At 41.5% G+C, this 244,010-nt stretch overlaps 1 protein-coding gene across 2 annotated transcripts; it reads right to left on the bottom strand.

Moving 5' to 3' along the window:
• Positions 1–25,661: 25,661 nt before the first annotated feature.
• Positions 25,662–208,190, bottom strand: LOC126195018 (cholinesterase). Of its 2 annotated transcripts, none has more exons than XM_049933452.1 (13): positions 207,582–208,186; positions 108,505–108,780; positions 92,181–92,327; positions 87,299–87,452; positions 86,684–86,895; positions 86,162–86,332; positions 85,884–86,085; positions 81,445–81,632; positions 72,145–72,331; positions 70,341–70,446; positions 56,099–56,294; positions 43,696–43,811; positions 25,662–30,386 (listed from the first exon to the last, which is right to left on the bottom strand). In XM_049933452.1, the coding sequence occupies exons 1-13, from the start codon at positions 207,843–207,845 to the stop codon at positions 30,038–30,040; spliced, it is 2,568 nt and encodes an 855-aa protein (XP_049789409.1). In that variant the 5' UTR covers positions 207,846–208,186; the 3' UTR covers positions 25,662–30,037. The 2 variants fall into 2 exon arrangements, with proteins under 2 accessions (XP_049789409.1, XP_049789418.1); XM_049933461.1 differs by having other exon boundaries at positions 30,250–30,386; positions 43,686–43,811; positions 207,582–208,190.
• Positions 208,191–244,010: the final 35,820 nt, after the last annotated feature.

Consider the following 244,010-nt stretch of genomic DNA (forward strand, 5'->3'; position numbering starts at 1 on the left):
GGTTAATAAAAGATGTCCGTACAAGATATTACATTACACAAAATATTGCATGACACTAATGTTTAAGTTGGTTTTTTTTTTTTTTTCCCCCTTCCTGGCCGGCCTCGGTGGTCTCGCAGTTCTAGGCGCGCAGTCCGGAACTGTGAGGCTGCTACGGTCGCAGGTTCGAATCCTGCGTCGGGCATGGATGTGTGTGATGTCCTTAGGTTAGTTAGGTTTAATTAGTTCTAAGTTCTAGGCGACTGATGACCTCAGAAGTTAAGTCGCATAGTGCTGAGAGCCATTTGAACCATTTGACTAATGACCTGAGAAGTTGAGTCCCATGGTGCTCAGAGCCATTTGAACCATTTTCCCCCTCCCTTAATTTATATCTAAAAATTCAGCCAATGAGTAGAAGGAGTTCCCAGAATGAGATTTTCACTCTGCAGCGGAGTGTGCGCTGATATGAAACTTCCTGGCAGATTAAAACTGTGTGCCCGACCGAGACTCGAACTCGGGACCTTTGCCTTTCGCGGGCAAGTGCTCTACCATCTGAGCTACCGAAGCACGACTCACGCCCGGTACTCACAGCTTTACTTCTGCCAGTACCTCGTCTCCTACCTTCCAAACTTTACAGAAGCTGCCCTGGTACTGGCAGAAGTAAAGCTGTGAGTACCGGGCGTGAGTCGTGCTTCGGTTGCTCAGATGGTAGAGCACTTGCCCGCGAAAGGCAAAGGTCCCGAGTTCGAGTCTCGGTCGGGCACACAGTTTTAATCTGCCAGGAAGTTTCAGTAGAAGGAGTTGTCATCTAGAAATTCTTTTAATTTATTTTTAAATGTTGGTTGGCTATCTGTCAGGCTTTTGATGCTGTTTGGTAGGTGACCAAAGACTTTTGTGGCAACATAATTTACTCCTTTCTGTGCCAAAGCCAGATTTAACCCTGCATAGTGAAGATCATCCTTTCTCCTGGTGTTATAGCTATGCACACTGCTATTACTTTTGAACTGGGTTGGATTATTAACAAAAAATTCCATAAGTGAATATATATACTGTGAGGTTACTGTGATGATCCCTAGATCCTTAAATAGATGTCTGCAGGATCCTTAAATAGATGTCTGCAGGATGACCGTGGGTGGGCACCAGAAATTATTCTGATTACATGTTTTTGAGCAATGAATACTTTTCTACTCAACGATGAATTACCCCAGAATATGATGCCATACGAAAGCAGTGAATGAAAGTAGGCATAGTAAGCTAATTTACTGAGATTCTTATCACTAAAATTTGCAATAACCCTGATAGCATACGTAGCTGAACTCAGACATTTCAGCAGACCATCAATGTGTTGCTTCCAGTTTAACCTCTCATCAATGGACACACCTAAAAATTTTGAAAATTCTACCTTAGCTACAGACTTCTGTTCAAAGTCTATATTTATTTCTGGAGTTGTGCCATTTACTGTACGGAACTGTATATACTGTGTTTTATCAAAATTTAAAGAGAGTCCGTTTGCTGAGAACCACTTAATAATTTTGTGAAAAAACATCATTTACAATTACATCACTTAGTTCTTGGTTTTTTGATGTTATTACTATACTTGTATCATCAGCAAAAAGAACTAACTTTGCATCTTCATCAATGTGGAATGGTAAGTCATTAATGTCTATCAAGAACAGTAAAGGACCTAAGACCGAACCCTGTGGGACCCCGTACCTGATAGCCCCCCAGTTTGAGGAATCAGCTGTTGTTTTAACATTACATGAACCACTTATTTCAACTTTCTGCATTCTTCCAGTTATGTATGAATTAAACCATTTGTGCACTGCCCCCCTCAAACCATAATGATTTAGCTTATCTAAAAGAATTCCATGATTTACACAATCGAAGGCCTTTGAGAGATCACAAAAGATACCAATGGGTGATGTCCGGTTATTCAGAGCATTTAATATTTGATCAGTGAAAGCGTATATAGCATTTTCTGTTGAAAAGCCTTTCTGAAAACCAAACTGACATTTTGTTAGTACTTTATTTTTACAAATATGGGAGGCTACTCTTGAATACATTACTTTCTCAAAAAATTTTGATAGAGCTGTCAGAAGAGAGATTGGGCGGTAGTTGTTGACATCCGATGTATCCCCCTTTTTGTGCAATGGTTTTACAATGGCATATTTCAGTCTATCGGGGAAAACACCCTGCTCCAAAGAGCTATTACATATGTGGCTGAGAATCCTACTTATCTGTGGGGAACAAGCTTTAAGTACCTAGCTGGAAATGCCATCAATTTCGTAAGAGCTTTTACTTTTCAGTGAGTTTATTATTTTACTGATTTCAGAGGGAGAGGTTGGTGGAAATACAGTTGTTTCAAACTGCACAGGTATGGCCTCTTCTATTAGTAGCCTTGCCTCTTCTAGTGAAGATCTAAATCCTATTTTCTCCACAACATTTAAAAAATGATTATTGAAAATATTTTCAATTTCTGATTGTTTGTTAGTACACTTGTCATTCAGTTTTATGGCACTAAAGTCTTCCTGTGCTCTTGGTTGCCCTGTTTCCCTTTCAATAATATTCCAAATTGCTTTAATTTTATTATCAGAGTTACTGATCTCAGACATGATACACATGCTTCTGGACTTTTTAATAACTTTTCTTAATACTGCACAATAGTTTTTATAATATTGAACAATTTCGGGGTCAGTACTCCCTCTTGCTGTTAGATACAGTTCTCTTTTAAGGTTGCAAGATATTCTTATTCCTTTAGTTAGCCAAGGTTTTTTATATGTTTTCTTGAAATTATGTTTTACTATTTTCTTGGGAAAACAATTTTCAAATACCCTTAAAACTGTATTGGGAAATAAGTTATATTTCAAGTTTGCATCGGGTTCCTTATACATTTCATCCCAGTCTAGCTGCTGTAGGCTTTCCCTAAAGTTTGCAATATTTATATTGTTAATTGAACGCACTGCTTTGAAATTCTGATTTGATATACTGCATGGAGCTATGTCATGTACTGTAACTAGCTGTGCACCATGATCTGAAAGACCATTCTCAACAGGATAAGCATATATGTCCTTAAACTTATCTTGGTCTATGAAAAAGTTATTTATCAATGTCCTGCTGTTCTTTGTTATCCAAGTAGGAAAATCAATGACGGAGCTCAAATTGAAAGAACTGAGTAATACTACAAGGTCATTCTTCCTATGACACTCTTTCAGGGAATCAACATTGAAATCCCCACAAATGATAATTTGCTTCCCCCTGTCTGACAGATAGCACAACAAAGCATCCAAGTTTTCTAGAAATAGCTGGAAATTCCCTGAGGGGGACCTATACACTGTTACAATTATGAAACTGCCATCATTTAGTTTTAGTTCAGTGGCACATGCTTCCATATGTTGCTCTACACTAAATTTTTTACACTGTGGAAGCTTTTGACATATATGGCAACTCCTCCTCTCATCATATTATCTCTACTTACATGTGCAGCTAATTTGTACCCATTGATGCTAACCTTTTGCATATCAGTGACAATGTGATGCTCAGACAGGCGTAGTACATCTATTACATTCTCAGTTTCTATATCTTCTAAACAAAGCAGAAGCTCATCAATTTTATTCTTCAATCCCCCAATATTTTGATGAAATATACTAACATTATTTTTCACTTTACTTTTGTGATTATGTTGAACTTTTTTAACACATTTAGTACTTGCCTGTCTGAGTTTCCCACTGGACACTGATCTTACACTAAACAAGAGTTTCCACCATGAGATATAGTTCTTCCCCCCTTTAAATATCCTGCTATCAGCCCAGCCAGTTTACCCTTCCCTTTCTTGTTGAGGTGTAGGCCATGTCTAGTATAGTCCCACCTACAGAGTGAATCAACAGGAACCACACCAATATGTGACCCTGCACCAGATCCAAGTAGCCGTTCCAACTCCAAATTAACTCTCCTGACAGAAGAGCTCCGAAGAGGTCGGTCGTGGCGCTCCAGAACAGACACAAACCCAAGACTGGTATGACTCGATGTTGATGCAATCTTTGCCAGGTCACACTCTATGCTGTACCCCGGGTCTCTGTCAATACTGTTGCCCGGCCCACCCACAATAACCACGGTATCTTCGTTAGTAAAGCCTCTACATAGTGAACCTAAATCCTCCGTAACCTGCCCCAGTCCAGCACTAGGTTTGAAAAAACTTGTGACCTGGTATTCTGACCCTAATTCATCCTGCAGAAGTTGGCCCACACCCCTAGCATGCGAACTACCTAGCAACAAGACTTTCTTTCTCTTTGCAGGCTTCCCTACATTCTTATTCAATTTGCTTCTGAAAGCTTGTTGAGCCCTGTCTACATCTACTTCTGTGAGAGGCTCATCAGTTTCTGACTGAGGCAACAGCTCAAACCTATTTTTTACATTAATAACAAAGCTGTCAGAAGAATTTCTTGGCCTGTTCCTTATGCCTGTTGCCACTTCCCACCCCTGTTTACCCTTCTCCCCCCTTAACCTGCCCAGTTCTCGCCTAGCCTCATCTAACTCAGCCTGAAGGGTAGCAATTTTCCCCTCCTGTTCCACAATCTTTCTATCTCTACTGCATAGCCTACAGACACTGATGAGTCTCGCTCATTTTCCCCATTCCCACGCCACTACAATCGCCCCAATGAAAAAAGTTACTACATCCATCACACCAGACCCCGGAGCTAACAATTCCACGGCACGTCAGGCACTTTACACTCATGGTACAAATCAATCTTAGTGACAGAAAGACAATTAAGTTACCGGAAAACAATGAAAATACGTGTACGAAAAATTAGGCCTACTCGTGACAATGTAAACAGCGGTTCAGAAGTTTATTACTGGAAATTACTTAAGAGATGACGATACTCTACAGATATAAAGGGGCAGCAAACGTATTTAGCACACAGAACTATCAGTAAATGAACTTAAAATTGCGGTATGAAGTTTAATCTGAAAGCTCAAAAGTTCGGCCTGAACGCAATATGTAAACAAAACGAACTTTACGTGATTACTGTGAAAATACGTAAGAAAAAAACCTTTAATGGTACGCTTGAAGAGCACTATAATTAACGTAATAAATTAGTTTAAAGTGTTAAAAACAGTTTATTACTACTTAAATTACTTATCTTGTACGAGAGCTGTGACTCAGATGTCCGTATAGTAGGTGCAGGGCTACCAATGGTATGATACGTCCTGGATGAAATGATCCCTGAATTGTATTAATGCAGAACCTGGAAAAGCACTTGGGGAGAGGGCCGTTTGCCCGGGTTGTGACTCGTGTATTGTCTTGGACTTGGTCACATCATATGTGACATAGTTTGTACCAGAATGCTTCTACTAAAGTATCTGATTGCATGGCAAGTTGCCAAAAGCTTCTAGTCTAATACATATCCATGCTGTCACAGTGATTTTCATTGTGTTCCTTGGGTCTGTTTAGGTTAAATTCTTCAGAAAGACTATCTTTCATAAACATATCAGAAACTTCATTAATAAAAATGATGGACTTATAATATCCATACAGGAAGATGAAAGGGCGGGTGGATGTCAGTGTATTTGTTGTGTATAAGACTGTAGGAAATCACTGAAACAGAATAGATACATGTTGATGGTTTGCAGTCTAATATCGTTCTACTGTAGGACTAGTGAGAGGAAAAGAAATGTTATTATTTGTATCAGGAATTAAATCCCAGGTCTCTCACAGTAATTAAAAATTAGTTGAATGCTGTGCACTACAGTGTGCACAAGCTAATAGCACTGGTAGTTTACTGGACAGCATCAATAAACTTGAATAGAAAGTATCAATGAAGCTGTCCGTACCTAACGATTGTTTGTGGGGACTTCAGTGATGATTTTATGTCATAGAGTGATCGCCAAGGACAACTAGGCTGTTTGAAGTCTTGCTTTCTTTTATTGCCCATAGTACAATTGATTAAAAATGCTTTAGCAACACCAATGCATATAATGGGATACAAAAAGAAACCACCTCTAATCTCAGATTTCATTCTCTCCATTATTTTCAATAATATTTGTTAAGATGGTCTATGATACAATGTTGACTAATTTTTCTAAGCATATTTTGTTAACTACCTCTCAATTTGGCTTTTGTGAAGGACTCTCCAACAAGTGAAGCCATACAAGAAGTCCTTGTCCTGGCAGAGATTTTAAAGGAAAAAAAAAAAGTTCTTTGTAGCAAACTACAATAATATGACATTAAATGGCAGCCCTCTTACATGAATGGAAGTCCTACTGTCATAACAGAAAGCAGAGGATTACATTGACAGACTATCATAGGAATAAGACTAAATATAAAATGAATAACATGTTGGGTCCAACAAGATTCAGTACAGGATTTATTCCTGTCCTTAACATACATGATCTTCCAATGACTAAAGGACAGTTCAAAACTATGTTTACTGATGGCACAAGCATACCAATCAAGAGCCCACTCTCTTCTGGATACTGCCCAGAAAATATTTAAACAAGCATACAACTTATTGAGAGGAAAACTTGTCTTATTCATAAAAATACTGATGTATGATTTTAAACAATCAAAGAAGGGCCTGCATGTTAAAAGTTCTATGTTAAATGAAAATTTCTTTTGAAAGATTCCTTGGGGTGTAGACGAATAACAACTTAAAATGAAGTCAACGCATAAAGAAACTAATCAAGAAGGTCAGTTCAGTCTGTTTTCAATCCTTATTGTCTTAAGGTATTATGTCCTGAAGCAATACGTCTGAAGTAAATGAAGTATTTATCCATTGTGAAGTGAGCGGAAATAATATTCTGTAAAGTAGACAACCATACATCTTGCAGATGTGTCTTTAAAGACTTTGGAATTTGTATATTCACTTTCTCGTATTCAGATCATGACGTGGGGAATAACTTCCATTAGAGACAAAATATTTGCTGATGCTTATGAGCAATGCTAGGTGTGTCTTTATTATTTAGTGTGTACCTGAGAGGCGGCAGGATATAGGCACTGTGTGGCGTGCACAAGCATTGTGTGTTGTCTATAATCCAGTCATCTGCACCATGTGAAAGGGGGTAGTCCGAGCAAAATTAAGGTTCGTGATTTGCTTATAAAATATCTTTCTCTATAGAGACACTCATTCGTAAGGTTTTTTAGTTGAAAATCTTATCAATTTATTGGGATAGGTGCCATGCAGATGCAACACATATGGTTAGTAGATCCTGCTAGGTAGGTGACATCTCATCATCCCAACACCATGGATTTAATGTGGATAGTTTGCATATTCTTACAAGTTCTTATAGTTTCTCCTCCTTCGTGACTAGCTTTTCCCAAAACCTACTTTGCGCTAAAATTGATCCGTATGCTGTGCTCTTATGGAAGTAGATTTCCTGACAATTTCATACAAATCTCTTGGGAATATGAGTATAATTTCCTCACAATGAAAGCCACAGATTACCTTCTAAACAAGGTTGAGGCTCCTTGTATTATTTTACACACTGTCAGACAGTGCAATTTCACTACAACAATTTACTTCTCCTCTGAGCAACTACACCTCTTTCCACAATGGCTACCAGGACAAGACATAATGAAAGCACGTCTAAAACAATTGACACTTCAGAACACTAGAGAAGGAGAGAGAAATTTAAAGTCTGTTTTTGGAAGTAGGTTCCTATGGGGCCAAACTGTTGAGGTCATCGGTCCCTAGGCTTATACTCTACTTAATCTAACTTTCAAACTGTGCCAAGACGCCTCGGACCGTGTGGCTTAAAGTCTGTCATGGCTAATGTATTCCCACTTCTTTGCTGTGGAACATGTAACTATAAATTTAGTCCTTCCAGCTCTGTTACATTAAAAAGTCCACACATGAAGCTAGAGCAAGTGCTAAAAGTGGCAGCCTTCCACGTGATTACGAGTGTTGCAACCCTCATGCATTCACAAGTGGACACTCTTAAATAAGCCAGGAGTGGTTTCAATTGCATTACATGCTGCTTGATTTCGTTCAATGAGAATGACTCAATACTCTAAAAGGATAGTATACACATAAGTTTTGATGTGACCCCATACAGGAAGAAATCGACTGGCAGGTCAGGTGGCCGAGGTGCAAGGCCGCCTCTCCCAGTCCAGTTCACAATAAATGTGTCAGTGAGGTGCTGGCACACACAGCGGTGGTTAAAATTTGGTGGTCCACTATCACATCAAAACCACATTTTTGCTTGCCTATTTACTGAAACATCGTGTAGCAGCTCGAGTAGGTCATTTACTAGAAAGTTGTGACACATCTGGCTGTCTACACGAGCTGGAAGAGTAACAAGTCTAGTATTATGTTTGCGAGCAATACCAGCCCACATATTTACTGAAAACTGTTGTTGGTTATGTGTGGCCAGACTTTCACAGTGGTTTTCTTCTGCCCACATGTGACTGTTGTTGGTATTTACGTAGCCATCTCCCGTTAAATGTGCTTCACCTGTAAACAACAAACATGGTGTAAACTCAGGATTAACAATGCATTGCTATAGAAATCACTGTGAAAACTGCATACAGGTCTCAAAGTCAGCTGGTCCAAGAGCCTGTTCCTTTTGCAAATGGAATGAACTTAACTGGTGCCAATGGAGCACTCTTCACATGGAGGTGTTGCCCATATTTCTTGCAATCATTCAGGTGCCTGTAAATGCGTTGACTTCAACTCTGTCCATTATTTCCTCTTCAAATTGCAGCATACACAAATCTCTTGTGTTTATGCCCTCATAATGTGTGTAGAAGATCCCATAGTCATGCAGTCACTGATGTAGCCTTTGCAACAGTGTGTAATATGGCTATTTATTGGGGAATCGTTGATGCAGTCATGCTGCTAAGCATTCACAGCCTCTAGCTTCACTGTACAGCAAATGCAAGTCCGCTAGTTCTGGTGAGGAACAAGCATTCATAGTGGTCTGGTAAATGAGGCACAATGACAATCAAGACATAACTGTTTCAACTTAAAGGCAGAGGCAACAACTGAATTATAGGTAAATACACCTGCACACTGCAGAGTGCCAATGCCCAGCTGTCTCTGAGGATGTAACCAAACCAGAAAATCTGTAAACCAGATGCTGTGTAACCTTTAATAAGTAACATTAATGCTGGCTTTGATGCTGCAAATGGTATGGTAAATCATCTATAGAAATCAAGAATAATGGACAGTGTAACATGGATCAGTGAGGCTCTCCTTAACAAACATTCTCGTATCCTGAAAAATAACTTTTTATTTTCATAACATACTGCTAGTATCTGTTGCCTGCTGCAAAGATATGGCTCAAACGAGTTGTAAGCAACTCAACAGATACTACATTTGTGTACACTGCCTGACAAAAAAGTAAAGGACCCAGAAGACATGACTGGATGTCAATGTAACATTGTATGTGTACACACCATTGGTGGGTATGTAAATGTGTAGGCTTGCAATTCTCAGACAAGTAGAATGGCTACCAGAGTGCACCAATATTGTTAGTGTTTAGTGTTACCAGATGTGGTAGGGTTTATAAGGGACATCAACAGAATCAGATGTCGAGTGATCAGTGTAAAGGACACAGAAATGCCACTACTTACACGAACAGTATTATCAGCACCCAACAGTGCTTGAAAGGGGCTCTTTGTGGTCTTCATTTGCCCAGCTGGTCGAATTGTGTAATAACCAGAGTTGTGTGGCATTCGGTTGTGACACTGGCTTGATGTTAGGTTGCAAGGGAACTTGAGGGCAGGCATACTCATCATCAAGGTTTTGGTTGACCACATCTGACCATCGCAAGGGAAGTTCGCCACATTGTGCACCAAACACATCATAATCCCATCCCATCTGCAACTGCCAACCAAGAACAAGTAATGAACTCCCTGCAACACTTTGCGTCATCCCATGCCATTGGTCAGAGACTAGTAGCAGCCAGATTAGGGAATTACTGACCACTGTAGGCTGCCGTTAACACCAGAACACAAGCAGCTCCATTCAGCCAGACTACAGAGTTACCAACAACTTTAGGCTGCCATTAACATCAGAATACAAGCAGCTGCTTTTGGAGTGGCTCCATTACAGGGAAACATGGACTGCTGATAAGTAGCATTGTGTTGTTTTCAGCAATGAATAATGTTGCTGCACTACCACAGATGATCGTCGTCATTTAGTATTGTGGCAACGTAGGGAGAGATCCAGTTCATCTAATGTTTTGGAGAGGCACTGTGCTGTCACTTATGATATCATGAGGTGAAGAACCGTGAGATTGACTGGTAATGACTGAAGGAATCCTGATAACACAACGATATGTCTTAGATATCCTGCATCCTCATGTGTTATATCTCATGATAGTATCATGGTGCCATTTTTCAAGAATCCAATGCTTCACCACACATGGAATGTGACTCCTTGGACTGTTAGCATGACACTGAGATATTCCTGCAGGCCAGCAATAGCCCCATATGTGCCCCTCATATAGCATCTGTGGCACAAGCTTGGATGTCAACTCGTTCCCAGTGCCAATGTACAGGATATCACAGGACCAGTTACAACACAACGGTTGTGGGGCAACTTGCCTCAGGAGAGGATACAATGGCTTTATGACATCCTTCCCATCTGAATCAGTGCATGTACCCAGGCTGGAGGAGGTGCAACATTATATACATGGGCTCATACGGCCAAGTTCTGTGTAGTGTACCTTGATTTTTTGTTATCACTCAGATAACATTGCATACCCTCTCAAACCATGAAGTTTAATTTTGTTTCCTCCTCTTCTGGGTGCTTCACTTGTTTTGTCAGGCAGTATAATTTCCTACAAAGTATATCATGATTGACAAATCAAAATCCTTTGGTACTTTCACATATTATGTGGATTATATTGCATCATCATTTGCCCATCTTTTAGTTTTTGTGATGAATTTTCTGCTCCTTACTTTACTTCTTCCCCCATTTTTAATAACAACTTTTCAGACGGATTTCATTTCTTACTTCGTTGTTGTTTAATAGCTGAGGTATTTACTAACTTTTTGCTGCCACTTAAGTTTCCTGTATATCTTCCTGTAGCTAACCACATATGGTTTCAAAGCTGCATTTTGTTTTGCAGCACTGTTTGTGCATGTCTAAGAGAGAACCAGACAATGAAAACTCCAAGTAGGAATGTCAACAATGTAGGGAAAGACAGATTGCTGCTTACTATAAAGAAGATACATAATTTTGCAGGCAGTTACAATTAAAAGATACTCACATAAAGCTTTCGGCTACAGCCTTCGTCAGTAAAAGACACTCCAGCATCTCTGGCTGGAATGCAACTATCACATGGGATGCACGCAGCAATCTGGAGGGGGCGGGGAAGGAGAGGGGATAGTAGGGTTTATGGGTGGGGAGAGAGACAAACATTGTCTGGGGTGGAGTGTGCAAGGACTAGACTGCCAACATGAGCAGCATCAGGAGTAGCGACACTTTCTGTGCAATCCACCCATCATTTTGCACGACATTGCGCAGGCACATACAGAGCTGCTTTGTTCGGTTGATGGACTTAAGTCCTTGTGACTTTGATTTGATTCCGAAGATGGAGGAACCACTTCGTGGCATTCGCTTCAGAACTGTTCCAGAGATTTGACAGGCAGTAGACTGCTCCATTCACACCATCAACAGAACAGGCCCTACTAACGGTACACTACACCTTCCACATCACTGGTAACAGGTTTTACATAACACTGGTGACTACTTTGAAGGACATAACAGGTGCAAACATGTAACTCTTTTATATCGGTTGTGAATAAATAGTTGACACTATGTAAGTTCCATTCCTCATATATATGCCCTTATATGAGTCCTAATTACTTTTATCTCCTTACATGTTGAGAATAGGTTTAGCCAGCTGTCAGAATCATGTGTAGAGGATCTTCTAGTAGGTGCAGGAGCAGCTAAGATGCAACAGATACCCAACATCATTAGGAAGCCTAACTTAGGAAAATTAAGAAGAGAGTTCTGTTGCTGCTAGTTAGCAATAATGGCCACAGTGCAGCAGGCTGCAGTTGCAGGAGACATTAGGAAGGAATACCAAGTCACTAGCAGTTTTAAACCAAGTGCCAGACTCATTAAGATGACAAAAGACTTTACTAAAGAGGATCAGATAGTAACACTGGAAGAGGCAGGGAGTAATCGTGAAAGGTACTAGGCATATGATATAGGCAGTGACTTGTTGGACAGGATTGCTACTCAAACTTGGATCACTTATGTTCATTTTCTGCAGCTGTTCCAGCATTACAATCCACCCTGTCTTGGCAGTGCCATGAGGTGAGTGAGACTTGAGAGGGCACTGATGACTGCCGATAAGGCAAACATGTCAGTGGTGTCAGGTAAGAGTACCCGTAGGTTGGGATATAGTAGGCCCTTCATACACCTGATTAGAGTTGGGAAGTGATGGTTGGAAAGTTATAACTGACAGTATAGGAGGTGGATCTGGACTCATTCCAGGTAAAATTCTGGTGAAACATGTTGAAGGGCAAGAACTTTTCTTGGGATGAAGTCAAGTAGGAGGTTTCCCTGCTTGAGGAATGCTGAAAATTAGTTCAATAAATGGGGAATGCAGATCAGAAGGTTGAGTCAGTTTAATTAATCAAAATATTAGGGAAGATATTGTAGGTATAATTTGCTAATAGATCTCGGACCATCATTTATGTAGTGAAGAAATTCTAATCTTCCTATGGAGGATTACATCTTATTTGATGTCTATGCAAGGAGTTTGTTGTAGAAGGGAGGTGTGACTGTTGATTCCAAATGTAAAATTTCAAACAAAAGAGCTGAGATAAACATTATAAAGGCCAAATATTTCAGAGCATTTGAATTTTCATGGAAAAAAAAAAGAAACTTTCCATTACAGGCCTCTACAGATCCCCCAGTTCAGACTACAGGGTTTTCATCTCCAGACTTGACGCTATGCTAGTCATGGTTCTTAAGAAAAACATTAAGTTGATTTAGTTTGGGGATTTCAATATAAACTTTCTGACTGTTTGTTCAGAGAAAAAAGTTAATGGACTTAATTCAGTCTTACAGCCAGGCACAAACAGTACACTTTGCAACTAAAATTCAGGGAAACAGCTGCATTATCATAGACATTATCTTCACCAGTTGTTCTTTAGTGGATGCAGCGGCAGTGTAAGGCCAAAGTGGCACAAGCCTCTACTTGAGGCACCAAGATGAGAGGGGTGCCAGAGACATCATGACTGTAGGACTTTAATAGAAGAAGAGTCACAATTATAACGGCCTCTTGGAGGCACCAGCTGAGGGGGTGCCAAAGTGCAGGATTTGTATACAGTGTGTATTACAATTAATAGCGAAAACTGCCATGGATGAAAGTGTACAAGGAAGAAAGGGAGGAGAGGGGGCATCACATGATAAGTTGCTTTTGTGGAAAAATGTTCACAAACTGGCCCTGAGTGGATGGGCACAGAGTGAGCAAAATTGGTAATGTCCCAGCAGATCATGATCCACAGATAATAATTCTGAAAGGGATCAAGGCAGACTCATATCCCAAAGTAATGAAGAAGAGACTTGGATATATGAGCCCATTTACAGTGCAGACATTTAAGGCCAATCTCAAATATCAAACTCGGCAAGAAGTCTACCATATAGGTAACCTGAGTGACAATCATGATACATTTCTTTAAACCTTTATCCCTTTCTTTGACAGCTCTTTCTCATTAAAAATTGCAGACAAATATCCATTAATAAAAAGCAACTAATGAAGGAGGAAATGGGAACATTGTCGTAATATGTAAAGTCAGAGCCCAGCAACAAAATTTCACTACAGACAATACAGCAAAGTGCTGTGAAATGTCATTAGACAGGCTAGAACAATGTGTTATACCAACCAGATAGAAGCTCTCGGGACAGTAGTAAGACTATATAGTCAATTGTGAAGGAAGTGTCAGTGAATAATGGAGCTAAATGCTCAACATATTACACCTCTCTTGTTTGAGATTGTGCAAAACATTTAATAATCACTTCTTCTCACTAGAATGTTAGATAAAAGTTTTATTGGTATTGATAGATATGCAGAACTGTTGAAAGCTTATGTCCTGAGACAACTACATCCGATGCAGGTCAGGGAACAGATAAAGATGAAATTAAATCAATTATTATAACATTAAAGAGTAAATATTCCCAAGGGTGTGATGAAATTTCAAATTCTATGAAGAACAATGCACCATAATTTAGTACTGTACTGTCACCTGTGCACTCTGTTTTCCAGGTGTAGTCAGTTTCCTTACAAATTGATGCACTCATTAGTGAAACCACTTTATAAATAGAGTGAAAGAGAAAATGTGGGCAATTACTAGCCAGTTACTTTGATACCAGTGTTTACAGAAAGTGAGTTTTGCTTGGTCAGCTGAGTCACTAGACCACTTGCCTGTGATAGGCTTAAGTCCCAGATTCAAGTCCCGGACCAGCACACAGTTTTAATCTCCCAGCAAGTTTCAAACTAGCACACCCTCCACTGCAGAGTGAAAGTTCATTTTGGAAACAATCCATAGTCTGTGGCTAAGAAAAATCTCTACAATATGCTCTTCCAGGAGCACTAATCCTGCAAGATGTGCAGGAGAATTTCTGTGACATTTGGGGTGTTGGAAAAGAGGACTGATGGTAGTAAAGCTGTCAGGGTGGGTTGTAAGTCATGCTTGGACAGCTCAGTTGGTCAAGCACTTGCCCAGGACATGCAAACAGCCTGGTGCACAGTTTCAATGTTCATAGTATGAAGGCTTTCACGACCGGATGGACCACGACCTTACATCCCGGAAGGTTTACCAGAAGTTTCAATGTTGTTTTCATTAATGAATGTTTGTTACGTAGTGCTCAATTACTTTTCAGGTATTATTTAGCACATTTCAAACACAAATTTAATTTTTTTGTCATTTGAAAAAACAGTGTATGCCACACCAAAGCCATAATCATATATCTGTTTGTCAACAAATTAAATTTCAATTGTTGTTCCCATTAAATTTCAAATCATCTGTGTTTACATGGTAAATCTCTTACCATTGATTGTGGTGTAGTCTATGTGTAAAAGTAGGATCCATTAGAAATGGTGATTCTTTCTGTCATTGCAATAATCTGAATGAAAATTAATATTACTTTCTTCATAGACAATGGTCTCACTTTTGTCATCATGGAGTTTTATTAAGACTGTATGTACCTTTGTGGAGACGGTTGAGATAGATGTAAATTATTACAATCATGAATTTAATCAGTTCATTTAGTTATATTTTACTTATTTCCTTTTGTTTACTGCAATAGTTTTAACAATTTGTCAAAATCACAAGAGAGATTGAAAAGCCAATAAGTACTTACTTGAACTACTGGCCAGCCTTTCTCTTTTCGGTAACTTAAGCAATTTCCTGAGTTGAACTTTCTGTTTTATGTGACTAGATTTGAAACAGTTATTCTATGCTGTGTTAACTAATTATAGACTGTATGATTTTGTGCACTCTGTGGCACAAATTGTCACATCAGCTTTGTTTCAGTTGGTCCCACAATTATAATTAAATTGGGAGCATTGTACATGCACTTTTTTGATTTCAGTGGGTATCACTTTACATTATGATCAACAGATCAAATCAGGAAGTCTTTCATCTGATTTCATTGTTTCTTGGAGGGAAGAGCATTTTTTGTCTTTAATAAAAAGTACATTTTGAGGAGATAATAGTTATAATAATGTTTATCTTGTGAATTTGTAACAGAATTCCAACATTTTGGCATGCCATGAAGCTGCTTTTATTTTTAATGATTTTTTTCAGCTACGAGTACTTTGCAAAAAATTTCCATTTTATCCTACAAAAGAGAACTAATGGGAGTTGGAGAGGGATGTTGTCCATTTTAGATGTCATGCTTTTGGTGTAACTGCACAATTAACTATTTAATGCTGCATTATGATGCTGCTATGACTTTTATGATGGTCTCACGTCCCTGGTATTGCAATAGTCAGGTAATATGTCTGACCATCCGCAAACATCTGCCACTGTCCAAGACTTTCATTCATTTATTTTGTTGTAACCGTGACAGAAACAGTCATGGGGTGGCCGCTAACGAAAACGTGGCGGGACTGAATGGGAGTGGCCTGCGAACAAACAAGATGGACGAACGGGAATGGAAGGACAAGCACGACGACAGACAACCGAGCAAGACACCAAGATCAACAACCAAGTATTAAGCAACAGCGTCACAAGAGACAACCTCACAAAATCAAAACAATGTCCACTCGTAAACAGGAAGTAAGCACAAGTAACGTAAACATGATGTCTGTAGGTGAGATATCAACCGACTCAATGCGAATACCAGAAGACTCACTGAGTGAGAGGCAGCCGCCTAAATACACAACAGGGTATGTCGCTATTGGCCGCTTGGATCATGTGCTCCACAGTGGCGCCCTCACGTTACACTCAGGGCCAGGAGCGCGCACAGCCACGGCTTACGGCGCGACTGCTGCAGAGATCTCTAGTGGTCATTGAGTTCCATGCTGTCTGGCGCAGATTCAAGCCGCGGTGCTCGGTACCAGATATTTAACAGAATACTGTATCAAGGATTAATCAAAATGCTTTGAAGTTTGACATGATTCTCACACTGGTTTTTGTAATATTGTTCTTTAATTTCATAATCAAGACAATAGCTTAAACAGTTGGCAGTGCTTTGTAGGCAATGGAGTTGTGTAATTATTATCAGATATCAGGCAGGGCAGTAAAGATTTTTGCATTCTATCATAGATGTGCCTAGTTACTTGTGTAACACATCTTTTCAAGTTAGTATTAACCATACAGAGATAAATATTCCATAATCAGATTGCTACAAAAAAATGGAGAAAAATATGGTGATAACTACATGGCAATTCCATTGAAACTGGTGTGTTGCAGGCTTTCTTGGCATATTTCAGTGATAAATTAACCTTGGGTGATCATCTGAGTGGTGTTGTTGTCACAGTGTTTCCATGAGTTTTGTACCCTCATCTTCAGAAATGTGCCAAGATGCCTTGTTGTATGTGTTTACAACTGCTGGACTGCTGACTATTTCTGTAGGTGGGCCAATCACATGCCCCCAGAAGAGGGTGCTGTACTGGAGGAGGGGGGGAGTGGCATGGCCAGTGGTTGGGGAATGTGGCATGATGCTGGTGTGGGCTTCGAGTCACAGTGGCTGTCCATTCTGTCACCTTCAGAATGGACTGTTCCTGTCATGCTTTCACAACTGTGGAATCCCTTACTGTGCTGAGTTGAAATCCGCAATACCAGTTTATTAGATTGTTGTGCAGACATAGTTATACAATCTCCTTGACAACTGAGTCCCAGAATCTATTGGCACTGCATAGCTTCTTCATTTGTTCAGAATCGAAGGTAAGTTCCTGTCAGTGCTTGCTCTGACACTGTGGACTTGTCTGTCTGCCCCAGTTGAAAGTTTCTGATGTGCTCTGTACGGTGTTGTGAGATGCATCACTGTGTCAGTCTGAAGTATTGCAGCCCACATTCACACTCAATACCATAAGTGTCTGGCATCTGCAATCCCAGCCAGTCTTCAGTTAAGCTAAGCATGTCCTTAGTTTTCTGCATTTGGTGGAAAACAGTCTTTATTTGGTGCTTCTTCATTATTCTCGTGACCTATGCTGACAGTGGCTCCACATACAGCAGGAACGACACAAGTTTGGCATCTTCTTCTTCTACTTCTTCTTGTCCTCCCTCCCCATATCAGTCTGTAAGGCACATTGTATTTGCGTCATCTTTCTGTTTTGTGGAAATGTTCCCACAAACACTGTTACTCGTTCAGTAAACTTTTCGAATCACAGATGGACTGGGCTCTATGTACTAACATGGCTAGTACCAAGCTGTGTTGTGCTGGATGGTGGAAATTCTGAGCATGAAAGTAAAGGCCCATGTTCATCTTCTTTCTATAGACCAAGTACCCCAACATGACGTCGAGTTCCTCTTGATAAAAATGTCGAAGAAGGGTAGGCTTCCTTTCTCTTCTACCTCCACTGTGAACTGATGCTGTCACGTGTGCGACTGAGGTGATGTAGGAACTCCTGTACATTTTCTCTATCATGTGGCCACACCACAAGCATATCATCTACATATCTGTAGAACACCTTGGTTTCCCTCTTGGGCATGGGGAGAGGCACTTGATCTGTGGGTGTGGAGAACTTTTAATATTTTGGAAGGTGGATAACGACTCATAAGGAGACATACAAAAGTTCAGTTTCCAACCCTGTTAAAATCTATAGAATACCAACTTTTAAATCATTTTTTGAACAGAAAACCCCCTGACTACATTATATTTTTTCCTTTCCCTGTGAGTTGGGGAGATTTGGTGGGGGGGGAGGGGGGGGGTATGGCCCTCTCTTGCCCCCAGGTATGGGTATAGATTAGCAATATCCAGATGTGTAAAGTGTAACCCATGGCAACCCCATCTATTTGCTCGTAGAATTTCCCACCTCGTTCGAAATAAGAGGTGGTTAGTATGTGTCAGAAGGCACTGTACAAAAGAATAGGTACCTATTTCTCTGTGTGAAACCAATTAACAGATTCACAGTTTTAGTTTTTCAAATGGCACATCATTTGTGATGACAGTATGCTTTTTTTAATGACACAGTGGAATTTATCACAAAGAAAAAGAAATATGTGGTCACTGGATGTCTGTGGGATAAATGAAAGCTTTTGACTGTGCCAACATTGGTGTATTGCCAAATACATTAGAACATTATGGAATTAGGAAAAGGTATTTAGTTAGTGTCAGTCTTATCTGAGCACAAGGTTGCTTTATACTGTCACATTAACAAAAAATAAGCTAGTGATTTACTGTGGCACTGGAAAATGAAACCGAACTTAGTGGCAATGCGGTTAAGTCACTGGACTCACATTCAGACATTTAAAGGATTTGAAATTCCCATTCAGATTTACAAGTCATCTCCAGAAAGTAAGTTCCATCTGGAAAAAAAAAAAAAAATCAAACCAAAATTTATTTTTACAAGAAAGAGCATTTTATAAACTATTTTCTGCATAGTCGCTACTACTGTGTAGACATTTGTCATAGTGGGAAAACTACTTTTATATGACCTCGTCCTAGGAAGATGTTTCCAGCGAAGATAGCCTCTGCCGAACACCATTCTTTGCATCTTCATTGTTGTTAAAACGCCTTTCTCCAAAATCATGCCTCAAGTTCAAGAACAAGAGGCATCCAGTATGTGTGAGATCAGGGCAATTCAAAACAGGAGGCATGGAATGCTCTGTCAAGTTGTCCTGTTGCTTCATGACAATGTCCCCATCATGTTGATGTTACCTAAAACCTTATTCAAAAACTCAGTTGAGAGCAGTTCGATCACCCACTGTACAGCCCTGATCTCACACATCCAATTACCATTTGTACAGCCCCAGTCTCGCATCTTCTGACTACTACTTATCCTTGAAATTGTAGCGTGATTTTGGAGGAAGGCGTTTTGACAGCACTTATGATGCAAAAAATGGTGGTCAGGAATGGCGGTCTTCACTGGTGGGATCTTTCTATGAAGACGAAATAGAAAAGTTGTTTCCCTACTATGACAAATGTCTGAACTATGGTGGCAACTGCGTAGAAAACTATTTTAAGCAATGCTCTTTCTTGTAAAAATATGTTTTACTTTGAAAAGAAAAAGATGTTTTTATGTGGTTTTTTTTCCCCCAGGTCCAAAACGGTACTTGGCTCTGGCTCTTATTTTCTGAACATGCCTCATGGATTTACCTGTGACCTCCTTAAATCACTTAATGTGAATGGGTTGATTCCATCTCAAGGAGTCTAGTTTTATAAATTTTTGCCACTCAACCATCTTAGATTTCGATCAGATTTCTTGTGGAGATTTGTGAAACTGCCAAAGGACGATACAGAAATATCTAAACAAGTTTTAATACTTTGTCAGTAGGGGTATCTTTGGTGAGTTCTACAGAATGTTACTCAAATTCAGCATGATGGTTTTTAGCTGACTTGCTAAAGTTTCATGAATTAATCTATTTTTTCCTAAAATGGTAATCCTTCTATTATGAATCATTTGCAGAGGTTCAGATTTAATCACCAAAATGGCTTAATTATGAAGATGAATTGTAGATTCATCATTGAATCTTAAGCAGAATGACTCAGTAACATTTCCATTCTTTGTTTGTTCTTCTATTGGAATGATAGGTTAGCAAATGGCAACTTGAAGCATCCAAATTACCAAAAGTATAATTTGCGAGGTCTTTTCCCCTTGCTGAATACATAAGAGCTTTAAAGTGGCAACTCAATCACAAAAATAAAATTTGACTACACTTTTTCTCTTTTGATTACTTTTTTCTTGTGTACGAAAATTTGATAGTAGGAAGAGAAGAGAAGGAAAAATAGTAGAACATGAACCAGGGAAAAGAAAACAAATAGGAAGCTGCCTGGTAGAATTTAGCGCAGTTCGCAATTTAATCATTGCAAATACTTGGTATAAGAATCATGAAAGAAGGCTGTACATGTGGAAAATATTGCCCAGAAGACAAATCAGATTGTGATCATTGTTGCCAGGCATGCAGGTGGGACTACACAAATGAAATGATTACACTTTCAACTTTGAAAGACCAAAATTTATTGCACTACATGGCCGCAAAACGTATGCATTAGTATGGCATTGTGCCCCCAAGGTTGAGAGTACAAGTGTTGAGACATTATGGCAGGGAGTTGTACAGGTCTCCAATGTAGACTTGTGATACTCCAGCCCACACTGCTTGCACATTATTGTGCAGCTCGTGCAGATTGGTGGGTGGAAGTGGAGTTCTGATGAGACACTCCATGGCACCCACACATTCTTGATCAGGGAGAGATGGGGTGATGCAGGTGGCCATGCTAGAGTATCCACAGCTGCAAAACACGTTCAGGAAGTGGTAGTGTCATGGGGATGAGCATTGCCCTGTTGAAATACGGCATGGGGGTGTGCGTTCATGAACGGCAGAGCCGTCAGTTGCAAGACCTCCTCTATATACTCTGCAGTTCTCATGAAGCCCATTAGGAACTAACAGTGAATGGACACAATAGGAAATCATTCCCCTCGCCGCCACACCAGGTTGGGCATTGTGTAATGGGACACCACAAACTACTCTTCAAGGCCCAGTCCATTGTGCATCCAGACAGGGACCTGATGGTCTTTGCCTCCAAGGCAGAACTGGAACTCTTTACTAAACATCGCCCACTGCCAGTCTGCAGGGCGTCTGTCATTGCCAACACAAGGCTTTATGCAGCAGCGGTATGAGCAGCAGGCATTGAAACGGTGTTGTGTGGAGAGCCCTGCATTATGCAAAAGGTACTTCCACTTGCAGTTTGTTGCATAGAAGGCAGACAGCCCACTGAATGGCTCCTATCATTGCCTTTGGAACTGTTCACACATGGCAGACAGTCTGTCAGTTCTCCCTCCTTGTGGCGTGTGTTGGATGTCCAGAGCCTCCATGTCATGTATGCGTGCTTTCCTGTATCCATTGACACCAAATAAATTGAAGTATTAGGAAGTTCTTTCTGGAAATATTTGCCTGCAGTGCAGCCTTGTATGGAAATGTGAAATGTAGGTGGTAAATAACTCGGACAAGAAGAGAATGGAAGTTTCTGCAATGTGGTGCTACCAAAGAATGCTGTAGATTAGATTTGTAGATCAGATAATTGATTAACAGCTACTGAATAAAACTGCAGAGAAAAGAAATTTAAGTCATAACTTGTCTAAAAGAAATAATTGGTTGATAGGACTGATAAGATGCATCCTGAGGGCTCAAGGATTTATCAGTTTGGTAATGGAGGGAAGTGTGTGCATGGAAAGGTGGGGGATGGGGGGAGTGAACTATAGAGAAGGACCAAAGCTTGCATAGTATACATTAGTATGGAGAGCTGTAACAAACCAGTCTCTGGACTGTAGACTATAATGACATGACAGTGCCGTCAGTCTGACATTCATCACCAAAGCAAACTGTCTCCTGTGTCAATTCAGTGAATAACAATATACTGTTTCATTCAGCTTGCACTTGAAATTTTAGGAAGCTATTATCCTGATCAGATGAGAAATTAAATCATACCCTGGTGTACTATTTTGTTATACATTGCATGAAAAATTTTGATATAGACCATTTGTTATATCTTCATTCAAATATTACTCACAAGATAAAAGTACAATATTCAGTTTGCAGAAATATGTAAATAGTTAAACATTTCAGCTGTATAAAATTTTTAATGTGTCAGTATTTTTATGTTTCATATTTTACATTCTTTGCAGGTGTGGTATTTTAAACACTGAGTTAAGTTACACAACTGCATGGAACAAAGGGATGACTGCTCAGTACCTATAAAGCATTTACATCTAGGATGTAGACAAGTGGAAGCTACAATACAAGTAAGCAGTATGGTACTGTACATTCAAATTTTTACTGGTAAAATTATAATTCCTGATTCACTGCTTCAGCAGTCCAAATGTAAAATTTTTGCACACCTTACTTATTGTACCAGGATACATTGTTGTAGTCGTAGTAACTATCAAATTATTTCTTGAGAGTAGAATTTCTCAAAGAGTTTCTAGCAACTCTTATCCTGCAAGGAAGCCATTAGAACTGACATCAATTTGTTATTCATTGTTTTGAAAGCTGATGCATCTGCAGATGGATATTATTATCATGAAAGAGGAAACACCTTAACAAACATTAATGAAATGATGCTCCACTTTTAGTATGTAGTGTACTGTTGTGACACATCTCATGACACACAGAGGAAGTTTTTACATTTAGTCATGTGCTGATTTCCCTCTATGTTTACATCTGTATCTGTCTGCGATTGATGGCAGAGGACAAGTGTTAATCAGAAACTGATGCTTCCTAATTTAGTTCCTTTTCAGTTCACAAAAAAATAAAGCAACATTTCTACAACATGCAACTGTGAGTAGTTGTCCAAATATTGAAAATCTTCCATAATTTTCAATATATATTGCCCACTTTTGAACAAGGACATGTACTCCTGAACAGTAAAAGTCATTGCTGCTGTTCCTTAATCAGTGGAGTTTGAAATTTTGCACAGTCTCTGCATTTTCCTTTAATGGCCTAAAGAGAAGGTAGTCTGATGGCTTCAAGTCCAGACTACATGGGGGATGAAACAGGACTTCCCATCCAAGTTTAACAGTCCCAGCACCTGTGTGCTAACAGTCCCAGCACCTGTGTGCAGTTTCATATTGTCATAAAAAGGTATCAGAGTTATGATGCATTAACTTGGCAAAACAGGTGCTTTAAGATTTTTGAGTGTGCTAATGCATTCACAAATTGATTGGTTGCCCTTTCCCCCACATAAATTCACCTAAACTCTGTCCTTCTGATTCCAAGCATTTATCAGGTTCCCTGCAGGTTGCACTACTTTGAACTTCTCATACTTCGGTAATGTTGTGTTATGGGAATCTACTGACTTTTGGATTTACGTTTTTGTAAGTGCTGTTGCAAGCTTGTGCCAGTTTTACAATTTCAGACATGAAACAACAATGTCATATCATCATGTTACATTTCTTTTTTTGAGCAATCAGGAGCAAAATCATCTGATCTTCTTTGGCAATCATACAGAAAGGAAAGTGGTTGGATGTCTGTCAAAGACTAGCCATGGTTGGGATACCTTTCAATCCCACAACAGGCAAAAACATTGAAAATTTCCATGATATGATCATGTCAGAACAACTAATTAACGGGAGGGACACATGAGAATATCTTGGACTTCATACTGACATATTTTGATCAAAGAATTAAATATGAAATTTATTGTAATAAAATTTATTCTGCAATGGCTTTCCAATAACAGAAAGCTATCTATGTGCATTATAGGAACTGAAAGAACAATCACAAAATCATTTCTGACTTTTTGTCAATAACCATTATAGCTTATGACATGATGCATTGTGGGATAACTCAGAAGAAACCAAACAAAAATCAAGACAACAGGAGATTGCTTCATTACTGTGGAATGAAAAACACAATCAGTCTGGTATTTATTTGATGCTGCTTCATTTTGTGCAATAAGGATAAACTAGTGAGGTAACAAACACACTCCTTGTTTTAATCCGGGTGACTTCTTTTTGTGGGATCAAATAAAGAAATTTAAAGATTTGTGAATGGTTAATGATGGAGAAGTCATTTTAAGACATAGCTTGTGATGTGTTCCACATATACTAATAGGTTACTTTCTGATCAGATCACGATTGTTGATACTGACACCTACATGTTATTGGGTATTAAATAATAAACTTTTGAAACTTGGTGCTACAGAAGAATGCTGAAGCATAGATGGGTAGATCACGCAACTAATGAGGAGGTACTGAATAGATTTGGGGAGAAGAGAAATTTGTGGCACGACTTGACTAGAAGGGATCGGTTGGTAGGACAGTAAAGGAAACAAAAGAAATATTCAGAGTAGGAGTTAAAATCCATGGAGAAGAAATAAAAACTTTAAGATTTGCCAATGACATTGTAATTCTGTCAGAGACAGCAAAGGACCTGGAAGAGCAGTTGAACGGAATGGACAGTGTCTTGAAAGGAGGATATAAGATGAACATCAACAAAAGCAAAACGAGGATAATGGAATGTAGTCAAATTAAATCGGGTGATGCTGAGGGAATTAGATTAGGAAATGAGACACTTAAAATAGTAAAGGAGTTTTGCTATTTGGTGAGTAAAATAACTGATGATGGTAGAAGTAGAGAGGATATAAAATGTAGACTGTCAATGGCAAGAAAAGCGTTTCTAAACAAGAGAAATTTGTTAACATCGAATATAGATTTAAGTGTCAGTAAGTCGTTTCTGAAAGTATTTGTATGAAGTGTAGCCATGTATGGAAGTGAAACATGGACGATAAATAGTTTAGACAAGAAGAGAATAGAAGCTTTTGAAATGTGGTGCTACAGAAGAATGCTGAAGCATAGATGGTTAGATCACGCAACTAATGAGGAGGTACTGAATAGATTTGGGGAGAAGAGAAATTTGTGGCACGACTTGACTAGAAGGGATCGGTTGGTAGGACATGTTCTGAGACATCAAGGGATCACCAATTTAGTATTGAAGGGCAGTGTGGAGGGTAAAAATCATAGAGGGACACCAAGAGATGAATACACTAAGCAGATTCAGATGGATGTAGGTTACAGTAGGTACTGGGAGATGAAGAAGCTTGCACAGGATAAGAGTAGCATGGAGAGCTCTGGACTGAAGACCACAACAATAACATCATGTTGTATGAATTTGTTGTTACTAAAGGATCATGGGTAGTTATGTATATGTACTTTCGTAAACAGGCAGACATTTACTTAATAAATTTAGTTTTTAGTTGTGGGGTTACACTAAATCTTTCTATGTATATATGCACATTAAATATGATGCATCAAAACAACTACAGGGGTAAGTATTATGGAACAAGGACATGCTGAGTGTCATTATTTATTGTAGACTGTTTATATCTGCATACCAAAGCAATATATATTTTGGGAGATGGGTTTTCATTTTATTTTTATTTGTGTTTGAAACTGATATGTTGCCTGTAGTAGTGAACTTGTTTGAACAATCTGTTGATGATATTGTATATGGAAAATTGGCAATAAAACATTGCTATTTAATATAAAGAAAACTAAAGATACTATTTTTATGTACATTATAGTTGGTAGGTGGTAAATAGAATTACATGACAAAAATGTTTTCACACAAAACATTTTATTGAAGTACAAAAACAGTTATCAGTATATACAAACAAGAATTATAAAATTTTATAACATAGGTGAACAATCAACAGAGACTTTAAGGAATGGACGGATCCTTGGCACTTCCTCTAACCAAGAGATATGTTCAGGCACAAAAAGAAACAATTACAGAGTGCACACATATATACACAATAGTGCATACACATTCACACAAATTCACATACACACTATTATTTATAAATACTATCCCTAAATAAAATTATATTTGTATATAAATAAAATGTTCCAGGAAGAAGTGTTTCCCCTGTAATTTTAAAAAAAGTATACTCACTCATTACAGTAGCAATTTATGCAAAATTGAAGGTTTTTATCAGTCATTAAATGTACATATTCCAGATTAACACTGTACTGAAACCAACATAAATAAGCACAAAAAATATCCGTGCGTTGTTTGACTATGAAACATGATAGCACAGTTTGCTTGACTACTGCGTATGGAGTGATCAGCAAGATAAATAAAATCTGGGTCCTCTGCAGTATGTTGCAGGCATGATAGCTAGCAGGACAAATGTTTCTTCCATAATTATGTACACTTCAAGAAAATGAGCGTAAACAGCTCAAAATTAGTTCTCAGTTTTATTTAGAAATGGACTAGTTGAAGTGTCAAATTTCTAAATTTTACGTTAACATGATCAGTTCACATTGTCATTATAGTTAATTTATTACAGTTAAAAAAATAGATTTCTTATCTCACATGTGTAATGTTCCATTTTATGCAGTAGGCAATACACTGGGACTGATTTAGTACATAAGCATCAATTTAAAAAGAAAAAAAAAGAAAAACCACCCCTCCTTTTCTTTTACTGCTAAGACAGGCACAGTTTACTAAAACTGTATTCTGTTTACCTCTCTGTGTACCAAACTTGTTCCAGCATTTCAGATAATAAGATAAAAATGTAAACCACAGTGAAAGAGCCTAGTTAAGTATTGTGTTCCTTTTGTACATAAATATTGTCTTTTTTTTTTAATAAAGTAATAAGTAGTCAGTGACTAATTTTTAGGACAGATAATGCTCAGCTTTGCCATAGTTGTGCAAGTAATTTCTACCTTCACGGTAATGACAACAATGCAGCAGTGTTTCCAACAGGCAGATGAATACCACAAAAGTAGTGCTAAATTACTGAAAAGTTAGGATCTTCAAGGTTTTAGCCTGATATTCGTGTGTCACTCTAAAAATTATCTAGAAACTTATCCTGGATATTTACTAGTAAGTGCACACACCCATACATGAACCAATGCTTTGCACGTGTTCTTCTGTATCTGTAACTCAAACTAGGTAGAGAATTGTAAATCAGCCCCCCCCCCTCCCCCAAGTTTAAGTAGTTGCTTGCTACTGATACTGGTTTTTTGCTATTATGAAATGCAGATTTCATGTCAGTTATAATGTACCAGCTAAAAAGAATTTTATTCAGTTCTGGAAAACTTGCTTCATATTCACTGAACCTTTTTCTTCAAAGACATGCAAATATTTTGAAAAGGTAACACAAAAGAGTATATGTATGTATACCAGAACTCCCTATGAAATTTCTCAAAAGCAATATACATAATTTGAGATACAAAAATGTATCTTTTTAAATTTTAATGATAGATACTTTCAAATCAAATTCTGAGGTTTTTTTTGAAAAAAGGCACATTCACCAAACTCATTCTGACAACTTATATGAGCGATACACAGTGTTTTGAGGGAGAAAACACATTATAACACTAGTGTCAGTTCTGCTGAGATGGATAGAAATGCTACTATGTCCAGACGGAACCAGTTAAAAAACTTAAATAAGAACATTTTATAGCTCTATTACATCCAGATAGCTTAAGGAGCTGCAGATTCTACAACCTCTGTATCAATCACTTCTTCCATTTGAATTTCTGCCAACTTCCTACCCATTTTCATCTTGTATTTAGCTCTTAAAGTCCTCAGAATAGGTATTCTGAAGATTATGCAAATACCATTCTATCTTTTGGATGCTTTATGCTAAATAACAATCTTCCAATATGTACAATATTTATATTTCTGTTACAGTACGCTACTTATCCGTTGCATATAGATACTTTCTGGGAAAAGATAACACAAACTACCCAACCTAAAGAGCTCGTCTTTCTTGATGTAATCATTATTTTTTGCTGAGAAGCTGAAAATTGTCTTCCACACATGAATGCCATTTTGTCTCAGTATTTTACATTTTCACAGCTTCTTAAAATGTTATGTTAATATTCCCTTGCATGTGCTCTTTTTGAAAGCAAAAATATCTACATTCTTTTCTTTTTTATACTTTTATGATTATAAATATCTTGTTTCAGTTCATCAACAACATTCTGACTAGACTAACTGTAAGCAACTTATTCCATTATTTAAAAAAATGTCTTTAGTTAATGTATGAAGCAGAGAACCTTTGATTATCTAATTCATTTGCAAATGTATATTACAAAGTTGGCCTTTAATAATCAAAGAAGCATGGATGTTGATTAAATGCAAATATATGGTGATGATGCAATTATCTGCACTTGAAGTACATGTGAAATATCAGCAAAATAAGGAAAAGGATAGATTGCTACTCATCACTGTAAAGATGATTACTCACCATAAAGATGACACACACACCATATAGATGACACTCACTGTGTGTCATCTTTACACTGAGTAGCAGTCTACCCTTTTCCTTATATTGTTGAAACACATGTGATTATGACTGATGATCTGCGACTATTCATTATTTCATCTCCAATTTCATAAAATTAAAATCTATTTGAGGTTCAATTAATAAAGCAATTTCAGTGTGATTTAAAGTGACAGTTTGTTATGGGCACTGAATACTTGTTGAAATTGGCTTGATAAGGAATTTCTTTTTATTATAAGTACATACTGAGAAACAGATCAATAGCTCCGAGTGTTTATGTAAAGTTATATTAAATGATTAAATAATTTTTAAAGGTATTTAATCTTTTAATTTTTTCATCTGCTCTTATTACTTGTATTACAGTCTCCTTTTTCAAATATTTTGGTTTAGTTTTCAATTCACCAGTTACTTTTATTTTTTTAAGTTCCCATTATTTGAAGTAATCATCTCAAGTTAACATTGGCCAATAGAGCTTTCTGTCACAAATAGGCAAACTGTGATGAAATTTTTTCCATACATCTTATCCTTGCATACTGATAAAGTGCAATATTCACTAGTTTACCAAATTATGACAGTGTGCACTATTTGCAAAATTCTGTCTCACATTTTATGAAATGTAAAATACGTTGAGATAGTGCTGAATGTATCATTTAGTGAAGTTGAATGTAAAAGAAACTGATTATTCAAGAAATTTATCACTATTCACTAGGTGGCAGTCCAAATTTTTCCAACATATATCTGAGTGTCTAACTGTATCAAGAGACAAATATTATCAAATTATGCCAGTGAATGCTACCTGCACAACTTTATCTCACATTTTAAGAAATAGAATACAGTCCAAGAGGGTCTGGCATGTGATCTGTTGTGAAATTTAAGTAAAAACTGAATACTCTAGAAATTTATGACAGTTAGGTAACTAGCTGTCCAACTACTTCCAACACAAATCTGAGAGTCTAAATACATTAAGGGCCAAATGGATCAAAACAAAAAATAAGGAAATATTTCTCATGAGACACATTATGAAAAGGATTATAAATAGTGATATTGTATAGGGCAAATTCTTCACAAAACCTGAGTGAATATCCTTAAAATTGAATATGAAAATGGGTCTTAAATTTAAGTAAAAATATGAATGTATAGATGTTACTATGTCTGTATAGAATCTATGGATGCATCACAAAAATAATATGTAGTAGTTGAATGAAATTTCTTTGACATTGCTCAGGTTTTCTGGTAGTTAAAATATGCTGAACAACAATACATTGGAATGCTGTTGCAATATGAACTAGCAGGAGTACTCCAACTGTTCAGAATTTGAGGCTTAAAAATATTTCAAAACCAGTCTTTATGTTCATAGGAATCACTCCAACTCTTCATGTATGTAAAGCCTTTTGTTGAAAGCTTGAGTAACTAATTGTAGGCACAAAATACATCATAGCTGACAAAAATCTGTATGGCACTCTAAAAGAATAATAGTTTTCACTTGTGCAGATGACATGTAAGGACTGTTTCTTTTCACTAAACCTATATGATGTATATCTCATACTTCACACATCACTAAAGAATGAAGTGAAGTTTAACAGTAGAAACATCAGATGCCATTTGTACTATATTTCTGCTTTGTTTCTAATCATCTAATGATTATTGGCTTTAACTCTTATGAGATCATACGTATATAATTCAGTAGCACTGCCAATTTAAACTTGTGTTTGTGGCACACCATCTTCTCCCAAAAGAGTTTTTGGCTTCCTTGGAACAACAGGTGTATTTCTTTGTTCTGGAACTTTTCGTGGTTCACCAGTTGGACTGCTAGTTGTAAAACTGCTAGAGTCTTTCAATGATATTGCACTTCCAGTCCTTAATGAGGGAGTACTAGCACTCCTCCTCTGTTCATAGTGATTGAGCTGCTGTTTTTGTTTTTGTTTAGGCGGTGGTGTATCTCGATACTCGTACACATTTGTAGCACTGTGGTTGTCAATTCCTTCATGAGTGTCTCCCATTTCATCTCGTAGCATGATATCACCCCCATAGTAACGATCAGATTGTCTGAAACACATAAAAATTCAGTTAATTTATTGTTAATTTATACAAGAAAATGTACGATCTGAAAAACTGGTCTACAAAAACTGCTTGTAAGGGAAGCAATGTATGCAGAAACATGCAAAGCCTTGTGCCTATTTCAAAACAACCAGTATCACTATTTCTTAAAAACACGAAATCATCTTTTGGGACAAAATTTACATGAAGTAGTGCACAATACATTAGTACTTTTATTTTGTGAAAAGATGTACTTATTTCTCTAAGATTCTACGGCATTCCAAAAGAACAACAGAAGCCATGAATTTAATGTTCTCAGCATCATCAATTAGAAGCTGGTATATAGGTAGCTATATGTAAATATTTTATCATACACAAAAGGGGTAAGATAGATACTGCCTACAGGAAAATTAAAGAGACCTTTGGAGAGAAGAGAACCACTTGTATGAATATCAAGAGCTCAGATGGCAACCCAGTTCTAAGCAAAGAAGGGAAGGCAGAAAGGTGGAAGGAGTATATAGAGGGTTTATACAAGGGCGATGTACTTGAGGACAATATTATGGAAATGGAAGAGTATGTAGATCAAGATGAAATGGGAGATAAGATACTGCGTGAAGAGTTTGACAGAGCACTGAAAGACCTGAGTCGAAACAAGGCCCCGGGAGTACACAACAATCCATTAGAACTACTGATGGCCTTGGGAGAGCCAGTCATGACAAAACTCTACCATCTGGTGAGCAAGATGTATGAGACAGGCGAAATACCCACAGACTTCAAGAAGAATATAATAATTCCAATCCCAAAGAAAGCAGGTGTTGACAGATGTGAAAATTACCGAACTATCAGTTTAATAAGTCACAGCTGCAAAATACTAACGCGAATTCTTTACAGACGAATGGAAAAACTGGTAGAAGCGGACCTCGGGGAAGATCAGTTTGGATTCCGTAGAAATGTTGGAACACGTGAGGCAATACTAACCTTACGACTTATCTTAGAAGAAAGATTAAGAAAAGGCAAACCTACGTTTCTAGCGTTTGTAGACTTAGAGAAAGCTTTTGACAACGTTAACTGGAATACTCTCTTTCAAATTCTGAAGGTGGCAGGGGTAAAATACAGGGAGCGAAAGGCTATTTACAATTTGTACAGAAACCAGATGGCAGTTATAAGAGTCGAGGGGCATGAAAGGGAAGCAGTGGTTGGGAAAGGAGTAAGACAGGGTTGTAGGCTCTCCCCGATGTTATTCAATCTGTATATTGAGCAAGCAGTAAAGGAAACAAAAGAAAAATTCGGAGTAGGTATTAAAATTCATGGAGAAGAAGTAAAAACTTTTGAGGTTCGCCGATGACATTGTAATTCTGTCAGAGACAGCAAAGGACTTGGAAGAGCAGTTGAACGGAATGGACAGTGTCTTGAAAGGAGGATATAAGATGAACATCAACAAAAGCAAAACGAGGATAATGGAATGTAGTCAAATTAAATCGGGTGATGCTGAGGGGATTAGAGTAGGAAATGAGACACTTAAAGTAGTAAAGGAATTTTGCTATTTAGGGAGCAAAATAACTGATGATGGTCGAAGTAGAGAGGGTATAAAATGTAGACTGGCAATGGCAAGGAAATCGTTTCTGAAGAAGAGAAATTTGTTAACATCGAGTATAGATTTAAGTGTCAGGAAGTCGTTTCTGAAAGTATTTGTATGGAGTGTAGCCATGTATGGAAATGAAACATGGACGATAACCAGTTTGGACAAGAAGAGAATAGAAGCTTTCGAAATGTGGTGCTACAGAAGAATGCTGAAGATAAGGTGGGTAGATCACGTAACTAATGAGGAGGTATTGAATAGGATTGGGGAGAAGAGAAGTTTGTGGCACAACTTGACTAGAAGAAGGGATCGGTTGGTAGGACATGTTTTGAGGCATCAAGGGATCACAAATTTAGCATTGGAGGGCAGTGTGGAGGGTAAAAATCGTAGAGGGAGACCAAGAAATGAATACACTAAGCAGATTCAGAAGGATGTTGGTTGCAGTAGGTACTGGGAGATGAAGAAACTTGCACAGGATAGGGTAGCATGGAGAGCTGCATCAAACCAGTCTCAGGACTGAAGACCACAACAACAACAACACAAAGGACAGAAATAAACATAGCCAGAGACTCAGCAACAGCTGGACACATATGATTGAAAGGAGTCAAACCTATACTGACACTGCCTGCATAAAAGTTATGGAACAAAGCATTGAATCATTGACACACACACAAAAAAAAAGCTAGCTTTTAGATGAATCCTTTAACGAGCTAGAGTGCACACACACATGAAGCATGTGAAAAAAGTATGAGACTGACAGCACTGCTAGCAGAGTGGCATGACTGTGTTGTCTTACTTGTATAGTCTGGTGTGTTCTTCCATTCCAGTGTTCAGTCTAAGTTTAAGCTCCACCACAGCCATCACATGATTTTCGAGAGTGCCTTATGTTATAAAAATGGAACAGCAGAATTTAGAGCAATGTTATGCCATCAAGTTTTGTGTTAAACTTGGGAAATCCGCCAACTGCAATCTTTGAAAAATTGAATCAGGCCTATGTGGAACATACCTATCAGGAGCACAAGATTTTTGCTAGCACAAATCATTTTTGAAAGTCCGAGAACATGTTGAAGATGAACCTTGCTCAGGCAGATCTCCAACTTCAAAAACTGACAAAAATCATCAAATGTATGCATGCTCTAGTGAGAGGACATTATTTTGGAACGTAATTTTAGGACTCTGGAGAACATTCAAAAGAATGTCACCAACATGATAAATGTCCTACCAATCGAAGCCTTTCAGTGCACATACCAAAATTGGAACAATGGCTCCACCCCACCAGTGTATAGCTGCCAAAGGCAACTACTCTGAAGGGGAGATATTTTTGTTTTAAAAAGATAAAAACTTTGGTAGTTAAGAAGTCAGTGTCATTACTTCTCTCTCTCTCTCTCTCTCTCTCTCTCTCTCTCTCTGTGTGTGTGTGTGTGTGTGTGTGTGTGTGTGTGTGTGTGTGTGTGTGTGTTGTCTAGTTCTACAGCTTGTTACAGGATTCATCTGAAAGCTAACAAAGTCATACTTTTATGGTGCCTGTTGACGATCAGCGCTTTTACTATTCAGTAAGTTGCTTCTTTAGTCCTAAATTCTTTACATTAAGCCAGAACTTTCCTTACCACATTCAATAAAAGAAGAAATATTTAATATAGTCACTAATAGGGTGTTTCCAGGTGTTCTGCCAAGTTGTTGCTTCCATTTTCTGCACAATATTTTGTTGACTGACCCAGACATCTTCTTCAGGTTCTGTGAGTTTTGCTTTTATGTGTACTCACTGCCTGGATTTCAACTAGACTGTGAACTATTGCCAGTCTCGTGCTGATACTTATAGCTGATCTTGATCTGTGATGCCCACTACACTCTTTGATACTCTTTTGTTTTTCGTAGTTTGCACTGATATTTTGCGAAACACAAATTCTCTTAGTGTTTCCCAACTCTATCATGATTTCAGGCAAGATTTTAATAAATTGAGTGTTGAACCCAAGCTTTTTTTTAAATTGAAGCCTCTGTCCTTGTTTATTAGGATTTCTGATATCTTTATTTCAATACCCTTTTTGATTACAATGTCCCACAAACTTGCCGTTTCCACTACCTTACTGACCGGACTGTATTCCATTTCATGATGATATTTGAGGCAGTGTTCAACGACAGTTTATTTGCTTGGTTGTTTTAGATGGGAGTGTCACTGATGTTCCTGGCGTTTCTCCTCACCTGTTCTCACAGTCTGCCCCATGTAACACATGCCACATGTGTGGAATGCAATACACACAGCTTTTGGAGATGTAAGGCATCTCTGACATTATGAAGAATACTTTTTTTAGCTAAGTGAGTGAAACACAATCGGTGCCATGTTTCCTTAGGAGTCTATGGATGTTTTTTGATATTGGGGCAGTATATGGTAAATAAGCGACTGCTGGCTTTTCTTCATCGGTCTCAGTCTCAACCTCTTTCTCAAGTGTTCTTCATTTCGATTACATCACCAGTTGTATGTGATGATCTGACTACCCATTCCTTCAGAACACTATTCGTAGGTGTTGTAACTCTTTGGTGAAGCTCTCTTTGTCTGTTAATATTTGATCTAGATGGACTATTGGTTTTAGTACCAAATTTCATTGTGATGGACAGTGGTGGCTCGATGCATGGAGGCAGGGGTCAGTGTGCATACATTTTCTATACGCACTGTGACCCAAAGATCGATCCACTCTTCTCTTAACCAGCTTGTCGAGAAAAGGTAGTTGGCCCTCTTTTTCAGATTCCATTGTGAATTTTACATTACAGTGAATATAGTTTAAATGTTTCAGGAACTCTTGAAGTTTCTCCGCTTCAAGTGGCCACACCAAAACCATGTCATCCAGGTACCAACAGAAAGACGTTACTTTCAACATTGCGGATTCTCATGCATTTGCTTCAAAGTGTTCCATGTATAGGTTTATCATATTAGGCAATAATGGACTACCCATGGGCATGCTCTTGATTTGTTCATAATATTTTTCCACTGAACGGGAAATAAGTATGTGTCACAATGTGCCTTGAAAACTTGTACGAAACAGTCATCAAACTCTTCCACCACTAGCTGCAAAGAATCAGATAGTCGAACTATCATGAGGAGGGAGACTCTATCAAAACTGACCATAATATCAATATCCTGAGCAGCAACTTTATTGAGGTGATGTGTAGTCATTGGAGTTATGAGTGCGGTGTTTGCACTTTCCCAGATATTCGCTGAGAATGCATTTCAAGTATCTGTTCAGCCGGTACATAGGTGAGCCAGTATTACTATGGGCCTTAGAGAAATTCCTTTCTTGTGTACTTTCGGAAGGCCATATAGTCTTAGTGGCTCTGCTACTCATATTTTAAGAACTTTACATCTACATCTACATACATACTCCGCTCCACCATACGGTGCGTGGCGGAGGGTACCTCTACCACAACTAGCATCTTCTTTCCCTGTTCCACTCCCAAACAGAACGAGGGAAAAATGACTGTCTATATGCCTCTGTACGAGCCCTAATCTCTCTTATCTTATCTTTGTGGTCTTTCCGCGAAATATAAGTTGGTGGCAGTAAAATTGTACTGCAGTCAGCCTCAAATGCTGGTTCTCACGAAAAGAACACCTCCTTTCTTCCAGAGACTCCCACCCGAGTTCCTGAAGCATTTCCGTAACACTCACATGATGATCAAACCTACCAGTAACAAATCTAGCAGCCCGCCTCTGAATTGCTTCTATGTCCTCCCTCAATCCGACCTGATAGGGATCCCAAACGCTCGAGCAGTACTCAAGAATAGGTCGTATTAGTGTTTTATAAGCGATCTCCTTTACAGATGAACCACATCTTCCCAAAATTCTACCAATGAACCGAAGACGACTATCCACCTTCCCCACAACTGCCATTACATGCTTGTCCCACTTCATATCGCTCTGCAATGTTACGGCCAAATATTTAATCGATGTGACTGTGTCAAGCGCTACACTACTAATGGAGTATTCAAACATTACGGGATTCTTTTTCCTATTCATCTGCATTAATTTACATTTATCTATATTTAGAGTTAGCTGCCATTCTTTACACCTATCACAAATCCTGTCCAAGTCATCTTGTATCCTCCTGCAGTCACTCAACGATGACACCTTTCCGTACACCACAGCATCATCAGCAAACAGCCGCACATTGCTATCCACCCTATCCAAAAGATCATTTATGTAGATAGAAAACAACAGCAGACCTACCACACTTCCCTGGGGCACTCCAGATGATACCCTCACCTCTGATGAACACTCACCATCGAGGACAACATACTGGGTTCTATTACTTAAGAAGTCTTCGAGCCACTCACATATTTGGGAACCAATCCCATATGCTCGTACCTTAGTTGGGAGTCTGCAGTGGGGCACCGAGTCATACGCTTTCCAGAAGTCAAGGAATATGGCATCCGTCTGATACCCTTCATCCATGGTTCGCAAGATATCATGTGAAAAAAGGGCAAGTTGCATTTCGCAGGAGCAATGCTTTCTAAAGCCGTGCTGATGCATGGACAGCAACTTCTCTGTCTCAAGGAAATTCATTATATTCGAACTGAGAATATGTTCGAGAATCCTGCAACAAACCAATGTTAAGGATATTGGTCTGTAATTTTGAGGATCCATCCTTCTACCCTTCTTATATATAGGCATCACCTGCGCTTTTTTCCAGTCGCTCGGGACTTTACATTGGGCAAGAGATTCGCGATAAATGCAAGCTAAGTAAGGAGCCAATGCAGTAGAGTACTCTCTGTAAAACCAAATTGGAATCCCATCAGGAACTGGCCGTCACCCACTTTTTCAGCACATACTTGTCCAATGCGTGATTTACAATGTGTTTAAAATTTGGTCATAATTCTTCCACGTCCATCGTACCAGAAGTAAATGAAGTCGATTCATTTACTAAGTGGGATGCTAACAACTGCTTATCTGCTCTTTCTAGTAAGAATACTCTCCTAGCCTTCTTGACCGACTTTTTAACTTTCATAATCATAGTCGTAATGACAACCTCGTGATCACTAATCCCTGTCTCAACACTGACACCGTCGATGAGGTCTGGTCGGTTCGTGGCTACCAGATCTAAAATATTTCCATTACGTGTTGGCTGTCGATTTAGCTGTTCAAGATAGTTTTCGGATAATGTGCTCAAAAGTAATTCACACGACGGCTTGTCTGTACCACCTGTAATGAATCCATAGACATCCCAGTCTATACTAGGTAGGTTGAAGTTGCCTCCGACTAATATAGCATGATCCGGGTTCTTCTGCGATAGAGTGTAGACTCCCTTTGAACGATTCTAGAACTGTCATGGTGGGACCTGGTGGCCGGTAATAACACCCAACAATTAACTTTATTTCTCCTAGTCCTGTTAAACGTGTCCAGATAACTTCACTATCACACTCTACTTCGACCTCAGTAGACACAATATTTTTGTCAACTGCAATGAAGACACCACCTCCTACGGTGTCTAATCTGTCTTCTCGATACACGTTCCAACCCTCACTAAATATTTCAGAACTTCCTATCTCAGGGTTCAGCCAGGTCTCAGTCCCGAGAATAATTTGCGTGCCACACGCTTCCTGAAGGGCAGTAAATTTAGGAACTTTATTCTAAACACTCTGAAAATTTACTGCTAATATCTTGATAGCTGAAGTGTCTTTACACTGAGCGCATCCTGATTTCCCTGCCTGCACGTCGACTGGTGAGTGTTCATCAGGACACCTCGCACTACTGCCTAGCCTAAAAAAAAACCATGTGCACGCCACTGATATTATATGCCAAACCTGACTCACTGAATAGAGTTGTCATCTTCCTTTTAATTTTAATTTAATTCACAGGGTCGACAACTATCTGTTTGATGCAACGTCATTCAAAAGATCAAAACTTCTCATATTGAAGTCCAAAAAAGGGTATTGCCCTTAGTGGCTGGTAGCATTACAGTTTCCTTGTCCTCCCACAAATTTCTCTGTGCTATTCGTTCCACTTAGAAATGTTGGCTCTTGGCATTAGTGCCTTGATAAGTAGTTTTGTGGTAAACCTCTTCTGCTGCTTCCAGCTGGAGAGTTACCAATAGGATATTACGTACATTAGCTCCATGGAGCATGTTGTAGTTTCTCTTCCACTGGAAAGAGCATAAGAAGTTCACCATAAAACAGGGCCACCAGTAGCAGATTACATCAGCTCCATAGAACATGTTGTAGCTTCATTCCCACCAGAAGCAGCAGAAGAGGTTGGCCATGAAACCTGTAGAGCACTTACTAAGGCACCAATGCTAAGGTCCAATATCTCCGAGAGGGACCTACTGACCTAAAGAGGACAAGAAATTATAGTTCTAGCAGTCAACAAGGGCAACACTATCGTTCTAATGCCATGTGTTGATTACAATAAGAAGATTTTTGATGTTTTGAATGATGTTGCATACAAACAGAGAGATGTAAAACCTACAAATAAAATCAAGAGAAAGGTGATGACTCTTCTCAATGAGTCATGCTTATCATTAGCATCATTAACCCTCTGACTGCTGGAGGCACATCAACTGGTTGGCACACTGAGGTGCCACAGCCTGTGGCGTAATCCAGCTACCTGCACTGTGTGCCTGTCCCTTGGAGCCACCACCGGGACCAGAGCGGTCTGCGCTGCCCAACCCGCCCTGTGCTGAATACTTCTGCACTTATTATGACTTGCGCAGAGCCAGCATGAATTTTTGGCGACTTTAAGCTGTAATATCTCGGACAAAAGTTTTTGTAAAGAAGTCAAATGTGGCCATCTTGTACAACTTTATGTGGTCTCTTAAGAATAATAATAAAAGAATTTTACAAGCCATATTCAGCCAGAAAATTATAGGTAAAATCGGCCAAAACAATAGGAGCCAGAAAAAATTTTGAAGTTTGGCCTCTTGCATCTCCTGGACTAATGCTATGGCGAATGTGAAACTTGGCATGTCATAACTTAACAACACATGGTTCTCAAACGTAAAGTTTCATTTGCGTAGCACTTTCCAGTAGTGATTGAATTAAGTGCAAAATTGAAGATTTTTTAAAAATGTCAGAAACGCAGTATTTATGTTCTGATTTTGCTAGAAAACTATGTTCTGTAAAACATTCCAAGCTGTATAATTGGAATGAAAGTTGGGCGCGAAAATCAGGCCTGAATGCAATGTAAACCTTGGATTTGCATATCCAGTACAGTGAATGCATGATGAAAATGAAATTTACAGTGCAATAGATTGATAGCACAAAGATAGGCAATAAAAATTTTTATTCCCCTACTATTATCCAATAATCTACAAATGAGTTGAAAACATGTTGATTTTTATGAAAAGACAAAAGCAAAGTGTGTTCAATACTTCTTTTACAAATACCATTTTCTATTAACACTTCAAAGCCAGTCTCATTTCAACAACCAATTTTAAACCCCCCACCCTCCTCAGAACAGTGAGTTTAATTTCCAATATTGACTAAGAACATAGGCGACGTAGCAAGAAAAATTGCATTGAGAACAGAGTATTAACTTTGTTATTTCTTGTTGATCAGAGGTATTTTGTACAAGTAGACCAAATGTGACCTATATTTGTACTACTAAGGATAAAAGAATATAAATGTCTATGTTATGTGTTAATAATTTAAATGTACTGTATGTAGATTAATATATGGGTTTTGTTACACTGGCGCAATGTACTCGGCATAATTACATTTGCCACAGAACAAATATTGTGCCATCTCAGTCACCAGGTCCATTCATTTGCCAGCAAACTGCTACATATGAAGAAGTCAGGCACTGTTTGAATAATTTTACTCTTTTTGCATCTGTTTCCCATCCTTCTTTTTGATCCAGGCTTTGGACTGGCACTGGCAAAGTTAAAAATAAATTTATATATTTTTTACATTTTTTGCCTTTGTTTTACTAATTCATTCAGAAGTGTCAATAAATTTTCTCAGATTTAGTTCCCAGTGATTAGTAGTAATGCTTCTTTGTACGATAAGTCTCAAAGCAGGGCACAACAGATAATGGAAGGTTGCAAGTTTTGCATTGGTATCTAGTTTCCTGGTGCACTTTCTATTTCATGCAAACCACACATCTACGCATCAGCGTACTTTTCTGCAATTGTTCACTCACAATAACAGCCAGAAAATGTCTCCGTGTGAATCACAGTGGATTCTCGTTATTGTAACGCCTTCCCCTACCAGCTTTTTTTCTGTTCTGTAGCATATTTTTCTACAATCTCCCTTACAAGAGAAAGGTGAAACTCTGCGAGTGCCATTTTTGCCCTGTTACCGACCGGTGGAGAGCATGAACATTTAGAATGCACAAATCCAAAATGTGAAAAAAATATTTCTTGAACTATTTCACAGTCTTACACACTGATCCCACTGAGCTCAGTAACATGTCACAATGGTCAACTGCACCCATACTCGAATTGTAATCTACAATACATTGTACTTTCTTTATTTTTTCACTGGTATTTCTGTCAGTCTTCTCTGTTTCAACCATCTGTGTTGTGTGACTTGTGGTCAACATGCACACCTCTCTCTTATTGCATCATTTGATAGCAAGGACCTTGTCAGTGGACTTAAACTCAGTTTATCCTCATTTTAATTTCTTCTGTAGTTTTGGCATGTTGCACCTATTCTTATGAGCAGTGTCACATGCAGCTGTTCCATGGTTGTGAAGCCAGAGGAACAGGTCCGGGCTGGAGTATCAATTATCCAATTATCCAAGTACAGTCCCATAAGTGTTGCCACTATGTCACCACTTGTCCCTAAATTGTGGAACACAATTTCTGTTGTTGTGCCTGTATATACAATAAAATCCTAAATATATCCACTCTGACAGTCACACTGTACAAATGTCTTTATTCTGAATCTACTTCGCTTGATTGGAATAAATTGCTTAAAAGATAATTGTCCTTTGAACAGCAAGAAACTTTCATCTATACAATGCTTGTGATGTGGACGAAATGAACTACGAACTAGGTCAACAATTGTCCTAATTTTAAATAGACTGTCGCCTCCAGTACTTGCAGAGTTATCACTGAATGTAGCATTCTGAGAAGTAGACAAAAACTGTCTCGGGACATAATTTCACCACAAACTGGTGTGTTCAAAAGTGTTCCGCCATTAGAAGGCAAATAGCAAAAAAACAACATATTTCCTCAAATCCAGTGTCTTTCCACTTTGACAGTCAAGAATCCACAGATTCTATAGTATTTTCTCTGATGTAAACGTAAAAACAATTTGTTTCATCTGCAATAAATTGCAACAGTTCTTCAGACATAAATATCACAAAAAATAAAAGAATACTTGGATCAGTATCTATCTGACAGTTGTGTCCTGAAGTCAAGTCATCAAATTAATGGTTAATGGCTGGAAATCGGTTTCTTTCCTGTCACTTAAGCGCACTGTTTTCTGAACCATTTCACTGTCACTTTTTGATTCCTTGGATTCAGAGGAACTGCTAACTATAATTAATGCTTCCCGCCTGATGTAAAGAGCTGAGGACTTCATGCTTGAGATTCTGTTGAAGACTCATCACTGCTAGTAACATCAGATAATTCACACTCACTGTCACTACTAGTGAGCATATCCAGGATCTTGTTTATCTGTGCAACCAGGGCAACATGACATCTGTCCCATAGAAAACAAGAAAACTGGTGAAACCATGGGAAGCAAAGTCAAATTCTGCAAAGAGACAACAAGGCAACAAACGTATACACATTCTTCAACCATACAGTCAGGCCACTGAATAGCTGCTGGGAGAGCTGGGCGGAAAGACAGCTATGCGTGTTTGCACGTCTGTCATGCTCAGGTAACACGATCCTAGCAGTCAAAGGTTTAAAGGCCTTAACACATGAGCAGCAGTACCACCAAGGCTATATGGCCTTCCTAAAGTACACAATGAAGGAATTCCTCTAAGATCCATAGTTAGTAATACTGGTGCACCTACATAACAGCTGGCAAAATATCTGAATTGCGTTTCTAAAGAATATGTGGCGAAGTGGGAATACCACATTCACAACTCTGCTGACTTTGTACATCACCTCAGTCAACTGCAAGGGCAGGATACAGATATTATGTCAGTTTCGATGCAGTATCCCTCTTTATGAGTGTTCCATTTCCTGATTCCTCGAGTTCCTTGGAGCTAATCACAGAAAAATTTAATGATCATTTCACAAAACTTTTTAGATATGTTCTGACATCTACTGATTCCCTGTTATACATGGAACACTTTGAAGCAAAGGCACTAGAATCTGCCAAGTTGTGGTGTGATCACAGGGAGAGGAAAAACTTCAAAGAGTTGCTGGAACATTTAAACTCTAGTTTACAAAATTAATGTTGGAACTGGGACTAGAGGACCAACTCCCTTTCCTTGATGTGTTAGTTAAGAGAAGACTGGACAGATCACTGGATCACCAGGGTGTATAGAAAACCTATGCACACTGACCCCTATCTCCATGTGTTGAGCTATCACCTTCCATCATACAGAAATTCAGTGCTAAAGATTGGTCCATAAAGCTCAGATTCAGACAAGGAGACTCCCACCAAAGAATTATAACCTGCAGGAATGGTTGCTCAGATAATTGAACTGAATGGGTCATGCAGCTAAAATCAAGAATTTCTGAGAAAGAGGTTGAGACACACTGAAAATTGCTTATCAACATTATCCTGGCCCAATATCAGGAAACATTGGTAGACTCATATGGAAACATGGCATCCAGTTGTATTTCATTCCCTTCATCTAAGACAGAAAGTATTCACTGTAATGTTAAAGATAATTTTGGTCCCAAAATGACAAGTGTGCATTGAACTCCATGCAAATGTATCATGTCGTACATGGGGCAGACTATGAGAAACGCCAAGGAAAGATACAATGAACATTAGCAACACACCCAACTAAAGCACCCATGGAAATCAACTATTGCCAAGCACTGACTCAAATATAATCATGAAAGTAAATGTAATGAGAACAGTGTTGAGATGTAAACACCAAGTTTCTGGGTCCGCATAATTAAGGAGTCTTTTGAAATACAGATATCAAAATACTTACTAAACAGGGACAGAGACTTCAATTTATACAAGGCTTGGGGTCCAGCACTTAAGTTTATTAAAATCTTGCTGGCCATCACATACACCAGAGATGCAAAACATTGAGGGAATTTGCATTTCATGGAATACCGGTGAGAGCTCTGAAAAGCAAAAGAGCATCAAAGGGCATAGTGGGCACTGCGAATCTAACTCAATTGTAAATAGTGGTGTGAAACAACCACTACCTCGCCGCCTGGTTGGAGTCCAGACTGCCAGTAGACACAACAACAAATCTTGCAGTACCTGAAGATGATGGATGGGTCAGCCATCGAAATACTGTGCAGAAAATGGAAACATCAATTCGATGGAACATCTGGAAGCACACTATTAATAAATTTCACAGAGAATATCTCAGAGATGAATGTAGTGGGTGATATTTATTAAAGTGCCCCTTTAATTTAGTGAAAAATAGCCATTTTGCTTATAAAATGAATATCGCAATAAAATTTTACCAATAATTTTAAATGGAGACCAATGAGAATTTTGTTAACTACTGTGCACTCAAGTGAATTCAGCAAACACAGGCAAAATTCCTCATCCCAAAGTGATGTGTAAGGATTAGTCACTCTTCCACCAACAAAGCATTAACCTTTATATCAGAAAGCACCTTTACCTGATATTCTGGACATGTATTGAATTACCTGTGCTTACCTCTTGGCATTCCTCCACAGAATGCAACAGATTACTACAATGACAATCAGTAACAGACAAGCACCTGAAACACTCCAGAAAGCTATCTGCAGTGGTTCCTTGGGTTCCCACCAAAACTGAAAAATAGGAGAATATATTTCATGACAAGTCTCATGAATCAGCTAAAACATAACATTTCAATAAATTCTTACTTGGCTGAAATGTTCACAAGAGTTTATTAATTAGACATGTGAGAGAATTATTTGTTATAATTATTATGGTGAATACTATTATAGAAGTTTTTATGTGTCATATTTGTTGTGTCTCATTGATAGTGAACCCATATCTGTTGTAATTGTGTATGTACTTATGTATGTATGTATGTATGTATGGTCCACATCTCCTCTTAAACCACTCGATCAATTTCAACCAAACTTAACACATATCACTTACAGTATGGAAAGAACCAGTATGGAAGTAAGAATCATCTATCTCTCACAGGGTTGGGGATGTGGGTGTGGGTGAAAATTAAGTGTAGTTGACAACTTGAAAATTTCCAGACTATATTCATCCAGTATTTGAGAATATGAGCACGTAATGACTTGTAACCAAATTTACATATAATTCCAAACCTTTAAGAGCCTTTTGAATAATGAAAGAAATAAAGTTTATTGCCCACTAGTTTTTGCTGTTTGTGCAATAAAACTGATGCTTCATAACCTTTTAATTTATTACTTCCTTATTACTAACTCTATCTGCAACACATTTTGCAGGCAGTATTCACATACCACACTAAATCTATGTGCACAAATATATCATTGTATGATGAATGGCACAACAATGATAGGAAGTCGTAAACTATGATACATGTGAAAAACTGTTGCATGATGTTTTAATTTATTAGTTCTTTGCTACAGTATCCAAATATACCATTTGACATAACAGCAAAATTTGCAGACTGTATCATTGTATGACACATATTACAGGAGATGTGATGTCGTAAACATTGAGCTGCATGAAAACAAAACTGCAGAGCGAAATTTGCTAGAGATACAGGTAAATATGTGAACAAGTATGTGTGAAATACGTTAAATATTTGTGAAATACTTGTAACATGTACATACATGAGCAAAGCCACAACTGAAAAGCTTCTCTTTAAACCCTGGATTGATTCATATATTCCTTACTACTTGGAAAGGAATATTTTTGGGGTAAGAACCAGCAACATCCTATAAGGTTGTGGTGATAACCTGAAGAGTGAAGGGGAAGGGGGGGGGGGTGGAGAGAAGATGGACACAGTTGGGAGGAGGAGGAGATGAACAGAGAAGGAGGGAAGAGGGAATACACAAAGAAAGGGAAGAGGAGGAGAGGGAAAGAGTGAGGGGAGAGGAGGAGGTGTACAGAGAGAGAGGAAGAGGAGTAGAAGGAGGAGGAGCCGGACAGAGAGGGGGGGGGAGACAGCCACAGAATGGTGACAGGAAGAGATGGACAAAGAGAGGGAGAAGAGGAGATGGATAGAGAGGAGATAGAGGAGAGAGGATGAGATGGACTTACAGAGGTGAGGAAGGGAAGGAGCAGATGGACAGAGAGAGGGAGGAGGAACAGATGGAGAGAGGGGGGGGGGGATAGAGAGAGCGAGGGAGGAGATGGTCAGAGAGTGTGGGAAGGAGGAGGTGGACTAATAGAAGATTAGAATAAACACATATCCAGGCAACACTGGATACTTAGCTACTAAACTATAAAATTAAAAGTTCTACTACAATACGGAATGAACAACTGTAACCCAGATGAGAATGGTCCAAAAACTAAGATACACTTGAAATAAATGTATGAAAGCCTCATCTCAATAACAACTGATCATAAAATCATCCATTTCTATCTTAAGATATTTATTTACAATCAAAAGGCAATTACACATCCTACAGCCAAGGGATTTAGTGGAAGACAGGCACATTAAAGGACTGAACTTGTAGCTAAAATTTCAGACAAGATCCTTCATCACAGCTATTAACATACACAACACACAAACACAACTCTACATTATTGTCAATGTCAATCAGGTTGCAGTGCTATGATAATTTTTAAGTAAGGACTTTGAAAGTGTAATTACAAGTCCAACATTCTTATGTGCTTGTCTACTGCATATCACATCACTGTCTGCATTCCACACAGGACCTGCCAGTAGCGCATTACAATTTTTTATTATTGAAATCAATTTTTATTAGACATTTCACTATGCCGCTCAAAATAACTTCCTCTACTTAACATGGCAGATGAATGAAAAAAAAAAAAATTGACTGCAGCAGTCGGAGTCGTGTGCAACTCTCGTCAGATTAAAGCTTCTACTCTGTAAGTATGCTGTCTTACACTTGATAGCAAAATTATGTTACCATGATAATATTCTAAGAATACTCATGGAATATATAGGTCAAATTTTAGCTCTGAGCTCCCTTTCAGAGGAATTATGGAAATCTTTAATCATGTCCCAAATAATGACAGAGAGAGAACAAATAGTGAAGTCTAGTGTCAAATTTAGAATTTTTCAGCACTACATTCATTAACAAAGTTCCTTTTTTTCAAGAATGTGTTTGTTCCTTAAAATCAATAGCCATTGTAGGCTTTGCCAGGTTTTCAGAACATTAATACATCCTAGGCATTTAAAACTGCAGCACCAGGTAGGATAAAAAATAATGACATTTCAAACTATGGAAAATCCAGGATGGAATGTAACAATGTTGAGAAGGAAAGTTGCTACTCACCATATAGCAGAGATGCTGAGTCCCAGAGAGGCACAACAAAAAGATTCTCACAATTATAGCGCGTGCGCGCGCATGCGTCCACACACAAACACACACACACACACACACACACACACACACACACACACACACACACACATGACTGTTCAGTCTCAGGCAACTGAAACCATACTGCAAGCAGCAGCACTATTGCATGATGGGAGTGGCGACTGGGTTGGGGTAAGGAGCAGGCTGGGGCGGGGAGGACAGTGAAGTGCTGCAGGTTAGACGGAGGGCACGGGAGAGGTGCGGAGGGGGATGGGGGAGTGATAGGAAAGGAGAGAAATAAAAAGACTGGGTGTGGTGGTGGAATGACAGCTGTGTAGTGCTGGAATGGGAACAGGGAAGGGCTGGATGGGTGAGGACAGTGACTAACAAAGGCTGAAGCTAAGAGGGTTACTGGAACGTAGGATGTACTGAAGGGAAAGTTCCCATCTGTGCAGTTCAGAAAAGCTGTTGTTGGTGGGAAGAATCTATATGGCACAAGATGTCAAGCAGCCACTGAAATGAAGAATATCATGTTTGGCAGCATGTTCAGCAACAGGGTGGTCCACTAGTTTCTTGGCCACAGTTTGTCGGTGGCCATTCATGCAGACAGACAGCTTGTTGGTTGTTATGCCTACATAGAATGCAGCACAGTGGTGGCAGCTTAGCTTGTGGATCACATGACTAGTTTCACAGGTAGCCCTGTCTTTGATGGGATAGGTGATGTTAGTGACCGGACTGGAGTAGGTGGTGGTGGGAGGATGTATGGGACAGGTTTTGCATCTAGGTCTATTACAGGGATATGAACCATGAGGTGAGGGATTGGGAGCAGAGGTTGTGTAAAGATGGATGAGTATATTGTGTAGGTTTGGTGGACATTGGAATACCACAGTAACTGGCCACAATGTGGCGTCCTGAGTGATAGGATCAAAACAACAGTGGTGGAGCCATTGTCCGCAGGTAGGATTACAAGGTCAGGATCAGTTTTTAGATGGTGGACAGTGGTCTTTCTGCGGATGTAAGGTTAGTTTGCGTGTTGACGGGTTTGGGAAATGATGTGAGGCAAGGTTCGAGATTAAGGAATTCTGGAAAGTTAACAGGGGGTGGTTTGGGGGCAGTGGGGGGTGGATCACGGTTGGATGGAGGAGTGAACTGACTTAGGCAATGTTCAATATTAGTCTTTGCTTGAGTCTGTTTGGTAGTGTTGGTGGCAAAAAAGTGTTTCCACTGTAGGGACTGGTAGTAGGAGAGAAGGTCTTTAACAAGTTCTGCATGAATGAATTTGGGAGTGAGGCAAAAGGTGTGGCATTTAGTATATTAAGAGTGAACAGCACAATAGGGAGAATGCATGATCAAATTTGTAGGTGGTCTCGGAGTACAGAAGGTGCGAAATTTACATCTAGACCTGCCCCCCTGTGGCAGCAACAATGACTCTAATCCAACAAGGCATTTAGTCAAACTGAACTGAGATGAAAGGCACAGTTATGTCATTCGATACAGCTTCAACTCTGTGTGAGAGTTCATCATTATAATAGCTGGCAATTGGTAGCACACTGGTCTCTTGGCAAATCGTGACTTGCTGTTTTCAGAGTAAGTCAGAACAGTGCAGGCAACAAGTTATCTTACATTATTTTGTTGAAAGATTGTAACATGGAAATCTTATAGACAGGGAACAGCCACCATCCTCAACAAATCGGACAGGTAACAGCTGTTGCCCAAATCAAAGGCTTTGTGAACCGCACCTTGATTATGTTGTATACCCAGTGGCACCATCAAGACTAAGTGCTGGATCTGTATGTGATTATGAATGCAGACTGGCAACATATGTTCTCCTCAGAGATTCACATACAAATGTGTCCATAGTAAAACTGTACACAGAACTGGGACTCATCTGAAAAGACAATATGGTGCCACTCTTGTGTTCAGTGTTATCATAGGGTGCACCAGTGTTGTTGTACCTCATTCTGCAGCCATATCGAGAGAAACTGCAACACAGGTTGTCACGATGTCAGTCCACAGTACTCACGATGTGGCACTGTCCATGTGGCTACTTGTCTTCCTGTGAAAAAGCCCATTTTCTGCTCACAGTACATGATGTCCCCTTACAGTCCTGCACAGCCAAGAGGAAAATGACCTCTCGGCCACTAGCTGTGTGGAGCCACTGAGATCCTGCACGGCACTATGTATGGCCTTCCTGTACCTGTCAATTCCATATTTGCAGGACAATCATGGGATCCCAACCAACATGGGCAGCAGTAGTGTGGAATGATAAACCACAATCTGGATATGCCAATGTCCTGCTACTGTCAAATTGCAACATACACTGGTAGACGTTTCTTCTTTATATATGATGCATAATATGATCCTTTCACAGTGAACATTCATATGTGATGTCTGAATGAGAAACCCACTATCCACATTTTCCTTATATACAGAACATATGTGGTGTTGTGACTACCTTCTTTTTGCAGTTTCACTGACTTGCTAATCATTTTATATCCAAGCATATAATAACTTCATGCCAATTTGACATTTGTCATATGCCACACTCAATTATTGCAATTTTAATGGCCAGCAGTGTATATTTGTTTTGTGCAGATGTAAATGTCAATTACATTTAGTTACTACAGAGTGTATTTACATACAACTTCATTTTTGCTTTTCACTGACTTTTCTAGAACAAAGTAAAAAAGTTATAATTTGTACCTTAATTGACTTAATAGACTTGACCATTTTTACCAATACATACTTGTCTTACTGACTACTTTATAGAAGGTTTCTGGGAGATTAATCCTAGAATGAATGGGGTGGGTCTCCCAGACCCAGGTGGATTTTGTTTTAAAAAATCCACAAGAGTGCACTTGTTATGAGAGCCATTCATTGTAGTTTTTAGTGAACATCCCTAGAGGCCACTACTTGTTTCATCATTCCTCTTTGTTTGTCAGTTGGTTGCTGATGCAGGAATAAACACGATTTGGGTCAAAGAACCCCTATCTGTCCATTTACATCAGCTTTGCCTGCTTATGCATTTTCATTGTTATAGTGATTGTGATCAATAAAACTGCTTAAAAATGGCTTGTTGATGTCCTTTCAGTGGTTAAGAACCTGAAAAACTGATATTAGTGACATAATGATGGTTTGGATATAGATTGTAATTTTCATTCTGAAAGTTATCACAATACAAAAAGTTCTCATGATTGACAGATGGCTGGACAGTGAAGATAACTTTGTTAGAGTGAAGATAATTTCGTTATTCCCATCAGAAATGTGAGTACATTCACTAATGCTAATTGAGATTCTCTAATGACTAGAGTAGCTGGTTCCAGTCCATCTTCCAACGAATCATTACCTTGCTATTTGTCAAGAGATGGATAAACTAAATGGGTGAAAAAAGTTCACAACCAAAATGTCCATACTGTATCTCACAATACAATTATGCATTTGTCTGGTGTCAGTGGGGAAGACAGAAATGCTAACATCATTGTCAAGGCCAGGGAACTGTTCACTGATGACGATTTGCTTGATTTGATAATAGAGAGCAGAAATACTTACACAAATCACGTAAAACCTCTTTATAAAAGTAATCCAAATAGTGCAATAAACTTGAAAAGTTCAAGGCATTTTTGGGTGTTTTTTATATTTATGGTACTCTTCCCAGAGACAAAATGAATATAAAAGAATTTTGGGACACTTGTGCCACAGGGACAGAAACCTTCCCTCCAAGTATGTCACTGTGAAGATTTTGTTTTCTTTTGAAATGTGTTATATAAAATAACATTCACACAAGAGAGAAATATAAAAATAATTGATAAACTGACCCCTGTACATGATGTTATGGAGAGTTCACAAAAAACTACACAAGATGTAAGACAATTTGTGAATACCTTACAATGGATGAAATGTTACTGTCTTTTCATGGACATTATTTCTTTCAGAATATACATTTCTTCCAAACCTGAAAAGTATGAGGTCAAAATATTTATCATGGCAGACACAGAAATACACTGTGTTTAAAATTTGGAAGTATTTGTGGGACTGCATTCTGCAGGTTTCTTCCAAGTCAGTAACACAGCTGATGATGTTGTGCTAATACTTGTAGATTGTAGAGTCAGTGAAGAATACTGTACAGGAAGGAATATTACCCTTTAGAACTGGTTCATCGGCTACACACTTGCTAAAAATTTCACAGATAATAAGTTTTCACTCGTCTGAACACTGCACAAAAATAAAAGAGAAATTCCTTTATTGATAATATCATGTAAAGATATAGATAAAAAATCTACTCACAAAGTGATGGCAGGGGAATACACTCACAAAAGGGTTTAACTTTTGGGGACTACACCAGATGGGATTTAAAAACCTTAGAGCTTAAAGGTGGACGACAGGGTCATATGCAAGACAGAGATTACTACTAAAACATCATGCATGAGTTAACAACAGTGAAAAGTTAAGTGCCTTGTATGTAACAGATGTGGGTGGAGGAGTGGAAAAGAATAGGCAAGCCAGAAAATGAAAGATGTAGAAAATTAAAATGAAGTAACTGTGAAAAAAATGCTGAGACAGAAGGAATTAACGTAAATTAAGACCATGTGGGTGGTGAGAACCAAGGACATGTTGTATTGCTCATTCCCATCTGCAGAGTTCTGAGAAACTGGTGTCTGGGGGAAGAATCCAGAAGGCACGTGAGGTGAAACAGGCACTGAGGTCATGACTGTCATGTTGTACAGCATGCTCTGCAACAGGATATTGTGTGTTGCCTGTATACCTCCTCTGCCTATGCCCATTCATCCTGACTAATAACTGTGTGGTATTAATGCCAATGTAAAAGGCCAAACAATGTTTACATAACAGCTGGTATATGACATGTCATTTCACAGGTGGCTCTCCTTTTGATAGTGTATGTTTTGCCAATTCAGAGCTGAAACAGATGTTGGTAGGGGTGTGCATAGGGCAAGTCTTTCAGTGGGGACGGTCACAGGGGTAGGTGCCATAGGGTAGGAAGATGGATGCAGAAGGAGCATAGGGTCTGACAAGGATATTGCGGAGATTGGGACAACAATGAAAAGCTATTCTAGATACGGTGGGCAAAATCTCAGACAGGATGGATCTCATTTCAGGGCATGATTTCTCGAAAGTCATGGCCTTGTTGAAGTAGCTGATTAATACACTCAAGACCAGGATAATACTGGGTGATAAGTGATGTTCTCTGAAGTATTTTTTGGAGGGATCAGCAGTACCAGGATTGGATGTGATGTCCCAGGAAATCTGCTTTTGAATAAGGCTGTTGGGATGATTACATCCAGTGAAGGCTGAAATGAGAGTGGTGGTGTATTGCTGTAAAGACTCTGCATCCGAACAAATATGTTTGCCCTGAATGTCAAGGCTGTATGGGAGGGAACGTTTGACATGGAAGGGATGGCAACTGTCAAAATGTAAGTACTGTTGTTTGTCAGTAGGTTTGATGTGGACAGAGGTGTGTAGCTGGCTTTGGTGAGAATGAGATCAACATCTTCAAGGAAAATGGCATAGGATTCAGAATAAGGACCATGTGAAATTTAATTGAGAGAAGGTATTTAGAGATTCCAGGAATTTTAACAGTTCAGCCTCACCATCACCCATATGGCAAAGACTTCATCAATGTATCTAAACCAAACCTGGGGCTGAAGGCTTATGAATCCCAGGAAAGCTCCCTCCAAGTGGTCCATGAAAAGGTTGGCATAAGAAGGAGCCATCCTGGTTCCCATGGCTGTGCCCCTGATCTGTTTGTATGTCTGCCCCTCAAAGGTGAAATAATTTTTGGTAGGTATAAAGTTCATTAAGGTGAGCAAGAATGATGTCATAGGTATGGAATCAAGTGGGCATTTACTGAGGAAATGTTCAGCAGCAGACAGACCACATACATGGGGGATTTTGGTATAGAGGGAGATGGTATCAATGGTGGTAAGCAAGGCTTGTGGTGGGAGCGGGACGGGCACGGATTTCAGATGATCTAGGAAATAGTTGGTATCTTTAATATAGAAGGGAAGTCTTTGCACTATGGGTTGCAGATGTTGACCAACATTCAGAGGGTGCTTTCCTGGGATCCATAAGCCTTCGGCTCCTGATTTGGTTCAGATACATTGATGACATCTTTGCCACATGGACTCACGGTGAGGCTGACCTGTTAAAATTCCTGGAATTTCTAAATACCTTCTCCCAATTAATTTTCACATGGTCCAATTCCGAATCTCATGCTACTTTCCTTGATGCTGATCTCATCCTGACAAAAGGCCAGCTACACACCTCCATCTACATCAAACCTACTAAAAAACAACAATACTTACATTTTGACAGTTTCCATGTCAAACATTCCCTCCCAAACAGCATTGGCATTCAAGGCAAACATATTTGTTTGGATGCAGACTCTTTACAGCAATACACCACCATTCTCACTTAAGCCTTCACTGGATGTAATTGTCACAACAGCCCAGTACAAAAACAAATTTCCCCGGGCCATCACATCCAATCCTGGTACTGCAGATTCCTCAAAAAAGAAAAAAAAAAAAAAAAAAAAAAAAGATTCAAGAGCACAGCACTTGTCACCCAGTATTACATTGGTCTTGAATGTATTAATCAGGTACTTCCTAAAATCATGCCCTGAAATGAGATCCAACCTGTCTTGAGATTTTGCCCACCATACCTAGAATAGCTTTTCATCATCCTCCCAATCTCCACAATATTCTTTTCAGATCCTGTGCCCCTTCTGCACCCATCTCACTACCCTAAGGCTCCTACCCCAGTGACCATACCCATGGAAAGAATTGCCCTATGCACCCCCTTACCACTATCTGATTCAACCCTCTAACTGGCAAAACATATACTATCAAAGGGAGAGCCACCTTTGAAACAACACGTCATATACCAGCTGTTATGTAAACACTGTTTGGCCTTTTACATCGGCAAAACACATTATCCTGTTGCATAGCATGCTGTACAACGTGACAGTCATGACCTCGGTGCCTGTTTCACCACACGCGCCCTCCACCCACCTGGCCTTAATTTATGTTAATTCCTTCTGCCTCAGCATTTCTTCACAGTAACTACTCCTTTCTTCACTCCATTTTAGTTTTCTACATCTTTCATTTTCTGACTTGTCCATTTTATGCCATCTGTTCTCCCACCTCTTTTACATACAATGCACTTAGCTTTTCACACTTATTAACTCATCCACGATGTTTTAGGAATAATCTCTGTCTTGCATATACTCTGTCTTCCACCTTTAAGCTCTCAGGTTTCCAAATCTCATCCGGCGAATTGCCCAACAATCATCTTTCCTCCTCATCCTGTCTGGTAAGTCTCCACTGACCTGGCATTCTGGATGATTTTTCTGAACAATACCCCTTTCCCTAAATCACCTCGGACCTTTTTCTTCAACCTGCTTCCTTCCCCTTCAACTGTTCTGTCAGAAGAAGGAGCCACTGGCTCCAAAAGCTTGTAAAAGTTAAACCCTTTTGTGTGTTTGTTCCCCTGCCATTGCTGATTTTTTTATCTATCCATTTATATATAAATTCCCTTGGAATTATTGACTCACAAGAAAATATAAATACAGGGTTATTACAAATGATTGAAGCGATTTCACAGCTCTACAATAACTTTATTATTTGAGATATTTTCACAATGCTTTGCACACACATGCAAAAACTCAAAAAGTTTTTTTAGGCATTCACAAATGTTCGATATGTGCCCCTTTAGTGATTCGGCAGACATCAAGCCGATAATCAAGTTCCTCCCACACTCGGCGCAGCATGTCCCCATCAATGAATTCGAAACGGTAAGGCTTCTGCTTTAGCCTTTTCCATAAGATTTTCCAAACCGTCGGCTGTGGTACGTTTAGCTCCCTGCTTGCTTTATTCGTCGACTTCCGCGGGCTACGCGTGAAACTTGCCCGCACGCGTTCAACCGTTTCTTTGCTCACTGCAGGCCGACCCGTTGATTTCCCCTTACAGAGACATCCAGAAGCTTTAAACTGCGCATACCGTCGCCGAATGGAGTTAGCAGTTGGTGGATCTTTGTTGAACTTCGTCCTGAAGTGTCGTTGCACTGTTATGACTGACTGATGTGAGTGCATTTCAAGCACGACATACGCTTTCTCGTCTCCTGTTGCCATTTTGTTTCACTGCGCTCTCGAGCAGAAACCTGAAGTGCGGCTTCAGCTGAACAAAACTTTATGAGTTTTTCTACGTATCTGTAGTGTGTCGTGACCATATGTCAATGAATGGAGCTACAGTGAATTTATGAAATCGCTTCAATCATTTGTAATAGCCCTGTACATTTGTCCATATTCTGTTTTGCATTGGTGTCATATGTGCCAATGAAAAATAAACATGTAATTTTGCTATTATCAATGCATAAAAATAATAAAATTGATGAAGAAACAGGTAATTTGAAGAAGCCAGAGATGATTACATTCTATAATTCAACAAAGAGTGGAGTGGATGTGGTTGATGAGATGTTTTCATAATACAATGCTGAAAGGAAAACAAGACGTCGTCCATTGCACATGTTTCATGCCACTTTGAACATTGCTGGTATAAATACGTTTGTAGTATACAAAGCAAACACAGGATCGGATATTTCAAGAAGGTTATATTTCTCAAGCAATTGGGTTCAGAACTGATAGAACCACACATAGCACAGAGAGCCAACCAGAAGACTCTCCCAAGCTGGCAGCATGGCTATCTAGGATAACCATTGAGAGGGAAGTTGTTCCCAAAGGCAAACAATGTCGTCGTTTTCAATACAAAATCAATAAAACAAAATATTTTTGTAAAAGACGTGAAAATGACTATGTCTCTCTCATTTTGTAATATTGTGTGAAGATTCTGCTGAAAATACAGATCAATAACATAGTATATTGTAACAAGTGACAATCATTTTTTTTTAGTAGAGTGTACTATGCACTAGAATACGTGTGTGATATTGTGTGTGACAATCCTACATTTGTGCGTGACAATTATAAATTCATAACTTGTACAGAATGAACTTTCAAATATCCAAAATACAGGTTTCAAATGTTCAAGAACATTTTTAAATACTGAATAATCTGATTTTCAGGTTTTTGAAGGAATACAACCTTACTTTTGAAGAAATGTATCATGAATTAAATACTAACAAACAGTAAAAGAAGTACTTTTTGTACTCCTGTTGAAAATTTATGTCCTACTAATTCTGGAATGTAAATGACACTTTAAAAGAAACTGTATACCAGACTAGCACTGAATTTTAATCTGCCAGGAAGTTTAAAAGCAGTGTCTGCTCCACTGCAGAGTGAATTATTCATTGTGGAGACTAATCTATTGTTTATGGTGTTGTTTCCTCGTAATATTTGCTGACACTCTTAACACAGTATCATTCTGAAAAATTATCACAATAGGTTTAGCAAATGGTAATAGCTTGAATATACTCCATTAGTCAGACTAAATAAACAAATACAAATCCTTGTTCTATCGGCAAAAATGCTGACCCATTTCCTGTAAAAAAGCATTGGGCTCTCGAGTCAAGTTTTACAGATTTATCACACTTTTCTTGTATTTCAATGCTGAACAGACTGATAATAGATTTAAAATGCATTTTAATAATAATAATAAAGCACAAAAAATCACCTCTGTGTATGGTGGATATGTTGGAAGTAAGCGACCAATTACTGTTGGCAAATAATTAGTCCAGAATGCGGCCTCAGTCTGTCGATAATTGAGCATGATTGTTGAGTTGTATGTCGTATTGAGGTTGAGATACTTCAACTGGCCACTACGAGCCATGTCGAAGTGCAGGCCAAGGATCTGTGTATGTGTTGGGTTCCTGTAAAATAAACCAGAAAACAGAAAATTATTTGCAGCTACAATAGAAATAGTCTATCTTTAAGAAAGCCTGCCCATCCAACCAGAAAATAAATAAAAGACAGATTCAAATTTAAGTCAAAATTGTTACTCCCAGGTCTCCTCACACATGAAAGAAATGTACAAATTATTGTAAGTGACAACAAAACTACTGTCAACTGGTGATATAAACATGATGCATCAGTTGTACTAGTTCAGTCAACAGATATTACTACCTACTACTGCTCTGTCACTGAATAGTAGACATGTTGAGTTGTCAAGAGACATATAAACAAGTGAAAACTTTGATGGCTTTCAGATGAATCATTTTTTGAGCTAGAGCACCCACACACTTGTATGCATGAAGCATTGCTGGGGAAGGGTGGCTGATGGCTGTGACAGCTGGGAGAAAGAGGCAACAGGTGCACATGCGAGTTCGTACAGAGCATGACAATGATGGTTTGCAGAGCATGGCAGTAATGGTTTGAAGGAATGTATTGGGAAGGGTGATAGAACAGAGGAAGAGGAGATTGTGATGAAGAGGTCCTATAACAGGATGGTAGTTTGTGTTTGTGTGTGTGTGTGGGGGGGGGGGGGGGGGGAGGGGGGGGTGGCAGGGTGTTAGTGGACATTGAGGCCAGGAGGATTACAAGAACAAAGCATGTGTTGCAAGGACAACTATCATCTATGTAGTTCTGAGAATCTGATGTTGGGGGGAAGGCTCCATATGGTATGGATTGTGAAGCAACCACTGAAAGAGAGCATGCTGTGCTATTGTGAAGCTGTCACTGAAATCAAGCGTGTTATGCTTGGAGCTACTGAATCATATACTTTGCTAGAGCTTATAGGCTTGCCCGCAAATGAGGAACATTCTGCTAACAACCCCCCCCCCCCCCCCCCCCCTCCTTACTAAATTGGTATTCTGCCAGTCATCCTTATGCCACATCCAATCCCAACTGCTTACCATGCAGGCCATAATCTTGTGGAAGACTGATGTGTCCAATACACCCACCCAGCACATCCTACTCCAGTCCCCTCACAGACTTACCCTATCCCATCAGAGGCAGGGCCATGATGGAAGTAGTATTGTCATATACTATCTCTGCTGCAATTTCTGCTCAGCATTTTAAATGAGTGTGTCCACTCATCAGCTGTGGAAAGAGCCGAGTGATACATTAACAGGTGAAAGCAACCACTGCTGACTACCTCTTTAAAGTATAAAGAACAAATTAAGACTGGTGCCAATATACACAAACTGATAATTGTAGTAGTTACTTCTATATTATTTGATATTTGAAATTAATAAAAAAAATGACTGCTCCTCCCCCTTCACTACTCAGCTGCTGTTTTCCATGTAATACTTTCAATAAAGCATTTATGTAATTTTACATGGATTACTATCAGCTCTCTATTTATTGACAGTCAGAATATATCTAATACAAATATTAACGTTACACAGAATTTACATTCTTGATTCCAAGTATTCTGATAAAGTGTAGGAATGGCTGATGATATATACTTTTTATGTTTGTTTTTAAATATTTGTTTCTAAATATTAAAGGATTTCTGATTTCCTCCCTGAAGTTCGTTGGAAACTTGTTGCAGACTTCTGCATTGGGGTATAAAACTCCATTCTGAACCCTAAAGAGATATGGATGGACTGTATGAAAATCATTTTATAATTCCTAGTGTTGTGGTTCTGAATTCCTAAATTTATCCTAAATGCATTCTTGTTATTAACCACAAGTACCATCAAGGAGTATGATTATCATGTAAGTATAGGAACTGCTAGGTCCCTGAAGAGGCTTCTGCAAGGTGTTTGTTTATCAATTTTACACAATATTCTTATTGCACACTGCTGTTGAATAAATACTTAGCTGCAATATGCCAGAAGATTATGCCATAGGACAGAACTGAGTGAAAGCATGCAAAGGATGCCAGCAATCCTGTCTGCAGGTCAACACAGTGACAGATATCTCTGAGTACAAAGCAGTCAGAATTGAGCCTTTTTATTTATTTATTTTTAAAACTTATTCATATGCTAGTACTACCACCTCAGTTTATTATCCAACCAGATGCCCAAGAACTTCACAATGGAGCCTCATACAGTGTATGCCCACTGATATCTATTTTGGGTACTTTTGCGTCAACTTCATTTGTCTGGAAATGCATAAAACAAGATTTTGTAAGATAAAGGATTAAGCTGTTCCATTGTTCTTCTGGCTGTGTCTGGTATGCATGTGTTTGGTCCCTTTATCAAATGTACTTTATCATCAGCAAACATTAGTTTTTGAAGAGTCCTCCAATGTCCCGGATCATTTATGTGGACCAAGAAAATGAGTGGTTCTAACACTGAGCCTTGTGGCACACCATATTTATTTAACAAAGAAATATGACAAACAGCCATGCAAACTGAGAAGTTATTTTATTTTGTTTTCACTACCAGTTTCGGCAAAATTGCCATTTTCAGGCCCCATCTGCACCATTCAATAATTATTGATATTGGCATACTTGGACCATCTGTTTCTGAACATTGTGAATTCTCAAGTGCTTCCTTCGAAGACTTAACTGCAAACTCCACAATGATAAAATTAGGGAGATCTGTGGTCACATGAAGGTTTACCAGCAATCTTGCCATGAACTACACACGATGGGAAGGGGGAAGTGACAGTGATACACAAAGCACCTATGGCTTGTGGAGTTCAGATGTAGCTGTAGACTGGTCTAACCTGCCACTAGTTAAATGTCAGACTGTTTGTCAATGAGTATAACTCAGCAATCTGGTTTAAATATTGAGGTTTTTGACCATCTAACAGTGAAATTGTTTTTTTATAAATGTGAAGAAATTTAAAACTATGTGCTGTGTTGTACTGTGTATCTTTTAATGAATGTCAATCAAATGCATTAATAGTAAGAGAGCAATTTGAAACAGCAGATTATGAGACAACCAAAGGCAAACTGGCAGTTTCGGTAAGTTACAAGCTGTTGTTAATAGGGTATTCTCAGAAAGATACATTGCTTTCTCAGTAGAGAAGCCTTTACAGAAGTCGAACTGAGCTGTTATTAAAACAGTATTCTCAGAAAGATGATTCAGTATTCTGCTGTAAGGTATATTATTGAAAGTTCTTGAGAACATGGCAAGAAGGGAAATCAGTCTGTAATTACAGGTCTGTTTCTTACCTCCACTTGAAGTTAATACTGCATATTTCAGTCTTCCAGGAATACACCATGACTCATCACATAGTAAGAAATATAAATCAAGGATAGCATTACCAGATGAGCACAAGACTTTAGTATTAATGGCCGAGATACCATCATAGTCAAAAGAGTTTCTATTTTTAGTGACATAACTTTTGTGATATGTGCAACAGATGAGTTGGCAAAACTGATGTCTGGTAATGGGTATGTCTAATCTGCCTACGTTTGTTTATGGGCTCTGTTTTTGATGGACCATTTTTTGTCCCCATGTTTTCAGTTACTGTTAGAAGGCATTCATTGAATTAAGTAGCCAATGATTTGAATTTCACATCATTTGTCTTGATGTTATTGTCATCTGGGAGTTCAGTACCATTTGCCTAGACAAGTTTATTCATTTCATGCTAGACAAGTTTATTCATTTCATGCCAAATAATGCTCAAAACTGACCTTGCCTTATTCTTGGAATTTCGAATTTTTTGTGCAAAGTACATGGTTTTTGCCTTTTAGATAGCATGCCGAAGAATTTTGCAATTGTGCCTTAGTGCATTTTTAAATTTTGATTAGAGCTAGTCCTTTGCATTAAATAAAGCTCTCTCTTCCTCGTACAAGTTATTCTGATACAGCTTCCATTGTAAACATCCCTGATCCCATGTATAAACAAACTGGATTTGTAATGTTGTAAGAATAATTTTACGGAAGAACTACATTTATCATCTACTGTGTGTCCTTGATAAACTTCTTTCCATTATTTACCTTGTAAATGCCCTCTAAATAGTAATTGAGTCAGCATTTACAAGCCTATGAAATTTTACTTTCTCCTCTTCAGTTAAACCTTATTTAAGGAATGCTTTATTGCTTTCATTTGATCATCATGGTATGATAAACTATTTATTATGAGGCTCACATCTTTTTCATTGAAGACAGTTGGATTTAGAAATAAATTATCAATCACTGTTGCACAGTATCCTCTATTTGTTTGGAATATTACTGTGATGGCTAGACCAAATCTGTACATCAGTAATTCTAGGTGCCCTCAAGCAGAAAGCTATATCAAAATATCCAAGTAAAATCACTTCCCAGTTACTTCTACTAAAACTTGCTTGTACCTTTGCTCATTGCTTCATGAAATTTAAAACAGTTCCCATTGGGAGGGCCTATAAACTGTCAGATTAGCTGTGCAACACAGCACTCACTGAGGTCTATGGCCTGAGACTTTACCCCACTTTTATGTGTAAGTAGTCACTCCTCCTTTCCTCATATAATACATACAGTAATGTGGTAATAACTTGTATCCATACGGGTGCCGCTGAACAATTTCTGGGACTTCCAATTGATGTTCAATTATGTGCAGTACATCTGTATAAATACCTTTACATTTATCAGTTTCCAGTATTGTTATGCGAAGCCCCTTATGTTTTGATGGAGAAGTACAAATTGTAGTATGATTGTCACCCTTTGTACCATACAACCTGACATGTCTTGTTTCTCCAATGATTGTTGCAGCAATGTGTGTGTGTGTAATGAGAAGCACAAAAAAATACAATACAGGAAACACATCACATAACAATAACAACTGGCACCAACAGATATTATAAAAAGCAAAACATAAGATAATTGAAATGAGCAGTTATAGATATAAAATGTACTCAGTTAAGACAATTAAAATGTACACATTTGTGTATGAAAAACACCTAGTCTGAAAAAGTGCAGTAAAAAAATAAACATAAAAATACAGTTATATCCAGGTCAGAGAGCCAAGCAACTGTTGCTGGAGAAGCAGATTGCAGCTCCATGATACCACCTGGTATTGATCTGATGGGTCACTCATAAGGGATGTGGTCTATGGTATGATTCGGTGCTTCACAGCTTCTCTCTGATGAGCTTTCCATGCCCCATTTGAAACAACGTGTCTCGACATCTATCAATGCCTACTCTAAACTGGTTCAGGTGGCTTCATTTTTGATGGGGTACTTCCATTCCCGGAGTTCTCTCTGCTGCTTGTGAAATAATGTTCAAGTTCCTAATTTCTTTATTGTCGGCAATATGCTCAGTCCATTAGGCAATAATGGCACAGTTGTCCTACAAATTGTGTCTCTCTCCAGATAGGGCAACAAGACCCAAGATGATTTGGCGGAGGAAGGTGTAAAGAGTTTTCTGGATGGGGTGACAATTTTCCTGGCTGGTTACTTTTAACCACTTCTTTCGAGCCATTCTACAGAGCTGAGGAGGTGCGATATTGGCTAGGATCTGAAGCCACACAATGGGAGTGCATTTTAATGTGCCTATTATGAACCTCACTGCTTCGTTTAGCTGGACATCAACTTTGTTGGTGTGATGGCTCCTCTACCACACTGAAGTGCAGTACTACAGCAGACTAGGTTAGAGCCAGTGCAGCACTTCTCAAAGTGTTCCCATTTGCTCCCCATGAGGTTCCAACTAGTTTACTGAAAGATGTTGTTCCTAGACTTTATTTTCTGTACTGTTTTTGTCAGATGTTGCTTATACGTCAATGATTAATCCAGAGTGACTACTAGGTATGTGGGGAAAGAGTTGTGCCATACTTTTTCTTCGCCAAAATAAATGACAAGTTTTTTGTGAGCCAACTTGTTGCTACCATGGAAAGCACTTACTTCTGAGTTTTGAGGATTAAGTTTGAAGCACCATTTCGAGTAGTATTTGTGCCTCATTTCTAGGTCTTCTGTTAGCTGGTCACTTCCTTCCTTGAATGTTATGTTGGGTTGCCAGTGCCATATCGTAAGCATAGATAAATTTCATAGATGGTGTATGTGGTACGTCATTTATATATATTAAAAATAAATAGTGCCAGGGCTGACCCCTGGGGTAGGCCACTTTTGAGAGTATGGGTAGAACTGGATCTTTTATTAACAAGTACTGGAATTCTTCTATTACTTTGCATATTCTGGATTAATCTGGTGATCATTGCACATGGAACTGCTTGTTGTAACTTGTATATCATCCTCTTTTTTGAGACCATGTGATATGCCAAAAAAAAATCTATACTCATCATTTTTTCTGTTTTCTGTCTTTCCTTAGTTACTTTAAATTTGTGGAGGTATGTTCCGTCCCTGCATCTAATTGAAGGCAGTTTGTTTATTGCCATACATGTTTCACTTCTTTTAGTTGTGAAGCATCTTCAGTGGTGATTTCCAGCACTGTTAACTCGTGTGTGGTCTTGGAGATGTATCTGTTAGTTTCCATGCTCCAGCTGACCAATTTCTGGTGTTCTTTCACCCAGAAATTGGCTAGCTGGAGCATGGAAACTAACAAATACATCTCCAGGACCACGTGCATGAGTTAACAGCACTGGAAATCACCACTGAAGATGCTTCACAAATAAAAGAAGCAAAACTAGTATGGCAATAAACAAACTGCCTTCAATTAGTTGCAGAGACAGAACATATCTCCATGAAAAATCTATAAATGCACCAGTGGTTTTTGAAAACCAGCTTCTATAAATGAGGTTAGTGCCAAAATTTGGTCGGCACAGTATCAGTCATTTCTAAAGCTGGCTTGTTCTAGAATGATTAATTTGTTGGTCATTGGGGAAATGTTGTACAATAATCTCAGTAGAAGTTTATAGCACTTGCTTAGCAATGCAATGGGCCAATAATTTGATGGACTATCTGCTGGCTTTCCTGGTTTGAGAAAAGCAAGGATTTTGGATTTCCTAAAATCATTAGAGATGTCACCACTCTTGACGATCTTGTTTTAGAAATTCAGCAACCACTGTTTGGCTTACCCACCTAGGGTTTTCAAGAACTCAGGGAACACACCATCCAGGCCAGGTGTCTTTCTCACTTTCATTTGCTGTGTAGCTAAATTTAGGTCTTCCACTGAGAATGCCCATGACCATTGGGAATCACATGGGAATGAATGAGCTGCTAAGAGTTACTACCTTTTCATTTCCCTGGTAAATGTCTTGTCTGAGGACAAAGATTTTGAAATTTCCAGTAGGCGATCAGCAAATTTGTTGGGGTTTATGTGGTCTGTCTTCTCCGGTGAGGAGCAGCAGTGCCCAAATGCCTGAGAAGGCTCCACTCCTTCCTACTGGGGCATGTAAAGTTTATTTCTTCTGTAGTCTCTCCTCATCTCTGTGCCCTGGTGGAATTTAATAATTCTGTCATTTGGTTTCCAATCAGTGGATCTCCAGTGTCTTCATATCTGTTTAGCAATACTTCCGTATCCAACCTGATATTAATCCTTACGAAACCCCATGGCATATACGTTTGGATGCCTCTTTCAGGATGGCTACAAACATCTTATAGGTTCCTACAGTAGGAGAAACATTTTGAGTATTCAATTCGACCTCTTCACGGGAACATGTTCAAGCTGCCACTGTGTGTATAGTTATTTTGCAGTTGTGCCTTTTGGAAACATTTACCCTACAAAAAACCTAGTGAAAATATTGGAATTATAGGGGTTGGACAACAATGTACTGGTACTACTGAATGGTTCTGGGAATTAGTCATGCAAGTAACATCACACTGGAAGCTTTCAGATGTAGATCATACCATGTGTGGTGAGACCACTTGAGGGCAACATATCAATCAGATAACTTTGTGATCTCTCCTCAGTTTGTTGGAAAACTCTTGAACCTATGCACTTACATGTTCGATGGATCACTTCATACACCGCTTGTCATATCATTCAAAGAGTGGAAAACTCCCAGCAGTGATGTCATTCTCAGTTGCATAATTATGGTTATGGTTCGAATTTGTTTTCCGCACCCCAGAATAACCATTACATTATCTTCTTTACCAAAATGTTTTCCTAGAAAGTCTACATCATAGGTGACACTGCTGAGCCTTGCACCTGGCTTAAAAATGCAATAACAATCATGTATAGGATAGATTTCTATTCACCACATAGAGGAGACGTTGAGTCACAGACAGGCACAGCACAAAGGCTGCTAAACGTGTAAGCTTTCAGCTGAAAGGCCTTCTTCTATAGTGGATAACACACGCGCACGCGCGCGCGCGCACGCGCGCGCGCACGCACATACACACACACACACACACACACACACACACACACACACACACTTTCCCACAAGCACAACTCACACACACATGACCACTATGTCTGCCCAATGAGAACAGTGAATAGTGAGTTGCAATCTACCTGGATTTTCCATAGTTACACAAGAACCTCATTTATCTGAACCAGGTGGGATCAGATGTAATCTGTATTATCAAAAATCTGGATAATCTGGAAATATTCTACTAAATACGAAAATTCTAATATCTACTACAATATACAAAGCTTTGATTTTGGTGCTAACATGAAACAGTTTTTTGGCACATAAACTCTATAGTTACTAAAATGCACTCACATTTATTTACTGAAATTTATGTGTAAGTTTCTTTTGTTTCAAACTTGTATGGCATTTGAGAGCAGCATGATCACTTAGACTTTTCACTAACATCAGTTCAACTGGAATTGTTTCCAGCTGGCATGCTAGGTAAACCACTAGTTTTTTCAGCTGTGCTATTGCCTCCACATGAGACATTTTTCCCCTGAAGTGCCAGTTTTGTTGTTAAGTTGACCAACAATGTTGTCCTCTGCAGTAAGACAGGTGGCAATGCATATTTTGTCATTGGCCATCACAATCACACCGTAACTAGTATCACTGTCATTCTGCAACCAGGCATCTATATCACTACTGGCTACATCTGAACAACCAGGAATGTTTGCTGACATTTCAGAAACTTCAAAGGTGTTGAAAACTTCACAAACTTCAGCAAGGGAATCATGAATAGCAGTCCATAATGTTTTCCATGACTTCAGAATTGACAGCTCAGTAACTTGATCCAAGAAGATGCATCCATAAAATTTACTTCTTTGAGTACAGAAATCGCACCTGCATCTCCCTCTTCTTCAGTTAATTTACTCAGTAGATGTTTTCTGTATACATGTCATGTTTTGCAGCCATTGTATCCCCCAAAAACTTTTACCCGTAACTGAAAGATTTCCATCCTTCTGCCAAACCTTGGTTGGTTGTGAAGTTAGGATTACCAATGGATAGCTTGCTGTTTGAGTTTAGAACCTTTTCCATAACACCGTGTTCTCTTTTCTCTCTGAACCAAATGAATAATGCTTCATCTGGTGTTTAACTTATTACTTTCTTTATTGTACCACAGTTCTGCAATTGATCTTTAGTCATCATTTTGAAGCAGGAATCTTCAAGTTCTTTCCAGTTCTTCTTCCAGTCTGGCAAGTTGATGTCCGTGCACCACCATCTGAAGCTATGTTCTTTAGCAGTTCCCGTTTGTCTGTTTTGTGTAGTGCTTCCAACTTTTTGTCCACTGAAACAACAGCTTACTTTGTCTTTGAAGCCATTTCACTCATGCACCCTGAAAACACGAAGCAAAAGAACAATAATATTACAGCTTTTTAGCACTGTAAGTAACATACCCATACTGACTGTAGTAATGGTAGCTGGAGGCTCTATGCTACATGCAGTGCCTACGACATAACGATCGTACCAACAACCAACTGTGTGTGTGTGTGTGTGTGTGTGTGTGTAATGAAAAGGAAAGTTGCTACTCACCACATAGTGGAGATGTCCGTCACAGAAAGGCAGAATGAAACGACTGTTAGGAAGTTAGCTTTTGGCCAACAAGGCCTTTGTCAAAATTAGGCAAAACACACACACACACACACACACACACACACACACGCACACACACACACACATACACACACACACACACACACACACACACACACACACACTCACGCAAACGCAACTCACACACACGTGACCACAGTCTCTGGCAGCTGGGGCAGGGAGGGGGAGAGATATCAGGGTAAGGATGGGGGTTGGTTAAGTGCTGCTGGGCGTGTACAGGGACGAGGTGAACAGCAGGGCAAACAGGGCAGTCCTGTAGTTTCTTGGCCACAGTTTGTTGGTTGCCATTCATGTGGACAGACAGCTTGTTGGCTGCCAGGCCCACGTAGAATGCAGCACAGTGGTTGCAGCTTAGTTTGTAGATCATGTGACTGGTGTCACAGGTAACCCTGCCTTTGATAGCATAGGTGATGCTTGTGACTGGACAGGGGTAGGTGGTGGTGGAAGGATATATGGTCTTGTATCTAATTCTATTACAGGACATGAGCCATGAGTCAAGGGGTTGTGAGGAGCAGCTGAATAGGGATGGACAAGGATGTTGTGTAGGTTTGGTGGGCAGTAGAATACCACTGTGGGAGGCCATTCCTTATTCCACAGCATGACAAGATGTACACGAAACCCTGGTGGATAATGATTTAATTTCTTCAGTCCTGAGTCGTGCTGAGTCAGAAGGGGAATTCTCCTCCGCAGATAGACAGTGGGACTTCGGTAGGTGGTGTGTGGCTGGAGAGATAAAGCATGGGAGATCTGTTTCTGTACAAGGTTGGGTAGGTAATTATAGTCTGTGAAGGTCTCAGTGAGACCCTTGGTATATTTCAAGAAAGAATACTTGTCACTACAGATGTGACAGCCATGGGTGGCTAGGCTGTATGGAAGGAACTTCTTGGTATGGAATGGGTGGCAGCTGTCAAAGTGGAGATATTGCTGGTCGTTGTTAGGTTTGATATTAACGGACGTACTTACGTAGCCATCTTTGAAGTGGAGCCAACATCAAGGAAGGTGGCTTGTGGGATTGGGAGGACCAGGTGAAGTGAATGGGGGAGAAGGTGTTGAGTTTTGGAAGAATTTGGATAGGGTGTCCTTACTCTCAATCCAGATCACGAAGATGTCATTGATGAATCTGAATCAAGTGAGGGTTCTGGGTGGTTATGAAGGATTCCTCTAGATGGCCCATGAACAGGTTGGCATAAGATGGTGCCATGTGGGTGCCTATTGCCATACCGGGGACTTGTTTGCTGGTGACACCTTCAAAGGAGAAGTTATTGTGGGTGAGGATACACGTGGTCATGGTGACTAGGTAGGAGGTAATTGATATGGAATCTGTCAGGTGTTGGGATAGGCAGTGTTCAATAGCAGTAAGGCCATGGGCAATAGGGATGTTAGGTCAATAGTGATGAGCAGGGTACCATTTGGTAAAGGAACCAAAACTTTCTATTGTGCCTTTCTGCGAACCAGCATCTCTGCTATATGGTGAGTAGCAACTACCTTTTTCATTATATTGTTACATTCCATCCTGGATTTTCCATTTTATATACATATATATAGACACACACACACACACACACACACACACACACACACACACACACACACACACACACGTGGTATGGTATATATACAGTTGTTATGTTGTTGGCACTGCAAGTAGCATAGAGATCATCACTTCCTTGCTTCCCGTTACCATTACTACAGTCAGCATGGATCTTCTCCTTACAGTGCTAAGAAACTGTACCATTATTGTTATTTTGCTCCTGTGTTTTCAGTGTGTATGAGTGAAATGGCTTCAGAGAGAAAGTGAGTGTGAGTGTGTGTGTGTGTGTGTGTGTGTGTGTGTGTGTGTGTAAAGCAGAATATATATAGCTAAACCACAAATCTGGATTAATGAGGGCCAAATAAATGAGGTTCTTGTGTACCTGGTATTCAGTACCCAGGCAGTTCTGTACTAATTCAAGTTCCCACAACTACACTCCTGGAAATTGAAATAAGAACACCGTGAATTCATTGTCCCAGGAAGGGGAAACTTTATTGACACATTCCTGGGGTCAGATACATCACATGATCACACTGACAGAACCACAGGCACATAGACACAGGCAACAGAGCATGCACAATGTCGGCACTAGTACAGTGTATATCCACCTTTCGCAGCAATGCAGGCTGCTATTCTCCCATGGAGACGATCGTAGAGATGCTGGATGTAGTCCTGTGGAATGGCTTGCCATGCCATTTCCACCTGGCGCCTCAGTTGGACCAGCGTTCGTGCTGGACGTGCAGACCGCGTGAGACGACGCTTCATCCAGTCCCAAACATGCTCAATGGGGGACAGATCCGGAGATCTTGCTGGCCAGGGTAGTTGACTTACACCTTCTAGAGCACGTTGGGTGGCACGGGATACATGCGGACGTGCATTGTCCTGTTGGAACAGCAAGTTCCCTTGCCGGTCTATGAATGGTAGAACGATGGGTTCGATGACGGTTTGGATGTACCGTGCACTATTCAGTGTCCCCTCGACGATCACCAGTGGTGTACGGCCAGTGTAGGAGATCGCTCCCCACACCATGATGCCGGGTGTTGGCCCTGTGTGCCTCGGTCGTATGCAGTCCTGATTGTGGCGCTCACCTGCACGGCGCCAAACACGCATACGACCATCATTGGCACCAAGGCAGAAGCGACTCTCATCGCTGAAGACGACACGTCTCCATTCGTCCCTCCATTCACGCCTGTCGCGACACCACTGGAGGCGGGCTGCACGATGTTGGGGCGTGAGCGGAAGACGGCCTAACGGTGTGCGGGACCGTAGCCCAGCTTCATGGAGACGGTTGCGAATGGTCCTCGCCGATACCCCAGGAGCAACAGTGTCCCTAATTTGCTGGGAAGTGGCGGTGCGGTCCCCTACGGCACTGCGTAGGATCCTACGGTCTTGGCGTGCATCCGTGCGTCGCGGCGGTCCGGTCCCAGGTCGACGGGCACGTGCACCTTCCGCCGACCACTGGCGACAACATCGATGTACTGTGGAGACCTCACGCCCCACGTGTTGAGCAATTCGGTGGTACGTCCACCCGGCCTCCCGCATGCCCACTATACGCCCTCGCTCAAAGTCCGTCAACTGCACATACGGTTCACGTCCACGCTGTCGCGGCATGCTACCAGTGTTAAAGACTGCGATGGAGCTCCGTATTCCACGGCAAACTGGCTGACACTGACGGCGGCGGTGCACAAATGCTGCGCAGCTAGCGCCATTCGACGGCCAACACCGCGGTTCCTGGTGTGTCCGCTGTGCCGTGCGTGTGATCATTGCTTGTACAGCCCTCTCGCAGTGTCCGGAGCAAGTATGGTGGGTCTGACACACCGGTGTCAATGTGTTCTTTTTTCCATTTCCAGGAGTGTACTTCCAGCACAGCTTCTTGGTTATCAACCTCCTGGCTACTTCTAACATTAGGTTGAACTTTTTCCCCTGTATTTTCAGTGTTCGTGAACTCGTGTTGTCTGCACACTTTTGTCTACATCTCCAGAGCTGTGAAGCCATTGGTGGCTACTAAAGGTAGCAGTCTTACAGCATTTTAGAACCTCTTACCTGATGTGGAAGATATGACCAGTCATCTACCATGTTCTTAACTTAACTGCTGCTAAATGCAGTTCTAATTCCGCCTATACTAGTGGCATATAAGATTTGAGTTTCAAGATTGACTGCTCCTACTACAGAATCATGGTGTGATGGACACAACTACTATAGCACCAAAGGCTACCCATATCCATCTAAGCTGGTTGCTTTACAGCAGCCAACATGAAAAACCATAGGTTGTCTTCACATTGTTGACCATTTCAACTACTTTGCAGCAATTTCCACAATTGTCTATTGTGATGATTTATTTACCTATAAAAATTAATTAGCAGTAGCTGATCAACAAAAAATTCCTGTTACACATTTTTCATGGTTTTATTTAATACAAAAATGTCTGACATGATGCTGGAATAATTTATAGAAGAAACATGTGCATATGATGTACTAATGTTTTAGAATTAGCTAAATGTTACGTTACTAAATATTTTTCATGAAATATGCTTCCTGTATATGCTTTAATTACCACTACAGTGGAGAATGAGATCAAGTTAACTTTCTAGTTCTTCAATAAAACACAGATGCAATGGTGATGGAAGATATTTCAATTGTAAACTCACCCATATCTTGCAAAATTAGTGTAAGCTTTCATGAAGAAATGGCTCATATTTCGATCATTTGGTGTCCACATGGTGCGTTCTAAGCGTGGTTTTCTTGGAAAGAATTCTGAAATGTTCACATGTATTTGTATTTTTTTGAAAATTAAATAACACTACATAAAATGTTTTAACAGAGATACAGAAATCCATTTTGAAGCAATTTAGCCTTCTCTTGTTTATTTCTAATTTTTATTTTTATTTTTAAGTAACAAATGTAGGAAACGACCAATTCATACATACTGCAAAATCGCCCTGGACTATTATTTTCCTGACTAAATTGGAAATAATTTGTGGTATCCATGATTCAAAAGAGATTAAAACAAGGCTGCTAACAAATGATGAAGCTTACTTAAAAATAAATGTACTGAATTTCAGCAAGTTGACAGTTTAACCTTATTTAATTGTGTTCCCTTTTTTTTTACATGATTTACAACAACAATTGTAGGAACTATTTCTCAGTGGCTGCACTATTATTTACACATGAAGAAGAGAGTCAAAATTCACGGTTATCTCTTGCTATTTTTTTGGTCTGGAAAGGATGGTAGCTATCACAGTATAAGTGTTATTGGTGGGCTTAAGATGAAAGAAATTTTTATTGAACCATCTGAGACAGGCAAGATAGTGGCTACACAAAGAGGAGATTTTGTTCAATAGATACAAAGTGAAGATATCGTTTAGTATGTAGAATATATCATAAAATAAGAATGCATTACACATATTAGAAAATGTAGAGAGGTGCTGATGTTACTTCCTCAGATTCTAAGTGATATGGTCATCACAGATTAGGAGAAAAAAATCTGAAACATATTTATATTCAAGAGGTAATAAAATGTCACAAACATATAAATGTATACACACTGAAGCACACATGATATTTCTTATCATCTGATTACATGCCATGCATCCACCTTGCACATTTTATTCTATTTCTGTCAATTCTGTATTCTACCACGTCAGTGGCAGTGTTGTCCATGTAAGGAACGATGTCATTTAAGAGCATCAAAATAACTGTGTGATGTTTATGAGGATGTTACCACCAAACAGCACTGCATCAAAGTAAATTACGTCACTCATACTATGTCCATGAGTAAGTACACTCATCCAATGCCAGTGCATATTAATCAGTACAAATGGTACGCTTGAGTAGCTCAGCCATTAAGTTTTCCTTTCTTCTGAGAATTGTACAAATGTGGAATTATGGAAAACTGTCATCTTTTAGAATTGCAGTCCTTCTGAATGCAATGTCTACTAGTCCCTGTCCTTCACCTACAGCACACCATTTTCTGTTCTCACTCCTCTCCCTCACCAGCTTCATACATATCCATCACTTCAATTACATTTATAGGTGTGTAGAGTCTCAGTCACGGCATTTTCTCACTGGTCTGCCACTTCTTACACCCTCCAACTTCCCTCCCTTGTACCCCAGTGAGCAACATGCCACTACATGTATCTACTATGAATCCCATGTTCCATAACTTCTTGTACATGTGACTACTTACTGCTCATTGACTTCTTGCATTGTGAGTAGTTGCCTTTGTTCATTCTATTCATGATTTTCCATTAACATTTCTAAGGAAGTATTGCTTACTATATTAACACATTTTGTCATAATGTTTGTACCTCAAGTGTCCTCTTGACTGATTAAATATGTATTGCTGAGTTAGAATGATGAATAGACCTCATAACTTTTTTAAACAAAGATGGGCATTAGGAAATTTTTCTTTTTGTCAAAACGAACAAAAATTATCACATTTTATGTACTCACCAACATCCATAAAAGGTGCTCCTGTTAGAAAGTAGTGTTCTATATTATGAGGTACTTTTCTCCACTGAGGAAGTTTGAAGGCCTCCACTGTTGTGTTTAAAACATAAATATATACGGGTACATTTCTGTCAACAAGTAACTTCACTATTTTATCTGTTGGTGCTCTGTACAGAAAATCAGACATCATCTGGAAGCAAACAATATATTAAATCTTATGTTAATGCATCTGGAAGTCACTATTTAAAAAATTACTAGCAAAGTAAATTGTGATAAGCAATATAGACAGGATACATAAATGGAGGTGAACCAAAATTGTCTTCAATCATATGAAGATAACAACAAGAATTTTGTGTGGTTCAGTGGTCTGGTGCAGGTCTTACAACTGGACATCACTTCAGTGACATACAGATTCCTAACCTGCCCCAGTGTTTCTACTACATAAAGGGGACCTACAATTTAATGTGGAAGCTGAACAACGCATCATTTCTGGCAAAGTAAGAATTCCAAGCTCTGACTGGGATGTGGTCCATAACACTTCAGTTGCCAGCTATGCACTTTACTACTAGATCAACAGACCGACACCACATGAAGAAAAACAGCAAACTTAAATCTGAAGAGACATTTCAGTTCACTGAGTCTCCTCAATTGCAACTTTCTTAGAACAAGTAAGCAATTATGCCCTAAGGGCAAATCAGTACCCAAATATATCAGCAATGCATTAACATTATTTGTTGTGACAGATCTTGCGACTTCAAACATTTCTGGACTGGGAGCTTTCTCAGCATTTGTATTTCAAATCTGTTTTACACTGTGCTTTCATGTCTATATCTATAAAATCATCTGCACTATCAATGTTCTTTAGAACTAGATCTATTTTATTCTCTCTTCAAAATGACTTAAAGAAAGAGTTGAATCATGTAGAAGAACAACAAGTCATTTCAGCCATTTCTTGTATCCAGACAGCCAATATATTACTCTTTTATTTGTATATCTTAGGAGTCATTGCGAGTTTGCGGTGATTTTAAATCCAGAATCATAAATCATTGCATATTGCACTCTATTTCCTGAACAAGTAATGTTATCATTTATCAAGTGGACAACACTTCTCTAAAATCAATTTTATTTACATTAAGTGCACTGCCACAGACGGTAATTCTAAAAGAAAACACAGAGAGAAAATATCCAGAATAAGCCAAAACTGTTATTCTTAGATCAACACAATGAGAGATGGTTCTAAGGGAAAACATACTGCATCGAGCTTCTTGTTTAATTTATCTATGCATTGACCTAATTTCAACTTTCTTTTACAGCTGGATCTTGAATATTTTACATGGCTTTCTGGATTCTGACTATTTTATACAGTGTTTTGTTTAGTGTATCAGTATTACTGCCTATTTCTGGTGCTATCAGTTTATTTTTGATTGTTTTAACATGAGTCATTGTGAGATTAAAGTCATTAAAAGAACATTTTATATTTTATACAGTTTAAGAACAAGAGTGACCCACTACTGATCCTTATGGTACCCCATATGAATATGTTCCCCTATTCTGAAGTTAGTTTCTTGCCTGTGATACAGTCTGTCAACGAGACCCTGCTGCTGATGGAATAACACTTTAGTTTGCTTATATAATTTTGTGATCTACACAATCGAGAGCTTTGGCATGGTCATAAAATGCATGATCATAAAAATACAAACAGGATAATATTTCTTATTTAGCTCTGGCAGGACTTCATTCATGTGGTCTTGTATTGCTTTTTCTGTGAATGGTTCTTTACGACAGAGTAGGTCTATAACTGGAGGTGGTTTTCTCATCTCCAGTTTTACATAGATGTGTTACTACTGTATATTTAAGTTTATCAGGAAACTGCCGCATGACACTGATTTATTACAAAGATAGCTTAAGCATTGTCCTATCAAGTTACTATAAGATTTTAATATTTCAATAGAAACACCTTCATAATCCAAAGAAATTATAACTTTTTAGTTACATAGTGAATTTTGTAATCTTCTTAGGAGTTTGATCTTTGAAAGTAATGTCTGTTGGTGGTGCATGCAGTGTCTGTACAAGTAAATCTAATGTATCTGGTTTCATTGTTTATTATTGGGTGCAATATCTGCTGACACTGTGAGAATACTATAACTACATTTATTCTGCAGATCTGTTGTTAGAATGAAGAAGTTCAGTAGCAGCTGTGGAGCCCAGCAGAAACGCCAGGAGCTGTAGTGGTTTCTATGTATTCACAGGATTTAGTTTAGTTTTTGTTCTCATTTTTTCTGTCAAGAAGTGAATTGCATATTGTGTTGGCTAGTGTAAAATAACTTATACTTAGGGAGATTAAGAGGGGAGGGGAGGGGGAATGAGGAGCTAAATAGGAGAGGAGGATAGAAGGGGAAAAATGGGTGGGGTCATTGGCTGAGGGCAGCACACAAAGAGAATGGGAGATAAGAATAGGGAGGAAGCAATATGACAGAAGGGATGGAAACTGTTGAGTGGCAGATGTGGGAACAGTAGGTTACTGTAGGTTAAGGCCAGGATAATTTCAGAACCAGAGAATGTGTTGTAAGGAAATTCCCATCTGTGCAGTTCATAAAAGCTGGTGGTGGACAGGAGTATCTAGATGGCTCAGGTAGTGGAGGAGTCATTGAAATCAAGCATGTTATGTTCAGTTGAATGTTGTGCTACAGGGTGGTCTACTTTAGTCTTGGCCACAGTTTGGCAGTGGCTATTCATCCTTGTGCCCAGCTGGTTGGTAGTCACATCAATATAAAAAGCTGTGCAATGATCACAGCAGAGCTGGTATATGACATGGCTGCTTTTGGCCCAGTCTCTGATGGAATTAAGATAAGCCTGTGACAGGACTGGTATAGGAAATGGTGGGTGGGTGGATTGGGCAAGTCTTGCACCTGAGTCTTCCACAGGAATATAGTCCCTGTGGCAAGGGGTCGGGATTGGGACTGGCATAGGGACGGACTATGATGTTATGGAGGTTGGGTGGCTGATGGAATACCACTTTAGGAGAGGTAGGAAGGATCTTGGGTACAATGTCCCTCGTTTCAGGGCATGATTATAGGTAATCAAAGGTGTGCTGAAGGATGTGGTTCATTTCTTCCAGTCTGGGGTGCTGTTAGGTGATGAAAGGGGCACTCCTTTGCAGCTGGTTTTTGGACATGGTGCGAGAGTTGGGGTGTGAGAGGAAATGGCACTGGAGATCTGTTTGTGGACTAGATCTGGGGAATAACACCTGTCTGTGAAGGCTTTGGTGACATCCTCAGCATACTTATTTTCATGATTTGGACGCAGGGCCAAGACACCCCATCTTTATTCTTTGACAACATCAATGCCTTCTCTCCCATCTGCTTCACTCAGTCCTCCTCAACCAAGTGTGCCACCTACTTGGACGTTGACCTCCTCCTCTGTGATGACTCCATCCACACCTATGTCCACATTAACCCACCAAACACCAACAGCACCTTCATTACATGTTATCCTTTCCACACCAAAAATTCCCTTCCATACAGCCTGGCCACATGGGGGAGCTGACAAGAATTTGCCCATTATGCTGTGGGGTCTCACCAAAGCCTCTACAGAGAGGCACTATCCCCCAGTCCTAGTTGATAAACAGATTGTCTGTGTGATTTCCTCTCATCCCAATCTTCCCACCACAACCAAGAACCAGCTACAAAGAAGTGCCCCCTTCATCACTCAGTACCACCCCAGATTGGAACAAATAATCCATATCCTTCATCAGGGCTTTACCTATCATCATGCGCTAAAATGAGGGACATCCTTCCTAAGAACCTTCTCGCCCCTCCTAAAGTGGTGTCCTGTTACCCACCCAACCTCCACAAATTCTAGTCCGTCCCTATGCCACTCCCAATCCCAACCTCTTGCTGCAAGAATTGTATCCCAGTGGAAGAGCCAGGTGCAAGACCTAATCAATCCACCCACCCAGCACTCCCTATTCCAGTCCTGTCACAGGCTTATCCTACCTCATCAGAGGTTGGGCCACCTGTGAAAGCAGCAGTGCCATGTACAAACTCTGCTGGAATCATTGCACAGCTTTTTAGATTGGTATCAGGGTTGCCACAAATTTCCCCAAGTGAAATTCCCTGATATTCCCTAATTTCCAGACAAGTTTAGCATTTTTCACTGACAAATTTTGAGACTGATTGATTGATTGAGAGGCTTTATGGGACCAAATGGCGAGATCATCAAGCCATGATTCCAAAGTTACTCACAGAAGAAAGAGGGTCTGCTAAAAGTGGATGGATCCCATTAGGGGAGTCAAACTATAAAACAAGGAAGTTACAACACACACAGTAAAGGCATAATAGGTAAGAACCAATCTAAAAACTAGAAAATAAGAGAGGTTTTTCCACAGGGGAGTGGTCATGGGACCCCAGACTAATAAAATGTGAAGAGAGGCCCCAACTAGAGCCACATATATTGTTGGGGTGGTTTGTTACACAGGAGAAACAATGGGTGAACCTGGTATGACCAATGCGTAGATGGCATAAAGCAGTGGACTCCTTCCAAGAGGAGTGGAAGGAAGGGCACCAAAGCGTGGTAGTCTACTTGATTGTGCGGAGTTTATTACTGAGAGCGGTAGCACACCAGATGTCATCCCACTTTAGGGCACAGAGAGAGCTGACATAGATCTGCATATCCACAGCTGGGGTCATGAAAGGGAATCGAGGGTGAGTATCAGCTTATTTAGCCAAACGGTCAGCCAGTTCCCTGATACCCATATGACGTGGGACTCAGAGGAAGGCAACTGAACAGGTGGCATGGCCAAATGAGGAGGAAAGATCATGGATAACAGAGACCAAAGGATGATGAGAGTATCAGGCTGCTCAATGAGTCAATACATATTAAGACACTGTGGAAGGAGGCCTGAGTAACAAAGTGGAGGGCACTGGTAATAGCTAGTAGCTCTACTGTGAACACACTACATGATTCCAGCAATAAATACTGTTCTAAGCTATTAGGAGCCGTGAAAGCGTATCCTACTTTACCTATCATCTTAGAACCATCTGATGGTAGCACCCTGGAACTCTGCAAGGATGGAATGTACAAGATGCCGGAAGACCAAAGGTGTGACAGAGAACATAGGACCCTGGAATAGGTCAGTCCTAATCCATGGTCTAGGCACTATCCGAGGGGGGATGTGAGAGGAAATACACGGGGCACATTTCAGTGAATGGAGATGGAGATCCTGACAGAGGGAAGTGAGATGTATTCCAACCGGCAATCCCACCTGTGGGCGGTGATCAGGAGGGAGATGTCCCTCGCTTGCAAAGAGGACAGAGTACACGGGATGGTCAGGGAATCTGTGAATGGCGATTGCATAATAAACCAGGAGTTGGCTTCATCGTATCTGCAGAGAGGAAATCCCCGCTTCTGTGAGGAGATTGCCAATGGGACTAGTGCGAAAGGCACCAATGGTGAATAGGATCAAGTATTTTCGAAGTGGAAGAAGTCTCTGAGTCATAAACCTGACTTCCATAATCTAGTTTGGACAAGACCAGAGCATGGTAAAAATGGAGAGGAGTAGCATGGTCTGCACCCCAAGATATGTGGGCCAGGAAGCAGAGAGTACTGTCATCCTCAGGTGGTGAATATGGGGCAGCCATGTAAGCTTTTCATCGAAAAAAGGCCCAAGAAATGGGACCTTGCTGCAACATCTACGAGCTGGTAGTTAGTCTGGTGAGTTCTGATTTACGGGGCTGTGGTTTGATATCTCTGCTTCCTACAAGATCTCCACAGATGGTTGACGTACACTGCATTGTTGTTAGGTGTTTCCCTTTACAAAAACTGATATCACTCTCTTCAAAATCATGAGCATTTCATCAGTGGTCAGACCATGCTTCATCATGATGAATAACTGAGCTGAAATGGCAAAAGCTTATCACTGGCAAGATTGAAAAAAAGAAAAAAATATCTTTTTCCAGCATGCCCGTACCATCTACTGACCCAATCTTTGGCAACTACAATGTCGACTGAGAACCCCAGAGTAGTGGCGATTCATAGAATATGGAAAGGGGAAAAGGAAACCCTGAGAAAACGTACCCATAAAATCACAAAGACTGGACTTTTGGCTGGGCTAGCAGCATCTATGTTTTTATGGGTGTTGGCTACAAAGTGTTACGTGCTAGACTTGAAGATGAATTACAGTCTGTATTCAGTAGTCAGATGGATTCAAAACCAAGAACTTATACTGAATGCAAAGAAGTCCCAAATAATTTTAGAATTTTACCAGAAATTACTTAGGTCTGAACTCTATGAAGAATAGCCTCTCATTCTTTTTGATAGTATCTAAAATCCGTATTGGAAGACAGTGAAGAACTTGGTATATCTTTCGATGTCAGCCTTAATGGTACAAAACATAATTTTGGCATGTGCAGGAGCTGGCCGCGGTGGCCGGGCAGTTCTAGGCGCTTCAGTCCGGAACTGCGCGACTGCTACGGTCGCAGGTTGAATCCTGCCTTGGGCATGGATGTGTGAGATGTTCTTAGGTTAGTTAGGTTTAAGTAGTTCTAAGTTCTAGGGGGCTGATGACCTCAGATGTTAAGTCCCTTAGTGCTCAGAGTCATTTGAACCATTTGAACATGTGCAGGAAGACTTCCGCTTACCTCTAAGTCCTCCAGAAGTTTTGGTGCATGTGGAGGATGTGAAACATAAACTTATGTAATGACTTCTACTGTTGAACCTTCATTATTTCAGGTTAATCCATCATGGCACGATAGTGAAAACTCTAGAACCATGGATGCTTATGTGTGTTACATCTGCAACATCCATATTTTTGAACATGTCAGTGCTTGATATGCTTAGTTAGCATGACTGCAGCCAGACTACTATACACTTTGCTTGCTTCATTGGCTCTCCAATGTGCATGCAGCCTGGGACCTCACATAAGACATCAAGTACCTCTCATCTCATAATAATCACAATATGAGTCTCATTTAATTAGTATTCTAGCTGTGCCTGAAATGACAACATTTCTAACATTGGCTGTAAATGTTGTTTGCTATCCACTATTGGCCAGTTTTGGTTATGATGCAGTTGTCAAGTGATAGTTGTCATAGACAAGGACAGACACTATGCTCTCCAGCAAAGGTAAAACCTACGGCAGGAAGTCACACATAAAACAGATATGAAAACAGGTTTAAAGCAGTATCAGAACTGAGAACAATGCCCAGTGTGAATCAACTGTAGTAAAATAAATCGTCACAGTGCTGGCAATTATCAAATAGGTAATAAAATGAGCAGCTGAGTGCACATTGACAATCACCACTTCAACATGCACTCGGCTGCTGATTATACATGGGCCTGTCAGATTAAGGTGACTACCACCTGCATTTGATGTCAGTGTGCAATAACCAGTCACACATAGCAGGTGGCAGCACTAGCAGTGGAGGGTATATGAAGCACATTGGGGAGGGATACAGAAAGCAGGGCAGTCATTGTCGTAATATGTAAACGGAGCAATTTATCTGATGTTCACAAGGGCACGATCATTGGCTTTTAGGCCAAGGGTGGAAGTATTTCTGAAAGGCAAAGTTTGTAAACTGTTCGCATGTCACTGTGCTTAAAAGTATACCATGCATGGCTAAATGGCACTATCCAAAATCGACACTGAGGCAACCGGGGTGCACCACGGGCCATAGGTGACAGGGTTGAATGATAGTTGCGGTGATGTGCATGGGCTAATAGACATGCAACTGCTGAGCAACTGACTGCCCAGATGAACCGAGGGACTACCAACAGTGTCTCCTCAATGACCATTAGGTGAATATTGCTGTGTCTGGGGCATCCACAGCAAGTGCATGCTGACTGCTATTCATCGATGATGAAGGCTGGAATTTGCTTGCCAGTTTCCACAACTGGATGTCCACTGAGTGGCAACAGGCAGCCTTTTCAGATGAATCATGTTTTATGCTCCATCGGACCAATGGACGTTGGGATGTATGGTGTGAAACTTCAGAAAGCTAACACCCTGCAGAAATGTTAATGGTCTGGGGAATGTTTTTGTGGCACTCTATGGAAGATCTTGTCATTCTGGAAGGTACAATGTATCAACACAAGTGTGCACACATCCTTGGGGAATGTGCCTGCCCCTACATGCAGTTTTTTTTTCCTCGGCAGGATGGCGTATACCAGCAGGACAGTGCAACATGTCACACAGCTCACAGAGAATGTGAGTGGTTCGAAGGGTACCTGGATGAGTTTACCGTACTCCACTAGCCATTCAATTCCCCAGGTTTAAACTCATTCAAGAATCTGTGGGACCACCTCGATCAGGTTGTTTGCGCCACTGATCTGCAACCGAGAAACCCAGTGTGGCTTGTCACAGCACTGGAGTTGGCTTGGCTCCACATACCTTTTGGTACCTTCCAGAAGCTCATTGACATTCTTACTGCACATCTCACAGTGGTCCATGCTGCAGAAGTTGGTTATCCGGGCTTTTGACAGAAGGTCACATTAATGTGACTGGACAGTGTATTACATGTTTGAAAATTGCTGGTGTGGCCACAATTTATTTTATTACAGTTGACTCAGACTTGGCAGTGTTCTCATTTCTTTTACTGCTTTCAAACTGGTTTTGCACCAATGCATGAATACTTGTCATAGGTTTTATCTCTACACACTATTGACTGATGGCTAGACAGTGTGATGGTCTGTCCTCATGCATAACAATTACTACCTGTCAACTGCAATGCTCCATTCTTCTCCCAGTTTTGAGTCTTTCTCTTCTATTGTCTCAGTCACTGATGGTACTTTCTTTCCCCTCTCTTTGTTAACTGTGTCCTAGCATGTTTCTCTTCCTTTACCTGTTCTCTCGTGACCATTGCTGTCAGTGTCCTCAGTTAAAATCTACCTGCCTGCAGCTTGTCTTTGCTGCTCTAACTTTTATGAACTAATATACACTGTGTAAAATTTTACATAACTCTCCTACAGATGAATGTTTGTCTGTCCTCATTTTTATTTATTGCTGTGATCCAGAAATTTCCATTTTTGTTATATTTTCCATTCTAGATTTCTAGTGTTGTTAAAATTGTGAGCTTTGCTTTCTTTTCAAAAATCTACTGCAGGTCATAAAAGTTTAATGATGGGAAGAATCAAATATACATTAAATGTTTGTATATTAGTCTTTTTCCAATTAATTTTCATTTGAGACATACAAAAGCCATTTAACTACTAATGTCTATTTTATATCTCTTGTTATCACATCTATACTAATTTTTAGTTATTTTCAAAAGAAGGAATTAATTAATAATATATAAGACAAGTACTTACATCAATATAGCGATCACGGATATAATTGGTGTTGTTAGGTTCAGGCCAATAGGTGTACATGTACTTAATTGCTTGATATATCCCTTCAGGATTTAAAGTGTAGTTATAACGAAAAACCAACTCTCTTATTTTTTGATCAAAGAATTGATTGTCCACAGTATAGTAAGGTGCTAAAGTGTCATTATCATCTGAAAACATGAGGTGAAAATAAATTATTATTGTCAAGAAATAAATATTAGAAAGTAAAAATAACACATTATACATGTCAGTTTTATGAATAGTCTTTTCTGACTTATTAATTACAATCAAACAGAATCTTGAAATATTGTGCCTGGCACAAAAAAGTGGTGAAAAAATGCATTCTTCACTTGCAGTGTTATTCCTCACAATTACAAAATGATATTCAAGTCTCCAGAGAAACCTGCTGCATAACTGTTACAGTAAGTATGTCCAAATAAAACAGAAAGCTTAATACTTACCTAGAGAGAACCACTAGTTACCCGAATCAGAGTTTGCTTTATGTGAGAGAAGAAAAAAAAAATGTTGGGAAAAATCAGACTGTGAAGGGATTCTTCTTTCAGCTTCTGTTCATGCATGTTAAGTGTTTGTCAGAAGTGAAAATTTATATCTTTATTTGCTACTAATTCTGTTTCAAGATTCTTTTCTTTGTAACTATCACAGTAAGTAAGTACTTACATAAATCCCTTGTGTTCATTATTTCATGTCATTTCTGTAAATGTTTATTGAATGTCCAGTAATAGAACATTCTACTGGCATGGAAGATAGCTGCAGGTAGCTCACTATTCTATTTATTTTATTTTATGAATTTTTAAATAGACAATGAGAAATTCCATACCGCATCACAGGACATTTTGAAACCTTTTGTTGCTTTAATGCTTGACATATACCAAATCTTGATGGGATGTACTGAACAGGATGAGGAAATGATTGAAAAGACACACAGAGAGAGAGAGAGAGAGAGAGAGAATAAAAGAAGCCATGTAAGCATAAGAGCAAGTGGGTTGGGGGGAGAGATGAGGGGGGAAGGGGGACGGGATGTTTCAAACTTTTGAGAAGCCATCAGTCATATGGATGATAGCAGCCACCAGAAATTTCCATTTCTCTGCAACCATCCCAACTTTAGTTCATAAGAAGAGCAATGGAAACAGTGACATGAAAGAAGAGGAGCATCTCTAAAATGTGCATAAAAACTGAATCTACAACTCAGTTGTACTCCCAAAAGCACACCCTTAATAATCTTATTTTGTACACAAAATGGGCTCCTAATAACTGTCAAGGATATATTTAATCATAGTTAGTGGTTTACTGCCAAGATAATAGGGTAAAAGGCATTTTACCAAGGAAAAACAGTTCTTTTTCCCCTATGAAGTGATGTGGGAATAACTGATTCAACAACTGACTGTAGTGTGAGGTACGACTGGTACAAATCGTATCTCTGAAGTTACTCTCAGTGTCAAGTTATCCTATGCCATTTACAACCTGGTATTTGTGTAGTTAGAAGTAAATAGTAATTCTGTGCCCTTAAATATGAGTACATTGTTTTGTGTGTTGTATAAGCCTTACCATACAACTGGTGACCCTGACACTACAGAAACAATTATAAAGTTGGATAATTTATTTTGGAGACAGCTATATACAGTGCCACAAAAATGGAAAACACTCACAATCAGTGGTGTGCCATCAAGAATGAGATTCAATAAATTTGCCATAAAAGATTTGGAGCTCTCTCTTCTTGCAATGCAAAAAGTGAACACAGTACAATGCAAAGAGCTGGTATTTTAAAACAGTACAAAGCCCCGTGTTGATTCAACAAATGAAATGAAAATATGAATTACACACTACAGTGCATTTGATTTTCCACTATGCGAGAAGGTAAAATGATGCCAGATTTGAGAATGTTGACTGTTCTGATGATTTCTTTTGCACTGCACCCATACTCAGGAGCAAATGTCCATCCACTGGTTCAAGCAGTTCTTCTGTGCTGTGTTTGCAGTTACGAGCCCTGCCATTTATTCCCAACCAACCACAAATTTGATTCACAGTCAGGGAAAATATTTTTTGCACCAACAAGTTACCAGAGATTACGAGCAATTTATGCTAGTCATCAGCAATTGAGACCAGCGGATGATAGCATTGGTGCTGGACGTTATTATGCAACCACCACTTCATAATCTTTGCCTTGCTTTAAAAGCTGAATTAATTGCTCGCTGCATCAAATTGCCCGGCCAAACTTAAACACATGATTTATGTAGAAAAACAAAATGACAAATCAAAACCCCTTCAGAATCTTGGCAGCCCCTATAAGGTATGATAAACACATTTACTGTTTCGGGTGATGTGTTGTTACATATTTGGCAATAGCAACTACCATCACAAGCACAAGTGCAAGTAGCAGTGCTAGTGCACAAAGATCAACCAATAAACAAGTGGTCAATAGTATACACACCAGACTGCAGATGCCAAAATCAGTTGCCATGATGTCATCAGCTGACTCCATCTGGCAGACGCTGAACATGGCCAAAGAGAAAACAGCAGAGTGTGTTGCTATCATGACCTACACCCGCTGAGCATATCCAAAGAGTTCCAGAGTTTATGCGCCACAGCTGAGGTGCTGGCAGGATAAGTTTGGTCACACTAGCAACGGAAAGGATGTATTAAACAGATGTGATTCTGACACACTACAGTGCAACAACTCGAAAATTACAAGCACCCTGGAGGCAACTTAATTAATGTTTGCTGGTATCACAGGCATTTCAGACAGCAAGCACCGTATTGCACAAAACCATGAACTTCAGGTGCGCCGAACTAGTGCAGTGCTCCTTGCTCACTCAGTGCCATCTACACTGCTGAAGTCACAGGCACTAGTCAGCAGCAATTGGTGCAGTCCTGCACCAACAGGTCAAAAAAATTTGTAACTGTAGGATTTTTTCCCAAAAAGTAGTAACTAGCATATAGTGGTGGAGCATGTATTACAGAGAACTGCTTGCAATTTAATGAAGCTGTTAAATATTTCTGCCCCCACATTAAAGCTCACCCTAAGCACAAACCAACAGCATCTGCTCTCTACAACAACAGTGATAAGTGTGCTCCATGGCAGTTCAGACATGAGTGCATCACCCAGATCACAATGGATGTGCAACACATATAAGGGGCAGTAAAAAACAATTCCAATTACTTTTCCTGCACCTGTGGTTTGGCAAAAACCATGGACTACAAAGAACTCACCACCACTGAGACTGCAAATATATGACTACAGCATTTATTGGCCAACTCTTCCACAGGACTGTGACTCCCACAGATCCCATTGTCAGGCACCAAGTTAACACAATGGTGTGATGTCTCCCAGCAGAAACTAAGGCCCTACATTTTGTTAAAGCTCTGCCAAGCTGCTTTTAACAATGCTCACACTCTGTCACACCCACGAGCAAACATGACCACTCCAACCACTGTACACCAGCTCTTTCTGGTGTTGCAATGGGGAGACTACATCTCGGAGATCTTGCAAAATCATAAAGGTCTCTATTTCGAGTCAAGGCAGTGTGGGTCGTACATTCATTCTTAGCAGACACCCCATCAATCTACAAGTATCACCAAGTGCAGAGACATTCATGCAGACCTGACCTGTGGACCTATCCCCCCCCCTCCACTCCATTTGCCAGCAGCCACACCTATGATGGCAATCACTGATCACTGCCGCCAACAGTCTGCAAAAGAGCCAGCCAGTAAATATAAACTGTAAATTCTTTTACACTCCAGGTGCTCTGCACTATTAAGGGCTGGGGCTGATGTGGGGCGGGGAGAGGGGTGGGGGTGGGGGAGGGAGCCTGTGTAAATAATTAATCCAGTAATCGACTTTAGTGTGTATTACCATTGCTTCAAAGTTTACCTTTGGAGTTACTCTCACTGTCGAGTTATCCTATATTGTTTACAAATGGGTATTTATGTAGCTAGAAATACAAAAGTAATCCTATATACTTAAATTTTGTGTTCATTATTTTATGTGGCATATAAGCCTTACCCACAGCAATACTAATGAGTTCCTATTGTAAAACAAAAATTTGTTTAGTTATCACAACCTCAGTGTCAGGTGTACCAATTATGGATATTAAACAAAAGCCTCAATGCAATTCTCAGTGTAGTGTTGCTTCTGCATTGGAACAGAATGTATATAGACTTTCTCAACACTTACCAGTTCCCTCCTCGTGACCATTGTCCTTTGCTCCTGATGAAGAAAAAAACCAATTTTAAAAGTTCATGTTTGAGGTACGTTGTTATTTGTGTTTTGAAGAATGTTGTTTCATTTTTCCAAATTTCGGGAAAGTGCATTTATTTGCTATTCTTCTCTATTGTGTACTGTTAGTCTGTTTTTGGTTATAGTATTTTGGGCTTACCACAAAATGTCGTATTGGTTCACTTACATATCATGTATGCTGCTTCTTGGGTTGTAACACCAGTCATGTAGCTTAAACCTTTATTGAATTCACCTCTTTTGATTAAAGACTCAGGTGTTTCTGAGAGAAATCTCCAATCTCTTTCTTTCCAACCCTCATACCAGCTGTCACCAGGCATAGTAAAATTAGTATCCAATACCGGAGCCCAAGGGAAGGTACCAACCTGAGGCTAAAAAAAATAGAGAATTCTTTTTAGACCACTGAAAGAAAATTCACTTTTTTTTTAATAACAAGCTGCATTATACCTGGAACTTGCTGTTTCCAAGATCAATATAGGAACGCCCCTGTTTCAAACAATTGACCAGTTTCCATGATGTTTCAATGCTGCATCCTATGTGCTGAGCATATACTCGGCTTGTGTTTTGTGCTCTGTATTTGTCTATGGTGAATGCCCAGTCAGCCAATGCAGAGCCACTCTATACAAAAAAAAAAAGACCTCATTTTCAGTCTTAATACATATTACAGTGTTGATACCAACAGAAGACACATTTAAAAATTCATGGGTAATATGCTAGGAGTGCAATGATTTTAAATAATTTTATAAGTTCTTTCTTGCCACAATACGAAGTATGATATGGGTTACTGATTTTAAAAGATGAATGTTTTACTTTTGGTCCACTGTAATGGACTATTAACTCCTTGTATAGTGCAGGCCAACATAAATAATACCAATAAGATCAGGAAACTGTCAATGTTATGTGAAAAATTCTTTGAATGGACACTTGCCTACATAAAACTGACCTAAGGTACTAATTAAGATTGGTTACCTGTGCGATCACTTTGCTGATTAGGTTTCTTGTGCGGGGTGCCACCATAAGCAATCCTGCTGATGCTGCCCCTGCTCCAGGTCCAAACAGAGTGATTGACTTAGAATCTCCATTGAAGAACCTGATATTGTCATTTATCCAATTTAGAGCCATTGCTTGGTCTAGGATACCATAGTTCCCAGGTGAGTTTTCATCTCCTGTGCTCAAGAAACCTTTAAACAGAAAACATAAATGTTATCTTTCAAGTTGCTTTGTTGCAAGAATTGACTTGTAAGTAAAAGCAAATGTTAATGTAGGTTTCTTATGAAAGTTCTGTGGAACAGATATGATTCTTTGTCAGATGAATAATAGATCTTCTGCCAGTTCAGTTTGTCTGTACTGCTTCTCTCATTACTGCTCCACCAACTATATACAACTTCTATGTCTAATGCAAAATGCTGTTTTCCCCACAAAGGGATAGCATTAAAAAGAAGGAATATTGACACAATAAGAGAAAAAGGGCAATTACATAACCAGTAAAACCCAATTGTGTACTAAATGTAACACTAAAACACATCGGGTGGTTAATAAAATTATTAACTTACAGCCTGAATTAAATATTTAAGATTGTCTCACCTAAAGCTCCCAGTCTGTAATTTATAGTCACTACAACCACTTCATAAAAACCAGCCATCATATGAGCAGGAAATAAGTTTGAGGCACCACTGGTAAAATCTCCACCATGTATATAAACCATAACAGGAAAAGGCTGGGCTCTCCCTGATGCTGTCTGGAACCAGAACAGAAAATCTTATTACTGGCTGTGCTGGAACTCAGTGGACTGTACAGTAATATTTACATGTAACAATGAGTGAACCACATGACATTCAAGTGAGGAAAACAGCCATAAGAATTACAAGAAACCTTAAAAAACTTCTCAGGCTGATAAAGAAACTCAAGATTTATATAAGATATATTTTTTTATAAGGTTTCAACAAATTCATCCTTAGATTAACACATTTTGGTGGATAACATTTCACTTTTCAATACCATCAATAAAATCAAAGTTATCCAACAACACAAAACAAGTGTCCATCAAAGCTTAAGCTGTATTATTTGACATAAACATCATCTTCTGATGGATATGGCAGATACAGAAGTGTTTTGATGCAACTGTCACACAGTTTTACTGCAAAAATCAAACAATGTGTGTGATGATGTGTTATTGTGATGGAACAGAACTTTCTTCTTGGCAATGTGCTGACCTTTAAGCTGTAAGCACATCAGGGGCAGTGGCAAGGGCGGGGTGGGGAGGGGGCGCTATAGACACCCCCCCCCCCCCCATGGAGTATCATATTACACTGGATAAAATGACTTCAGAAATCAGTGAATATATTACTCCAACAGATTCAATCTTTTTTTAATAATTATTTAGCAATATAGGTTACAATGTATTTCAAACACATTTTAACAAAAAAATAAGGGTGGAAAATAGCTTACTATATAAACCAATAAATATCATTTAACTTACAATAGGTGTCTTATTATTTATTAAAACACATTTTTTACCCTGAACTCCAAAACAGTTACCAAAAACTACTTTAAGCAAAACTAAATTTTACCAATCTGTCCATAGAGGACCCAAACTCTCCTTTAATTAAGTGATATTCCATCCCCCTCCCATGACCAACTTCTAGAATTGCCCCTGAAGCACATCCTTCAGTTTGTCCATTAATACTCCCTAGTGACAGTTTTGCCTGTGGAGAGATACTTTGCAAGTGATATGTAATGAAAATAACAAAAAAAGAGATACTCATGACTTCTCTTCATAATGAAAGAACATTTGCTTTAAGCATTAAGTGCACTTTCACATTTTATCACTGGCTGACATTTATTCATGTTTCATACATCCTTATCAAATGTCAGAGAAGTTAATTGGAATTGTGCTCAACATTCATGAACAATGTTCTTTTGAATGTATTTCCTGCTGAGGGTTAGCAGATGGGCAGAAAGCTCTGTTATGTGCAAAGCTGTGGATGTGTACAATACAATGAAAAGAATAGTTGCTGCTCACCACATAGCAAAGATGCTGAGTCACAAAGGCACAACAAAAAGACTGTCACACAATTAGCTTTTGGCCATCCAGGCTTTTGTCAGAATTAGCCATCATACACACACGCACACACACTCACACAAACACAACTCACGCATACATGATCACAGTCTCTGAAAGAGACAATGGTGTGTTGCAAATACATGTCAGGTGTGTTGTGAGACTTTTAATGTCTTCTAATCTTCCAAAAATAACATTTCTAGAACATAAAAAATAATTGCTCCTATTCAAGAGTCTCACATAACAAATTTTTAAAATTTGTTTCTTATAGTTGTTCCATAATTTAAAAAATGTATTGTATGTACATACTTTATGTGGTTGCTTTATTTGCCTCCAGGAAAAAGATCAAATGTAGGTGTCTTGCGAAGGTTTGAATCACAACTCTGGTATGCCTCAAAGGAACAAAGGGTTGAGAAATGCAGCTGCAGTGGATACAGTCGAAGCAAAACGGTTGAAATGGTATGGGAGTGTATACTACTCGGGTGCGGACAGATGCCCTAAGAAGATGATGGAATGGATTCCAACTGATATGAGAAGAAGAGGATGCCTGAAAATAACACGGAAAAAAAGAGAATCAGATGAGCTATGTCAGAGAGAAATTTGCAGGCAGAATATTGCAAAGATTGGAGATTTTGGGAGCTAGAATGTGAGAAACAACTGTAAAGTTGTATTAAATTGCAAAATATATACGTATATAAGACTGTCAGATGGTATCCAAAATAGCTTATGCAAGACAAAACAGGAAGACTGAAAAATTATGCATTTATTACTGTGGAATTCCCAAGGGTGAATTTGTAAGACTATCAGAGAGAAGGACAACTGACAACTCAGGATCAATAATGATGAGTAAGAAATGATTAATTGGCCTTTTTGATGACTTAAATGAATTGATTAATTATGTTGATTAACTGTATCCTAATAACCAGTTATTGATAGATCATTATTTTATGTCTTTATTTTTAGGTCTATTAAGCATTCCCCTAAAATAATTTTTTGTGGTAAAAAGGCTTATTCTAAGAAAAAGTGATACCATCATGTTTATGCTTTTCAAGCCATAACTAACAGTAGTTGCTCAGTTTTGCCAATTACGTAATTATCATTTTTTTTCATTTTTAGCAGAAATATACACCCATTCAACATTTATTAGTAAAGCTAATTAATTTTCATCACAGATGATATAGTGAACATGCTTACAAGCACCAGTTTTTTCAGGAAGTGAACAGACGAACACTAATTTGTAATCTTTTTCCATTGAGTCTCTAACGGCAATCTGTTACTAAGTCCCCTGCTTAGAAAACAGTCTTTTCAGAAGGTATGGAGGAAGCTACTATTCCCAGATATTTGCAAGACAAACTATGCAGAAAAGCATACATTGCCTCATTGTCTTTCCAGAATTGCAAAAGGAAATTATTTTTTCAGTGGATTACATTTTGGTGTAAGTTGAATTAGAGACTAAATCCTGGCTGTTTGTTGTTACTGTGCTACTGCTGTATTGAAACAAATGTCTCATGAGTGTTACACACCTCATATTCTGCAGTAGCTGGTAACTGTACTTGTGATTCTTTGGCATGGGCTATTGTCTGCGTCTGCTTCTTCTGAACATGACATATAATGTGCTAATGGCTATAGTTATCACCAAGGTATCTTGATAATGGAGCCACCTGAAGAAAGGATCTAGAATCACGCACAGTGCCAACAGTTGGTCTTCTCAGTATTCTGAATGCGTCTTTGGTATTGTTCTTCGAGGTTCTCTCTGAGACTTTTACATTCTGGTGTCAAAATATCTGCGTCTGTTAACTTTCTTCACAACAAATAAATAAAGGGTATTACTTTTGCTATCTGTTACATAATTTTGATCACTGATTTCTTCAATAACTCAGTATAAGGGCTGCAGAAGTGTAATGGTTTCTTTTATAACTGAAATTTCATAACCATTGAGCATATTTGGATCTCCAGATTGTCAGCATATCAGTGCTCACTACATCTGACAAAGAAATAAAATGTTGAAGTATTAAAAAATTGAGTTCTGTGTTGTGGAGCACTGCTCAAAGAGCTTAAGAATTTTACACTCCAATTTTCCAGCAAACCAAGTCTCTGAAATTTATCTGATACACTGACACTTTGTTTTATGCATGTAACTATTCATTTTACTGTCAAAACTATTTGTATGAATCCTATTGCTTGTTCTACAGCTTTTTGCATGCTGCCAAAACTAGTGTCTGTGAAATAATTAATGTTTTTACTTTAGTTTCAGTAAAACATAGTCAACTATATACTTATTTTTGCTGTTCATTTTTTGAACTTTATAACAAAATGGGAAATAGACTACCAGAATACTTATGTTATTGTCTTTCAGAGACACATGGTTAATTTTCAAGTGATTCATAGGTGGGCGAGGAACAGAGAAAGGATGACATTGCCACTGTGCGATGAGGGAATGTGAAAGGGGGAAATGTTTGCCCATTTCTGTCCACTGATGACAACTCACAGGTCCACATACCTTACTGATCAGCAGCTATGGTATAAATTACGATAAAAGTAACAAGGTTTGGTGACATTATAGAGAAATACACGTTCAAACACCTTACATTACATTATTTATTTCTGAGCTGATGCACTCAACACAATACTTCACCAAACTACTTAAGAGCCACTACTGTTATTACGGCACTGATGTTGGCAGCAGTCATAAACAGAACATGGTTGACATGATATGTTCCGACTTGTGCCCGTGTTGTACAATGAGTACTAGGAGGTAGTTGGACTTCTTTCCTTGATCATGTCATAGACAACAACTCAACAGACTCTAAAACCAAAGTGAAAAAACTGAAAGAATTAAGCATAAGGATAACAGATTATGTAAAATTGTGGTGAAAGAAACATCAGTATGCCAACAATTGATTACCAGAACAATTACAATTAATTTATCAGTTGCAATTAACTTCCCATCCCTACTGACAATGACTCTCATAGTTAAACAATGCATGGAGCTAAGGCACTCAGTTTGAGAAGGTGCGTTTCTTTCTTTGCCTTGCATCCAAGTAAACACTGGCAACACTCTGTATTACTCAAGAATCTACATAAATGCCCAATTCACTCAAAGAAACTCCATGATTTGTATCAGTAGGAGGGTCTCAGGCAAAACACTGTAGCTGCAACTCGCCTGAGGGCGAAAAGTTAATTTTTTTTCAGGGAGTACAAAGTGGGTGCATCTCAAGGTCTAAAACAGAAGGTGATGATGACAAAAAATTGTATTTCACCTGAAAATATGTTTGAGGAAATTTGAGTCTCTGCAGAGATTGTTAACTTATCCTAGTACCTAAACTTTCTATGTCTTGCAGGTGAATACAAAAACAAAATTCATATGTTTATCTTGTATGCTCTGGAGAAAAGTGGTTAACTTACTGTTGGTGAATATATATTTAAGTACAGGCAGTCTTCATCCATGTCGCGAATTCCTTTTGTTGCTCCTATGTACTGTATTGGCTGTGGGCAAGCAGGGCCAAAGTCCACAGCTTGTATAAGTTGCCAGCCTCGATGTGCTCTTGGTGGCTGCCAAAAATTATAACATCAAGTTAGTAACTTCATGAAATATCCTGTGGTGAGAGAAGTTTATTACACCATAATCTCTGTTGATGCCACTACAAAGAAACTTAATATTCAGAATATATAACTGAGATAGTATACTAACCTAAGATAAAAAAATCTCATATTTATTACAAAGAAAATTTTGGTCCTGTAAAAGTCGGTAAATCAACAACTCTTAACCATCCATAAAAATACTTTAATAAGCTCCAACAATCAAATACAATGGTCCTGAATAAATCATCATTGATGCTTGAACAATTCAACATTTTTAGTTTAGGTGCCACGGAGTGAAAATAGTGCTAAACACAAGAAACAGTTATCGACAAGTAATCTGCTAATATCTTCAGAAAATATCGACCAGCCACTATGAATAGAAACATAAAAGACTTTCAAACAGTGTCACAGATAATATTTGTTCTGTTTCATTCTCATGGAATGGTAAGAGATAATACTAAACATAGACTGTAATAATACCAGAAGAGCACACTTTCACCACATGTGTGTCTGTGTGTGTTTGGGGGGAAGGAGAAGTAAGATTGCAGAATAGATCATAACATGAAACAGATGAAACAAATTACTCTCTATTTTTTATTTATTTTGAGAATCAGTTCTAGCTAGGATAAAAGTGGCTTCTTTCTGCATACTACAATAAATAATGGGCTTTCATAGATCATGTGCTGCATTTAGAATTGAAACTTAAAATATAAAAGTTCTGTTAACCAAATAGGTATCAAGTTGTAAGTTGTACGTTGCACAAGTACACTGACTATATTTTTAGATTTTGGCATTCTAAAATCAAGAAACACCTAAAGCATATCTGATGAATATGTCAAAGTAGAATATATTCAGTGCAATTTTTATGCTGTTGGCCTTGTCCCATAAGATGTGCTCTCTCTCTTTTTTTCTCTCCCAAAATCAAGAGTAGTCAACCTCGTTAACATTGAGTTCACTAGCAAACAATAACTGGCTGTCTTTTATATTTGGAGAAGCATAATCAGAATACTGTTAATAACTACAATACAGACTGCTTTAAAAACCATTCTCATCAGTTGGATGACATTCAGAAAACCTTGTATATAATTTACAAACTGCATTGGTTTTCTCACCATTTGTGTTTGAGTGTTACATTTCATTACTTCTTTTTTTCTCTGAGAATTACTGTGTCTACATTAGTGTATATTGTTCTGTAAGTATAGAGATTAAGCACAGGTGGCACAATATTATGCAATATCTTTTCTTGCTGTACTCCATCTGTAAATAGTAGAGATGGGACAACAAAATTTACAGATAAATTAACTTGGACCTTTACTAGATCCTTTACAATGTATGAAACACTTTAGCCAGTGACATATCTGAAGAGATATCACATAAAAATATTTTTTTCCCCTTGCCAGTTGAGTGAACAACTGAATTGAAGCCAGAATCTTGCAGCAAATCTACAGTTCAAAGTATGTAGTCTGAAACAAAAGCAAGGCATGAGTTCCTTGAAGGATACATAGCAAATCTGCAACAACTTACATCCCTTTCTCCACACTAAGTACACTGTATATGTGATTTACTAAATACAGTAGCAAGACAACATGCATATGCAAGGGCTTAATGAAAGGGCTTTATAATGTGAAGTTCAGTCTTTATTGTTACTTTACATTCAATGATGACAGACATGGGTGTTTTTAACAACACAGTGACAATGTAATGATATTGAAGGTAACATGAGAATGGGTGTCCAGTGGACAGAGGACACTACTGGAAGCACATCATACGTGTAACACCTGCTGTACAGAAAGTAGTACTGTCCCCATGGACAGGAATGTGACTCCAGAAATTAATGGACGAGTAACCTAACACTTATCCTACAGTATCAGAAGCTAGTGGCTAGTTTATGAGAGACTCGCCAGAATGCTTTTATTAAAGTAACAGTACACAAGGCAGATCATCAGTTTCAAATTACTGTCTTTTTTAAGAGTGGATTGAAACTCAGTGACCTGTTGTTTGGATTTGGTTCAAATCTGTATGAAATAATGAATCCTGGATGTCAATAAGCACTAGTATCTCTGCATATTTTAGTCCTGCATTAAGTGAACTTTCATAGTGTTCAGGTTATAGAGGTCATTGTGAAAGACTGTTTGGATAGTGTTTATAGCTCATTGCATTGCTCACAAACATGTTTGCAGATCATTGTGTTCTCCCCCCCCCCTCTCCTCTCTCTCTCTCTCTCTCTCTCTCTCTCTCTCTCTCACACACACACACACACACACAAAAACACACATGTTTGCATGCACATATTCTATGATGGGATATTCCAGTTCATAGGAGAAATATTCTCCAAACTCTGGTTTGCGAAAATTTGAAAGTGGATTAGTCACTATTCTTTGATTGATAAAAAATATATGGAGCATTACAGAATATATTGGATAAATTTATTCATCCTTAATATCCTCCATCAACAATTAACAGTGGCTTGTTGGCAGCTATTGTTACAGTATGGAGCACCGTAGAACTGGCGCAGAATGTAACTTGCTCCTTCATTAGATTTACATGGCTGCTATAGTGCTGACTGTGCATGTGTGTGTAGCATGGTAGAAAGAAATGTTTCAGTACTTTAACCATAAGTGCAATACAATGTTTACTGTGAAGGCAAACAAGAAACTGGCTAAAATTACAAGATGACTGGTGCTCCAGTATGCAGAAGAGTGTCTAGGAGGATAGGTTGGAGTATGGTGAACACATGAACCACATAGATATATTTATCCAAATATGATTTATTTCCAACAATTCATTCTTTTCTTCTGATTGTTTTTAATTGGTCCACCATGACTTCCTCTCCTGAGCCAACTCCTTCATTCAGCGTAACACTTCTATTCAAAGTCCTCAATTATTTGTTGGCTCTATTTTGATCTCTATCATTATCTACAATTTTTACCCCTAAAACACAATCTGGTACCATGCAAGTTATTTGCTGTTGTATTAATACACGTTCTATTGTACTGTCCCTCCTTTTAATCAGTGTTTTCCATGCATTCCTTTCTGCACTGATTCTGCAGAGAAACTCATATTTCTTATCTTATCAGTCCACTTCATTTTAAGCACACTTCTGTATCACCAATCCCAAATGTTTCTATTCTGTTCTTTTTTGGTTTTCGAACAGTTTAAGATTTACTTCTGAACAATGCTGTGCTCCAGATGTATATATCCTCAGAAACTTCTCCCTCAAATTATGTCTTATGTTTGATCCAGTAGACTTTTTTAGTAATGAATGACTGCTTTTTCTGTGCTTCTCTGATTGTTTTATATTTTCTGCTTTGTTATACGTAACAGCATTCCTTCATTTCATCTACTTCATGATTCTCAATTTTGATGTCAGTGATTTTCACTTTAATTGTTCTGGAAACTGACCATTCCTAAACTGACATCAAAATATCTGCTACAGCTCATTATTTTGTCTTGCTTTGGTTTACTTTGAATTCATAGTGTGTGCTTATTGGACTATCAGTTCCATTCAACAGGTCCTGCAGTTCATCCTCATTTTCACTGAGGACATCAATGTCATTTCACCCTGAATTTTAATCCCAGTCCTGAACCTTTCCTTTATTTCCATCATTGCTTCTTTGCAGTATAGATTGAACATCCCTGTCTCATATAACTTCCTTTTTCAAGCACAATGTCACACAACTGCCTCTCTGGTGTCTTTAACTATGCTAAAGCTAAAGTTTGACAGTTCAGAACAATACTATAATAACTACACTTTGGGTGAAAATGAAGTTACAGTGCCACAAACTAATGTTTTGCCTGTGAAATAAAATTGTAACTGCTCTGCTTACTGATCCATCATACAAAGACGATGTCCAAAGCATCATAACAACAAATTCTAAATATTTTCAGTGTAATACTATCACAACTGCTGTTATGCTCCTTTTGCATTCATATCTTTGGCAGATAGTGTGGCCTTTTATTTTTATTTATTCATTTATTTACACGTCAAGTTCCGTAGGACCAAACTGAGGAGCAAATCACCAAGGTCATGGAACATGTCAGTACATGAAATTACAAAGTAAAAGTAATAACAGATAAAAATAAAATGTTTATGAACCCAAAAAAAAGTCATGTCATAATTTTAAGTAAATGCAATCAACACTACAACAAGAATCAGCTTAATTTTTCAAGGACTCCTTGACAGGAGTGACCCATGAAGAAATTCTTCAGTTAAGATTTGAAAGCGCGTGGATTACTGCTAAGATTCTTGAATTCTTGTGATAGCTTATTGAAAATGGATGCAGCAGTGTACTGCACACCTTTCTCCACAAGAGTCAAGGAAGTCTGATCCAAATGCAGGTTTGATTTCTGCCGAATATTAACTGAGTAAAAGCTGCTTATTCTTGGGAAGAAGCTGATACTGTTAACAAGAAATGACAGTAAAGAATATATATATTAAGAGGCCAATGTCAAAATACCCAGACTAGTGAACAGGGGTCGACAAGAGGTTTGTGAACTTACACCACTTATTGCCTGAACCGCCGCCCGTTTCTGAGCCAAAAATATTCTCTTAGAACGGGAAGATTTACCCCAAAATAGAATACCATACAACATATGCAAATGAAAATAAGCAAAGTAGACTAATTTTCATATTGAACGATCACTTACTTCAGATACCATTCAAATGAACTGCACTATTTGAAACCGAGCCAATGTTGCACACGACATCCTTTACTACCAAGCTAGTGTCTTCAGCAAACAGAAATATTTTAGAGTTACCTGTAATACTAGAGGGTATATCATTTATATAAATAAGGAACAGGAGTGGCCCCAACACTGATCCCTGGGGCACGCTCCCTCCCCATTTGACCGTACCTCACTCAGACCCCACATCATATCCATTCTCAACACTGTGAACAATGACCCTTTGCTGTCTATTGCTAAAGTAAGAGGTGAACCAATTGTGCTCTACTCTCCATATTCCACAATGGTCCAACTTCTGGAGCAATATTTTGTGATCGACACAATCAAATGCCTTAGTTAAATAAAAAAATATGCTTAGCATTCAAAACCTTTTGTTTCATCCATCCAGTTCCTCACACAGAAAAGAGAATACAGCATTTTCAGTTGTTAAATGACTTCTAAGGCCGAACTGTACATTTGATAGCAAATTGTGTGATAGAAAATGATCAATTATCCTTACATACAAAGCCTTTTCAATAACTTTAGTAAACAATGATGGCATAGAAATAGGTCTAAAATTGTCTACATTATCCCTTGCTCCTTTTTTATAAAGTGGCTTTACTACTGAGTACTTTAATCATTCTGGAAACTGACCATTCCTAAAGGAAAAATTACAAATATGGCTAAATACAAGGCTAACATGTGTAGCACAGTACTTTAATATTCTGCTAGGCACTCCATCATATCCATGAGAGTCCTTAGTCTTCAGTGATTTAATTATTGACTCAATCTCCCCCTTATTTCAGACATCAATATCGGAAAGGCATTTGCCAAGAATGTTATATGATTCCCTCTAGAAACTAAATTTTTATTTAATTCACCAGCAATACTCAGAAAACGATTGTTAAATACTATACATATATCTGATTTATCAGTAACAGAAATATTATTACTACGAACTGACTATATCGTTGACCTTGTGCTACTGACCAAACACTTCCTTCACAACTGACCATATGGTTTTAATTTTATCCTGTGGATTAGCTATTCTATTTGCGTACCACATACTCTTTGCCTTCCTAATAACATTTTAAGCACCTTACAGTACTGTTTGTAATGGGCTACTGTAGCTTGATTGTGACCACTTCTATCATTTTGATATAATTCCCACTTGGTTCTACATGATATCCTTATCCCACTACTCAGACATCAAGGCTGCCTTTTACTGCTAGTACCCTGTTTAGAATGTTCTAATGGAAGGCAACTCTCAAAAAGCACAAGAAATGTGTTAGGGAAAACATTATATTTGTCATCTGTGTTATTGACACTATAAACATCCTGCCACTCTTGTTCCTTAACGATGTTTAAAAAACTCCCTATTGCCGTTGGATTAAATTTCCCACATAGTTTGTAATTATATGTGACCTTTGTTTGTACAAAAGCCTTTTAGCATTAAAATTTGTCCATCATGGTCTGAAAGGACATTCACCATTTCACTAACCAGATTTACCTTAAAACGATTTATGATTTTGTTTCCTTGAATAAACAAATAAAGTTTGTGTATCATGGCCCAGTTATGTTGGTATCATTGAACACTTCTGTCATTGCGAAGCATGGGAAAAAAGAGTTGATTGAAGCAGCAGGTGGTGTTTGAAGCTTTTTATCTATTTTGTGTTGTGTTTAGTATTTAATATCACCCAGCAATCAGAGGTGTAAGTGTGATTACTGTCTTTGAATGATAATATTAAAGATATCGTGGTAACAATCAATGAATCAGGTTATGCCTATAGCATAACCTAGCTTACATTTTGTCTTTTGGTTGTAAGCATAAAATGAGCCATACCATATAAATGTTGCAAACAGATTTAGAGTAAGCAAGAAATGATGATCTTCTGCAACCAGATTCTTTATCAGAAAACACAAGACATGAAGGCATACTACACAAGAGTAGTCATTCCACATTACAGTATACATTTATCCTTGGAAAGGATGCAAAATGTTCTTGCATACATTTGGTATTACTGATCAGTGGGTAAAAACAACTTTAAGGAAACCTAGTCCAGAAGGTTAATGAGTGAGAGCAAATATGGAAAGCACACGAACATTAGATTACATTATGGAAGGGATAAGAAATCATATAAATTCATTTGATAGAGTAGAGTCAGAGTCCATTTGAAAGGATAGTTTATGTTAATATCTAGATAGCACCGTCAGTATTCAAAAGATGTATAAAATGTACATTTGGAAGTGCCAAGAGGAAGGGAAGGAACATGCATGAGCTTGGATGTATGAAAAAGTTTTCAAAACAGAATACAACCTTGGCTCTTTCAAACTTAAAAAGGATGCATGTGATGAGTGTGAGCCCTTCAAGAATGCTGAACCAGAAAATAAGACTTCTTTAGAGGAAAAAATACAAAGATATCTGGGAAACAAATACATGTATGGAGCAGGAAAGGTGCAGACAGATTGAAGGTGCGAACTGACAGTACATTTCTATGTAGCTGTTTTGATTTACAGGAGGTTCTCAACACTCTGCATTGTGAAGTATGCTTGCTCTATTGCAAAAGAAAGCTATAACACAGGAATGCAGAAGAGAATTTATTGAAAACATGTGTTCCTGAATACTGGACCCCTTTTTGTACCAAGGTAAGTGATTGTGGGTCTTCATGCTTCATGTGCTATGAGAAAACTGGATGCAGAGGGAAGCATGGGCGTAGCTACCTGTGTCTACAAAATTCATAAAGCAGCCAGGTGAGAATGGCAACAAAAATAAAAAATGTTTTTTTTCTTTTTCTTTTTTGACAGTTGCTGTGGTCAGAACCAAAACATGTAACTGTGTAACAGTACAGTGTGAGTACTCTAGACACTGAATCAGTTACCAATGAATTATTATTATTATTATTATTATTATTATTATTGAGAATGGGCACACCCAGAATGAAGGAGACAACATGCACAGTATTACTGAGAGGAGTGGGGGAGGGGGGGGGAGGGGGGGGAGGGGGGAAGGAAAGAAAACCATTTATGTACCTCAGCAGCACAAAATGGTAAAAGATATGATATATATGAGATGTCACAGAAGAATCTTTTTGGATTTCGAAGGAACTTCACTGAAGGTCCGAAACTGTACTAAAGCTGAAAATGGAGAAAGAAAAGAGAGGCTGATTACCAGAGTAATAATGGTGGGAGACAAAGCACCATGGATGGTGTCATTTAAATATGAAAATGACTCAAACTAAAATATAACTGATTCAATGCACAAGTTTTAAGGTTGCATGCTGTAGAAGACTTGCCATATGCTTTTTCAGTGTTCATTATAGCATACAGCTTTATTGTTTTTCCTGGTCACTATTTTGTTTTGTGCTCACATATTATCATATTCTTGTGGTAGAAAGCTTTGGAAATAAGAAATGTCATAGAGGCATTATTACTGCCAGCTGAATTTATGAAATATGATATTCACATTTGTAGCCACATGCTGATGTAGTCCAATTTCAGTGAAATATGTCTGTTGTTGTTGCTGTGGTCTTCAGTCCTGAGACTGGTTTGATGCAGCTCTCCATGCTACTCTATCCTGTGCAAGCTTCTTCATCTCCCAGTACCTACTGCAACCTACATCCTTCTGAATCTGCTTAGTGTATGCATCTCTTGGTCTCCCCCTACGATTTTTACCTTCCACGCTGCCCTCCAATACTAAATTGGTGATCCCTTGATGCCTCAGAACATGTCCTACCAACCGATCCCTTCTTCTGGTCAAGTTGTGCCACAAACTCCTCTTCTCCCCAGTCCTATTCAGTGCCTCCTCATTAGTTATGTGATCTACCCATCTAATCTTCAGCATTCTTCTGTAGCACCACATTTTGAAAGCTTCTATTCTCTTCTTGTCCAAACTATTTATCGTCCATGTTTCACTTCCATACATGGCTACACTCCATACAAATACTTTCAGAAACGACTTCCTGACACTTAAATCTATAGTCGATGTTAACAAATTTCTCTTCTTCAGAAACGATTTCCTTGCCATTGCCAGTCTACATTTTATATCCTCTCTACTTCGACCATCATCAGTTATTTTGCTCCCCAAATAGCAAAACTCCTACTTTAAGTGTCTCATTTCCTAATCTAATCCCCTCAGCATCACCCGATTTAATTTGACTACATTCCATTATCCTCGTTTTGCTTTTGTTGATGTTTATCTTATATCCTCCTTTCAAGACACTGTCCATTCCGTTCAACTGCTCTTCCAAGTCCTTTGCTGTCTCTGACAGAATTACAATGTCATCGGCGAACCTCAAAGTTTTTACTTCTTCTCCATGAATTTTAATACCTACTCCGAATTTTTCTTTTGTTTCCTTTACTGCTTGCTCAATATACAGATTGAATAACATCGGGGAGAGGCTACAACCCTGTCTTACTCCTTTCCCAACCACTGCTTCCCTTTCATGTCCCTCGACTCTTATAACTGCCATCTGGTTTCTGTACAAATTGTAAATAGCCTTTCGCTCCCTGTATTTTACCCCTGCCACCTTTAGAATTTGAAAGAGAGTATTCCAGTCAACATTGTCAAAAGCTTTCTCTAAGTCTACAAATGCTAGAGACGTAGGTTTGCCTTTCCTTAATCTTTTTTCTAAGATAAGTCGTAAGGTCAGTATTGCCTCACGTGTTCCAGTATTTCTACGGAATCCAAACTGATCTTCCCCGAGGTCGGCTTCTACTAGTTTTTCCATTCGTCTGTAAAGAATTCGTGTTAGTATTTTGCAGCTGTGGCTTATTAAACTGATTGTTCGGTAATTCTCACATCTGTCAACACCTGCTTTCTTTGGGATTGGAATTATTATATTCTTCTTGAAGTCTGAGGGTATTTCGCCTGTTTCATACATCTTGCTCACCAGATGGTAGAGTTTTGTCAGGACTGGCTCTCCCAAGGCCGTCAGTAGTTCCAACGGAATGTTGTCTACTCCAGGGGCCTTGTTTCGACTCAGGTCTTTCAGTGCTCTGTCAAACTCTTCACACAGTATCGTATCTCCCATTTCATCTTCATCTACATCCTCTTCCATTTCCATAATATTGTCCTCAAGTACATCGCCCTTGTATAGACCCTCTATATACTCCTTCCACCTTTCTGCTTTCCCTTCTTTGCTTAGAACTGGGTTTCCATCTGAGCTCTTGATATTCATACAAGTGGTTCTCTTATCTCCAAAGGTCTCTTTAATTTTCCTGTAGGCAGTATCTATCTTACCCCTAGTGAGATAAGCCTCTACATCCTTACATTTGTCCTCTAGCCATCCCTGCTTAGCCATTTTGCACTTCCTGTCGATCTCATTTTTGAGACGTTTGTATTCCTTTTTGCCTGCTTCATTTACTGCATTTTTATATTTTCTCCTTTCATCAATTAAATTCAATATTTTTTCTGTTACCCAAGGATTTCTACTAGCCCTCGTCTTTTTACCTACTTGATCCTCTGCTGCCTTCACTACTTCATCCCTCAAAGATACCCATTCTTCTTCTACTGTATTTCTTTCCCCCATTCCTGTCAATTGTTCCCTTATGCTCTCCCTGAAACTCTGTACAACCTCTGGTTCTTTCAGTTTATCCAGGTCCCATCTCCTTAAATTCCCACCTTTTTGCAGTTTCTTCAGTTTTAATCTACAGGTCATAACCAATAGATTGTGCTCAGAGTCCTCATCTGCCCCTGGAAATGTCTTACAATTTAAAACCTGGTTCCTAAATCTCTGTCTTACCATTATATAATCTATCTGATACCTTTTAGTATCTCCAGGGTTCTTCCATGTATACAACCTTCTATCATGATTCTTAAACCAAGTGTCTGTAAACAAGATTAATGTCAGGCATCAATACCTTTATAAATAACTCCATCTCTAAAATAACTTCTGGGACATTTTTCGGTATAAAGTACTTCATAACAATGGAACAACAGGACATTCTAAGCAGCATTTGCAAATGTACGTTTCCAGATTGATTTCTGGGAAATACTGAAACTTTCTATTTGTTGTACTATAAAGTTAAAGAAATGTTAGTTATGATAGTATTGCTCTGAACCACCAAATTATCAGCATCCAATAGATCTTAAATGTTCTTTTTCATTTTTCTGTATATTATTATTGTCAACAACTTCGATGTACGAGGTGCATTCAAGTTCTAAGGCCTCCGATTTTTTTTTCTAATTAACTACTCACCCGAAATCGATGAAACTGGCGTTACTTCTCGACGTAATCGCCCTGCAGACGTACACATTTTTCACAACGCTGACGCCATGATTCCATGGCAGCGGCGAAGGCTTCTTTAGGAGTCTGTTTTGACCACAGGAAAATCGCTGAGGCAATAGCAGCACGGCTGGTGAATATGCGGCCACGGAGAGTGTCTTTCATTGTTGGAAAAAGCCAAAAGTCACTAGGAGCCAGGTCAGGTGAGTAGGGAGCATGAGGAATCACTTCAAAGTTGTTATCACGAAGAAACTGTTGCGTAACGTTAGCTCGATGTGCGGGTGCATTGTCTTGGTGAAATAGCACATGCACAGCCCTTCCCGGACGTTTCTGTTGCAGTGCAGGAAGGAATTTGTACTTCAAAACATTTTCATAGGATGCACCTGTTACCGTAGTGCCCTTTGGAACGCAATGGGTAAGGATTATGCCCTCGCTGTCCCAGAACATGGACACCATCATTTTTTCAGCACTGGCGGTTACCCGAAATTTTTTTGGTGGCGGTGGATCTGTGTGCTTCCATTGAGCTGACTGGCGCTTTGTTTCTGGATTGAAAAATGGCATCCACGTCTCAACCATTGTCACAACCGATGAAAAGAAAGTCCCATTCATGCTGTCGTTGCGCGTCAACATTGCTTGGCAACATGCCACACGGGCAGCCATGTGGTCGTCCGTCAGCATTTGTGGCACCCACCTGGATGACACTTTTCGCATTTTCAGGTCGTCATGCAGGGTTGTGTGCACAGAACCCACAGAAATGCCAACTCTGGAGGTGATCTGTTCAACAGTCATTCGGCGATCCCCCAAAACAATTCTCTCCACTTTCTCGATCATGTCGTCAGGCTGTCTTGTGCGAGCCCGAGGTTGTTTCGGTTTGTTGTCACACGATGTTCTGGCTTCATTAAACTGTCGCACCCACGAACGCACTTTCAACACATCCATAACTCCATCACCACGTCTCCTTCAACTGTCGATGAATTTCAGTTGGTTTCACACCACGCAAATTCAGAAAACGAATGATTGCACGCTGTTCAAGTAAGGAAAACGTTGCCATTTTAAGTATTTAAAACAGTTCTCATTCTCGCCGCTGGCGGTAAAATTCCATGTGCCGTACGGTGCTGCCACCTCTGGGACGTATTGACAATGAACGCGGACTCATTTTAAAACAATGCGCACGTTTCTATCTCTTTCCAGTCCGGAGAAAAAAAAACGGAGGCCTTAGAACTTGAATGCACCTCGTATGAGCTGTTAACCTGTTCTCACACTCATCAGTCTTTACTGCCTCTAGTGATGGGACAAATGACTATTTTTAACAACTGACTGGTCAGTCAGTTGTCTTTTTTTTAATCAGTTTTTCCAACTGAATGATACAACTCATTTTCATTCACTCACCAGGTTAAAGTGGTTTATAAAAATGTTTTCACCCACTTATAAGATTTGAATGGTTTCATTCAATGCAAGAAAACCAACTGACAAGTATGAGCGATTTTATTTATATACTTTTTCAGTCTGATGGCTGGAACACACTAATATGGCAGCTGAGATGGAGATGGCATACACTCATGATACTTCTTCCAAAAAATCAGTGGATCACATTTCTCCTCTATATGTAGAAGCTTTTTGGACACGGAGACCTGCATTTCCTCTTGCACCTTTGTAAATTCCACTGATGCTGACTCATTTTTGTTTTTCTGTTCGATGAAAAGTGTCCAGATCATTTTCTTCTTCTTAATTTGTGGTAGACAATCAACTTGAGTCACCGAACTATCAACCACAACTCTGCCATTGTTTGGCTAATCTCCAGTACGATCTGACTCATAAGGTTTTCGGTACTTTCAGACACCTGAAACCACACTTTTTGAACAGAAGGGCCAAAATAGCGCTTTGGCACAGGAGCCGGTGCTGTCTTCCTCTTATGCTGCCTTTTTGACAGGGCCTCTAGTAGATGTTTTCTCAATGTGGGCCCACCTTAGCCGTTGGAGTTCTCTGTCAATGTTCTTTGGCATGCTTGAACTAGCAGGGCAACAACAGAGGCTGTTGTGAACAGTTCCCTACACAGTTCTTCTGTTAGCTCGAACAGGGGTTCCAGTAGAGGAAAGTAGCCTTCTAAAATATCCCCCTTCCTCATTTGTCATAAGAAATTCACAGGTAACACATGAAAATGTCATTACGAGGGCATCTTTGACCAACACTCGGCACTACCTCAGAAGAAAAGTAGAGTGCCACCTGCTGTGCATCTCCTGTTCCAGCTTTAACTGTTTTTGTTCCACCAAACTTGTGAGTACCACTTCAGCAGTGGCTACCTTACTGCTTTTGAAAAACCTGATGATTTTGGACATTTCAGTCTCGAGGAGCTCGGTGTCGCTGATTCGTGTGGCTGAACACATCTGACATTACTAAATTAAATTTGCGAGTAGCATATCTTGAATGAACAACATTCATTTTCCTTGCTACATCCACCATAACACTAGTGTTGTCACTGACAAGAGAAAACACTGTCACCTATTCCCCATCCAGAAGAAATTATTTTAACACTCTCGGTAACGTTTTCGGAAGTGTGCTGATCAGTGATGTGCACAGTGGCCAGAACAGCAGAATGCAGCTTCTGCTGCTCAAGACAATGAAGTGCGCTGATACTGTCAAAAACCCTTGTGTATTTACGTTGGTCCACACGTCAGCAGTCAGTGTGACATATCTGGTGGCAGCATATTGCCAATAACTAATCTAATTTTGAGACAATGATCATTTAACTGTTTGTGTGTCAGAGTCTTTCTGGAAAGCAAAGAATAACATGGTTCTAGACTAGTTTCGTAAATTTGGTATTATAAACCAAACAAAGTGCAATTCAACACTCGGCCACAGTATCAACGAGGAGATTGCCAGTCGTATCTGCTAAGAACTGAATGCACTAGCACGTCCAATTATCGCTCCCAGGGTGCTAGAAGGGTGCGAACTTCGTTACAGTGTTACAGACTCTTTACAACGTTGGCTTGAGATACGCCTAACTGTTCCAGAGTTTGGTATCGCATTGCGTATGCTGAGCGTCAGCCTCGGAAAATGGCATTTTTTTGTAATTTTGTCAATATCTAACTCATAATAAGTATGAAGTTTAACGTTCCTGTCTCTTAGGAAAATCACTTTAAAATCCTGAAATTCACACACGGTATGGATCTCTATAATGTCTGAAAAAATCAGTTACTAATTTAAATTAATGACAGGAAGGAAATGACAAGTATTTTGGACAGGTCAGGAAAACTACTGGTGAATCCTGTTGATGCCTTGGGCAGACGGAGGGAATATTTTGAAGAGTTGCTCAATGTAGGTGAAAATACGATCAGAGTTGCTCAATGTAGGTGAAAATACGATCAGTAATGTTTCAGATTTCGATGTACAATGGGATAGGAATGATGATGGAAATAGGATCACATTTGAGGAAGTGGAGAAAATGGTCAATAGATTGCAGTGCAATAAAGTGGCTGGAGTGGATGAAATTAAGTCGGAACTCAACAAATACAGTGGAATGTCAGGTCTTAAATGGCTACACAGGATAACTGAAATGGCGTGGGAGTCGGGACAGGTTCCATCAGACTGGACAAAAGCAGTAATCACACCAATCTTTAAACATGGAAACAGAAAAGATTGTAACAACTACAGAGGTATCTTTTTAATCAGCATTGTGGGTAAAATCTTCACAGGTATTGTTGAAAGGAAAGTGCGTGTATTAGTTGAGGACAAATTGGATGAAAATCAGTGTGGGTTTAGGCCTCTTAGAGGTTGTCAGGACCAGATCTTTAGTTTATGGCAAATAATGGAGAAGTGTTACGAGTGGAACAGGGAATTGTATCTATGCTTTATAGATCTAGAAAAGGCATATGACCGGGTTCCTAGGAGGAAGTCATTGTCTCTTCTACGAGATTATGGAATAGGAGGCAAACTTTTGCAAGCAATTAAAGGTCTTTACATAGATAGCCAGGCAGAAGTTGGAGTTGACAGTAAATTGAGTTCATGGTTCAGAGTAGTTTCAGGGGTAAGAAAAGGCTGCAACCTGTCTCCACTGTTGTCCATATTATTCATGGATCATATGTTGAGAACAATAGACAGGCTGGGTGAGATTAAGATATGTGAACACAAAATAAGCAGTCTCGCATATGCAGATGACTTAGTTGTGATGGCAGATTCGATTGAAAGTTTGCAAAGTAATATTTCAGAACTAGATCAGAAATGTAAGGACTATGGTATGAAGATAAGCATCTCCAAAACGAAAATAATGTCAGTGGGAAAGAGACATAAACGGATTGAGTGCCAAATAGGAGGAACAAAATTAGAACATGTGGACGGTTTCAAGTACTTGGGATGCATATTCTCACAGGATGGCAACATAGTGAAAGAACTGGAAGCGAGGTGTAGCAAAGCTAATGCAGTGAGCGCTCAGCTACGATCTACTCTCTTCTGCAAGAAGGAAGTCAGTACCGAGACTAAGTTATCTGTGCACCGTTCAATCTTTCGACCAACTTTGTTGTATGGGAGTGAAAGCTGTGTGGATTCAGGTTACCTTATCAATAAGGTTGAGGTTACGGATATGAAAGTAGCTAGGTTGATTGCAGGTACTAGTAGATGGGAACAATGGCAGGAGGGTGTCCACAATGAGGAAATCAAAGAAAAACTGGGAATGAACTCTATAGATGTAGCAGTCAGGGCGAACAGGCTTAGATGGTGGGGTCATGTTACACCCATGGGAGAAGCAAGGTTACCCAAGAGACTCATGGGTTCAGCAGTAGAGGGTAGGAGGAGTCGGGGTAGGCCAAGGAGAGGGTACCTGGATTCAGTTAAGAATGATTTTGAAGTAATAGGCTTAACATCAGAAGAGGCACCAATGTTAGCACTGAATAGGGGATCATGGAGGAATTTTATAAGGAGGACTATGCTCCAGCCTGAAAGCTGAAAGGCACAATCAGTCTTAAATGATGATGATGATGATGATGATGATGATGATGACAGGGTCGCGATTTTTTTAATGAAAGAGGCAACATTTTTCGCAAAAGGGAAACTTTCCCACTCGAAAATGGACGGGTTTCGAGCTTCGCAAGTGGTAACACAGTGGAAGTTGGCAACGCCAAGCTCCCACTAATGTATTGTTGGCAGGAGCAGCCCAGAAGCTCGCTATCTAATGCTAACTTACGTAATTCGGACTGCAAGGATTCACTATATAAAACGAGCGACGCCGCAGTGCGAGTCAGCTCGGTGCAAATGAAGGTGGTGGTCACCTTGAAGCGTCCCTCGTTGACGGGCGGCATGGCGTACGGGACGCCGAGGAAGACGGAGACGCTGGCCTGCACGCGCTCCACGGGCGTCTGGCCGGGCCAGAAGCCCGACTCGGGCAGCGGGTTGTCGTACAGGTAGACGCGGAAGCCCTGCACCTGGCCGTAGCTCGTCTCCACCAGCACGTCGCGCTCCAGCTGGCGCGAGTCGGCGCGCTCCTTGCCCTGCAGGTCCGGCCGCCAGCCAGCCAGCACGCCCGGCAGCGGCACGCCATTGTTGTCCTGCAACAATCGCAAGGGGCTCTTTACAGTACCGCTAGCAAAAGTGAATGGTAAATGGTCTGCCGGTACGTTATTTAGCTCTGTATACAGTAATGAACCTTACGACTTATCTTGGAAGAAAGATTAAGAAAAGGCAAACGTACGTTTCTAGCATTTGTAGACTTAGAGAAAGCTTTTGACAACGTTAACTAGAATACTCTCTTTCAAATTCTGAAGGTGGCAGGGGTAAAATACAAGGAGCGAAAGGCTATTTACAATTTGTACAGAAACCAGATGGCAGTTATAAGTGTCGAGGGGCATGAAAGGGAAGCAGTGGTTGGAAAAGGAGTGAGACAGGGTTGTAGCCTCTCCCCGATGTTATTCAATCTGTATATTGAGCAAGCAGTAAAGAAAACAAAAGAAAAATTCGGAGTAGGTATTAAAATTCATGGAGAAGAAGTAAAAACTTTGAGGTTCGCCGATGACATTGTAATTCTGTCAGAGACAGCAAAGGACTTGGAAGAGCAGTTGAACGGAATGGACAGTGTCTTGAAAGGAGGATATAAGATGAACATCAACAAAAGCAAAACGAGGATAATGGAATGTAGTCAAATTAAATCGGGTGATGCTGAGGGGATTAGATTAGGAAATGAGACACTTAAAGTAGGAGTTTTGCTATTTGGGGAGCAAAATAACTGATGATGGTCGAAGTAGAGAGGATATAAAATGTAGACTGGCAATGGCAAGGAAATCGTTTCTGAAGAAGAGAAATTTGTTAACATCGACTATAGATTTAAGTGTCAGGAAGTCGTTTCTGAAAGTATTTGTATGGAGTGTAGCCATGTATGGAAGTGAAACATGGACGATAAATAGTTTGGACAAGAAGAGAATAGAAGCTTTCGATATGTGGTTCTACAGAAGAATGCTGAAGATTAGATGGGTAGATCACATAACTAATGAGGAGGTACTGAATAGGATTGGGGAGAAGAGGAGTTTGTGGCACAACTTGACCAGAAGAAGGGATCGGTTGGTAGGACATGTTCTGAGGCATCAAGGGATCACCAATTTAGTATTGGAGGGCAGCGTGGAGGGTAAAAATCGTAGGGGGAGACCAAGAGATGCATACACTAAGCAGATTCAGAAGGATGTAGGTTGCAGTAGGTACTGGGAGATGAAGAAGCTTGCACAGGATAGAGTAGCATGGAGAGCTGCATCAAACCAGTCTCAGGACTGAAGACCACAACAACAACATACAGTAATGGAAATAAGTATTCGTACACTAGAGCGTGGAAAAGTAAACTGCCTTTATTGACAATACGAAACCAAAAACACTAATTGGATATGCACTAACACATTGGCCAGTCGCCAATGCAACTATGCTGGTATACAGGGTGATAAGTATTTAAACCGACAAACTTTGGGACATTGTAGGGGACATCAAAACAAATATTTTTCCCTAATGTCATTTTCTCCTATGAGGAGTATTTAAACCGGTAGAGGAAGATTTCTCTGGCGGCAAATTAATTAAACCGACAAACACCTTTCCATTTTTTTATGACCAAGACACAACACATTAACACAACCCAATTTCAATTAAAGTAGATTTTCAAAAATGCCTTCACTGACACGTAAACAAGGGTTACACCGTCGGATCACGTTCTGTCTGACAGGGCAAAAACCCCGGGAGTATCCTGAATTGTTCCTGCTGCTGCTACTATCCGGGCAACCAGATCCTCTTCTGATGCAACAGGAGTTACGTAAACAATGTTGCGCATTTCTCCCCACGCAAAAAAGTCCAGAGGGAACTTATCTGGGGATCGAGCAGGCCATGGTACAGGACCACCTCTGCCAATCCACGTTTCTGGGAACGACGCACACGACGACTGAAATGTGCCGGCGCCCCGTCATGTTGAAAGCACATGCGTTGTCTTGTAGGGTGCGTGACGTCTTCCAGCAATTCTGGCAATGCTCTGGCGAGAAAATTGTAATAGTGCCTGCCATTTAATGGCCTAGGTAGCAGATAAGGCCCAATTAAACAGTCCCCAACAACACCGACCCACGCATTAACGAAGAACCGCACTTGATGAGCGCTATTAGTAACTGTGGCATGTGGGTTATCCTCACTCCAAACATGCGAATTGTGCATGTTGAAGACTCCATCACGCCCGAACGTTGCTTCATCAGTAAACAACACAGAGGATGGAAATGTAGGATGCATTTCACACTGTTCCAGGTACCACTGTGAAAACTGTACTCTGGGTGGATAATCAACTGGTTCCAGCTTGTGGACACGCTGTAAGTGAAATGGGCGTAACAATTGCTCTCGAAGGACTGTTCTTACATTCGTCTGTTCGTCCCCATGTTAAGTGCAATTGCACGAATGCTGATTGAAGGATCCCGCTCCACATGGTGCGAGACATCTTCCTCGGATTGGAGCGTTCTTACCGTGCGACGGCGTCCCTGTCCAGGTAATTTGCTAAATGACCTTGTCTCACGCAGACGTTGGTACACAGCAGCAAAGGTCGTATGATGCGGGATACGGCGATTTGGATATTGTTGTTGATAAACACGCTGTGCAGCTCGTCCGTTGTGGTGCACTACGTAGTACTCACCAACCATATCAGTGTACTCACCCCATGTGTATCGCTCCGTTAGTAAACATAGACAATGCACTACTATACTGGTGGACAGCAGTTGCCTACAACTGAAGATCGTAATACGGCATCTAACAACTGAAGATCGTAATACGGCCTCCACCGGTTTAAATAATCCTCATAGGAAAAAATGACATCAGGGAAAAATATTTGTTTTGATGTCCCCTACAACCTTCCCGAGTTTGTCGATTGAAATACTTTTGACCCTGTATAGAACGACAATGAACAAGCCTTTACAAAACAAAATACAAAAACGTCTGCCAAGTTCTCTACTGCGCTGGGAATTAAGTATTCATACACCAACAGAAAATGACACTTCTAACAAAGCCAGAACATGTTTAATACTTCGTATGCATACCCTTCCGGTGTATTACTTCTCGCATCTCGCAACCTCCGTGGAATGGAATGGACCAATTTTCTTGTAGTTTCCGACGTGATACCTTCGAATTCTCGAAGGAGAGCCTCTTTCAAAGAGGCCTTACTACGAATGTCGTGTTTTCTCACTCATGTTTCCAGTTCACTCCACAAGTGTTCGATGGGATTCAGGTCCGGACTCTGAGCTCGTGTTTTAAGACTGTGTGGAGCGTTGTAGAGCAACCACAGCCGGACTATTTGCGTCGTATATTTGGGATCATTGTTCTGTTGGAAGTAATAATTTCCGGGAAGAACCAAGGCGTCAACACTCTGTTGTAAGTTCTGTTTGATAATGTTTATATACACAAATCTGTCCATGGTACCTTCCACAAACACCAATTTTCCGACACAGGAGGCTGACACACAGCCCCATACCACCACTCCACCACCTCCGTGCTTCATCGTGGGTTGAATGTTATTTCGGTCGAGGTCTGTATTCGGTCTTCTCCAGACCAAGATTCTACCATAATTGTGCACGATATTAAATTTGCTTTCATCACTAAACAATACAGTATCCCAGAAGTCTGCTGTCTTTGATACATGCTGCTTCGCGAATTCCATCCCCCACTTCTGGTGACAAACAGACCCGAACTATTTGAAACAGTTAACGCAGAACAGGGAATCATCGATCATAAAGCGGTTACTGCATCGATGATTTCAGCCGTAAATATGAATATTTAAAAAGATTGGAAGATTTTTCTGTTTAGCAAAAGTGACAAAAAGCAGTTTTCAGAGTACTTGACGGCTCAACACAGCAGTTTTGTCTCAAGTTCAGATAGTGTCGAGGATCAGTGGACAAAGTTCAAAACCATCGCACAATATACATTAGATGAGTATGTGTCAAACAAGTTCGTAAGACATGGAAAAGAGCCACCGTGGTACAACAACCGAGTTAGAAAACTGCTGCGGAAGCAAAGAACTTCACAGCAAACATAAACATGGCCAAAGCATTGCAGACAAACAAAAATTACACGAAGCGAAATGTAGTGTGAGGAGAGCTATGCGAGAGGCGTTCAATGAATTCGAAAGTAAAGTTCTATGTACTGAGTTGGCAGAAAATCCTAAGAAATTTTGATATTATGTCAAAGCGGTAGGTGGATCAAAACAAAATGTCTAGACACTCTGTGACCAAAATGGTACTGAAACAGAGGATGACAAGACTAAAGGCCGAAATACTAAATGTCTTTTTCCAAAGCTGTTTCACAGAGGAAGACTGCACTGTAGTTCCTTCTCTAGACTGTCGCACAGATGACAAAATGGTGGATATTGAAATAGATGACAGAGGGACAGAAAAACAATTGAAATCTCTCAAAAGAGGAAAGGCCGCTGGACCTGATGGGATACCAGTTCGATTTACACAGAGTACGCGAAGGAACTTGCCCCCCTTTCTTGCAGCGGTGTATTGTAGGTCTCTAGAAGAGCGTAGCGTTCCAAAGGATTGGAAAAGGGCACAGGTTATCCCCATTTTCAAGAAGGAACGTCGAACAGATGTGCAGAACTATAGACCTATATCTCTAACGTCGATCAGTTGTAGAATTTTGAACACGTATTATGTTCGAGTATGACTTTTCTGGAGACTAGAAATCTACTCTGTAGGAATCAGCAAGGGTTTCGAAAAAGACGATCGTGTGAAACCCAGCTCTCGCTATTGGTCCACGAGACTCAGAGGGCCATAGACACGGGTGCCAGCCGGCCGCGGTGGTCTCGCGGTTCTAGGCGCGCAGTCCGGAACCGCGCGACTGCTACGGTCGCAGGTTCGAATCCTGCCTCGGGCATGGATGTGTGTGATGTCCTTAGGTTAGTTAGGTTTAACTAGTTCTAAGTTCTAGGGGACTGATGACCTACGATGTTAAGTCCCATAGTGCTCAGAGCCATTTGAACACGAGTGCCCAGGTAGATACCGTGTTTCTTGACTTCCGCAAGGCGTTTGATACAGTTCCCCACAGTCATTTAATGAACAAAGTAAAGAGCATATGGACTATCAGACCAATTGTGTGATTGGATTGAGGAGTTTCTAGATAACAGAACGTCACTCTCAATGGAGAGAAGTCTTCCGAAGTAAGAGTGATTTCAGGTGTGCCGCAGGGGAGTGTCGTAGGACCGTTGCTACTCACAATATACATAAATAACCTTGTGGATAACATCGGAAGTTCACTGAGACTTTTTGCGGATGATGCTGTAGTATATCGAGAGGTTGTAACAATGGAAAATTGTACTGAAATGCAGGAGGATCTGCAATGAATTGCCGGCCGCGGTGGTCTCGCGGTTCTAGGCGCGCAGTCCGGAACCGTGCGACTGCTACGGTCGCAGGTTCGAATCCTGCCTCGGGCATGGATGTGTGTGATGTCCGTGGGTTAGTTAGGTTTAAGTAGTTCTACGTTCTAGGGGACTGATGACCAAAGCAGTTGAGTCCCATAGTGCTCAGAGCCATTTGAACCATTTTTTGCAATGAATTGACGCATGGTGCAGGGAATGGCAATTGAATCTCAATGTAGACAAGTGTAATGTGCTGCGAATACAGAGAAAGAAAGATCCTTTATCATTTAGCTACAATATAGCAGGTCAGCAACTGGAAGCAGTTAATTCCATAAATTATCTGGGAGTAGGCATTAGGAGTGATTTAAAATGGAATAACCATATGAAATTAATCGTCGGTAAAGCAGATGCCAGAATGAGATTCATTAGAAGGATCGTAAGGAAATGCAATCCGAAAACAAAGGAAGTAGGTTACAGTACACTTGTTCGCCCACTGCTTGAATACTGCTCACTGGTGTGGGATCCGTACCGGATAGAAGAGATAGAGAAGATCCAACAGAGAGCAGCGCGCTTCGTTACAGGATCATTTATAATCGCGAAAGCGTTACAGAGATGATAGGTAAACTCCAGTGGAAGACTCTGCAAGAGAGACGCTCAGTAGCTCGGCCCGGGTTCGATTCCCGGCGGGGTCAGGGATTTTCTCTGCCTCGTGATGACTGGATGTTGTGTGATGTCCTTAGGTTAGTTAGGTTTAAGTAGTTCTAAGTTCTAGGGGACTGCTGACCATAGATGTTAAGTTCCATAGTGCTCAGAGCCATTTGAACCATTTTTTTCAGTAGCTCGGTACGGGCTTATGTTGAAGTTTGAGAACATACCTTCAACGAGGAGTCAAGCAGTATATTGCTCCCTCCTACGTATATCTCACGAAGAAACCATGAGTATAAAATCAGAGACATTAGAGCCCACACAGAGGCATACCGACAGTCTTTCTTTACACGAACAATACGAGACTGGAATAGAAGGGAGGACCGACAGAAGTACTCCAAGTACCCTCCGCCACACACCGTCCAGTGGCTTGCGGAGTTTGGATGTAGATATAGATGTAAATACAAGGTGATTCACGAAGATATGGAAATATTTTAATATGTAATTCTACAAGTAAAACTAAAGAAAAAAGTTCATGTAAACATAGGTCCGAAAAATGTTTAGTTACGGAGTTACGGCTAAGAAAAGATTTTTCCTGAAATTTAGCAACTTCGCTAATATGAAGCCATCGCCAAACGGTACGAGGTTAAAGAAAATCACGATTTCCATTCATTTTGTTGTTACTGATCTGGTGAATCTAATAAAACATGTCCCATCTGCAGTAATTTTCCAGAACATCCAGAAAAGTAAAGAAGTGAAAACAAATGTTGATGGTGTTGGGACAGTAACCAGCCACAAATTTACTTTCAGTTCCTTTATTCAAAGGGTACCGTTACCGGTTTGTAATCGTTGCGATTCATCCTCAGACGGTTTACATGCTTTCTTTATGACATGTGGTGTGTTTTTTTACAGATTAATTGTCCTAAAATATAAATAATACATAATTATAAACACGCCACACACAGATTTCGTGAAATTTTTAATTTATTAACTACTTGGGCTTTTTAAATTCCAATTGCACAAAGTTTTCAAGAGAAGTTGTAGAAAATTTAATTTTGGAAAAATTATGGTAATAACGTTAACTGAAACTGTATGTCAGATAATCTGTTTTTATTAATACCATGGCACATGTGAGTTAATGTTAAACCAGAAAAAACAAATCTCAGTATTAAGGAAATAGTACAATGTACATACAATTTCACAATAACTGTTCAAAAATGTCTCCACCGAGTTCAGTTCATTTAGCTGCACGTGTACGAATATGTTTTGTTGCTCGTTTCAGTTTCACAGGGTTGTTCTTAATTTCGTCTATTGCATTCATAATGCGAGCAAGTAATGCCTTCCGTGTATTTGCCACAAATAAACACCATATCGGTGTATTCCTCTGTCGTAAATTTGAAAGGCATCCCTCTTTCATAAATAATCCACAAACTACAACAGTTACTATGTGCTTTCACTTAAATACACTGTTCTTATTGTGTTCTTTCACTGAACAATATAGAAAACTTACTCGTTTCAAGGTTAGGAAACGACTGAAACAAATCACTAACAATTGCCAACAATGACATAAACGTTTCTACGTTCTTAATGAAAAGTAAACCAAGTTTACTTGTATAATAATCTCTGCTTCTCTAGAGTTCTGGAAAGCTACAGAAGATACACGTCTGCAACATGTTTTATTAGAGTCACCAGACCAATAACAACAAAATAAATGGAAATAGCGCTTTTCTTTAACCTCGTGCAGTTTTGCGATGGCCTCATATTAGCGATGTTGCTAAATTTCAGGCAAAATCTTTTATTAGCCGTAACTAAACATTTGCGGACCTATGTTTACAATAACTTTTTTCTTTAGTTTTACTTGTAGAATAACATATTGAAGTATTTGCATACCTTCGTGGATCACCTGCGTATAAGGACTGTGCATTCGGTTGCGCAAAGCAAGAATTCTGTCCGCAACATCTCCTGCAACTCAAGGCACGTGATTTTGGGACGGCGCAATTTAGCTCGTACAGGGCTTCGCGTATTCTGAGTGTTGTTACTGCTCTGCTACAGATTACCTTCACAATTACCGTGAAACTTTTTATACGCGTTTGACAAATATTTTAACAATTTGATACCAGGAACTGAAGTTGGCTTAAAGATGTGAAGAGCAATGGTATTGTACTTTTTCGCCACAATATCATAGTTGGACTCCATTTTATTTATGGTTTTTCAGTAACGAAATAAGAAGTGACAGCCAACAGCATTTTTTTACGTTTTCTATTGCATTTATTTATTTATTCATATTGTCGAACCTCTGCTCTAATTAATTCATTACAATGACACTGTAGACAACGACGAAGTATCACGAAAAAACGACACTTTTGGAAGAATTCAATATTCCGAGATGCACAGAGTAAAGAGTGTGCCCACGATACCAAATTGCAGCCATTACCTTTCGCTAGGACAATACAGTGGCCGACGGCCTTCACTTAACGACCCAGAGCAGTGACGTTTGCGAAGAGTCGTCAGTGCTAACAGACAACCAACACTGCGTGAAACAACAGTAGAAATCAGTGTGGGACGTAAGGAGAACGTATCCGTTAAAATCAGTGTGGCGAAATTTGACGTTAATGGGCTACTGTAGCAGACGATCGACGCGAATGTCTTTGCTAACAGCACAACATCGCATGCAGTGCATCTCCTGGGCTCCTCACCATATCGGTTGGACCCTGGACGAGTGGAAAACTGTGGCCTGGCTAGACGAGTCCAGATTTTAGTTGGTAATAGCTGAAGGTGGGTTCGAGTGTGGCGCAGATCGCACAAATCCATGGACCCACTTGGCTACATAATAGTGTGGGCTGTGTTGACATGCATTGAACTGGGTCCTCTTGATAATGGGCTACTTGGAGAACCTAGTCCAACGTCATATCGATCCCTCACACAGTCAGTGCAGATTGGTCGAGAGTTTTATTAGCAGTTTGCTTTGTAGATAAATTTTCGTTTACCAGATTACTATGTCGAACTGAAATCCGCCCTGCTCTGCCTTCGATAAACCACTGTCATCATTCTACGTGTTGTTCCTATATATTTTGGATCTTAGGTGTTTGTATAACGTCTCATACGCACCTTACAGTCGGAAGGTTGCTACATTTTTGTGTTTTGATGACTGCACAACTTGACATGTCTCATCAATCAAAGCCAGGGGCCAAATCTTTGCACCACACTGAAATCGTGGACTGGATATTAGTGCGCTACGTTTTCCTTCCTTCGTCCTGGTACAAACTCTGCGAATACAATTAATATCAATTGCAAGTCGTCCATATGTGAGACGTCGATGACAATGGTACTGTTACACGTGCCTCAGCCACAATCGAAGTTACTTCTGTACCTGATTCTTCGTTAAGCAAGAAAGAATGTCCTCATCTGAGTTGATAAAAATACATAAAATAAATTAATATCCAAGTTTTCCTTGCAGATATAAATGTGTTTAAGGCATTTGATGTACAAAGAAAACAAATAAATAAATATAATAAGAACAACGTAATATATCGATATCTTGAAGAAACGTATTTTTATAACCTGAAAGCCGGCCGCTGTGGCAGAGCGGTTCTAGGCGCTTCAGTCCGGAACCATGCGGCTGCTATGGTCGCAGGTTCGAATCCTGCCTCGGGCATGGATGTGTGTGATGTCCTTAGGTTAGTTAGGTTTAAGTAGTTCTAGGTCTCGGGGACTGATGATCTCAGATGTTAAGTCCCATAATGCTTAGAGCCATATAACCTGAAGTATATACATTAAAAAATACTCCATTGTCAACGGTTTTCTAAGCCCATGGCTTACAAAAAATGTTAAGTAGTGCTAACAGCAACACCTCTGCGATAAATGATAGTAGAATCAGCAGCGAGTGGATCAGCAACCAAAGACGACGGGTACTCCATCGCTCTTTTGGCACTTCATAGCCTATAGAACAGAAGGAACATAGCGGCAGAAGCGGAGCTGCGTTGTGGAGCCGCCCAGAGACGAACCAGTTTTAGAGGTCAGCAACCCCATGCAGGCAACGAGGTCGTCGCCCTCACACTTTACTTAAGTCGACTTTTGCAGGCGCGTCAGAATGTGCACGTCTTATTGTCGAATTCATAGTTCTTATACGCGGCCGACGCAGTGTCCGTTCTGTGCCAACCTCCACCTATGTCCTATGTTCGCATAATGTCACGATATATATACTATGCACATTTTCTCTCTACAGTTTGCTCCAATACCAAATAAACTGATACCGATCAGTTTCGCGTATATGCCATCAGTTCGTTCCCTTTCGTTTTCTGACTGCTGCGCCATCTATTAATTAATTCGTCCATCTTTCACCATCCGGTCGTCATTTCCGATAAACATTTCCCGCTTCTTTCCGCACCTACTCTATTCGTCTTCTCGTTTCGTACTGTACCTGCCCACTTTACCGAGCGTGATGGCGCAGTGATAAGACATTGGACTCATATTCAGCAGAACAGCAGTTTAATCCGCCTCGAGTCATCTAGATTTAGGATTACCGTGATTTCCTAAATATCTTAAGGCAAATGCCTGGACGGTTCCTTTGAAAGAGCACGGCCGATTTCCTTTCGATTCGTCTGTAACGACCTCGAGATCGGCGGAACAATAAACCTCAAACTTCCTGCCTTCTATCCACTTAAATTTTAACCAGCTTATACAGGACTACTCTCCAAAGCTTTCTGTTTACCATTAAACACACATGCTGCTAATAGATGAGTAGAAGTATTGTTTCGGTCTTCAATCTCAAGACCGGTATGGTGCAGCTCTCCACACAAGTCTTTCTTACGCAAATCTCTTCATCTCTGCATAACTGCTGCATCCTGTATCCATCTGAACCTATTTACTGTAGTCAAACATTGGTCCCCCGTACTTTCATCCGTGTACATGCCTTTTTTTAGATCACTGACGCTTACGTACGTGTCACCTGTTAAGAGTCGTATCTAAACTTATCAGGGGTCCCAATCACTCCAACTGCACAGAGCCTCCACCAACTTGAATAGTCCCCTTGCTGACATGCAGGGTCCCTGGATTCATGAGGTTGTCTCCATAATCGCACACGTCCATCCGCTCGATACAATTTGAAACGAGGCTCATCCGACCAGGCAACATGTTTCCAGCCGTCAACAGTCCTATGTCGGTGCTGACGGACCCACGTGAGGCGTAAAGCTTTGTGTCATGGAGTCATCAAGGGTACACGAGTGGGCCCCCGGCTCCGAAAGCCCATATCGATAAAGTTTCGTTGCATAGTTCGCATGTTGAAACTTGTTGGTGGCCCAGAATCGAAATCTGCAGCAATTTGGGGAATGGTTGCACTTTGGGGTCACGGTGAGCGATTGTCTTCAGTCGTCGTTGGTCCTGTTCTTGCAGGATCTTTTTCCGGCTGCAGCGACGTCGGAGACTTGATATTTTAGCGGATTTCTGATATTCACGGTACACTCGTGAAGTGGTCGTACGGGAAAATCCCCACCTCATCGCTACCTCGGAGATACTGTGTCCCATTGCTCGTGCGCCGACTACAATACCACGTTCAAACTCACTTAAATCTTGATAACCTGCCATTGTAGCAGCAGTAACCGATCTAACAACTGCGCCAGACACTTCTTGTCTTATGTAGGCGTTGCTGACCGCGGCGCCTTATTCTGCCTGTTTACATATGCCTGTATTTGATTACGCATGCCTATACCAGTTTCTTTGGCGCTTCAGTGTAAAACAGCCAGACAATCGGTTGTGGCAGAGAAGACGACGACACGAGAGTCAAAAACAAATGCCACACGATAATTTACACTGAGCGGCTGATTTTATAATCAAATTGATTATTCTGATGTAGACCTTGACGTGTTAATGGATCGAGATAGCTGCGGCTGGCCCAAGAGACATCGCCGATGTCCACTAACAACGGTAAATTCTCTGCTACTAACAGTCGTATCCTTGGATGAACTATCACTGTTAGCAGTATAAAACTGTCAGTAACCCTATCACCCGTCCAGATTGTCCCAGAGTTTTTCTTTCCTTTGGATTGACGTGGCACTTTTTTTCCTCTGAAGTATACCACTACTCTTCAAACATTCATGTGTATTGTATACTATACGGGACCATATTAAGGGGTTGTCGCACCCACAGGTATGGACAACATCACAGTCCGCATCCTGTGATTTCTTGATAGAAATCGCAGAGGTGACAGTAGAACTTCTTTCTCTGTCCCCCTCCATTAACAAATGAACTATTCCTTGATGCTTCAGGATGTGTCCTGCTTTTAGGAAAATTGTGGCATTAAACTCTTTTCTCCCCAATTCGATTTAGTACCTCTCCATCGGTTATCCGATCTACTCTACTTTATAATGGATGTTGATATTTGCTCTTTTTTCAGAAAAACTTTCTGCTTTTGCTTGTAATGTTTTTTTAACATCCTCTATAGTTTTTACATCGACAGTTATTTTACTTCATTAACAGCTAAACTGACAACGGTCTTGTAGTAGTGGTAACACCGTTTCCCGTCTGATCACCTAAGTTAAGAACTGTCATGCTTGGCTTGGATGGGCCTCAGCCTTTGTGAGGCCAATTGAGGAGCTACTTGACTGAGAAGTAGTGGCTCCGGTCACGAAAACACAACGCCCGGGAGAGCGGTGTGCTGACCACATGCCCCACAATATCCGCATCCAGTGACACCTGTCGGCTGAGGATGAGATGGCGGTCGGTCAGTAAAGTTGGGCCTTCAAGGCCTGTTTGGACGGAGTTTATAGCAAAACTGGTCTATTACTTTTACAGTGACCCATTTCTTTAATTAATTCCACTTGTAATGCTTAACTTTATTAGGCTATTTTTCTTTTGTTGATGTTCATCTTATAACTTATTTTCAAGACATTATCCATTTCGTTTAACTGATCCCCCAAATCCTTTGCCGTCTCTGGCGTAATTACAATTTTATCAGCAGATCTCAAAATTTCTGTTTCTTCTACATGAATTTTCATTCCTTTTCCAAATTCCTCTTTGGTTTCCTTTACTGCTTGATCAATGTGCAGATTGAATTATATCACGGATAGGCTGCAACCCTGTCTCAATCCATTTTCAGTTACTGCTTCCATGTAATGTCCCTTATTCCTAACTGCAGTCTGGTTTCAGTGAATGTTGCAGACAACCTCTCGCTCCCTGTAAGTTATCCCTGCTACCCTCAGACTTTTCGAAAAGAGGGTAGTTCGATCAACATTCTCAAAACCTTTTCCAACTCTACAAACGGTATAAACGTACGTTTGCCTTTCTTCAACATATTTTGTACAATCAGTCGTATGGTCAGTATTGTCTCGCACGTTTGTACATTACTCCAGAGCTCAACGAGATCTTCCTCGAGGTCACCTTCGACCGGATTTTCCATTCCTCTGTAACTAATTTGCGTTAGTATTTTGCAACCATGACTTTTTAAGCTAAAGGTTCGGTAGTATTCACCCCTGTCAGTACCTGTTTGTTTAGAATTGGGATTATATTGTTCTTGAAGTCTGAACGGTATTTCGCCTGTCTCGTATCTTGCACATCAGGTGTATTTGTTTTGTCATGATACATTCTCTGAAGAACCTCCCTAATTCTGAGGCAATTTCGTCTGTGCCGGATGCGTTGTTCCGACTTAGCTCTTTCAGTGCTCTATCAAATACTTGTCGCAGCATCACGCCTGCCCTTTCGTCTTCATATTCTTCCTGTTCCTTTTCAAATCCAGTCCCTTTGTAATCTCATATAACCGGTACGTAACACACATAACTAACTGTGCTATGGATGTCACTTATATTGACTCCAGACTAAAAGTATTCGAAAAAGAAAAATGCGTTTGGCAGAGATGAAGCATATTCAAATGGCGTTCTGGTTGTGTTATTTGACTCAAAGCCTATTTCACAAGAGAGATTTTCTGGTCAAAATCGGCTGTTCGAAGTGAGTGCGTCTTTCGTGCCTGCGTGTAAATTAGCAACCAACCATGTCGCGAGCGCGTCTATGACGTCAATGATTTATAGATTGTGCCGGGAGTGGAGTTCTAAATTTCCGAGTATACTGCACTCTCACATGGTTAGAGACAAGCGACTATGGCTGCGTCTGCTAACATTGGAAATAATAACCTATTCCGATCAAGTTCACTCCTATTATAGAAATGGATATTGTGATTTGGTGTCTTCTTAATCTTTATTGTGTTGTTCGCTTTGCACATTGAAAAGTTACGCAAGGTCCTGGTATCATTATTATTATTTTGCTCCAGTGTTCTAGAAGAGAGACGAAATGAAAGCATTTACGTTTTACAGAGAAAAAAAAAAATGGTTTAAATGGCTCTGAGCACTATGGGACTTAACTTCTAAGGTCATCAGTCCCCTAGAACTTAGAACTACTTAAACCTAACTAACCTAAGGACATCACACATATCCATGCCCGAGGCAGGATTCGAACCTGCGACCGTAGCGGTCACGCGGTTCCAGACTGTAGCGCCTTTTACAGAGAAAGAACCTACCCTGTGTTAAATAAGAAAGTAAGCAGATAAACGTGTTTTAATGAAAATTATTTCAAAAGTGAAAAACAGGAGCTATTTTCTATATTCTACATACTGTCTGATGTGTTTGCAAGCATATATCTTCTAGAGCAGATGAATGTACGTGTGTTCTGAAATCTTTGGATGACACTTTTGTCACTGCTTTTTCCTACATTTTGTTACTACATTTCGATTTTTCCGTAAAACAGATAGTCCCTCATAACCTTACCTTCACCATCCAGATGCCAAACCCCACAGTATACAGTTTTCACAACAGTGGCAAATTTGCCACTGACGTATGAACGAAAATGAACACTCAAAACAGAGGAGACTCAGTACGGAATAAAACTCCAGGGGCGCTGCAGTACAGGCACTTGTCTCATATGAAAAGGGCTTTATAAGATCCCGTGGCAACCATTAAGAATGGTGAAAGTGCACAGTAACAAGCGAAGTCAGTTTAGTCTGCAGTAGAAGTGACGGCGACTATACAGCCCACCATTACGATTGAGAATCTGGAAGTTGTGGAACAGTGTGATCTCTACCACGAAACATTCTGTATGCATAATGCGTTGAAGGAGGAGGACACGCAAGGAAGCGCTCTTTTACCTGGAAAATGTGGCTTCTCACACAGCGGGCGTTGCGAAAGACAAAGTGCACGAGCTGCATTCAAAACATTTGTCTAAGCACGCTGCTCTTCAAATTTGTCACAATGTGGCGTCAGAAGTCGGAAGACGGAAGACGATGCGTGCATTGTAAATGAGTATAATGCGGGGTTGGAGATTTTGTTGTTTTTTGAGGTGAACAGTCTAACAACCCTACCACAACAAAGGTCAAAATTTAATAATGATTGTGGTGTTGCTCACGCTGCTAAAAACTGCAACAGCAAAGTTATCATGTGGCAGGTGTCATTAGAGCTCAGTTAATAAAGTCATTTCATGTAATAATGAATAAACTAGGCACTCATCTTTTCGTGCTTCCCACGCTGGTCTCGTTGTAAAATCATGGATCATTCGTCGAAAATCTAGGTGGTGATGATTCGAAGCTCGGATGCAAAGAGGCCTAGGTTTTATTATGCGATATTCAAAAGTTTTATAGATGTGTTTCAGAAACCATTCTCGAAGATTAAACCTTTGAAAGTTAGCACAATGGTGATGTAAAAAAAGTAATCAGCACTCCGAATTCAAGTTACATTTCTTTTTTATTACTTTTGTTGCAGTATCACGTAACACACAAAACATCACTTCACAATACAAAACATAGCTGAAAACATCTTCCTCACTGTTAAAGTTCACATTTTATACGCTGACTACAATATGCGCCTTTTCAACATAACGTCCAAGACTTGACTTTACAGCCTCGAACTCTCTAATAATCGTTTACGCGCCCAAAAATCAGAGTTACAAGTACGACAAAGATCATAGTGACAAAAGAAAGAATACACATAAGAATAATATCATTGCAACATAAACATTAATGAAATCAAATCTGAATGTTGTCTCAGAAATATGTCATCTACTTCACAGAAACAGTAGAATATTGCTGGTATCGAAAGGTTCAGTTGAGGTGTCGTAATGGTTAAGTAATTCAAGTACAATTACAACAACAACATCAGTGTCTTGAAGTGGTTTAGCTGCCGAGAACCGTCGCGTTAGCGGGCCCCTTGCCGTGTGCGACGTGGGTGGCGGGTTGTTTGCGCCTAGGCTCGGACCCCCAGAAGCGACGGGTGGGCGGGAGGTAACCCTAGCCGGAAGCGGGGGCAGCTTGGTTAACCCTGGCGTCGCCTGCTGCCTGCCGGCCTGTCGTGCCAGCTTCTGCTCCTCGTGACGCTCTTTCCCACACTCAGCCTCCACCTTACAACAGTTCATCGGAATTGCGCCAGCGTCGCCGCATGTTTCCAAATGGAATCTAACGGTGTTGGTCGAGGTTCATCGAACGTTGCAAGTGTTGCTCAGATTCTTAGGGAGAAACGTCGCCGCAGGTGATGAATTACGTACCACATCCCCATAGTAGGGCATGAGTAAGATCATGTGGTTGTTCACTGTCATTGTTTCTTCGTATTCCTTGCGGAAGTAATGTGGAGGAAACAGTGACAATAGGGCTGCAGGTAGGCGCTGGCACAAGGGGCTGGGGGGTAGGGAGAGGGATGAGGGTCGTGAGGATGATGACACCCTGCCTCAGAAAAGCATTTTACTGGAAGCATTTGCATTTTCACATACATCAGTTTCCAGTTTCTGCTCACGAAGCGGCAAACCACAGCAAGTCGAGTTAAGCAAGACAGACCCTCCAGCAAGAAAGAAATAACACAAAGATTGACATACCCGAACAGAAGCGAAAACGACTGAAAAAAAATAGAATTCTTTCAATTTAAATAATTACACTGCCGTAGTCATAACACTTTTGTTCACAAACGTAGTGTTAGGCGGAATACTGATAATGGAGAGGCATATAACCATTTAACACTACTGGCCATTAAAATTGCTTCACCACGAAGATGACGTGCTATAGACGCGAAATTTAACCGACAGGAAGAAGATGCTGTGATATGCGAATGATTAGCTTTTCAGAGAATTCACACAAGGTTGGCGCCGGTGGCGATACCTACAACGTGGTCCCGGCGGAGGTTCAAGTCCTCCCTCGGACATGGGTGTGTGTGTTTGTCCTTAGGATAATTTAGGTTAAGTAGTGTGTAAGCTTAGTGACTGATAACCTTAGTAGTTAAGACCCATAGGATTTCACACACATTTGAACACTTACAACGTGCTGACATGAGGAAAGTTTCCAACCGATTTCTCATACACAAACAGCAGTTGACCGGCGTTGCCTGGTGAAACGTTGTTGTGATGCCTCGTGTAAGGAGGAGAAATGCGTACCATCACGTTTCCGACTTTGATAAAGGTCGGATTGTAGCCTATCGCGATTGCGGTTTATCGTATCGCGACATTGTTGCTCGCGTTGGTCGACATCCAATGACTGTTAGCAGAATATGGAATCGGTGGGTTCAGGAGGGTAATACTGAACGCCGTGCTGGATCCCAACGGCCTCGTATCACTAGCAGTCGAGACGACAGGCATCTTATCCCCATGGCTGTAACGGATCGTGCAGCCAGGTCTCGATCCCCGAGTCAACAGATGGAGACGTTTGCAAGACAACCATCTGCACGAACAGTTCGACGACGTTTGCAGCAGCATGGACTATCAGCTCGGAGACCATGGCTGCGGTTACCCTTGACGCTGCATCACAGACAGGAGCACCTGCGATGGTGTACTCAACGACGAACGTTGGTGCACGAATGGCAAAACGTCATTTTTTCGGATGAATCCAGGTTCTGCTTACAGCATAATGGTGGTCGCATCCATGTTTGGCGACAACGCACATTGGAAGCGTGTATTCGTCATCGCCATACTGGCGTATCCCCGGCGTGATGGTATGGGGTGCCATTGGTTACACGTCTCGGTCACCTCTTGTTCGCATTGACGGCACTTTGAACAGTGGACGTTACATTTCAGATCTTTTACGACCCGTGGCTCTACCCTTCATTCCATCTCTGCGAAACCCTACATTTCAGCGCGGTAATGCACGACCGCATGTTGCAGGTCCTGTACGGGCCTTTCTGGATACAGAAAATGTGTGACTGCTGCCCTGGCCAGCACATTCTCCAGATCTCTCACCAATTGAAAACGTCTGGTCAATGATGGCCGAGCAACTGGCTCGTCACAATACGCCAGTCACTACTCTTGATGAACTGTGGTATCGTGTTGAAGCTGCATGGGCAGCTGTACCTGTACACGCCTTCCAAGCTCTGTTTGACTCAATGCCCAGGCGTATCAAGGCCGTTATTACGGCCAGTGGTGGTTGTTCTGGGCACTGATTTCTCAGGATCTATGCACCCAAATTGCGTGAAAATGTAATCACATGTCCGTTCTAGTATAATATATTTGTCCAATGAATACCCGTTTATCATCTGCATTTCTTCTTGGTGTAGCAATTTTAATGGCCAGTAGTGTATATCGTGTAAAATGTGACATTGTAAAAATTATGTGGATTCGGTGCTGCCACAGTCCTTAAATTCAATATCGTGACACACGAGCTTCTCAAATTTGGGCCGGGTGCTTTTGAAATGATCTATTTTCCTGAACTGCAAGTTGTACTACAGCAATATACGAAGGACGCTCAATAAGTAATCCGCCACATTTTTTTCTGAAAGCAGGCTGGTTTTATTCAGGATTCCAATACACCACATTAGTCCCCACTCTTCTGGCTACAAAACTCTATGTCACAACGTGATCTCCGCTCAATGCGACGGCCTTTCTCCACCTTACTGGGAAGGCCTATATGCCCGCATGGTACCACTCCTACTGGTCGACGTCGGAGCCGTCTTGCTGCATCAATAACTTCCCCATCGCCCATGTACTGCTTCCCGCGGAGTGCATCCTTCACTGGGCCAAACAAATATCAGAAAGCGCGACATCTGGGCTGTACGGTTGATGAAGAAGGACAGCCCAGTGAAGTTTTGGGAGCTCCTCTCGGTTGCGCAGACTTTTGTGAGACCTTGCGTTGTCATGGAGACGGAGAAGTTTGTTTGCATTTTTGTGGCGACGAACACGCTTCAGTTTCCTGAGGGTAGCACGAAACACTTCAGAGTTGATCGCCGCACCATGATGGATGACATCTAGCAGAATAACTCCTTCAGAGTTCCAGAAGACCGTCGCCACGGCTTTACCGGCTGAGGGTCCGGCTTTGAACTTTTTCTTCGGAGGAGAGCTGGTGTGGCACCACTCCATGAATTGCCGTTTTGTTTCCGGTTCGAAGTGATGAACCCATGTTTCATAATGCGCAAGCTATTCCGCCGAGATGGTCCTTTATTGCCGTTTATGGTTTTTTTGTTAGGCAGCGAGGAGCCTAGCAGGAACACACCTTTGAGTACCCCAACTGGTGGACGAGTGTGTCAGCACTATCAACTGCTCGGAATTTTGATGATCTAACGCACTAACTGGAAAGAATCTGGCACGATATCCCTCACGTTGACATCCGACAGCTTATCAACCAAATAACTGCTTGCATAAGGACCAGAGGTGGACCAATGCGTTATTGACTTGCTCAATTTGTGAAGGTCTCTACAATAAATCTTCCAATGTTTCTGAAATTGTAGTCTTTTGTTTGTCTGTACATCTACGTCACATCCACGTATTTTCGCCTCATTCGGACTATTCCTTTTTTTTTTGTTTTGTCTTTGAAGAAAGTAAGAATATTATATACCGACTGCTTTGTATACTGCAAGACTATATTTTCCGCCCAAAAAGTACTTTTGTGTGGACGAAAAAAGAACGAGGTAAATTCATCTTGTCTGGTGCTACATTCTGACAAAGTAGTTTAGTCGAATTTCGGCGTGTAAACGACGCAGCGCGTCACAGCCTGTTTTCCGGTGCCCCTCCCTAAACTGGCTAGCACAGTTGTTTCCGCGAGCAGCAGTGTAGGGGTCTTCCAGCGGTGCGACAGCCGACAGGTGCTCAGTGAAAGTGAAGCGACTGCCGCCTGATGGGAGTTCAGAAAGCGAGGAGAAACTCTTCATCAGCTGACGCGAACGCCTGCCCTGCGGCCACGGACCAGGAGCACCGCCCGTGGGCGTGTTTGTCAACTAAAGCATCGCAGCGGTCCACACAGCTGGTCAGACTGTTTTTTTACGTCATAAAGTGATGTTGGCCTCGCCAGCTTTGATGTGTGGGCATTCCCTAAGACATCCATGTCACCGTGAGTCACGTGACCCCATTGGAAGAAAGACTCTTTCCGGTATCTCGCGCTATGTTGTCGCGTCTCATGGTTTTTTCCGTATGCTCCATGCGGTAGGCGATGTAAAAGTTTATAAAATTGTATTCTAATTGTCCAATGACGATGACAATGAACGCTAATGAATCATTTTGAAAAATAATCATGGTGGAGGTAACTGATGAGAAGACCAACGACAGCCTGAAAGGCTCTCATTTATGAAGATGGTGAAGAATACATTTATATTCTACGCAGGGGGCAGACACGAATGCTTCAGCGTTCCAAAACTTAGTAGCTGTTTGTTAATTGCTCAGAAGTACACAATAGAACACAACTTATCGAAATGAATGTATATGCCTACACCGCTGTATATCTTCAGGCTGAGCAAAGTCTTACACTTTTTTAAAATTTTTGTTTGGGACAGAGACTCTTTTTCACTGCTTTTCCAATATAAACGGATGTGGCAAAAGTCACGTGATACCTCTTAATATCGTGTCACACCTCCTTTTGTCCGGTGAAGTGCAGCGACTCGACGTAGCATGGACCCATCAAGTCGTTGGAAGTTTCCATCAGAAATATTGAGCCAAGCTGCCTCTATAGCTGTCCATAATTGTGAAACTGTTGCCGCTGCCGGATTTTGTGCACAAACTGACCTCTAAATGTTCGACGGGGTTCATGTCGGACGATGTGGGTGGCCAAATCATTCGCTCGAATTGTCCAGAATGTTCTTCAACCAAATCGTGAACAGTTGTGTCCCGGTAACATAGAACATTGTCAACGATAAAAATTCAATTGTAGTTTGGAAACATGAAGCCCACGAATGGCTGCAAATGATGTCCAACTAGCCGAACATAACCATTTACAGTCAATGATCGACTCAGCTGGACCAGCCCAGTTCATTCCATGTGAACATAACCCACACCATCATGGAGCCATCACCAGCTTGCACAGTGCCTTATTGACAACCTGGGTTCATGGCTTCATGAGGTCTGCGGCACACTGGAACCCTAGCATCACTTCTGAAATCAGGATTCATCTGACGAGGCTCCAGTCGTCTAGGGTCCAACCGATATTGTCACGAGCCCAGGAGAGGCGCTGCAAGCGATATCGTGCTGTTAGCAGAGATACTCGTGTGTGTGTGAATTCCTGAGGGACCAAACTGCTGAGGTCATCGCTTCTTAGACTTACAAACTACTTAAACTAATTTTGTTAAGAACAGCACACACACCCATTCCCTAGGGAGGACTCGAACCTCCGGCGGGAGGGGCCGCGCAATCCGTGACATGGCGCCTTAAACAACGCGGCCACTCCGCGCGGCAACATCGTGTCGATAATCTGCTACCACAGGCCATTAACGGCAAATTTCTCCGCACTGTCCTAACGGATACGCTCGTAGTACGTCCCACATTGATTTCTGCGGTTATTTCACTCATTGTTGTTTGTCTGCAAGCACAGACGACCCTACGCAAACGCCGCTGCTCAGGGTAGTTAAATGAAGGCCGTCGGCCACAGCGTCGTCCGTAGTGAGAAGTAATGCCCGATATTTGGTATTCTAGACATACTCTTGACACCGTGGATCTCGGATACTGAATTTCCTAATGATTTCCGAAACTGAATGTGCCACGAGTCTAGCTTCATCTACCACTCCACTTTCAAAGTCTGTTAATTCCCATGGTATGGCCATACTCACGCCGGAAACCGTTTCACGTGAATCACCTGAGTAGAAATGCGAGCTTCGCCAAGGCACTACTCTTTTATACCTTGTATACACGATACTACCGCCATCTGTACATGTGAATATCACTATCCCATAACCTGTCACCTCAGTGTACATGAGACGTTGTCTAAAACGGGTTTTAGCGTTGCTGCCTCTGCATCACGGGGTCTCGGGTTCGATTCCCGTCCAGGTTGGGAATTTTCATTGCCCGGGGACTGGGTGTTTGTGCTGTCCTCATGATGTCATCATCATCGTCATGATTTGTGACAGTGGCTAGATTGCACTATGTAAAAAAAAACTGGACTATGAAAAAATTGGGACTTTGTGCGGGCGCTGATGACAGCGCAGTTGAGCGCCCCACAAACCTAAAGCGGGCTTAGAGGTCAAACGCACAGCACCACCGCCGTGAAAAGGGAACAGACGTACTAAGTGATCGTTACTGCATGCTTGTAAGGTGTGGTTACGCTTTTCTATCGTTTCCCCGAGTACGTGTGTTGATTTCGCTTCTGCCCGACGCTCGGTTGTCTTCCGATGTTCATCAGCGTACAACTTCAGCATGTACAGGGGTGGCCATCTACTGGTAGAATACCCAATTTCTTATGTATAACTAACGCGTCCTGCAGGTGATAAAAGTGCACACAAGATATTGTGTGAGACAGCGAACTTTTAATTGGACTGCCCAGACAGTTACAGAAATCATAAGGTCTGCAAAAATGAAATACGTGTGTATAAAAAGTATTTTTGGAAACTGTAAGAGTCACACATGTATTGCCTTAGATAAGTCTGACTTCGGAAAAAGAAGAACGAAAGCTTCTTATCTGCTGTTCTTGGAAACGTGCACCCTCGACTAACTCTCGTACTCGAGCGTTCCTTCTCTATCTCTAGTCGCCCTCCTTTGCTTTGTTTCTGCTGTTGTTGTACGTGTTTAGTCCGGAGTCTGCTTTGATGCAGCTATCCACGCTAACTCTATCCCGTGCAAGTCTCTTCATATCTGCATAATTACTGCGAACCTACTTCCATTTGAACCTGCTCTTTATAATTTTAACCCCCACCCCCTAGCTTTCCTCAATTACCGTATCCACTATTCTTTGATGCCTCGCGATAGGTGCTATCAACTCACCCCTTATTAGTCAAGTTGTAACATAAAGCTCTTTTCTCTAGAGTTCAAAGCAATAACTCATTTATTAGTTTTCCTATCTTTCCATCTTTCAGCATTCTGCTTTACCACGTTTCAATAGTTTGTATTCTCCTTTTGTACGTACTGTTTATGGTTCACAGTTTACTCTAATGGTTCAAATGGCTCTGAGCACTATGGGACTTAACTTCTGAGATCGTCAGTCCCCTAGAACTTAGAAACCTAACTAACCTAAGGACATCACACACATCCATGTCCGAGGCAGGACCGTAGCGGTCGCGCGGTTCCAGACTGTAGCGCCTAGAATCGCTCGGCTACCCCGGCCGGCTTTACTCTAATATAAAGCTTCACACAAGATAAATACTAGGAGAATATACATCCTAAATTTATATCGAAGTTACGAAATTTCTCTTTTTAAGAGATGCTTTCGTCGTCATTTCCAGCCGCATTTCATATTCTCTTTACTTCGGCTATCGTCGATGCCGAAAAGCAAAACTCGTCGGCCACTTTTAGAGTCTCATTTCCTAATCTGTTTCCCTCAGCGTCGCCTGATTTAATTCGATTATATTCAATTTATCTTGTTTTACTTTAGTTTATGTTCATTATATAGTATTTATTCAATACTATCCATTGCACTCAACTGATATTCCATGTCCTTTGTCGTTTGACAGTATTACGTACGTCGTGATAGACAAATCTTAAAAGTTTATTACATCCACACAAATGGAAAATGACAATGAACTTCCTGAAGCAATGACGTTTATTTACACGTCATATAGGCTAAATACTGCATACGTCCACCATTTGTGGTGTTCCAGTAGCAATGGATAACAGTTTCACTATCTTACCAACCATGCAGACCTACAGTCGTACACTGAAATGGTAACAAATGTGTCGGATGTCATGTTGAGAGGTAGTATTCCTCACTACTTTCACCTGTTGTGGAAGCTGGTCCAGGGATGTTGCCAGTAATTCAATCCAGACCAGATACCATCCAATCATGTGCGACTTACGTTCAAGATCGGACAGGGATAAAACTGGCCAAGGATTTGACGAACATCCTGGGCCGGCCGAAGTGGCCGTGCGGTTAAAGGCGCTGCAGTCTGGAACCGCAAGACAGCTACGGTCGCAGGTTCGAATCCTGCCTCGGGCATGGATGTTTGTGATGTCCTTAGGTTAGTTTGGTTTAACTAGTTCTAAGTTCTAGGGGACTAATGACCTCAGCAGTTGAGTCCCATAGTGCTCAGAGCCATTTGAACCATTTGAACATCCTGGAAAGCTTTTTGGATAACGCGAGAACAGTGTGAAGGGGGATTGTCCTACTGCAACAATATATTCCTCTGTTATTGCACGAATCGCTACGGAATGAATAACTGATGTTCTGGTTGTCAAATGTAAACTTTAACGGCCGGAAATGTCACAATTAATGAAATATTCCAGGCTATTATGCCGTGGTCGGATGGATTACACATTTAAACCCGTTTCGACCCGTCACGCCACTGCGCGGAGGCATACGTAAACGGAAGTTTGCTGCCATCAGTCACCGAGCTGAGGTGTAAATTGGACACTCAAATAAACTTCGATCACCTTTGAAAATGTCCTCCGCAAATGAGGACGAAACGTTGGGTTTAAATGTGAAATCCATTCGACCACAGCATAATAACCCGGAACATTTTATTAATTGTGATGTTCCGGTTGTATCCAACTGTGTTCAGTGTTTTCTTTTCATCAATCACTAGACGCCTAATGACGTTGTAGGTCATAGCTGCTCTCACTGTAGTGCCCAGAGATGGTCCTGAAGTTGCTACCTCACACACTGGCTGCACTGGCCATTATGTTCATCGATGTCTGCTCGTCTGAAGCGGCCGTCCAGGAGTGAATCTCTGTGTCGCAACCTTCTGGAATTATGATGGCCATCAGGTGCTCCTTTCTTGGATTACCTGCACCAACGCTGATACAGATCTGACACATCACGACCAAAGTACTCGAAAATTCTGTGGTGTCCATCCAGCTGTCACAGACCCGCAAAATTAAGTGGTTTAAATGCAGTTAATAGCACCAATTGTACTCGTCAGTGTTGAGCCACAATGTCTACAATGTTTTTTACGCTCAATACGAAAGCTATTCCCTCAGCAAGTTGCTTATGGGCAAAATACTTTCATATTCAGCGGGTGGTCCCACTCCGTCAATGCACGGTCCCACAAAATCATTTCCTTTGCAACTCTCTAATATGACTGTGTAAATATGGTGTTCAATGCCGCATCTTGAGAACTATTAATTTTTCAGTTTCCGCCAGTGTATATTTCCCGTCACCCCCTTCCCCATCCTCTTCCTATTCCACCTTGTTCTCACACTCTCATCCCCTCCATCTCTGCAGTTTAGAGAGAAGAGCTATTAAAAGCGCTGGCAGAGGAAAAAGCTATCCTATACAGTCTTACAACCTTAGCTGTGTCTTATCCAGAAATGCCGGGATGTTTTCTTTCAAAATGACACTGCCTATTTTCTACCCCATTCTTCCACAACATCAGCTCCATATATAATAACTTTGTCGCCGACGGGATGTTAAAACTTAAACCTTATTGCTGCCTCCGCCATGAGTTTTCCAAAACACTGCACGTCTCATAAACACTGGATGACAGGCCTGAAGACACTTGTATAGAAGCTGTAAGTGCGACTATTACATTATCTGCCTCGTTAAGATAAGCGCCTCTAACTGCCTCCGTAACGAGGCAAAGAAACTTAACGTGAAAGTTTTGCTGTTGCAGGCTGAAGCGATGCCATGTACGCCGCTAAGCTGCAAAACGCTAGTTCATATCCGAGATGGATCATCCATAGTTAGGTTTCCTTTAGGAAGGGTGGATGCTTCCTCGAACGCTAACACGACCAGTACAATGCGTTCCTACACTTTCATCGAAACTGAATTCCTGAGCAATCTCTGAAGACCTCGATGCCGAAGGTTTTTCAATCTCTTGCTACCTTCTAAACCCCTCAGTTAATACTTCGTTGCTGTAGCCACGAAGTTAGACGAAAATTGGTGCACGTCCCGAAAGCCATTTTAAAACTAGTTCCACTAAATCTTAAACAAATGAAGATAAGTCAGTATTCTAAAATTGTTAAATGCCCATAATGCTGATAAAATCTTCCTCAATCATTTTCGACAAACCGGAGTGTTTCGATTCAATGTTTCTCTACGTAAAGAGCAGTAAACTTGTCGAAAAGTTTCACAATACGACGCTGTTACTCAGCTGGTAACACTGCACAAGTCACTTTTTGCTCTGATTATGACCGCTTCCGTATGCTGAATGCAGATTTATTTTAGTTTTTCTCCATTACTTACAGCTTCTTCTCGATATCAGTTTTTTTCTTTGTTACGCAAATATACTTTAATTTAAATAAATTTCATTTCACATGCAACAGGGACACTTTCTACTCTATGTGTATTTTGGCCACTGTTTTTGTCCACCTAGTGTTAGGCAATTATAAGCAGGAGTCACTATTGTGCCTTGTGCTGCCACGTGTAGTATTCACGCAATTGCGAAGAAAGAGTACTACTGCTACACTGTATTGGCAGTTAGTGCTGTTTTTTGTGTTGTGCTTATGTGTAGTTTCTGACATACGAGCATATTTTTGCCATAAACCACTGTACAAAATGTCTAGACAGTGTGTAAATAACCCCAATACGTTTTGTTTCAAGTGTGAAGAATATACAACGAAAAGCCAAAGCCATAATATTACGCGTCTTATTTAGTTGGAACCACGGTAAGCCTTCCGCTCCTCATCTTTGTTGTGGCACATGTGTAGGTAACTTGCATAAATGACTGCAGGTGCAGGATACTAGAGCATCAATGTCATTGATGGTACAAATAGTGAGGCGCGAACAGAAGGATCAAGCCACTGACTGCAATTTTTGCTTGACCAAAGTGAAAGGATGTTGTGCAAAATCAAAACATGCTATTCAACATTCAAACCTGCCTTCAGACATATGGCCAATCCATCATGATTCTTCTCCACCTCGTAAGCCGTCAAGTGACTGGACCATTGACCAACAATGTATGGAGATGCTACCTGTCGGCAGTGGGAACGTTACAGCAGCTGCAACCAGCACAGCACGTGTTGGTCCAGATTTCTGAGTATTTGCAACCACAATCAACATTATCTTATCGCATAACGCAGGTGGAAATTAAGGACATCTGAGGGAACTTGAATCTGTCACAAGCACAATCTGAGTTAGAGGCTTCGCGACTGCAAGGATCGAGTGATTTCACGTACGAAGCGCCAGAGTGAGTTTGAAACCTTTTTTCTGCCTCCAATGAGTTTGTGTACTGTAGTGACACCAATGGTTTGTTTGGAGCACTGCGTCATTTCAACTCTTTATTGGTTCCTAGAAATCAAGTTTGAAGGCAGTCCTCCTCCATAAAGTATTTCATAGTTCCAGTCCCATAATCGGTTAACAAGAAAGAGACTTACGAAACTATGACAGATTTGCTCAGTTACTTACATTACGACTTGTATAACTGGAAATTGTGCGCAGATGTGAAAGTAATAGGGCAATCGGGTCACACGAGTATTGCTGCTTTCTGTGCGAGTGGGACAGTTGCAACAAGAAAGAACATTACGCACGTAAAGAGCGGACTAATTGAAATGCCTACATGCCAGGCAAAGTGAATGTGTCGTATGAACCGTTAGCAAATCCTAAAGGTGTATATCTCCCACCCCTGCATATTAAAATGAAGATACTTATAAAAGCGCTGGACAGAGATTGAGCAGCCTCCGCACACCTGAAAACAAAGTTTCCCAATATCAGAGTTGCAAAGATTAAAGATGAAGTATTTATTGGCCCGGAAACACGACAGCTTATGCAAGATACAGATTTCACCAAAATGGTTCAAATGGCTCTGAGCACTATGGGACCTAACAGCTGTGGTCATCAGTCCCCTAGAACTTAGAACTACTTAAACCTAACTAACCTAAGGACATCACACACATCCATGCCCGAAGCCAGATTCGAACCTGCGACCGCAGCGGTCGCGCGGTTCCAGACCGTAGCGCCTAGAACTGCTCGGCCACTCGGGCCAGCCAGATTTCACCAAGTTTTCCTGTTTGCCCTCTTGATTTTTCCGTCAGAACTTGGGTGATATAAGTTCACGGGTAACGTTTCCACCAGGATATTGTAGTAATGGTTGGTTGATTTGGAGAAGGGGACTAAATAGCGAGGTCATCAGTCCCATCGGATTAGGGAAGAATGGAGAAGGAAGTCGGCCGTGTCCTTTCGAAGGAACCATCCCGGCATTTGCCTGAAGCGATATAGGGAAAACACGGCAAACTTGAATCAGGATTGCCGGACGCTGGTTTGAACTGTCGTACTCCCGAATGCGAGTTCAGTGTGCTAACCACTGCGCCACCTCGCTCGGTTTGCAGTAATGGAAAAGCGGTTTGTGGGGTTATGGAACTGCAGCATGCTGCAAAATATTTTTAGTCCTTAGTTAGAGGCACAGCAGAACATGAATACAAAATAAAACGACCAAAATGTACTTTTGCACTTAGCCTTGGGTGAAACATTTGTCTTCCCAAGGTTTCAAAATTACGTATTTTTCATTGATTTAAATAAAAATCAGTTGTCACAGAATGAGAGATCGTTACCTCATAATGGCTTGACCGATTTGGTTAACTTTTTTTGTTGTGTTCGTTATTGTAAGGACAAGGCATATACAAAAAAAATAATTGGAAAATCCACCAGAAAAGTCAGAAATGAAAATAAATTGTGAAAGATTATCACTCAAGAACGGCTCGACGGATCTGGTTGACTTGTCTGTGTTATGTTCGTAATTGCAGATGGTACGGTATTTTTAGTATCAAAAAGTAAACAAAAAAAATTTCACAGTTCTACTGCCACAAGTTCTCATAGCAAAAATAATCAGTCTGACAGTTATTCTGTGTGTACAATATATAAATACATATATAATATATAATGGGGAAACGTTATTGCCGAATATCTCGAAAGTTCTTCACCGTTTTATTAAAAATTTTTACATAACAGTCTAATGACCATTCGGATGCAAAGAGGATGTATATTGTTGTAATATATGATATATACATATATATGTGATATATAAAAGGGAAGTGTAGTTACCACAAGTCTCGCAAAGTTCTTGACCGATTTACTTCAAATTTTTACACGATACTCTCCTGAACATTCAGACAGAAATGGGCGTAGGAGAGGGGGGGAAGAGGAGGAGGTGTACAGAGACAGAGGGGAGGAGGTTATGTACAGAGAGATGGGGAAGGAGGAGATGTATGAAGAGAGAGGGAGACGAAAAGATTGGCGGAGAGAGGAGAAAAAAAATGGCTCTGAGGACTATGGGTTCAAAAAATAGCTCTGAGCACTATGGGACTTAACTGCTGTGGTCATCAGTCCCCTAGAACTTAGAACTACTTAAACCTAACTAACCTAAGGACATCACACACATCCATGCCCGAGGCAGGATTCGAACCTGCGACCGGAGCGGTCACGCGGTTCCAGACTGAAGCGCCTAGACCGCACGGCCACACCGGCCGGCGGAGGACTATGGGACTTAACATCTATGGTCATCAGTCCCCTAGAACTTAGAACTACTTAAACCTAACTAACCTAAGGACAGCACACAACACCCAGTCATCACGAGGCAGAGAAAATCCCTGACCCCGCCGGGAATCGAACCCGGGAACCCGGGCGTGGGAAGCGAGAACGCTACCGCACGACCAAAACGAGATGCGACCGCGCGAAAATGCTCAGATGTATGCATCCACTGTTTGACAATGAGTGCACTAAGCGTCTGGCAACAATCTTTACATAATTTATAATTTCAAACCCTTACGAAAATTTTTATCTCTCACAAACCCCACAAAAGGATGAAAGGAAAATTGGTTATCGCTTTCTACAATTTCGGTTGTACATGCCGTAAAAGTGCCGCATGGGGCATGACGTTTTAATTGATTACTTTGTCACTACTAAATCCATTCGCAGTATATTTTGCATACGGTATCCAGATATATCACAAAATGTGCCGGCAAATTTATGTGACTGTTAAATAGTCCAGGAGATATGACGTCATAAACACTGAGATGTGTGAGAAACTGCCGCGTCAGACATGACGTTTTGTTTTATTACTTCTATGCCACTAAAGCTATTCGCAACAGATTTGGCAAACGCACGGAAGAAAAACTTATATAAAATCACAGCAACCAGAGAGAAATTAGTTCACAAACTTTCCCCAAATATCGCACAGAACTATAAAAGTCAGTAGTGGCTCACTGAACGTCCTATATCAATCAATAAAATTGGCGTGCTTATCATTCTTCGCGGGAATATCAATCCACCACAGCTTTGCAATAGTACCAGACTTCCAAAGAAAAATATGATGATCATCGAAGCTACAATATTAAAAGGAAATTTTAGAGCAGAAGATGTACTGGTACCAAGCATCTCAATGATTCCAAAAGATAAGCCATTCGAGTTTAAACGCTTACAGTTTCCGGTGCGACTCGCAATGCAATGACCGTCAAGGCTTCTCACACGGACAACTGTATTTGGTTTGCTCACGTGTCGGGAAATCGTGTGGCTTATTCGTGTACGAAATGTTCAAATGTTCAAATGCGTGTGAAAAATTATGGGACTTAACTGCTAAGGTCATCAGTCCCTAAGCTTACACACTACTTAACCTAAATTATCCTAAGGACAAACACACACACCCATGCCCGAGGGCGGACTCGATCCTCCGCCAGGACCAGCCGCACAGTCCATGACTGCAGCGCCTTAGACCGCTCGGCTAACCCGCGCGGCTTATTTGTGTACGTACCAGGTGGAAAAACCAAAAATATTGTATATCCAAAAGCGCTTGAATAACCATATTACAAAACAAAATACTTCCTTTCTTTCCGTGGCAAATGTTATGTGATACGGAATTTTTATTTTCAAATCTTTATTCCCCATAACCGTTACAAGTGAAAAACCATACTTTTGTCCACGGGGCAGTCAAAAGGTTAAAAATGTGTTCTGCAGCGTAATGTTAAATATATGTCTCTTTGAGTTTTCTTTCTTTCCCGCTTCCATCGAATCTGCATGGAGTCTCAAATTCTAATCTGCTTCATTAATCAGGCGTGGTGGTCTAGCGGTAAAGCGCGTTCCTATAAACTGAGCGGTCGTGGGATCGAATGCCGGCCGGACCACGGGACTTTTCAATCTGCCATTAACCTAGCCTTGCTGTCTCAATGTTTGATGATGATGATGATGATGATGATGATGTTTGGTTTGTGGGGCTTTCAAATGCGTGGTCATTATCGCCCGTACAAAGTCCCAATTTTTTCACAGTCCGGTCTAGCCACTGTCACGAATGATGATGATGATAATGATGAAATGATGAGGACAACACAAAGACCCAGTCCCCGGGCAGAGAAAATCCCCAACCTGGCCGGGAATCGAACCCAGGACCCCACGATCCAGAGGTAGCAACGCTAGCCACGAGACCACGAGCTGCGGACCTGTCTCATTGTGAAGAGCCGCCAGGAACGACACGTGGTTCGGATACCATGTTGAAGCGTAGGTTGCCTTTTCCTGGGTGCGTAACAGAGCTAGGCTAGGCACACGCCAGCTGCCGAAGCGGCGTCCAATTAAAAGACGTGCACCTGGTCGTTGAGGCGGAATCACATATACAGGGTGTCCCACGAGGAACGGTCAGTATACAGGGATATAACACGAACGATCATTCGAAGCAAAAAATATCTAGTAAACATTGACTCTAAAACGCATACCTTAAGAGGTATGAGCACTTCTTAATCTTCGATACTGTGAAACAAAATGCGTCTACTGCAAGCTCTTCGCTTTCCGTATTATGAGAGATACTATGGACTAAAACAAGGGGAAAAAAAGTTCAGTAAACATGGGTTCTAAGGTTTATACCTTAAGAGGTATGAGAATATGTTTCCAGAATGAAATTTTCACTGTGCAACGGAGTGTGCGGAGATATGAAACTTCCTGGTAGATTAAAAGTGTGTGCCGGACCGAGATTCGAACTCGGGACCTTTGCCTTTCGCGGGCAAGTGCTCTACCGACCTTTTTTTTTATTTTTGTTGATCTCATTTTGTTCGCTGTTGATCGTTGTATTTGCTCAGGGCGGACGTCCCATGACGCTTGCTCAAGTTCATCGTTGATTCATTAACTCAGTTTTTTTTATTACAGAGGGCAGCTAACCCTCTGACCGAACACGCTGAGGTACGCTGCGGCATACCGAGCGAGCTACCCAAGCACGACTCGCAACCCGTCCTCACTGGCATACCTGAACCTGTGAGGACGGGATCAACAACGAACTTCAACGGATGTCAACTGACGTCCGCTACGACGAAATATAACGAACAATTACGAACAAAATGCAAAAAAAAAAAAAAAAGTAGATAGAGCACTTGCCCGTGAAAGGCAAAGGTCCCGAGTTCGAGTCTCGGTCCAGCACAGTTGTAATCTGCCACGAAGTTTCATGAGAACATGTTCATCTTCGCTTTTGTGAGAGACACCTCTACTAAATAAAAGTGCTCATAACTCTTAAGGTATAAATTTTCGAGCCCTTATTTACCGGACAATTTTTCATGTTTTCGTCCAGACTACTTCCTCCCAAAATATGGAAGGCAAAGAGCTTGCAGTAAAAGATTTGTTTCGCAGTATCTAAGGTGATGAAGTGCTCATAAATCTTCAGGTATGGACTTTAGAGCCCATGTTCATTGGATTTTTTTTGCTTCGAATGATAGTTCCTGTCTAAAAGTAGAAAAACGTATGTTAATGCGGATGATCGAGAAAAATAATTCTGTGACGTTACAATGGAGCATTAGTAGAGTGCTGCTTGAAACACTCACATCGATTAAATATCGCCGGCCAGTGTGGCCGAGCGGTTCTAGGCGCTTCAGTCTGGAACCGCGCGACCGCTACGCTCACAGGTTCGAATCCTGCCTCGGGCATGGATGTGTGTGCTGTCCTTAGGTTAGGTAGGTTTAAGTAGTTCTAAGTTCTAGGGGACTGATGACCTCAGATGTTAAGTCCCATAGTGCTCAGATCCATTTGAACCATTTTTGATTAAATATTTAGGCGTAACTTTGCAAAGAGTTTTGAAATGGAATGAGCACGTCGGGTTGGTAGTAGGAAAGGCGAATGCTCGATCTCGGTTCATCGGGAGAATTTTGGGAAAGAGCTGTTCATGTGTAAAGGACGCCGCGTGTAGAAAGCTACCGCAACCTATTCTTGAGCACGGCTAGAGTGTTTTGGATCCGCACAAGGTCGGATTAAAGGAAGACATCAAAGCAATTCAGAGACGTGCTGCTAGATTTGTTTACAGGACGCAAAAGTTACGGAGATGCTTGGTGAATCCAAATGGGAATCCACGACGCTCTCTGTAGAAATTTAAACAAGCGGCATTGGGGCCGACTGCAGAACGATTTACTGCCACCAACGCACATTTCGCGTAAGGACCACGAAGATAAGATGCGAGAAATTAGGGCTCGTACGGAGGCTTTCAGACAGTCATTTTTCTCCCGCTGTTTGCGAGTGGAACAAACAAAAGGAAATGACTAGTAGTGATACCTGGTACCCTCCTCCATGCACCGTGTGGTGGCTTGCAGAGTATATATACAGATGGAGATGTAGATCCTTGAATATGGACCATTCCTGCTAGGACATTCTGTTTATTGCTTCATTGTATGGTTAGAATTTCATAATACTAACAACAATAACTATGTAGTAAACAGAAAATTCAGTCACTGCTAACTAGTACGAGGTTAGTGCAACCTCAGCCTCTATGAGAGGCTCTACTATTGCTGTGTTTATGGTCGGTTGTACGAAGACTGCTTGGAGAACGGCAATTCATTCTTCACGGAGGTCTACATTTTAGTGGTGTTTATATCGGCTCGAATTCGACGCAAGTAAGCTCTCGTACATGCTTAATACGATTCAAATATCTGGAGTATTTTGATAATTTATGGCATTTAGGCGCTCTCGTACATTTGTTGCTTTGCTGTTTAACATGGCCTGCTTTCGAAGCTTCAAGACACTGAACGTTAAGAATCGATTTTGGCCAGCGTTATCGATCGGAATCGATATCGGCCCGCTTCATTCAGGGGAACGATGTACAGGCTGAGAGAGGGTTGAATGAAACGGAATGAGATGCTATCAGCTACAGTACTACAGGCGGCAAGGTGATTCAGCAATCGGCAGGCTGGTCACCGCCCATTTGGGGACAGACGTTCATTCCGTTCTGCGAAGCGTGCAGACCGCGGGTTGCGCAATGCAGGAGTACCGCACGGAGACACGGTTGGAGAATCCCGCTGTGTGCGGCGGTTCCGGCGGTGCGCTTAAACTGCGGACACAGCTCGCTGTGCATTATAACACGGCAGGCCGATGAACGCTGGACGTTGGCTCGGCCACCACACACGGACAGGCGTTCACTTCTCGTTCTGGGGTTGCTTTCGAAGAGCGCGACATTGTTCGCGGTTAAGCGAACTGTCACTGTCACCTCTTCCTTGCACTGAACACGGCAGTCACATTTGTCAACGGTCTTTTACGTAAAAAGACTAGCTGCAATGTGATTCGGATAATTGTGTGGGTGCGGTTGGGAAAAGTGAGGGCATATTCTCACCAACAGAATCACGCCTGTAGTACAGCACTGTGAACTGACTGTCGATAACAAATTATGTCTGAGAGTATAGCGATCGAAGCAAAGGCATGTTAGTGACACCACAGGACAACAAACACGATATTCAACTGTCATCACCAGGGCAAAGTTTGTCAAAACATACGATAACAGCTTACTTCGAGTGTAAGTTTTTCTCTTAATCGACTTTCACACTGAATAATAAACACATCTGACATGGAATGATGAAATGTCAAATACAGAGGATGGTTAAAGCCAAGAAGTAATACCTGATTCAAACGGCTCTGAGCACTATGGGACTTAACATCTATGGTCATCAGTCCCCTAGAACTTAGAACTACTTAAACGTAACTAAACTAAAGACATCACACAACACCCAGTCATCACGAGGCAGAGAAAATCCCTGACCCCGCCGGGAATCGAACCCGGGAACCCGGGCGCAGTAATACCTGAAAAAAGAAACAGAAAGAGAAACCCACCGATAGCGAAAAAACTGCTTCGAAACGTGTATATGTGGGCTACTTTTTTTTGTTTTGCATTTTCATTTTCATTAATACCAGCCTGTTGTTGTGGTCTTCAGTCCTGAGACTGGTTTGATGCAGCTCGCCATGCTACTCTATCCTGTGCAAGCTTCTTCATCTCCCAGTACCTACTGCAACCTACATCCTTCTGAATCTGCTTAGTGTATTGATCTCTTGGTCTCCCTCTACGATTTTTACCCTCCACGCTGCCCTCCAATGCTAAATTTGTGATCCCTTGATGCCTCAGAACATGTCCTATCAACCGATCCCTTCTTCTAGTCAAGTTGTGCCACAAACTTCTCTTCTCCCCAATCCTATTCAATACCTCCTCATTAGTTACGTGATCTACCCACCTTATCTTCAGCATTCTTCTGTAGCACCACATTTCGAAAGCTTCTATTCTCTTCTTGTCCAAACTATTTATCGTCCATGTTTCACTTCCATACATGACTACACTCCATACAAATACTTTCAGAAACGACTTCCTGACACTTAAATCTATACTCGATGTTAACAAATTTCTCTTCTTCAGAAACGATTTCCTTGCCATTGCCAGTCTACATTTTATATCCTCTCTACTTCGACCATCATCGGTTATTTTACTCCCTAAATAGCAAAACTCCTTTACTACTTTAAGTGTCTCACTTCCTAATCTAATCCCCTCAGCGTCACCCGATTTAATTAGACTACATTCCATTATCCTCGTTTTGCTTTTGTTGATGTTCATCTTATATCCTCCTTTCAAGACACTGTCCATTCCGTTCAACTGCTCTTCCAAGTCCTTTGCTGTCTCTGACAGAATTACAATGTCATCGGCGAACCTCAAAGTTTTTACTTCTTCTCCATGAATTTTAATACCTACTCCGAATTTTTCTTTTGTTTCCTTTACTGCTTGCTCAATATACAGACTGAATAACATCGGGGAGAGGCTACAACCCTGTCTCACTCCTTTCCCAACCACTGCTTCCCTTTCATGTCCCTCGACCCTTATAACTGCCATCTGCTTTCTGTACAAATTGTAAATAGCCTTTCGCTCCCTGTATTTTACCCCTGCCACCTTTAGAATTTGAAAGAGAGTATTCCAGTCAACATTGTCAAAAGCTTTCTCTAAGTCTACAAATGCTAGAAACGTAGGTTTGCCTTTCCTTAATCTTTCTTCTAAGATAAGTCGTAAGGTCAGTATTGCCTCACGTGTTCCAGTATTTCTACGGAATCCAAACTGATCTTCCCCGAGGTCGGCTTCTACTAGTTTTTCCATTCGTCTGTAAAGAATTCGTGTTAGTATTTTGCAGCTGTGGCTTATTAAACTGATTGTCCGGTAATTCTCACATCTGTCAACACCTGCTTTCTTTGGTATTGGAATTATTATATTCTTCTTGAAGTCTGTGGGTATTTCGCCTGTCTCATACATCTTGCTCACCAGATGGTGGAGTTTTGTCATGACTGGCTCTTCCAAGGCCATCAGTAGTTCTAATGGAATGTTGTCTACTCCCGGGGCCTTGTTTTGGCTCAGGTCTTTCAGTGCTCTGTCAAACTCTTCCCGCAGTATCGTATCTCCCATTTCATCTTCATCTACATCCTCTTCCATTTCCATAATATTGTCCTCAAGTATATCGCCCTTGTATAAACCCTCTATATACTCCTTCCACCTTTCTGCCTTCCCTTCTTTGCTTAGAACTGGGTTGCCATCTGAGCTCTTGATATTCATACAAGTGGTTCTCTTCTCTCCAAAGGTCTCTTTAATTTTCCTGTAGGCAGTATCTATCTTACCCCTAGTGAGACAAGCCTCTACATCCTTAAATTTGTCCTCTAGCCATCCCTGCTTAGCCATTTTGCACTTTCTGTCAATCTCATTTTTGAGACGTTTGTATTCCCTTTTGCCTGCTTCATTTACTGCATTTTTATATTTTCTCCTTTCATCAATTAAATTCAATATTTCTTCTGTTACCCAAGGATTTCTATTAGCCCTCGTCTTTTTACCTACTTGATCCTCTGCTGCCTTCACTACTTCATCCCTCAGAGCTACCCATTCTTCTTCTACTGTATTTCTTTCCCCCATTCCTGTCAATTGTTCCCTTATGCTCTCCCTGAAACTCTCTACAACCTCTGGTTCTTTCAGTTTATCCAGGTCCCATCTCCTTAAATTCCCACCTTTTTGCAGTTTCTTCAGTTTCAATCTGCAGTTCATAACCAATAGATTGTGGTCAGAATCCACATCTGCCCCTGGAAATGTCTTACAATTTAAAACCTGGTTCCTAAATCTCTGTCTTACCATTATATAATCTATCTGATACCTATTAGTATCTCCAGGATTCTTCCAGGTATACAACCTTCTTTTATGATTCTTGAACCAAGTGTTAGCTATGATTAAGTTATGCTCTGTGCAAAATTCTACAAGGCGGCTTCCTCTTTAATTTCTTCCCCCCAATCCATATTCACCTACTATGTTTCCTTCTCTCCCTTTTCCTACTGACGAATTCCAGTCACCCATGACTATTAAATTTTCGTCTCCCTTCACTACCTGAATAATTTCTTTTATCTCGTCATACATTTCATCAATTTCTTCATCATCTGCAGAGCTAGTTGGCATATAAACTTGTACTACTGTAGTAGGCATGGGCTGTGTGTCTATCTTGGCCACAATAATGCGTTCACTATGCTGTTTGTAGTAGCTAACCCGCACTCCTATTTTTTTATTCATTATTAAACCTACTCCTGCATTACCCCTATTTGATTTTGTATTTATAACCCTGTAATCACCTCACCAAAAGTCTTGTTCCTCCTGCCACCGAACTTCACTAATTCCCACTATATCTAACTTTAACCTATCCATTTCCCTTTTTAAATTTTCTAACCTACCTGCCCGATTAAGGGATCTGACATTCCACGCTCCGATCCGTAGAATGCCAGTTTTCTTTCTCCTGATAACGACGTCCTCAATACCAGCCTACAAGTACAAAAATGGTTCAAATGGATCGGAGCACTAGGACACTTAACAGCTGAGGTCATCAGTCCCCTAGAACTTAGAACTACTTAAACCTAACTAACTTAAGGACATCACACACATCCATGCCCGAGGCAGGATTCGCACCTGCGACCGTAGCAGCCGCGCAGTTCCGGACTGAAGCGCCTAGAACGCTCGGCCACCGCGGACGGCAGCCTACAAGTCCTACACTATTTTTTCGAACACGAATCACACGATTAGAGAGAACAATGTTCACCAAACGGACTTTGGTGTTAAAATCAATGTTCGGGTTGATGAATGAACTGTTCTGGAGAAAGAAGTCATATCAAATGACTGGACAGGAATACGAACTGCTGTTTGGAGACTGATCTGACATTGATGTGACGGGTCAAAAAGCTTTTCATCGGTAGGAGGGAGCACTCAGCCTTTTGATGCCAATAGACGAGCTTTTTGAATCAGAAGTAGCCGCTGGAAGCTCACAACGGCAGGTAGAGCGCCGTGCTGGCCCCAAGCCTCTCCATACCGCACCAGAATGACGCCACATGGCAGAGGATGACACGGCGGCTGGCGGTCCTCATGGTCTGAACGCTAAGGTACATATTTTTGTTACGTGTTTATTACGAGGAGATCGAGAGGTGTCCTCAGTATTTGGTGTTTGCGTGAGGCTTGTGACATACTAGGTAACCCAGATGCCTCCTTCGGTAACGTCGTGTTGTGTTCTACTGGATTTTTTTCGCTAATGAACCGACCTTTAATTTAGGCGCTTCAGTCCGGAACTGCACTGATGCTACGGTCACAGGTTCGAATCCTGCCTCGGGCATGGATGTGTTCCTTAGGTTAGTTAGGTTCAACTAGTTCTAAGTCTAGGGGACTGATGACATCAGATGTTATGTCCCATAGTGCTTAGAGCCATTTGAACCATCCGATCGTTAATAAAGTATTTTGTCGGGTCGTTCAATGACTGGGAAAGATTAGAGTTCCAATTCATTCCAAGAGAATTAATTTGAGCACACAAAGACGTGAAAATATTGCAGCGTAAATTATCTGAGAGAATAATTTTAGGCCCAGAAAGGAGGATAAAAACAGGAGAATTATTGATGAAATATACCAAAACGAAGAAGAGGAAACAGAAACCACAATGAAAAGATGACTCATATTTTTCAGACATTTTTATAGAGTGAACGACAATCGGCTAACAAAACATTCTCGAGGAGGATTACGTCTTGGTAAAACACATCTCCATGCATTTGTGGATAAGAAACTAAAAACACAGATGCGAAAAAGTTTAAATACAAAGCTTAAAAAAAGAAGACGCAGAAAGGAATATTTTGGAAAGAAAATTATTGAAGTTAGAAGGATTCCAAAGCAAGAGCTGTAAGAGATCACTTGTTAAGTAATCCGAAGAAAGGAAACAAGACATAATTACGGAAAGATGAAAAAATTATGGAAGAAAAGAAAACAGCAACTGTGACAAAATTAAAAAACTAGCATGCGATCCAAAAAAAAGTATGAGATTTATTTGAGTCGAAGGAGAGTCACTGAAATGTTAAACAGTCTGAATCGATAGACACTAGAAGAAAATGCTTATTACCTGGCGATAACCTGTCTACAAAATTTAACGAATTGGCTTTCGGAGGGGCATTCGTATACGTCCGATGTATTGCTTCTGTAGTGATCGTAACTGTTTCATAAATTACGGCACTCTCAGGTGCAGATAAGCACTGATTTTCATTTTCCATTTCCATCACTGAGAATAAGGAGAGAAATTTTATTATATTGTCCAACAAATAGTACCCTCCGTCACGTAATAACCAATAATTACTTTATGAAGAGTGTCAGTTAGACCGTCAGCGAGAGCGCATCGCTAGCTCCTGCTACTACTAAGGCGAGTACACCGTTTGCTTCTTACATATTTTACAAACAGCAGCGACTTATTTTCAGTTATCTGTGTAATTACTAGTTTATTTTTGTAATTTCTTGCGTGTTCGAGTGCTTACTAGGTAGAACCTTTTATTTCAATAACAGTGTTTTTGTACTTATTTGCTGCGCTTAGCTTTTAAATAGTTTTTCTGGGAAAACCTAGCGTAGTTTTCGCGTCTCGTATTTCAGTGAGTGTTTCTTGATTATCAGAGTAGCTCATCAGAAGATTATCTTGGGAATTTGTCACCGTATAGAGTAGGGTAAACATAGTCATGTGTAGGGACTGTGGTTGTTGTGAGCGGACGCAAGGAGAATTGGCCACTCTTCGGGGACAGGTGGAGGCTTTGTCTGTTAGGCTCATCGAGCTCGAGGCGCAGGCGTCGGCTCGTAGTGGCGTTGGGGCAACTGTGGTGAGACCTATGCCTACTTCGGTGGCCTTGGAATCACATGGAACCCCTGATGTCGCTGCGTCTTCCGGCAGTGAGCATCTTACCGGTCAGCCATCACTCCAGGGTGAATGGCGGACAGTGGTGGGCTCGCGCGTGCCTGGCCGAAAGGCGAAGGTGGGATCTGGCCGCGTGGCGGCTGCCTTACCGCTTTCCAACAGGTACGGGGTGCTTCCTAGTGGTGATGACATCGTTTCCGAGCCACCACAGGATGCCTCGCCTGTTGGGCCAGTGGCCGATTCTCCGGCAAGGTCCCGACAGTCACAGAGGGCGGGCCTATTAGTTATAGGGAGCTCCAACGTTAGGCGGGTTATGGAGCCCCTCAGGAAAATAGCGGGTAGGTCGGGGAAGAATGCCAGTGTGCACTCGGTGTGCTTGCCGGGGGGTCTCGTCCGTAATGTGGAGGAGGCCCTTCCGGCAGCTATTGAACGCACTGGGTGTGACCGGCTGCAGATAGTAGCACATGTCGGAACGAACGACGCCTGCCGCTTGGGTTCTGAGGCCATCCTTGGTTCCTTCCGGCGGCTGGCTGATTTGGTGAAGACAACCAGCATCGCACGCGGAGTGCAAGCTGAGCTTAATATCTGCAGCATAGTGCCCAGAGTCGATCGCGGTCCTCTGGTTTGGAGCCGTGTGGAGGGTCTAAACCAGAGGCTCAGGCGACTCTGCGACTATAATGGTTGCAAATTCATCGACCTCCGTTATTGGGTGGAGAACTGTAGGGCCCCCCTAGACAGGTCAGGCGTGCACTACACACCGGAAGCAGCTACTAGGGTAGCAGAGTACGTGTGGCGTGCACACGGGGGTTTTTTAGGTTAGAGGGACCCCCCCTTGGGCGAAACGATAAAATACCTGACGGCTTACCAGAGAGAACATTATCATCGTTGATAAAGAACGTCCGTCCTCAGAGACCAAAAACAGGAAAAGTTAACGTAATATTGGTAAACTGCAGGAGTATCCAGGGCAAGGTTCCTGAATTAGTATCTCTTATTGAAGGAAATAGTGCGCATATAGTATTAGGAACGGAAAGTTGGTTAAAACCGGAAGTGAACAGTAACGAAATCCTAGACACAGAATGGAATATATACCGCAAGGATAGGATAAACGCCAATGGTGGAGGAGTATTTATAGCAGTAAAGAATTCAATAATATCCAGTGAAGTTATTAGCGAATGCGAATGTGAAATAATCTGGGTTAAGTTAAGTATCAAAGGTGGGTCAGATATGATAGTCGGATGCTTCTATAGGCCACCTGCATCAGCAACCGTAGTAGTTGAGCGCCTCAGAGAGAACCTGCAGAACGTCGTGAAGAAGTTTCGTGATCATACTATTGTAATAGGGGGAGACTTCAATCTACCAGGTATAGAATGGGATAGTCACACAATCAGAACTGGAGCCAGGGACAGAGACTCTTGTGACATTATCCTGACTGCCTTGTCCGAGAATTACTTCGAGCAGATAGTTAGAGAACCAACTCGTGAAGCTAACGTTTTAGACCTCATAGCAACAAATAGACCGGAACTTTTCGACTCCGTGAATGTAGAAGAGGGTATCAGTGATCATAAGTCAGTGGTTGCATCAATGACTACAAGTGTAATAAGAAATGCCAAGAAAGGAAGGAAAATCTATTTGCTTAACAAGAGTGATAGGGCACAAATCGCAGAATATCTGAGTGACCACCATCAAACGTTCATTTCTGAGGAAGAGGATGTGGAACAAAAATGGAAAAAATTCAGAAACATCGTCCAGTACGCCTTAGATAAGTTCGTACCGACTAAGGTCCAAAGCGAGGGGAAAGATCCACCGTGGTATAACAATCATGTACGAAAGGTACTACGGAAACAAAGAAAGCTTCACCATAGGTTTAAGAGTAGTCGAATCATAGCTGATAAGCAAAAGCTGAACGAAGCGAAAAAGAGCGTAAAGAGAGCAATGAGAGAAGCATTCAACGAATTCGAACATAAAACATTGGCAAACAATCTAAACAAGAACCCTAAAAAGTTTTGGTCATATGTAAAATCGGTAAGCGGATCTAAATCCCCTATTCAGTCACTCGTTGACCACGATGGCACCGAAACAGAGGACGACCGAAGAAAGGCAGAAATACTGAATTCAGTGTTCCGAAACTGTTTCACTGCGGAAAATCGTAACACGGTCCCTGACTTCAGCCGTCGCACGGACGCCAAAATGGAAAATATTGAAATAAACGATATCGGAATTGAAAAACAACTGCTATCACTTAGTAGCGGAAAAGCATCCGGACCAGACGAGATACCCTTAAGATTCTACAGTGATTATGCTAAAGAACTTGCCCCCTTTCTATCAGCAATTTATCGTAGATCTCTGGAAGAACGTAAAGTACCTAGCGACTGGAAGAAAGCACAGGTCGTTCCCATTTTCAAGAAGGGTCATAAATCAGATGCGAATAATTATAGGCCTATTTCACTTACGTCAATCTGTTGTAGAATAATGGAACATGTTTTGTGTTCTCGTATTATGACGTTCTTAGATAATACAAATCTCCTTCATCATAACCAACATGGATTCCGCAAACAGAGATCATGTGAAACCCAGCTCGCCCTATTTGCCCAAGAAATTCACAGTGCCGTAGACACTGGCGAGCAGATTGATGCCGTATTCCTGGACTTCAGGAAGGCATTTGATACGGTTCCGCACTTACGTTTAGTGAAAAAAATACGTGCTTACGGAATATCGGACCAGGTTTGTGATTGGATTCAGGATTTCCTAGAAGAAAGAACACAACATGTCATTCTTAACGGTTCAAAATCTGCAGATGTAGAGGTAATTTCGGGAGTACCGCAAGGAAGCGTGATAGGACCTTTATTGTTTACAATATACATAAATGACTTAGTTGACAACATCGGTAGCTCCGTGAGGCTATTTGCAGATGACACGGTTGTCTACAAGAAAGTAGCAACATCAGAAGACTCGTACGTACTCCAGGAAGACCTGCAGAGGATTAATGAATGGTGCGACAGCTGGCAGCTTTCCCTAAACGTAGATAAATGTAATATAATGCGCATACATAGGGGCAGAAATCCATTCCAGTACGATTATGCCATAGGTGGTAAATCATTGGAAGCGGTAACGACCGTAAAATACTTAGGAGTTACTATCCGGAGCGATCTGAAGTGGAATGATCACATAAAACAAATAGTGGGAAAAGCAGGCGCCAGGTTGAGATTCATAGGAAGAATTCTAAGAAAATGTGACTCATCGACGAAAGAAGTAGCTTACAAAACGCTTGTTCGTCCGATTCTTGAGTATTGCTCATCAGTATGGGACCCTTACCAGGTTGGATTAATAGAAGAGATAGACATGATCCAGCGAAAAGCAGCGCGATTCGTCGTGGGGACATTTAGTCAGCGCGAGAGCGTTACGGAGATGCTGAACAAGCTCCAGTGGCGGACACTTCAAGAAAGGCGTTACGCAATACGGAGAGGTTTATTATCGAAATTACGAGAGAGCACATTCCGGGAAGAGATGGGCAACATATTACTACCGCCCACATATATCTCGCGTAATGATCACAACGAAAAGATCCGAGAAATTAGAGCAAATACGGAGACTTACAAGCAGTCGTTCTTCCCACGCACAATTCGTGAATGGAACAGGGAAGGGGGGATCAGATAGTGGTACAATAAGTACCCTCCGCCACACACCGTAAGGTGGCTCGCGGAGTATAGATGTAGATGTAGATGTAGATGTATGAAGAAGTTCTAAGGTCGTTACATCCACGCTCCGTGCTTCTGGAACTTTGAAAATTCGCCCACTGCACGCGAAGTGGATTGCAAGAGTGAGTCACGAATGCGGAGTCTCTTTGTAACACAGCGTCCTCGCGTTGCCTCCGTACGCCTGTGACGTCATAGCGTTCCGCAAACCAAGGCCGTCTGGTTCAGAACGCTGACGAAGCAACGGGACAGTCTGCTGCAACGTGTTTATAATAGTCTGTTGGATGAGGGTACTCACTAGGACTGTGAAACCGATACTCTGTCTAGTATGTTACCGATAAGTGGAATCGACCAGTGGCTAATATTCTGTGGGTATTTTACACCACACTTTTCGAGGCATAAACTGACGTTAACAGACATACTGCGGATGCTGTTTAATGGAGGCGTAAACACCATAATGACTTAGGTTCGCTCTTGAGGCGGTGCGCCTGGCTGTCGCCAAACCCCTTAACTCAAACTAGATGTATTCAGTTTGACCTGGGTCGGGGCAGAGAGACAAAGACACGAGCTCTCGCTGTTGCAGAGGTACACACGCCAGCTAAACTTCGCAGATGAGGAAGAGTTTTTTTTTTTTTAGTATAATAAAAGGAATTATTCAGTGCATTAAGCGAGACGAAAATTTAATTGCGATGGGTTACTGGGATTCGATATTGACTGAAGGAAGAAAAGAACCATAAGAGGGGAACGAAGACTGGGGAGAATGGAACGAAAGGGGTAACTGTCTGATGGAATTTAGACAGAACACAATTTAATCAAATGGTTCAAATGGCTCTGAGCACTATGGGACTTAACATCAGTGGTCATCAGTCCCCTAGAACTTAGAACTACTTAAACCTAACCAACCTAATAACATCACACACATCCATGCCCGAGGCAGGATTCGAACCTGCGACCGTAGCGGTCACGCGGTTCCAGACTGAAGCGCCTAGAACCGCACGGCCACATCGGCCGGCCACAATTTAATCATTGCAAACACTTGGCACCAGCTGGGCATGACCGAAGCGTTGTTATCTTTTTTGGCAGGAGAATGTGTTTGTCAGTTTCTACTTTTCTCAAGCAATTATTTAGGGCATCTTCAACTTTTGTAGTCTTGTCTTCCTCAGTTGCGTGTAATATTACGGTATACTGATAATTTTTTGCTTATGGACCGTCTGACCATGTGGGGAAAAAACCGCAAATTGGCATTTATAAGAAGAACAACACCAAAAATGCAACAGGAGTGTAATATGTAGGAAATCGTCCACGCAACCTGTAAGTACAGTTCAAAACATTACTACTTAATAGGAAATACCAACCACCAGAACTGTTTATAACCTATAGGTACAGTGACAAAAATGTAAATTAAATAGCAAACATATGTACATATTCCAGGCCACTGATAATGCCTTGCAGAAAATAAAGGCGAAACGCGTATGGCACTAAAATTGTGTTTTATTCATTTGCTGTCAGACGGCCCGTAAGTAAAAAATTATCACTATACAGTAATTATTTAGGACTTTATACCTGTTGCTGGAGCTGTAAAAACAACATAATTTTCTTCCAAAAAGTCAAAAAATTTCACGGGATTCTGACAGCACACGGCTGCTGCCTGTCCCAGTAGCCTGAATGAATGCCCAGTTAAAGTAGGCAACCGCGAAAGAAGAGACCTGGAGACACTCGAGGCCGCATTTACCGCGCAGGATGTCTAGGCTGCAGCCAGCAACACAGAGGGCCCTCACCAGATTTTAATAAGAAAGTCTTTGTTTCAATATTGTGATGCGGATCCTTTCACAATCACAAAAGGCGCGGACGTAATTTGTATGGGATTCTGCGGCAGGATTTTTCAGTGGACGGGTGATGTGAATTAAATCAGTATTCACTCGCCAAACACGGTTTTTCGCGTCAAAGTTCCAATGGGACAGAAAATCAGACATTTTGGTCACAGAGAAACGGTAACGGCTTGGGACTACTGCAGCTCTCAGTATTTTTCCGCGATTTCTAGTCCTTAAGCTGACATAAGGATGTAGATTAGGGTTTAACACGCCGTCATTAGAGACGGTCACAAACTCGAAATTACGGAAGGCTGGGAAAAGAAAGTCGGCCGTTACGCTTTCAAAGCAACCGTGCCGGCACCTGTGTTAATAAATTTAAGCAAACTACGGGAAACAGCTGTAGCTACGGCCACACGGGGATTTGAACCACTGCATTCTAATGATGTACCTCTGCGCTACCTTGCTTGTTCGACACAGGGAGACAACGCCGCGTAATTCTGCAGAAGGATGCACAAATCAAATGCTACTTACACAGCCCAAGCATAATGGGCAGATGTGAATCAACATTGACCTAAAAGTAGTATAATCTTTGGTGAGCGAAAAGCTTACTCTCGAGGCGTCACCAGATAACAAACAAACCAGTGCCTGAGTCAACAACAGCCGTAATAGCCCGGTACATTATCCAATGCAAGGACGGCAGGCTGCAGGCGCTAAATGTTTGAGGCCAGCCGGCGCTCCCCAACTTTCCCGCGTCACGGTCAAGACCAGCTCCCCACCACCCCACCCACATTGTCCTTTTTTCCTCCGACCGTTAACTTCTTGTCCGCCCGTGCAGGTATCCACTGACCGACGCCCAAACAGTGCCAGTTGACACATATAAAAGAGAACTGACCCCTCAGGTGTAATTGTTTCCTGCTACTGTGGTCTTCAGAGTCCAGCTTGCATGAACAACCGTAACTGTCGGCATGTTATATATTAACAAAGAATTAAACAACGTCAAACTAGCACCAGTAATTCAGCACTGGATGCGATGCAGGAACAACCTTGTTCTAAAACAAAGTGAGGCACCACAATGATGAAGTGTAATGCGTGAAAAGGGTAGTCATAAAACTAAAGCTAGGTAATTAATATTTATTGTTTGTCTGCAAGCTCTTGGTACATACTGAAATGTCCGCGCGCGCCACAGTACAGTACAGCAGGCCGCTAGAGGAACCATTTTGCTTTGGCTGATCTAGCGCCGTGCACTGTACTGTGGCGCGCGCGGGAATTTCAGTGTGTACCCTATGCCTGCACACAAACAAAAAGTATTAACTACCTGCGTTTATTTTTTCAAAGCGAAACTTAAAACCGATATTGCAGTGCCTGTGTTGTGATTACGATGCTTTGGACATGCATATATGTTATTCTGATTACGATGCATTGCAAAATGCCTTTGTACATAGTTACACGTCCAAAGGAACTTTGCATCGTAATGACAGTAAGACAGGCACGGCAATATCGTATTTGTCTGCTGATACCGGGCAAACGACTTTCAAGTACGAGGGTAATCCCAAAAGTAAGGTCTCCTATTTTTTTTATAAGTACATAGACCTGTTTATTTCTACAATGGTTTACATCAGTTTATTTTCCGACATAATCACCATTTTTGTCGATGCATTTTTCTAGACGCTGTGGCAGTTTTTGTACGCCCATGTCACAGCAGCTCGCCGCCATGCTGTTCAGAAAGTTATGAACCTCTTCTTTCACATCGTCGTCGGAGCTGAATCGCTTTTTTGGCCAAATTTTCTTTTAATCTAGGGAACAGGTGATAGTCATTGGGCGCCAAGTCAGGACTATAAGGACTATGTTCCACTGAAACTGTTGCATGAGAGCAACGGTTTGCCGAGCGATGTGTGGGCGAGCGTTGTCATGGAGAATGTGTATGCCGTTGCTCAACATTCCTCTTCTCCGGCTCTGAATTGCCCGTTTGAGTTTTTTTCAGTCTCACAGTACCTGTCAACGTTAACTGTGGTCCCAGTGGGCATAAAGTCGACCAACAATAGCCCTTCCCAATCCCAACAAACAGTTGTTATGACTTTACCGGCAGAATGTGTTTCTTTGAATTTTCGCGACCTTGCGAAGAAGGATGCCGACACCGGCGTGATTGTTGCTTGGTCTCAGGTGTAAAGTGGTATGCCATGGTTTCGTCACCCGTGACGACTTAGTCCAGAAAGTTGTCGTGTTCGGCTGCAAGGCGGTGAAGAAATGCGCGGGAAGCATCAACTCGTTGCCGCATGTGGTCCTTAGTCAGCATGCGTGGCATCCACCTTGCGCACACCTCCCGGTAGTTCAATGTTCCTGTTAAAATTCTGCCGGCCGAAGTGGCCGCGCGGTTCTGGCGCTGCAGTCTGGAACCGCGAGACCGCTACGGTCGCAGGTTCGAATCCTGCCTCGGGCATGGATGTGTGTGATGTCCTTAGGTTAGTTAGGTTTAACTAGTTCTAAGTTCTAGGGGACTAATGACCTCAGCAGTTGAGTCCCATAGTGCTCAGAGCCATTTGAACCATTTTTTTGTTAAAATTCTGTGAGCGGTGCTTCCGGAAACCTCAGGAACCAACGTGCAGAGATCATCCAGGGTGATCCCCCGTTCTTCACGCATGCTTTGCTCAACCTTCAACACTCTCTCCTCAGAAATTGACGGTCCCCCACTCTGTTCGTTGTGAATTTCGGTCCGACCAGCTGCAAACTCTCTACACCACTGCCGGCCGCTGGTGGTCGAGCGGTTCTAGGCGCTTCAGCCTAGAACCGTGCGACCGCTACGTTCGCAGGTTCGAATCCTGCCTCGGGCATGGATATGTGTGATGCCCTTAGGTTAGTTAGATTTAAGTAGTTCTAAGTTCTAGGAGACTGATGACCTGAGATGTTAAGTCCCATAGTGCTCAGAGCCATTTGAACCATTTTTTCTACACCACTTACGAACATTTTTGACATCCATGCACGACTCACCATACATTTCCGTCAATTGGCAACGGATTTCAATCGGCGCAGTGCCCTTTGCGTTCAGAAACTGCGCGCAATTCGCACTTGGCTGGAACATCCAACGGGAGCTCCATTCTCAACGGCTTCCAAGCCAAGACTGAGCGCCTCAGCGCGACGTGCGCATGTTTACACACAGCGCGTGAAGCACTCTTCATAACAGTGTGACTAACTGCCACACAAAAAGTCCTGTACTTATAAAAAAAACAGGAGACCTTACTTTTGGGATTACCCTTGTACAAATTCTGACTTGTAGGCGAATTATTTATAATGGATATACGAGTAATGGTCGTAGACGCATGGTTGACGACATATGGAAGTTTGGATCTGGCCGTACACGAATAGCCAAATGGTAAGGCGACCGCTCGCGATAAGCAGGAAATGCGGGTTCGAGTCCCGGTCCGGCACAAATTTTCATTGCCGTCATTCCAACCTACAGCTGATGGTTCTCCTTATTCGCAACTGCGAATTCACTTAAAGATAGTTAAAGCTTTATGACTACGTTAGTACAGCACATCATCATAACATATAAGGAAGGAAAGTTAAAAAGTTTAGCGCTCCCATTCACATAGAGCTCTTCCGAAACCGATCAATAGCAATGATTTTAAAACGAAGTGGGAAGCTAAACGCGGTTGTTCTTCTTATTACAGTTTATTCATCCAGATATCACAAAAATATGCAATGAGTATTGGTTTCAGCGAAATTAAATAGCAATCTTCAGTTCATCTGTGTAGGAAAATAAAAAAAAAATTGCACGGCCCATCCATTTCGCCGACTGTTCATCACTGGATATTTTTGTGGGAGCTGGGCGAATAAACTTCTGTAATAAAAAGAACAACTGTGGTTGGATTATGAGTTCGCCTTCAACACAGCTGACAATATCAGGAAGTCGTCAAAAGAGGGAAGCAACTGCCCGCAGGTTCGTTCAAGGACCATTCTGTCATACTCTTGAACTGAATGAGGGAAAGTATAGAAAATTTACATCATGATGGCGGAATTCAAACTTGTTCTCCAAGTTTGCATCCTCAGTCACCTCCACATGCCACGCTACTTAGAAGACAAAAATTAAAAAGATATTCGAAAGACGCGTTGCGCATATTCTAAACAGGGAACTGCAACATGTAAGTGTGGTTTCTTGTCTGCATCTACTGAAAAGCTGCAGTACTAAGATGATGGTTTGCTGTTGCTTGTCCAGTCTGTGTGTAGGCACCTCTGGTGACGTATTTTCTACAGTCAGTTAGCGGGCGCGAAACGTTATTTTTTAAGTCAGAGAAGTGGGAAAAGATACGCTATTGGGATTATAATCCGACGACACTTCTGGAGTGATTCGTTTGATGTTTTGTTGGCAGACAGTTGGAACAGAATGCACTACTGCAGGAATACGAGAGTGCCTATTGGCACCCCATTGCTTTGAGATACGAACAGGGATTCTCATATTCCTGCAATAGTCTTTTTTTCGACAAAAATCGATAGTGAAATCGTTAAATACGGAGCACTGTCCCATTTGAATCAAAGGATGGAATGAGAAAAAAATTAATTGTGGCTTTGCCGGATGAACAGGTCGGTCATTATCCTGGAAATTTGTGGTAAGGTTCTGTGGGACCAAACTGCTGAGGTCATCGGACCCTCGACTTACACATTACTTAATCTAACTTTAACTAACTTACGCTAAGGACACCACACACCCATGTCCGAGGGAGGACTCGAACCTCTGACGGAGGGTCCCGCGCAATGAAAACACGTGAAACATGAACCAGATTGACAGAACTGTATAGCATACGAGCCAACTTTTGTGAAGTCTTTCGCAGCAGCGCCTAGATCAGTTAAGTTGCTGACAGCTTTTGTTGTTTATCCGTATCACACTATGAACAATCTTCCGAAAAGTGTTGTCACATGAAACACGTTATATCTACAACACACGGATGTTAAAATGGCGAATGTCAGTTACAAATAATATATGATGACTTTTGTAAATCATGTAGCATATTTAAATACAAAACATCGAAAGAAAAACAGATTTTTTTCATGCAGAATAATTTTCACAACTTGTATTGCACTGTCAAGTAACCGAATGAGGTGGCGCAGTGGTGTCGTATTCGTGTGGAGCAGGAATCAAACTTTGCCCACACAACCTTGTTTAAATTTTCCATAGTTCCCAAATCACCTCAGGCTGGTGGTGATATAGTTTATTCCTACAGGTCACAATCACGACACATTTCTTGGCTTAACCTTGTCCACCTAATTTCAAGCTCCGGCCCTAACGATCTGCTTTTTGACAGGACTTTACCTGAGTCTGCATGCTCTCTCGTTTAATGCAACCAGGCTGCTTGTCAGAGCACGCAAACGTGCTCTTCAGTATTTCGGATCACAACAACGAACTTGCGGTGGAAACCAACCAGCCTGGAGCCTCCCGTGAGGCATCCTATTATCAAAAAGGGTGGATGAGTCTTGGGGGAAGCCTGTAAGATGCCTTCAACTTCCGTCCGGCTGCGCATCCGGATTCAGTGAATGCAGATCGTATCACGTGAGCTAGACTTTCACGAGCCCCGGTTGTCGAGTCACTACAATAAATCTTTGGTGGAAAACGTTTCGGTTCTGACTTGTAATTACAACGACCGTGGACGCTAACGTGAAAGCAGACGTCAACCGTAACGAGTAGGTGACGTCATTGTATGGGATATAAAGGTAGCGTGGCGTTTCCGACTTTCTTTCCCCAACATTACGAAGCAAGTCCTATTTTCTGAACGTGAAGAAAATACAAGATCCCTTTATACGTGGAATGCAGCTCACTGCAGACACTATATTGGATTACATAGTTCTGAAGCTAATGAGACACATTTTGTGGTTTTTGTATTATAACATACCAGCTAGGAAAACAGTATTTCAGAGTACTGGGCGCATTAAAAGGCAGAAAGGAAGTGTTAAATTCACGAAATGGGGTCTGACATTGGGCATAATGAAATATTGATGTATGGAAGGAATGACTAATTTCTACATGAACTATTTGATCAGTAGGCAGAAGTCACTTCAAGCTACCTCAATACAGAGTGTGAGGTCTAGTGCACTGACGACAGAAGTGCAATGAAGAGCGAAAAGATAAAAAGAGCAATTTTTTCCGCTACATACAATTTCATATTGACTATCAGCTGTACAGTTTGCCAATCCTAAGCCAAAGCTTCAGAAACACAGATATATTTAAAACAGGAAAAAACAAAAAAACAATATTTACAAGTTCTTAAAATTATTAAACTGGAAGTTCTTACTGATAACATGAAAAAAATGCTTGTTGCATTAAAACAAATACTGATGGAAATGAGGATGACGAAATGACGCACTCACTACACTAAAGGACAGACCTGCACCACAGAAAAAGAATTTGGGAGAAGCAAGGTTGAGTGAAGGATGTTAGACTGACAAGCTGGGTTGGTAGACAAAAAAGGTAGGTGGACGGCAGGAAACTTGGAATATAAGTAGAGGTAATTAAGATGTATGCTGGATATGGTTAAGAAGAGGTAAGCAAAAGGAACTATGACAAGGGAGTTGGGGGCTCTATTAAGGAGTAAGCTACTAATGAAAGGAGGCAGATTTCACTGACAGGATGAAGGAATATGCCGGTTGCGCTAGGGAGGATTCGCAGCGTGTGTAGTTAAAGGGTCTGTGCATGTGCAGGTCCAGCAGTGTAATACGAGTGGAAATTGGAGAGGAAACGTTGGGGCTTTTGGGGTTAGTTTTGCAGAATGTGCAGGATATGTGGAGGTGTTCACTACGGGGTAAAGGAGAGGAAGGAAGGATAAGGGGACGAGCAGAGCAAAGTCGTACATGGTATTCAAGGACTGGAATGAAGTGATTGTATTTTGCTGAAATACAAATGTAGAAGACAATGGCGTAGGGGCCTGAATCCAATTGGAGAAAATGATAAATGACTTCTTACACAGCCTTCATGTGTTGTTAGCGCCCTTAACTATTTTTATACTCACGACTGTTGGTCTTCAGCAAAATGCTTCACCGCTATCAATTTTTCGAATACTCAGAACTGAATACATCTACATTTACATACATACTCCGCAATCCACCATACGGTGTGTGGCGGAGGGTACCTCGTACCACAACTAGCATCTTCACTCCCTGTTCCACTCCCAAACAGAACGAGGGAAAAATGAAATCTGAGACTGTTGAACGTCCTAACCGAAAAGAAAAAGCTACGGTCTGGTGACTGTCGCCTGTACTCAAGTATCTGGAAAAGATTAAAATCAATTATGTCGATAGAACGAATAGATAAGTTAAAGACCAAGATATGTTTGTTTAAATTCAATGACAATGTTATGAATACAATGAAACAAAACCATCTAATAAGTAGAAAGTTCTCTCTAGCGGGACATACGGAACTAGATGTTACTATCGTTTGCTGTATTCGTAAACACTGCAGATAAATTTATCACTCCACTCGTAACTACGTTGTGGGATAGCACTTTCTTCCGCCGAACCTTTCATATGATACAGCAAAACAGAAATGGAATAAATTATATGACTTCTGTTTGAAGCACAAAGAGGCCACAAACGGTAAAACTTACCTCAAACAAACGGCTTGTCTGTGCCTTGTATCAATTGGCTTTCTCCAGTTCGTTGTGCACTTCTCGGTGCTACCTTTTTATCAGGCGATGCATTTCCTCGAAACATTCTCGCGACATACGAAAATATTTGAAGAACCTATCTTCGTCAGACTCTAGATCAATAAACAGACGATGGTATTCTCCTAAGCTTTCTCTCTTGTTATCAATGTCGTGCACCCAGCATCTCCTCTTCTTGGTGCCATTTCGTGGCATCGCTAGTGCAAGCTACTCATTTCTGCAATTAAAAAAAAAAAAAAAAAAAAAAAAGAACTCGCACAAAGATAACGTGTCCCGCGTGAAGATTCCAAATCGTCTTAACGCAAGACAATCGCACTACGCATGCAAGATTAATAATGGGTTTCGGCCCCTTCCACAGTGTAACAGCTGACGCATCAAGAGTCGCAGCGGCCGGCCGGCCGGCCGGCCGTTGCCTGTGTGGCGTCCGTGGCCGCTGACAGGTCCGGCCCACCGCTGCGCCGTCCGTCGCAGCGGCAGGCCGGATTCTGTCTGGCCAGGCCTTTAGTTAGGAGTCTGCAGTGGGGCACCGAGTCAAACGCTTTCCGGAAGTCAAGGAATATGGTATCCGTCTGATACCCTTCATCCATGGTTCGCAAGATATCATGTGAAAAAAGGGCGAGTTGCGTTTCGCAGGAGCGTTGCTTTCTAAAGCCGTGCTGATGCAGGGACAGCAACTTCTCTGTCTCAAGGAAATTCATTATATTCGAACTGAGAATATGTTCGAGAATCCTGCAACAAACCGATGTTAAGGATATTGGTCTGTAATTTTGAGGATCCGTCCTTCTACCCTTCTTATATACAGGCGTCACCAGCGCTTTTTTTCCAGTCGCTCGGGACTTTACGTCAGGCAAGAGATTCGCTATAAATGCAAGCTAAGTAAGGAGCCAATGCAGTAGAGTACTCTCTGTAAAACCGAATTGGAATCCCGTCAGGACCTGGCGATTTATTTATTTTCAACCCTTTCAGCTGCTCCACAACCCCAGGGATGTCTATCATTATGTCCTCCATGCGGGAATCTGTACGAGACTCAAACGGCGGTATGTTTGTATGATGCTCCTGCGTGAAAGATTTCTCAAATGCTAAATTTAAAATTTCAGCTTTCGTTTTGCTGTCTTCGGTTATCAGGCCAGACTGATCAGTGAGTGACTGGATGGAAGCCTTCGACCCGCTTTCCGATTTTACGTAAGACCAGAATTTCCTTGGGTTTTCAGCAAGATCTTTTGCTGAGGTATGACGGTGGTAGTGGTTGAATGCTTCGCGCATCGCTCTTTTTACAGCAGCACGAATCTCTACTAACTTTTGCCTGTCCTCATTCTCCCGATCTTTCTTGTACCGCGAGTGCAACTGCCTTTGCTTCCTGAGCATTCTCCGAATTGCGCTGTTAAACCACGGTGGGTCTTTTCCGTACGTAGCCCACTTTTTCGGCACATATACAGGGTGTTAGAAAAAGGTACGGCCAAAGTTTCAGGAAACATACCTCACACACAAATAAAGAAAAAAATGGCTCTGAGCACTATGGAACTCAACATCTTAGGTCATAAGTCCCCTAGAACTTAAAACTACTTAAACCTAACTAACCTAAGGACATCACACACACCCATGTCCGAGGCAGGATTCGAACCTGCGACCGTAGCAGTCCCGCGGTTCCGGACAGCAGCGCCAGAACCGCTAGACCACCGCGGCCGGCCCACAAATAAAGAAAATATGTTATGTGGACATGTGTCCGGAAACGCTTAATTTCCATGTTAGAGATCATTTTAGTTTCGTCAGTATGTACTGTACTTCCTCGATTCACCCCCAGTTGGCCCAATTGAAGGTGCTTGTGTTGACATGCGACTCATTGCTTTACAGTACTAGCGTCAAGCACATCAGTACGTAGCATCAACTGGTTAGTGTTCATCAAGAACGTGGTTTTGCAGTCAGTGCAATGTTTACAAATGCGGAGTTGGCAGATGCCCATTTGATGTGTGGATTAGCACGGGGCAATAGCCGTGGCGCGGTACGTTTGTATCGAGATAGATTTCCAGAACGAAGGTGTCCCGACAGGAAGACGTTCGAAGCAATTGATCGGCGTCTTAGGGAGCACGGAACATTCCAGCCTATGACTCGCGACTGGGGAAGACCTAGAACGACGAGGACACCTGCAATGGACGAGGCAATTCTTCGTGCAGTTGACGATAACCCTAATGTCAGCGTCAGAGAAGTTGCTGCTGAACAAGGTAACGTTGACCACGTCACTGTATGGAGAGTGCTTCGGAAGAACCAGTTGTTTCCTTACCCCTGTGCAGGCACTATCAGCAGCTGATTGGCCTCCACGGGTACACTTCTGCGAATGGCTCATCCAACAATGTGTCTGTAGTGTCGGCAGACTTGCCAACACTACGCACACTAATTGAAAGAGGCGGCCAAGATGCACGCGCTAACTCAGGAAGGATGGAGTGAGGTCTGAAACAGGAGACTTAATGAATGTGATAAAGAAAATACGTATCTTTGGAATATACTTAACTTTTAATACATCCTTGTATACATCGTTCTTGATGAGACATCTGGAGATTGTGGCGATACAAGTGACTCTTTATATACAAGCTATTTAAGGCTAATGGCGCCTTGCTAAGTCGTAGCCATTAACTTAGCTGAAGGCTATTCTAACTCTCTCTCGGCAAATGAGAGAAATGGCTTCGTCCGTATAGTCGCTAGCAACGTCGTCGTACAACTGGGGCGAGTTGTCGTACGTCTCTCGAGACCTGCCGTGTGGTGGCGCTCGGTCTGCGATCACACAGTGGCGACACGCGGGTCCGACATGTACTAATGGACCGCGGCCGATTTAAGCTACCACCTAGCAAGTGTGGTGTCTGGCAGTGACACCACAGTGTCAATCCTCAATTCAGTGCAAATGTTCTCTTTACGGATGTGGCTTCATTCCAACGTGATCAAATTGTAAATTTTCACAACCAGCATGTGTGGGCTGACGAGAATCCGCACGCAATTGTGCAATCACGTCATCAACACAGATTTTCTGTGAACGTTTGGGCAGGCATTGTTGGTGATGTCTTGATTGGGCCCCATGTTCTTCCACCTACGCTCAATGGAGCACGTTATCATGATTTCATACGAGATACTCTACCTGTGCTGCTAGAACATGTGCCTTTACAAGTACGACACAACATGTGGTTCATGCACGATGGAGCTCCTGCACATTTCAGTCGAAGTGTTCGTACGCTTCTCAACAACAGATTCGGTGACCGATGGATTGGTAGAGGCGGACCAGTTCCATGGCCTCCACGCTCTCCTGACCTCAACCCTCTTGACTTTCATTTATGGGGGCATTTGAAAGCTCTTGTCTACGCAACCCCGGTACCAAATGTAGAGACTCTTCGTGCTCGTATTGTGGACGGCTGTGATACAATACGCCATTCTCCAGGGCTGCATCAGCGCATCAGGGATTCCATGTGACGGAGGGTGGATGCACGTATCCTCGCTAACGGAGGACATTTTGAACATTTTCTGTAAAAAAAAATGTTTGAAGTCACGCTGATACGTTCTGTTGCTGTGTGTTTCCATTCCATGATTAATGTGATTTGAATATAAGTAATAAAATGAGCTCTAACATGGAAAGTAAGTTTCCGGACACATGTCCACACAACATATGTTCTTTCTTTGTGTGTGAGGAATGTTTCCTGAAAGTTTGGCCGTACCTTTTTGTAACACCCTGTATGGAGGAGACAAGATATTTCGGGTCGCCCTTCCGCAGAACGACAATATCGACGGGAACAGCTCACCGACCAGGACGCAGTCGTCGTGTGAAAAGTCACCAGGAGCGCGAGCAGCAGCAGCATCATGGCGTCGGCCACGGAGCAGCACCAGGTTGCAGACGGCAGGCGCTGTCCACTGGCCGCCACGGTCTGCGGTGCCGGGGCGTGCCGGCGCCTTAACTGGCTGCGTGGGCGGCCGCCTGTGACGGCGAGACCACACGCCACGCCGCTCGTCATAAAGGAGACAGCTGGCGTGCGCGACCACGGCAACGGTGCACGACGGCGTCGGCAGCTGGCACTGCGTGCGCACGAGCGGGCAGCACTTCTAAGTTCACGACACCTGAACTTCAAACGTTGCACCGAAGACGGCAAGAGCCCTCTATCGACTTTCGTTCCGTCCAAACCAGTAACATTGGCCCCAATTTTCGCATTTTCTTTACTGCACGGTACCTTAATCTCCAAGTTACGTTCTGTATAAATGTGAAAGTTATGCATTACTGCAAACTGGGCTATGGATAAGGAAGGGATGAAGGTGTTAGCAAGAATTAATTCCGAAAATTACTGAAAATGTTGTACTAACTATTTTTCCTAACACACCTTTATCAACCTCAAAAGTGAGAAGTCTTGCTGATTTACAAGCAAGGACGGGTTGAAGCCAGCCAGCATTCAATCGAATATGTTCAGCAGGGTTCATCAAGGTGTGTTCAAAACGTAAGTTTATTTTCAGGAAGCCTGAGAAATAGTTTCAAGATTTTGTCTAAAATTAGAAAAGATGAATCGCCATTCTAGCACACGAATTACAGCAGCAGCTCATTTAACCTATGTCATACGAATAAATGCTGTTTCAAAACACCAGAACATTGAAGATCTCTCAAAAACGCGTCCGTGTTGGTACAATTTATCGTAATATTGGTGATAAAATTGAAGATGTTCTTCTTTGCAAGGGAAGCGTCATAAAATAACTAGTCTGTAAATTTTCTTTATACTTCACACAGGGTTGAGAATAATTACTTTTTCATTTAAACTTCCTGGCAGATTAAAACTGTGTGCCGGATCGAGACTCGAACTCGGAACCTTTGCCTTTTGTGGGCAAGTACTCTACCAACCTTCGATACAGTTCGTTCCGTTTGGTCTGGGCGGACGTCACAAGACATCCGTTCAAGTTGATCGTTGATTCCTTGACTCAGTTTTTTTATTACAGAGAGCACGCAGCCCTCTGACCGAACACGCTGAGCTACCGTACCCGCATGTTTAGAATTCGCGACGATTACCATTTTCTTTTTTTTCTTTTTTTTGTTTTTAAATCTCATTTTGTTCGCTTTAGTTCGTTCCATCTGCTCGGGGCGGCCGTCGTAAGACATCCGTTGAAGTTCGTTGTTGATCGATTAACTCAGTTAGTTTTTTTTTTTTTTATTAGAGTGGTCCGACTAAGCTACCCAAGCACGACTCACGCCCCGTCCTCACAGCTTTAATTCCGCTAGTACCTCGTCTTCTACCTTCCAAACTTCACAGAAGCTCTCCAAGCTCTGCAAGTTTCGCAGGAGAGCTACTGTGAAATTTGGAATGTAGGAGACGAGGTACTAGCGGAATTACAGCTGTGAGGACGGGGTGTGAGTCGTGCTTGGGTAGCTCAGTCGGTAGAGCACTTGCCCGCGAAAGGCAAAGGTCCCGAGTTCGAGTCTCGGTCCGGCACACAGTTTTAATCTGTCAGGAAGTTTCATATCAGCGCACACTCCGCTTTAGAGTGAAAATTTCATTCTGGATACTTTTTCATTCTTTTGCAAATGAGTCAGTCTTTTCTAAGCTTTTTATTCTGACTGACAGTTCTTTTACCAGATGATCAACGTGTCTGAATATTTACTCCCATTTGCGTGTTCCACGATTAATTTGTAAATTGCGAGAGAGGACACCGTTGTATGAATAATAGATCGAGTATTACAGAACATACTTCTATTAAATTAGTAAGAAATTCGCTACAGGTGGAATACTCAGCAATGATCAACGGCATGAGGATGGAAAAGGGAATGCAAGCCACTGCTTAAAAACACGTAATTGCATCCACAGGACATGTGGACTGTAATTGAAAAAGCGTCATGATGACCTCTCCACCGGCAAAAGATTCCGGAATACTCCCCCATTCGGATCTCCGAGAAGGGAGTGCCAAGGGGGAGGTGACTATGAGAAAAATATTGAACAATCAACGAGAGGATAACGTTCTAGGAGTCTGGACGTGGAATATCAGAAGCTTGAACGTGACAGGGAGACTAGAAAATCTGAAAAGGGAATAGCAAAGGCTCAATCTAGATATAGGGTAGTTTTGGAGAGGTAGAAATTAATATTTTTGCCTGCTCCATCTTCGTTCCCTTAGTTTTTTGTAGTTTTATTAAGGGTACGTAACAGTAACTACTATGTACACTTTCTGTTATACGCAGATATGTGCGTTGCGTGGCTCATTTTACTTATCCGTATAATAGGCTGTAACTGTCAAGAATAAACAAATAAAACAAATAACTCGTAACTGGTCATTACCATCCCATGGGTGAAGCTGAAGTCGACCTAAGAGACTATAATTATTTTGGTCGAGACGGCCATTGCAATTTGGGGCGTTTGTGGTATCTGGGCAATGAATGCCGATGTAGTGACATGGTTGTCATCAACCTAGCCCACAGCTGACGCCGTCGGCATGCACAGGTGCTCATCCGTCACACGGTTACAGTGTTCCAGCGTCGTGCAACTCTTACGGTGAAACTTCACACTCACAGTCCGTTACTGCGATGAGGCCTAGAAAGGAGGCATCCAGCCTTTTGGTGACATGGCGCGGTCAAAATATCACTCGTCGCTACGTACAATCCAGTTCTACCAATTGGTTCTGCAGGCTTATCCCAGCCATAGCAGTACGTCAGCCGAAATGCCATGGTAAACCATGATTCTCATAAGGTATATTGTGCTCAAGCCATACTGACACTTGCTTTCATGTTTCCACTTCGCTAAACGACACTTCACAGCACACACTGAATTAGCGTGACAAGATCTTCGTGTGCACACAAAAGAGGCCGCTGCTTTCTGCATCCTAACTTCTTATTGTTGGTATATTTCTCTGTTTATCCTCCAAATTTGATTAATTCTGTTTATTCTCTTGTAGAGTCACATTTTTTGAAAGCGGTACCATATTTTAGGAAAACGATACAAGTTTTTACAGATATAGGTTACTTTTATAAATATTTCTATTACGGACAGATACTATGATACCTGTACTATTTTCGATTAGAAGAGATGGAATCACACACGCTTAAGTCAAATGAAAAAAAAAGTAGTTGCCGGTATCAACCACATCACTGCTGCTTCTTCCTGGCACGATATTATCAAAGGCACAATCCACGCTCACATAAGTGACAACTTAATAAGTAGTGATGTCAACGAGGAGTGTGCTTCGGGCCTGGCATTCCTAAAATCTCGTAGAATCTCGTAGATTGTTGAGAAGTAAGGAGGAATATAAATAGGAAACCTTACAGCTTTGAAATACCCGTCCAATCGGCAGCCTGCTTTCACAGCCTTTCAACACAGTGGCCTGTTATCAGGACGACGGAGATAAAGACAATTGCTTAGCGCGTATATGGTTCACGTTTAAGCACTAAAATTGCCATCGTGCTGGGGTCTTCCTCCGCCAGCCATTTTATTCACATCTTCATCCGTACTCCGCAAGCCATCTTACGGTGTGTGGCAGAGGGCACTTCTGGTAACACTGTCTGAGCCCTCCTTCCCCGTTCCATTCGCGAACACGGCGTGGGAAGAATGACTCGGTAAAGCAGTGTATTAGCTCTAATTTCTCGAATTTTCTCGTTGTGGTCATTTCGCGAGACGTATGTGGCAAGATGTAACGTGTTGCCAAAATCTTGCCGGGACGTACGCTCTCGTAATTTCGTTAGTAAACGTCTCCTTGATACACAATACCTCTCCTGTAGCGTCTGTCACTAGTGTTTGTTGAACAACTCCATAATGGTCTCGCACCGACTAAACGATCCCGTGACGCAGCGCGCCGCTTTTCGTTGGATCTTGTGGATCTCTTCTATTAATTCAACCTGTTAAGGATCCCAGACCAATGAGAAATAATCAAGAATCAGTCGAACATGTATATCGTACACTGCTCTTAAGTGTATGAATTACATTTACTTAAGTTTCGTCCTATGAATCTGTCTGGCAACTGCTATTCTTTTTTTTATGCGCCATTCTGCTGACGGCACGATGCATAACTTACCCATCATGCGGACTGCAGTGAGCTCAGCACCTGCAGCGCATATGATATGGAACTATGCAACCCCGGAATGCCATGGCCAGACCAGCAGAGGGCGTCAACAGCAATCCAGCCAGATCACCAGAACGTGTACACGGCGACGGTACAGGTCACTGACAAACCACGCCTCTTCATACATCTGCCATGTCATGTGCCGAAAATAGTATCCATCTGCGAGGCGGATATTTGGGCTGGCGCACTAGCTCGGGACAGCGGTTCCATTGCAGCCAGCAGCCTGAAGATCTTCACTACGCCGCGCCAGACTGGGCCATCGGCTGGTGGAGAGCACGCCGCCTCCTCAGCTGGGGCACTAAAACTGATCGGCGACACACTCATTGGAACTAGGTAATAATTGTACTGCTGTTCTCCTAGCCGACAGAACAGCGTCAGACTGGAAGTTTCGTTACTGTTGGCCCTCCACATTGTTCAAGCGAAGCACACCATAAAAATTGTTGTTTATTCTTCTCGACTGAGGCTTGGATTTGGTCTTTGGTTTTAAATCTGAAGTGACGAATTTATTTTTCTCTTTATTAGTACTTCAAGACTCTGCTCATTAAAGAAACAATTCACTGTTTTTAACATTTTAAGATTGTTTTCACTGAAGCGCGTCTAACTCTTTCAAGATCACGGAACTTATTTATTTACTTTACTGGAATTTTAAGAGACTCTGTTTGAGGCGTGGCGCCTTTAAGTTGGTAGACTGTTCTGTCTGGCGCCACTAGCTCAAGGGTAGTATCGACTACCCCTCTTGCGGCCCTGTTGCCAATATCTATGAGGAAGAGTTGCTATCTGTGGGTTGTGTCCTCAGAAGCTCTTTGCTTGCCGATATATATTAGGGTTCGGTGACCCGAGAAAGGAGGCACCAAGTTTGGGGATTGGCTGTAGCGTCGCGTCAAGAGGCGGTTACGAGGTACGAGCGGTGGAAGCCACGAGCTGCGCAAGGAGGGCCGGCGTAGAGGAAGGATATCGGAGTACTTGACCGGGGTCAGCGTCGACTACAAGCATCAGGCCGACATCCCGTCGGTTGGTTGGCAACATTTGTGTCGGACGACCGCTCGTGAACTGGATGCCCCCTTTTATCTGGCTGTCATCGGTACCACTCAGTAACCTCCGCGACGCACTGTGGATCCATGGAACAAAGGGGACTAACATTCAGTAATCCTCGTGGTGATTGGTGTCATTGTCTACCCGACCTCCTAATTATTTTCTGGTATGCAACCGACCCTCAAAGTTTTACTCGGTCGGCTCTTTGGTCGTAAATATAGACCGTAGTATTGTACTTGACACTAGTTGTTGTTAGAAAATTTGTTCTGATATTACATTGCTCTTCCTTTCTAGTTCATACCCGATCATTAATGTTTTAATGAATCAGCTCCTGGTCGGAAATAAAGTCGAAACAATTGTACCACGGCACAGGTTTCTGTTAAACAAACAGGGGTCTTGTGGTTAGATTTAGATCTTAACCGGTTCAATTTCTTGATTGTAATTGTATTTGACCTGAACTACCTCTTGTACTAAGTTGTGCGTTCCTGTCTTTGAAAGACCGGATCATTATTACTGTATTAACTGGATGTTGTGGTTGTTCCGCCGAGTGAGTTCTCTTGTATGAGTGCTCAAAAACGTTTTAAAACGTTCCTTCAGAGCGGCCTTCATAACTGAGAAGCAATTTAACTTTTGACATATTAACAGCCAACTGTCACCAGGGATTTAGTCAGAATAAGATTGTCAAAAGGGACGGGTTGGGATCCAGTCGTATGGTGTTGCTGATTGTAATGAAAAGGTCGCTCGCTTGAAGCAAGCCTTATCATTGTCATAATTGTTTCCTGATTTGTTTAACCTTTAACCATAGGTGTGCATCTTAACGCCGAATCTTTCGACATACAGTTTCCAAATAAAAAAAAAAAACGTTTGAATAACTGGAACACTCTTGTCGTCAATAGTACTTATATGTGTTGCAGAAGGGCATTTAACAAGAGAAACTGTGTCCAGCGCGGTAGTAAACACGGCTGTTTCACCCGGTAACGGGCGGCCTGCAGGTCCGGGCGGTTGTAATTATTGTCATGTTGTTCCTGTTTTGATTTCTCTTGTGAACGCTTTTTCATTTCACAAATTTGTTAATTCGCAAAGAAAACAAAGTTATGATTTTATAATGTCAAATAAATAGGTTGTGTGAAACGAAAGTTATAATTGTGGCTCCTTCCTTCCAGTAAATACTACGTCTCACTGTTATTTATGAAACATCATTTATTTTGTTCCACTTGCCGAATGACTATTGTCCATTTTGTTTCACTTGATTAAGAACCCTCCTTATTTTTGTTTCATTGTAGCGAATATTTCTGTGGCAATTGTGGTTCAAATGGCTCTGAGCACTATGGGACTCAACTGCTGAGGTCATTAGTCCCCTAGAACTTAGAACTAGTTAAACCTAACTAACCTAAGGACATCACAAACATCCATGCCCGAGGCAGGATTCGAACCTGCGACCGTAGCGGTCTTGCGGTTCCAGACTGCAGCGCCTTTAACCGCATGGCCACTTCGGCCGGCTGGCAATTGTGTTCAATAAACTTCTGGTCGTTGTCTTATACCTGTGCCATGTGACCGCCAGCGGCAGAGGTATAACATTCCATTTTATGTAGCTATTAGAGTGAATGTTTCTCATTGCAGCCGAATACACATTGTACCACCAGTGATACAAGCAGAAATCCACCGTCGTAGTGAATCACGGACGCGCTGATGTATCCCTGGAGTAGTGCGTATGGTTACGCAGCCTTCCATGATACGGGCACGGAGGCTCTGAACATCTTGTACTGGGGTTCCATACACAAGACCTTTCAAATGCACCCACAAATATTAATGGGTCCGAAAGTGAAAGATTCGGTCTGTAAACAGTCCCCTAGGCTGTGGCTAAGCTAGTACATCGTTTCACCCTTTACCCTGGAGTGCTAGGTGCTAGTCCTGCGAGTGGGATTGTTGGAAAATTAAAAAAAAAAAAAAGATTATTTTGTATCGAGAAGCGTGAGCTTACCGTCATTGTTCATTGCTGTTCCAAGTTATATTTTGGAGAGGCAATGAACGAAAAAGCACAGGAGGTTTAGGTCGGGAGAGAGTGGAGGCCAGGAAAATTGGTCCATCTCTGCGTATCCATCTGTCTCCGAATCTGTTATTTAGAAGCCGACTGACATTGACACCAAAATGAGGAGGTGCTCCATCGTGCATGACGTACATGTTTTGTCGCACAGCTAAAAGCACATCTGCTAACAGATCAGCTAGAAAACTTTGTCCGTTGAGCCTGTGTGGGAGAAAGTGAGGCCCTACCAAACAATCAACAACAAATCCGTCCCGAACACAGACAGAAAATCTTGCTTCAACAGTTGCGTGAGGACTGACGTCTGCCCATACAGGCTGACTGTGAAATGTACAGCATAGAAACAAACCGTTTCCAGATCGATGTTCATGTAACTTTTTTCTTCGTCCACGTGCAAGAAATGCGTCCTGTAATTTGTGCCGTACTTTTTGTTACACGCTGTATGTATGTGTATTTTCAGGGTTTAGAATCTTTTTAAATTCCCTTATTCTTGTGTTTTATTCTTGTAGCAGTTCTTAATACTTGTATTATGCTTATTCTTCAGGAATATTGGGTGCATTCCCTTGGATGACACCGATCGTAGAAACATACGAAACATAGACATTCGGACACCACCAGAATCGCGAGAAGACAGTTTTGTCACAGCGACATTTCGTCGTATGAATTTCACTCGGGAAAGAACCGTCGTTAACAGGGCTGAAAATTTCACGTTTTGGCAATAATTTCGCGGCAAACCACGCATAGCGAATTACTTTTCCGAAAACTGCCGCTTGCGACTGATTACGTATCAGGCTACACTAGGGGAATTTAACCGGATATAGTTTCAATTAATTTTTTTCGTTCATTTATTGCTTTTTTTTAAATTCATTCACCAGACATAGTATTAGTAGACGAATAAGGACGTTATTTCAGCACACATTGGAAAAATTCATGTAGTAGTCTTCTACGGACGTGGGTAGGTAAACGAAAAACAAAAATAAAAATCGGTTTTCGAACCCGGGACGCAGAAGTGTGAATACGCCATGATGCTAACCATTGTGCGACCGCTTCGAGTGAACCATTTATTCTCTCCGAGGCACATAACCACGGCAACTTCGATCCTCGTTTTCTGAGAAACGGTCAAGACAGCTGTACGCTTGTTTTGACTCATCCTCCACTGAACGGAGTTTCCGGGAAATCAGATTATGGTACCTGCCGTGTTCTCCTCGTAAGCATGAAGCTTAAGAAAATTTTAAAGTTGTGCACTGTATAAAAAGTCGGAAAGTGAACTTATAATTTTTCTGAGTAGTCTAATATAGAAATAAAAACTAACCTTAGATTATTAAACCCTCGTAAAATTTACGGTTACAGTTGGTACCAATGCGCGGTTCCCGTGCATCTGTTATTGGCAGTATAGAGTGTAAACCATGACATTTTGTACTTATTTTGTGTGACGGACCAGTGGGAACCTTATAGGCCTAACTGTGACTGCTTTTGAATGAATTCTGGAGTACTAAAATTTGTGATGGTTTAGTAATAATGTAACGTTTTTCCGCCTTAAGTGATCAGTGTGTCACGCTGGGACAATAACCCAGAACTTAGGGTTTTGCGAACAGTTTTGTTGCCAACCGCGCTATCCGGGCACGACTGACGACCCGCCCTCAGTGCTCCACCTCCGCTTATACCTCTCCCCTAGTTTCCAAACTTCTCACAAACTCTCCTGCATACGCTGTTCGTAGACAGGATACTGCGGAGAAGAGGCCTAGCCACAGCAGGGGGATTGTTTCCAGAATTCTGAGTTCTTCAAGACTTGCATCTTTAACCAGATTTGTACGTAATCTGATTTCCTCAGCGCTGGTTTCAACTCTCGTTGCACTTTTATTCCTCCTGTGCTTTTTCTTTCATTGCCTCTCCAAAATATAACTTGGAACAGCAATGAACAATGACGGTAAGCTCCAGGGATACATCAGCGCGTCCGTGATTCACTACGACGGTGGATTTCTGCTTGTATCACTGCCCACGGAGGGCATATTGAACATCTCCTGCGAGAAAGAGTTGCATGCGGTATGCTGATGCGTTCTGTTCGTGTGTCTTTCCCACGATTAATGAGTTGGAGAAAATGAATTGTAACAGGAAAACAAAGAGTTTCCAGACCCATGTTTATATAACATTATTTCTTCGTCTACGTGTAAGGAATGTGTCCTACAATGTGTGCCGTACATTTTTGTTACAACCTGTATTTTGTACAATAAATGTATGAAACGTATTGTGAAATAAAACTGTAATTTATCAATTGATATAACTTGATGGGAAATATTCGGGTAGTAAACTTCTGACATGAATAGATAAATGAAAATATACACTAAAACAAAATATAAAGAAACGATGATCGGTTTTCCAACACGGGACGCAAAAAGTGAGAGAACGCGACGCTAGCCAGTGTACAATGAATTGAGCTGACCTTATTGACAACTAACATTCGTATAAATTACATCGAAAACTTTGACAGCCGTTTTCTCAAAAAAGGTGGAGTATCTATCGATAAGCCGAAACACGTGTTCGCTATTTTGGCTCCTCTTCCACTGTGCGAAGTTTCTGGGAAACCGGATTCAGGCACCTGCCGTGTCCTCCTTGTTATCATATTTCGACACGCATTAAAAGGCGATTGGTAATAAATGTTTATCCATAACGAGCAGAACCTTTGAATTTACATTTTCGCGGATTCTCCCACAACAGCTGCGCAGTGGATAAAGTGTTAAGACGTACCCTCGGGGAAACAGAACACCGACGTCCTCTTAGTGTCATGTCTGCCTGCGTACCCTCCTACTGTCGGTTCCTTTCGGAGTATGCCGATGCATTAGCTCCATACTTAACAATCATATACAACCGTACGCTCGACGAAAGATCCGCACCCAAGACTGAAAAGTTATACAGGTCACACCAATATTCAAGAAAGGTAGTAGGAGTAATCCACTAAATTACAGGCCCTTATCGTCAACGTCGATATGCAGCAGGATTTTAGAACATATATTGTGTTCGAACATAATGAATTACCTCGAAGAAAACGGTCTATTGACACACAGTCAACATGGGTTTAGAAAACATCGTTCCTGTGAAACACAACTAGCTCTTTCTTCACATGAAGTGCTGAGTGCTATTGACAACGGATTTCAGATCGATTCCGTATTTCTGGATTTCCAGAAGGCTTTTGACGCTGTACCACACAAGCGGCTCGTAGTGAAATTGCGTGCTTACAGAATATCGTCTCAGTTATATGACTGGATCTGTGATTTCCTGTCAGAGGGGTCACAGTTCGTTGTAACAGACGGAAAGTCATTGAGTAAAACAGAAGTGATTTCTGGTGTTCCCCAAGGTAGTTTCATAGGTCCTTTGCTGTTCCTTATCTATATAAACGATTTGGGAGACAATCTAAGCAGCCGTTTGCAGATGACGCTGTCGTTTATCGACTAATATAGTCATCAGAAGATCAAAACAAACTGCAAAACGATTTAGAAGAAATATCGGAACGGTGCGAAAAGTGGCAGTTGACCTTAAATAACGAAAAGTGTGAGGTCATCCACATGAGTGCTAAAAGGAGCGCGTTAAACTTCGGTTACACGATAAATCAGTCTAATCTAAAAGCCGTAAATTCAACTAAATACCTAGGTATTACAATTACGAACAACCTGAATTGGAAGGAACACACAGAAAATGTTGTGGGGAAGGCTAATGAAAGACTGCGTTTTATTGGCAGGACACTTAGAAAATGTAGCAGATCTGCTAAGGAGACTGCCTACACTACGCTTGTCTGTCCACTTTTAGAATACTGTTGAGCGGTGTGGGATCCTTACCAGATAGGACTGAGTGAGTACATCGAAAAAGTTCAAAGAAAGGCAGGACGTTTTGTATTATCACGAAATATGGGAGAGAGTGTCACAGAAATGATACAGGATTTGGGATGGACATCATCAAAAGAAAGGCGTTTTTCGTTGCGACGGAATCTTCTCACGAAATTCCTATCACCAACTTGCTCTTCTGAATGCGAAAATATTTTGTTGACACCGACATAGGGAGGAACGATCACCAAGATAAAATAAGGAAAATCAGAGCTCGTACGGATAGATATAGGTGTTCATTCTTCCAGCCCGCTCTACGAGACTGGAATAATAGAGAATTGTGAAGGTGGTTCGATAAACCCTCTGCCAGGCACTTAAATGTGATTTGCAGAGTATCGATGTAGATGTAGATTTAAAGATAAGAGAGAGACTTTTCAATGCGATACGCCTTGACGCTGAACGGTTGTTTAGTACTTTGATCTACTGCTTCCGCTCCCGTGCGCTCTCTGATGCGACTGCCGCACCCAGCTTCTTGTAGGACGAGGGCGGAAGTGATTCGGCGAAGACTTCGGCGCGGGTCCGTCCTCGGGGAAGAGCTCCGGTGGGCGCGCGGAATTGCGGCGAGCGGCCGGCCCTGGCAGGCTCCCACGGCAATCAGTTGTGTAACGAGCCGGGGTTCGCACCGCCTGCAATTAAGGCGGCCGAGCCGGCGCGCCGGCCGGAAGCCGCCCTGGAAACAGCGCTCCGCTCTCTAGCCCGAGCGGCGCTCTGCAGCCGACTGGAGGTTCCAGCACAATTACCGGAACTAAGTGGCTTCACGCAGCACCACATCTATCTACGCTGGCTTAAAAGATTTTGTAAAATGTACTCGGCAACAGTTTAACCGGCTTGCTACTTTTTTATTACACGCAAATAACTGAGTTGTATGCCTATTTTAGTTACCCAGATAATAGCCTATAAGTGCTAAAGAATAAATAAGTAAACTAAATAACTCGTAATTAGTCGTTACTGCGGTGAAAGTGACGCAGAACCTGTCCTAAAATACTAATTTTGGTCGGAACGGCAGTGAATGACGATGCTACGGTTTGGCTGCCCACAGCAGATGTCGTCCACCCAGATAGATCCTCATCCGTTACAGTGTTCTAACGTCATCGCAACACTCCTTGTTACATGTGTGAAGAGGACGTACATTGCTCACGAAGTCTTTTAAGGAAACCAGGCGCAAATATACATTACTGGCCATTAAAATTGCTACACCATGAAGATGACGTGATACAGACCCGAAATTTAACCGACAGGAAGAAGATGCTGTGATATGCAAATGATTAGCTTTTAAGAGCATTCACACAAGGTTGGCGCCGGTGGCGACACCTACAACGTGCTGACATGAGGAAAGTTTCCAACCGATTTCTCAAACACAAACAGCAGTTGACCGGCGTTGCCTGGTCAAACGTTGTTGTGATGCCTCGTGTAAGGAGGAGAAATGCGTACCACTACGTATCCGACTTTGATAAAGGTGGATTGTAGCCTACCGCGATTGCGTTTTATTGTATCGTGACATTGCTGCTCGCGTTGGTCGAATTCCAGTGACTGTTAGCAGAATATGGAATCGGTGGGTTCAGGAGGGTAATACGGAACGCCGTGCTGGGTCCCAACGGCCTCGTATCACTAGCAGTCGAGATGACAGGCATCTTATCCGCATGGCTGTAACGGATCGTGCAGCCACGTCTCGATCTCCGAGTCAACACATGGGGACGTTTGCAAGACAACAATCATCTGCACGAACAGTTCGACGACGTTTGCAGCAGCATGGACTATCAGCTCGGAGACCATGTCTGCGGTTACCCTTGCCGCTGCATCACAAACAGGGGCGCCTGCGGTGGTGTACTCAACGACGAACCTGGGTGCACGAATGGCAAAACGTCATTTTTTCGGATGAATCCAGGTTCTGTTTACAGCATCATGATGGCCGCATCCGTGTTTGGCGACATCGTGGTAAATGCACATTGGAAGCGTGTATTCGTCATCGCCATACTGGCGTATCTCCCGGCGTGATGGTATGGGGTGCCATTGGTTACACGTCTTGGTCATTTCATGTGTGCACTGACGGCACTTTGAACAGTGGACGTTACATTTCAGATGTGTTACGACCCGTGGCTCTACCCTTCATTCGATCCCAGCGAAACCCTACATTTCAGCACGATAATGCACGACCGCATGTTGCAGGTCCTGTTCGTGCCTTTCTGGATACAGAAAATGTTCGACTGCTGTCCTGGCCAGCACATTCTCCAGATCTCTCACCAATTGAAAACGTCTGGTCAAATGGTTCAAATGGCTCTGAGCACTATGCGACTTAACTGCTGAGGTCATCAGTCGCCTAGAACTTAGAACTAATTAAAACTAACTAACCTAAGGACATCACACACATCCATGCCCGAGGCAGGATTCGAACCTGCGACCGTAGTGGTCACGCGGTTCCAGACTGAAGCGCCTAGAACCGCATGGCCAGACGGGCCGGCACGTCTGGTCAATGATGGCCGAGCAACTGGCTCGTCACAATACGCCAGTCACTACTCTTGATGAACTGTGGTATCGTGTTGAAGCTTCATGGGCAGCTGTACCTCTACACGCCATCCAAGCTCTGTTTGACTCAATGCCCAGGAGTATCAAGGCCGTTATAACGGCTAGAGGTGGTTGTTCTGGGTACTGATTTCTCAGGATCTATGCACCCAAATTGCGTGAAAATGTAATCACATGCCAGTTCTAATATAATATATTTGTCCAATGAATACCCGTTTATCATCTGCATTTCTTCTTGGTGTAGCAATTTTAATGTCCAGTAGTGTAGGTCCGCCGTTATATACATGTATAACTCGATGCTTTTTGTCGTTCATACTACAGTGCCCTTTGGTGACTCTATTGAGGAGTCGAAACTGGTAGCCTAAATAAAAAGAGATAAAAATAACGGCTGTTGGAATATTATTTTCGTAATGGATAATTGCAGGCCCCGTATGGTTTCCGTGGGAATCTTACACCATTCTGTTTGCAAAATAGTTAGGTAACGATCATGGAGTCGGGTAATAGGCCACAAAGGCTCAATTATATTGAAATCTACTGACTGTAGTGGCCAGGGCAGATGCGACAATTCATCCTCATGTCCACAAAACCAGTACGATGCGAGCTCCGTGAACGGGGGCCATACCCTCTTGGAACACAGCATTACCATTGGGAAACAAACATTGTACCGTTGGATGCACCTGATCAGCCAAAATGGCCACATAATCCTTGACAGTAATGCGACCTTGCAGAGTCACCATGGGGCTCAAGAAATACCATGATACGGCTACCCAAATAATCACCGAATCCCCTAAATATTTCCCTTTTGGGACGTAAACTCGGCCAGAAATTGTAAATTGTGTGCAACGAGACTCAACTGACCAAATGGCATTCTTCCATTGATTCATAATCCAGGTTCTATAGCTTCGGCACCGAGTTTTACTCTTACGGCCAACTGCATAATCGACAAGTTGTTTTGGAACTCCACTCACCCTGCAATCTCCTCGCTCATGGAGCTCGTTTCGTACCGTTTTGGTGCTGACAGGATACGGGAGTGTGGCACTCAGTTCCGCAGAGACATTTGCAGCTGTCGTCCTCTTATTTTCCGTCACAATCCTTTCCAACGACCGTCCGTCCCGATCATTCAATACATTCCGCGCTGTAACTTAGCGGAGGATGCTTTTCTTCTTTCCCTGTATGTGATACAAATCTTGGACACGGTGCCTCTTGAAACACCAATCACTTTGGCTACCCTGGTTATCGAAGCACCCACCATACGAACAATTTGGCCACGTTCGAAGCCAGTTAGCTCCGACATAATGCAGTCAAAGCTACACAGAAAGATGTTCGGACCACGACTGACACTTGCAACGTATTGAAGGCCTTGCGCGTGTGTCGTTCGTGGCCAAATACAACAGGCCTAGCTAACATCAGCATTCATGTTCAAGCATGCATTTCTCGCGGTCTTTCCATATTCTTGTCGACCCCTGTATCTAGATCGCAGGCATCCAACGTCTTGTTCAGACGGCAAGGTCCAGAGACCAATTCTACCAACTGATTCCACAGACTAAATCCTGCCATAGCAAGATGCTCTGTGTGAGCCGAGATGTCACGATATACGCATGATTCTCTCCCGTTCAAACTAACTCGTAAGATTATATTGTGCCGTAGACTTACTGACGTTTGCTTTCAAGCCTATCGGCACTGCACACAATGATCTTGACGCGCCACGATCTTTTCCAATATACAAAAGAAGACGCTGCTCTTTGCACCTTAACCTCTTATGGCTGGCACAGTTTAGTCTTTATGCTGCAAGTTTTGATTATATTATGACATATTGGATACATCGGTAGACAGTTTTACCTACACGAATAGTTATAAGAGGCTTCAATATGAACGAGCAACGTGTTTTACCGAATTAACCATTACATGGTACAGCACTTGCCCTCGAAAGGCAAAGGTCCCGAGTTCGAGTATCGGTCCAGCATACAGTTTTAATCTGCTAGAAAGTTTCATATCGCCGGCCGGAGTGGTCGAGCGGTTCTAGGCGCTACAGTCTGGAACCGCGCGACCGCTACGGTCGCAGGTTCGAATCCTGCCTCGGGCATAGATGTGTGTTATGTCCTTAGGTTAGTTAGGTTTAAGTAGTTCTAAGTTCTAGTGCTCAGAGCCATTTGAACCATTTTGAAGTTTCATATCAGCGCACACTATGCTGCAGAGTGAAAATCTCATTCTGAAGACATTACTTAGTTTTTTTTTCAGTTGGATAAACAAAGACCGCCCAAAACAGAAATTGGTCGCACAGAAAAGAACTATTTCCCTTTGGGTGTTAATGCGCTGCTATTTTTCGAACGTTATTAGTGTCCTTCGACAATGACAAACTTCACTCGGCTCAACGATTTCACAAGGGATGCGTACACCCAGCGGATCATCGATTCCGCACATCTTTCGCGCCGTTGTAGTACATATTGAGATGTGTATTGAATACCACTCTAGTGGCATGCACCTATGAGTTGTTTTTGAGAAATGAATGTTAAAAGTTTTGCGAACCTGTTGAACACAATACGCGAGCGGCACCCGTGGAACAGCAACGTTAGCGGAACCTGCTACAGCGCCAGAGCACAAGTCTGGATGCACTCAGTTATTCATAATATTACGAAGATAAAATGATTTGTTGTTTCATGAAGCTTTCGTTGCTATACATCTGGGTAAAAGTAGGTGACCTGGATCTTTCATGTGTTGGTCAATGAACGCCAAGGCACCCCGGACAGCAGTGGGGTACGAACCCGACTGTTGCTCGCGGTGCGGTCCAACAACAATTATGTAACAGGACCCCTTTGGTTGTCGTCCACGCCTCCCTTACAACACAGCGGTACATCGTGATATTCTGCGTCCCGTTTTGTTGCCCTTCATGGCAAACCAGCCAGGTTTTATGTTTCAGCAAGATAATGCACGACCGCACACGGCGAGAGTTTCTATTGCTTGTCTTTGTGCTTCCCAAAACATATCTTTGCTATCAAGGTCGCCGGGTCTCTCCCCAACTGAAAACGTTTGGTGCATTGCGTACAACCATCAGGAGATTTTGACGATCTAATGTGCCAGCTGGACAGAATTTGTCACGGTACTGCCAGGAGGACGTTCAACAACTCTCTCAATCAATACCAAGCCGAATAACTACTTGCTTAACAGCCAGATGTGGGCCAAGGCGTTATTGACAACCCAATTTGTGAACCTCCTTCTCTTGAATAAATCATCTAATTTTTGTGAAACTGTAATCATTTGGCTGGTCGGGGTGGTCGAGCGGTTCTAGGCGCTGCAGTCTGGAACCGCGTGACCGCTACGGTCGCAGGTTCGAATCCTGCCTCGGGCATGGATGTGTGTGATGTCTTTAGGTTAGTTAGGTTTAAGTAGTTCTAAGTTCTAGGGGACTGATGACCTCAGAAGTTAAGTCCCATAGTGCTCAGAGCCATTTGAACCATGTTTTTGTAATCACTTGATTCTCTGAACATGTACATTACATCTACCGATTTCCGTCCCATTTCGATAATTTCTTCGTCGTGCGTCGTTCTTCTTTTTTTCTATCTTAGAGTGTATGTGGGCTCAAAGAATCGTGTGAACCAAATGGCCCTGAGAGCTATGGGACTTCTGAGGTCATCAGTCCCCTAGAACTTAGAACTACTTAAACCTAACTAACCTAAGGACATCACACACATCGATGCCCGAGGCAGGATTCGAACCTGCGACCGTAGCGGTCACGCGGTTCCAGAATGAAGCGCCTAGAACCGCACGGCCACACCGGCCTGCTCGTGTGAATCACCTTATACGCTTGAAGCGTAGAGCTATTAGCTTGCGAGACAGGGAGGTGAACTAGACGTGTTATACAAGGTGCGGGAATACAACATGATGATGAGATCAGAGCAGACGTCGAGTGGAACAACATTTTCCGGACATCCTAAGTCGGAAATACACCACTGTGGAGTAACAACCATAAAACAATAGCCAGTCAGCGACGAGCGCATTATAGTGCGTGCATTTAAACTAACTTGCGGCAGCTAATACCTGTTATGCTAAAGGTTGCAGTTGCTCTTTAAGTTAGCCGAAGATAACGGTATGAGAGCTGAACAGCCAAAGCAGCTAGATAAACTTGAATTTCCGGTGATGTTTACAGGGCAAAGCTTGGCTGTTACGTGATATGCGCTATAATAACGGCAATGTCATTAATTTACTAACATAATACGTTCTACTGCAAAAACACTACTGCCAGACAAACCGAAACACGTTCCCTTACCGGACCAACCTACTCTCGCCTACCGCTGGTAAGCTGTCGTTTTATAGCTGCAGCTCCTCAACCGTGCATTTATAATCTATGGTCGCAAGGGGGATTTTGCTCGGTTCGACGTCCGCTACGCAGATTATTTTTCTCCGCCCTGTAGAATGCCGTTCCCCATCAGCGCTTCACATATACACTCCTGGAAATTGAAATAAGAACACTGTGAATTCATTGTCCCAGGAAGGGGAAACTTTATTGACACATTCCTGGGGTCAGATACATCACATGATCACACTGACAGAACCACAGGCACATAGACACAGGCAACAGAGCATGCACAATGTCGGCACTAGTACAGTGTATATCCACCTTTCGCAGCAATGCAGGCTGCTATTCTCCCATGGAGACGATCGTAGAGATGCTGGATGTAGTCCTGTGGAACGGCTTGCCATGCCATTTCCACCTGGCGCCTCAGTTGGACCATCGTTCGTGCTGGACGTGCAGACCGCGTGAGACGACGCTTCATCCAGTCCCAAACATGCTCAATGGGGGACAGATCCGGAGATCTTGCTGGCCAGGGTAGTTGACTTACACCTTCTAGAGCACGTTGGGTGGCACGGGATACATGCGGACGTGCATTGTCCTGTTGGAACAGCAAGTTCCCTTGCCGGTCTAGGAATGGTAGAACGATGGGTTCGATGACGGTTTGGATGTACCGTGCACTATTCAGTGTCCCCTCGACGATCACCAGTGGTGTACGGCCAGTGTAGGAGATCGCTCCCCACACCATGATGCCGGGTGTTGGCCCTGTGTGCCTCGGTCGTATGCAGTCCTGATTGTGGCGCTCACCTGCACGGCGCCAAACACGCATACGACCATCATTGGCACCAAGGCAGAAGCGACTCTCATCGCTGAAGACGACACGTCTCCATTCGTCCCTCCATTCACGCCTGTCGCGACACCACTGGAGGCGGGCTGCACGATGTTGGGGCGTGAGCGGAAGACGGCCTAACGGTGTGCGGGACCGTGGCCCAGCTTCATGGATACGGTTGCGAATGGTCCTCGCCGATACCCCAGGAGCAACAGTGTCCCTAATTTGCTGGGAAGTGGCGGTGCGGTCCCCTACGGCACTGCGTAGGATCCTACGGTCTTGGCGTGCATCCGTGCGTCGCTGCGGTCCGGTCCCAGGTCGACGGGCACGTGCACCTTCCGCCGACCACTGGCGACAACATCGATGTACTGTGGAGACCTCACGCCCCACGTGTTGAGCAATTCGGCGGTACGTCCACCCGGCCTCCCGCATGCCCACTATACGCCCTCGCTCAAAGTCCGTCAACTGCACATACGGTTCACGTCCACGCTGGCGCGGCATGCTACCAGTGTTAAAGACTGCGATGGAGCTCCGTATGCCACGGCAAACTGGCTGACACTGACGGCGGCGGTACACAAATGCTGCGCAGCTAGCGCCATTCGACGGCCAACACCGCGGTTCCTGGTGTGTCCGCTGTGCCGTGCGTGTGATCATTGCTTGTACAGCCCTCTCGCAGTGTCCGGAGCAAGTATGGTGGGTCTGACACACCGGTGTCAATGTGTTCTTTTTTCCATTTCCAGGAGTGTATAACCCAGAAACAGATGAAACGTTAAAATACACAGAACAAAAATTTATAACGTCACAGACATTTGGCGCGCCGAGCTTCGCCAGTCACGTTCCAATAAATAACGATGCAGCATCAGCTTCACGGCAGAAACTCTGTGAAACAGTAGAATGCGAAAGCAGTATTTTGTAACACTGCTGGTAGTCAGCTCCACCAGTAGCAAACGGGGCAACACAATGGAGCAGCAGGGGCTGGCTAAGGTAGACCAACAGCGCCTTCCTGGGATTTCCTGTGCGGCGGACACAATAGGTTAAAAGCAGACTTCTGTTCTGGAACTACAGGGGAGTGTCCCGGCTTCACCAACAATATTTGCAATATGCTCACAGCAGTTGTTTTCGAAAAACGTTGCACTGGTAAGGGAAGCACACATTTAAGCAATTTTCTACAGATATCGAGGAAAATAGTGGTATCAAGGTTTCCTCCGTAAAACAAACGTCACAAACAAAGATCTTCATAATACATACTTATTCACTAAAGGATGGTGACATCGATTTCTCCAGTTAGACAATGTAAATAAACCTGTTCCAGACAGTTCGTTGTCTACTGAGTAATACGTTGCTCTGAGCAGAGGGCAAGACTTGCTATAAGCAATAACTGTGCCCAGTTCAGGCCCTTTATGATCAGGACGTCTAGAAGCGGTCACAGCGAGGCCGAATGTTCATCCTGCTTTGGGTCTCGCTACTCCACAATAAGAATTTGCTGTAGTGTCCTTGTAAATATGAAGCAGCAATGTTAGATTCTCAAGTTCACCGGACAAAATAGTTGTCACATCGCAGAAAGCCGTTGCCCATAGCAGCACATACAACTGCATCTACATGACGATTCTGCAGTTCATACTGAAGCGCCTGGCAGAGGGTTCTTCGAACCACCTTAAGACTATTTCTCTACTGCTCCAATCTCTAACAGCGCTTGGAGAAAAATAACATTTAAATCTTTCTGTACCAGCTCTGACTGTTCATTTCTCCCCAAGTAGGTCCGCGACGATAAAATGCTTCCGCATTAAGAGGATAAACTTATTGACTGAAATTTTGTGTAAAGATTTCGCCGCAACGAAAAATATGGTTGTTTTAATGATCGCCACCTCAACTCGTTTATCTTATCCGTGACACTCTCTCCCCTACTTCGCAATAATGTGAAACGAACTGCCCTTTTTTTGAACGTTTTCAACAAATCTACGCGTCTTTAGACGGCCAAACAATACAGAAGCTGCTAACTGAATGCGCGTGGTGTGGTCCGACGAGTCGTGATTTTGCTGCTTTCGAAGGATGGACGTGTCGAGTGCACTGACGTCGCGAAGAAGTGTGTAATGCGCAGTGTGTAGCGCGCGTAGTTCGCAGCAGTGGTGCTTCAGACCCTTTTCGGCGGAGTTTTCCGTGGCATACGTTGGGCACACTCATTCAGGTACCGAGAAAGTAAACCAAGATGTATATTTCAACATTCCCGCTGTGAAGGTGTTGCTTTTATTTTTGTTTTCATCATGAGTGTGCTGTGGATACAGCCGCCTACCAAGATGACAGCCGTATTCACATGGCTGCATGCATACGTTCCATGTTTGACGAACACTCAGTCAACATATCACGTCCTGACTGGCCCACTACATCACACGATCTTAATCCCACTGAAAATGTCTAGGACCATTTGGAACAGACGAAGAAATGCAGCCATCAAAATCTTCAAAATATGGGAGCTCTGTCTAATCATCAAACAGTGGCTTGAGTCGGGTATGACACACAAGAAGAAACTTGTGGGCTCTCTTTCACGCCGTTATGTAGACTAGAGTCGGTTTTACCTGGTATTAACGTGATGTTTCTCGGGGTGACTAACTTTTTGTCTGGTGTTCTCACTTCGAGGTCGCGCACAGTATTCAGACTGAGTATGGAGGTTCTGATTCCATCTAACATGGAGACTAGGTCTGTGGTAACCTAGAGTCAGCTCTGTTTGAATACGGTAATGGCCCGGAAATCAAGAAAAAGTAGGTACTGCGTTCTCGGTGCTAGTGATTCTATGAAATTGTTAAAATCTCGTTGACGAAACGCGCATTTGGCAGCTGTCCTCATCAGAGACGACCTTGTGGTGTAGATGCTGCACTTCGACCATAGATCTTTCAAAAAGGACGTGCGAAACGCTCAGTGCGGGTGTTGTGCTGATGCAGGTCAATGCTCATCCCGTATTCTTCATGGGACAGCACGTTTTGAGCGGGGGATACGCTGGAGGTTTGTCAGAGTGCGGGAACTGCCAGTCTTACAATGCTGTCATACTTTCATGTGCATGAAGAAATTACTGTGGTATCAACATTTTGATAGTGATGAGGAGATGGGTTTCAATACCAGGCGGCAGACTTTTAACAGTCGAACCCACTTTATGACAAATGTCTCATTTCAGTATATGGATTTAATGAGAAGTAGCTCAGAGGTTGCTGTGTCTGGTTCAATAAGTGTTTCCAGGCAACCACGTTATCTTAATATTTACGATTTTACCAAAAGTTAACTTCTGAATAAACCTAGTATTAGCAGATGTCGGCCCGCCATGTACAGCCCAACACATCTGGTGCCTTCAGATGTCCCTTAAATTCACACGTGGCGCTGGCACCAACATATTAACATGATCCTTGTAGTCGCTTAGCGGTTCAAAAAAAATGGCTCTTAGCACTATGGGACTCAACTGCTGAGGTCATTAGTCCCCTAGAACTTAGAACTAGTTAAACCTAACTAACCTAAGGACATCACAAACATCCATGCCCGAGGCAGGATTCGAACCTGCGACCGTAGCGGTCTTGCGGTTCCAGACTGCAGCGCCTTTAACCGCACGGCCACTTCGGCCGGCGCTTAGCGGTTCAGTCAGTATCTCCTACGTTAATATATAATTAGAAAGATACGGCTCAGGCGGCATCCACTCAATCCTAAACATTCGCATGTGGAACTCGTCTCGGAAACTGTAATTGAACTAATTAACGCTGTCCAAGCCTGCCCATGTATGTATATGGAGTTCAACACTGTATCACATCTTCCATCGCTAATCAAGGTACTGCCACAGGAAGTCTGTTCGCAAATATCTGATCGGCTCAACGACCTAACGATTGGAATTCAGAAAATTTTCTGATCAACAGAACGGAATTACCATCGGGTGTACGCTAAAGAAGTGTTACAGGACAGGTAATGTTTCTAATGTTTTTGATGTGCGGCCAAGGAATGCAGTGTGACTAATTAGCGTAGGAAGATAATGGATCACTTGAAATGACTATACAGCCCAAACTGCAATTGTGTCGAAAATAAAAGAACAGTCAACTAAGGAAAGTGTCATCACTTAAGTAAAATAAACAGTTTATCGGGTATGGTCAATACCATTCAAATTTTTGGTTGACGATATCTGCAGAGAAATAACGTAGATCGATGAAGAAGAAACTGGACAATATTTCCAGATGTGTACTGAAGTCAGCTGACTTCACATTTTGATAGTCACAAGAAAAATGTTCAAATTTGTGTGAAATCTTATGGGACTTAACTGCTAAGGTCATCAGTCCCTAAGCTTACACACTACTTAACATAAATTATCCTAAGGACAAACACACACACCCATGCCCGAGGGAGGACTCGAACCTCCGCCGGGACCAGCCGCACAGTCCATGACTGCCGCGCCCTAGACCGTTCGGCTAATCCCGCGCGACTGATAATCACAAGAAATGCTCACAAAAAGAGAAAGAAGCCGGTAGTACTAGATTACAATGTCAGCGGTAAAACGAAGCCCATCACGTCATGTAAACATCCAGAAGTAGGAGAAGAAGACTGGGGTTTAACGCTCCATCTACAACTAGATCATTAGAGACGGAGGATAAAATCACAATGTGGTGTCCTTTCAAGGGAACAACCCCGGCATTCGCTTAAGCAATTTGTAGTGTGATTTAAATGAGCTGGCATGTGACTTCAATATCCAAAATTACGACGTTATCGAGACAATTACTGTCTGCAGGCAGCTCGTGTCTCTAAGCACATCAAACAACTGTACTTAGTGCTAATTAGGACCGGATCTATTTTTTATGTTGAAGTAGGTGAAATTTCTGCACGAAGAAAATGTTCCTGCTTGAGAACGGGCAGACACAATCCTCTCCGCAGAGCGTAGCAACGCAGTGGGAGCCGGAAACGCGGTTCTCCCACTGATGGACTGCTGGCGGGAGCAATTTTGCCCGCTTGCTGTTCATTGCCAATTAGTTTAAATTGGACTCTTATGGGCAAATCGTAGAGAACCTAAATCTAGGCAACCGGACGGAGATTTCAACCGCTGTCCAGACGAATACGAGTTCCACGTAGTACCACAACGCTACATCGCTCGGTTCTTAAGGGAGGCCAACACTGTGCGATATGGCGCAAACAAGTAAGTAGCTAAAATGCGTTGTAACCAGCGTTCAGTTCGGAGAATCATTCCCTAAAGTCAACGAACAAGAAATCTTCCTCAGTTCTGAAATACAAATAGCATAGATTAAAGGTAGGAATGCGACTGCCTTGCTTTCCGATACCACCAAAGTTTCTTCATTCTGTTACTCGTTGGCCACTAACAACCAAAACGTATTTCCTTACCTTTGTCATTATCAGTTGTTATACTGTCAAAATAAAATCAATTAAGATTTAACAAAATAAATAAATCATGACGGCACAGATGTATCTCAATATCTTTTTGGTAAGAAATCAAGAACAGGTGAATCCCACTGTTATAGCAATTTCTGTGAATGCGGTTCCTAGAATTCATCACAAACCAACAGATTATCACCACATTGTTGTGGTGTTCAGTCCAGAGACGGTTTCATGCAGCTCTCCCTGCTACTCTAACCTGTGCAAGCTTCTTCATCCCTGAGTACCTACAGCAACCTACATCCTTCTGAAACTGCTTAATGTATTCATCTCTCGGTCTCCCTCTACGATTTTTACCCTCCACGATTCCCTCCGATACTAAATTGGTGATTCCAGAACGTGTCCTACCAAACGATCACATCTTTTAGTCAGGTTGTGCCACAAACTCCTCTTCTCCCCAATTCTGTTCACTACCTTCTCATTAGTTACGTGACCTGCCAATCTAATCTTCAGCATTCTTCTGTAGCAACACATTTCCTAAGCTGCTATTCTCATCTTGTCCAAACTATTTCTCGTCCACGTTTCACTTCCATACATAGCTACACTCAATACAAATATCTTCAGAAAAGACTTCCTGACACTTAAATCTATACTCGATGTTAACAAATTTCTCTTCTTCAGAAACGCTTTCCTCGCCATTGCCAGTCTACATTTTATATCCTCACTACTTCGACTATCATCAGTTTCTTTGCTCCCCAAACAGCAAAATTCATCTACTACTTTAAGTGTCTCATTTCCTCATCTAATTCCCTCAGCATCACAAGGTTTAATTCGACTACATTCCATTATCTTCGTTTTGTTTTTGTTGATGTGCATCTTATATCCTCCTTTCAGGACACTGTGCATTCTTTTCAATTGCTCTTCCAGGTCCTTTGCTGTCTCTGATAGAATTACAATGCCATCGGCAAATCTCAAAGTTTTTATTTCTTCTCCATGGATTTTAATTCCTACTGAATAACATCGGGGATAGGCTACCATCCTGTCATACTCCGTTCTCAACCACTGCTTCCCATTCATCCTCCTCAACTGTTATAACTGCCATCTGCTTTCTGTGCAAATTGTAAATAGCCTTTCGCTCCCTGTATTTTACCTGTACCACCTTCAGAATTTTAGAGAGAGTATTGTAGTCAACAATGTCAAAAGCTTTTTGTAAATCTACAAATGCTAGAAATGTAGGTTTGCCTTTCCTTAATCTATCTACTAAGATAAGTCGTAGCGTCAGTACTGCCTCGCGTATTCCAACATTTCTACGGAATCCAAACATGTCTTCCCCGAGGTCGGCTTCTACCAGTTTTCCATTCGTCTGTAAATAATTCGTGTTAGTATTTTGCAGCCATGACTTATTAAACTGATAGTTCGGTAATTTTCACACCTGTCGACACCTGCTTTTTTGGGACTGGAATTATTATACTTTTGAAGTCTGAGGGCGTTTCGCCTGTCTCATACACCTTGCTCATCAGATGGTAGAGTTTTGTGATGGTTGGCTCTCCCAAGGCTATCAGTAGTTGTAATAAAATGTTGTTTACACCTGGGACCTTTTCCTGTCTTAAGTCTTTCAGCGCTCTGTCAAATTCTTCACGCAGTATCATATCTCCCACTTCATCTTTATCTACGTCCCCTTCCATTTGCATACTATGGTCAGAAGTACATCGCCCTTCTATAGACTCTTCCTGCTTTCCCTTCTTTGCTTAGGACTGGTTTTCCATCTGAGCTCTTGATATTCACCTTTTCTCCAAAAGTCTCTTTAATTGTGCTGTAGGCATTATCTATCTTAGTCCTAGTGAAGTATGTCTCTACATCCTGACAATTGTCCTCTAGCCATCCTTGCTTAGCCATTTTGCACTTGCTCATTTTTGAGACGTTTGTATTCTTTTTCGCCTGCTTCATTTAATGCATTTCTACGTTTTCTCCTTTCATCAATTAAATTCAGTTCTACTGCCTTCACTATTTCGTCTCTCAAAGTTACCCATTCGTCTTCTACTCTATTTCTTTCCCTTGTTTCAATCGTTTCCTAGTGCTCTCTCTGAGGTTCTCTACAGCCTCTGGTTCTTTCAGTTTATTCAGGACCCATCTCCTTAAATTCCTACCTTTTGCAGTTTCTCCAGTTTTAATCTACGGTTCATAACCAATAAATTGTGGTCAGAGTCCACATCTGCCCCTGACGTTATATAATGAAATAAACCAAAAATAACATTTTGCTAAATTGTGTCCAAATTTATTTACCGACCGTCTCTACGGTTGGAAAGGGGGGTAACAACGTTGTAAACATACGATGATGACGGCCTGATCGACTTCTCCGCCAACGGAGATAGTCTGGGCAACTTCCGCAGTAAGCGCGGAAATGACTACGCCAGGCTTAGCCCTGAGGTTCTGGTTGTTGTCACTTGACGTATGTTTTTACAATGTGGTGTTTAAGCCTTTATGAGACTCTTTTCAGATGTTTTAAAGCCTTTTTTCTTTATTCTGCAGTGCCATTAAAGGCTACAGATAGCAAATTTCTCTCAGTTGCCGACACATATGCTGCGGCTGCAAGATTTAGTGTAAGGATAACATTGTACGGCAAGTGTTGGCCACCGCAATCTATAGCCATTCAGGAAGCTTTCGATTGTGACTGTTTGATAGACTTATAAACACGTCCTACAGTAACCGTGAACAGTCACAATCTATTGGTATTTTGGATAAATTATTATATTTGCAACACGTTTAACAGGTGTAAATCTCATGATCTGGCAACTGTAGTAAGGCAAAGCAATTCCCACCAGAAGGTTGGTCTGAATAGCGAAAAAAAGTGGTCCAACTAAAACATTCATATTTCTTTACGTACTACACGAATATGTAATAAAAATGGGGGTTCCTATTTTAAAAAAACGCAGTTGATATCCGTTTGACCTACGGCAGCGCCATCCAGCGGGCCAACCATAGCCCCATCTGGTTTCCTCCTTCAAGCTGGACAAGTTTCGTTCTTTGTAGTTTTTTCGTTTGGCGCTTATTTCGTGAGATATTTGGCCCGGTTAGGATCAATGGACCACCCTGTATAACTTCTGCATGCCACATCTGAAGATGGAGCTGAAATTATTCGAAAGACAGTTTATGCACATAAACAAATAATTCGTAAGTGACTGGCCAGTCATCTGTACTTGTTTTTGATTAACACAGGTACTACAGTATCCTTAATGGACGAGCTTATTCTGGACTGGCGCTCGCCTGCGTCTGTCTGCAGTCAGCTGAAACCTGCCAGGAAGATTTAGTTAGTAATTGCTTTTAGTAGCGGAACTGTCTATCAAATCTACTCGCAGTATGTCTGATTCACATTAAGATGTGGAAATGTTCAAGTGTTCCATTCTGTAGACTTGCAGAAAGTGTGACAAGGTATGGCTAATTGGGGACTTCACAGCGATAAAGGCCAGCTTAAGCCCTTTATCTGAGTTTTGTTACGCCAGAGAGAGATACTCAGGAACACGCTGCAGCATTTGCTGACACGCGTATTTCGCCGTGTATCTGTACCCGCTTCCTGTCTACGAAGCGACTTCGTGGAAGGCGCCGTTACGCCGGCCAAATGATTCACCAGTGCTTACGAAAGACTCATTCGAATCATTCGCTCAGAGTACGAAACACGCACGGTAGCTCGTTTCCTTTTACGATGCGTCATTTTGCAACTGTCTTCGTGCGGTGAATAGTAATGCCTGTAGAACACAAGCCGGACAGACCCCTCGTATGCGGAGTACGCGACTGGTAGCTTCTTTCCGGTAACACGTTGACTGATGTCAACAGAAATGTCATCGACAACTCAGAGAAATAAGCTCAACCCCTTAAGGGAGGTTATATGAGAAAATACGTGGATGTATAAAAACGAATGTAACTTTTACTGTTCGGGAGATAATTGAACCAAATTTTGTCCTGTTGATTGTCTATAATCTGGATTTTTTCAATTTTTTTGTTAAATACTGTGATCAGGATGTCGCTGGACAGTTCTAGAACATATACTATTACATGAGGAACTTATGATGGTTAGTTTACTTATCAATTTCTAAATGTGGTATGTTATTCTTCTTAATTAGATAAACAATTGTGTACCAGCTTTTGAATACCAGTCTTAGAAGTCTCGCAATATTTTTAAAAATTTGTTTCTATGAAACAGAGCAATTTTCATTTCAAAAAAATTTAAATAAAGTAGCCCTTTGAAAAATTTTGTACCAAGGGAAGTTGTGTTATAGTATGTACAAATTCTGTAGCAAATTTCACCCTTTTTGTCTGCAATGGTTCAGCAGAAAATATTCCCTGTACACTGAAAAATGAAGTGACGGGAAACGCAGAACAAAATTTTATTAGGGTCTATGCCAGAAGCAAGTACCTCAAAGTAGGCCATAGTCATACATTTGGTCTTTTTGGTCGTCATGTAATTCCTTTCTTCTAGTCTGATCCTTTTGGCGTGTCGTTCGGCAGTGGTATTCTTGAATAGGTTTTCAATGAAGCAACCTGCATCAAATCAGTCTCATAAGCGTTCTGATTCTTCCAGTGTTATTATCGTTGAACACCAGAGGAGCGCCATACGAGGAAATTTTAACGACAATAGATGACCAAAATTTTGTCTTCGGGTGTTTCTTTTAGATGACGTTATTAAAGCTTTCGTTCGGGTTTCCTGATCCATCGTGTGTACATTTCTTTAATAAATCGTAATTAGTCGCATCCTAAGTGGGCTCAGAGCCTTCGTTAATCTACAGGTCTCTCTAATGGCAGGAAATAATAAAATATCTCAAACAAGGCGTGTAGGAAAAGGGGCGTGGCACTGCGCATTGGTTGAAACAAGATGGCTTTTACATCATTTATAGCACGATTTAAACTCTGAAAACTAGAGACAATATTTCTAACATACTACAGAACTAGTGGGCGGAGAAAAAACTTCCTACATTTTTTGACCAATTTTATATACACCCTCCCTTAATGGAGCATGCTGCTCACTGTGGACGGCCGTGTATGGCGTGAAAATGGTACCAAGCGGTCACGTGATTCTCGACTTGTGACGTCAGGTGTACTGTTCGGTTGTATGAAATCAGCACAGTAAGATGGATCGACGTGGAAAGTGACAGAATGGCCGAAAGAAGCTACCGTGTTTGGACATGCCCATGACCCCATTTGTTGGTGTATGGAAGCGGAGTGTCCTATGTGTGTTCAAGGAATGGAGGTCTAGCACTTGAGCCAGGATACACGGAATAAGAACAGTGGGTCGTAAAAAAGAGACCCGAAGCGTATTTTAAGTCTTATCAATAACAATCGATTTCAAACCCTAGAGAAATATCTACGGTCAGTGAGTGCAGATCCATCTTAAATAGTTTCCCGAGAGTACCTCGCCAAAGTCCGTTTCTCGCCGCAGCACATGAAGCAATACGTTTTCAAACAGCGAAACAACACGTTAACTTGAAAGTCGCGATGTTGCCTCTTTTCAAATAATGCAAAGCGTTGAGTAAATTGACGGCCCAAACTGGGCTTTTAACATGTAGGGTGTAGAGGGAATAGCTTAGCCCGTACAGGAATTGAACAAAAATATGGAAACGCTGCTAACATAATCCATTACCAGGCCTAATACGGTGAGGGAATCCTGTCGACACTCAAAACATGTTCCAGTCGTCTCGGAATGGATGAGTACAAAAATGGTTAAAATGGCTCTGAGCACTATGGGACTTAACATCTGAGGTCATCAGTCCACTAGAACTTAGAACTACTTGAACCTAACTAACCTAAGGACATCACACACATCCATGCCCCAGGCAGGATTCGAACCTGCGACCGTAGCGGTCACGCGGTTCCAGACTGAAGCGCCTAGAACCGCACGGCCACGCCGGCCGGCGGATAAATACAGGTCCTGTATGGTTTCCAAGGGAATGTGATACCATTCTTCCTGCAACATAGTGGCAAACTCAGATGGCGATGAGAGATGGACAGCGATCACTAAGCCTTCTCGCCAAAGTAGGCCACAAAGGCTCAATAATATTGAGGTGATGTGAATGTGCAGGCCAGGGGAGATGCAAAAGCTCATCCCCGTGCTCACAAAACCAGTTCTGGATGATAAGGGCTTTGTGAACAGGGGACCTGTCGTCTTGGAGTACAGCGTAATCATTCGGGGACAAACACTGTACCAAATGATGGACATGAGCTCAAGTCATCACCGAACTCCCACCATGTTTCACTCTTGTGATGCCAACTTGGCCATCTATTGGAACAATTTGAAACAAGACTTGTTCGACGAAATGGCTGTCTCCAGTTGCTCCATTGTCCAGGTTTTATGGCTTCGGCACCAAGTTTTTCTCTTACAGGCATTTGCATCACTGATGAATGGCTTTGGAATTCCAGCTGGCCCTACAATTCCATGCTTTCGGAGCTCTCTTTCGTGGTGTCCTGCTGCCGTTCGAATTCACTGAGCCCCGACATAATACAGTCACAACTATGCAGAACACTATTCTGACCGCAAGTGACGTTAGCAACGAATTTGCCTAGGTACCTTTCGTGGTCAAAGACAATAGCGCCACCTTCTTGCTTGGCCAGCATCCTCATTCAAGTTCAAGCATACATTTCTCCCAGTGTTTCCATATGCTTGTCTAACATTTGTAGGTAGCTCTGTCATGTTTTGATGATGTTTTCGTTCCATGACTTGCGCCCACTCGCACACGTTACCGTGTATATTGGTTCAATATACACGGTGATCAATTGTTGCATTTTTTTCTCCTCCATCGGAATTTTGAACGTACTGTGAACATTCTCGTCTTTCGAAGATAATGGCCATGTCCACAGGACTGCACACATATGTCCCTGGTTTGAGGCATTCTCAGGCATTACCCGTAGATAATACCACGGGAAATGTCTGAGGCGATTTGGAACAGTGGATGGAGCGTAGTAATTAATATCCTCGGAATCCCGCGGGATCAAATCACCAATGGGTAGATCTAGCTGGATCTGGCATACGGCAAACCTGACGGAGCATGTGAACTTTCTTCCTCGCCGGTGTCACGCGTTATTAGAATGATTGTTGTTGAATTAAAATTATAAATTGCGTTTTATAAGTAATAAAAATTTGTTTATCCCTTAACGCTTTTATGAGACTAAAGTAATTACTTCTGACGTAAGTACAGTTCGCATGCACAAACATAAAAAATTCGTTATTATATATATATTTTTTGTACTCGATCATCATCATGATGAAAGTCTGCAGCTCGTGGTCTAGTGGCTAGTTGTGCTGCCTCTGGATCACGGGGTCCCGGGTTCGGTTTTCGGCCGGGTCGGGGATTTTCTCCGACCAGCGACTGGGTGTTTGTGATGTCCTCATCATTTTCTCATCATCATTCGAGACGTGGTGAGACTGGAAATGGAAAGATTGGAAACTTGTATGGGCGCTGATGACCATAATGTTGAGCGCCCCATAAACCAACATCAACATCATCATCATCATGATCAAAGGCAAGAGTTTCCTGTTAATCCTGATAACTGTGAATGTGGTTTATGAATAACAGAAACAGGTATTATATAAGCAACATGGACGGTTCTCTTTGTTCCCCCCTCATGTATATTCAAGCCTTTCTCTGACCCCCCCCCCTCCCCTCTCACCCCACGCCATTTCCCACCATTATACCACCTACAGGCAGAAGGCAACGAAAATTACTAAACTTTAAAGTGACATTAAGAAACTCTCTCATGCTATGAAAAGGTAGTGCAAGCGTGACCTGACTCAGTTTCTTTCACAAACACATATACAGAGTTAACGAAAAGTTACTAAACATATTTAACGTTAGAAAGAAAACTAAAAGCAACAGAATAAAATTGTTTGGGCATCTCGACAGAATGAACGCTGACAGACTACCTTACAAAGTCAGAAATTACAATTCGGTAGACTGAAGAAATCTGGGAAGGCCAAAGAAAAGACGGCAGGCAAAAGCCTAATACTCAAAGTGCAGTGGAAGAATAAAAGTAAGAGCTATTGTCAGGTAGGTAAATGTCAAGCACGGGTACAGCAAGAGAAATCAATTTTTTTTCTCAGGATGAAAAATAGCAGATCGTGTGCAAAATAAAGAAATCATTACAAAAAACGAATATGTTCAAGTGAGGATTCCTGTCTGAAGGCAGGAAGTAAGAACGGGAGTTAAACGTCATATCGACGTCAAGGTGACTACATCAGAGTAGAAGTTCAGTTAGAAAGGATAGGGGCCATGGCCTGTTTCGAGGAGGCACCCTAATATTGGCCTGGTATGGTTCAGAAAGTCTGCAGGAAATGTAAATATGAATAGTCAGACATGGCTTTTAACTATTCTCTTCTAGAAAGGAAGTGTACTGCCTGATTACTTACTGCTCCTTAGCTTAAGAGAAGGAAACTACCATAGGAGAAGTCAACGTACTATAGACAAAGGAAAACATAAGCTGAAAAACAGGTATAACGGCAAATCCTCTCAGACCAGCAGAAGCAAAATGAAGGACTTCCCTTGTACATAAGTGATTAGTTTAACTAAAACTACTAGCCTATGCGTTTTGGAATTACGAATTACAAGTGTGAATTCCCTTCTCTTTGTTTGCTGTTGTGACAGTACATTTCATTTGAAATACTTCTCACGTTAAATATCCGTGTCGTTCCGCCATATCAGTCGCGCTCATGCCTAGAATACTTTAGACTGCCTTTTAATTGCACGGTTTTTTATGACGAGCATGATTCTCAATGTACCATCTATCATAACGTCTGCCAACGTAAAGACACGGACCATATCAGAGGGCACTTTTCTGACGTAAATGACGAAAGTAATATTGTCACCTCCCACGTAAGTTGTCACAGTACCTTTTTTCGTGTTTCTCTCCTCTTTTTTGAATTGTACGTACACTGGGTACTTCTGTTTCTAAAACGTCACTTAAGAAACTGAGATTTTGGTGCACGGAAAGGTCCTCCCTACAGGCGATATGTATATTACTTCCGAATTGTGAGATGAATCCACCATATATCAATGGTAGAGAGCACCAGGGAATGTGATTTTACAGGTGGAGCTCGTATCATCAAGAGAACGGAGTGTCAAGAGTGGTGTGGTGTTATCGACAACGAAGATAATCGGTCTGCTTATCGACTGACGCATTGTGTCAATAAACGCAATACCACGCTTCCGATTAATCTACTTCGTGCTCCTCCCACGAAAAAAGTGAAATGTCACTTGTTTCTCTTAATTTACACCACAGCAAAAACGTTTCGCACATTTTTCTAGAGCAGAAAGAGTGCTACTAACCAGTTCAGTAACAGCACTGAAAGATCTCGTAGATAGATTAGTCTCATATATGCGATTTCAGTCTTTCCCGGCATATTCCACTGATTAATTCTTCTCGGGTTATCAGCCGAGTGGTGGCGTCGTCTTGTCGAAGCGTTTCAATGAGTTTCGTATCCATCATCTCCGGGTACGACACTCATTGAAACGTTGCGACAAGACGACGCCCCCACTCGGCTGATAACCCAAAAAGAATTCATCAGAATAGTCTCATGTAGCTCAGCATTTCACAAGCTATCCACCAAAGTAGTCACTGTCGCCTGATAATGCTCACTGTGTAATCGTATGAAAGCGATTACTACCAGTGTCTTGCAAACAGAAAGTTACGTCGCCATATGTATACAGTTAATTTGAAATTCATCTTTACGTTCAAGACTTGTATCGTCCTGCCATATCAGTGATGCTCATATCTGCCTCTGCCCCTTATCTACACACTTTTTATGGCGGTGATGATTGGGAAAGCACCACCGTAAACCTATTCAACCATCATAGCAATTATGCTTTATCATTTTACAGGCAACTTTTCGATGAAAGTAATACTGTCACCACTTATACAAGTTGTTATTGTTTTTCCTTCTCTCTCTCTCTCTCTCTCTCTCCTGCGTCCTACACAGAGTCCTATTCGTCTTCTTCTGCTTTTACGGCCTCATTGGACCACTTCAGTCAATCATTTCTGGTCCTCTTCTTTGGTATTTTCCCCTTCCGAGTGGCCCAGTATCTCTTCATTCGTTCCGATGCTTTTCGTCGTTCCTTATCTGTAAATACCCTTTTCATTGTATGTCGTTTGTCAATTTTTGGTTTAAATCTTATTTCTGTGTCCCTCAACTTCTTTAAATTTGGCGTTTTGTTCTGCAAATCATCCAGAGTTATTTCCAGTTCTTCCATATCCTCTCTTATTTCCTTAAGCCATCCTCCTTGTTGTTTCAATTTCCAGAGTTTCTCAATAATTTTCCTTGATAATCTGGTTTCTGGTGTCCTCAGAATGTGACCACAAAAAGAGATCCTTTTCTTTCGTATAGTATCAGTGATGGGCTCCAGTTCTCTGTATACCACTTCATTTGGAACTATCCGCCATTGCCCAGCTTTTTGATATTTCTTATTTATGCATGTTCTAGCAATTCTTCTCTCTACTTTAAAAATTTTGTCAATTCTGTTTTTCTGGGTGACTTTAAAAAGAGTCCTATTATTACATAATCTTGTCGATGAAGAGCTTTTGCCTCTCGTTCTTCACAGGAGTGCCTACTTTTGGTGTAAATACACTTGTCGTTACAACTCGTCGCAGACTGAATACACCGAGGTGAGAAAAGTCATGCGATACCTCTTAATACTGTGTCGGATCTCCTTTCGCCCGGCTTAGTGTAGCAACTCGAAGAGGCATCTACTCAACAAGTCGTTGGAAGAAAGAAGCTTACTGGCGCTCAGCGCCGAGGTTATCAGCGAAATCATTGGAAGTCCCCTGAACAAATATTGAGCCATGTTGCCGTCCATAATTGCTAAAGAGTTGCCGGTGCAAGATTTGCACGAACTGACCTCTAGCTTACGTCCCATAAATGTTCGCTGGGATTCACGTCGGAAGATCTGGGTGACCAAATCATTCGCTCGAATTGTCCAGGACGCTCTTCAAAACGATTGCGAATAATTCTGGCCCAGTGACATGGCGCAATATCCTCCATAAAAATTCCATCGCCTTTTGGAAACATGGAAGTTCACGTACGGCGAAAATGGTCCCCACTTAGCCGTATATAACCATTTCCAGTGAATGATCAGTTCAGTTGGATCAGAAGACCCAATCCATTCCATGTAAACACAGGACATATCGTTATGTAACAACCACTTGCTTGTACAGTGCCTTGTTGACAACTTGGTTCGACGGCTTCGTAGGGTCTGCGTCACATCGACTGTCATCAAAGAAATCGGGATTCATCTGACAAGCCCACAGTTTTCCAGTCGCCTAGGGTCCAACCGATATGGCCACGAGCCCAGTAGATGCGCTGTAAGTGATGTATTGCTGTTAGCAAAGGCACTCGTGTTGGTTGTCTGTTGCCATAGCCCATTAACGCTGTATTTCGCCACACTGTTCTAACGGATACGTTCTTCATATGTCCTATATTGATATCTGCGGCTATCTCACACAGTGTTGCTTGTCTCTTAGCACTGGCCATTTTACGCAAACGCCGCTGCTCTCGGTCGTTAAATGAGAGCCGTCAGCCACTCCGTTGTCCGTGGTAAGAGGTAATGCCCGAAAACTGGTATTCTCGGCCCACTCTTCAGACTGTGGATTTCGGAAGATTACATTCCTATCAGCCGGCCGGCGTGGCAGTGCGGTTCTAGGCGCTTCAGTCTGGAACCGCGCGACCGCTACGGTCGCAGGTTCGAATCCTGCCTCGGGCATGGATGTGCGTGATGTCCTTAGGTTAGTTAGGTTTAAGTAGTTCTAAGTTCTAGGGGACTGATGACCACAGATGTTAAGTCCCATAGTGCTCAGAGCCATTTGAACCATATGAACATTCCTATCGATTTGCGAAATGGAATGCCCCATGCGTCTAGCTCCAACTACCATTCTGCGTTCCAAGTCTGTTACTTCCCATTGTGTGAACATAAACCTTTCCTCATCACTCACTTGGATTTAAATGACAGCTTCGCCAATGCACTGCCCTTTTACACCTTGTGTACTCGGTACTACCACCATCTGTATATGTACATATCGCTATCCCTGACTTATGTCAGTGCTTATATAGTCCCCGTGTATGGCATAGCTGCTTTGAGCGGAACAGTAATACATTTCCGGTATATCATCAGCGCAAACAGATTTGTGATTGATTGCTTGTATGAATGTGAATGAAAGAGAAGAACGAAGCAGCAACAACCAGTAATCAAAGAAGCTATAATTATCTCATATCGTACATGTAGCGGATTGAACACTGTACTTTACCATCTGGTGCAACAGACAGTTTCAGCGGACCTCCCAGTAGGTAACCTTGTCCATTGTATCTCATTTTAAGGTTAACAGCTGTCAGTATTATTAAACACCATAGTATAACAATTGCAACCAATCATTTAGTGAACTAGGGTATTCATTTATTTGCGTTACTAGTTTCGAGTTATTGTTCCTTCATCTTCAGATTAGGCTTGCAGAAAATTTAGATTACAATTTTTGAAGCATCGGCTGGGCGCTGGAAGTTGTTTCATTCTGAAGAAAGATACTACGGAGATACTGCTTCCAATGATAGTTTTTCTGCAAATTATGTTGCCTTATTTTTACTTTTTCCCCCCCCATGAACCATGGACCTTGCCGTTGGTGGGGAGGCTTGCGTGCCTCAGCGATACAGATAGCCGTACCGTAGGTACAACCACAACGGAGGGGTATCTGTTGAGAGGCCAGACAAACGTGTGGTTCCTGAAGAGGGGCAGCAGCCTTTTCAGTAGTTGCAAGGGCAACAGTCTGGATGAGTGACTGATCTGGCCTTGTAACAATAACCAAAACGGCCTTGCTGTGCTGGTACTGCGAACGGCTGAAAGCAAGGGGAAACTACGGCCGTAATTTTTCCCGAGGGCATGCAGCTTTACTGTATGATTAAATGATGATGGCATCCTCTTGGGTAAAATATTCCGGAGGTAAAATAGTCCCCCATTCGGATCTCCGGGCGGGGACTACTCAAGAGGATGTCGTTATCAGGAGAAAGAAAACTGGCGTTCTACGGATCGGAGCGTGGAATGTCAGGTCCCTTAATCGGGCAGGTAGGTTAGAAAATTTGAAAAGGGAAATGGATAGGTTAAAGTTAGATATAGTGGGAATTAGTGAAGTTCGGTGGCAGGAGGAACAAGACTTCTGGTCAGGTGATTACAGGGTTATAAACACAAAGTCAAATAGGGGTAATGCAGGAGTAGGTTTAATAATGAATAGGAAAATAGGAATGCGGGTAAGCTACTACAAACAGCTTAGTGAACGCATTATTGTGGCCAAGATAGATACGAAGCCCACACCTACTACAGTAGTACAAGTTTATATGCCAACTAGCTCTGCAGATGACGAAGAAATTGAAGAAATGTATGATGAAATAAAAGAAATTATTCAGATAGTGAAGGGAGACGAAAATTTAATAGTCATGGGTGACTGGAATTCGAGTGTAGGGAAAGGGAGAGAAGGAAACGTAGTAGGTGAATATGGATTGGGGCTAAGAAATGAAAGAGGAAGCCGCCTGGTAGAATTTTGCACAGAGCACAACTTAATCATAGCTAATACTTGATTTAAGAATCATGATAGAAGGTTGTATACATGGAAGAACCCTGGAGATACTAAAAGGTATCAGATAGATTATATAATGGTAAGACAGAGATTTAGGAACCAGGTTTTAAATTGTAAGACATTTCCAGGGGCAGATGTGGACTCTGACCACAATCTATTGGTTATGACCTGTAGATTAAAACTGAAGAAACTGCAAAAAGGTGGGAATTTAAGGAGATGGGACCTGGATAAACTGAAAGAACCAGAGGTTGTACAGAGTTTCAGGGAGAGCATAAGGGAACAATTGACGGGAATGGGGGAAAGAAATACAGTAGAAGAAGAATGGGTAGCTTTGAGGGATGAAGTAGTGAAGGCAGCAGAGGATCAAGTAGGTAAAAAGACGAGGGCTAGTAGAAATCCTTGGGTAACAGAAGAAATATTGAATTTAATTGATGAAAGGAGAAAATATAAAAATACAGTAAATGAAGCAGGCAAAAAGGAATACAAACGTCTCAAAAATGAGATCGACAGGAAGTGCAAAATGGCTAAGCAGGGATGGCTAGAGGACAAATGTAAGGATGTAGAGGCTTGTCTCACTAGGGGTAAGATAGATACTGCCTACAGGAAAATTAAAGAGACCTTTGGAGATAAGAGAACCACTTGTATGAACATCAAGAGCTCAGATGGAAACCCAGTTCTGAGGAAAGAAGGGAAAGCAGAAAGGTGGAAGGAGTATATAGAGGGTCTATACAAGGGCCATGTACTTGAGGACAATATTATGGAAATGGAAGAGGATGTAGATGAAGATGAAATGGGAGATACGATACTGCGTGAAGAATTTGACAGAGCACTGAAAGACCTGAGTCGAAACAAGGCCCCCGGAGTAGACAACATTCCATTGGAACTACTGACGGCTTTGGGAGAGCCAGCCCTGACGAAACTCTACCATCTGGTAAGCAAGATGTATGAAACAGGCGAAATACCCTCAGACTTCAAGAAGAATATAATAATTCCAATTCCAAAGAAAGCAGGTGTTGACAGATGTGAGAATTACCGGACAATCAGTTTAATAAGCCACAGCTGCAAAATACTAACACGAATTCTTTACAGACGAATGGAAAAACTAGTAGAAGCCGACCTCGGGGAAGATCAGTTTGGATTCCGTAGAAATACTGGAACACGTGAGGCAATACTGACCTTACGACTTATCTTAGAAGAAAGATTAAGGAAAGGCAAACCTACGTTTCTAGCATTTGTAGACTTAGAGAAAGCTTTTGACAATGTTGACTGGAATACTCTCTTTCAAATTCTAAAGGTGGCAGGGGTAAAATACAGGGAGCGAAAGGCTGTTTACAATTTGTACAGAAGCCAGATGGCGGTTATAGGAGTCGAGGGGCATGAAAGGGAAGCAGTGGTTGGGAAGGGAGTAAGACAGGGTTGTAGCCTCTCCCCGATGTTATTCAATCTGTATATTGAGCAAGCAGTAAAGGAAACAAAAGAAAAATTCGGAGTAGGTATCACAATCCATGGAGAAGAAATAAAAACTTTGAGGTTCGCCGATGACATTGTAATTCTGTCAGAGACAGCAAAGGACTTGGAAGAGCAGTTGAACGGAATGGACAGTGTCTTGAAAGGAGGATATAAGATGAACATCAACAAAAGCAAAACGAGGATAATGGAATGTAGTCGAATTAAGTCGGGTGATGTTGAAGGTATTAGATTAGGAAATGAGACACTTAATGTAGTAAAGGAGTTTTGCTATTTGGGGAGCAAAATAACTGATGATGGACGAAGTAGAGAGGATATAAAATGTAGACTGGCAATGGCAAGGAAAGCGTTTCTGAAGAAGAGAAATTTGTTAACATCGAGTATAGATTTAAGTGTCAGGAAGTCTTTTCTGAAAGTATTTGTATGGAGTGTAGCCATGTATGGAAGTGAAACATGGACGATAAATAGTTTGGACAAGAAGAGAATAGAAGCTTTCGAAATGTGGTGCTACAGAAGAATGCTGAAGATTAGATGGGTAGATCACATAACTAATGAGGAGGTACTGAATAGGATTGGGGAGAAGCGGAGTTTGTGGCACAACTTGACCAGAAGAAGGGATCGGTTGGTAGGACATGTTCTGAGGCATCAAGGGATCACCAATTTAGTATTGGAGGGCAGCGTGGAGGGTAAAAATCGTAGGGGGAGACCAAGAGATGCATACACTAAGCAGATTCAGAAGGATGTAGGTTGCAGTAGGTACTGGGAGATGAAGAAGCTTGCACAGGATAGAGTAGCATGGAGAGCTGCATCAAACCAGTCTCAGGACTGAAGACCACAACAACAACATTTTTACTTTCCGCCTTTTAGACGCAACTCTGAATACTTAGGTTAGAATCCATATTCTGACCTCCTGGATCTACATTCATACCGTGCAAAACACCGTGAGGTGCATGGCAGAGATAATGACAATGTTAAGCAAACAATTATTTCACTCAGTGTGTCAAAAATATATTCAGCAAATTTGGTCACAGTATTTACATAAGGCCCTACATGGTTTTCGTCTACTATCTTGCATCGAACCATTAAGGTTGTATGTTTTACTTTCTGTGTGATGTTTACAAAGCATCAACCACGTTCATTAAGTCAACTCTCTCGAGCACCTTCGTGATCGTTTTACATTTCTAACATTTATAGTCGCTGAAAGTTATTTGTATTCCAAGTCGTCACAGTCCAGAAGCCGTGAGATGGTCTCGAAGCCTGTACCTTCTGCCGCAGACCGAGTACTCCTGTCCTCGCTGGCTCTCTAGCCTTGCCGTCGGTGGAAAAAGTAGTTTGATCCGGTTCTATGTACACTCACTCTTACTTCACAAAGGGCCAAGCGTCGTTACTCTCTCCTAAACCATTTTATTGAAACATACCATAAGGGAGTTGACAGAGACAACACTGCGTAGCAGAAACACTGTCAACATTATTGGATAATGGGCATTGGCCCACAAATTTGTTTCAGATGTGTAACGACGCGTGATGAAGATCAAAAGTACTGACTGTTTAAGAAACGAGGAGATTCTTTAAAGAGGAGATGAGGGAAGGTCTGTGGAAAATGATTATAGCCAAACGAGTGCAGCAAAGTGGGCGTTTTATAAAATAAAAGGGGATCATAAAAGTCAATAACACAGCGACATGTGAATAGGGAGAGCAAGGGAAATCTACGGTTAAGCAATATACATCGGCAAAATAGAGGACATGACATTTAAGACGAGATTAGGAGAACGCCGAAGAAGGAGACAGAAGAACTGCGGCTGTAACCTTGTGGTTTTTTTTTATTTTTTTTATTGAGGAGGGTGATATGCTTACATTTCAAGCAGTTCAAGATCAACAAAAAATTAGTAGACAACATACGTTTGTTTACTGTTACCCTTGCATTTCCTGCGTCGACTTCCCTCAGAAGAGACAATGGTTCTGCCTTCTTCAGGAAAAGAAGAAGTAGAAGAAAGGTGTGATTGCTGCTTACCTGCTGGTACCGGTATCTGTCGTCGAAGCCTGGCCTGTTCCTGTCGTAGCCGTACGTGGACTCAGGAGGCGGCTGGCTGAGACCATAACGACGACCATTGAGCACGTAAGTCCTGTAGTTGGGGTCCCCGGGGGTCGGTGGTACGAACACTCCGTCCCTATTGTAGTAGCCACCACCTGGCACTTGTTGACACAAAGCGAACTGCACTGACAACGCTGACAACAATGTCAACAACAACGGCGTCTTCAGTGCGGTCGCCGCCATTTTCGACGCCACCGTTGTCTTCGTATCCAGGGCAACGCCCTCACACAAAACACGCGCGTTCGTCTGTATTCATGTGACTACCGCACACAGACGCTATCAGCAGCGGCGACAACTCACGCGCGATAGACAGATGTCGACTCACTCCTCAACGTGTCATCAGTCTACTACTGTCATTTACAAGAAAGTATACGTAAACATATGCGTGACACGTAGGTACGAAAGCACTTGCACCAACCTCATCGCAAGGTAGCTATTGACGGCTGTTCCACGCCCGTCTATTTAAAGAACAGCCATCCCTAGCACTGGTTTGAATTGTACTGGACGTCAGGCTTGTCCTTGAAACGTTTTCGCTAACGTTCACCTGGTAGCGCTACCTGCCGTTTTTCGAGATTTTCCCCCCCTCTGGTGTACGAGAGGAAAGCGGTCCTTTTGTCTTTGCGTCGGTGTCCTCACAGTTGGCAAGTTTCCGGGCAGGTGTCAGCAGCGATCGCAGCTCGCGCGTTCCAGGCGAGGTAGCGCGCGCAACGACCTGCAGCGGCCCTCCCTAGATGGCAGCAGAGGAAGAGATTGGAAGCAGCTGCGGCTTACGGGATGGAAGTGAAGCTACTACGTCTCAGACTACGGAGCGGAGGATTTTTCAACGTTTACGGTTCTGCGCTGTGAATGTCACTAATCAGAAAATATTGAGATTGGACTTCTATAGAACATCCAACTTGAAATATCGTACACAATTTGTAGGACTAGTACAATAGTTACTTTCGTTTTCACAATGTGTCAGGACGTTTTGTTCTGGCAATGGTTGATCGGAATTGGCTTTTTCGTTCAACAATATACTTCGAAATGTGAGAAATTTCCTTCACAACAACTTATCGACTCCAGTTAAATCATATTATGAAGGCCCAATACCATATGATCAACAATGAGTGATTCGACACAGGGCAGGTTTAAGGCCGCGCGGATCCCGTAGCACCAGTGAAAATGTACAGCCCCTACTTCGAACTATGTATCAGTTTATTTTAACGTATTATTTTGCAACCATTTGTTTTAAGGTATTATTATACAGATCAACTATAATAAAATTTTATTTCACTAATTTAAGCACTTTGAGCGACACGTTTCTGTCATAAAATAGAAATAATGATGAGGGTGTTGTTGTTCTTGCTTTCACTAAGTGGAAAGAGGAAGGCATCAACTGTCCTAGGTTTTTACTATCGCTCGAATTACTGAAAGCAGAACTGTCTGTTGCCTTCCGTTGTATGCGCTTACTTCATAGAGTGCCACAGAAATGATCTTAAATCAGTGTCGCCAATTTAATGGTTTTACCATTAAATCTGGTGGTTTTGAATACCTGTCTCGTGCGCCAATTTTGCATCTAGCGGCTAGTGTGTCGCGTAATCCCCACCGCGCTTTTGGCTTTATATGCAGTTTGCGTGGCATAATATTTTAATTAACTTTATATTGCTTATTGTTGCGAGCACAACAGATAAAATGCGATTCTCATTATTAGCTTCTGCAGTTGAAAATACTGTATTTTAATTTTGTACACCTTGATCCATAACGTGGGGATTCACACAACACTAAAAGATTTCCTGCTGTGCACGTATGATATTTAATTTGCAAACTATTTTTATATAACCCTGATCTGACTTGTTAGAAATGGGACACGGTATCATTAATGTAACTAATTATGAAATTAAACATGTCCTTCGCTACTTTAATCTCTGAAATGCACTGAAAATTACTCTTATTACATGTACAAATTACTGTTATTACATGTACAGAAGTTACAGTATGCTAAGTTCGCTAAACGTAAAAGCTGCAGCGGATTTTTTATTATATGAACACTATTGATTGCCACGACTAACACGAGAGCATGAAACTAAAAATGAAATTTGGTTTTTGTATTATTAGCGAGAACAGGTTTCATCACAGCAGTCTTTGATATCGCACAAGTAAAATTTTATTGCTCTGGTTTACTTAAATTAATTACCTCACTGATATTGTAACAGCAGTTGCCCTTGTCCACCTGAAAATGGCATAAAAATCCACCATTCGCCTCTGAGGCCTCTGGGAAGCTGAAAGAAATAATTTTAATGTAACGTTACCTGCCCGCTTAATTGCGGGAAAACTGCCTTCACGCAATTTAATTTGAATTTGCCGCGGCAGCGGCTCCCGCGATCCCTGCACAGCTCTGCGTCATGAAAAATTCTAAATGTGCTGAAAACGGCTAAAAATGTATAATAAAATACTGGGCAAGCTAGCAATAAATTATTACAAGTATTTTTAACAATTCCTATATTCAAAAATCAACATAAATCTAAAGTACACACCTTTTTCACTCATCAGCCTCCAATGGCGTCTTTCTTGAACAAGGAACAAAAGAAAGCTAACCAAGCATTCAATCGAGCGTTACAGGCTCTTACAACTTTAACGGCCACAAGAAGACAGAGAGTAATGTTTTAACATCCACTATTTATAGGCAATTTAATATGCATCTTTGTTATCTTTTTTAATTATCATTGTCTTTGATTTCTACACTCGCCGACCACAGACGTTATCTGCAAAATATAGGTACATAATTATTGCACATACATAAAAATGAAAATAGATTTTTTTTTACGGAGTCTACATAATCGACAACCGTTCATACAGAGTTGAAATAATAATAATACAGATAAATCTTTTTTTTCACTTCTATTACAACGATTTTGTGAATGTCTTGCCAGGGAACGTCACGTGAGTTAGGATGGATTTTAAAAACATTTGTATGTTTTTGTGGTAAAACTATTTTTAAAAATCACTTGACCCATTCAATATACAGCAAACAGCCCTATTTAATATGCTGACGTCTGGTAGCCCTTAAATTTATATCACTTAAAGATCCATGATGACGATATTCTGTCTTTGTTCCCGTATTGTAAGGCACCTGTATTATGCGGTCTAGTATCAATAAATCTGCAACTGCATGCACAGAGCATACCTGTAGTGTTGGTGTTAATGTGGAGTTTTACGTCATTGGATATTGTTTTAGTGCTAACTAAACATGCGGAAAGTAAATTTCGTACTGAATAGCTATGCAACAGTAAATTTGCAGAGTGTCTGGAAATAATTCAAGGCGATGTTACAAAAACATATTATAAATTTCGTCGTAGTACTTTGCTAGCGCGTTATGCCGACATATTAAGCCACAGTAACACAAAAACACAAGACGGCTGCAGTACCATTTTCTAACGTAAGACTATCAAAAATACCTTTCAAAACTATGAAGGAATCTTTAGAAATGACACAAGCGGAGGTTTCCAACCATTGTGCGATCACGTCATGTGATCACTTAAGTGATTTGTGCAACAGTAAACCGACAGACAATGATATATCCAATTTGAAAAAAGACATTCCGCATTTGTACCTTATACAATGTGTTTGTCGTTCAATTCAAAATGGTTCAAATGACTCTGAGCACTATGGGACTTAACTGCTGAGGTCATCAGTCCCTTAGAACGTAGAATTACTTAAACCTAACTAACCTAAGGACATCGCACACATCCATGCCCGAGGCAGGATTCGAACCTGCGACCGTAGCAGCAGCGCGGTTCCAGACTGTAGCGCCTAGAACCGCTCGGCCACACCGGCCGCCCGTTCAATTCAACTTGCTACTTCTGCCACGAGCGAAACGCTTGCAAGAAATTTTGACTTCCTAGTGTGGCAAACATGTAATTGGATTTTGCTTTCCTCAACTCACTGTCAGTTGTATTGTGATATTTATCAGACAGTAAAAATGATTTTGGGAACAGTATCCCTAAAAATTCCACGGGCGTATGATACGCGATGGTTTTCATAGAGTCTGCGGTAACAAGTATTACAGACCAGCGGTGAAAGCTTAGGACGCACTTCGAAACGCCGCGAATCAGAGACAAGCGTTACACTGCAGAAATGCTTTATGCAGTGTTTTCTGATGAATGCAGTTTGGCGTATTTAATATTTTTAAAGCCGATTTTTCCAGGTTTGCAGTTTGTTAATAACATTTTGTTCCAACTCAGAGGATCCGTGCAAGCTGTTAAATGATGTCGTTGTGCTAACAGATTCATTAATGAAAAAAGTTTTCCCCACATATTCTGAGCAAAGAAAACTAAATTTAGACTTTGAGAGGTACTTAGACTCCTAACCATATCGAAGATATTAAAAAAAAAAGATTAGTGAGTTGTAACAATCTCAATCACACTCAGAACAAGAATACATCCTACGTCAGAGATGCGTCCAGTTTGTCTGCCAATTAATAATTCAGTTGTTGTAAAGACGTCCACACATCTCTGAACTTTTGAGGAGACTCTCTCTTCTTTCATTATCCAAAGCTCTTAGCTCGTTGGAAAGCCACTGGTTCCTCTATTTGAATCGTGTAGTATTGACCCTGGCACAACAACAAAAATAGATTTTCAATAGCAAAATTTAACTCTTGTCAGATGATAGGAAACCAAAGACACTGGTAGTTTCTGGTGTGAAGTGTTTAAATATAGAGATGCAAGTGACATCAACCCATTTCAGGAATTGGCAACGTGTACATTGTGACGACTAGTGTTACCGTGGTCTAATGCGGAAGTGGAAAGACTTTTTAGCCAGATGAGTGTTATTAAAACTAAAGTGAGAAGTTGGATGATATCCGTGACAGAAATGCAACCCTTCCGCAAATTGCTGAAGATTTCAGTGCTGGGCCATCAAATAGTGTCAGCCTGCAAACCTTTCAACGAAACATCATCGATATGGGCTTTCGGTGCCGAAGGCCCACTCGCGTACCCCTGATGACTACATGACACAAAGCTTTACGCCTCGAGTGGGCCCGTCAACACCGACATTGGACTGTTGACCGGAAACATGTTGTCTGGTCGGTCGAGTCTCATTTCAAATTGTATCGAGTGGATGGACGTGTACGGGTATGGAGACCAGCTCATGAATGCATGGACTCTGTATGTTAGCAAGGGACTGTTCAAGCTGGTGGAGGCTCTGTAATGGCGTGGGGCGTGTGCACTTTGATATGGAACCCATGATACATCTAGGTACGACTCTGACAGATGACACGTACGTAAGCATCCTGTCTGATCACCTGCATCCGTACCAAAAAAGATTGGTACATCTGCCTAATATCGTCTAGGGCACCCGAGCACGCAGAAGTGCCGCAACACGACGTGGCATGGACTCGACTAGTGTCTGAAATAGTACCGGAGGGAACTGACACCATGAATCCTGCGGGGCTATCCATAAATCGTAAGAGTATGAGGGAGTGGAGATCTCTTCAGAACAGAACGTTGCAAGGCGTCCCAGATATGCTCATTAATGTTCATGTCTGGGAAGTATGGTGGCCAGCGAAAGTGTTTAAACTCAGAAGACTGTTCCTGGAACCACTCCGTAGCAATTCTGGACGTGTGGGATGTCGCATTGTTCTGCTGGAATGCACAATGGACATGAATGGATGCAGGTAATCAGACAGGATGCTTACGTACGTCTCACCTGTCAGAGTCGTATATAGAAGTGTCGGGGGTCGCATATCACTCGAACTGCACACGCCCCCCGCCATTACAGAGCCTCCACCAACTTGAACAGTCCCCTGCTGACATGCAGGGTCAATGGATTCATGAGCTGGTCTCCATACTTGTACACGTCCATGCGCTCGTTAAAATTTGAAGCGAGACTCGTCCAACCAGGCAACATGTTTCCAGCCATCAACAGTCGAATGTCGGTATGGAGGGGCTGAGGCGAGGCGTAAAGCTTTGTGTCATGCAGTCATCAAGGGTACACGTGTGGGCCTTTGGCTCTGAAAGCCCATATCGATGATGTTTTGATGAATGGTTTGCACGCTGACACTTGTTGATGGCCCAGCACTGAAATCTTCAGCAATCTGCGGAAAAGTTGCACTTCCGTCTCGTTGAACGATTCTCTTCAGTCGTCGTTGGTCCCATTCTTACAGGATCTTTTTCCGGCCGCAGCGATGTCGGAGATTTTGATATTTAACCGGATTCCTGATATTCATGGTACACTCGTGAACGTGTCGTACGGGGATATCCCCACTTCATCGCTACCGCGGATGTGCTGTGTCCCATCGCTCGTGTGCCGACTATAACACGACGTTCAAAATCACTTAAATCTTGATAACCTGCCATTGTAACAGCAGTAACCGATCTAACAACTACACCGGACACTTGTTGTTTTAAGTACGCGTTGCAGACCGAGCGCCGTATTCTGTCTGTTTAGATATCTCTGCCTGCCCATACCAATTTCTTTGGGTCTCCATTGCAGTATGTAGGTACATCGCTAACAGAAGACCAATTGGAAGATTTTGGGACGTCATGGCACCAGAAAAGCATGATGCTCAGTCTTTCGCAATGTACCTCATAGAACAGATAAATCACTATTTCGAGAATTGCAGCAGTCACGAGTGGCTCGTCATGCGGTTTGTAGGCTCTTGTTATGGAAATATTTTACAATGCTTCATATATTCATTGTTATGGTGACCAGCTGAACTTGATTATGCTTAAAGCCGCTTCGATTAATAAAAATGTGCTAATATTTTGCACCAAACTTCATAGACTTCGCAGCTCCATTCCAGAATTTCCACAAAGAACAGCAATCCTCGATGAAATAATACGAAGACGTGTGCCACATTTAGTGCCTACTCGATGAAATTCCAGCCAAAGAGTGTCAATACTGTTTCCGAATGTAGGGAAGATATTGGCAAGTACATGAATAATACACTGAAGCTCCAAAGAAACTGTTATGAGGATGTTTATTCAAATTCAGAGATGTGTAAAAAGGCAGTACATGGTACTGCGATCGGTCACGCCTATATAAGAGAAGTATCTGGCGCAGTTGTTAGATCGGTTATTGCTGCTTAAAGGGCAGGCTATCAAGATTTAAGTTAGTTTAAACTGTTGATGGGACAGAGCATCTCCGAAGTAGCGATGAAGCGGGGATTTTCCCGTACTACCATTTCACTTGTGTACCGTGAATATTAGGTATCCGGTAAAACATCAAATTTCCACCATCGCATTGGCCGAAAAAAGATCCTGCAAGAACAGGACCAACGACGACTGAAGAGAATCGTATAACGTGACAGAAGTGCAACCCTTCCACATATTGCTGCAGATTTCAATGCTGGGCCATCAACAGTTGTCAGCGTGCGAACCATTCAACGAAACATCATCGATATGGGCTTTCGGAGACGAAGGCCCGCTCGTATACCCTTGATAACTGCACGACACAAAGCTTTGCGCCTCGTGGGGGCCCGTCAACACCGACATTGGACTGTTGACGACTGGAAACATGTAGCCTGGTCGAATGAGTCTCGATTCAAATTGTATCGAGTGGATGGACGTATACGGGTATGGAGACAACCTCATGAATCCTTGGATCCTGCATGCCAGTAGGGGACTGTTCAAGCTGGCGGAGGCTGTGTAATGGCGTGAGGCGTGTGCAGTTAGAGTGATATGGGACACTTGATACGTCTAGATACGGCTCTGACAGGTCATATTTACGTAAGCATCCTGTCTGATCGCCTGCATACATTCTTGTCCATTGTTCATTCTGACGGACTTCGGAATTTGTAGCAGGATAATGCGACATCCCACAAGTCCAGAATTGCCACAGAGTGGCTTCAGGAACATCTACTGAGGTTAAATACTTCCGCTGGACACCAGACTCCCCAGACGTGAACATTATTGAGAATATCTGCGATACCTTGCAACGTGCTTTTTAGAAGAGCCCCTCGCGCTCTTGCGGGTTTATGGACATCCCTACAGGATTCATGGTGCCAGTTCCCTGCAGCACTAATTCAGACATTAGTCGAGTCCATGCCACGTCGTGTTGCGGCACTTCTGCGTGCTCGCGGCGGCCCTACGCGATATTAGACAGGTGCACCAGTTTCTTTGGCTTTTCAGTTTAAGACCAATTCGAAAAAAATTGTGTAATGAAAACACAATCCTACAAGCCTGCGGCTTAGTGTGTGAAATCTTATGGGACTTAACTGCTAAGGTCATCAGTCCCTAAGCTTACACACTACTTAACCTAAATTATCCTAAGGACAAACACACACACCCATGCCCGAGGGAGGACTCGAACCTTCGCCGGGATCAGCCATACAGTCCATGACTGCAGCGCCTTAGACCGCTCGGCTAGTCCTGCGCGGCCCCTGCGGCTTAGTAACGATTTTGAAGGATAATAAGTACGTTTTCTGGCTCTCGTTTATGATCTATATGGATCACGTGGATACATAGCTACAGAATAGGGATAATACCCCGGCTGCCCGCCCGGTTAGCCGTGATGTCCCACGCACGCCTTTCCGCATTGGGAACGAGCGCCTGGTCCCCGGCACGAATCCGCCCGACGGACTTGTGTCGAGGTCCGGTGAGCAGGCCAGCCTGTGGATGGTTTTTAGGCGGTTTTCCATCTGCCTCGGCGAATGCGGACTGGTTCCCCTTATTCTGCCTCAGCTACATTATGTCGGCGTTTGCTCCGCAAACAATTTCTCCACGTACGCGTGCGTACACCAACATCACTCTACTACGCATACATAGGGGTTACACTCTTCTTGTGTGAGACGTTCACTGGTGTGGGGGGGGGGGGGGGCGAACCGCACAATAACCCTGAAAGAGTGGTTCGGTGTGGGGCAGCGGAGGGGTGAAGTGGACTGTGGTAGTCGTCTTGGGGTTGTGGACCACTGCGGCTGCGGCGGGAACGGAGCCTCCCCGTCGTTTCTAGGCCACCGGTTACCATGCAATACAATACAACCCGGCTTGTGCACATCAGCTGACAGATTTTGAGCATGAAACTACAAACACTGGGGAAAGCGTGTTTGAAAATTAAACAAATTTCACGAATGTCGTAAAAGAGGAAGAATTGAAGATGGAGGACTGAAGTTAATGTACTGTGGGGCGTATAAGAAGTATGTGATGTAAGTTATGAGCCGCATGAAAGATTCCAATTCACTGGACACTAGTAGCTGCCTCTCTCTGTGTACTAGAGAGATTCATCACTTACTCATCCAGTTTTCCAGGAACTTCTTTCAGAGCTGTTGTTGAATGTTATTCTTTTTTGGAAGCATAGAACTTTCGATCAGAACTCTTTGTTATTTATGGGAGAGAGCAGTACAGAGGTATGTATGGAGTTGAGCTTGCTGGATCACATAACAGACAACACTCTTTGTGATACATGGAATTAATCTGTGAAACTCTTCACAGCAATAAGTACATTTACAATGACCATGTCAGAAATAGAACGTTGTTTTTCATCAGAAAACGTATCAAAACCTTCTTATGGAGTACTAGGGAGCAAGGAAAAATGTGGGGATTTGCAATGCTCTCTATTGAATGACACTTCGTTTTTGGAATTCCATACTTTAATCGAAGAGTGACTGAAAAGTTTGCACATGTGAAGGAAAGAAGAATGGAATTACTGTACAAGTGGTCATCGATACATCAAACGACAGAGACAGAATCGAACGCCATTAACTGCTGAAAAAGTATAGTAAGGCAGGCCTACTACTTTTTGCTTGAATAGAGATGCAGTTTATCTTAATTTCTTTTATTCTGCAAAGTAATACTTTATTCTGTGTACCTGTTTTCATGTTATTACGAGTAGATACTGCAGTGACATGAACAAGCGATCTGTTCGTATCGTGGATTAGAAAAACATGAGCTGTGGGCTGACTTTCTTTCAGCCTTCTTCTTGGCGAGAAAACTGCACCACAATCTTTTTTGGTCACGAGCCGCCACTGATAATTTTTATGTTTATAGTTGATCTGTTTCATTATTCCTTTTGTGTCTTTAGCGTGTAAAATCATAACCAGTGCACAGATTTAAAATCTTGAATTAACTACGTAAATTTCATATTATAACACTAAAAAACGCGTTATAGTAAAAAAATCTCTAAATGATATGACAAACTTATTCTCTGTTCGTAGAAAGACAACTTTTCTTCACATCCAGCACAACAAACTTTAGAAAACTGGGGTATTCAGCCTATCTTTCTGGTTTATGACAGCATTATTTTCCTCCCCAGTTTTTGGGTAACGCAGTGAAGATGAGATGAAGTTTCAAAACACAGGTTAAATGCCGCTTGCCGTGTGGATGGGATTAACAGTTACTTGCATTTTGCAACTCAAATGTACTTCGTTTCTTGACCAAACATATTTCTCGTAACTGCTTTAAGAATTATCGGAGTTCTTCAACAAAAGTAAGGCGCTCGCGCACGCGCTTGTGTGTGGTGTTATATTTGTGGTTTCTGTAGCGGATGTGGATATGGTGGAGCAGGCATTTTTTTATTGTATTCAGAAGTGTCAAGTTTCTCTTGTTTCTTTCCTGTCTCTCTTGGAGTAAAGTTGTATTGCAATGGAAGTGTGATTCTTATGTTGTTATATGTGGGGTACACTTTCTTTTTGTTTGTTTCTGTAAGAAATAACTGTTTGGTAGTGAGCATGCCCGTATTTCTTTTTCCCTTTTTTAAAAATCAATTGCTATGTCCATTTTTATTTCCATGTGGTGGTGTTTTTCCTGTCCCAGGTGTACTACAAATCATATAAAATAGGCACATTCATATTTATTTTAGTTCTATAATATACTCTTTGTTCTTGATGTTAAGGTTTCTGGCAATCATATAAAAAAAAAAAATTTGACCCCCAGTCTCACATATCCCTGAAACATTGTACAAACGTTCGTTTGTTGTTCTGTTGCTGCATTCATTAATTCTGAATTGTATTAGTTTTTCAGTTGGGATCCTGTTAGGACCTTGAGCAGACCTTTATGTTAGCGGTATATTTTCTTCATAAATGCAGTTCTCCAGTACAACTGAGAAAGAACGGTCTTTCCTCCACGCCATCGCAAAAGGTGGACATTATTGTCCTGGTCATACACTGTCTGACAAAGAAGTGGAGTCTCCGAAAGGGGAAGAGGAAATGAAACGAAACTCCACGGGTTGAGAGGGTACGTGATGTTATTTCAACTATTAAAACAGCAATCCAGGTTTACAAAGAACTTGGCTGTATGAAGGGTGTCATAAAGCTATTGTATCCTCTCCCGGGACATGCTGTAGTTTATTGTTGACACCCTGGACTCTGGCACCAGGACGAAATTAATGTCCACACTGGTCCCACACATGCTCTACTAGGGACACATCTGGCAATATTTCTGAACACTTGAGTACCTCAACATTATGTTGGCAGCTCATACAGACACGTGCAATGTGAAGAAGAGGATTATCCTGTCGAAAAATGGCACCGCGACACTATCGCATAAGACGTAACGCATGAGGATGCAAGTTGTCCATGATGTACCATTGTGCCGTCGGAGTTCCTCAAATCACTACAAACCATGACACAGAGATCCCTGGAAACATTAAACAACTTGATTGGGATTGGACATAAGCGATTTAATTTGCCACCTGACCTAGTAAAATTGTATCGTAACAGCATTTTAACATCAATTGTAGGATACGGATCAGGAGTCTGGGCTCACAGGCTCACCAGGATCATGTTCGCTATGGCCGTTAGGAGAGTGCAGCGAAATATGCTCCTGCGTTCTGTAGGAGCATACAGGACGACACCGGGAGGGGCGCTACTAGTACTGATGGGGCTTTGTCCCCTGGAAATCAAAATCAGGGAACAGCCTGCATGGTATTGGGCTAAAAAGGGGAAAAGGGATAAAATAGTTGAATTAATGGGGACACACTTGGGCAATAAATCTGAAATTAAACACAGGGGGGAGGAGCTATAGCAGGAGCAATGGGATAATGACGAAACAGGTCGTCGAACACACGAACTGCTGCCTAATATCAAGGAGCGACTCCAGCTCAAACATCTCAAGCTATCAAGAGGACTGCTGCACTTTCTTACTGGCCATGAACCCTACCCGTCATACCGATGCCGGTTTGGGAAACGGGCTACGCACAGAAGAAGGTCAATGGCCAGTTAGCCTTTAACTAAGCGGATGCACACGCATTGCCCGAACTCTTACGGACTCGGTAAGGTTGTCTGCCGCGAGTAATGAGTGTAATGGGCAGGGGCACTACGAATGTAGTGTTTGGACATTAAGTTGGGAATGTGGGTCTCACGGGGAGCGTGAAAGGGTTAAATTCCTGCAGCCACACTATCCTCCGTGCCCTCGGTGGCTCAGATGGATAGAGCGTCTGCCATGTAAGCAGGAGATCCCAGGTTCGGGTCCCGGTCGGGGCACACATTTTCAACTGTCCTCGTTGATGTATATCAACACCTATCGGTAGCTTGGGGTCTTGATTTAATTATCATTTCAAGGTAGGATTTGGCAAGCACCAAGACAAGCAGCAGAAAATCTCGCGATGTGCAGCCTCCCATTATCTTCCTGAAATGTAAGCCCAGGATGGCGTGCCGTGAAGGGGTGTACCGCTGTGATGTAGGAGTGCCGCAGATGAGAATCAAAAGTCCTACTATGAAAAGAAATGGCACCCCAGAGCATGACTCCTGGTTGTCGGGCCACGCGGCGGGCGACAGTCGGGTTGGCATCCCACTGCTGTGCAGCACGTGTCCAGACATGACTTCGCTGGTCATCGGGGCTCAAATCGAAGCAGGACTCATCGCTGAAAACAATTCAGGTCCACTCAGAGGAGTACCTTGCCTGATAACCAGCGAAGACGTGTCTGGAGACAACTCGCACAGTGATGGAATACCAGTCTTACCGTTGCCTGCTATAGAATGCGACAACCAGGAGCAGTGGTCTGGGGTGTAATTTCATTTCATAGGAGGGCCCGTTTGGTTGTCATCCGCGACACCCTTACAACACACCAGTACGTCGACGATATTGTACGCCCCTTTTTATTGCCCTTCATGGCAAGTCATCCTTAGCTTACACTTCAGCAAGGTAATGCCCACACGCACGCACGCAGCAGAGGTTCTGCCGCTTGTAATGTCGCCGGATCTCTCCCCAGCTGAGAGTATCTGGAGCACTGTGTGAGGCGTCCTAGAACCAGCTCGGGATTTTGACTATCTAACGTGCCAATTGGACAGAATTGGGGACTATATCCCTCAGGAGGACGTCCAACAGCTCTTTCAATCAACGCCAAGCAGAATAACTGCTTAGGTAAGAGGCAGTGGTGGACCACCGCGTTATTTAATCGGTCAGTTTGTGAAGTTCTTTCTCTTGGAAAAGTCATCCAGTTTTTCTGGAACTGAAATCGTTTGTTTGTGCGTACATGTTCTAACAACCCTACCACAACAAAGGTGAAAAATTAATTGTGATTGTAGTGTTGCTCACGCTGCTAAATATTGCATTTTCGGGCAACAACAAAGTTATATTATGTGACAGGTGTCATTAGAGCACAGTTAATAAAGTCATTTCTTGAAATAATGGATAAACTAGGCACTCATCTTTTCGTGTTTCCCACGCTGGTCTCGTTGTGAACTCATGGCTCAATCGTCGAAAATCTAGGTAGTGATGATTCCAAGTTCGGATGCAAAGAGGCCTAGGTGTTATTCTGCGATATTCAAAAGTTTTATGGATGTGTTTCGTAAACCATTCTTGAAGATTAAACTTTTACAAGTTAGGACAATGGTGATCTAAAAAAAGTAATTAGCACTCCGAATTTAAGTTACACTTCTTTTTTATTACTTTTGTTGCAATATTACGTAACTCGTTCCAAAACATCACTTCACAATATAAAACATAATTGAAAATATCTTCCTCACTGTTAAAGTTCACATTTGATAAACTGACTACAATTTGCGTCTTTTTAACATGACGACCAAAGCTTGACTCTCTAATAACCGCTTACGAGCCCAAAAATCAGTGGTACAAGTACGTCAATGATCATAGTGACGAACGAATGAATACACATAAGAATAATATCATTGCAGTATATACATATCGATGTATCGAAGTACCTCTACATTAATGAAATCAAATCTGAATGTTGTCACAGAAATATGTTAACTATTTTACAGAATCACAGTAGAATATTGCTGGTATCGAGAGGTTAAGGTGAGGTGCCGTAATGGTTACGTAATTCAAGTACCATTAAAATGTACATCAGATCTACCCATTTCCGTAGCAATTTTCTCCTTTTTTTTTTAATAGATTGTGTCATCCAGGGAGTTCCTCTTCCCTCACGTGAAAAAACAATTACGTGCTACGTATTTCTCGATTTTCGAGTAGAACGTTTCCTTTAACAGCCAAAATGCTGGCTTCTGCAACCAAGGTTCCTACCAAGTCACCCATCGCTAGGAAATATATGTCGCATTGCAGAGTACATATGTTGTTGTTGTTGTGGTCTTCAGTTCTGAGACTGGTTTGATGCAGCTCTCCATGCTACTCTATCCTGTGCAAGCTTCTTCATCTCCCAGTACTTACTGCAACCTACATCCTTCTGAATCTGCTTAGTGTATTCATCTTTTGGTCTCCCTCTACGATTTTTACCCTCCACACTGCCCTCCAGTGCTAAATTTGTGATCCCCTGATGTCTCAGAACATGTCCTACCAACCGATCCCTTCTTCTAGTCAAGTTGTGCCACAAACTCCTCTTCTTCCCCATTCTATTCAATACCTCCTCATTAGTTATGTGATCTACCCATCTAATCTTCAGCATTATTCTGTAGCACCACATTTCGAAAGCTTCTATTCTCTTCTTGTCCAAACTACTAATCGTCCATGTTTCACTTCCATACATGGCTACACCCCATACAAATACTTTCAGAAACAACTTCCTGACACTTAAAATCTATATTCGATGTTAACAAATTTCTCTTCTTCAGAAACGCTTTCCTTGCCATTGCCAGTCTACATTTTATGTCCTCTCTACTTCGACCATCATCAGTTATTTTGCTCCCCAAATAGCAAAACTCTTTTACTACTTTAAGTGTCTCATTTCCTAATCTAATTCCCTCAGCATCACCCGATTTAATTTGACTACATTCCATTATCCTCGTTTTGCTTTTGTTGATGTTCATCTTATATCCTTCTTTCAAGACACTGTCCATTCCGTTCAACTGCTCTTCCAAGTCCCTTGCTATGTCTCACAGAATTACAATGTCATCGGCGAACCTCAAAGTTTTTATTTCTTCTCCATGGATTTTAATGCCTACTCCGAACTTTTCCCTTGTTTCCTTTACTGCTTGCTCAATGTACAGATTGAATAACATCGGGGAGAGGCTACAACCCTGTCTCACTCCCTTCCCAACCACTGCTTCCCTTTCATCCCCCTCGACTCTTATAACTGCCATCTGGTTACTGTACAAATTGTAAATAGCCTTTCGCTCCCTGTAATTTACCCCTGCCTCCTTTAGAATTTGAAAGAGAGTATTCCAGTCAACATTGTCAAAAGCTTTCTCTAAGTCTACAAATGCTAGAAACGTAGGTTTGCCTTTCATACAGAGAGCGAAAAACAGCATCACTAATTTTTGTGGTTGTAGCTAAATTTTTTTAACGCGATAATTAGACTTTGTGATACTCCTGGAATTCTGCTGAGCAGTATACGTGGTTTGTGGCTTTTGTGGGGCTGTTCTCAGACGTGTGGCATTAGCGGAGATATAACCATTACGGACGACACACGCCAGGCTAACCCAGTTACTGCGCTTTAGTGCCGATGCCAGGGCGGCCGCGTAATCAGGGAGCACCCTCTAATGAGATTCGAAGCGCGCCGCGTCGCAGCAGCCGTGATTCAGCGCTCGTTACGTCACGTCGCGGTAGGACCGCCTCCAACCGGTCACACAGGGCAGAATGCGGCGCTTAATTGTAAAGCTAGGCGACGCTGCACGCACAGCGTCGCACACTGCTTTGCATCCGGTGCCACATGCGCCAGGCTCGCGTCACACTGTTTCACAGCGCGACGCTATCGCCTCTCGGTCTCTAGAATCGTCAGCTCGCCACACAGCCAAAGCGGTACCGAGGTGGTGGCGAGATAGGCCCACGTCAAGGGAGTAGGCGGAGAGGGGCCCAAAAGCTGGCCGAAAAAAAGAAAAGAAAAGAAAGAAGACAGTCTAACCGGCACTGATAGGTGAGTTTTTCTGCCCGTCGTGTTTCTGTCTTCTGCCTACGACTAACATAGCGATTCTTGAGAATGTAGTTATAAATAAAACCGACGCTAAATAAAATGCCTTTATTCATTACGACGTTTCGGCATCTGCGTCGTCAGTTATAAAAAGAAAACCTTTGAACTTGCGAAACCGCCCGATTAGTTATACACTCCTGGAAATGGAAAACAGAACACATTGACACCGGTGTGTCAGACCCACCATACTTGCTCCGGACACTGCGAGAGGGCTGTACAAGCAATGATCACACGCGCGGCACAGCGGACGCACCAGGAACCGCGGTGTTGGCCGTCGAACGGCGCTAGCTGCGCAGCATTTGTGCACCGCCGCCGTCAGTGTCAGCCAGTTTGCCGTGGCATACGGAGCTCCATCGCAGTCTTTAACACTGGTAGCATGCCGCGACAGCGTGGACGTGAACCGTATGTGCAGTTGACGGACTTTGAGCGAGGGCGTATAGTGGGCATGCGGGAGGCCGGGTGGACGTACCGCCGAATTGCTCAACACGTGGGGCGTGAGGTCTCCACAGTACATCGATGTTGTCGCCAGTGGTCGGCGGAAGGTGCACGTGCCCGTCGACCTGGGACCGGACCGCAGCGACGCACGGATGCACGCCAAAACCGTAGGATCCTACGCAGTGCCGTAGGGGACCGCACCGCCACTTCCCAGCAAATTAGGGACACTGTTGCTCCTGGGGTATCGGCGAGGACCATTCGCAACCGTCTCCATGAAGCTGGGCTACGGTCCCGCACACCGTTAGGCCGTCTTCCGCTCACGCCCCAACATCGTGCAGCCCGCCTCCAGTGGTGTCGCGACAGGCGTGAATGGAGGGACGAATGGAGACGTGTCGTCTTCAGCGATGAGAGTCGCTTCTGCCTTGGTGCCAATGATGGTCGTATGCGTGTTTGGCGCCGTGCAGGTGAGCGCCACAATCAGGACTGCATACGACCGAGGCACACAGGGCCAACACCCGGCATCATGGTGTGGGGAGCGATCTCCTACACTGGCCGTACACCACTGGTGATCGTCGAGGGGACACTGAATAGTGCACGGTACATCCAAACCGTCATCGAACCCATCGTTCTACCATTCCTAGACCGGCAAGGGAACTTGCTGTTCCAACAGGACAATGCACGTCCGCATGTATCCCGTGCCACCCAACGTGCTCTAGAAGGTGTAAGTCAACTACCCTGGCCAGCAAGATCTCCGGATCTGTCCCCCATTGAGCATGTTTGGGACTGGATGAAGCGTCGTCTCACGCGGTCTGCACGTCCAGCACGAACGATGGTCCAACTGAGGCGCCAGGTGGAAATGGCATGGCAAGCCGTTCCACAGGACTACATCCAGCATCTCTACGATCGTCTCCATGGGAGAATAGCAGCCTGCATTGCTGCGAAAGGTGGATATACACTGTACTAGTGCCGACATTGTGCATGCCCTGTTGCCTGTGTCTATGTGCCTGTGGTTCTGTCAGTGTGATCATGTGATGTATCTGACCCCAGGAATGTGTCAATAAAGTTTCCCCTTTCTGGGGCAATTAATTCACGGTGTTCTTATTTCAATTTCCAGGAGTGTAGATTTCAATAGTGACTTTGACCTTGTATCTGATGATGGCAGATGCCGAAACGTCACAATCAATAAAGATATTTTATTTATCGATATAGACCAGTGATCGTTAAGACTTTTTTTCCTCAAGAGCCACTAATGACATTTTGGGGCGACGCGTTGAGCCGGATATGTACTGATCTTCATTATTAATTGGTAAGGTTGCAGGTTAGAATCCTGCCTCGGGCATGGATGTGTGTAATGTCCTTAGGTTAGTTAGGTTTACGTAGTTCTAAGTTCTAGGGGACTGATGACTTCAGATGTTAAGTCCCATAGTGCTCAGAGCCATTTGAACCATTAATTGGTAACAATATTATGAAAAGAAAAGTTGCTGTTCACCGCATAGCGCAGATGCTGAGACGCAGATAGGGACAATAAAAAGACTGACAAAATATAAGCTTTTAGCCAACAAGGCCTTTGTCGAAAATAGTCGACACACACACACACACACACACACACACACACACACACACACACACATACGTGCGCGCGCGCGCGCGCACGCAAACGCAATCCACACAAACTTACGGCTGCAGCCTCTGGCAGCTGAATCCAGAACCTACATAAATATGTTATGAGCCTCCTCTTGGGTAAAATATTCCGGAGGTAAAATAGTACCCCTTCGGATTTCCGGGCGGGGACTATTCAGGAGGACGTCGGTATCAGGAGAAAGAAAACTGAGCGTGGAATGTCAGATCCCTTAATCGGGCAGGTAGGTTAGAAAATTTAAAAAGGGAAATGGATAGTTTACAGTTCGATATAGTGGGAATTAGTGAGGTTCGGTGGCAGGAGGAAAAAGACTTCTGGTCGGGTGAATACAGGGTTATAAATACAAAATCAAATAGGGGTAATGCAGGAGTTGGTTTAATAATGAATAAAAACAATAGGAACGCGAATAAGCTACTATGAACAGCATAGTGAACGCATTATTGTAGGCAAGATAGACACAAAGCCCACGCCTACCTTAGTGGTACAAGTTTATATGCCAACTAGGTCTGCGGATGATGAAGAGATTGAAGAAATGTATGATTCGATAAAAGAAATTATTCAGATAGTTAAGGGAGACGAAAATTTAGGAGTCATAGGGGACTTGAATTCCATAGTAAGAAAAGGGAGAGAAGGAAAAGTAGTAGGGGGGCTGGGCGGCCTTCATTTATCTCATATTGTTTAGTTGGCTTCACATCATTTTGTATTGCTGAAGGACCATCGCCCCAAGGCGGGCCGCGTGGAGTCAGCGAGTGTGGTGGGAAGGTGGTACGCCACAGATAAACATGCTGCGCACGGTAGCTGTTGACCGTTTGAAAAAGCCATTAGAGGGAAGGAGGGAGAGAGGTAGGAATGCCTATCATTGCACTAGTTCTCTACCGTACATTAAGGAGAATGCACATTGAGCTGCAGCCCATCTATAATCTTTTGGGACGATGATTTTCCCAGTACATGTGTTGCATTACGACCTGTTGATTACGAGTGCTGTTTTTTTTTCGCGATAATTTCGATGTGTAATTGGAGCAGTACGCATTTTCCTTGCGTTGCGCTAGTGTGTACTGGCTTCAACTACCTAGGCTGCAGGATGATTGTCGAGCAGGCATCTGTGGCGAACTCTGACGTCAGACACTGATAGATACAAATGCCAAATCTAGATATTGGCTAGTGCCTAGTCATTATGAGTGCACTATTCCATAGACTCGAGGCATGTCAGTTTGCTGTTGTTTGGAAGTAGTCTTGAAAGAATGGTGACAGACGAATGAACAACAGGGAACTGACAAGCATTGATATTATGAATTAGTGCATTGTTAATGCTGTAATCCAGATTTACCAAATATAACCTGCAAAAGGACGACTGATTGCTGCGATCTATCATCTGTAAATCATATCACAGTCGCTGAGTGCACCCATGTTCCTAATGGAATGTAACCTGATGAGTGATAGATACAGTCCTCAGCTGTATGTTTACAGGTAATACACTTACTAAACTTTGATAGTTGGCAATACTCTCTTAGGATTTAAAGGTTGGCTACAGCGCGCATACACAAGCTCTGGAATCTAAGATATTGTTGTCGCGCTTCGCAGCGCACGGATTAATCAGTGGCAGTTTGGAAGCCAGTGTTCGCAGCTCGTGGTCTTGCGGTAGCGTTCTCGCTTTCTGCGCACGGGGTCCCGGGTTCGATTCCCGGCGGGGTCAGAGATTTTCTCTACCTCGTGATGACTGGGTGTTGTGTGTTCATCATCATCATCTCATCATCATTGACGTGCAAGTCGCCGAAGTGGCGTCAACTAAAAAAAAAGGACTTGCAATACGGCGGCCGAACTTCCCCGCAAGGGGCCTCCCAGCCAACAATGCCATACGATCATTTTTTTGGAAGCCAGTGTAGGAGCCCGCCTCCTGTGGTTCGCACGTGTGTTAGGCGAGGGGTCGTCGCCGAGCTGCCGTACTGCCGTGTCCGCCAGCAGCGACACAGGATTTGGTATTGAGTTGATATTTTTTATAATTTGCAGCGCGCTTATTAATTTAAAGTAAAGGGTTTGTGTGTGTGCGCGTAGCAGCAGACGGTAATTTTGATAATGATAGGAGTTGAATTCTTAAGGGAAACCATTGTTAGGCGCACAGATTAAGTATTGATTTTTGTCATTGATTTCTTTTGTAATTGTCAGGGAATTGTTTCACTATGTATTTAATTGAGAAGTATTTCAGTCTGTCTCAAGAGTTTGATTAATTTGTAATATTGCTTTAATGCCACTGGAGGCAGATTTACATACGAAGCGATTGTTCAAAGAGCTTCTAGCGTTTTGTTAATTGAATGAGAAAGAATCGCTTTCAGAATATAGTTTTTGAAAAAAGGAATTACTTGTGTGGGTTATCATTTATCCCGTTTAGATTTGACCAAACCCTTTCTCTTGAGTATATGTGGTTGTAGTAAGCAGCAGCAGCCGCAGCAACAGCAGGAGCCGCCATACAGAACATGCATTGCATTCTGCATGAATAATAGGTTTTTTATGTTTTTGTTGAATAATGGAATGCAGCAAATCAAGCAGTGGCAGCAGAAAGACCAAGTAAGTTACTTGTTGCGCATAAGACCAATAAAAAAAATAAAGTTTAGGCGATCTCTGTAATAGTAAAGTTAACAAGAGTACAAGCACGAGATTTTCAATAGAAAACACGAGCTAAGAAGATAGAGCTCGCGACTTTCAACTTATCTCTGTCCAATACCAGCATTTTCTCAGTTGAATATATTTCCCACCAAAAAAATAAGGATAGTACCTCCCACTCAAGCCTTTTCCCCACCAGCTTGTAGGTGAAGGGTAGTGTCTGAGTGCATCTGCCACTAGTTTCAAGTTGTTCTGTGAATTTTTTTCCCAGCAGGATATCAGTTGTATGGCCTCGTATATTTTTGAGCTGTACTGGGATTTTGAACAGTCCTTGTGTTATACTATGCTTATAGTTGTGTAATTAGGACCATCCTTTATGATTAATTACGTAATTAGAACCGTCAGCTTCCCAGCTAAAATAAAGTACACTAACCTAGTCTTTCTCTCCTGCATCTGGGCAGTTTGTATTTGTTAAGGAGCGCAGTTACAGTCACGGACGCGCGTGTATGCCAGAGTGCATCACCTGTGGCCATGGAGGGCATCTGGAAATGATTGGAGTGATAGGCGAGATGATTGGAGTGATAGGAATTTGGATCTTATCAATACAGCCAGCGCAAATGTCCATAATTTTGAATCTTCCCTCACGCAACAAACACACACGTCAGTTTCTCTCGCGGTCACCCAGCAAAATCGTCGCTTCGCCAGCCCTCGCTGCCTCGTTGTCGCGGGCAAGATCAGACATGTAGGCGCATTCTTTGTACACGTAAAAGGCTCAGCTAATCCGTTACTTCCAGTTGCTGACTCCTCGTGACTGCCGTTACATGCAGCTCGGTGTACTGCGAAACAAGCCACTGCAGCTTGGACGTATACAGTAGTACTAAACAATTCCACCCCGATATAGACCCACCAATTTAAAGAATCTGCTTTACACAATCCGAGGCAACGATATGGTTCGTCATACACCTCGAATTTCTCACGTGAAATGTAGAACCCTCCAGTTTATACGGATTATATTCGAAAATAGAAGAAATCGGACAAAACACGCGTTTTCAAGTCGCTAAAGTATCGCTACTTGTTGTAAAAATCCTGTACAGGACTATGGCATAGACTATATTCCCTCTAAGTATTCTTTCATCAGGTAGAAAAATATTTTTTCTTGTCTGTCACGTCAAGCATCACAGGACTAGAATATTAAACCCATTTTTGACTCATGATGGAACTAAATGGTTAAAATGGCTCTAAGCACTATGGGACTGAACATCTGAGGTCATCAATCCCCTAGACTTAGAACTACTTAAACCTAACTAACCTAAGGACATCACACACATCCATACCCGAGGCAGGATTCGAACCTGCGACCGTAGCAGCAGTGCGGTTCCGGACTGAAGCGCCTAGAAAAGCTCGGCCATATCGGCCGGCTATGATGGAATTCTAAGATCTACTACTGTCAGAGGATGTCTCCTCACTTTCGAACTCTCTCTTAAGGTAACCAAATGTTTCGCCACGTACGAAGTCTCTTAATGTAATAGCACAGAGAAATGGAAGAGCTTTGTGGCATTGTGGAGCGTTTCAAAACTGCTGTCTGAAGGTGATTGACTACTTCTGAATTTAAACTCGTCTTTCACAGTGATGGGGTAGCTGATGGCTCGGTGTTCCATTTCGATGGATTCCTCATACTGCACTTGTTGCCCCTCCACCAAGACTCACTTTACCAGTGTTTTACAACGCCGAACAGTGACACGGCAGCATGCTTTCCAGTCTCTGTATCATCGCTAAACTACCCTTTCTCTACTTTGTGAGTACTATTCTGAATGTAAATAGATGACTGTACAGTATGTCCACTGTTGTTGTTGTTGTTTTTTTTTTGGGGGGGGGGGGGGAAGGAGACCAGACAGCGTGGTCATCGGTCTCATCGAATTAGGGAAGGATGGGGAAGGAAGTCGGCCGTGCCCTTTCAGAGGAACCATCCCGGCATTTGCCTGGAGTGATTTAGGGAAATCACGGAAACCCTAAATTAGGATGGCCGGACGCGGGATTGAACCGTCGTCCTCCCGAATGCGAGTCCAGTGTCTAACCATGGCGCCACCTCGCTCGGTAGTATGTCCACTCTTAAAGTGTACCAGACAGCGAACTGCAGGTTTCTAGCGCTTCAATCATAGTACGTAATTTACGATTACGATTGCTCATCTTTCACTATGCGGGTAGTCCCATAGTGCTCAGAGCCATTCGAACCATTTTGAACTATGCGGGTGAGAGTCACAGAGCATTCTCGCTTTCTTAGGATGAAGTTCGAGACTGAAAGATCTCCTCGCTTTGTCTTTGACCAACGCTCGCTGCTACACTGTCAAAGATTTAATCTACAGCTGACCAGAAGTGGACGGCTACATTTCGCGTTTCGTGAAGGAACAGAGCGAACCGAGGGCATGACTGCTGACCTGCACCCATACAAGAGCACAAGATTTCTACAGATACGCGAATGTCGAGGACGTTTGCACCTCTTATTGGTGTATAGTAGATATGAAAGTGTTGTGTCGATATAATAGACGGTTAAGAACAAGAAATGGGTGGAGCTCCAGACGGACGGAGTTTGAAGCCTCGTACGTAAATCAACTACTTTAGGTGTCTGGTGTCAGTACCAAGAAGGTACTGATAAGAGAGTACATAAACAAGTGCACCCCTAAGGCTACACGATTGTGCACTTAAAACAGGCTATAATGTTAGTCATGTGGAATGCACGACTGTTACTACCCCAATGTAGGAAATATATTTCCGGCGCATGACATACATTCTCCTTGCAGATTTCTCTGCGATAAACTACGGTGACAAACTGTAAAATGAAAAAACTACTTCCTTAAAACACTGATTCTTTGTGGTACATACACAATATAGCTTTCCAGAGTTGTATAGCACCTATTGCTCACATCCTTTCATGGTTCAGAAATTATCTGTACTCGCATCTGATCTATATAAATTAACTATTACTAACGGAGAATGCCGGTTACAAAGAAAGAGGCAAATGCATAGCAGCAGTGTTTGACTTGTGAAATTATAGTCACGCCGCCTCTATTTCCATAAACAGGACCGCCGCTAACTCCCATAAACAGTACATTTTTAAAGAAGATGTGTCGCTAACTTAGAATCACCTTAGTTATGAAACTTGTAACCTCCCCACAAAAATTTAAAAGACAATATTTAAGAGAAATGGAGCCAAGTGTAAGCTGCCCAGAGAAATTTAGGATAATATTTTAAAATGAGAATAGACCTAGAGCTAAGTGTAACCTCCCAGCAATTAAATTTAAAGACAATGACAATTAAATGAAAAATAATAGCAATCTGACCCAAATGTAAGCTGCCCACAAAAAAATGTAACACAATTGAATGATAATGAAAACGCAAATAGACCGAAATGTCGATCTTAGGCCCTGCTCACTAATTAAACTGAAATTCTTACCTTAGTAAAACTGCATCTGCTCTTATTTTTCACCATAGCTCGAAGGAAATGCATCGCAAAAATTTTGAATTTAAGGGAAACTTTTCTTTAAGGAATTGTAACGGAAATATTCTTTTTTAAAAAAAGGATTCTTTGTTAAAAATGGTTGGTTTAAAAAATAGAATTATTATTGGGGCGATTATTGAACAAATTAGTTACAGTTAATTTACATTACATTATCAGATGTGCGCAATGCTGCTTCATTGCCTTATTAAAAAATATACCTTGTCGTGAATCTTGACCAGAGTGCCGTGTCGACGCCCGCCGACTCCTCACACACAACTGCGACTATCTCTCGCGCGCTACTACCAGAGACTATGTCATCTCGCATGCGCTACTACTCTCGAACTGCTAACTCGCGACTGAACTCTCTCGCAACTAGACCGCAACAAATAGCTCTCTGGTCAGAGACTCTGCAATGCCTCGCCATCGCTGCTACCGAGTACATACGCGTTTCATAACCCTCCACTGGGGGGGCAAAAATTTGGCAGCGATGGTGAGTCATTTGGACTTGCCAAGCGCGGCAAAATTTTTTCATTAATTAATCAACTTTTACAATTTACAAAATATTCAGATGTAGTACATGAATTAAATGTGGTGCACATGCACCGAGTACAAAACATTTCAGACAAAGAGAAAATATAAGTACAAAACATATCAGAAAAATGTATATACAAATTATTTGATAGATAACAAAGTGCACACGCACTGAAAATTTTTTTTAGCATTTTCAGAACAAATAAACAGAATGGCAAAAAATCATGTTGACAAGTGACATGAGTGCACATGCACTGCAGTTGAGAACATATCAGCAAATGACGAAATGTATATACAATGAGTAACAAATGACATAATTGCATACGCACTGAAGTATTGAACATATCAGGAAATCATAAAAGGTATACAGAATGAGTACAAATCATATTGAAAAATGAGAAAAGTGCACAGGCACTGAAGTTCAGTAGAAAACATATTAACATATAACATAAGTGCAAATGCACTGAAAAACTCTTTACCATTTTCATAACAAAAAAACGCAAAGGTAAAAACAAAAAAAAATTATTTTGACAAGTGACATAAGTGTACATGCAGTGCAGTTGAGAATATATCAGCAAATCAGAAAATATATTAATAAACGGCAAAAATACACACGCACTGTAGTACAGAGCATATCACAAAGTCACAAAATATATACGAATGAGTAAAAATGGCATAAAGTGCACACGCACTGAAAAACTCTCTAATATTTTTACGACAAATAAACCTAATGAGTACAAATCATATTGATAAATGACAAAAGTGCACACAGGCTGTAGTACTCTCTAGTATTTTTCTACAACAAACAAACAAATCAAGGAGTGTGATAAAGTGCACATGCACTATACAAGTCTTTAGTAATTTCAGGATAACTGATCTTATTAACAAAAGAAAGGAAGTGCACACGCACTGTATATGACTTTTTCATTTTACAAGAATTAGGGAAGGGATAGGAAGGATTGCATCATGGTTGTAGCACTTTGGTTGCATGCAGCTGCACTGAAAGTCCATATCTTTCCACAGGAGTACAACACCAAGTGAGACAATTTGCAGTTCTTTTTCCAGAAGTATTTATCAGCGTATCCAAGACACTGAAATGTCGTAGTAATATTTCCTGTTATCATTTTGGCAGTACATCAGGTACACCAAACAGTGGGACCATAATAACGTCTTCATCGCTCACGGTGGTGGACAGCATGTCGTGTCAACACCACGCTCTTACAAGGCACACCATCGTAGAATTAGAGCAAAAACCAAATATAGTGCTCCATGATTATGAGGATGGATAGGACAAATGGATATTACAGTAATTCCAGGTAGTTAGGTCAGAAGGTGAAGGACATTAAGTCACAGTCTAGTCTTGATTACATTAGTAGTTTGCGGCATTCATAGCCCAGTTATTGAACATTTCTGTACCATGTATTTAGTATTACAGAATAATGTTCATAAAATTAAATTATTGGCATCATGGGTAATCGTATTACAATAAACAGTGGCAGTCCTTGGCCAGTCACTAAGCATATTTAGTATGACAGAATAATGTTCATCAAAAGTCATCATTGAAAAGGAGAGTCAATTATTGGCATAGCATTAACATAATTCATTGAGTTATACAAATTATTGGCACTCATTGGCCAGTTACCAAAACATGAAAAGTTATCATTGAAAACAGGAGCTAATTAATGGCACAATTAATAACATAATTCATTTAGTTACATTAATTATTGGCACTTAATGGCCAGCAAGTATTGAATAGTATAAAACATTGTTCATCATTCAGTATTATTCAGAACTCTCTTAAATGAGTAGCATTATTTGAAACTGGTGATACACATCATTAAGAAGTCATTATTAAAAATCAGTTAATTACAGTCATAGCATTAATAATCATGGACATTATAAGTAGTCTCATTACAATAAACAGTGGCAGTTATTTGCCAGTTACGAAGCAAAATGGAGTATTGAGCTGAAAGAAGAAACGCAGACTATGCTGAAAAGTAGTGAACTTCGAATTAACAGGTAGTGAAATGTCTATAAAAAATGTGTTCCATAGCTGTCCTTTCCAAAACCTTCAGTCATCATACCATACGATATAAAACATACTGTCAAAACAAACTGCAACAAATACTTAAATAACTACATAGCATAAATACATAATCTTCAACATCATCCTCATCTGTAAAGAAAAACTTCATTATCCATGTTATCATAACTTCATTATTATCATCACCTGTAAATAAAAACTTCATTATTCATAGTAGCATATTCTTCATCATTACTCTTCATCAGCATTCATTATCATCTGCAAAAAAATCACTTCATTATTCATTACACAACTATTCCTTATCTCTAGCATATTTCATCACTAAAACTAAGATGTGTAGTTCTGTCTGACAGCCTGCATCAATCGCCTTATATTCTGAAAGAAAAAATTAGTTAAGACTGCTATTCTACGATGTGTATAGTATATTCTTGTTAATGCTTGTTAATTCTGATCCATTTACTCTTCCTCATAAGGTGTTTGTATCTTCTTTCGTCTATTCCGTAGTTGAAATTCCCATTTCTGTTTAATTTATGTCCTTTACGTATCATTTCTTTCTGAAATTGATGAACAAAGATTAATGCCTTGCATTTAAATCATATACCCACTAAATAATGACTGGTTAATGGTGACATAATTAAGCATACAGCATAACATGACAGAAAACGTAATATGTCAAAAGCATAGACAGTGTTCAAAGGCAAAAATGTACAGAGAATATCACAATGCAGCAGAAAAAAAAGGAAAATTTAAAATAGTCACGATGTTGAGATATCACAGGGCAAAAAAAAATGTCACAGTCAACTGGTGTGTTATACCTTAACTATTTCACAGTGCATACAAACAAAACATGAAAACAATCGTACATAAAAAGACAAAATGTGACGTTCGTTGTGTTCAGCTTGTATGTAGTGTAGTTAATAGAGGCGAGAATTAAAGACTTTAATGGAGAGAGAATTTGATAAAATTAATACGTCACTACATAGAATTGCATAAGTATTCATAAAATGTGTAAGTTCATCTGGAAAATATGCACGGTCTGATGTGTAACGACAAGAAGAGCGACTTGCTAACCTTACCTTGCCGGGCACTTGTCAAGAAAAAATACGATAGTCATCAATAATTAGTCACATAAATATAATTGCATAAGTGGTCATAAAATGTGTAAGTTCATCTGGAAAATATGCACGGTCTGATGTGTAACGACAAGAAGGGCGACCTGCTAACCTTACCTTGCCGGGTACTTGCCAAGAAGAAAAAAAAATTACGATAATCGTCAGTAATTAGTCATGTGAATATAATTGCATAAGTGATCATAAAATTAGTGAATGGCATCATAGTGTGTTGAATCATAAAGTGTCTTCATTCAATAAAGGGTTTAATATTTGACCAATGGTGGTTGCCTTTCGATTTTCTGGTTGTCAAAGTTTCGACGTGTACCACATTGGGATGCGGAATGCTGCGAATCCGATATGGACCTGCGTATAGAAGTTCAAATTTACTGCAATTACCTTTTATTTTGCTGGATAAATAGTGTGTACGTACTAATATCTTCTGTCCCACGTGAAAGTCTCGGCGTGTACAAACCTGTTTTTGCTGTCTTCTCCGGCGCTCTGCAGCACGTTTGATGTTGTTCAGCGCAATGTCAATTATTTCATGGAGTCGTAATCGACGAGATGTAGGAAATGTTACTAATTCTTTAATTTTGTTTGGTGGTTCAACGTTTTTCAGTATAACAGACGGAGATAGCATAGTGGATTCATTTGGAATGGAATTAATTACATCTTGGAATGAGAATATGTGTGTCCCAATCAATATGTCTTTTGTGGCAGTATATTCTACACAGTTTACCAATTTCTTTCATTAATCGTTCACAAGGGTTCGAAGAAGCATGGTACTTGGATATATAGATCGGAGAAATGTTTCTAGCTCGTAACATGCGTGTCCTTATAGCAGAACGAAATTGTGATCCATTATCGGAAATTACTCTCATCACATGCCCTACATGAAATGGAAAATGTTTTACAAATGCTTTCGAAACAGTTTTAGCAGTAGCTTTGCGTAACGGAGTGAAAGTAACAAATTTTGAAGTGAGTTCAACAGCGACAAAGATGTAGCAAAAACCTCTGTTAGTTCTCGGAATCGGACCAAAAATGTCTACTGCGGCCATATGTCTTAATTTAACAGGTATAATGGGATATAATGGAGGAATGTGTGAAGTGGTGTCTGACTTAGCTTTCTGGCAAATTTTACATGACGCTAAAACTCGTCGTATACGTTTTTCCATGTTGGTAAAATAACAGTTCTGTCTCAGTATAAGAAAACATTTTCTGGCTCCGTAATGTGCATAACTTAAATGAGTGTACCAGATTAATTTGTTAACCAGTTCGTCAGGAATGCATAATAACCAATTGTTGCTGTCTGGATGAGAGCGGCGAAACAGAATGTGATTGCGTACAGTGTAGTGGTTTCTAATCATAACATTATTCTTATCTTGCCAAAGGTGTTTAATTTCTTTCCACACGTTGTCTTTATTTTGCTCTTTTGCTATGTCCTGTAATGACGATGAAATGAAATTTTCAAATGCAACTTGCTGAATGTACATAACGCTGAAATTTGCTTTGCAGAAGTTGGTTGCGACGTCTTGCTGAATGTTGCTGAGAGAACGAGATAGTGCATCTGCTATAACATTTTGTGTGCCGGGAATGTGAACAATCGTAAAATTAAATTCCTGTAAATAAAGTTTCCATCTACTTAATCTATTGTGTGTGAATTTAGCTGAAAGCAAAAATTGTATCGCTCTGTGGTCTGTGTATACGGTGGTATGTCTGCCACAAAGAAAGTGTCTAAATCTCGTAAAAGCCCATACAACACATAATGTTTCAAGTTCTGTAACGGAATAATTTCGTTCAGCAGGTGACAAAATGCGGCTTGCAAATGCGATGTTTTTAATTACTGTAGAGCCATCTTCTTCAATTTCCTGAAAAATGTGTACGCCTAAAGCGGTGTTGGAACTGTCGGTGGCAATGGAAAAATTTCTAGTAAGATCTGGGTGCGATAAAAGTGGAGCATTCAACAAAGCATGTTTCAGGTTCACAAATTCAGAATGTGCTTGCTTATCCCATGACCAAATAGTGTTTTTACCTGTTAATTGGCATAATCTAGGTGTGTGTAAAGCAGAGTGATGAATAAATTTGCGAAAAAAAATTAATTAAGCCCAAAAAACTGCGTAATTGTTTCTTTGTCGTAGGAACAGTGATGTCACGTAGAGCCTGAAGTTTTTCCGGGTCAGGCGCAATGCCTTCTTCTGAAATTACGTGTCCAAGAAATTTTATAGAAGTTTTACCAAAATGCGATTTACTGAGATTAACTGTGAGTCCTTGTGCATGAAAGGTTTGTAACAGTCGTTCTAGAATCATATTGTGTTCAGACCAGGTAGCTTCTGCAATAAGAATGTCGTCTACGTACGTTGTGATTCTGTCTTTAAGTTCCGTCGGAAGTATAGTGTTCAAACCGCGAATAAATGCTGCTGAAGAAATAGTTAAGCCGAATGGTAATTTGCAAAATTGATAACAGTCGCCAAAACAGAGAAATGCTGTGTATTTTCTGCAATTCGGATGAAGTTGAATTTGCCAAAATCCCGATTTCAAATCTAATGTAGAATAAATAGCCGTACCATGAAATTTCTGTAGCAGTTCCTCTAAAGTCTGTGGTCGATCTGTTTCATTAACAATAATGTCATTAATGTGACGTGAATCAAGTACGAGGCGAAGTGAGCCATCTTTTTTCTTAACAATATGTAGCGGGTTTATGTACGGACTAACTGCTGGTTCAATAATTCCTTGATCGAGCATATCATGCAATTCTTTTTTAACCTGTTCTCTGTGAATATACGGAATAGGATAATGCTTAGCTTTAAATGTGTCGTGCTGTTTCACTTGAAATTCATACATAAATCCGGACATAGTACCAGGAATGTTGTCAAAAACTAGAGCCTGCTGTAAAAGAATTTTGTGCAATTGCGTGCGCTCGTCGTCTGTATTTGCACTGCTTTGTTTAACTTTATCGGAAATCATCTGCATTACGTCGTAGTCAGCTTCGTCTGGAGTATTATAGTTATGTACGTACGTGTCTGTGAACAATGTGGAATTACAGTCTATGTTACGTGTTGCGGAAATGACCTCTGTACGATTAATTGTTTGTTCTTCCGCAGATAAAGAATGCTGAAATTCTAAAGCCAATTGTACATTTTCGTCCTTCAACATTAAATAAGAATTTTGAAAATCAACCACTGCGTCGTGTTGTACAAGAAAATTAGTACCTAAAATTACGTCTGTTGTCAATAAAGGAACAATCCAAAAATTTGAGTGAAAAGCATGACTTGCAATACAAAATGATAAATGCGTCTGTAATTTAACGTCTACTCCTTTACTCGATACTGCTCCTTTCACTTTCGTTTTGCCTAATGGTAATGTAGGGTACGTATTTTCTTCGTTGCACTCGTTAAAAGTTTCTTCATTAATTACTGACATAGGTGATCCGGAATCGATTACTGCTGAAAATTTCGATGAACCTATTTTAATTTCGATGACAGGATGTGAAATGGTTTTCTGAACAACTGGTCTTTCCTGTAAAAGAGTGTCTCTGATATCGTCAAAAGTAATTACATTTTCGTGAACAACATTCTGCGTGTCAAAGGTAGTGCTTGTGTTACGGGAAGATGCGATCTGTACTGTATCTAGTCAAATTCTATCTGACGTGTTACTATTTTCTGGTGGATGTTGTGGCATTTCTACTATTTGAACAGTTCTATTACTTCTTCCAGACGTGTTACGCTCTGGATGATACCTACTGTCGGGTTCATTCATGAGAATAGGCTCTTGCGGATGATTTTGCTGTTGGTAAGACCGACTGTTATTATATGTACGCTGATAATTGAGCTCATCGTTTTTACGTCTGTCGTGATAGTCATTCCTATACGGTGCATTGCGATAGGAATTGAAATACTGTCTTCTCTGTACGTAGTTATTTCCTTGCTGCCGTGCGTTACTATTTGTTGGATCTGGGACTGAACGTGCACGCGGCGAAACATTAAAGTTTGGTTGACCTTGTGCATTACATTGTTGGTTAGGTATTCTAACCGCTTGACTTTCACGCTGTTGTGGAGGAAAACGTCTATTGTTACTAAAAGGTGGTTCCTGTTGCTGAAAATTTTGACAATATTGATAATCAGAATTTTGTCTGTGATTTAAGTTCTGGTAGTTGTCGTTCCTAAAGCGTCTGTTACTTTTCCTATTGAAATTACGTCCCTGATCATAATTACTGTAAGTTTGTTGACCTTGGTTATTATACGAAAAGTTTTTGTTTACAAAAGAATAATCAGATTTCTGCACTTCTAAAAGCTGCAACAGATCCCTGAATGCCGAAATATTTTCCTTTTGTTGACCTGTTAAAAGTGACACTCTTAATGATCGTGGTAATTTAGAGATACATAATTGAATGAGTGCAGATTCACTATAGGGTTCACTTAAATACTGATTTTGCTGGACCATGTGCTCAAAAAATTGCGTGACACTGGGAAAATTTGTGTTCTCATAATTCGGTAGACTAATTAACTGATCTTTAATTCCGCGCTGTGTCGTCTTCGACCAATACGCTGATAGAAAAGCATTCTGAAATTCCTCTACTGAATAGCATTGCCTCGCGATCGGTCTCATACGAGTTGCTGGTTCGCCTTCCAAAAAACTGCAAATAAATTCAAGTTTGTGTGTTACGGGCCAAGTCGGTGGAAAAGCAAAGCTAAATTGTTGTATCCAATCTAGCGGATGAATCTGTGTTCTGTCATTTTTAAACACTTTAAATTTTCTTATTGACAGAAAATGTTTGTAATCAAAATTATCGTCTCTGTATGATGGAACAGGATCAGGATTGTAAGAAAATCTATTTGTATGCGTCTGTTCAGAATCTAAGTCGTATACTCTCTGTTGATTACCTAAATTATACGCACTGCGTGAGTCTGGCAAATGTTCGAAAAGTGGCGTCTGCTGTGATGTGTTATTAACTGAAATACTTTTCATCTCTGTTACTTCTTGTTGTAAACTTGACAACTTTCTGCGCAACGTGTTATTAGACGAATCGATCTCATTAATTGTCTGCTGTAAATTTTGAAATTCAGGTGTTTGGTTAAATGAAACCGGTGAAGTATCGTCTGATTTGTTGTCATTATTACTTTCAATAACGTCAATACGACTGGCCAATTCATCACATTTTTCAGTCAGTATTTTTACCTGATCATCGGTTTTAGAATCAGAGGCATTAATCTGTTTTTGCAACTTACGTGTAGTTTCGTTCAGTTTTTTAACGTCAGCTTGAATTACATCGGAATCCTGTGTTAGTTCTAATTGTTCGAATCTGTCTGTCACTATCTGAATATCTGCTGTGTGTGTATCTGTTTTTGATTTAAGGTCAGAAATCTCATCACGTAATTCCGCGTTCAACTGTTCGATGGTATTAATTTTGTCGGACACTGTAGCAATATTGTTATCTACGTATGTTTTTGCTTTCGCAAACATTTTACGTTTGTCTTCTTGTCTCTGTGCAGTGATTGTTTCCATTACTTGACGTTTTAGTTTATTTTGGTCCTGAATAAATTTGCGGAAACGCGTATCACTGTTTTGTATGTGAAGACTAAGACGTTCGTTAATTTGAGAGTTCTGTCGGTCGAATTTTGCGTCAATCTTTTCATCCATTGTGCGCGAAAGTTCTGCTGTCATTGCTTTAAACTCGTCGCGTAATTGTGTAGCCTTTTCAGAGCATTGTTTAGCCACTCCGCTAATTTCGTCTCTAAGTGTTTCTGTTGTAGCTGTTTGCATTTCCCTTAATTCCTGAGCAACAATCCTAATTTCTTCGCTACTTTTTCTTGAACAAGCCTCAATTTCCTCGCGTAACTGTTCCTTAGTATCATGACACTGCGCGGCAACGGCTGTAATTTGCTCGCTAAGCTGTCTAGAATTGTTGTCTAATTTTTCATTAAGGCTGTCATGTTTTTCATTAAGCTGTTTGATCTGTTCACTAATCTGTCTGGAATTGTTGTCTAATTTTTCATTGAACTGTTTGCTATCTTCACTCTGTTGTCTGACCTGTTCACTAAGTTGTTTGAGATTTTCATCATTGTCGTCTAATTTTTTACTCTGATTGTCTAATTTTTCATTCTGTTGTTTGGAATTTTCATTAAGTTGTTTAAGTTGTTGGAAATTTTCACTATGTTGTAGCAATATTGCCATAATTTGATCCAGGGTAACATTACCTACTCTATTCTCTGTACTGTTTGATAGTGTGTCTGGAATTGTCGCGTTTTGTGTGACCATTTGGTCATTCTGTAATTTGCAAAAGGATTTGTCAGTCGAACGAACCCTGTCAGTCACTATTTCGGAATTAAATGAATCCGGCGTACTTTCAGTACACTGATCATTTTCATTCGAAAAATTTGTCTGTACGTTACTTGAATTTTCCAAACCGGTTATATTAAGCTGGGCAGCGCTCATTCCAACAGAACGCCCGGCGTCATCAATTGTCGTCAAATTAACAGAGGAGACAATTGAGTTCGTTTGTTCATCAGTAAGATAATAATCATCATTAGAGGTTGGAACGCACTGATTGTCGGTGAACGTAGGATTGTCATCATTACACTGCGTATCACAATTACTATCAGTCACGTTGTTTAAGTCGGTAATTTCGTTCATAATACCTCGCGATACACTATTCACAGTCTTTCGCGGCATTTTGCTATAGTCACAATTATTCACAAAATAAATAAGCACAATGCAAAAGCAACAAACACAAATACAACAGAGCAAAGAATTGCCGATGATCTGAGGAAAGAAATTCACAAATTAGTAAAAGCGTTGCGCCAAATGCTAATTATATTTAAGCAAATAAGAGCAGATATCTGGCTACGTATCAGAAGATTCTCAACGAAATACGATCCTGGACCGGATGTCGCCAAGTGTAACCTCCCCACAAAAATTTAAAAGACAATATTTAATAGAAATGGAGCCAAGTGTAAGCTGCCCAGAGAAATTTAGGATAAATTTTTTAATGAGAATAGACCTAGAGCTAAGTGTAACCTCCCAGCAATTAAATTTAAAGACAATGACAATTAAATGAAAAATAATAGCAATCTGACCCAAATGTAAGCTGCCCACAAAAAAATGTAACACAATTGAATGATAATGAAAACGCAAATAGACCGAAATGTCGATCTTAGGCCCTGTTCACTAATTAAACTGAAATTCTTACCTTAGTAAAACTGCATCTGCTCTTATTTTTCACCATAGCTCGAAGGAAATGCATCGCAAAAATTTTGAATTTAAGGGAAACTTTTCTTTAAGGAATTGTAACGGAAATATTCTTTTTTAAAAAAAGGATTCTTTGTTAAAAATGGTTGGTTTAAAAAACAGAATTATTATTGGGGCGATTCTTGAACAAATTAGTTACAGTTAATTTACATTACATTATCAGATGTGCGCAATGCTGCTTCATTACCTTATTAAAAAATATACCCTGTCGTGAATCTTGACCAGAGTGCCGTGTCGACGCCCGCCGACTCCTCACACACAACTGCGACTATCTCTCGCGCGCTACTACCAGAGACTATGTCATCTCGCATGCGCTACTACTCTCGAACTGCTAACTCGCGACTGAACTCTCTCGCAACTAGACCGCAACAAATAGCTCTCTGGTCAGAGACTCTGCAATGCCTCGCCATCGCTGCTACCGAGTACATACGCGTTTCAAACTCAAGACTCGATTTTATACCCAAGATGCAGCAGGGAAATGGAGTACATGGCATAAATCTTCGTTTGTCCAGCAGAATGCGTCAAAACAGGATGGACATGTTTCATCACACATGAGATGGAAGTCCTTTGATGACTGAGAGGTTTGCTGTTAACGATAGCAAGTGGACAGTGCTCGAAGTCACGCACAGGACATGCAGTTGTATACGAGTCAAACGCGGGTTATAAACAACTGATGCATCCCAACAGAACAACGAAAAAGAATGGTCAGATGACCTGCAGCAACATCTGCCTTTCTCTCTAGAATACATAATTAGTCTACCATTAAATCATACCTCGTTACAACTCCATCTCAACCGATCATCCACTCTCTGTCGTCGTTTAATGCAGATACAAGTAGGTTTAGAGTTTTCGTATGTCTGTGCCTGTTGTGACGTCCCCTCTCCCCTTTTTTGTCGCTATTGATGTTGAGGCGCTACTGCTACAGCTCGGTGAGTGGAATGGAGACGCCACGCGCAGTGATGGTTGTCCCCGTCGGATTACGTGGAACAACACCTGAAAATCTCTAAAGAAAATTGTT

This window comes from Schistocerca nitens, chromosome 1 (assembly GCF_023898315.1).
Source record: "Schistocerca nitens isolate TAMUIC-IGC-003100 chromosome 1, iqSchNite1.1, whole genome shotgun sequence".
NCBI lineage: Eukaryota > Metazoa > Arthropoda > Insecta > Orthoptera > Acrididae > Schistocerca > Schistocerca nitens.

What these genes read in the sequence shown, in the direction of transcription:
- LOC126195018 (XM_049933452.1), bottom strand. Translation starts at nt 207,845, where the DNA reads ATGGCGGCGACCGCACTGAAGACGCCGTTGTTGTTGACATTGTTGTCA. An exon ending in TAAATATATATTCACCAACA is followed by an intron (nt 87,453 to 92,180) that starts GTAAGTTAACCA and finishes TTCTGGTTCCAG; the next exon opens with ACAGCATCAGGGAGAGCCCA. An exon ending in CATATCCACCATACACAGAG is followed by an intron (nt 43,812 to 56,098) that starts GTGATTTTTTGT and finishes CCTATTTTTCAG; the next exon opens with TTTTGGTGGGAACCCAAGGA.